Raw genomic sequence first — 288,358 nt, forward strand, 5'->3', positions numbered from 1 at the left:
GGGATGGTATAAGCTTCTTACAAAATGGAGCTTCTCTCAGGAAGCCTCATGGTTCCGAGAGGGGACGTGTCACCTCTGTGTGAAAATCGACATACACCACCTCTTCTCGCCTTGATTTATTTACAGAGGCATCATAGACCAATAGGAGTATCGTGCTAATTTTTGGAATTAATCTGGGTTTGTTTGGCCTTTTTATAGATAATTGAGTTTTCTAGGCATTTAATGTGCATAATTCAAATTTGAACTATAAGCACATGCTCTAGTGCACCGAAATGAGTAATTATATATGTGTCCTTGGGTGAATGTTTAGGTCCCATGCAAGAAATGGGAATCAATTTCAAACACCTCGGCATCGTGGCTCGCCCAAAAACATTGAGATACTTGGTTTCTAAATTCCTGTAAATCCAAAAATCGCCTGAAAATCACAAAACTTGGCATGGTATCATGAAATGGCACCAACATGCTGTGGTAATTTTTTTGTTCATTTGGGACAAGTTTTGCTATAAGCTTCATACAAAAATGGAGCTTCTCTCAAGAAGCCTCATGGTTCGAAGAGGGGATGTGTCACCTATGTGTGCGAAAGGACATACACCGCCTCTTCCCGCCTTGATTTTTTACAGAGGCAACATAGACCAATAGGAGCATCGTGCTAATTTTTTGAATTAATTCAGGTTCGTCCGGCCTTTTTCATACATTAATGGAGTTTTCTGGGCATTTAATGTGCGTAACTGAAATTTGACCTACATGCACATGCTCTAGTGCCCCAAAGTTGGTTCAAAGATCATATGTGTGTCCTTTAGTGAATGTTTAGGTCCCATGCAAGAAATGGGGAATGAATTTCAAACATCTGGGCGTCCTAGCTCGACGGAAACATTGAGAAACTTAGTTTTTAAATTCCTGTAAATCCAAAACTCGCCTGAAAATCATGAAACCTGGTGTAACACCCAAGTGTCATGCTACAGTAACCCTCTGTGATTAAGCTAATCATTTTTCAAAACAGTGCTTAATCACCTTTGTTCAATATCCCATTTCAAATTCCAGTCAATTCAAATTCAAGTGAAGTTTGAAGTTGCTCAAAAGTTGCTGGAAAATTGTTCATCAGTTGTCAAAAATTCCATAACAATTATTTGTTAAGGAACACAACATCACTTTTGTGCAAAGATGAGCGTTAGCAATAATAACAGCACCAATTCAGCATTTTTAAATGCTATCCTATTTATGAAAAATACCAAATGAATTCTTCTGGTCTCTAAAATATTTGTGGCACTGTATAAGATTACCAGGGGATAAAAGGGGCACTTCCCATATTTTCATAAGTAAATAGCATGCCCAATATTTTCTTACCCATCTCTATTTTTTTAAGAAGAAGCTAAGCTACTGTGCAAGTGGGGCTCTAGTGCCTACAGGATGGCATGGCCCAATTCGTCCAGTCTTTCGACCTCCTCCTGCAACAGGAGAAAGCCGAGGCGCCATGGCCGCAGGGAGCTCGGCTCCGCGCACTGTTGTGCCGCAGCGGGGATAAGAGCAGCCCTGCCTGATGAAGCTATGTACCTAGGGTAGGGTCATAGGCCTGACCTAGATACCCTCCCCTAGGACATCACCCTAAAGCCAGAAGCATCCGAGGGATATCATCATCCATTCGACCATAAGCATTCCACTCGGAAGACTCGAAGTCACTCGACTACAACAACTATCACTCAACAGACAGAAGACCTAAAGTCACTCTGCACAGCAACGGTCGGACGTTTATTCCATAGATGTAATGATCATTTATGTTGCTTTATTACTAGCGTTACCAGTAACGCCATCTCTTTATGTACCTTAAAACCCTTTGTAACGTGGGCTAGCTGGGGTCTGGGCGCACTCTATATAAGCCACCCCCCTCCACTGGCAGAAGGGTTCGCACCCCTTGTAACACACACACACGCATAATCCAGTCGACCACCTCTGGGCTCCGAGACGTAGGGCTATTATTTCCTCCGCGAAGGGCCTGAACTCGTAAAACTCGCATGTACAACTTCTCCATAGCTAGGATCTTGCCTCTTCATACCTACCCCCATTCTACTGTCAGTCTTAGATCCACGACAGTTGGCGCCCACCGTGGGGCAGGTGTCTTAGCGACTTTTTGGTGAAGTTGCGATTTTTCCGATTCCCATCATCATGGTTTCCGGCGGTGGTTTGGCTGAGGGCCGCGAGATCCGTCTCGGCGCGCTCGTCTTCATTGCTGACGACTCTGCCTGGCTTTAGGAAGCTCCCCTCGACGTCGATGCGCTCCCCATCCGTGGGGCGACGCACTTTCGCGCGTGCGTCCGCGGCGTCCTTCTCCGGCAGCCGTCGACTCAGTATCGGTCGGCTCCCGTGGTGTCCTCGCTCCCCGCTGTTCGTCGGTGCAAGCGATCCGGTCGGTCGTGACTTCAGCGGTGGGTGAGGCACGCGGTGGCCCGCCAGTCGGTCACCCCACAAGTCGCGGCAATCGAGCCCGACGAAACTCTCTACGGCATGTTCGACTGGCTCCGTCGAGACCGCATCCGAGTGCGATAGCAGCGATCCCGCGGCTGAAGTCTTGATGGTTAACGGACCACGTAGTCCTCCTGGCTTCCCCCGCGACAATGGTGGCGGCGATCCGTCACGCGTTCACGAGGAGTACCGCCCCGAGCCCCTTTCTTCGCAGCAGAGGGAAGAACTTCGCCACTGCAGTATGGATGCACTTCAAACTCCTATCGTTGGAGAAACCCCCGAGGCCCGGGCCTTGGAGGAGGCGCGCCTGGCCAACTTGGCTGAGCGCACTCGACTAGAGAACCTGCAGCATGCACTCGACGAGCGTGCTCGGCAGCGGATCCCTGAGTCCAGTCGACGACAGCTTTTTCTGCCTCAACCTCAGGTATACCGCACTCCGATCCAAAATCTTACAGCTGCGACCCGAATAGCAGAATCAATTCAGCCTTCCTAGTCAGAAGCTGGCAGAGGTCTGATGTAGATCCGGGCCTTACTCCGGGCAGCCGGAGAGCAGAATACAACAGTATCTCAGTCGCGGAATAGGATTCATAGCAGATCTGTGATGGCTGACACAGTTTAGTCGGCTCACAGCCTAAGATCTCCCCCGTGGCGTGAGGGACGTGGGCACCGGCAGGATCAGTACAGGAACCACGAGCAATATGATCACCGACTCGGCCATGATGACCGTCGTCGAGTGTCCCCCTGAGGAGTGGGTCGTATGTGCCTCGGCAGCATGATGATAGACGCCCTCACAGTGGCGAGCAAAGAGCACCAGTCGACCCGAGGGAGCCGGACTTTGATGCGAGATCTATTCTCGTTCAAGGTCTGGTTGACAGGAACAGGGCGCACAGAGATGGCCATGACAGAAATCACCCGACTGGCAGCAGAGTGCATGTTTCAGGTCCAGAATATTTCAGCAGAGGCATCAGAGCCGCAGTGATTCCTCCCAACTTCAAGTTGGCGACTGGAGTCAGCAAGTTCACTGGTGAGTCCAAGCCGGACACTTGGCTTGAGGATTACCGAGTGGCGGTACAGATCGGTGGCGACAATGATGAAGTGGCCTTGAAGCACCTTCCTCTGATGTTGGAAGGTTCGGCCAGAGCATGGTTGACTCAATTAGCACCTGGCAGTTTCCGTTGGGAAGAACTCGCCCGAGTGTTTGTTAGAACTTTTGAGGGTACTTGCAAACGACCAGCAGGGTTAACAGAATTGCAGCATTGCGTGCAAAAACCGACTGAGACTCTGAGAGATTTCATTCAGAGGTGGACCACTTTGCACCACACAGTGGAAAATGTGTCTGAGCATCAAGCAGTTTGTGCCTTCAAGGAAGGCGTGAAGTAGAGCAGCTCATAGCAATTCATCATATAGCAGCAGCAGGAGTAGCTCATAGCAATTCATCATATAGCAGCAGCAGGAGCAGCTCATAGCAATTCATCATATAGCAGCAGCATGAGCAGCTCATAGCAATTCATCATAGAGCATCAGCAGGAGCAGCTCATAGCAATTCATCATACAGCAGCAGTAGGAGCAGCTCATAGCAATTCATCATACAGCAGCAGCAGGAGCAGCTTATAGCAACTCATCATATAGCAGCAGCAGCAGCTCATAGCAATTCATCATATAGCAGCAGCAGCTCATAGCAATTCATCATATAGCAGCAGCAGGAGCAACTCATAGCAATGGATCATATAGCAGCAGCAACTCATAGCAATTCATCATATAGTGGATCAGAATGAAAATTTGGCAAAAAATCAGAGGAGATCCTCACCTTGTTGGATGAGCTCATCCTTTAACAGCACCTCAAGGCCACGGCCTGGGAGGTGGGGGGGGGAATAAGGTGCCTTCTGCCGCAGTGTGGCATCAGCCGTAGTTGTGCAGCGCCTGCCAGAGTAGTGCGTTGGACGAACCACAGTGCAGCAGCTGCTGGAGACCATGAGAATGAGGGGCGGCACCAGAGGGAGGAGCAGCCAGGGAGATTTGCCCCTACCCGCCAGCCATGTAGCCTAGCTGGACAGAGCATCATCGAGGACCAGGCCAAATGGGACCAGTGGGAACGACTTGCTGGAGGAACCCTAGTGCTGCAGGCAGGGGATCGAGGTAGAGGGAAAGGGGAGAGGAGAAGCAAGCGGGCAGGGCAATGAACGCTTGCGTGTTTGTTTTTACTTGAGGGTGAGGTGTGATGTGGGCGTCACCAGTTGCATTTTGAGTGTAATATAGGCAGACAACAGAGTCATTTCACTATTCCCCTTCCCTTCAATTTTTAGTGAGGTTCTACCTGAGCACCCCCCTCCAAAACGAAATTAGTTAAGCCCAAGCCCATAACTCAAAAATGAATTCTTTACATCTTTTATGGCTTATTTTGACGATAAACCTTGAAAAGGCGGAATCGAACTGGCCCTTAACCTGCAATTCAATTGTGCGTGCAATTATGAATCACTCCTGCCTGCTATAGTGTACATTTAGGCATCATCATACATGGCATAATCTAATACATGTGCATTCCATTGTAGAATCTGGAATATGCAATGTTTATGTTAGTTCATACGTTGCACATGATGTTTAAATGCCCCTTAAATCTGGTCAGTCAAGTGATGGTGTTTAAGCCTCCTTCTTTGCTTCTTTTCTTGATATGTAAGATTTGCTCACACATCTGTTCAATTGCTTGTTTGCATCAGCCAACCATACTAGGACTGTTTGCTTTGATTACTTGCTGTTCTTGACTTAACACTCTAACAGAGCTTGTCAATGATTTAAACACTAAGGGATGCTATAGTGGGGCCTTTTCTAACTCATAGGTGACATAAAGGTTTGGCTGTACACTAAAGTAGGCTCTCCAAGAGTACCTGGAGATCCAGTTCGAATGTATGCCTAGTTTTTACATAGTGCAGACATAGTAAATGCTCATTTCATTGTGTGCAAGTGCAAGAGATGCGGCATGTTTCATTATGTGGTGTTGTTTTGTTATAATCTCATCCTTTTGTGTTCACAGACTGGAAAGTATGCATATTTATCTTCCAAGGAGATGAGTAACTAGTTTGTGTCGCCTTGCAGAGGGGGTGCAATGAAGATAAGATTGAGGATTTCCATGTACAAGATGTTAGGAAGGAGCCTTGCAAGAGAAGTAGGAGCTGCGCTGAGCCTCTTCAACCTGTTAAGGTAAGTTAGTGTATCCAACTCAACAGTTCAATTCCTTGTTTGTTTCAGGCATAGTTAATTTGCTCTTTTCAATTGCTTTGTTTGTCCTCAGTTAATGAGATGCCCAAAGAATGATGCCTGATGTTGGGTACTTGTATAACTATTAGTTGACATAATTAAAGGCCTTACCATTTAGTTACTCTGCCGAAGTGTGCCTGAAGCTTTGAAGTCTATTAACCAACTATTATTGAATGAGGCTCACAATCTAGTTTATACTAGGCTAATGATTGCATAGTTTTGCTTGCTGTAGTATGTTTGTATGAAATCCTCTGGTGTTCATTATGCTCCCTAAGACTTTAATTGAGCTACAGAATGGCCAACTGCTTGCTTACTTCTACGCAACGTGCTATCTAAATTTGTAACCTGTCTGTGTTTTGGATTGGGCCCCAACATCATGCTCCTCTGGTGAGCTAAGAGAGATTTCTGTATGCAGGCTACACAGACTACCTTTTTTATAATTTTTAAAATATCACCTGCTTATGCTTCATGACGTGTAACATTATTGTTAGTCCTGTTTTGCCATGTACAAAATAGTCTGTCTTGCTCGCTTCACTGTTGTAACTATATTTTTGCCCTAGTCATGTGTACTTACAGAAACATTTCAGGATGAAGTGACATCAACACAAAGATCTGCGAGCAGTGCGGCATGGCCGTTACCGAATGATTATGGATTGGAATTGGAATGTGCTGATGTTCTCGAGCATCAACTAGAGGTGGCAAGAGAACGTGTACATGATTCTGAACATACAATCAACAAGTTGAGACTGGACATGCAGGTATTAGATGCAGGAGTCAAAAAATGAAACAAGACACTGAGGTAACAACGAAGGAATTGGAGATTTTGCAGACTGAAATTTGTGCTATCTAAATCCGGCCAATCCTATTTTCTGAAGAGATTATAGTTCAAATGGTAAGTTATGTTGATGCGCGTCCATGATGTATGAGCTGTATTTGCCCAGTGTATGTAATTTGTTGTTTGTGTATGCTTTATTATCACTGGTGCCGAACCATAATGCCCAGTGGGTATAATCGGCTGTAATTTCTTCATTGTATAGTGTAGGATTATTCTATGTTTCTATGCCTTAGTCTCTTTATTGTATAGTGTATGTTTTTTAGAGGTGATAGTATAGAGTAGGATAATTCTTTGAATATGCTATATCATTCAAACGGGGGCCAACTCGCCCAAACATTGTAGTGACCATGGCCCTCCACAGGCCGTACGATCCATGGCCCATCTACGGGACGGACGATCCATGGCCTTCTATGGCCGTCGGATTCGTGGGCCTTCTATGGGCTGTCGGATCCGTGGGCCTTCTATCGGCTGTCGGATCCATGGGCCTTCTATGGGCCAGCGGATCCATGGGCCTTCTATGGGCCATCGGATCAATGGGCCTTCTATGGGCCGTCTGGTCAATGGGCCTTCTACGGCCCGTAGGGTCCATGGGCCTTCTACGGGCCGTCTCATCTATGGGCCTTGTACAGGCCGTATAAGGGGCCGTAAACGGGCTAGAGTGGAAATCGTACGTTTTATGGGCTGACCATAACGGGCCGTTAATAGGCCGTATTTGATGATGCTATGAAAATGGCCCAACAGATTAACGGGCCACAAACGGGCCGACTGTATCCACGGGCTGAATTTGGCCCACAAGCAGAAAAGGCCAGTAACGGGCCGTAAGTAACCGAATGCTGGAAATGAGCCCAAGAATAAATCGGCCCTCAGAAGGCCGAAAGGTAACACGGGCTGGAAACGACACAATGGAATAATGGTCCGCTAATGGGTATAAAGCGATACACTGTTCATTACGGGCCGGTTTCACCACGGGCCATTAATGGGCCAAGAGTTACAAAGGGACTCATATGGGCCGAAATACGTCATGGGCCATACATGGGCCGGAAGTTAAAACGGGATGTAATTATATTGGACGGCCCAGATGATGCTACTGGGCCTAATTTGGATTGGCCGTAAACGGGCCCTGGGTTAGCGGGCTGTATCCGAGCTATATGCGAACAGGCCGTTAACAGGCTTGCCGTGGGCCGGCCCGCCACCTTTTGACATGGTCAAACGGGCTGGCCTTTTCACAAGAATGGGCCTCTGTTGGGCCGTGCCACGTGTCGACGTATCATAGGCGCTTTGGGTCCAATGAGTGGATGACATATGTACCAACGGTGAGCCGACACGTGTTTCCTCCAGCCAATGATGATTTTACACGTGGAAAATCCCCATTGGTCGGGGCTGTTAACGGGTTATCGGATCCAAAACTGGACCCGATAGCTTAACGGCGTTCCGTTACGGTGGATGCCACGTGTCGGTCACCCTTGACGAAAGCACTTCTGTGACGCGCGATTTATCGCCATGGAAGTGGTCACTTCCGTGATGATAATTTTGGTAATGTCATGGAACACTTCTACGACAGCACAAGTATGACTATCTTGATTCTGTCATAAATTTGTCATGGATGTACATGCATGACAGAAAACGTGACCTACTGTGACAAACACGTATCATCACAGAAGTGTATTTTTTTGTAGTGTAATTACCCTGCTTATTGGGGTTTTCTATTGCAAACAGTTACTCAGACAACACCGTGGGCGATGAACTCAAACAACCCGCACGGTTTCTAGAAAGTAGGCGTGTTCGATCAACTAACAATCACACACGGCTTCCGGCAGCGAACTGTTTGCGTTAGGCCACCTTGCACACACGTTTCCACACAAAGAACTGTGTGGGATGTACATACCTACGGAAATGATTTTCTAGGATTCACCATGTGGGATGTACATACCTACGGAAATGATTTCTGGGATTCACCGTGTGGGATGAACATACCTACGGAAATGATTTCTCGGATTCACCATGTGGGATGTACATACCAACAGAAATGATTTCTGGGATTCATCGTGTGGGATGTACATACCTACAAAAATGATTTCTGGCATTCACCGTGTGGGATGTACATACCTACGGAAATGATTGGGTTTCCATGCCTCGCCCGATCGCACACAGCCCCAGCCTGGGTCCCACGAGGGCCTATCCCCGACGATTTCTGGGTCGTGTGGGAAGGACCCTCCTATCGCCAACACTCACTTGGCGACGGTTCCAAATGTCGTCGCAGAAAGGGGTTTTAAACCGTTTGTTTAGGACGTCGCTGTACCAGTGCATGCTTATCCATTTAATCAGAGTGTTGTGTCCTCTGCTTAAGTTCTTTTCATCTTATCAAGTCTTGCATCTCTTTTCATTTGGAGTGCTGCCCAAATTATATCATTCTTATTCCTTCTCTATCTTGTTTAACCGGAGTGGTTTCAATATCTATCTTGTCACTTAACCTCTTGGGTCTCGTCGTATCCCATGTTCCTCTTATCTAACGGAGTGTTCACAATCTCGTTCATCTCCATTATTTTCTTCTTTCAATTGTTTAACCTCTCAAGGTTCATGATTTCACTCGTTTGTTAGAGAAGCAACTTAGTTTTACCTCTTCTCTTGCTCTTCCGCTTCTTTCCGGTGCCATCGTAGATCTCGGGACGGGATCCTCTTGTAGTGGTGGAGTGTTGTAACACCCCGGATGCAACTTTCCATATTTGTAACTCCAACTCTTGCCATTTTCGGCTTTATGATATGGTATTCCCTTCATGGTTGGGTTTTGTCTTCGTTTTGCATTTTTTTCATGTCATGCATTTCATATCATATCATCATGTGCATCTCATTTGCATTCATGTTCGTCTCATGCATCCGATCTTTTTCCTCGTTGTCCGTTTTGCAATCCGACACTCCCACATGCACCCGTTGCACCCCTCTTATATCCTTTCGTGAGCGGGAGAAAAACATTCTCAGAATGGTCCGACATTTGTCAAGTGGCCTTGGCATATCACCGGTAGACCGCATGTCAACTTTCGTTCCATTTGGAGGTCGTTTGATGCCCCAACGGTTAACCGGGTAACTTCAAAGGCCTCTCTTTCATTGCAGCCCAACACCCCTCCAAAACAGCCCACTAGCCCATCTAAACCCCCTCCATGCTCTCTGTCATTGGATCACGATCGTCTGGGCGGAAACCGCACCTCATTTGGACACCCCTAGCTCCCTCTACCTATATAAAGGCCTCTCCCCCCCGAAAATCGCGGTGCAAACCCTAGCCTCCCTCTTCCTCGCGCCGCCGGACATGTCCACCCTCGCCGGCATGTCCAGCAGCCACGTCGCCCCGACCAATGGGAGCGTGCCACGTCAGCGCCGCGGCCTCCCTCACCCACTCACGCACCGCCACGTCGCCTTCCCTCTCTCTCTCCGCCGCTGCCCCTCGCCCGCTCCGCTCGCCGCCGGCCGCCGTCCCCCTACCGCACCGCCCACCGCCGCTGCTCCGCCGCCGACGTGCACCTCCGCCGCCTCGCCCGCGCCGCCCCGCGCCCGCGCGACCACCGCCGCCGCTCACGGCTCCGCTCGCCGCCGGTGACCTCGGCCGGCCCCGCCTCTCCGGTCGCCTCCCCTCCGTCAACCTCCGGCCACCGCGACCCCAACTCCGGCCATCTCTCCGGGGAGTCCGATCCGACCTCGGGAAGCGTGCCCCAAACCCTAGATCTGGAATTTCGGAGGGTAAAAATCGCCCAAGTCCCGAGCTCCTTGTAATTTTTATGCCCTGTTCAACATGCTATATCTCCATGTCCGAAGCTCTGTTTTGCGCATATGATACACCGAAATGTTCGTCTCGTGATGCTCTTCATGTTAGTGTCATTTGCATGCGTGTTACTGTCCATTATGATGCCATTATTATCGTTGCAAGAGTGCTATATGATGTAAACTGCTGGTTCTTAACAGAACTTGATGATTTGTCATTTTTGTTGCATTTCGTGTGTGCATCCTATGGGCATGATGTCTACATGTTTTATGAGCTCCATCATTCCATATTTACATAGGTGCAATCCATGTATTTTTTTGAGTCTTGTAGTGAGTGCATCAAGCTCATGAAGTAGGGTACTTGTTGTTACCGTTTTGTTAGGCTGAATCTGTCATATCATGATGCTATGTTTGATTGGTGCTACCATCATATATGTCGTGGTTTTGTCACGACAGATGTCCTAGAAAAAGGACTTAGTCGTGGATCCATTGCTACGGGTTAGCTTAAAGGGGTTAAAGCGGACAAGGGACGCAAGAGAGTTTATACTAGTTCGGCCCCTTACGATGAAGGTAAAAGCTTACGTCTAGTTGTGATGGAATTGTTGAGGTTTCGATGACCAGGGAGCGAATACGCTTTGCCTGAGTCTCTAGTTGTTGTCTGTTGTCCTTGAACCGCCGCCGAGTCGTCCCCTTATATACATGGGTTGACGCCCGTCGGTTTACAGAATCCCGAGGCCGGCTCATAATCGTGTCCGGCTCGGTCTCTGCTACTTCTACTTACAACACAAGTTTACATATCAATGCCGGTTTATGTCTACAGGCCTTAAACCAGCTTTGGGCCCTGGGCCTCCATAAAGCGTCACCGTCTGTCTTCATGGACTTCAGATACAGATGAACTACTTATGGGGTTAACCCGGCCTCTCCTGGCCGGTTTACGCCCAGTGGTAATATCCCCAACATCAGGCCCCAGATTGATTTGAACTGGTTCATGTCAATCCTCAATACTTAAGAAATTTTCTTCTTCAACATCTTCACATAATCTTGTAAACCGCCGTGACATCATCTTCTAGGACCATGGTAAACCGCCGTGACGTCACCTGTTATTTAAAACTGTGTATAATCCACCTTCATTAATGAGCCTCCGACAATTGAGGCGACAACTCCGCCTCATATCCAAAATTTAGGCTCCTTGATTTTCATGCCTGACGCTTATCTTTCTGCCCTTCTAAATAGGGCCAGGGGGTCTTTCCATTTTCCCCCTCGTGCCTCTTCGCGTCCTCGTCTTCCTCGCGCCGACCGACCCTCAAGCTCTGCCGCCGCCGTCGTCCTTCGCCTCTGCTTCGACAAAGGCCGCTGCATCAACCTGATCGTATCAGAGAAAAGCGGTGATCCTCCGCTGCTCCTCCTGCACCAGTAAGTCCCTCTTCTTCTCGCCCTAGATCCGCCATTAGGGTTCGGTGTGCTTCATAGCTTGAAGCTGTTCTTCCTTCGGTAGCACCAATGGCCGGTTAGATCTGACTATTTTCAGCGCCTTTTGTAGTTTAGACTCCTTTCTTCTTGTTAAGGCACCTGCTTGATGTCCAACTCATCTGAACTCACTGAACTTTTTGAGCGCTTGATATTAGATCATAGTATATTTTGATTATCCAACACATGGCAGATCTGAAATTCTCATGCCAAACTGTGAAACTTGTTTTTTCCTTCACTTATACATCTTTATACTTATGCCTTTAATGCAAGATTAGGCGGTTTAACTTCACAGAAAAATGATGACCCGGTAGATACCATTAGTCCCCTGTTGAACCGCCAATGCATACACTATTTCCATTGTCAGACTCCGGTTTACGAATAACCAAGTCCGGTTTATCAATATGCTTGTATCCTTATATCGTTGTATAGTTGTCCACTGTAAATCTTAAACCGACAATAATCATGTTTCAGATCTTTCATTGCCATGGCCAAGCAAATCTATGAATGCAATTGGGCTCCTTCTCGAGTAACCGAAGAACAGTTAAACAATCTTGTTAAAACAGGTGCTTTAGCCAAAAAAGATGTCATCCACTGGAGGGTCCCTGGCCTGGAAAGTCCTCCTACACCCAAGGACAGAGAGGTAATCGTGTTTGCTGATCATCTCGGACGAGGTTTTAGCCCTCTCGGTTCAAAACATTTCTGGGATGTACTGGCCAGTTTTCAACTGCGCTCTCAAGATATCGGTCCCAATTCTGTGACCAACATCTGCCACTTCCAAGTCTTCTGTGAGGCTTATCTGCAAGAGGAACCTACAGTCGAACTGTTTAGGGATTTCTTTCACTTAAACCGTCGCACAGAGTTCATGGATGGACCCAATACGGAACTGGGTGGAATGGCGGTTCAGAAAAGGAAGGAAGTCACCTTCCCTCATCCCAAACTCCACAGTCACCCCAAAGAGTGGAACCAGACTTGGTTTTATTACATGGATACATCTCCACCTGATGAAAACCCCCTGCCGGGTTACCGCCCTGAACGCCTTAGCAACACACATCCTTTTCCTCAGAGGTTGATGGCAAAAGAAGGGGCCAACTATGCTCCCCAATTATCAAAACTTAGAGCCTTCATGGCGAACGGTTTGACAGGAGTTGATCTTGCTCGTTGCTGGATAAGCTGGAGTATTCTGCCCTTAAGCCGGCACTCCGGTTTGATGTGTGAGTATACGGGGAGTTTGAAGGATGCTCAGCGGCACATTGACATTCAGCTTAAAGATGCACAAGTCACTGAGGCTGTAAAGAAAATGCTGAACGAACCGGAGGCTGTCTGTGCCCGAACCGGACTACTCCCTTTCTGCGCTTTCAACAAACCGCCAACTGTAAGAATCATATAATCTTTTTATCTGAAGTTGCTTTTGTCCAAATATTCTCTGAAAGTGTGATTATTTTCTGACAGGGTGATGATCCATTCTGGAACAAGAAACCACTACAAGACAAACCAGTCAAGCCGCAAGATAAACCGGTCAAGCCAGTTCGTCCAAAGACCAAGGTTATCAAAAAACCTGCCAAGAAAAGGACCACTGCATCCTCCGAGCTACCAGTTGATGACGATGTGGGTAATCCGGAATCAGAGTTAGAACTTGACTCTCTTGGTTCATTTTTCATACATCTCATTGACAATAATTATTATCAGGACGACGCTGAAGGCAGTCATGCTGATGACGTAGAGGTAACCATTCTTTCCTCCGATTCAGATCCTCTGCCAACATAAAAAATCCTTCAAGCAAACCGGAAAATAAAAATTTCTCACCCCCTTGCTTACTTGGACCCAAACTTTCTTTTGAAGACGCAGCAGCACGAGGCTCGCCGCACAACCCGGCACAGCGGCTAGGTAGTTACCTCCGCCGGTTTACCGAACAGTCCGGTTCGGAAACGCCGATCAGAGGTCTCTTATTGCATTGATACTTCATGCCCCAAAGCAGGTTGTTTCCGCCAGCCTCTTAACCCGTCTGATTCAAATTATCAGGGTACTTCTCACTCATCTTCTGGCGAGTCGTCGGCCACAAAACTTCCACCCCTCAAAACGGTTATTGGGTGAGCTATACACTTGTTGTTATCCTTGATGTTGCTATTTTGATATACTGTACTGATCCTCATGTTTATTTTTCTCAGCGCTAAGCCCAGACCCAGCAAGAAAGCTCGGTTGAATAAATCGGCTGATGAAGACGTGGCTGTTGAACCGGAGAAAACTCCTGATCCTGAAGAGACCAACATTGATTCCATACTGAATGACCCACCGCCTCAAGATCATGACTTCGTTGCTGAGCAGGCAGAAGTTGACACCACAAGCCATGCTGACCAGCCAACCAGCCCTATCCAAACTGACAATAAACCGGCAAGTCCAGTTAAAAATACTGACAAACCGCCAACCCCAGTAATGGCTGCTGATGACAAAGATGATGACATTATGATTACTGGCACTGGCCATACTGCTCCGGGCAATCCTGTCGCTTTGTCAAAGCATACTGCCAAAGATGAGCTCTCTGCAATTGGCAAAGGCAAATGGAACGTCGATTTGTCAAATTATGCCCATCTGAATGTTCAAGACCTTCACTCTGGCTTCCTGAACCGTCTGTACACCAGCCGTGACTATGAAGCCGGTTTGGTAAATATGATGAAGGAGCGATATGAGGTAACTTCATAAATGTTTCTCTCTTATATTTAATTGCAGCTTATTAACTCCAGTAGCCCCCAAGTGACGGTTTAAGATACAATTTAAACCGGGACTTAGTAACAATTTCATGTTTGCAACAATGCATCTTAACTTCACTGATGTAGCCCCCATGGGCCGGTTTAACTTTATAAAGATGAACCGGGACTTTGTAGAAGAATTCCCATATCAGCATTTTATGAGAAAATACACATTAGCCTCCAAGTGCCAAGCTTAATACTTGTATTGTGCTTGGGACTTGTAAAAATTTCTGATAAAGAGCAAATATGCATTAGCCCCCAAGTACTAAGGGCATAACTTGTTATGTGCTTGGTACTTCAAATATGTACTGTCAACTCATTATATATCTATTTCTTTATAGGCTGAACTAAGCAAAAAGGAATCTCAAACCGCTGATCTGCAAGAAAATATCAAGTCCCAACAGGCCGAAGCTTCCAAGGCAAAATATGAGCTGACGAGCGCCTTAGCCGCTATGGAAAAGCTAAAGGAGAGCTTCAACAAGGAGCGGGCGGATTGGAACACAGATAAATCCGCTTTGCAGAAAAGAGTTGAAGACGCAGAAGCAGCTCTCAAACCGGTGGTAGACGAGCTGACTGAAGCGGCAAGTACATGCTATGACCGCTGCTGTGTTTGGTAAGCATCCTTGCTTTATACTTTCAACATATCTTCCCATGTGTTGCTGGTTTACTTACGTTTATAATGATGCAGGAACTCGTATTAGCCATCTGGGCTCTGACGTACAGAAGAAATTGAAAGCGGCCTATACTCTGATAGAGCAACTGTATACCGGTACACAGCGGATCATCTGCACTGCTTCACACAATAAACCTCCTCCAACATTGATCAAGACACCTTAGAAAGGCTATCCATGCTACCTGCCTTGGTTTAAGAACTAAAGAAAGCTGCGGCAAGGGCCAGAGCTCTGACCGCTCTAACCCAGGCAAAGGCGTGGGTGCCTGATCTTGATCCGGTGGACGTGGCTAAAGGCTTCCCAAGCTTAAAAGAAGACAGATCAGAATTTGGCCAGGAGGATCTCCGCGCCATAAACCGGGAAGTACATCCACTGGCTTGTCAATTGGCTGAAGAAGCTGATCTCTCATACTATCAGGCAAGTTATGATGACAAGAATAGATGGGTTGCTGCACCAATTCCGGAAGCTCAAAATCTGATCCCTCCAATCCGTAAGCACACTTATGCCCCTGATATTGAACCGTCCACCCTTATAAGCGACGAAGCTGTGTTCCAAGCGTTAACTAGAATTGACTGGACAACTATTGACTTCCAGCCGCTGGGTAGAGACGAAGAAGATGAACCGGTGCAAGATGATCCGCAGCCGTCAGGTCCAGCTGATAAGCAATCATAATCCGGGGGCCGGTTTAGTCTTCCACGTGCTGCAATGCTTATTGAGAAACAATTATCCCTTTGGGCACTGAAACGCCTTGTAATAGGCTAGTTAAAACACTTGTTCTGTTATGCCTTCGTGCATATTTATCTGCAACTGATGCGTGTTAATCCGCCATGCTTAAGATCTGATGTTCATAATCCATAGCTATTTATTCAAGTTGTTCCTGCAGATAAGAAGCTTAAAGCACCCTGGCGGTTTACCACCGGGGGGGTCATGGTACCCAAATATATATATGACCAACGTTTATAACCAAGGTTGTAAAAGATAACCAAATATGGAAATATATGATACCTGTGACCTTTAGGCATAGTGTTGGCTGACCAACTTTGTAATGAGGGTAATAACCCTAATCCGGAGTAGAAGTAACTCCTGTTATATGATGCCGGTTTATCAGAAAACCGTTTTGGGCTGTGATAAACACCGGTTTATTCCATACTGGTGATTTTGAGTCAAAACCAGACCGGGCTGATAGTCTCCGGATTATAATTTGATCGTGTACTGACAACTTGTAGTTGACAGCCTAACCGGGTTGATAAACACCGGTTTTAAAAACATCACAAATCTTATGAAAACAAAGAAAACTTAGCAAAAGGAAAATAAAAACTGTTGTAGTCGAGGCTTTTCATGGGCTGCCAGGCCCCAAATTCGAGGCTTTTCATGGGCTGCCAGGCCACTGAGTTAAACCATTTTTTCAAAGCCTTTTAAGATGGTCCTCAATCCTTAACCAATCATTGTTTTAACTTGACAAGTTCAGGGTCTTCATTTTAGAGTAACTTGTCAAAGTTCGAAGGGTCATACCAGGTTTACCTGCGCGGAGTGACTTACTTAAATAGGCAGGTTAACCCGGGGTTTTAGGTGTATACACCTGGCTTCCAAACCATGGCTTGATAGCCTGTTACAAGTGTAGTTTCTTAGTTCATTTCAACAGCAAAGAATCCCCAAGCAACATTGTGAGCTGTGCTCAATGGGTGCCTATGTTTGAGCTGTTGTTTTACAACACTCTCTTTGGCCCCGGATTGATGTGGCTTTTAGCCGATCAAGAGGTGTGACTGTGGTTCGGATATGACCAAGCCCCCAAGTGATGTTGTGGCATTGCGCCAATCAAGAGGTGTAGCTATGGTTCGGATACGACCAAGCCCCCAAGTGATGCTGTGGCATTGCGCCGATCAAGAGGTGTAGCTATGGTTCGGATAAGACCAAGCCCCCAAGTGATGCTGTGGCATTGCGCCAATCAAGAGGTGTAGCTATGGTTCGGATACGACCAAGCCCCCAAGTGATGTAATATAAAGCTTTGAGAAACTAAATCAAGGGGTAAACCGGACACCGCTTTGTAAGCTCCATGTAAGCACACATGATGTAAGAAAAACAACAGATACCCCGCTTTAGCTGAGGTTCCGGTTTATTATATTGATCATAATATGTACAATGTCATAATATGTACATAAGCAGAGCCTATAGCTCAAGTATAGTAGGGCCGAAGATGAGCAATATTCCACGGCCGGTTGGTCTCCTCCTCCGATTTACGTGAGTCTTTGCGCTCTCGAACATCGATTAGGTAGTATGACCCGTTGTGCAGATTCTTGCTGACCACAAAGGGTCCTTCCCAAGGGGGGGATAGCTTGTGCATATCCGTCTGATCCTGGATGAGTCGAAGCACCAAATCTCCTTCTTGAAAGGTTCTGGTTCTAACCCGGCGGCTATGATAACGACGCAGATATTGCTGATAAATCGCCGAACGGGCTGCCGCCATGTCACGCTCCTCATCTAACAGGTCAAGAGCTTCTTGCCGTGCCTTCTCGTTGTCAGCTTCAACGTATGCCGCTACACGAGGTGAGTCATGACGGATGTCACTAGGAAGAACCGCTTCCGCTCCATAAACCATGAAGAAGGGTGTATATCCTGTCGATCTGTTGGGTGTGGTATTGATGCTCCATAACACTGAAGGTAGCTCCTCAACCCAACAACCCGGCATCCGTTGCAAAGGAACCATAAGCCGGGGTTTGATGCCTCTCAAGATCTCTTGATTGGCCCTCTCCACTTGACCATTGGACTGGGGGTGAGCCACTGATGACACGTCAAGCCGGATGTGCTCACGTTGATAGAACTCCTTCATGGCACCCTTTGACAGATTGGTACCATTGTCTGTTATAATGCTATGTGGAAAGCCAAACCGGAAGATCACCTGTTTGATGAATTGAACCGCCGTGGCTGCATCACACTTACTAACTGGCTCTGCCTCCACCCACTTCGTGAACTTATCAACCGCCACCAAGAGGTGGGTCTTCTTGTCCTTGGACCTCTTGAAAGGCCCAACCATATCTAGCCCCCAAGTCGCAAACAGCCAGGTGATTGGAATCATCCTCAATTCTTGAGCTGGTACATGAGGGCGCCTTGAGAATTTCTGACAGCCATCACATCTTTTGACCAAGTCCTCGGCATCAGCATGAGCTGTCAACCAATAGAAACCGTGACGAAACGCCTTGGCCACCAAAGATTTTGAACCGGCGTGGTGACCACAATCTCCTTCGTGGATCTCTTGCAAAATTTCACGGCCTTTAGTGTCAGAATTTGGAACTGTGTCCTTTGCCCTTTGCAGACTAGGGAAACAAGGGATCATTTGTTCTTCAATTGCAACTTTAGTGTCAGAATTTGGAACTATCTGCAAATTGATTGGTCTTCTGGTGACTCCATGGCTCATTTGGTTCTTAATGCTAGCAGGAGTTTTAGGAAGCCCTTCTTCACTGAAGTGGTGTTCATTGCTTGCTAGAATATCTGGATCATCAGGAATGCTAAGGTCTTCAGGCATGAGAGAGCTAGATTTAATAAATGGAGATCTGCTTTCATCCATGACATCAGCTTAATGCAATATAGAGTGAAAGCTGCCTACAAAGATGATCTTCTACGCTGGATTTCATTCCTGCCACCTTGAGGCCATTAATCTGTATCTTTTAACTTGTTTTTTCTCCTTCTTCCCCTAGATACTTTGATTACCTCTTGTAATCCCCCTTTTGTACTTGTACTGTATCTCTTTTCTCAGTAAAGTTTTGATATGCTGTGGGGGTTTCCCCTACAGTTCCCAGTCAAAAAAATAATTCACGGCCTTCCTCAGGAGACACACAGCGCTGAAACGCCCCTGTCACACTGCAATGATGTAACTCTCCATTGATAATAGTCATGGACTTGGACCGCCGGATTATCTGCCTGGCCAAAGTTTCATCCTCTGGTAACTCGCCCCAGTTCATATACGCCAGATATGGAACCGTCCAATCCGAGATAACATGAAGAGCCGCCACCAACTGAGCTTCCAGATCAGGAACAGCCAAATCCTCTTCACCAGGGAGCTTGACGGACGGATTATGCAAAACATCCAGGAAGACATTAGGTGGAACCGGTTTAAGTTGGGAACCCAGGCGACTTAAAGCGTCCGCCACTTCATTCTTCCGCCGGTCCACATGATCCACCTGATAACCTTTAAAGTGACCTGCACCAATATCCACCTCACGACGATATGCTGCCATTAGTGGGTCCTTGGAATCCCAAGTGTCGGACACTTGTTGAGCCACCAGATCCGAGTCACCAAAGCACTTAACTCGGCTTAGGTTCATCTCCTTAGCCATCCGAAGACCATGAAGTAAAGCCTCATATTCAGCTGCATTGTTAGTGCAAGGGAACATTAAACGGAGAACATAACAAAACTTATCACCTCGTGGGAAAGTTAATATGACTCCAGCCCCCGAGCCCTCTAGTTGCCTGGACCCATCAAAATGAATAGTCCAATAAGTATGATCCAGCTTCTCCTCTGGCGCTTGTAATTCTGTCCAATCATTGATGAAATCCACAAGTGCCTGAGATTTGATCGCCGTTCGGGGTATGTATTTCAACCCGTGAGGCCCTAGCTCTATAGCCCACTTAGCAATCCGGTCAGTTGCTTCCCTGTTCTGGATTATATCTCCCAACGGAGTAGAGCTGACCACCGTGATGGGATGACCTTGGAAATACTGCTTAAGCTTCCGGCTTGACATAAAAACCCCATACACCAATTTTTGCCAATGCGGGTACCTCTGCTTGGACTCAATAAGTACCTCAGTGATATAGTAAACCGGCCGTTGAACCGGATATTCCTTTCCGGCCTCCTTGCGCTCCACCACAATAGCCACACTAACAGCACGGGCGTTAGCTGCCACATATAGCGACAATGGCTCTTTGTCAACCGGAGCAGCGTGAACCGGCGGGTTAGCCAGCTGCCGCTTTAAGTCCTCAAATGCTTCATTAGCGGCGTCACTCCAGACGAAGTGATCCGTTTTCTTCAGCATCTGATACAAAGGGATGGCCTTCTCGCCAAGGCGACTGACAAACCGGCTCAACGCGGCAATCCGGCCTGCCAGGCGTTGAACATCATTGATACACTTTGGTTTAGCCAAGGAGGTTATGGCTTTGATCTTTTCCGGATTAGCTTCAATGCCCCTGTTAGACACCAAAAAGCCCAAGAGCTTGCCTGCAGGTACACCAAAGACACACTTGGTCGGATTAAGCATCATTTTATAAACCCGCAGGTTATCAAAGGTCCTTCAAGTCATCAATCAATGTCTCCTTCCTTGATTTTACCACAATATCATCCACATAGGCATGAATATTGCGGCTGATCTGTTTATAAAGACAATTCTGCACACACCGTTGATAAGTCGCCTGGGCACTCTTGAGCCCAAAGGGCATGGACACATAGCATAAGGCTCCAAAGGGAGTTATGAAGGCTGTCTTCTCCTGGTCCTTAACTGCCATTTTGATCAGATGATAACCAGAATATGCATCCAAAAAGCTTAAACGGTCGCAACCCGCCGTAGCATCAATAATTTGATCAATACGGGGAAGGGCAAAAGGATCTGCTGGACAAGCTTTGTTAAGGTCTGTGTAGTCCACACACATACGCCAAGTGCCGTTCTTTTTAAGGACCAACACCGGATTAGCCAACCACTCAGGATGGAATACTTCAACGATAAATCCAGCCGCCAAGAGCCTGGCTACTTCTTCTCCAATAGCTTTGCGTCTTTCTTCATTGCACCGGCAGAGAAACTGCTTGACCGGTTTGTACTTGGGATCAATATTGAGAGTGTGCTCAGCGAGTTCTCCCGGTACACCTGGCATGTCAAAAGGCTTCCAGGCAAAGATGTCCCGATTCTCACGGATGAACTCGATGAGCGCGCTTTCCTATTTCGGATCCAAGTTAGCGCTGATGCTGAACTGCTTGGACGAATCGCCAGGCACGAAGTCAATAAGCTTAGTCTCATCAGCCGATTTAAACTTCAGGACCGGATCATGCTCTATAGTTGGTTTCTTCAACGAAGTCATATCTGCCGGATCAACAATGTCCTTGTAAAACTTCAACTCTTCTGTTGCACAAACTGACTCAGCGTAAGCCGCATCACCTTCTTCACACTCCAGAGCAATCTTGCGGCTCCCATGCATGGTTATAGTTCCCTTGTGACCCGGCATCTTGAGCTACAGATAGACATAACAAGGTCGTGCCATGAACTTAGCATAAGCTGGCCGTCCAAATAGGGCATGATACAGGCTTCTGATTTTCACCACTTCAAAGGTCAAGGTTTCTGATCTCGAGTCATGCTCATCTCCAAAAGCCACCTCCAGAGCTATCTTACCGACAGGATATGCCGACTTACCAGTCACCACACCATGGAACACCGTATTGGACGGTTTAAGATTTTTATCTGTTAACCCCATGCGACGGAAAGTTTCATAATAAAGGATGTTGATACTACTCCCTCCATCCATGAGTACCTTAGTGAACTTATAACCTCTCACCTGAGGTGCCACCACCAGAGCCAGATGACCCGGATTGTCGGGTGGATGATCTTCTCTACTCCACACAATCGGCTACTCGGACCAGCGCAAATAACGGGGCACCGCCGGTTCAACGGCATTCACTGCCCTTTTATGAAGCTTCTCATCGTGCTTGTCCAAGCTAGTGGTGAAGACATGATACTGTCTGCTATTCAACTACTTCGGGTTGCTCTGGTAACCTGACTGCTGCTGCTGCTGATTGCCCTGATGATTATAGCCACCTTGGCTACCCTGATTACTTTGATTGTTATGTCCACCCTGATTATCGTGGAAGCCTGAACCGGAATTTCCTCCACCATAACCCGGCCCATGAGACCCGGGGCCCGAACCGCCTCCTGGTCCATGATCATACTGGAAAGAATCAGAATTTTTGAACTCTTGCATGATGTAACAATCTTTCCAGAGGTGCGTGGACGGGATCTCCTTCGTCCCATGCTTTGGATAGGGATGGTTCAACAGATAAGACAAACGGTCCGGATTAGGACTTGGCCCTCCACCGCGCTGGGGCGGTTTACCCTTATGCCGCTGGCCCTTGTCATGTGTATTAGCATTAGCCACAAATTCTAAACCGTGGTCCGCCTTACACTTGCCGCCGTTTCCATGACCCGCCGGGTTGTAGTGCTGCCCCTTGGCGTTGCCGCTCTTTTTTCCCTTCCCTGTCTTATCATCGTCAGACTCGAGATCCTTGGTACTATCAGAGTCGGCATACTTCACCAGTGCAGCCATGAGGGTTCCCATGTCATTACAATGACGTTTGAGCCGTCCCAACTTCAACTTCAGGGGTTCAAACCGGCAATTGCCTTCCAATGTTAAAACTGCGGTGTCAGCGTTGATGCGGTCCGATGAATGAAAAATCTCTGAAACCCGGCGCACCCAATGGGTTGTTGACTCTCCTTCCTCCTGGACACAGGCAGCTAAGTCCACAATTGACATGGGCTGCTTGCATGTATCCTTGAAATTCTGAATAAACCGGGCTCTCAACTCGGCCCATGACCTAATAGAATTAGCCGGTAAGCTCTTTAGCCAAGTGCGGGCCGTCCCTTCTAGCATCATGGTGAAGTATTTTGCACATGCCGCATCATCCACATCCAGCATCTCCATGGCCATCTCATAGCTTTTGACCCATGTTTCAGGGGATAAATCGGCGGTGTAATTCGACACCTTGCGCGGGCCCTTGAAATCCTTGGGCAGGCGCACATTGCGCAACGCCGGGATGAGACACGGCACTCCCAAAGAATTAGAGGTAAATCCTGGTTGCACTGATGTGGTTGGACGAATCGGAGTAAGCTGACGGGCTTCATGCTGCACCGCTAACTCGGCCTCTCTGCGTGCCCGAGCCCGGTCCACCACCTCCTGAGCATCACCAGCACCACCCGCCAGGTTATTGCCACGGGGCGGATCACGGTTCCACACATTGCTTGACACTGCCGGTTCATCCATACGCCTGCTGTGACTCGGGCTTGGACGAGGAGTGGAATGCATCCGATCGCGACTATATGAGTAAGCCTCCTGTTGAACCAAGGCTGTCTAAAGAAGCTCCTTAACCCGACGCGTCTCGACCGCCGCCGGAGAATCGCCTTCGATCGGGATGGCCGCTAGCCGTGAAGTGGCAGCGGCAATATTGTCCATCGGGTTAGAGTAATGACCCGACGGCGTGGGGACATGCGGTGTTACAATGTTGTTCTGACGAGGCGGATCCGCCAAACGTGGCTGAACCGGCGCCCCTGCTCCAGGTGCCTCCGCCCGGTTTACCACCAGCAGATTACTGGTCCCTGCTCCTGGGGTGTTAAAGAGATTTCTAGCGTCATAAACCGGCGGCAGGCGAGATCTGTACCTCCTCTTCAAGACTTCGTTCGACGCACTCTGATCCAGCATAATCCGGTAAGCTTGTGCATCCAAAGCGGCTCGCTCCACGGCCATCCTGGTGTCCTCAACTGCTAAGTCGGCTTTGGCCCAGGTGATCTGATCTTTCACTTTCGCGATTTCCGCATTGTGTGCATCCTAATCTGCCAGGTTAACCTCCGCCATCAGCGTTGCCAACGCGTCAAACAAATCAGATAGAACCTGAGCTGGCGGTCGCACAGGGCCTCCTGCCCCGGTCGCTGTTGCCGCTGTCGATCCGAAAATCATCGCCGCTGCGGTCGAAGAGTGGAGCGCCGGTTGCGTACCGGCCATGAAGATTGCAACCCGGTTTGGCAGATCAAAGGGGAATACTGTCGCCATCGGAACAGCCCCCAATCTGGCCATCTTGTAACTGACATAACGACTCGGTCTCTCCGGTCGATGACTCGTCGCCAGAATAAACGATGGTCTCACCACCAGATTCTGATCTATCCTCAGATTCCCCTCCATGGATAACTCCCACGAAGGCACGCTTCATGACAGGCTTGACCCGGGAAGATCTCGCATGCTGAGCCGTTTCGATGAGGTCGGTGCAGATGTCCGGCTCAGGGCCCGGTTCGCCGATCTTGCCAATGAAAACGTGTATGCCACCAAAGGGGACCCGGTACCCGTACTCGATTGAGCCGGCTTCGGGGCCCCAGCCTGCATCGTCGATGTAGAGCTTGCCGCGACGAACCTTGGTCATCCGGCCCACAGCGTAACCCTTGAGTCCTTCAAAGTTTCCCTCCAAGAACTTGAAACAATCGTGCGATAGCCCCACGGTGGGCGCCAACCGTCGTGGTTTTGCCACGGCAGATGTCCTAGAGAAAGGACTTAGTCATGGAGCCATCGCTACGGGTTAGCTTAAAGGGGTTAAAGCGGACAAGGGACACAAGAGAGTTTATACTAGTTCGACCCCTTACGATGAAGGTAAAAGCCTAAGTCTAGTTGTGATGGAATTGCTGGGGTTTCGATGACCAGGGAGCGAATAGGCTTTGCCTGAGTCTCGAGTTGTTGTTTGTTGTCCTTGAACCGCCGCCGGGTCATCCCCTTATATACATGGGTTGACGCCCGTCGGTTTACAGAATCCCGAGGCCGGCTCATAATCGTGTCCGGCTCGGTCTCTGCTACATCTATCTTACAACACAAGTTTACATATCAATGCCGGTTTATGTCTACAGGCCTTAAACCGGCTTTGGGCCCTGGGCCTCCATAAAGCATCACCGTCTGTCTTCATGGACTTCAGATACAGATGAACTACTTATGGGGTTAACCCGGCCTCTCCTGGCCGGTTTACGCCCAATGGTAATATCCCCAACAATATACATGCATAATCTGGAGATGCTTAGCTTCTTGAATATGTCTACTTACTGTTGGTTACCTTGTGATGTCACGAAATGCCTTGTGGTGAGTGAATTGAGCTTGCAAAGTTGCTATCATGAATCTGTTCCTGCCATGCTCTGTTTTGCTTCTAAGTCTGAAACTGTTCATATAACTTGCCATGTTTGCATGGGTGCCACATCATGTTCTATGCATATTTGGTTAAATCTCAGTAAGGGGGTTTTGTTCTATGTCTTTTTTACAAGCTTTCCATGTTTTTTTTGCGATGAGATGTTCCTGTAGCTTGTCGTTTGCTAGCTCTAAACATTGCTACTTGATACTGTTTATGCCATGTTAGTATTTTCACTAAGTCTGTGAATCTGTTATCATTTGCACTTTTGCCATGCTGTTTTAGGCTTGTTCTAGTGAGTTCTAGTAGGAGGTCAATGTTCATGATTTGTAGAGCTTCATGTGTACTTCTCTTCCATGTGCATTGTTGCTATGTTGGAGTGTTGTAGCATAGTTTCATGATGCATTCGAAGTTCTATGATGCTGTTAAGCGCAGTTTTGCATCATTCTTGTTTTGCTTGTCATTTGCAAACCGTGCATCCGTTTCCGGTGATCCTTATATCAATTTCGATCGAAATCACCTCATCTTTCCAGCGGCATACTTGTTTTGACAAGTTGATGCCTTGATCATTCTTTTCCTTCCGGAGTTCTCATATGCATTGCACATCATACCTTGCATCCCATGCCATGTATTGCATCATGTTGCTTGCGCATTGCACCGTGATTGATTGTTGTTCTATTGCTTGTGTTATTGCTTTGGGTAGAGCCGGGAGACGAGTTCGTGAACAAGGAGCCTATTGAGTACACTAACGAGGAGCAAGCTTTTGACAATTCTGAGAACTTTGCAGGCAAGATGACCGTTACCCTCGATATCACTTCTATCTTTGCTTTGCTAGTTCTTCCCTCTACCGCTATGTTGTGCTACCTACCACTTGTTTATCATGCCTCCCATATTTCCATGCGAAGACTCTAACCATCCTTCCTAGAAAACCGTTGTTTGGCTAAGTTACCGCTTTTGCTCAGCCCATCTTATAGCGTTGCTAGTTGGAGGTGAAGTTGAAGCTGGTTCCATGTTGGAACATGGATATGTTGGGATATTACAATATCTCTTATTTTAATCAATGCATCTATATACTTAGTAAAGGGTGGAAGGCTCGGCCTTTTGCCTGGTGTTTTGTTCCACTCTTGCCGCCCTAGTTACCGTCATACCGGTGTTATGTTCCTTGATTTTGCATTCCTTACGCGGTTGGTTTTATGGGAACCCCTTGACAAATCACTTTGAATAAAACTCCTCCAGCAAGGCCCAACCTTGGTTTTACATTTGCATCACCTAAGCCTTTCCCTTGGGTTTTCGCGAGCCCGAGGGTCATCTTTATTTACCCTCCCCCCCGGGCCGGTGCTCCTCTGAGTGTTGGTCCGAACTAGAGTCCTTTGCAGCGCCACCTCGGGGAAACTTGAGGGCTGGTTTTAGTTGTACGGAGTGCTCATCCGGTGTGCCCTGAGAACGAGATATGTGCAGCTCCTATCGGGATTTGTCGGCACATTCGGGTGGTCTTGCTAGTCTTGTTTTACCATTGTCGAAATGTCTTGTAACCGGGATTCCGAGACTGGTCGGGTCTTTCCGAGAGAAGGAATATCCTTTGTTGATCGTGAGAGCTTGTGATGGGCTAAGTTGGGACACCCCTGTAGGGTATAAACTTTCGAGAGCCATGCCCGCGGTTATGTGGCAGATGGGAATTTGTTAATGTCTGGTTGTAGAGAACTTGACACTTGACTTAATCAAAATGCATCAACCGCGTGTGTAGCCGTGATGGTCTCTTTTCGGCGGAGTCCGGGAAGTGAACATGGTTTGGGTTATGTATGAACGTAAGTAGTTTCAGGATCACTTCTAGCTTCTCGACCGTTGTGTTGCTTCTCTTCTCGCTCTTATATTGCGTATGTTAGCCACCATATTTGCTTAGTGCTTCACTACAAAAAAAATACACTTCCGTGATGATATGTGTTTGTCACAGTAGGTCGCGTTTTTTGTCATGCATGTACATCCATGACAAATTTATGACAGAATCAAGATAGTCATACCTGTGCTGTCGTAGAAGTGTTCCATGACATTACCAAAATTATCATCACGGAAGTGCCCACTTCTATGACGATAAATCGCGCGTCACAGAAGTGCTTTCGTCAAGGGTGACCGACACGTGGCATCCACCGTAACGGAATGCCGTTAAGCTATCGGGTCGGGTTTTGGATCCGATAACCCGTTAACAGCCGCGACCAATGGGGATTTTCCACGCATAAAATCATCATTGGCTAGAGGAAACACGTGTCGGCTCATCGTTGGGATAGATGTCATCCACTCATTGGACAGAAGGCGCCTATGATACGTCGACACGTGGCACGGCCCATCAAGTTTAAATGGGCCGGCCCAACTAAAGGCCCACATGATTTTGCGGACCATAATGGGCCGGCCCAGCTAAAGGCCCACAAGATTTCGCGGGCCATAATGGGCCGGCCCAGGTAAAGGCCCACAACATTTTTGTGTGCCATAATGGGCCGGCCCAGGTAAAGGCCCACAAAATTCTTGCGGATCATAATGGGCCGGCCCAGCTAAAGGCCCACGAGATTTCGCCGACACTAATGGGCCGGCCTAGCTGTAGGCCCACAAGATTTTGAGGACCCTAGTAGGCCGGCCCATTAACTGGCTGCCATGTTTTGGGCCAAATGCTGGCCCATATTTGATCTGGTCCATTAATGGCCTGCCACGTTCAGGGCCTAATAATGACCCATATGAGATCCGGCCCGTTAAAAGCCTCCCACGTTCTGGGCCAAATCACGGCACAGATCAGGTCCGGCCCTTTAAGAGGCTTTGGCCTCAATTATGGCCCATATCAGATTGGGCCCGTTAACTGGACGCTATGCTTTTGGGCCCACTTGCTAAAGGCCCATTTAGTAATTCGGCCTGATATTAGTTTCGGCCTGTTAAGGGCCCGTTTAACATTTCGGCCCTATATTAATTTCGGCCTGTTAAAAGCCCATCATATAGTTGGGCCTAACTACGGCCCAGTTTGCATCCGGCCTGCTCGCAGCCGATATCTGATTGGGCCAAACAAGGACCGAGACAATTTTGGCCTGTTAAAAGCCCGTGATTTGATTCGCACAATCATGGGCCGGGGTCCATTTCGGGCTGCTGCCGGCCCGTGAGCTGTTCGGCACATTTCAGGCCCAACCTACTTCTCAGCCTCCTAAAAGCCCATTGAGTTTTCTTGCGAAAAGAGGGCCGAGGGTTACTCGGCCTATTAAAGGCCCGAATCTACTAGTGGGCCAGTTTGACGAGGCCCATGATGCGGATCATACATCGTGATTGCATGACGGCCCGATTATGTACCGTAATTTTATGGTTTTGCCGGTTTACTGCGAAGACAGGATATATATACAGTAAAATAACTGCAACATCGTGAATAAGAAAAAACCTAGACTATACAGTAAAGAAATTACGGCATATTACATCCACTGGGCATCAAAGTTCGCCACTATGATAATAAAGCACAAGCAGACATCAGATTACATACACTGGGCATCAAAGATCGCCACCAGTGCAAATAAACACGCCGACAAAATAATATACAAAACCGACAGCAGTTCAATAGAGTTCAAGAAAGGTTAGCCCTGCTGGCGAGCTGCAGCGCAACCACCTGAGCAAGATGATGAGACTGCGCTTGTTCAAGACTTATATCTTGCTCACTCGGAAAGATAAACAAGCAGACAGATGACAGGTTTTGCACATAAAAGTATCAGTGCTGACAATTCATCACATTTCTTACTGATGAATAAAGTGACACAGTTTAAAATTGCATTAACACAATATGGTATTGTTCAGGTCAAGACATGGCAGGAAATGACATTGTGAAGGAGTTGGCAGCTTCACGACACCACTGGATTACATATCAAGAACTCATAAGTATCAATGGTTAGTGTGCTGTCAATTTATCCCATTTCAGATTGGCAAATAAAGAGACGGTTTAAATAATAGTAGAATGATATGACATTGTTCATAGTTAAGACATTGCAGAATATGACATTGTGTTGTAGTGGGTAGGTTCACCACACCACTGGATTACGGATGAAGAACAGAAGCATACATGCAGTGCAAAAGAAGATCACTTGCTCTATATAGTTTAATTTACATGGTATGACGAAGGAACTTGGTTGTACAACTGAAAACTTAAATTGAGAAGAACAAACTTTTGTTTATGAACTACATAATAAACTTTAAACATGCAATTTGATGCAAACACCAAAAATAAACAGCTGTTGCAGTCATGCCTAACCAAATATACACAACAATGTTTGAAGGATTGAGAAGGACAAACTTACATTACTGGTGAAGACAGGCTCTATAAAGCCCTTGTCCATGCTGATGGGGGGGGAATTCAAGAAGTTTACCACAGAATCTTCTTCATAAGCATTGCCTTTATTCTACATTTTGTTAAGAGTAAATATAGATGTGATAATATACGAAAAAATGGAGAATATTTAAGATAAGATGAAGAGTGATGCTACATAACCAAGTAGCTCTAAATGTATGTGCAGCGATACAGGCAAAAGGCACTGCCAAGAGCAATGCATAGCTAAACTTCTTCAGTACCAACCTTATGGTAAGAGTAAATATAGATCTGATGTGTAGAAAATGGAGGGCAAAGGAAAATAAGCTGCAGAGTGATGGTACATGAACAACTACCTGTCAATATAAGTACACTGATAAAGGACACCATGTACTTACAAGAACAATGCAGAGCTAAAAAAATCATTGGCATTGGATATATTCTACACTAATGTAACCATTCATACACATCAGATAATTTGGAGCGAACAATTGATAAGCAAGCTATCATGCATACTGCTGTCACATAATGAACAAGGTATGTATGAAAGTATAGTGATACAGGACAACAGGTACTAACAAGAGCAAAGCAGCGGGCAGCATATTTGCGATATCCTATCGTTCTTTTCAAACCGGAATTCTTCTTCGAGCAGATTTCTTGCAAAAAAGATCCATAAGGCACATGCGGAAAAGTAGAAGTTCAAATTGTCATTTGATTTCATAGACAGTACCTCATCCTGGGAACGAGAACAGCGCATAACAAGGTTTTTCCATTCAATGTCTTCTAAATTTAGCACAGGAGACTTCACCGGAAATTCGTTTATAGACTTGCCATCAAAGTGTGATTTCCTCAGGTAACACCGATACTTCTACAATGCTTCCTTGAAAAGCACAAGCAAGCTTTGCTCGTCATGACTATCCACATTGACCCTCGCCTAGTTACAACAATGTAATGTAAATCATTGATGTGTTCGATAGCACTTACACGTAAGTTGGACAGGAAGATGTGAAAATGGTGTTTGTCTTCACTATAATCTTCCCATGATGGGAATATATGCACGTAGTCCCTAACAACATTGAAAGCATTGTCTTTTAAACTGGGAATAAATGGAATGGGGTTCCAATCTGCAGGAATTGGCCGTCTCTGTAGTTGGGATAGGTCTTCGGCCGGTGGACTTGTTGTACTTTTTGCTGGAGTGGGATTTTTCTGTGGTACAGCTGGTGCTATGGAAAATGAAATCGGTATACCTTTTGCTGGAGTGCAGGTCCTGTGTGGTGGGGCTAGTGGTGTGGCCAGCGAAGTATGGGTACAGTCTGCTGGAGTCGGTCCTACGTTTAGTGTCACTGGTTGTACAACCAATATAAGTGGGGCGCTGTCTGATTTATCCGGCACCACCACGTTTTTCAAGGACTTTGCTGGTGCTCCTTCAGGTTCGGCAATCACCCTCTTCCTTTTTGATGTCTGATGCACAAGAACATCATTTGAGTGAAAAAACATGGTATGATGACAGATGGAATATGTATTGATAATGGATGGGCATGGCATCTCGAGCTATATGATGAGTAAACTAAGCAGACGGCGGTGCAACAAAGTAGAAGAAATGCAAGACAACATATGCAAGATACGCGCAATCAATAAAACCTTGCCAAATTAGAATAGGCACCTTGATGGGTGAACAGGACAGGCCATCTGCCTTTGACTCCTCGAGGTTAGAATAGTCATTAGGATGATATTCTGAACAAGAATCAACAGGTGGGGAGCGTATGAGTTTCATTGCTTCCAGAATGGCACTCAATGCCTTGGTGCTAATTTTGTAAGTCATTGCAGTGTTCCACAATATTCTTCTGATGCGCGGATTCTGATATTCACTGTAATTGCGTATAATATCTGAGAACCATGAAAACATAAATAGCTGTGAGATTATCTTTGTAATGTAGATGATATTCTAATATAGGGGCGCCCCTGTAAACACTTGTGTGCTACCACTGGATTCTGATGAGAGAGCTCATGTGTGCTGTAATATGGTGTGTGCATTTATATAATCTGGCACAAGTACACACAAAAATAGGCTCCATAAGTAAGGATAGCTGGCAGATGATAGGTTCATAATATACTATATAGAGAGTTTATTGCCAAACCGTGATAACAAGAGCACACAACAACTAGGCAGATCATAGTGTACATAACAGGGGTACACCATAACCACGATATATAAATCAGGAAAGTGGAACTGGCTTGAAAATACGGTGTTGTATTGCCGCTAGTAATTGAAAGCCTATCGATCACGTACATGCCAGCTCTATCAGCTGTTGACTGCAGATGTCCCTGCGCCCCTTCCTGACAAGGAACATACTGTACATACTAAATACAGAATAAACAAAGAGGAACATGTTAAAGAACAGAAGAGGAAGCATATTCTTGAGGTTCCGCTTCATTGCATACAATGTTGGTTGCCCACTCATGATGAATCACAGCGCCCAAAGAAATGCAATTCCATGCTGTCTCTCTATATGTGGCAATTTTGAACAAGAGTCATTAGGATCATATTCTGAACAAGAATCAACAATTGGGGAGCGTATGAGTTTCATTGCATCCAGAATAGCACTCAATGCCTTGGTGCCAATTTTGTAAGTCATTGCAGTGTTTAGCTTCAAGAGTGGACTGCTGCTAGTGCGACACAAAGCAGCTACATAGATCATAGTGTAGATATAACGGGGAAACCCGTAAGCATCAGAGTAAAATCAGCAAAGTGGAACTTGCTGGAATATATGTGCTAGTATTGCCGGTACAGCTAGAAAGGCTTCGGATACCAGCTCTCTTCAAGTGAAGGTGCGGTACTGTTAATATCAGTGTTACTCTCAAAGGCGACACAGCTCCCCGCATTTCCTTGCTATTCTTATAGGATTCAAGTGGGCAGGTGACTACAAATCCTATTCCTATGTTTACAAGATCCTACGAATCAAAGAGGCTCAAAGTGTCCATCACAACCGACCGTATAGACCTCTACACTTCAAAAGTCCCTGCTCATCTTCAGTACAAGGAACATACTGTACCACTATCATACTCCCTTCGTTCCAGAATATAAGTCTTGGTAGAGATTTCCACTATGGATCACATACAGATTATCCAGATACATTTTAGAGTGTAGATTCACTCATTTTGCTCCATATGTAGTCCATGGTGGAATCTATACAAAGACTTGTATTTAGGAACGGAGAGAGTACATATTAAAGAAGAACGGAAGAGGAACATGGTAAAGAAGAGCAAGCAGATTTTGGATAATAAAATGTTGGTTGTGCAGTGCCCACACATGATGAACCAGAGCGCATTAAGAATGCAACTCCCAGCTGTCTCTCGACCATTTCAGGCGGTTGGATGAAGATCATATGTCTCCTAACCCATCTTCTTCCTCGTCTCTGATTCTTCCCATACAGAACACCGCATGGGCTGCCGGCCGGACCACCGGCCCCCGCCGCCTGTGTTCCTCCACCACCCCCACCCCCACCCCGCCCCCACCCCCACCCGCATCGAGTTTTCTTCTTTCGGCGAGGCCCCACAACCACCCGAGCCCCTTCGTTCGCACCGGCGAACTCCGGCGAGCTCTGAAAAATCGACTGACCCAATTTTGAAATTTAGTCTACTATGATTTAACTAGTGTGGAATATAAAAGGGGAAAACCATAAGCATTGGGAGTATAGTGTTGAGCGTGCCATGGCGGATCTGAAGGTGCAAACCGGACAAAGGCAACTTTGCAACCAAGACAAGAAATTAGAGTAAAGCAGTGGCGATCTATTTTCTTGCTGCGATAAATAAGTTGAGCAGATACCAAAGAGTACCGCCTCTGGTGCGGCGCCGTGTACGCATCTGCTGAGAATTTGACGGTGCTGCGGTAGCAATGGCTGTCGGCGGCGTGGAAGCAGATCTAGGAGGGCAGATTGTGGCGGCGGGGCGCGGTGTACGAGACGGTCGTAGGAGCGGCGCCGGCAAGGTGGACGACGGCGGGGATGAAGCTAGAGGACGGGATGCAAGGATCCCAGTCCGAAGCCGTGGATGAGAGAGGTCGATCTCTTGTAATGGACGGCGGCGTCGGGGTATCAGCTCCGGCATGGTGGAGGAGGACGGCGGTGGATGGGGTGGCGAACGGCGGCGGACGGAGGAGGGTGGGGTGGAGAGGGTATTTTGGCGCCCACGGAGTATGAATGGGGAAAAGGGAGGTAGAGAGGAAGGGGGGAACCATGTATTCAGGGCGCGCTTGTATCAAATGCAAGGAAATTTACAAACTTAGCCCCCGTTTCAAATTTCTACTACATCACAGCAACATTAGTCGGTTGGGTATAGGACGGTAATCTCGCATACACCAAATATTTGCCAACGAGAGTTTGTTTTTGGCGCCCACCGTGTATGAATATGAATCGGGGAGGGAGTCGATTTCGGCCGAGGACACACTGTGTTTTGGCGCCCACTGTGTATGAATCCGGGTGAGAGGCGGTTACGTCACGTTTGGGTGAAATTACAAACCTACCCCTATCGAAACCTATAGAAATCCAGCAGATAGGCTTTGCGTGGCAGGGATAGGCAGTAGTGATTTCCATCTCACAGATTTTGGTTTCGGGCGGTTACTGCGACTTTCCCCGCTTTGTTCAAATTTTGCAGAGTGCACGTTTACCGTGCCAACTCAATTCGAATCCCGTTTGTATTCTATTTTTTTCTGGCGGGATCCATTTTCAATTGGAAATACATTCTATATACATCATTTTTTATATATACTTTCAAAAGCACAACACCATTTATACATACATATGGTTTACAAATGGCATGATCTCAGATTCATAAGGTTGTATCCATCAATTTGGATTTTCAAATATTTGAAACCACTTTATGTTGAAATCCAATGTATGCATTCCTCGCTAACTGTCTCCAATTAATGTGTGTTTCATGCGGGTTTTTTTACTTCTCAAACATGTATAATGTGTTTCACACACGCAACATATAGTGTAATCCCGTTTAGACATTAATTGCATATAAACCATGCATTGTTTGTAATTGAAGAATCTATGGATCACCAATATTGATAAACTATATAACATTACACGTGTGCCCAAATTCAAATGAATATGCATGTTTGATACACCAATTTGCGTTATGATATTATCGATGTCGTGATCTCCAATTTAAATATTTGAATCCCCTTTAATCCAGATATTCGTCTCATATAGCTATCACTCATGCTTATATAGGACTATCTCTCTGGACCTATACGCGTTCATCGCCTCTCAGGTATCTCTCGTGCTACCTGTATGTCGACAATGATCTTTTATCTTCGTAAAACACTGACGGTACTCTCTCCCTCGACCTTCATCACTCTATCTCTCTCTAAGTATATCTCACTCCCTGCTATGTGTCTCTAACTATGATTCTCCATGTGGAATCTCTTTCTCTCACACAAACACAAAACTTTGTCTCCCGGGTCTCATTTCTCTCTACTATTCCCATGTGTGCCACTCGCACACCCCTCATACAGAGATGTCTTTCGCTCCTTAGATATGAGAACCTACGACTCTTCCTCTTCAATGTCTCTTTCTCACACACAAACACAAACTCTGTCTCCCAGGGTCTCATATTTCTCCATTGTTCTCTTGTATGGCGCTCACACACACCCTCTCTCCCTAGAGATATCTTGCGTTCCCTCGTATGTCTCTCTAGCTATCACTCTCGTTGTGAAATATCTTTCTCTCTCGCAGACACAAACTCCGTCTCTCTGGATCTCATTTCTCTCTGATACCTGTTTGTATGTGACTCACATGCACCCTCTCTCTATCTCTCTCACACCCACACACATAACCCAGCCTTCTGATCCAGTCGACTCCTATCTCTAACGCACACTAGCTAGCATCTTTATCTTTCTATTTATCTGTTTCTCCATCAACCTTCTTTCTCGCCCTCACTCTTGATTCCTATCACGCACACTACATATGTTTCTCTCTACATGCAGTCAAGTGCCCTCTCACACACATATATAACTTCACCCTTTGAACCACCCGACGGGCATCTCCAACACCCAAACTAGCGGATGTCCCTCTAGCTAGCATCTCCATCTCTGTATCTATCTGTAGTTTCTCCGTCAACATTTCTTTCTCGCACGGAGTCTTGCTTCCTATCACCCACACTATATATGTCTCTCCATACATATGCATTTATAGGTTGGTCTCTTTTGCACAATCTTTGCGCCTCACTCCCTCTGCTCGCCACTATCTCTTAAAGACAAAAACACATGCTCAATTGTCGGGCCTTCTTCCCTGCATTCTCACATGCATGCATATTGTCACACCGACCCGTCTCTCCCATGTCGTTGATCTTATGACTTATGTCTTCTTTCTTTTATCTCGATCATGCGCGCGCGCACACACACACATCCCACGTATACATGTATACCTCTCACACATGCACGTTCAAGGTCTCTATGTCTCCATATGTAGTTAATTACCCTCAATCCTAACGCCACATCGAATCGTTCTCCTCTTTTGTGCACATAACTTCCGCCTGGATGGGTAAAACACACACTCACACTTAACAATCTCCTTCTAGCTACCCCCCCCACCTCTCACTCTTCCCCTATATCCCCGAAACCAATAAGACCATCCCTTTGTTTAATTCCCGCCTACATGCACCATCGATATATAGTAGTCTTCCTTGGTGTCTCTCGAACAAAAACGTTCTCTCGATGTCGACTCCTCTCACGTGCACACACCTTCTCTTCCCTCTCTACGGTCATTTTCTCTCTCGCACCCCATCGTTGGTGGCCTCTGCCATACACATCACCTCTCTATGATGAAGCCATGCACACTTAAATTACATCCGCCATCCGCCACAGAGGACCCCGCGACACACACACACACGCACACACACACACACACGCACGCACCCCCCCACACACACTAAGACTCCATCTCTCTCTCACACACACACACACAAACACACACACACACGCACACCCCCCCACACACACACTAAGACTCCATCTCTCTCTCTATCTCTCTCTCTGTCTCACACACACACACACCCACACACAAACTAAGACTCCATCTCTCTCTCTCCTGTCTCTCTCTCTCTCTCTCTCTCTCACACACACACACACACACCCCACACACACACTAAGACTCCATCTCACACACACATGCTCTAGGCGGAGCATTTGTTCCTACCACCCTTCATCCAACCTTACCCGTATGATAAACAATCACCTTTATTTACTTGCATAACATGGACAAATTCCACTTTACTTTAGTAGTCAGCAAACTTATCATCTGTACCCTTATAAAAAAACGAGTTGGCGGTGATGGTGTGCCTGCCATCTTGTAATACAGACCGTATGATCTATATCTGAGGATAGAAAGCAAACTATGATAATTTTACAAAAGATACCCGCACCTCTCTCCACATCATTATCTCCCGCAACCTCATTGCTCAGCAATTAAAAAAGGAATAAGTCTCTAGAACAATCTAGCATGCATGGTGGCCGCTGCCGCCTGCCGGCGCCGTCCATCCCCATGCCTCCGCCCATTCCGACCACCAGTCACCACCACGCTCCACTCCTCCTCGCCTTATCTCTCATCTTTCATTTTTTTGATGACATTCTCGAGATACCAGTTTTCCGATAAATTACTCGAGATATCATTAGTTTTTACACATGGGATTACTCCTGCATGGGTCAATCACAACAGGTGTTCTGTAAAAAAATGCATATTGATGTTCCGTGCAATGCACGAGAATCTTGGTTGTAATTATATAACGCAAATCACGAGCAGGAAGTGACATTTTTTTGACACAACCACGTTAACATGGCCACGTAAATCACTAGCTAAAGTAAATACCATTATACTTATATCCCGATGCAAAAGGTTGAGTACATGTCCGAAGAGTAGAGTCGCACACACGCACTCTGTCTCTCAGAATCTCTCTCACACACACACCAGTTACGTGACGCCCACTTAAGCAGACACGTATGTTACAATTTGTGCACCCCCGGGTACACGTGATGCTGCGCATTTATTTAAGCCGGAAGGCGAACCCAAACAGTAACTGCATTCATTCCCCTCCTGCCGCCTCTTCTCTGGTCGCCATCGCCCGGTAGCCATGGGCCGGTCGAAGGTAAGAACATACGCCTTACTCCCGCCGGAGCGGCGCTTTAATATGGAAATTTTAGTGGTCATGCATGCATCTTTTTGTGCTAGCACTCCTATATAAGGGTTGACCGGTCGCTTCCCGGGGATGTGCGCGGGCGGTGGAAGAGGAAGGAGAAGGGAAGCAGGCTGTGGAGTAACGTTTTTTACCACAATTTCTTAGGAAACTGAGTGCAATAATTGAGTAGTTTTGCAAACTACCAGTACTACACCTGAAACGGTTCAAAACCTATACTCCCTTGCCAGCGCGCGCTTCCCGCGTGAAACGGTCAGCGTTGCCCTGGAGCATCAGTGCTGCATTAATGCCCGGCCAGAGCGGAGGCGACCTCTCACTGGCGCCGGCTTTGAAGTAGTGCGACGGCCGAGAGAGCGCCGCTTCCCGGTGCACGCGACTGCTCCGCGTCGAGACTGGCCATAGGCCCTGTTTCGATCCATGGGTTAGAGTTAGTTTGAGCTAGTTGGGGATCAAATAGCCCTAAAGTATCCAAGCATGAGGGTTTAAATTGGAGCAAGTTGCACTGAACCCACCAAAAAAACTATCCCACCCAAGAGGTGCTAACTGAAGATAGTTCTCATTGAGACCACTGAAAAATCAGTTTTCTCTCTCCATGAAGTGCATTTATTGTCAATCTAACCCTGTCACCCAAACACCTCTTTGGCTACAGTTAGTTCAGGGTTAGTCATGAGTTAGTCTAACCTCTAGCTAAGTTAGAGTATCAAACAAGAGCAGTATAGGACATGCAAGTTGCTCAAAGCATACAGGCAAATTCGTACGTGAAAGGATTTTTTTCTTTTTGAAAACGGAACGTGAAAGGAATTTTTTTTAGAATGCTCTTGGCATGTCGCTAACATGTGATAGTTAACCGACCTCAATAGACGGCAGAAACGCCAGCCCGCCGCACTTTGATAGAGACGAGGAGGGAGAAGCGATACAGGCTGCTGGATTACTAGAGATAGGTGTCGCACGGAAGCCAAGAAATATGGTGATAGCGTGGGTTAGCCATGTACTAGTATGATGTAACTACACTGGGCTACCGTGTTTCGTACTCTTCCAGTCCACTGTGGAGATGATTGGTTAATTTTATAAATTTTATATCACTGAATAATATTAAATATTATGAGTGCAGACGCTCCACCACGAGGTTCCTTGCTCCTTCTCGGTCGTCCGGAATCTATGTTCTTCCACTCTATTTTTTACGTGAGCTTTGTTCATCCTTTTGCCAACACGCGAGACATCTAGCATCAAGGTGCACGTGTTATGCAAGGATCGTTCCATCTATATGAAGAACACGTGGGACTGGAACTACGAGACGGACATGTACCCAGGAGTGGACGTACGAACCTGAGTAATGTAGCGCAGTAAGTGAAGTAGAAAGGCACAAATGGTATGAACATGCGTGGCATATAGGGTGTGTTTGGTTGCGTTCTCGTCTCAGCATAGTTGTTCCCTCTTCATGCATGCTCAACTCAACACCCCTCTTCATGCATGCTCTGTTCATGCATGCTTCTAGTGTATTTGTGCTAAACTAGTGTGGACTCATGCACCCTCCATACACTCTACCAAACACCCAAAAGTAGGTCGAGAAGGGAACTCTTGGGCGGCATTTGTCTCTTACTACGTACTACCACTAAATGTTGTACGTGCAATGCACGGTGATGTTATGGAGTACGTGCCTAAGTACTCTACTACTACTATATTAGTTGGAGGCACATATTAACTTTTATATTTGTTTACGTGTATGCCCCGAGACCTTCCAACTAGACGTGTATTTCTCTCCAGGTCGCACTTTGTATCGTTCATACAACTAAGTACTACTACGTGTGGTCTCCGACCCAGAAGTGGAAGAAGTGGAGACGCTCTACCACACTGTTTTTTACGTTGGGCTCTACCACGCTGTTCATGTCCCACTCCTTTCGCTGACGTGTGGGACATCCAGCACATGCCGTGTTTGGCACCCTTCGTCGTAAGAGTTGAAATGCTAGCATTCATCAGAAATAAAAAATAATTATAAATCAGCAGTGATACTATTTTTTTGCGAACCAATCAGCAGTGATACTATACCACACGGTTTCCTTGCTCCTCGATATCGGAAAGAATACTTTCGTTCGCCAACATGTGGGACGTCGACCATCCTGGTCCACTTTCCATGCACGCAATACTCCAAGGGAGAGTCACCCAGGTCGTCACGCCGCAGTAACAATGACTAATGAGCCATCAAATCATAGGCCCACTTCCCACTTTGAAGTTGCTCGGACGAAGGAACCATCATGACTTCGTTGAATTCCGCTTCTTGAACAAAACTACTGTACCAGCAGTAGTGCTAGCTACAGTAGTTACTCCAATAGAGGCCTCCTTTCGTTCATAGGATAGGAATATGAAAATCATAGGAAGTGAGATGACATGCATCTCAATTCCTATAGAGAAAGAGATGCCATTTGGTGCTTAGGGTAGGAATTTTTCCATTTAGTCTAGGCTAATGTACTGGTAATTTGCTCTAAAAACTATAGTAGTAACTAGTAGTATTAGTACATGCTCGTACTCAGACACAGACACACACACTAACTACTAGTACTACTACTTCTCACATGCTGGCCAGACGCCGTCGTTCTCCTTCCCGGCTTTGTCGGCGACACCCCACCGTGCTTGGATCTCCGCCGACCCCTCCGCAGCAGCGCGTGCGTCCTTTTCTTTCTTGTGGCGGCGGGCCTCTCTTTTCTTGAGTGCTTTCTGACTTTTCTGCTCCCTCTGTGTGGCTTTGGCCGCCTCTTGCTCTACCACCCATTCGGCCTTGGCATCTTCAAATTCCTCCCACATAGTTGTGAGGTCGCGAGCGGCGATGAACTCGGCACGGCGGGATGCCATCGCTTCCCTACCATTTCGTGTGCGGTCGTGGGCGGCGAGGAACTCGGCGCGGCGGGATGCCATCGCTGCCTTACCGGTTAGTGTGCGGCGCGGTGGCATGAACGACGCTTGGTGAGAGCTCTGGGGTGGAGTGGCCGGACAACCGTATAGTGCATTGGTTTGTCAAGAGCTCAAGGACAGAAGATGAAGCAAATTTGGATTCCCCTTCAATCCTGGTCATTTATTACCGAGTAAAATGCATTGGCGGTCATCGAACTTGTCTTGATAGCTCACTTTGATCATTGTATACAAGATATGGTGATTATACGGTCACTGGCTCAGCGTATAGCTCTGTATTTGTCTGGTTGACCAGTCAAATAGTCCGCATGCGCCTCATCAGCTCATGTTCTTTATCTATCTACGCGGGCCTACCTGTCAATGGAGAAAGAAATACTGTAAAAACCAAAATTATCCGTATGTGGGGAATCAAACCACGGACTCGTAGCTGCAACGCACCCTCGTCAGCCAAATGAAAATGAAATACTTCGCGTCAGACACTCACGCTCACGCTGTCAAAGCATGCTAATGCATGCACGTCGCCCTCTAAATCAAAGTCCTGCTCATGGTGCAACGCAAATGGTGAGCCCACCACCTGCGCGCCCCGGCGGTGCCTGACATTACTGTTTAGACGTTTGATGGAGGCCTACGCGAACGCCGAGCATGTATTCACCTAGCTCAACACCAACGGTCATACTCGGACCACCTTGCTCATGTATATCGTCCATCACAACGACAATCTATAAAACAGCCTAAGCTAGAGATGGTACTATGGTAGTATGGTATGGAGTATGTACTATCGTGAGCGACCGATCTTAGTGCCACTGCACACTGAAACCCCTTCCATCGCTAGCGCGCGCTTCCCGCCTGAAACGGTCACCGTCTCTCCAGAATGTCAATGCCGCATTCACCGGACTTAACTGCAGGTGCAATTGGTGTGTCACTGACATGCGGGCCAGATGCCCATTGGGCCCACATGTCAGTAACCCAAACGCATCTATAGTTAAGTCACTGAAGCAGCGTCCGCATTCACGCCCGATGAACCTACTCCGGCGCCAGTTGTCCATCCGTCTGCCGCGGCTCATTGCCATTCGCCCGCTATATTAACTTGAGCCCCAGCTCCCAGCCATAGCCAAAGACCCACACTTATTCTCCTCCGGTCCCTTCCTTCTGTCGGCACCACTTAAACCATGGCCTCCTGGTGCTCCGAAGCTCTCTTGGACGTACTGTCGCAGGAGCAGACGAGGGACATTGGAGGCTCCGCTCCGGGCGCGCTCCAAAGCTCTCTTCGGCGTACTGTCGCAGGAGCAAACGAAGGAGATCGCCGGCACCCCCCCGGCCGCCCTCCGCCGCCACGACCATGAAGCCGGCGCGCGTGCACAGGCGCAGCCGGCAGCGAGGAAGAGTAGTACACGGTAGGTCGCCGCCGCTCTGGAGGAGGAGGTTATCGAGGCGGATGAGGAGGAGGCAAAGGCTATGGCCGGCTTTCTCGGGTTCATGGCCGGACAAGGTGGTCGGGCGCCGGCGATCGTTTAGATTAGGTTTACAGTAGGTTTTAGTATGGTTTGTGTGAAATATGTAATGAATTTCGTCCAGTTTGTAGGAAAAGTTTTCGAAATGTAATGAATTTCATCCGGTTAATTTGAAATTTGCCTTGTTTGCACAAATTTCGTCCGGTTAGTTCATATAGTTGTCGAAAGGTATGTGGGTAGCATCAGATGGCATCCATCAGTGTCCTCGGACAGATGCCGGTGTAAATTTGTGGGCCAGCGCTGGAGATGCCCTAACTATCATGCTATAATCGCTAACAATCCTCCATTATTTGGCAGGGAATAGTTATCCCTCGATCAAAATCAGATCTGCGGTGTTTCGCACTCCTCCCGCGTAAGAGTGTAAACTCTTGCTTACATAAAAATGGAGCAAGTGGACGGCACTGTAGCACGTCATATCACTCGAACTAGCCCGCCTAACGAGCGGGAAAGCATCGCCCTCGTCATTTTGTTTTGGATTTCTATCAATCGATCGCGTGAAAATGTTACGCTTCGCAAGTTCTAAAGGAAAAGGCGGCACACTTACTACTCGTACGCGTCGCAACCCCGACAGTCCGGCTCGCACGCCGCTCACCAGAGGGGACATGCGTTGTCTTGCAATTTCACTGACATGTGGGACCGTAATTGAATAAACCGTCGATAGCCAAAATCTAATCGCTCGGCGGGCGTCGGCTGAGAAGAGAGAAACGGGGGAGGGAGAAGAGATCGCCCGCCCGCGGCGCACGGACTCCAAGAAATATATGGTGATAATGTGAGGTGGGCCATGCTGGAGTCCGGACCGCTTCCGGAGCCCGCTCTCACCGCCCTGGCCCCTCAAGACGCCAGCTGCCCACCACATGCATGCATAGCAAGTAGTACTCCTTATGTGGAGGAGAGAGAGACATTGAAAAAGTCAAGGAGTGGGCTCTGCAAGAGCCCGTCTCTACACGTGCTCCTAGGTATAAAAAAATAATTCTAAAAAAAGGCATAAAAACAATTGTGTCTTAAAAAAAGAAAGGTAAAAAACATTTGAGAGGAAATAGATAGAGAGAAAGTGAGAAAAAGCTGTAACTTGGGCATTACATGAGGAAGGAGGGAGTGGTGCACATGCCAAGTTCACTGGGCTGCCGTGTTTCACACTCCTCCGTCGTAACAGTGGAGACAATAGCTTTCATCAAAAATAAACAATGAATACTCGTTGCTCGTCCTCTATATCGGAAAGAATACTTTCATTCGCCGACATGTGGGACGTCGACCAGGTCCACCTGCCATGCACAAAATTATCCTGGTCTACCCCGGTCGTATCGCAGGCCCAACCTTTCCCACTGTAAGTTATTCGGACGAAGGAACCATCATGACTTCGTTGAATTCCGCTTCTTCAAGAAAACTTACTGTACCCGCAATACTGCTACCACACGCGAAGATTGGACGGCACTGTACCACGTCATATCACTGAAACCCACTAGGCCAAACTAGCCCACCTAGGTCATCTATTTTGGAACGGAGGGAGTACGTCTCTGCACTGCTATGATTTTGTGTTGCACGTTCTGTGTACTTTTTCTATGGTTTTCCTACCCTATGAACCAAATGAGGCCTGAATGTATGTCGACTATTGTCTGATTGATCGCTAAGCCTACAATTTTAGGAGCTAGGGCTATTGGTCGATCGACGAGGGATAAGTATAAGCGTACCACGAGCTCATCAGCCCCAACGTTTCTCTTCGGTGAGTGTTTTGCAAGTACTATAGCTGGCACAGTAGCTAGCTACTAACACCAAGAATCATCAATAAAGCCCTGCTGATGTGATAAACAATTCAAACTTACATCTAAGCATGCCATATATTACATCAAAAGCTGGTGAGGATACATCTGTTTCCATAACTCGGAGAGGGTTCGCATGATTCATCGCATGATTCACTATCAAACAAAAGTAGCAAGATCCGCCCACACAAGACAGTGCACTAGCCCTAAGATGGTTTGATAACACGCATCGTTCTGGTAATTAAACACAGGTCAATGCAAACTACCCTGAAGGATTAGCGCGACCAACTATTTCTTGTCATCGATCTCTCGGGCAATGACCACAGCACGGACAGCGGCATGGGAATCGATTTCTGGGGCGATGTCCACAAGACTGACCGCGACATCGGAATCGATCTCTGGGGCGATGTCCACAGGATGGACAACGGCATCGGAATCGATCTCCGGGGCGATGCCAACAGTTCGGGCCACGACATCGGAATCATCAAGGACGTCCACCGGCACCTGCACAACCCTAACATATTATCAAGCACATTGCAAATAATCAAAAACCACAACTATGGTAATAAGCCATTATTTTTTTACCTTGTGCAGCTCACCGGGGGATCTCATCCCTCCGGGGCCATCTCCTCGTCCTCGATGGGGGCCATCACCTTGCCAGGGGAATACTGCTTCTCAACGGTGACTATCTCCTCAAACTTGGTCTTGAGCCTCACATAGGTGGCAATCAGAGTTCCTGGGGTAGGCACGGTGGGGCCCTTGCTGCTCTTCCAACTTACTTTGAGGAGTTCGTCCGCCAACGTCCTCAACTCTTTGGCTAGTGCTTGTTTCTTGGAGTTCTTCGTCTCCATGGGTTGGCCTGCCAACATGGTCAACTCGTTGGTCGGTGCTCGCTTCCTAGAGATCGCTGTCTCTAGTGGGTTGTTCGCCGGCAACTCTTTGCCTAGTGCTCCAGGATCCATCAATGAACTGACAAACAAAAAGCAATCGAAAGGAAACCACAATCGCAATGAAAACGGGAAAAGAATAGGATGTGAGAATCGGTCGGTGCTTCGCAAAAAGAAGATTCTTGGAATGAAAATATAGCAGCATAACTGATTCGCCCACCTTTCCTTCGTCGGTACAGAAGAAAAATGGCAGAAGTGAGTAGCTTGGAGTGAGGTTTTCTTCAAGAAAGGGAAGAAAGGGCTTGAACGAGCATTCCCTTGAAATGATGGTTGCTTCGTCTAGTCCAACTTGGAGGCCACCTTACCACTGCTGGTAAAGGTGTGGGTTTTGTGATATGACGGGTCATGACGGCCACACCGGGGTGACAGGTGAGTCTCGACTGTAGGACCTCGCTGTGATTTGGTGGATGGCACGCTGGCCCAGATGCTTTGAAATGTCCCGCATGTAGATAGAGTGGCTAGTCATATAGGAGTGCTCAATATTGTGCACCGCGACCAAGGCGGAGAGGAAAATGAGAGAACTATGTAATTAATGCATGAGTTTAATTAGGGTAGTTTTGTAAAGTATGAGATACATTCCTCCAATCGCAAAATGCCTTGGTTCATGAGATTTGAGATTTGAGCCCTATAAACCGGAAGGGAGGGAGTACTGCACACGGTGTAGTCTAGTCACTTGTTGAAATCTCTAGAAAGGCAAATACTCCTTTCCGGTTTACAGGGCTATACTACTCCCTCCGTCTAGGTGTGTAATTCATCTTACGAAAACCAAATAGTCCCAAAACACTTAGGCGCGGTGCATTAACTTCTACCTTGTTTCTTGTTTCTTGACATATCAACCAATAAGAGATGAGAGGTGTGCATGCTTTTAATGACTTGCAATGGCTAGTTCATTGCATGCAATGCTATTAATTAGCAAATAAACATTGGTGACCCCAGGAGGAAACGGTGCTAAGCGCGTGGACCTATGCAGAATGAGTATTCAACCAATGGATAATGGAGTTTAATTGTTAAACAATAGCAATTTTGTCTCATGCAAGAGCCTGGCTAGTACTCCAAGGAACCGCACCATGCGAGCGTTCGCAACAGCCACGTTCGGGTTGCGCTTGGCTCTTCGCCTCTTTGAGAGGACGAACAATGATGTTACTCCTACTTCTACAGTATCAAATCCACTGCTGCATGTCCGTCCACCTCGTGCGGGAGGGATAGCGTGTAGCGAAAGCTTCTACTTACTGCTCCTGCCTTTGCGTCTTTGACAGGTGGGCCCGACAGGTGGTTGGCCCTCCTGTCATGCAGCCAAAGGCAGGTGCAGTTAAGGCACCGGAGCTCAGTCCGCGAGGGAGAGGGCGTTGTAGTAATCAAATTTCTCGGTCTTGTACGAGTTGACGTGACACATCAAAGCACTGCACTCGATATAAGTCTTTTTACCCATTTAAAATGGGCTACTTCGTATGTAGGAGTAGACATATTCTGCTTCGTATGTAGTCACTTGTTGCAATCTCTAAAAAGACTTATATTTGGAAACGGAGGGAGTACAACGCATGCATGCATGCCGTGACTTTCCTTTTGATACTTGCATGTGTTGATTTGATGCACCTTGCCAAATTTTGACTATAAATTTAACTAACCAAATTTTCATGCATGTCACAAAAAATTACGGGGCTGCTTGGATTGTGACTATGTTTGTCTTATGTTGCCACATTATTTTTCCCACACTTGCCACACTTGCCTAACCCGAGTTGCTCAAATTTTTAGACACACTTTGGCTTGCCTAAGGGAATCTTGCCACAATTGTTGTGTCTACGACATGTGGGGTTCACTACTTATAAAAAAATTCTTGTCTTAGGTGTGGCTTATAAAAAAGACTTATATTTAGGAACGGAGGGAGTAGAAAATATAAATAATAATGCATGTTGGGGCAACCCACGTTTCCGCTAATTTTAGCCGTGGGCTTGTTCATAATTTTTACGAGGGGTTGGTTGTTCATTTAATGGAGGGACTTGTAGTACCAGACTTGAACGATACAAAGTGCAACCTGGTACACCGTAACACCACTTGGAACAAGTGGGTAGCTATCTCAAAAAACAATCAACAACTAAAAAAACCGCGACCTGGCATGTAGTAGTACACAATTTTAAACGATTGTTTTGATGGAGTGAAAAAGGAAAACTACCCCACTACGTATATATAGGCCGGAGCCTCCGCGCTTGCTTGCTAGGGTTGCTCTATTCACACACTCTCATCCTCTCCAGATCTAAACAAGATAGGGGTAGTAACACTATCTTTCTCCCTTCAAAAAACACTGGCTTTCTATCCTCACCGCTGGTTACAGATCCTGACGTATCCCCCTCCGCTGGTGAAGGGGAGGAGGGGTAGCGTTTAGGCCGTCGTCGACAGCGAGGGAGGAGACCCACTGCCGGCCGCACCGTTATCTCTGGCCGAGCGCCGGCGCGGGAGGTCCTCCGATCCCTTCGTCTTTGCCTGTGGGCGGATCCGGCCTCCCGCCGCCCACCTATCCACATCCCGACGACCTTCAGGTATATCTTCGTTCGAAACCGCCTTAGCTCTACTTCCCCAGCTCACTACGTCGCTGCATGTGCATCATTTTCTACCTCTCAGCCCCTCTCGATCGGATGGTCCAACGTCACATATTTTTTTCTTCTATTGTTAGAGGTAAAGCTACTTCATGGAGTCGAATCTTGTACTCCCTCCGTCCAAAATACTTGTCATTGAAATGGATGTATCTAGATGTATTTTAGTTCTAGACACATCCATTTTGATGACAAGTAATTCCGGACGAAGGGAGTACTTGGTTCAAACAAGAAATAAAGTGGGGGTGGGGGAATTTAGTATGTACTCCCTCCGTTCAGAATTACTTGTCTCAGAAATGGATGTATCTAGAACTAAAATACATGTAGATACATCCATTTCTGCGACAAGTAATTCCGAACGGAGGGAGTACATCGGACTTGGTACAAACAGGAAGGAAAGGGAGTGAAAGTAGTACAGACTGGTCATCCAACCGGTCTCTTGGTCGAAAAGGGAAATATAGGGGTAACGCTGTACACAGTGGTATGAACAGGACTAGATTTGCTATCCACACATAGGAGTAGGTGGCTAGAGTGAACAAAAATGGGACCAACCTAGATATGTTTCTTGGATGTTTGTTTCTCGGGGCAACAAACTATGAATCACCACTTTATGCCCCTGTTTACGTACATGGTGCTGGACTGCTGGTGCACCCACTGTCCCATGCCCTTATACCAAATATTTAGGCTCCGTTCGGAATAAAGGGGCAGAAAACATAGGTCTTGATGAAAATAGAGGAATAGGAAAGGAATGTGGGTATAAAACTATGGAACAACGAACCGGAGGAAACTCTCAAGAGAATGTGTTCGGATGGACTACGAAATGTACATATTTGTTTTTTTAGAGTAGCATGCTTGGCAGTATGAGATGCTATTTGTTTATTCAGCTGCACAGTGACTACTCTTGTCCTCACCTCACGTACCACACATAGGTTGATTTTTTTATTCCGGCAACACAGCACAGCAACCTGTCTAACGCATGGCAGCGAGCGCCTGCCTCGGGCTTCCGCCCAAAAAATGAGCAGCGCGTGGATGTTTCTAATCCTATGGAATCATTACTACCAGACCAGCTTTCCTATGAAACACTATTCACCTTTCCCGTGTTCCGAACGGTTGGAAAGGAAAGAATTCCGTAGGAATTGTGTTCCTACGAAAATCCTGCACCAAACCTGTGAACCGAACGCAGCCTTAGCTGTTCTTAATCTAATGTCCCTGGTAAAAATGAAGCCATGCCACTGTTATAAGCCATGACAAGTTTAGCCAAATGTTTTTGCCTGTAATTGTTTGAGACTCTCACTGTTTTCTCTGTGCCTTTTTGTGCAAACAGGGATATCCAATTCACCTGGTTGCTGTTGTGACCTTTTGGTGCACTGCACAAAACTCTTCTTAAAAGAAGTGACTTTTGTGCTGTTTAACTGGAATGACAGAATGGAACAGTTGGTTCATTTTGGTGGAACTGCACAAAGGGAGATCTGTGTTCCAATCCTCATCATCCATATTGGCGCCATAACCTTCCTCTAGGTAAGAATGATATTTAATGCATGTGTTCATCTCTATTTTCCGACTGCCATGAGAAAATAATGCTGTTTTTTACTAGTACACTTGTACTCCCTAACTGACAAAACCTATTCTAAATTAGAAGGCCAATCATGTACTTGGTTTCACCAACTGGTGAGGAGAAAGAGAAACAGAGCATGAAGAGGAAGAAGAAGAAGAAGAATAAATAGTGCCAAGGCGATCTTGCTGAAGCCAGAGGCCTCAGTCGAGGCCATTCAAGGGCTCCGGCAACGACTACCTTACATGTGAGACGATCCTCCAGGGAGCCCTTCCACTTCTGCTGTCTCACTTAATTAATTAGGAGTACTTAAGTACCACTAATTTATTACTGCCTAATTTTCCTATTGGAGTTAAACAAATCTTTAGTAGGACCCTATGCTGAATCATGTACGTGTGTATGTTTGTCTATGGAGGTGAATCATGTGGTGGAGCAGGGAGGGAATATTATTAGTGTCATGACATAATAGTGCTATTGTTTTGCATGTCAATTTATTGCCATTGGTTCAATGAGGCAATTTTTTGCGTATTGTCCATCATGAATTTGATGCTACTGTTTGAGTAATATGCTAATGTCTTCCTATCCTTTCTCACTAAGCTAATGAAGGTTTCACCTTGTTCCTACTTGTGCAAACAGGGATCATGTTGTGCCAATCATACATTTTAGTGGAACTACACAAGACAATACAATGAACTGTATCCCAGCCAGTGCTTTAACTCTGCTGGAAGTTCTTGATAATCTTTCGATATAATCTCAGCACTGGTAAACAAGAGTGATTTCAACCATACATTTGAAATGCACAAAAATATATACTATTGTGTGATTCCAGTGAGTGCTTTATCATCTCTTATGGGACTACATGAATAAGCTTTTTTTCTCAGGTTGGTACGGGCCTAAGGCCTTCATCCATATTAGTTTGCTGTCATCTCTATTTGTATCGTGCTACTGTCATCAGAAACTCCTTTATCTTTGCACGTTAAAGTTTTGCAACCTATGATAAATGGCAATGCTTTGAGTGTTGAGTTGAGCTAATTGGCATTGATTAAATCAACTAATACCTCTCTTTAAGCAAGACTACTATGTTGCTAACTTTTCCCATTAAGATAATGAGGGTGCTTCTATTTGTTAGTGTATGTTTCATCAACTAGTCCCACTATTCCAGTAATCTCACTCTCTCAATATATGTGCCAACAGGGATGCTCGATTTTGGTGGAACTGCACAAAAACTTTGGGTGCTTCATTGCCTCGACAGCTTCCGTCCTTTCCTGTCAGTCGCTAATCTCCACTTGCTTTCTTCCTTTGCTGTCAGTCGCTTGGCTTATCTCGGCTTCCAGTCAAAGGAAATAGTAATTGATATGCTACCTCACATAGGTTGGTACTGGTCTTTATCCTGATTATTGTGCCTGTCATATGTATTGGTAATTTGGTATTGTGCTACTGTTTGCCGATTTCATAAAGGAGTAATTTGGAGCCTGAACTCGCAGGCAAATCATTACATCGAGTGATTTCAGTAGAACTGCACAAAATGATCAGATGGACAGGTACTTATGCTGCTATGTACTCCAAAGTTCACTCAGACAAGCATCGATGTTGACAAGAAGTGCCTATATTCATTCGATTATCAACCGGCGTCAACCAATTGTCAAACTCCAAGTATTAGGAGAGTGAACGCCAAAAATATTGCTTGGTGCATAGTCCAGAAAAATGCAGTCCAGTCTTTGGTCCCAACTTGTGCCTTTTGGTTATCGGCACATATGGTAGCGAACTATATGGCATGGAGTCTAAAGATTCCAGACAATTTGGTTGACGCGTATATTCATCTGGCACTTAATCAGTCTGCACACCAAGGATGCTCCATTTCAGTTGAACTGCACAAAAAATTTGGGTGGTTCATTTTCTCAACCGCCTCCTTTCTCGTCTGCAATGTAGAATTTTGGCGAGATACAGGACCAAGATGAGCCAGTAAACTAGTTGGATGAAAGTAGTGGCCAAGTTGTGCAAACCTCCCCCGGCACGAGGCCACTATTTGAGGATAAACCTACAAGCAAAGTTCAGATTGTTTGTGCTGCCTCTTATGTACTCGAAAGTTTACTCGTACAAGAACTAATTTTAGCAAGAAGTACCTCCGATTGAACACCATTTACCAGTCTGTGCCATAGGTAATTAAAGTTCATCCATGGATCATATTGGTTGTGATCTCAATCATTTGGATGCATAAACATACTGAACATGTGTATATCTGAATCTTTTTGTGAATTATGTATGAATATTGTCGTGTGATCTATCAATCATTTGGATGCATAGATATGCTGAGCTTGTGTATATATGAATCTTTTGAGTTGTTGATAGTGAATGTTGGATATGAATATGAACGTGTCCTGTGAACCTGAGTTTGATATGAATGTTTACCTTTTCTGTTGTATTTGTGTGTGAACTTGTTAGTATGCCTATTGTGGGGTATAAAACGCGGGTCTCTTATAAAAGTAATGGTGTGTCCAACTTATGTTTTCCCTTCTAACCACATTATATATATTTATATTATTACTATTATTGTATATTTTATAGAGACTTATATATACATTATAAAAACATCCCATGTGTTATTAACTTATAAAAGTAAATGTTTAGCGGAAGTTGGCAAAGAAAATCCTGGTTGTTTTTGACTCACAGGCAAGGAAAATCCTGGTGATTGCGTACAAAAGCTTGCGAAGATTTTAAGGACCAATTTAATAATAACGCACTCATTTTTATTTTGAGCAATAACTCGCTAATTTCTTAATTATATATATATATAAAATGTGCCTCTCCGGTTTATTCTTTGATATTAATTGCTCCTTCTAACATAACATTTTATATATAACGAGCCCACCTAATACGTGTATTTCAAGGAAGTGCAAATGGGCTGGGTTTTCTTTGAAAATATAAATGGGCCTGATTGACACGAAATTATTTGTTCACCCAGCCCAGCGAATGGACTGTACATTCTAGAAAACATGGGTTAAATATATGCCACATTTTTGCAGGCTGACATGTGGGCCAATAGGTCGAAGCCTACGCAGGGCGTTGTCAACTTGGTCAACAAATGATTGTGTCATCCACAGCCATTGGATTTATATCCAACGGTCGGCATGCACCTTCAATCTCTCGTCTTCTTCCTCCAGCGTCGCCGGGACCGCCTGGTCCGGCCTCCGGCGGCTAGCAGCTCTGCTTAGCAAGCATCACTGCGAAGCGCTACCCCACCGCCGGCCAGGCTATCCCTCCACCCCTCGACACTTCTTGTTATTCTCCACAGACTACAGCCCCACGCCGCAACAGAACCAGCTATAACCCTTCTCCTCCTCTCAATCTGCGACTCCACTACCGCGTTTTCCCATCTCCGAGTCGTTCCCGTCCAGGGCCTCACCGTCGTCCACCGCCTCGCTCCGTTCCGTGCGGCGTGGTCAACAAACGAGAGTCATCGGAAGAGGACTGTACGTGGAGAGCCTGGCGGCTGGGACCCACAAGGTCCATGGTCGCACGCAAGGAAAGTTCCTCCTTATTAAGCTGAAAAAAATGTTTCCTCCACCTGACAGCTGGGACCCATCGGCTGTATCTTCGCACGGAAGGAAGTGCCTCCTTGTTTTGCGAAAAAAATTATTCATCCCGTTGACAGCTGGGACCCGTCAGATTTGGTGACTGACTTGTGGGCCTACTAAGCGGACGTGTACGCACGACTTTGTCAACTTAATCAACAAATGATTCTAGCAGCTGGACCGTTGGATGTTAATCCAACAGGCATGCTCCTTCTTCAACCTCTGTTCTTGCTCCTGTCTCCCGTGGGCGGCACCGCGGCTGTGCTGCCGCGCACCCGAACCGGTGAAGTTTCCCACTCCTCTCCATCTGCGACTCCACTGCCCCGTCTTCCCCATCTCCGGATCGTTCCAGTCTGGGTGCGCTCGGCACGGTGTGGTCAATGTGGTCAACAACCGAGAGTCATCGGAAGAAGACTGTACGTGAGAGGCTGACAGTGGGGACGCACCATGCCCATGGACGCATGCATGCAACGGAACGCGGCGAGGTCAACGTGGTCAAGGAACGACTTCCATCGAAAGTATACTGTACGTGGAGAGTCTCAGCTGGGTCCACGGCCGCAGCAAGTAAGTGCCTCCTTATTACGCAGAAAATAATGATTCCTCCAACTGACCGCAAGGACCCACTGGGCGGGCCACCGTATTTTGCGAAAAAAGTTTTCCCCCAGACTACTGGGACCCACCTGACGGGCCACCGTATTTCGCGAAAAAATGTTCCCCCCGCTATCAGCTCGGACCCACCAGAAGTGCCTCCTTATTACGCAAAAAAATGAATACTCCCCCGGCTAGCTGGGACCCACCTTGGTGGGAGGCTGACTTGTGGGCCTACTAAGTTGACGGGGACGAAGGGCTTTGTCAACTTAGTCAATATGAACGATTCTAGCTCAAGTGACCGTACGATGTCCATCCAACGGCCGTAGTGCTTCTTCAACCTCTGGTCTTCTTGCTCCAGCCGCCCAAAGCAGCGCCGGTCGTGTCGCATGCTCCTGCCTCCCGTGGCCAGCTGTGCTGCCGCGGAGGCCTCACCGCCCCCTACTATTCCCACCGCTGGCCAGGCCCTGCGGCGACGGCAGCCTCACACCGCAGCCGAACCGGTGAACCCTCGTACTCCTCTTCGCGCGGGCTTCCACTGCCGCGTCTTCCCCGGCTCCGCGTCGTCCCCTTCCTAGGCCTCGCCATCGTCCACCGCCATGGTGCTCTCCGCGCGGCGTGGTCAACATGGTCAAGGAACGACTTCCATCGGAAGAGTACTGTACGTGGAGAGGCTGACAGCTGGGTCCACGGCCACAACCCAGTTTTTTTTGTGATTTGCCAAGGCAGTCGCTTTGTCAGGCCTGTTGGGCTGCAAATCTTTCAAGATGAGGAGAGCTTTCATTCGACTGGCCGAGAAAATGGCCCATCAGTAATGAGAAATGGGCTGTACATTTTTAAAACACATCAAACCGGCAATTAGTTTCAAATATCTTTTTTTTTTCATTTCGAGATTTTAAATTACATTAATTTTTATGTATGGAAAATTTCTTGGATTTTATATTGATATACATTTATTTTTAAAATCAGTTTGAATGTGAGTTGAAATTTCGGGATTAAAAACAGTTCGGACCGCACCGAAATATGCAAAATTTCGTATAATTTTTTAACCGTGGCCACAATATGGGCTGTAATGCTAACAAAAAGAATATGGGCTCCAAAAAAACCTTAATATTTAGCAAATGGGCTGCAAATTATTAGAAATAATGGCGGATGGGCTGTATGCTGTTTTCCATAGATTTGAGGCTTTCCTAAAAAAAGGTTGACGCACAAGCAGTGACTGTTGGATGGCCATCCAACGGCCGTCGTTCTTCTTCAATCTCTGCTCTTCCTGCTCCAGCTGCTCAAACAAGCGCCGGCGGGACTGCCTGCTCCCTCCTCCCCGCGGCTGGCTCTGCTGCCGTGCAGGACTCACCGCCCCACCGTACTCCCATCGCTGGCCTAGCCATCCCTCTACTCACCCACACCTGCTGTTATTCTCCGGCGACGGCAGACGAACCAGTAAACCCTAGTACAGTCGTACTCCCCTCCATGTGGGAAAATTCTGCCGAGTCTTCCCTTCCTCCGTGTCATTCCCTTCCTAGGCCTCATCGTCGTCCACCGCCCTGGTGCTCTCGGCGCGGCCTGGTCAACGTGGTCAACGACCGACATGCATCTGAAGTGGACTGTACGTGGAGAGGCCGACAGCTGGGTCCACGGCCGCACGCAAGGAAATGCCTCCTTATTACGTGCAAAATAATGATTCCTCCACCTGACATCAGGGACCCACCGAAAGAGCCTCTGTATTTCGCGAAAAAACGTTACCGCCGCTGACAGCTTGGACCCACCAGCTATACCTTCGCACGCAAGGAAGTGCCTCCTTATTACGCAAAAAAAAATGAATACTCCCCCTGCTAGCTGGGACCCACCATGGTGGGAGGCTGACTTGTGGGCCTACTAAGTTGACTGGGACGGGGGCCTTTGTCAACTTTAGTCAATATGAACGATTCTAGCTCCAGTGACCATATGATGTCCATCCAACGGCCGTAGTGCTTCTTCAACCTCTGGTCTTCTTGCTGCTGCCGCCCAAAGCAGCGCCGGTCGTGCCGCACGCTCCTGCCTCCCGTGGCCGACTGTGCTGCCGCGGAGGCCTCACCGCCCCCTACTATTCCCACCGCGGGCCATGCCCTGCAGCAATGGCAGCCTCACACCCCAGCCGAACCAGTGAACCATCGTACTCCTCTCCGCGCGGGCTTCCACTGCCGCGTCTTCCCCGGCTCCGTGTCGTCCCCTTCCTAGGCCTCGCCGTCGTCCACCGCCGTGGTGCTCTCCGCGCGGCGTGGTCAACGTGGTCAAGGAACGACTTCCATCGGAAGAGTACTGTACGTGGAGAGGCTGACAGCTGGGTCCACAGCCACAACCCAGTTTTTTTGTGATTTGCCAAGTAAGTCGCTTTGTCAGGCCTGTTGGGCTGCAAATCTTTCAAGACGAGGAGAGCTTTCATTCGGCTGGCCGAGAAAATGGCCCATCAGTAATGAGAAATGGGTTGTATATTTTTAAAACACATCAAACCGGCAATTAGTTTCAAAAATCATTTTTTTTCATTTCGAGATTTTAAATTACATTAATTTTTATGCGTGAAGAATTTGTTGGATTTTATATTGATATACATTTATTTTTAAAATCAGTTTGAATGTGAGTCGAAATTTCGGGAATAAAAATAGTTCGGACCGCACCGAAATATGCAAAATTTCGTATAATTTTTTAACCGTGGCCACAATATGGGCTGTAATGCTAACAAAAAGAATATGGGCTCCAAAAAAACCTTAATAATTAGCAAATGGGCTGTAAATTATTAGAAATAATGGTAGATGGTCTGTATGTTGTTTTCCACAGATTTGAGGCTTTCCTAAAAAAAGGTTGACGCACAAGCAGTGACTGTTGGATGGCCATCCAACGGCCGTCGTGCTTCTTCAATCTCTGCTCTTCCTGCTCCAGCCGCTCAAACAAGCGCCGGCGGGACTGCCTGCTCCCTCCTCCCCGCGGCCAGCTCTGCTGCCGCGCAGGCCTCACCGCCCCACCGTACTCCCATCGCCGGCCTAGCCATCCCTCTACTCACCCACACCTGCTGTTATTCTCCGGCGACGGCAGACGAACCAGTAAACCCTCGTACAGTCGTACTCCCCTCCGCGTGGTAAACAACTGTCGAGTCTTCCCTGCCTCCATGTCGTTCCCTTCCTTGGCCTCACCGTCGTCCACCGCCCTGGTGCTCTCGGCGCGGCCTGGTCAACGTGGTCAACTACCGACATGCATCTAAAGTGGACTGTACGTGGAGAGGCCGACAGCTGGGTCCATGGCCGCACGCAAGGAAATGCCTCCTTATTACGCGCAAAATAATGATTCCTCCACCTGACATCAGGGACCCACCGAAAGGGCCTCTGTATTTCGTGAAAAAACGTTACCGCCACTGACAGCTCGGACCCACCAGCTATATCTTCGCACGCAAGGAAGTGCCTCCTTATTACGCACAAAAAATGAATACTCCCCCTGCTAGCTGGGACCCACCATGGTGGGAGGCTGACTTGTGGGCCTACTAAGTTGACTGGGACGGGGGCCTTTGTCAACTTTAGTCAATGTGAACGATTCTAGATCCAGTGACCGCACGATGTCCATCCAACGGTCGTAGTGCATCTTCAACCTCTGGTCTTCTTGCTCCAGCCGCCCAAAGCAGCGCCAGTCGTGCCGCATGCTCCTGCCTCCAGTGGCCGGCTGTGCTGCCGCGGAGGCCTCACCGCCCCTACTATTCCCACCGCTGGCCAGGCCCTGCAGCGACGGCAGCCTCACACCGTAGCCGAACCAGTGAACCCTTGTACTCCTCTCCGCGCGGGCTTCCACTGCCGCGTCTTCCCCGGCTCCCCGTCGTCCCCTTCCTAGGCCTCGCCGTCGTCCACCGCCCTGGTGCTCTCGGCGCGGTGTGGTCAACGTGGTCAAGGACGACTTCCATCGGACGTGGACTGTACGTGGAGAGGCTGACAGCTGGGTCCACGGCCGCAGCAAGGAAGTGCCTCCTTATTACGCAGAAAAATAATGATTCCTCGACCTGACAGCTGGGACCCACCGGACGGGCCACTGTATTTCGCGAAAAAAAACGTTTCCCCCTTACTGCTGGGACCCACCAGCTACATCTTCACACGCAAGGAAGTGCGTCCGGGAAAAAAATTGATTCGCCCCCTGACTGCTAGGACCCACCAGCTACATCTTCGTAGGCAAGGAAGTGCCTGATAGGCGGGACCCACCTGGTCGAAGCGTACGTAGCATTGTCTTTCTGGTCGCGAACGTGTACGTACATACTGGTCGATGTAGAGGCGCGCACGTGTCGTAGTAGAGGTGCGCACGTAGCATGTACACGTACGTACAGCGGCCAGTGTGCAAGAAAGAAAATACGGCCACGTACGTACATACGGGCAGGGTCTCGAACGCCTACTTGTGCATACGTACAGCCAGGGCTCGTGTACATGGCTGGGTCGGAACGGAGAAACAGCGTCGTCGTCGTGTTCATGGGGAGCCAACCGGCTGGGTCGGAACGGAATGCGTCGTCGTGTTCATCAGGAGGGCTTGGACGGAACAGCCGATGGAAACGAGGTCTAGCGTGCCGCAGAACGGAGGAAACGGCCTTGTGTTCGACCGGCCACGTTTGAAACGGGATCCTGTTCATCGGGAGGGGTCTGGCGTACCGCAAAACGGAGGAAACGGACCTCCTACGGTCGAAACGGGGGTCCCATTGAACGGGAGGGGTGTGGCGTACCGCAAAACGGAGGAAACGGACTTGTGTTGGAGTGCTACGGTCGAAACGGGGGTCCTGTTCATCGGGAGGGGTGTGGCGTACCGCAAAACGGGACTCCACGGGCACTGTTCATCTCCACCCTCGACCCCCTCCCGCCTCCATGAGCTACTGTTCATCCACCGTCGACCTCCTCCAGCCTCCACCTGCGACTGTTCATCCACGGGCTCCTGTTCATCCAGCCTCCACCACGCGCTACTCCACCGGCTACTGTTCAACCAGCCCTCTCCACGGGCTCCTGTTCAACCACCCCTCCACGGGCTACTGTTCATCCAGCCCTCCACCGTCTCCTGTTCATTCTGCCCTCCACGGGGTGGTCCTGTTCATCCTGCCCTCCACGGGGTCCTGTTCATCCAGCCCCAACCGGCTCGATCAATCGGGGTCCTGTTCATCCAGAGGCAACACCACGGGGTCCTGTTCATCCACCCCACCGGGAACTGTTCATCCAAACCCCCCCAGCAACGCTCACTGTTCATCCAGAGGCAGCATCGATCGGCTTCAGTTAGCAGCAGTAGCGAAGGAATCGCTCGATCGGGTTCAGTTAACAGTCATCGATCGATCGCTCGGGTTCAGTAACGCGTAGCCTGTAGTGCTATCACTCGGGTTCAGTTAGAGCCCAACGCCTCGCTCGGGTTCAGTTAGAGCCAACGCCTCGCACACACGCGCGTACGTGTACGAGAGAAACGCGCATCGCTCGGCCCCCAACCTCCCACAGTAACCGGGAACTCCCCGGAATTTTCCTCGCCCTCGCTTCTACCATGGTTTTTTCCGTCATGGACGGCCCAAAGAATGTCATGCAGCTGCATCTCCGGCCCGCCCAGGACGAAAAGCCCATTTTCTGTCATGATTTTTTGTCATAGAAGTAGGAGCCCACCACATCTATGATGATACCGGGTTTTGTCACAATTATCGTCATAGAAGTGTCATATGTATGACAGGAAAAAATTTCGTTCGGCCCAAAATGTCACGGATGTGTCTTTTTTTGTAGTGCTTGCTGCAGCTCCACCCCATTACCCCTTTCCTACCCATAAGCTTAAATAGTCTTGATCTTGCGGGTTTTGAGATTACTGAGTCCTCGTGACTCACAAACACTACCAAAACAGTTGCAGGTGCCGGTGATACCAGTGCAGGTGATGCTACCGAACTCAAGTGGGAGTTCGACGAGGACCTTGGTCGTTACTATGTCTCATTTCCTGATGATCAGTAGTGCTGCCCAGTTGGGACGATCCGGGATCTAGCATTTGGGGTTATCTTCTTTTCATTTGGATTTGACCGTAGTCGGTCTATGTGTCTACTCTGAATGATGTATGTTTAATTAATGTATTGGGTGAAGTGGCGATTGTAAGCCAACTCTTTATCCCATTCTTGTTCATTACATGGGATTGTGTGAAGATGACCCTTCTTGCGACAAAACCACCATGCGGTTATGCCTCTAAGTCGTGCCTCGACACGTGGGAGATATAGCCGCATCGTGGGTGTTACACATATATTGCGTGAAAGTTGAAATAAGTTTGAGAATACTAAAGTATGAAACAATTGCTTGGCTTGTCATCGGGGTTGTGCATGATGAGAGCATTTTGTGTGACAAAAAGGAAGCATGGCCAAACTATATGATTTCGTAGGGATGAGCTTTCTTTGTCTATGTTATTTTGAGAGGACATAATTGCTTGGTTAGTATGCTTGAAGTATTATTATTTTTATGTCAATATTAAACTTTTGTCTTGAATCTTTCGGATCTGAACATTCGTGCCACAGTAAAGGAAATTACATTGAAAATTATGTTAGGTAGCATTCCACATCAAAAATTCTGTTTTTATCATTTACCTACTCGAGGATGAGCAGGAATTAAGCTTGGGGATGCTGATAAGTCTCCAACGTATCTATAATTTTTGATCGTTACATGCTATTATATTATCTGTTTTGGATGTTTAATGGGCTTTAATATGCTCTTTTATATTATTTTTGGGACTAACCTATTAACCGGAGGCCCAGTGCCAGTTGCTTTGTTTTGCCTATTTCAGTGTTTCGCAGGAAAGGAATATCAAACGGAATCCAAATGGAACGAAACATTCGCGAGGATCTTTCTTGGAACAAACGCAATCCAAGAGACATGGAGTGGAAGTCAGAGACGCAACGAGGCGTCCACGAGGCAGGAGGGCGCGCCCAGGGGGTAGGCGCGCCCCCACCCTCATGGGCCCCTTGTAGCTCCACCGACCTAGTTCTTTCGCCTATATATACTCTTATACACTGAAAACATCCCGGGGAGCCACGAAACCACTTTTCCACCGCCGCAACCTTCTGTACCCGTGAGATCCCATCTTGGGGCCTTTCCTGGCGATCTGTCTGAGGGGGATTTGATCACGGAGGGCTTCTACATGAACACCATAGCCTCTTCGATGATGGTCTATTTTACATCTTATTAGTTTCCCGTCAACTTGCCAATTTCTGTCGCCGTTTATTTTACTTTCCAATCTATAAAACAAAAATACCAAAAATATTATCTTATTATCTTTATCAGATCTCACTTTTGCAAGTGGCCGTGAAGAGATTGGCAACCCCTTTATCGCGTTGGTTGCAAGTTTCTTGATTTTTTGTGCAGGTACTAGGCGATTTGCGTGTAGTCTTCTACTGGATTGATACCTTGGTTCTCAAAAACAGAGGGGAAATACATACGCTACTTTGCTGCATCACCCTTTCCTCTTCAAGGGAAAACCAACGCATGCTCAAGAGGTAGCATGGTACAATGGTAATGTTACAAGGCCAAGGGGCTGGGTTGTCATCGTCCGGGAAGCCGGTGCTGTGACTCGCCGGGTGTCAGGGCTCGCCGGGTTCTCCGGGCGTGCGACCCGCCGGGTGTAGGGGCACTGTTTGCCATCTTGTCGATCGTCAGGGAGTAGCCGGGTTGAGTCTGCTACAGTGGCGCTCCGTCAAGTCGTCGCTTGCTGGTGTCAGCAGTGACGACGGGTGCACTGTAGCGACGCCAACCCTAGTCAGCAGGTAGCTGAGGCACTGTTGCCACGCCCGGGCTGACCAGAGGCGTGGGAGGGGCACCGTTGCCTTGCTCATCTCTGAATGAAGACTCGTCCCATCATACGGCCTGGATGGGACGGGAGCTGACCCGCGGTCGGGTTGGGGAACACGCCAAAGGGGAGTTGGCTTGTTGGAGAAGTCTTGGTGCATCGAGTTCGGCTGCCTTGCGCTGGCCATCGGGGCCGGGTTGAGGAATTCGGCTGGGTCGAGGGGCTTGGGCCGGGTCAAGCGACCCGGCTAAGCATGAGCCAGCTTGAGGGGCGTTGCCGGCCCCGTTGTTTTTGAAAAGGATCCGGGTTCCGTGGCCTGCCTGGGGTTCACCCCCCCGACAGAGGCCTTGCTGGATTTGTTTTGCCTTTGATGAGTGTCTTGTGCACCGTGATTCCGACGATGCATCGTGCTATCACGATGGTGAGATCTCTCAAAGCATCTTGTTGTTAATTTTGTAATTGGACGAGTTGGAGCACCCCTGCAGGGTTAAATCTTTCGGAAAGCCACGCCCGCGGTTATGTGGTGACTTGGAAATTTATAATATCCAGTTGTAGAGAACTTGGAACTAAATCTAATTACTCGTGATCGTCTCTTTTTGAGGGTGGATCAAGAAGAGAACAAGGTGGGGTTATGAATGACTCGTAAGTAGGTGTACATGATCACTTCTTGGTCATACTAGTTTGCGTCCGATTATGCGTAGTTTACTCTTCTTAATCTTGTACTCGTAAGTTAGCCAAATACAAATGCTTAATACTTGCTGCAACCTCACCACATAGCCTTTCCATACCCATTAAAGTATTTTTAGTTTTGGTACCCATGGTAATGAGATTGCTGAGTCCCAAAGGCTCACATATTACTACAACAACAGTTTCACGTAGAGGTAAAGCGATGTTTTGACGTGAGAGCAATGCTTGTTCTATATGGAGTTCTTCTTATTCTTCTTCGATGATCCTAGGATGGGTTCCCGGTTGGCAGCTTGGGATTAGCAGGGTAGATGTCATTCTTCTTTCATTTGGTTTCATTCATAGTCGGATCCTGCTGTTCTGTATGAGGATTATATGTATTGATGTATTGAGATATTCCTGTTGTAGCTTGTGGCAAGTGTAAGCAACCTATATCTTGTATTCTGTTCCGCTCAGTTGATGGTATTTTCTCATGATGTCCACCTTGCTATGTGACTCGATATGCGTTTCTATCCTTATCAAGATTTCATCTCTTGATTGGGCTAGAGCCTCATGTTGGGCGCTATAGGAAGATTCCAGATTCGCGGGTGACGAGTAATATTTTTACACTCATTTCAACCTTGTTTAAACCAAATTATTTCATTAAAAGAGAGGTATTCTCTCCGATATTGCCACTAATGAATGCAAAGAATTCCACAAATCCTCTCTTTGATATTTTTTCCACAAGAAATGGGCTAAAAGGGAAGATGTCACGTGGGAGGAAGGAAACGAAGGAAAATAGAGAAGAAACGAGTCACCAGGAGGTGTCAGAAGGCCACCAGGACCAAACACGGCATTCCATGCAACCGCACGCGCTCACGTGAGCGGTTGTTTGGTGTGGAAACCGATGCAGGTTGTCCACCTGAACAACCTTTATAAAGGAGACCCCATTGAGATGTCAACAAAAGGGGGAGAAAAAGGAGCGTCGAGCACAACCACAAACTGTTCATCATCATCTTCATCCACAAACCCTAGCCGCCGCTATTTTCACCTCCATAGCCATCTCCACCACCATAGTGCTCTCTCATCTAGTTCATACTTGTAATTGTGAATCGCACAAGGCATCCATTGTAAGAAATATTGCAATCAATCAATCCCAAGAGCCTTGCAACCCCGGCGGTATTTGGTGAAGGGATCAATGGAAGTCTTTGACACAACGTCCCGTATGTGTGAAATACAATTATTTCGTGAAGTATCTCGTGTCTTGACCGCCATCTTCATCCCTGTAGGTACCCAACATCATGGAGATTGAGCACTGATGAGGCTAGGAGCAAGGGGACCGTGAAGTGTTATACTGAATACTGGTGACAGTAAGGTTTAGTAGGGTAACATGGATCATTTCCTTGGGGATTCATGAGGTGTAGTCATTAAATGCCCAAAGCTTTTGTCTAATATTATTATCTTAATTATCGGGGCAACCCCGCGAGACGGACAGGGCCTTCGGTAGGACAACTGATTCTTGATGCAGGACCCGTGCCCATTAGGATATAATTTGGACACATCCCCCACTCCGATACGAAGCTAGCACCTCTTGATGGGTGACTTCCCGAGCACAAACTAATATCATTTTTATCCCAACACCAATACATGGTTGTAAGCATTAAGACCTCATCCCCATTAACGGTGCCATGGATATGGGGGTACTAATCTATCTGGCCTATAGTCCATGGATGGGCCTATGGGTCCTCGTTCTCCTCATTAGTGGAATCCAGAAGATGTAAGCCTAGGCGTGATCAAGACTGCCCCTGCAGAAGACCTGGCGTATACTCCAAGATATCCTCAGCCGCCTCCATGCCATCCTTAGGACACCAACCATGTAACCCTAGATACCCTACCTGGCGTGTATATAAGCCAAGCGGTTTAGCCCGTAGAAGGGACTGAATCACAATTACATTCACCTAGCCCTAGAGGTAGAACATAACTTACGATCTTGAGGTAAATCAACTCTGTACTAGATACATCTCCATCAATATAAACAAGAGCAGGAAGTAGGGTTTTACCTCCATCAAGTGGGCCTGAACCTGGGTGAACATTGTCTCCCCTATTCCTGTTACCATCGATGCAAGATCCACATATTGGGACCCCCTACCCCAAGGTCTGCCGGATTTCACACCGAGACGGGTGCTTTCATTGAGTGTTCTGCTGTGTGATCTGCGAAGGATCAATGGGTTCGTCAGTTAATGACTCCAACCTCCAAGGAACGATCTCCGTGCTCGAGGACCCCACCAGGGAAACACGCTTCCCCCCCGCCTCCACGATCAGGAGGTGATCCATGATCTCTTTTCGGCCCCGAACAAACGCCCCATAGAAGGCGATGGTCCAAGGTACTTCATGGAAAGTGACTCTGACAGCAGCTTCCAGAGATGGCCAGCGAGTCTGATATAAAAATTAGCTTGGTCGATCTGGTTAATCACGGGCCAAAAGCATCAAGGCATCAAGCCCGCGGTCCGTAAAGACCGATAGCACTCATGCACCCATCTCCCACATTGAATATCGTCCCGATAATTTAGGACCACCCGATATCTGGGATCTCGCCTACGTACGACAACTACCTGACGAATCAATTAGGCAATTCTGGGACATGTTTTCGTCTATCATAGACAACTTGCCAGACTTTCAAGACTCTGATATAATAGCAGCTTTTCAGCGTGGATGCAAGCATACAGGCATTTTGAACGCCCTTACCCACCGTTGCGTTCAAGCACTTCCGGAGTTATCCATTCTAGTGTAAAAATTCTGCAGTATCCAAGATGCCTAGCTGGCATGGCAAAAGACAGATTCGATCCGCAACAACAAATTAAAGTGCAACAGGCTCACACCTCAGCATGAGTCGCGCACAACCTACATCGGTCGATCAGCCTAAGAAAAACAAGAAAACCACCACCGATCTGGGACAAGCCTCGACAGCTTTCTGGATAAGCCATGCCTGATAAACTCCGTCTTGTTGAATTCCTTCCCCACTCACAGCCTTTGCGACTGTTGGGTGGTCAGGAAAGTGGCTAAAGGAGGCCTAGCCCTGCTCAATGGCACATCACATCACGCCGAGGAATCCTCATGGGATGACGAGGTCTTAATGATTTATGAGACCTTCACATCCAACAACCAGCGCAAGCGGGCTCGGCAGGAAGTTAATTCCATAAGGCAGGTGCCAGCTCAGGGCGCTTGGATAGACACGCCAATCACCTTTGATCATAAAGATCAGCTCAGGTCTACCTCGAATAGATGCCGCACTGGTACTCAACCCAATCGTGGGTAGCTACCGTCTTCGGAAAGTACTAATGGACAGAGGCAACAACCTTAACTTGATATACACAGATACATTGGAAAAGATGCAAATCGATAAATTGTGCATCGAACAGAGTCAAGACACCTTCAAGGGTATAATACCGGGATGAGAGGCATGTTGCAGTGGAAAAATCACCTTGGATGTGGTCTTCGGAACACCAGATAACTACCGATCCGAATAGGTAACGTTCCATATCACCCCTTTCAAGAGCATATATCACGCCCTGCTCGGGAGAGACGCCTTTTCAAAGTTCATAGCAGTCCCACACTACGGCTATATGAAGCTCAAAATGCCGGGCCCTAACGGGATAATCACCATCTCCGGCGACCCCAACAGAGCACTCAAAGCCAAGAAAAAAATGGCATCACTCGCCCTGGAAATTCTATCTGAAGCCCTCGCGGCCGAGGAACTTACATCGCTGCAAGCCGAAGTCGATCGGACAATGTCATCCTCGACAAACGGCCGAAGTCGACCTCGTTCAAGCTGGCCAATGACATAGTCAAATTTCAAGTACACCCCACTGACCCAAATAAAACGACGTCGATCGGGGCAAACCTCAAGCCAGAGATTGTCGAGGCCCTGCGCAATCTCCTTAGGGAAAATTGGGATATATTCGCCCAGCACCCTTCCGATATGCCAGGAATACCCCGCAGGCTCGCCGAACACAACTTGAACATCTTAAAAGGGTATAAGGCCATGTTTGTTTGGGCTTTTGCAGCTTTTCTACTTTGGCCAAAAAGCCATAAAAGCTCCTAAATAGGTGCTTTTGGAGCTTTTTGGTTTTTGATGGATCAATATAACAATATTCAGCTCCAAAAGCCATAAAAGCTCTAAAATCACATATTTAGGAGCTTTTATGGCTTTTTGGTTAAAGTGGAAAAGCTGCAAAAGCAGAAGCAAAAGCCCAAACAAACAAGGCCTAAACCCGTCAAGCAAGCACTTCGGCGCTTCTCCGAACCCAAGCGTCAATCAATGGTTGAGGAACTGGCTAAGCTCCTCGAAATCGGGTTCAAACGAGACATCAAACACCCTGACTGGCTCGCCAATCTACTCATGGTACCAAAGAAGGATAGCTCCTGGCGCCCGTGCGTTGATTTCGAAGACCTCAATAAGGCTTGCCCCAAGGACCCCTTCCCATTACCACACATCGGTCAGATCGTGGATGCCACAGCCAGACATGATTTGATGTGCTTCCTAGATGCCTACTCGGGATACCATCAAATAAAAATGAAAGACTCTGACCCAGCCGCAAAAGCGTTTATCATGCCCTATGGGCCATTTTGCTTCAACACTATGCCCTTTGGGCCGATGAACACCGACGCCACATACCAGTGCATGATTCAATCATGCCTGGAAAAACACATCAGTAAAACCGTCGAAGCCTACGTCGACGATGTGGTTGTCAAAACCAAACACGTCGGACAACTAGTCAACAACTGATGTCTACTACGCAACCTTCCTCTTGTAGATGTTGTTGGGCCTCCAAGTGCAGAGGTTTGTAGGACAGTATCAAATTTCCCTCAAGTGGATGACCTAAAGTTTATCAATCCGTGGGAGGCGTAGGATGAAGATGTTCTCTCTCAAGCAACCCTGCAACCAAATAGCAAAGAGTCTCTTGTGTCCCCAACACACCCAATACAATGGTAAATTGTATAGGTGCACTAGTTCGGCGAAGAGATGGCGATACAAGTGCAATATGGATGGTAGATATAGGTTTTTGTAATCTGAAATTATAAAAACAGCAAGGTAACTAATGATAAAAGTGAGCACAAACGGTATTGCAATGCGTTGAAACAAGGCCTAGGGTTCATACTTTCACTAGTGCAAGTTCTCTCAACAATAATAACATAACTGGATCATATAACTATCCCTCAACATGCAACAAAGAGTCACTCCAAAGTCACTAATAGCGGAGAACAACCGAAGAGATTATGGTAGGGTACAAAACCACCTCAAAGTTATTCCTTCTGATCGATCTATTCAAGAGTTCGTACTAGAATAACACCTTAAGACACAAATCAACCAAAACCCTAATGTCACCTAGATACTCCAATGTCACCGCAAGTATCCGTGGGTATGATTATACGATATGCATCACACAATCTCAGATTCATCTATTCAACCAACACAAAGTACTTCAAAGAGGGCCCCAAAGTTTCTACCAGAGTCAAGACGAAAACGCGTGCCAACCCCTATGCATAAGTTCACGAGGTTACGGAACCCGCAAGTTGATCACCAAAACATACATCAAGTAGATCACGTGATATCCCATTGTCACCACAGATAAGCACATGCAAGACATACATCAAGTGTTCTCAAATCCTTAAAGACTCAATGCGATAAGATAACTTCGAAGGGAAAATACAATCCATTACAAGAGAGTAGAGGGGGAGAAACACCATAAGATCCAACTATAATAGCAAAGCTCGCGGTACATCAAGATCGTGCCAAATCAAGAACACGAGAGAGAGATCAAAAACATAGCTACTGCTACATACCCTCAGCCCCGAGGGTGTCGAAGTAATGGGCCACGGGTAGGCTCACCCAAGACCCAGAGCCTTTCAAGACATCGGGGCTGGCTGCGCCCCTCGAGGCATCAAGATGAAGTGCCGCCTTCTGGTGGCCGAGTTCCAGAAGCCGACATCAAGACAAGCCGACTCCTAGCGGGCGGCTTCCAGAGAATCCGGCCCCTAGCAGTCGGCCCGTGGTGCCCGCAAAGTCTGCACCCTCATCAAGAAAGACAAGACAAGGCGTGGCTACAGTGTAGCCCATCCCTCCCAGATCCAGGGCCGGGCGTGGCCACAGTGCTCCGTACAGGCGGAGATCTCCGCCCGACGCGGCACTGTTGCCACTCCACCCCTGACATCATCCCTGTCAGGCGGAGCCCTGCTCCCACGACCGCATGTCGGTACGGCCCGAAGACGGCGGGCCCTACAAGGCAGTGGGAGCCCGGAGGGCGGAGGTAGCTGGACCAGCCGGACCTGGAGGCGGCTGAGTTCCAGCAGGCGGCCAACTCCCCCCTCAGGACCCGTGCGCCATTAACTAGACAAGACACGGAATGGCTACAGTGATCGCCCACCAAGCGGCGGGACTGTAGCCACGCTCCCCCGATCAAGCTTGCGTCATTAGCATCACGGCTACAGTGATCAGCAGCCGGCAAGAACCACGAGCAGCAGGAGTGGCCTGTCGGCTCCGTACCAGACCAGTCAGCGGGACCCACCAATAGGCGGGCCCCAGCAGCCAGCGGAGAAGCCGCAGGCCGGAGAGGCTGACAGCTGGGTCCTACACCCGGCAAGATTACTGATGTACCCCTGGGGGGTAAGCCTATATAAACCCCCAGGGCACCCATGCAAAGGGTTCCCAACCTGTTAGAACTAGACTCACCATAGAGAGAGGAAAGGGCTAGCCTTGCTTTCTTCTACCTCTAGCAAACAGCTCGAGGAGCATCCTTGTATTCACTAGTGCCTTAGTGATCATGCGGAGACCCCGTAGAGCAGGACTAGGGGTGTTATCTTCTAGGAGAGCCCCGAACCTGGGTAAAGTGCGTCGGCGTTCGTGTCTACGCCTCATCCCGCTTCCAGGCACCGGCGGTGTTCTACTCGCTCCCACCATGATAAGCCATCCATTGTCATATGTCGCACCCAACCCCCGACAGAGGGTGAACTACTCCCTCCTCGTCATGGAGAGCGCCGGGATGATGAAGATGGCCACCGGAGAGGGATCCCCCCACCGGCAGGGTGCCGAAACGGATCTAGATTGGTTTTCGGTGGCTACAGAGGCTTGCGGCGGCGGAACTCCCGATCTAGGTTATGTTCTAGGGGTTTCTGTATATATAAGAGGTTTTGGCATCGGGAACAAGTTAGGGGGGTCTCCGGGCTGTCCTCGAGGTAGGGGGTGCGCCCAGGGGGTGGGCGTGCCTCCCACCCTCGTGGGCAGCCCGGGACTCTTCTGGCCCAACTATTTTACTCCATGGCCTTCTTCTGGTCCAAAAATAAGCTCCGTCAAGTTTCAGGTCAATTGGACTCCATTTGGTTTTCCTTTTCTGTGATACTCAAAAACAAGGAAAAAACAGAAACTGGCACTGGGCTCTAGGTTAATAGGTTAGTCCCAAAAATCATATAAAATAGCATATAAATGCATATAAAACATCCTAGAAGGATAATATAATAGCATGAATACTTCATAAATTATAGATACGTTGGAGACGTATCAGCATCCCCAAGCTTAATTCCTGCTCGTCCTCGAGTAGGTAAATGATAAAAGAAATAATTTATGAAGTGTGAATGCTAGCAGGTGCACAAGTTTGATCAATGATAATTTCAATCACCTTTTCTAGCATCATTATATGTCAAAACAGTAGCTCAAATCATAAAGCTTCTCATGATCAAGTAACAAGCTATTCAGATGTTAAAGTATAGATCATAAACTTACTTGAAAACTAACAAACAGTTCTCAGTCATCAAACAATTGCAGTTCATCTTATTTTCAGGAAGGGTCTATATAAGAGCTTTGATTTAGCAAATCCCACATACTCAACTATCATATAGTCTTCCATGATTGCTACCACTCAAAGCACATTTTTAGAAAAAATAGCATCCATCGAACACAGAGAAAGATAGGGGCTTAATGTTTCGCCTCCCAACTTATTTATCATATAGATAATTGTCAACAATAATAATTCATGATCAAATATATTTGAATGGCCATATATGCTTAGATCTTTCTCCACCCCATGATGCTTGCCAACTAAAAAGTAGGTTGGAATGAGAAGGAATACTACTGACTCTTGCATAAAAGTAAAAGATAGGCCCTTCGCAGAGGGAAGCAGGGATTTGCAGAGGTGCCAGAGCTCGAAGCTAAAACAGAGATGAAAATAATTTTGAGAGGTATGCTTTCATTGTCAACATAACGACCAAGAGTTCCAAATATCTTCCATACTAGATACATTATAGGCAGTTCCCAAACAGAAAGGTAAAGATTTTACCCCCCCTCCACCAACAATCACACTCCACGGCTTGTCTGAAACAACGGGTGCCGTCCAACTATCAACAATCATGGGGGAGTTTTGTTTAAATTATTTGCAAATTTGTTTTTGATCTTTTGATCATAGGACTGGGCATCCCAGTTACCAGCCATTTTCTCGTGAATGATGAGCGAAGTCCACTCATCGTGAGAATAACCCACCTAGCATGGAAGATACTGACAACCCCTAGTCGCTACATGAGCGATTCGGGCATACAAAACAGATTATTGTTTGAAGGTTTAGAGTTTGGCACATGCAAATTTACTTGGCACGACAGGTAAATACCGCATATAGGTAGATTACGTGGACACTCATGGAATAAACTTGGTTCAAGGAATTTGGATGCACAAGCAGTATTCCCGCTTAGTACAGATATTTTGGCTAGCAAAGGATTCTAAATAGCAAGCACCACATGTTAGAGGATCCATAACAATATAACTTCTATACAAATATACCCAAGCATAACTCATTATGTTGTCTTCCTTGTCCAACTTCAACTAATTTGCTCAGGTTTGAAAATAATTAATGGGGCTCACAATCATAGAATATGTCCAAGATAGTATATTTATATGTGAAATCTCTCTTCCTTCAATATTCTTTCATGAATTGTTCAAGTGACCAATACAATGTTTGCTAACCTTCAAAACATTTACCACCTCTACTTCTTATATGTTAAGGCACTAATCCCCATGGGAAAGGCATATGAAACATATATAATTTCAGATTTATGACATTCAAATCATTCAACCATTTACTCATAGGATATAAGTGAAGCACACGAGTAAATGACAAACTACTCCAAAAAGATATAAGTGAGGATCAATGAGTAGTTAAATAATTAAGTAGCTATGTGAAGACTCTCTCTCATTTAAGAATTTCAGATCTTGGTATTTTATTCATACATCAAGCAAAACAAAAGAAAATTAAATGACGCTCCAAGCAAAACACATATCATGTGGTGAATAAAAATATAGCTCCAAGTAAAGTTACCGATGAACGAAGGCGAAAGAGCGGATTCCATCTGGGGCATCCCCAAGCTTAGGCTTTTGGTTGTCCTTAAATATTACGTTGGGGTGCCTTGGGCATCCCCAAGCATAGGCTCTTGCCACTCCTTATTCCATAGTCCATCGAATCTTTACCCAAAACTTGAAAACTTCACAACACAAAACTCGTAAGCTCCGTTAGTATAAGAAAATAAATCACCACTTAGGTACTGTTGTTAACTCATTCTAAATTCATATTGGTGTAATATCTACTGTATTCCAACTTCTCTATGGTTCATACCCTCCGATACTACTCATAGATTCATCAGAATAAGCAAACAACACAATGAAAACAGAATCTGTCAAAAACAGAACAGTCTGTAGTAGTCTGTATCATTCGAATACTTCTGTAACTCCAAAAATTCTTAAATAAATTAGTGGACCTGAGTAATTTGTCTATTAATCTTCTGCAAAAAGAATCAACCTAATATCGCTCTCCAGTAAAAAGTTGTAGCTAATCTCATGAGCGCTAAAGTTTCTGTTTTTTACAGCAAGATCATAAAGACTTCACCCAAGTCTTCCCAAAGGTTCTACTTGGCACAAACACTAATTAAAACATAAAACCACATCTAAACAGAGGCTAGATGGATTATTTATTACTAAACAGGAGCAAAAATCAAAGAACAAAAACAAAATTGGGTTGCCTCCCAACAAGCGATATCATATAACGCCCCTAGCTAGGCATGATGATTTCAATGATGCTCACATAAAAGATAAGAATTGAAACATAAAGAGAGCATCATGAAGAATATGACTAGCACATTTAAGTCTAACCCACTTCCTATGCATAGGGGTTTTGTGAGCAAACAACTTATGGGAACAATAATCAACTAGCATAGGAAAGCAAAACAAGCATAACTTCAAGATTTTAAGCACATAGAGAGGAAACTTGATATTATTGCAATTCCTACAAGAATATGATCCTCTCTCATAATAATTTTTAGTAGAATCATGAATGAATTCAACCATATAACCAGCACATAAAGCATTCTTTTCATGATCTACAAGCATAGAAATTTTATTACTCTCCACATAAGCAAAATTCTTCTCATTCGGAATAGTGGGAGTATCATAAGAAACTCGAATACTATAAATTGTGTCCACATTAAAAGAGTAATGTTCATAAAAAGGGTAATCATAATCATGACAAGTTTTATAAATATAATCATCACTACTTTTATAGCATAAGTTTCATCACAATAATCATCATAAGTAGCAACTTTGTTCTCATCATAATCAATTGAAACCTCTTCCGAAATAGTGGATTCATCACTAAATAAAGTCATGACCTCTCCAAATCCACTTTCATAAATATCACAATAAGATTAAACACCCTCCAAATAGTGGGATCATTACTTCCTAAAGTTGACACTCTTCCAAACCCACTTTCATCAATATAATCATCATAGATAGGAGGCATGCTATCATCATAATAAATTTGCACATCAAAACTTGGGAGGCTAAAATATCGTCTTCATTAAACATAGCATCCCCAAGCTTGGGATAAACATTAATTGCAGCAAATATATTCTCAAACATGTCATTCTCATCAAACATAGCATCCCCAAGCTTGGGCCTTTTCATATCACAAGCATAATCACTCTCATCATTAATAGTATGGATAGCACCAATAGTATAGCAATTATCATTTGGGAGGGATACCTTTTTACCTTTGCTTCTCCATATTTTATTTTTCTTCTTCACATCATGTGTGGGTTTAATCCTCTTTTTGGAGCTCCTTATTAATGAGATTGGTTGAATAAAAAGCTCCTCCTCGTCACCTGATTCATCATAAGAAAGAATAGGGGGATATTGGGAAATCTCTTCCCTTTCATTAGTATTCTCTTCATCTTCTATTTGTTTTCTTTTCTTTATGTAATTGGCAATATAAGGATTTTTAATGCAATTCACCGCACAATACATAAAAATTTCTTCTAGATCAAAACCAAGAACTTTATCAAGGACAAATTCTGGCATATCTATAGTTATACTTTTCATTTCTTCATAACCCAAAAGCAAAGTAAGTTCATTATGATGTGCAAGGGAAATCAAGTCATCACAATTTTTGGACACGATACGATCATGAAACAATTTGCATTGGGGATTTAAATGATCACGTTCATTGCAAAGTTCACAAGGATGGCAAAGAAATTTTAAATTTTCAGCACAAGCATCTAGCCTTTCTTGCAAGCAGTTAGTTTCTAAGTACTTATTCCTCTTGCAAAATCTATCTTCCCTATTTGGTGTGTACTTGCAAACTCTATGCACTCCGCAAAAATTGACATGCTTATAAGAGACATTTTCATCATGACTAGTGCAATCATCATTAGTACTATGGATATTCAAAGAGTTCATACTAATAACATTGCAATCATGCTCATCATTCAAAGATTTAGTGCCAAACATTCTAATGCATTCTTCCTCTAACACTTTGGCAGAATTTTCCTGCCCATCATTTTCACGAAAGACATTAAAAAGATGAAGCATATGAGGCAACCTTAATTCCATTTTTTGTAGTTTTCTTTTATAGAATAAACTAGTGATAAAACAAGAAACTAAAAGATTCGATTGCAAGATCTAAAGATATACCTTCAAGCACTCACCTTGTAGCGACCAGACCTCAAACAGTCTGATCTACCGTGCACCAGTGTCATCCCTGGATTAGTAATGCTGACACGCACAGTACAAATGGAGGATTTATAACAGAGTAGCAATCACACACTTATTACAATGAGTATCTCAGGAGAGAAATAAGTATGACAAATATGGCTTAAGGCCATCTAATACGATAACAGCGGAAGACTTCGAAGATAAGTGAGTCCATCAACTCCAACGGCATCACTGAGTATACGACCACGACCTACGGCACCTTACTCGTCGTCTGAAAAGTCTGCAACATGAAACGTTGCAGCCTGAAAACGGGTCAGCACATGGAATATGCTGGCAATGTAACACATAGAGAGTAATGAACATAATAATGCTATACTACATGCATATATGGCTGGTGTTAAGCTCTATGGTTACAGTTTTGTGAAAAGCCAATTTTTCCCTACTGCAAAGGAATAAATTTTATTTAACTATCATGGTGGTTGTTAAACATTGAGAATGGTTGACAGCATCCTCAATCCCAATTAAGTATCATCATTAACCCAACAAAATTAATAAAAGTAACATGATGAGATTCACATGATAATCCAAGTACTAGATACTCAAGATGTCCATAACCGGGGACACGGCTAACCATGATTAGTTTATACACTCTGCAGAGGTTTGTGCACTTTTCCCCACAAGACTTGATCTCCTCCGTTGGGATTCTCGCACTTCATGGTGTTTGAGAAACGGATGACCGAGACACAGTCTTTTAGAAGCGTTAACTCTCTACTCCAGGTAGACAGTACCACCTACATCCCCTACATCTGCTAGTCTACCTCTTCAAGAGCTCACACAACCTACTCAACTATGCTAGAGCCCATAATAGCTTGCGGCTGCACACGGAAGTTTCTAGCATGAATAATCTCATGATCCCTTTGAACCTGGGTGGTGGTCCAAAAGAAAACAGGCAATCCTGGAATACCCAGGTACCTCAATCCACCCAGATGTGAGTTTTAGTTGCGACCTCAAGGTTAACCATTAATTAAAAATCTCACATCTGTCATGGTAACACTCAAACCCAATCCACGTCTACTAGCATAGCATAGCAATATGAGCAAACGTAGAAATAACTCCCAAAGTTTGATAATAAACAGGGCAATAGGTACTACCTCAACTACTTCCCAATTCCCACAGTTTAATTAGATCCTAACCATGCAATGTTTGAGGATTGGTCTAATGCAATAAAACTGAGTAGTAAAGAAGGTATGATCAAAGTGTTACTTGCCTTGCTGATGATCCGTGAAACCTAGAGATTCGAAGTAGCAAGCGGCGCACTCCGGGTACTCTATCGCAAACAAACAAGCATACAATAAGCACTCATCTAATGCACAAGTAAAACTCAAATAAAGATCTAACCAGAAAGTTCAACTTAAGAACTCCGGTTTGCAAAAAGAATCGAATCAAACGAAGCAACGAAAGTCAAACGGCGAAAGAAACAAGCTTCATTTACTAATCTGGATCTAAGTCAAATTTTACAGTAGCAAAAACTTGTTTGAATAGGTTAAACGGAAAAATAATTTCAAGACGAAACTCTAGGCGCTTGAATCGCCTGATTCCGATAAACGAGCTAAAAGATAAACCAGAACGAAAATCTGATCAGAAATCGTGATCTGGAATAATCGCGGAAAATCCGACGAAAAAGAAAACTGACGAATAGTTAAACAAACGGACGTTCGTTAACTGCGACTAACTGGTGAACACGTTCATTAAAACGAACGGATCTGTGAACGTTCACTAACTAACTAAACCAAACAAATAAACCGATCTATTAAAAAAATCTAGGGTTTCGTAAAAAAATAAACCGAACGGTTTTTTTTAAAACCGGCACGGCGGCGGCGGCTGCGGTTATACCTCCGGCGAGGTATTCCGGCAGGCTCCGGCAGGTTCGGGAGAGGGCGGCGAGGGTGGCGGGGCTCGGGCGTCGTCGGGGGCGGCGAGGGGCGACGAGGGCGGTGGCGTACGGGGCTTCCCGAGGCGGCGACGTCGGGCTCCTGCTCCGGCGGGTCCTCTTGGCGGCGGGGCAGCTTCGGGTCGGGGCGGGGGTGAGGAGAGGGGCGGCGGGGGAGTATTTAAGGAGGGGGGTGCTGCCTTGGGGAAGGGGCAAGGGGCGGCGGCGCCGAGCGGCACTCGGGGCGGCGGCGGTCTCCGTCTCGGTCTCCAGGAGGGAGACGAGGCGCGGGGCTGGGTTTCGGCCCAGTCGGCGCGCTTCGCGAGTTTTTAAAAAAAAATTCGCCGAACCTAAAAAAATCGTAGAAAAATAAATAAAAATCCAAAAATGCCAAAACAAATTTTCACCGTCTAATTAAAATAATTAGAACGAGATGAACATTTTCTTGGCCCAAAATGCAGTTTTGAAAACGTGCAATTTTTCTAATGCAATAAAATTGCCAATAAAATCCAATATTTGATTTTAATATTTTTCCTCCAATATTTCAATTATTTTGGAGAAGTCATATTTTCTCCTCTCATTTATTTTAATACGAAATATTTTTCGGAGAGAAAAATAAATAAAACCAAAAATCCTCGTTTCATTATTTGATAAAAAATCAAATATGAAAACCGGGAAAATCCCCAACTCTCTCCTAGGGTCCTTGAGTTGCTTAGGATTTTGAGGATTTGCCAAAATGCAATAAAATATGCTATGCAATGATGATCTAATGTATAACATTCCAAATTGAAAATTTGGGATGTTACACACCTCCCCGGCAACGGCGCCAGAAACTGATTGATGTCTACTACACAACCTTCCTCTTGTAGACGTTGTTGGGCCTCCAAGTGCAGAGGTTTGTAGGACAGTAGCAAATTTCCATCAAGTGTATGACCTAAGGTTTATCAATCCGTGGGAGGCATAGGATGAAGATGGTCTCTCTCAAGCAACCCTGCAACCAAATAGCAAAGAGTCTCTTATGTCCCCAACACACCCAATACAATGGTAATTATATAGGTGCACTAGTTCGGCGAAGAGATGGCGATACAAGTGCAATATAGATGGTAGATATAGGTTTTTGTAATCTGAAATTATAAAAACAGCAAGGTAACTAATGATAAAAGTGAGCACAAACGGTATTCCAATGCGTTGAAACAAGGCCTAGGGTTCATACTTTCACTAGTGCAAGTTCTCTCAACAATAATAACATAAATGGATCATATAACTATCCCTCAACATGCAACAAAGAGTCACTCCAAAGTCACTAATAGTGGAGAACAACCGAAGAGATTATGGTAGGGTACGAAACCACCTCAAAGTTATTCTTTCTGATTGATCTATTCAAGAGTTCGTACTAGAATAACACCTTAAGACACAAATCAACCAAAACCCTAATGTCACCTAGATACTCCAATGTCACCTCAAGTATCTATGGGTATGATTATACGATATGCATCACACAATCTCAGATTCATCTATTCAACCAACACAAAGTACTTCAAAGAGTGCCCCAAAGTTTCTACCGGAGAGTCAAGACGAAAACGCGTGCCAACCCCTATGCATAAGTTCACGAGGTTATAGAACCCGCAAGTTGATCACCAAAACATACATCAAGTAGATCACGTGATATCCCATTGTCACCACAGATAAGCACATGCAAGACATACATCAAGTGTTCTCAAATCCTTAAAGACTCAATCCGATAAGATAACTTCGAAGGGAAAACTCAATCCATTAGAAGAGAGTAGAGGGGGAGAAACATCATAAGATCCAACTATAATTGCAAATCTCACGGTACATCAAGATTGTGCCAAATCAAGAACACGAGAGAGAGAGATCAAACACATAGCTACTTGTACATACCTTCAGCCCCAAGGGTGAACTACTGCCTCCTCGTCATGGAGAGCGCTGGGATGATGAAGATGGCCACTGGAGAGGGATCCCCCCTCCGGCAGGGTGCCGGAACGGGTCTAGATTGGTTTTCGGTGGCTATAGAGGCTTGCAGCGGCGGAACTCCCAATCTAGGTGTTCTGGGGGTTTCTGTATATATAAGAGGTTTTGGCGTCGGGAACAAGTCAAGGGGGTCTCCGGGCTGTCCACGAGGTAGGGGGCGCGCCCAGGGGGGTGGGCGTGCCTCCCACCCTCGTGGGCAGCTCGGGACTCTTCTGGCCCAACTCTTTTACTCCATGGCCTTCTTCTGGTCCAAAAATAAGCTCCGTCAAGTTTCAGGTCAATTGGACTCCGTTTGGTTTTCCTTTTTTACGATACTCAAAAACAAGGAAAAAACAGAAACTGGTTGGGCTCTAGGTTAATAGGTTAGTCCCAAAAATCATATAAAATAGCATATAAATGCATATATAAAACATCCTAGAAGGATAATATAATAGCATGAATACTTCATAAATTATAGATACGTTGGAGACGTATCAACAACCTTCGCGATACATTCTCTAGCTTGCGGGAATACCAAATTAAACTCAACCCGGAAAATTGTGTCTTCGGCGTACCAGTGGGAAAACTTCTCAGCTTCATAGTATCTAGCCGAGGAATCGAGCCCAACCCGGCAAAAATACGAGCTCTGGATTGACTAGAGGTACCAACTGAGCTCAAGCATGTTCAGAAACTTGCAGGTTGCGTTGCGGCTTTAAGCCGCTTCATCTCAGGGCTCAGAGAAAAAGCACTACCTCTGTATAGGTTGCTGAATAGACAAAGACTTCTAAATGGACTGAGGAGGCGACGGCGGCCTTAGAAGACATTAAAGCCCTCCTGGCGACTAACCCCATCTTGGCAGCACCAGGAACGTGTGAACTGATGATATTGTACATCTCGGCCACGAACCAGGTGGTCAGCGCAGTACTCATTGTAGAACAAGATATGGAGGGCCACAAGTTCCAAGTCCAAAAGCCTGTTTATTACATCTCCGAGATCTTATCCTCATGCAAAACATGCTACCCTCACTATCAAAAGACAGCTTACGCCGTCTTTATGGCGTCACAAAAACTTCGGCACTACTTTCAAGTGTGTTCTATGACCGTGGCATCTAACATCCCCTTCAGTCACATAATTAACAATCGGGACATGACGGGACGTATAGACAAATGGGCGATAGAGCTCCTACCTTTTGAAATAACATATAGGCCACGCCGAGCCATTAATTCTCCGGTACTGGAAGACTTCGTAGCCGAATGGACAGAGGTCAAACTCCCTAGAGAATATAGCACATACTCGCACTGGACCATGTACTTCGATGGTTCAAAGATGTTTCCCGGTCTAAGCGCTGGAGTCGTGCTTACATCACCAACATGCAATAGCATTTGATACATTTTACAAATCATGTATACCGACTCCAACAATGTGGCTGAATACAAAGCCATCTTACACGGACTTCGGATTGCAGCCTGGTATCAAACGCCTCGAGGTACCAGGAGATTCAAACCTCGCTATCTCCTAGTTAAATGGTGAATTTGACGCAAAAGACCCGAAGATGACAGCTTATAGGAATGTCGTCCTAAAAATCTCGGCCAGGTTCGAGGGGCTTTAATTTCATCATATCCCCCGAGATAGCAACCAGGCCGCCGACATCCTCGCCCGAATGGGCGCCAAGCGGGACAAAGTCTCGGACAATACCTTCCTCGAACAGCTCTTCAAGCCATCTATAGTCTGGTAGGAGGACTAAAACCCATCGGAGTCAAACGATGCAGGGAAATTTGCCCAATCCGAGGACGACAGTGAAGAAGACGTAGTGGGCGGGCCAGCCCTCCAGGAAACAACCTCGGCTCACGAGGTCATGGCTATAATTGCACCCTAGACCGAGCCACTCCTAGCATACCTACTTCGCAAAGAACTCCTCAAAGACCAAATCAAAACACAACGGATCATAAGGCAGTCTAAGGCCTATAAAGTCCATGAGGGTGACCTCTACAAGCTAAGCACCACAGGGGCCCTCCAGCGATGCATTCCCAAAGAGGGAGGGGCCAACGCGACAACATTAGTGCAACGCTGCCCGGGCTGTCAAGTGTTTGCCAAAGAAAGCCACTTGCCCCCCGCAGCCCTCTGCAGCATCCCGATCACTTGGCCTTTCATGGTCTGGCGGCTGGACATGGTCGGCCCTCGAAAAGGGGGGTCACATAAAAAACAAATATCTACTTGTCATGCGGACAAATTTACTAAATGGATTAAGGCAAAGCCAGTTACTTCCACCAGAGCAGTCCCAGTAACCGAGTTCATCTCCGAGGTAGTACACCTTTATGGTATCCCACACAGTCTCATGACATACAATGGGACAAACTTCACAGCCAAGGAGGTCAAAGCATGGTGCATGAAGATGGGCATAAAGCTCGACTATGCGTCTGTCCATCATCCACAGTCAAATGGAAGGATCAGATTGTACCAAAGTGATTAACTCAGGATCAACACAGAACTCATAGTCCTTATCAGTAAAAAAGATAGGAGAAGTAGCAAACTTAGGATCATATTTCATTCTCTCTATCATATCTTTTTCTTTCAGCTTACTCAGTAGTTTCTTAACATCATCTCTATCATTACAAGCAATAAATTCTAAAGCTATCTCCCCATCCATAACATAACCATCAGGTATATTAGGCATTTCAACTCTAGTAGGAGAGCTAGGCATAATAGGTGAATCATAATTTTCATTAGTTTTAGTGCTCTCAAGTTATTTAGCTTTAGCAATTTGTTCATCAAGAAATTCACCTAGTGGCACAGTATCATGAAGCAGAGTACTAGCATCATTACAAGTTTTATTTATAACAGAAGTAGTTCATCAATTACTTGTGACATATCACAATGAATAGCAGGTGGTGGTGTCGCGAGCCTACTTAAAACAGAAGGTGAATTAAGTGCGGAGCTAGATGGCAGTTCCTTACCTCCCCTCATCTTAGAGGGTACAATCTTGGTCTTAGCGTCTTTCAGGTTCTTCATAATGTAAAAATCCCAAGTGAACTCAATAAATAGAGCTATGCTCCCCGGCAATGGCGCCAGAAAAAGGTCTTGATAACCCACAAGTATAGGGGACCGCAACAGTCTTTGAGGGTAGTATTTCACCCAAATTTGTTGATTCGACACAAGGGGAGTCAAAGAATATTTATGAGCCGTAGCAGTGGAGTTGTCAATTCAACCACACCTGGGAAATAATATCTCTGTAGCAGAGTGCTTAGTAGCATAGTAGTTTGATAGTTTTATAAGTAAAAGTAACAGTAGAAATAGTAACAGGAATAGTAACAGAAGCAATTTGTGATGATTGTAACAGCACCAGCAGTAGTAACTTAGAAAAGATCAATATGAGAAAAGTGTAGGCATTCGATTAGCGATGGATATTTATGTTGGATGATATTCATCATATAACAGTCACAACCTAGAGCGATACATAATAGCTCCAATTCATCAATTCAATGTAGGCATGTATTCTGTATATAGTCATACGTGCTTATAATAAGAACTTGAATGACATCTTTTGTACTACCTTCCCATGGAAGCGGGGTCCATAAGGAAATCTAAGGGATATTAAGGACTCCTTTTAATACAAAACTGAAACAAAGCATTAGCACTCATTGAATACATGAACTCCTCATACTACGGTCATCATCGGAGTGAATCCCAATTATTGACACTTTGGGTCTGCGGATCATACTATGTAATAAGTGCATACAACTTGCAAGACAGGATCCAAATCTCACTCATATTCATGAAAACATAAAGGATTCAGATCTGAAATCATACCAATCAGGCCCTAGTGAAAAGCATTAAGCATAGAAAAGTCATAGCAACATCAATCTTAGAACATAGTGGATACTAGCGATCAAGCCCTAACAAATTGACTTGATTACATGACAAATCTCATCCAATTCCATCATCGTCAAGCAAGCCAACGAAGGAATTACTCACTCCCGGTGGTGAGCATCATGAAATTGTTGATGAAGAAGGGCTGATGATGATGACGACGACGAATCCCCCTCTCCGGAGCCCCGAACAGACACCAGATCAGCCCTCCCGATGAAGAACAGGAGGTGGCGGCGGCTCCGTATCGTAACATGATGATTCCTTTTCTCTAATTTTTTCCCCATGAGATGGTACTTATGGAGTTGGAGTTAGGGCTAACGAAGGTCTATGGGACCCACGAGCTCACAGGGCGTGCCACCTTAGCTCGTGGCTCCCTCGTGGTCCCCCTCCAGTAGTTCTCTTCGCCAATAATTTTTATATATTCTGAAAATAATCTTCGTAAATTTTCATCCGAATCCGAGAACTTCTATGTTTGCACAAAAATAACACCATGGTAGTTCTGCTTGAAACAACGTCAGTTTGGGTTAGTTTCATTCAAATAATGCAAATTAGAGTCCAAGACAAGAGCAAAAGTGTTTGGAAAATTAGATACATATGGGACGTATCAGCCACTCCCCTGTTTTCGAGAGAGTTTCCACTAGTGATCCTATGGGGCCGGGTCTATTCTCCATCAATACAATCTTCTACAAATTTGCTTCTTTTATTTGCCATTGTACTATACCAATACTATCTATCTCTATTTGTTCTAATTTTGTAACTAGCAAGACAAGGGGCTTGACAACACCCATGCCACGTTGGGTGCAAGTATTTTATTTTGTTTGTGTGCATGTGTTGCGTATCTTGTTAGTTTGAAGCTCCTATTGGTTTGATAAACCTTGGTTCTTAAGTGAGGGAAAGCTTTGCTACTATCTACATCACTCTTCCTCTTTGGGGAAACCCAACGACTCATGCGGGAGTAGTAGTATGGTTGTGGGGTTGATCATGCACTTTTGGGGTTGCATGCTGTGTGAGTAGTCCGCATGTGGTTGATTTGTATCGGTTTTGCCCTCTTTTTCATTACTTAACTACACAATTCTCTTCTGCTTAATTAATCAATGAGGCAAATGGTTTGCCTCCGCTCTGAAAAAAATTGGGTCCATCGGGTCACTTCCTCGGTCAATAAGAACACTTCGGCATATTGTGCATGGTCTTCTAGTATCACTCCAAGGTATCCACAGGTCCTCCCAAACTCACATGCTTTCTCCCATCCCTATCCTCCACACTATGCCCTGCTTCAATAGGTCAACGCCTCTTAGTATGTTTTGCCGTGTGTATGACATGTCTCCACTCTCTTATGCTTCCAGAGTAAAACAATCCGGAAATCGAACTGTCAATCACAGGCACAACGTGCCTGGCTCTTGAAGTAGCCTCTAGCCCTGCCTTGTTAGCATAGCAATATTAAAAGTATGCAGGTGGAAACCCAGACCCCCTTGCCACTTTGATTTAGTCAAATTGTCCCATCCAATCCAATGGCAGCAATCTCACTTGTCCTGTTGGCTCCATGAAAGTGCGTTATATCGACTAGAGGGGGGGTGAATAGGCGATTTTTATAAATTCTTCACTGAGGAATTTGTGGGTGAGGAAATTCCTTAGCGAAGAACTACTTGCAGCGGAATAAGTAATCAAAAGTATGCATAGCAGAGCACAAGCATAGTCATCATGATGAAATGAAAACAAGCACAGAGTACAGAAAGCGTAAACACAGGATAGCACAGGATGAAGAGGAACAAACTGAGGAAATTGAACTGAGGAAATTGAGAAAGTCTTCAGTCAAAGTCTTCAAACACAGATATGAACAATTGCACAACACAGGAATGAGGAAATGAAAGAGTTGAGGAAATAGAACCAGTTGGCTTGGTGAAGACAATGATTTGGTAGACCAGTTCCAACTGCTGTCTCAGTTGTACGTCTGGTTGGAGCGGCTAGGTATTTAAACCTGAGGACACCCAGTCCCGGACACACAGTCCTCACCATATTCTCCTTGAACTAAGGTCACACAGACCTCGTCCAATCACTCGTGGTAAGTCTTCAGGTGACTTCCAAACCTTCACAAACTCGGTCACTCGGCGATCCACAATTTCCTCTTGGATGCTCTAGACCATGACGCCTAACTGTCTTGAAGAAGCACAGTCTTCAAAGGTAACAAGCGTCGGATCCACGCAGGATCAATCTCTTCAGTGATGCTCAATCACTTTGGGTTTGTAGGTGTTTGGGTTTGGGGTTTTTCCTCACTTGATGATTTTCGCTCAAAGTCCTCGGAGGATGGGACGCTCTCAAATGACAAGTGTCAGTTTCTCTCAGAGCAGCCAACCAGCTAGTGGTTGTAGGGGGCGGCTATTTATAGCCTAGGGAGCAGCCCGCATGATAAGACATAAATCCCCTTCAATGATATGACCGTTAGGTGGGTAGATATTTTGGGACAGCTGGCGCATAGCACAGCAACGGTCGGAAATTTGAGTATCAAATTCCTTAGGGCTATCATGTTCCTCACTGTGTAGGCAATCCGCACTGGCGAATTCCTAACTCCTCAGTCAGAACAAATTCCTTAGAGACCAGAAGAACTTTGTCTCTGTCACTGAAGAATATGACTGAACTGTATGAGATTTCCAATGGCTTCACTCGAAGGGATTGGTAGGTGTAGGATTTTGAGTTGAGCATCACATGGAAATTTTTCCTTAGTATTTCCTCGACCCCCTTTAACAGTACGGTGTTTCCTATGACTCAAGAAAGAGAAAATGAAACTACGAAAACAAAAGTCTTCACGCTTCATATTCCTCAAATGAATACCGAGTCTTCAAGGTCACACCAATTTCTTCACTTTCAAAGTCTTCAGAAAGTCTTCCGAAATCCAAAGTCTTCAGTCGAAGAACTTCATTTTTAGGGGTCGACTTTCTCTGTAATTATCAAACTCCTCATAGACTTATAGATCTGTGTACACTCACAAACGCATTAGTCCCTTAACCTATAAGTCTTCAATACACCAAAATCACTAAGGGGCACTAGATGCACTTACAATCTCCCCCTTTTTGGTGATTGATGACAATATAGGTTAAGTTTTCAACGGGGATAAACATATGAAGTGTAAATACTGATATTAAGGAATTTGATTGCAAGATATAGAAGAACTCCCCCTGAACATGTGCATAGTGAGGAATTTTCTTTTGAAGCAATGCACACTTGAAGAGTTGAATCATGGAGATCTCCCCCTATATCTTGTAATTCATACACGCATTTGACATAATATATGAAGAATTTGAAATGCATGATGAAATTATGGTGACTGATGTAATTCAGCATGCGTGCAATAACATTAACGAGGAATAAGCATGCAAAAGAAACAGCAAAATTATCAGGTCACCATAGAGTTTAAGTTTACAACTCGATCCAGCAAAGTCTTCAAAAGAACGAGAGTTGCAACTTAGAAAAAAAAACGCCCATATAATAGACCCGCTTGAAGACTAACTCAAATTTCTCCCCCTTTGTCATCAAATGACCAAAAGGGTCGAAAATGAGGACTAACGCCCCTGAAGAATATCAAGGTGATGAAGGAGCGTCAGCGTTGTTGGGGTCGGTTGTTGGAGTAGGGCCTGCCGCAGTGTCGTCCAAATATTCATTTTCATCAGTGTCACGTGATGAAGAATAGGAGCTGGCCACCAAGGAAGGAACCTTGACCTTCTTGTACTTCTTTGGAGGAGGTGCAGCCCAGTCAAGATCATCCTTGAGACCCATTGTCTTCAGATCTTCTTCACTATAGACTTGAGACAGAACAACCCAGGTGCGGTTGAGGATTTCATGAAGGTAGTAGTGGTTTTTCTTCACTGCATTGTGGGTAGCAGTCATGTTGTGAAGAATGGAACCAAACTGACGCTTGACCCATTTATGATTGCGATCAACCTTCTGGTGAAGACTGAGGAGAAGCTCACGATCAGTCATCACCCTGGGTGTTGTGCCTTGAGGATTTTGCTTGGGTGCGTTGGCGGCAGAGTCATGGGTGGCAGAGTCATCATTGGTGGAGTAGGATGCAGCCTTGCGAAATTTTCCATCCAATGGACGACTGCCTTCATCAATTACAGCAGTAGCCTTGCCCTTTTCATCAGCTGAGGAAAATGTCCATTTGAGGACTTCAATTGGGGGCAAGTAGCTGCAATGGTTCAGTGTATCAGCTTTATAGTTGAATGAAGGCCTTGTCCTGATGAATCTCATAATCCAAGGTGCATAAGGCTTCAACTCAAATGGTGACATGGCGACATTAGTGAGAGTCCTCATGAAGAAATCATGGAAGTTGATGGGTATGCCATGAATGATATTGAAAAGCAGATTCTTCATGATGCCAACGACTTCTTCTTCATTTGAGTCGTGGCCCTTGATTGGACTCAATGTCTTCGTCAGAATGTGATAGACAGTCCGAGGCACATACAGCAATTCCTTCACAAGGAATTTTGTTCTTGAGGTCTGACCTGGCTTCAAAGGCTTCATCAGCACTTGCATGTAGTGATCGGTTAGCTCAGGTTCATTGTAGACGCAACAAGCACCTTCAAGGGACGGACTGAGAGGTAAGGCACGAAGCAATTCAGTAGCTGGTGCCTTGTAGTGAGTGTTTTCTAACATCCAGTCCAGCACCCATGAATTCACATCTTCAGAATTGCCGGTGATGTGCAGTGTTGCATAGAATTGAAGAATAAGTTATTCATTCCAATCACATATGTCAGTGCAGAAATTTAACAGTCCAGCGTCGTGAAGAACACTGAGGACTGGCACGAAGCACAGCAGAGATTCCATATCCACGTGAGGAATGTGCTCATGATCGAAGACTTTGTCTTTGTTGAACAGCACTGAGGAATAGAAATTTGCCTGGCTGGTAGTCCAGAAACGCCTCTTCCTTATGCGAGCAGAGTCATAAGGGTTGTAATCAGTGAAGAATACATGCTCGCCAAAGAAGGCATCAGTCTTGAATTTTTGCTTCCTAGAGAAGGGATCCTTTGGTTTGGGCAGAGGAGTGTCAGTGAGTTGCATCACAACCTCAGGAATCACAATCTCAGGTTCTTCAGGCTGAGGAATTTCTGGTTCCTCTTTAGTGGCAGCCTAGTTCTGGAATTCTTCATTTTCAGTTTCTTCAGCACTAGCGGCTGGAATGTCTTCATGAGCTTCATCAGATCCCATTTGAACTGTAGTGACTGGGGACTGAGGAATTTGCTACAGTGGAGTGAAGAGTGGAGAATTGGGGTGCTGACTCTCCCAAAAGTCATCATTCATCAAAGGGGTGGTACAGCCAATGTCCACATCTTCATCTTCAATTTCTTCAACGCCGGCCTCTTCAGCAGTAAACAGAGGTACAGGCGAGGAAACCACTGGGGTTGAAGGGATTTCATCCACTTGAATTTCTTCATCCATCTGCTCTGACGTAGCAGCAGAAGGAGTTTCTTCATCAGATCCGCTAGGGATCACATATTCTTCACCAAAAGGAACAAGGTCCTTTGATGGCATGGTTGAGATTAGAATAGCATCAATCGGGTTTGCAAAATAGCTGGTCATAGGCTTCATTTTCTTCGGAGCAGAAGAATCTGAAGAAGCTGATGCTTTCCTTTTCTTCATAGCTACACGCTGTGCAGCCTTGGTCTTCTTCACATCTGATGCAGATGGAAGGATTGGAGTTGGAGTAGGCGCAGGAGGAGCCGAGGAATTTGGTTCATTTTCTTCAGGCACAACTGATGCAGTTGCCCTGACCTCTTCATTTTCTTCAGGCGCACCGCTAGTGGGCGCCCTGGAACTCACATTATCTTCAGCAGCCTGATTGTCATCAGCGGTGCTGGCATGTTCTTCAGTTTGCTGAGCAGATGCTTCAGCCTGAGTGACTTCAATATGCACTGGGGCAGCGACACTTGAAGTGAGTGTCTTCGTCAGATTGACGAACCTGACCTTGGCTCCTTTCCAATCAGCATAGTAAGCGTTGAAATCATCGCTGAGGACTTTGATTTCAGACTGGAGCTTTACAAGTTCATCAGTTGTCATAGAGACAACGTTGTTCTTCAGGAACTTCTCCTTCCTGTACTGTGCTTTCGTTAGTTGCCTGGCCTTCTCATATTTCCATTTTTCTTCATTGATGAAATGGGTCAGCATGTGACTTTGGCCAGGTGTCAACTTGAAATCAGGCATAGGAGTGTTTGGGTCCTTGTGCCAGAGATCAATATAGTCGAGGATCAGCTTTGGATCCAAAAGCAGTGCCACTTCTGTGCCCTTTGCTCTAGCGGCCCTGACTTGCCTGTCTCTGATGATTTCAGCAAGTTCTTCATCATCAGCTTCGTCTTCATCAGACGGTACTTGGAAGGCGACCTGCTTCTTCTGAGGACTTGGGCGAGAGCCTCATCCAGTAGTTGTCTTTGTCTTTAGCAGAGAGGGTCATGTTGAAGACTTTGGTGCAGCTGAGGAACTAGCTAAAGCTCCTAAGGCAATAGAGATGCCTGTAGTCCTTTGGCACGTGGCAAGATGCACAGGTGCTGAGGATTTTGTCGGAGCAGCTGAGGACTTTGGAGGAGCAGGAGCGGCTTGAGGAATTGGCCGTGAGGGCTGAGCTGAGGAAATTGGCCGTGAGGGCATTGAAGAAGAGGCACTTGGCTTGTGCGCAGGCTTCTTTGGCATGGATTTCTTCGGCCGTACAAAGGCCTCAGCAGCAGCAGCAGCAGTGGAATCTTTGTTGAATTTCTTCACTACATCTTTTGCCTGTTTGGCCAACTTGGCTTGGCGCTTGGCCCATTCTTCAGGAAAATCCTCCCCGCGCTTGATGCTAGTGGGATCTGCCTCTTGGCCAGGTGCCAATGGAGGTCTTGAGCATGGAGGAGTAACAGCGAAGTTCTTCATGTACTTTGGAGTCACATACCTGTACTCCCTCCACTCTTTTGCCCATCTCCTTTCTATCCTCTGAATGCGCACCTTGCACTGATTCTTATCTTCCTCAGGGGGTGTGCAGTACCCCACATAAATGTCCTCAGGGATTTCAAAGGCAGTATTGATCTCAGGCTTCTTTCCTCCTTTCTGTGGCCTCTTTTCAATAGCCATTTTCTTCAGTTGAGGAATTTGAACAATTGAACTCTCTGAAGAAGTGTGCAACTTTTCTTCAAGGAACGCTGCAAATGAGTTAAGTTGATGAGAACCTAGTAATTCAGCAGCGGACATGAGTACCTGTGAACAGAGTATAGTTACGAGGAATTTGGAGAGGTCATATGCGTTCTCAGAAGGTTTTTCAATAAGAACAAGTTTGAGGAATTTGACCAGATGAGTCTTGAAGAATTTCACTACGCGTTCTTTGTCTTAGGTTCCAGAGTTGTATAGATCGAAGATCCACACAATTGAGGAATCTTGAAGAAAAGTGATGCTTAGAGAAACAAATCAAGAGCAGATGACATGTGAGGTGTTTAGTGTGTGAGGATTTGTAGAAAAAACACCTTTGAAGATTTTGTGGTAAACATTTGAATCAAAGTGGACAGTAAAAGTAACTTTTAATTACCCTGAACGAAGAACACGACGAACTGGGATGTGGAGAAGTGAAGCTCATCTGTGCAGATCTTCCACGCCCTAACTTGGCGGAGGAAGACGGCTACGGCGGCGGCGGAGTGAAGATTTCCGCGGCCGGCGTGAGTACGGCGGTGACGAGGTCGAGGCAGTGAAGCTCTTCCTCACCAGCGACGATGATGTAGCGGTGGCGCTAGGGTTTGAGAAGCTCGAGCTGGAGAGAGGTCGAGCGGAGTAAAAGAAGTGAGGAAGGGGAAAGGGGGTATTTATAGCCACGGTGAAAAACGGTTCGCCCGAAGAAATTGGACGAACGTGCCCCTGACCCTCTCATTCGCATGACATGTGTCACCCACATACTGAGAGGTGGAGATCGTGTTAGATCGTGGGTGAATATATAAGTATATCGTGGGAAGCGGAACGGTTTGAGCGGTAAAGCCGAAAATTTGGATAGGATAAGTTAAAAGTTCCGTTCGCAAATTCTTCAGCTAACAAGGACACAGTGAAGATTTTGAACGAGTTTCAAATAGAACGCACATGGAGAATTTATGAATAGAATGGGTTGAGTATAGCATAGAGGGGGAAGGGTCCGGTCACATTCACTTAGCAGAAATAGCAACTTGAAGAAATAGCAATAAGTGAATGCTGCAGAGGACATAAACTCATATATATATATATATATAGCCAATGAAGAGAAACGAAGGAACCAGTGAAGATTTTGTAAAGTTGAAGAATATGAACAACTGAGGAATTTCAAAACCGAGGAAAAACTCAAATTGAAGATTTTCAACTTTTGTGGTGGCGTGACCCACCGTATAAGAATGATGATTTCAGACACCGCGTACAATTGTCGTAGGGTTCTGAGAATCAAATTCTTCATTAATTTCTTCACACTTAGAGTCTTATTATTCATTGATTGAAGAAAAACGTTTCTTCATGTGTTGCACATCTAAGTCATCAATTTCGCATAAGTGTTAGGATGAGTGTCCTTTTCAAAGAACATTCGAAGATTCTAAGATATTTAGCTCACACCGCAACTTGCTAAATCTCTTCTCATCCAAGGGCTTAGTGAAGATATAGGCTAGCTGTTCTTCAGTCTTCACATGCTCAATAGAAATGTCGCCCTTCAACACATGATCGCGAAGAAAATGATGACGGATCTGAATGTGCTTTGTCTTCGAGTGCTGAACTGGGTTGTGAGCAATCTTGATGGCACTCTCATTGTCACAGAAGAGAGGCACATTCTTCACGCTGATGTCGTAGTCCTTGAGAGTTTGCTTCATCCACAGCAATTGAGCACAGCAAGAACCAGCAGCAATGTATTCAGCTTCAGCAGTAGACAGTGATACGCAGTTCTGTTTCTTCGAGGACCAACAGACCAAAGATCGTCCGAGGAAATGACATGTACCCGATGTTGACTTGCGATCCACACGATCACCAGCATAGTCAGAGTCAGAATATCTAACGAGATCAAAAGCCGAGCCCTTGGGGTACCATAATCCTAGTGTTGGTGTGTGAGCTAGATATCGAAGAATATGCTTCACAGCCTTATGGTGTGATTCCTTCGGTGTAGCTTGAAATCGGGCACACATGCAAACACTAAGCATAATATCTGGCCTAGATGCACATAAATACAATAAAGAACCAATCATGGAGCGGTATACCTTTTGATCGAAGTCAATACCATTTTCATTAGTGCACAGATGGCCATTTGTGGGCATAGGAATTTTGACGCTTTTGCAATCTTGCATGCCGAATTTCCTCAGTACATCCTTGAGGTATTTCTCCTGAGATATGAATATGCCATTGCGCTGTTGATGAATTTGAAGAATTAAGAAGAATTTCAACTCTCCCATCATAGACATTTGATATTCTTCACTCATCATATAGGCAAATTCATCACTATAACGTTGGTCGGTATAGCCAAAGATGATGTCATCAACATATATTTGGCATACAAACAATTCATCATCATATGATTTAGTGAAAAGAGTAGGGTCGAGTGAACCGGGTTTGAAGCCTTTCTTCATGAGGAATTCCTTCAAAGTATCATACCACGCCCGAGGGGCCTGCTTGAGGCCATAGAGGGCCTTATTTAGTCTGAAGACTTTGTCAGGATGCTTAGGATCTTCAAAACCTGGGGGTTGAGCAACATATACTTCTTCCTCAAGCTTACCATTGAGGAATGCACTTTTCACATCCATTTGATATAAGGTGATATCATGATGGTTAGCATAAGCAAGTAATATGCGAATAGCTTCAAGTCTAGCAACAGGTGCAAAAGTTTCATCGAAATCAATTCCTTCAACCTGTGTGTAGCCTTGAGCTACTAGCCGTGCCTTGTTCCTCACCACAAGGCCATTTTCATCTTGCTTGTTGCGGTAGATCCACTTTGTGCCAATGATATTGTGTTTGCCAGGATCTGGACGATTGACCATTTCCCAAACGTTGTTGAGCTTGAACTGATGTAATTCTTCTTGCATGGCCTGAATCCACTCAGGCTCCAGAAATGCTTCATCTACCTTAGTGGGCTCTGAGATAGAGACAAAAGCATAGTGCCCACAAAAGTTAGATAAATGTGAAGCTTTTGAGCGTGTGAGAGGACCTGGTGCTTCAATGTCATCGATGATCTTCTCAACTTGCACTTCTTTTGCAACGCGAGGATAAGTAGGTTGTCGTCGAGGAATTTGATCAGCATTTTCTTCAGCACCATTTTCCTCAGCAATTTCTTTAGGTGCATTAGCTCGACGTTCTTCACGTTCTGGAATGAATTCTTCAGCAGATTCTTCGGTAGGAATGACATCCTTAGTAGCCTTGAACTTGATAGTTTCCTCAGGTGCTGGTTCATCTATCACAGAGGGTAGATGCTCTCTTTGTGAGCCATTAGTTTCATCGAACCGCACATCTACAGTTTCAACAACCTTGTGAAGAACGGTGTTGAAGACTCTGTAGGTGTGCGAGTCCTTTCCGTAACCAAGCATAAAACCTTCATGTGCTTTCGGTGCAAATTTAGCATTGTGATGAGGATCTCTAATCCAACATTTAGCACCGAAGACTTTGAAATAACTCACATTGGGTTTCTTGTCAGTGAGGAGTTCATAGGCAGTCTTCTTGAAGAATTTGTGAAGATATACCCTGTTGATGATGTGGCACGCAGTATAAATTGCCTCAATCCAGAAGTAACGAGGCGTCTTGTACTCATCAAGCATAGTGCGAGCCATCTCAACAAGAGTTCTGTTCTTGCGCTCCACGACACCATTTTGCTAAGGATTGTAAGGAGCAGATGACTCATGAGTAATACCAAGTTCATCAAGATAGTCATCAAGACCAGAATTCTTGAACTCAGTTCCATTGTCACTTCTGATGTGCTTGATCTTCACACCAAAGTTGGTTGAAGCCCTTGAGGAAAATCGTTTGAAGACTTCCTGCACTTCATGTTTGTAAGTAACAATGTGTACCCATGTGTAACGAGAGTAATCATCAACAATAACAAGCCCATAGAGAGATGCGTCATTTGTGACAGCTGAGTAATGGTTTGGACCGAAGAGATCCATGTGAAGCAATTCGAATGGTCGAGTAGTGGTCATGATAGTCTTCGCTGGATGCTTAGCCTTGGTCATCTTTCCAGCTTCACAAGCTCCACACAGGTGATCCTTGAGGAATTTGACATTCTCAATGCCAATGACATGCTTCTTCTTCGCAAGCGTGTGCAAATTCCTCATGCCTGCATGACCAAGTCGTCGATGCCATAGCCATCCTTCTGAAGCTTTTGCAAGTAGGCACACGGCTGGTTGCGGTCCTGTAGAGAAATCAACAATATACGAGTCTCCTCTCCTAAAGCCTTCGAAGACTTTGGAATTGTCAGCTTCCATAACTACAACACAATGATACTTGCCAAAGACAACTACCATATCAAGATCACAAAGCATTGAGACATACATGAGGTTGTATCCTAAGGACTCGACAAGCATGACTTTGTCCATGTGTCGATCCTTTGTGATCGCAACCTTACCTAGACCCAATACCTGACTTTTCCCTTTGTCAGCGAAGATGATATGCTTCAGATGCGATGGTGATAAGGGAGCATCAATCAATAGATTCTTGTCACCAGTCATGTGATTTGTACATCCACTATCGAGGATCCACTCAGTGGCTTTGGGTTGATCATCCTGCAGATGAATTAGTGCAGCTTACGAACTTCATATACTTCATCAGTGAAGAATATGACATCAATTCATCAGATCAATTTCATCAAGCAATAGAACAGATAAAGCAGTATTGAGGACGTGTGAAATGAAAGTTCATTTCTTCATGATTAGCCTGCGTCCTTTCAGGCATTTTGTCAGGTCCCCAGCAAATTCTTCAGACGTTAAAGTACGTCTGGAGACCTGACCCTGCATAAGAGATTAGTTCTTTTTCTTCACCACCCACATCTGAAGGGGTGGCAAAGAGTTCATCACTCTGCGAGCTCCATATGAGAAAGGTGGCATAGAAGCCAATCCATTTCGTTTCACATAAGAGGAGTTAGGGTAAGCATATGAATAAGCGGAGAAATTCTTTGAGGACTTATGAACATAATGATTAGAAGAATAATGCTCATATTCATAGCCCTTGGCTCTTCCCTGCGAAACAGAGTTGTTAGCACAATGATGTTCATATGAGGACTTTGATCCTTTTGAGGAATTTGGTCCGTATGAGGAATTTGGTCCGTATGAGGACTTGGATCCATATGAAGAATTTGGTCCATATGAAGAATTTGATCTGGGGTTCCTATTCCTCGTAGGTGGTGTCATGAGGACATTCACCTGAAGACTTTCAAGGCACCTTTTAGGAACCCAGATTTTCTTCATAGGGGAACCGTTCCTACAGTTAGTGCCAACATATCTAGCAAATACTTCACCATTCTGATTTTTGAACAGTTTATAGTTGGAGTCAAATGACTCATCAGAAGAATGAGAAGATTCACATGTAAAGCCAGATAAAATAGATGGATCAACTGGAGGTCCCTTTGCAGCAACCCATGAGGTTTTGGGATACTGCTCAGGCTTCCAATATGTACCATCAGCATTGAGTTTCCTCTCAAAGGCAATACCTTCTTTCCTAGGGTTCCTGTTGAGGATCTGCTTTTTAAGCACATCACAAAGAGTCTGATGCCCTTTGAGGCTTTTGTACATGCCTATCATGTACAATTCCTTCAGCCCTCCATTGTCAGTGATACTAGCAATGTCCTCAGATGAGGAATTAGTGATAGCAGAGACAGTTGAAGAATTTGTAGCATTAGAAGCATTTGAACATTCAGGTGAAGAATTAGCAGATTCACGTTCAATGCATTTCAAACATGGAGGAACAAATTCTTCCTGAGCAGCGCTGATTTGTTGAGCAAGTAATGAATCGCGTTCCTTCTAAAGATCTTCATAACTCACTCTTAGCTTCTCAAGATCTTGCTTTCTTTGAAGAAATTCATGAGAAAGCTTCTCATGATCAGATAAGAGAGTGTTATGTTGATCTTGAAGGGTGTCATACTTAGTATGAAGTCTCTGAAGACTTTCAGCCAAAGCTTTTGACTGATCCATTTCTTCACCCAACATATCATCGCTCTTACTAAGCATGTTTTGAACCTTTTCCAAAGCTCTTTGTTGTTTAGCAGCAAGGGAAACAAGCTTGACATAACTGGGTCCTAATTCATCATCAGATTCATCATCACTAGATTCAGACAGATAGCATTCAGTTACCTTTTCACCATCTGCCATAAGGCATGGTGAGGAGGATGATGATTCTGGTTCGAATGTCATTGATTTGAGAGATTCCTTGAAGTCCTCAAACCAAGGATCATGACGGGTTCGATGACCTTCATAGACATCAGAGAGACGGTCCCAGATAAGCTTCGCCTGATCGAGATGCATAACATTCCTGAACTGATTTTGAGACAGACAGGAGCAGATGACGCCCTTCGCCGTGAGGTTAAGAAGAGTGTACTTGCGAATGTCATCAGCTTCCGCCGTCTTGCACAGATCGGTAAGACCAATCTCAGTGACGGTCCATCGCTCGCTGTTCATCGCCATGAGGCGCTTCTTCATCATTGCCTTCCACTTGGGATAATCATGACCGTCAAAGATGGGACATGTCACTTTCTTCATACCTGTGTTCAACATAACTAAAACTCCAGGTGGTTAAACCAAAATCACACAGAACAAGGGAGTACCTTGCTCTGATACCAATTGAAAGTGCGTTATATCGACTAGAGGGGGGTGAATAGGCGATTTTTATAAATTCTTCACCGAGGAATTTGTGGGTGTGGAAATTCCTTAGCGAAGAACTACTTGCAGCGGAATAAGTACTCAAAAGTATGCATAGCAGAGCACAAGCATAGTCATCATGATGAAATGAAAACAAGCACAGAGTACAGAAAGCGTAAACACAGGATAGCACAGGATGAAGACAAACAGACTGAGGAAATTGAGAAAGTCTTCACTCAAAGTCTTCAAACATAGATATGAACAATTGCACAACACAGGAATGAGGAAATGGAAGAGTTGAGGAAATAGAACCAGTTGGCTTGGTGAAGACAATGATTTGGTAGACCAGTTCCAACTGTTGTCTCAGTTGTACGTCTGGTTGGAGCGGCTAGGTATTTAAACCTGAGGACACCCAGTCCCGGACACACAGTCCTCACCGTATTCTCCTTGAACTAATGTCACACAGACCTCGTCCAATCACATGTGGTAACTCTTCAGGTGACTTCCTAACCTTAACAAACTCGGTCACTCAGCGATCCACAATTTCCTCTTGGATGCTCTAGACCATGACGCCTAACCGTCTGGAAGAAGCACAGTCTTCAAAGTTAACAAGCGTCGGATCCACGCAAGATCAATCTCTTCAGTGATGCTCAATCACTTTGGGTTTGTAGGTGTTTGGGTTTTGTAGGTGTTTGGGTTTGGGGTTTTTCCTCACTTGATGATTTTCGCTCAAAGTCCCCGGAGGATGGGACGCTCTCAAATGACAAGTGTCAGTTTCTCTCGGAGCAGCCAACCAGCTAGTGGTTGTAGGGGCGGCTATTTATAGCCTAGGGAGCAGCCTGCATGATAAGACATAAATGCCCTTCAATGATATGACCGTTAGGTGGGTAGATATTTTGGGACAGCTGGCGCATGGCACAGCAACGGTCGGAAATTTGAGTATCAAATTCCTCAGGGCTATCATGTTCCTCACTGTGTAGGCAATCTGCACTGGCGAATTCCTAACTCCTCAGTCAGAACAAATTCCTCAGAGACCAGAAGAACTTCGTCTCTGTCACTGAAGAATATGACTGAACTGTATGAGATTTCCAATGGCTTCACTCGAAGGGATTGGTATGTGTAGGATTTTGAGTTGAGGATCACATGGAAATTTTTCCTTAGTATTTCCTCGACCCCCTTTAACAGTACGGTGTTTCCTATGACTCAAGAAAGAGGAAATGAAACTACGAAAACAAAAGTCTTCACGCTTCATATTCCTCAAATGAATACCAAGTCTTCAAGGTCACACCAATTTCTTCACTTTCAAAGTCTTCAGAAAGTCTTCAGAAATCCAAAGTCTTCAGTCGAAGAACTTCATTTTTAGGGGTCAACTTTCTCTGTAATTATCAAACTCCTCATAGACTTATAGATCTGTGTACACTCACAAACGCATTAGTCCCTTAACCTATAAGTCTTCAATACACCAAAATCACTAAGGGGAACTAGATGCACTTACACTCCACCAATAGCTATTTATTAATGAGGCAATTTGCTCACACAATTTCTAGTGTCAAGCACCCATAGACATCAACACGGATTCTACATCAACAACTACACCCCCAAGTGGACATTTGACAAGAGCTCGCACACATGCTGTTCAAACCGAGGTTAATTCGTTCCTCTTTGAGCAACCATGTAGAAGCAAGAGAACAAAGACAAAGCATAATGAAAGAGGAGCACGGAAAGAATGAAGAGGAAGAAGTCACTTCTCACTGTTCTGACGTCCAACCAGCTAACTGAACATTCGAACGAAGTCGGACAAGCATGCCATATGGACAAGTTTTCCGGCCTCCACGTCCAGGGCTAACCAGTCGACCAGACATCTACTGAAAGTTCGACCCCTGGAGTAACCACCTCGATGACCCGACCACCCACAGACCAGCTACAACGGCGATATTCCGGCTAACTTCCCAGTTGCCAGACTGAGCCCGGAAGTCTGGCTTGCTACTCGAACATTCGGCCCCTACCTGCATGCAGTCCGGCTCAAGTGGTCATGTATCCCTCCCTTACACCCCTATCTCGTCTTGGAATATAAGTAGAAAACCCCTACCTTCTCATTAGGATTAGCAAAGTATATTAGACTAGATCTAAAGAGGGCTTTGCTCATCTAACACTCCTTTGGAGTTCAAGACCTCCATTAGAGAAGAACCCTAAGGGATTACCAAAACCTCCTCCTCCTCTTGTGTATTTGGAGAAGACTACCCTCAAGACCTCCTCTTTCTCTCGTGCATTCGAAGAAGACTACCCTCAAGACCTCATCTCCCTTGAGGATCTGGAAAGCACTTACCCATTTCACTCATTCCCCTAGATGTTTATGGATCTTATGTTACTTGTGTGGATTTGCTTAAAGAGGGCATGTTTGATTGGATCTTATCTTTGAGTGCTTGTTCCCCTAGTGTTTTTGTTTGTTCATCTTGATCCATCTTCAAGTTGTGCAGGATTGGCTCACCTAGGGCTTTGCGTTGTCTCTCCAAACTCCACAAATTCAGCTTCCCAGCGTCCCTTCTAGCTCCATGTAGCGACTCCGAACCATTCGGGAGTAATGCTAGCTTCTCCTAGCGCTGCAGTCTAGTTGGGAGGTTGCTGGCCTACTGGGAGCCACTTTGGGTCGACTGGAGGCCCCTCAGTTCGGGCTAGCCTGTACTCTTAGCGCTTGGCGAGAGTATCGATCTTGTCGTGTGATACAACATGTTTTCTTTGGCAGTGGCAACTAGTTGTAAATACTGTGAACTCTTCCTTCTCGTTTGTGTGGAGCAGAGCTTTCCTGGCTTCTCATTTTTACACTGCGGGCTAGGTGAGCTTCTAGAATCTAGCTTCTTGAAGCCCAAGCATTTGGGTCAAATTCATCTGTGGAATTGGTGGAGTTAGAAACTGGAGAGGATCCGGACATGCCCTTAGTAAGATCAAAACAAAATATGGCAAATGTAGGAATCGCATATGCTACCCCTGTCATCGGAATTTCTTTGCCCGGCTTCGACACGAGCCTCTCCACCCGGAATTTCCTATTTGACGCACGTTGTGTCAAGCTGTCAAGGTTTTGCACACGCTTCATGAGCGAGCGACGCGCTATGGGCCGAATCATTAATGGTTGGTGCGATCCTGGTTTTGGGAACCTTCTAGAGGTACCAGCCGGTTTTCCTGGTTTTGGAGAGGTTCCTGAACATGTTTTTTCTTGTTCTTTTTTTCTTTTTTCCCGTTTTCCTATTTTTTCTTTTCTCTCTTTTCCCTTTTCTGTTTATTTCTCTTCTGTTTCTATTTCTTTTTTCTTTCCTTTGCTTTCATTTTAAATTTATTTTTCTTTCTTCAATTTTTTTAAAAATTGTTGTGTTTTTTAATTTTCTTCATAAATCCTAAAAATCTCCATGATTTTGAAAAAGTATTTGTACTTTTCAAAAAATGTTCAGAATTTTAAAAAGTGTTCCCGTTATGAAAAACAAAGCAAATTTAAAAAATGTTCATATTCAAAAAATTGTTCGCAAATGTCCATTTTTCAGGAGTTCAAAAAATATTCACATTTAAAAAACAATTCTCTTTTTTCAAAAAATGGTCGTATTTTCAAATTTTGTTTGGTATGTTTTTCTTCAAAATGTTCAGAACTTTTTCAAAATTTTGTTCGGAATTTCAAAAAATGTTACTATGTTAAAAATATTCAAAAAATTTCAATATGTTCATGTTTCCATTTTTGCAGGAGTTTCAAAAATTGTTCACGTTTCAAAAAAATGTTCGGAAATTTCAAAAAATGTTCATGTTTTCAAATTTGGTTTTTTCAAAAATGGTTCGGAAGGTTATTAAAAAATTATTCAGAACTTCAAAAATGTTACCGTTTTCAAAAATTGTTTACAAATATTTTAAAATATTCATGTTTCCATTTTTGGTAGTTTCATAAAATGTTCGAGTTTCAAAATTTGTTCAGAAATTTTAAAAAATGTTCATGTTTTCAAATTTTCTTTGGGAGTTTTAAAAAATGTTGGTTGTTCCAAATTTTGTCTTCGAATTATAAAAATATTCCCATTTCAAAAAAGTGTTCATAATTTTCAGAAAATGTTTTCAGCATTTGCCTTACAAAAATTGTGTTCGAAATTTCAGATTTTTTTAATCCACGCGGGGGGTTTTGAGGGTACGCCAAAGGCGTACCATAGCTTTATAGAAGGTGGAAAATATGTACTAGAGGATACAAATTTGCTAGTTAGGCATCATAGGTCGATCCTAACCTAGCCACACATCCACTCCCATGTAATCTACTCTATTACTCGATGACTAATGGATCTCCAAACGCTCCTGCCTTGGTCCAATTCCTCAGCTCATCAAAGATGAGATCTGTCGTGCCCCATTCATTCAGTATGAGCAACTGCCAAACAACCTGCCATTGCATTGTTTCCAGAGACACCAACAGATGAGCATGTGATACGTCTCCAACGTATCTAATTTTTTTGATTGTTCCATGCTATATTATATTCTATTTTGGATATTATTGGGCTTTATTATACAATTTTATATTATTTTTGGGACTAACCTATTAACCGGAGGCCCAGCCCTGAATTGCTGTTTTTTTGCCTATTTCAGAGTTTCGCAGAAAAAGAATATCAAACGGAGTCCAAACGGAATGAAACCTTCGGGCACGTGATTTTCGGAACGAACGTGATCTAGAGGACTTGGACCCTACCTCAAGACATCAACCAGGAGGGCACGAGGTAGGGGACGCGCCTACCCCCCCAGGGCGCGCCCTCCACCCTCGTGGGCCCCCTGTTGCTCCACCGACGTACTCCTTCCTCCTATATATACCTACGTACCCCCAAACTACCAGATACGGAGCCGAAAACCTAATTCCACCGCCGCAACCTTCTGTACCCGTGAGATCCCATCTTGGGGCCTGTTCCGGAGCTCCGCCGAAGGGGGCATCGATCACGGAGGGCTTCTACATCAACACCATAGCCTCTCCGATGATGTGTGAGTAGTTTACCTCAGACCTTCGGGTCCATAGTTATTAGCTAGATGGCTTCTTCTCTCTTTTTGGATCTCAATACAATGTTCTCCCCCTCTCTCGTGGAGATCTATTCGATGTAATCTTCTTTTGCGGTGTGTTTGTTGAGACCGATGAATTGTGGGTTCATGATTAAGTTTATCTATGGAAAATATTTGAATCTTCTCTGAATTCTTTTATGTATGATTGGTTATCTTTGCAAGTCTCTTCGACTTATTAGTTTGGTTTGGCCTACTAGATTGATCTTTCTTGCAATGGGAGAAGTGCTTAGCTTTGGGTTCAATCTTGCGGTGTCCTTCCCTAGTGACAGTAGGGGCAGCAAGGCACGTATTGTATTGTTGCCATCGAGGATAACAAGATGGGGTTTATATCATATTGCATGAGTTTATCCCTCTACATCATGTCATCTTGCTTAAGGCATTACTCTGTTCTTATGAACTTAATACTCTAGATGCATGCTGGATAGCGGTCGATGTGTGGAGTAATAGTAGTAGATGCAGGCAGGAGTCGGTCTACTTGTCTCGGACGTGATGCCTATATACATGATCATACCTAGATATTCTCATAACTATGCTCAATTCTGTCAATTGCTCAACAGTAATTTGTTCACCCACCGTAATATTTATGCTCATGAGAGAAGCAACTAGTGAAACCTATGGCCCCCGGGTCTATTTTCCATCATATTAATTTCCCGACAACAAGCTATTTCTGACGCCGTTTTTATTTTACATTCTTTACTTTGCATCTTTATCATAAAAATACCAAAAATATTATCTTATCATATCTATCAGATCTCACTCTCGTAAGTGACCGTGTAGGGATTGACAACCCCTTATCGCGTTGGTTGCGAGGATTTATTTGTTTGTGTAGGTGCGAGGGACTCGTGCGTGGCCTCCGACTGGATAGATACCTTGGTTCTCAAAAACTGAGGGAAATACTTACGCTACTTTGCTGCATCATCCTTTCCTCTTCAAGGGGAAAACCAACGGAGTGCTCAAGAGGTAGCAAGAAGGATTTCTGGCGCCATTGCTGGGGAGTCTATGCAAAAGTCAACATACCAAGTACCCATCACAAACCCTTATCTCCCGCATTACATTATTTGCCATTTGCCTCTCGTTTTCCTCTCCCCCACTTCACCCTTGCCGTTTTATTCGCCTTTTCTTCGCCTTGTTCCCGTATGTCCTTTTGTTTGTGTTTCCACGTGCCTTCTATTTGCTTGCATCTTTGCTTGCTAAAAATCTATTGATATGGATCCACTTAAAGTGTTCTACTTGGATCATCTTCGATCCTTATGCGCTCGTGCTGAAACCCCAACTAGCCTAGTTGATGGGAAATCTTTAGATGAGCATGCTCATTTTGTGTGTCACCGTTTGTCTGAAAAAGGGAGACTCTTATGGAATCAAATAAACAAATCGTTGTGTTATGCTTGGAATCTTTGTGAAATTTGTGATATTACTTGTTGCTCTAAGAACCCTAAAAAATACATTCCCTACCTATGTGAGTTTATTGATAATGAAATCTTATCTTCTTATGCAAAGGGTGTTTATAGTTACTACGATATCGAACAAATTGAAGAATTTGTTGCTTTTAAGGGTGGAAGTTGCTTCTTTGATTGAAAAGTATGATATTACTCTCTACGAATCTGAAAATTTTGACATACTTAAATATTGCTATGAAAACTATGCTCATAATGTCTATGTCAAAGAATTTATTGAGAGAATGACCGTTGCTTTGGAAGAAAATAATGACATGCATGAATCTATAGATAATGATGATTCCGATGATTTGATTGAAATATCCCTTGATGAACATGATGCTTGCTATTCTTGTGGCCATGATGCCAATCTTTATGAAGATGAATTTTCTATAGTTCCTTATGTTAAACATGAGATCGTTGCTATTGCACCCATACTTGATAGTTCCTTCGATGAAAAGCATGATTGCAATGATTTTACTATAAATTTTCTTGATGTAAATTGTGCTAATAATATGCAAAACCCTAAGCTTGGGGATGCTAGTTTTGCTATGTCTACTACTTGTTGCAATGATCATGATTGGGGTGATTCTTCTTATGATCTTGAAGATTTATTTAAGCCCCATGATGAATATGAGATTGATAATAGTGTTTGCAATATTATTGAAAGTGGGTTTGGAAGAGTGTCAACTTTAGATCCCACATATTTGGATTTTGATAAATCTTATGAAGTTTTTGATAAAAGTGGGTTTGTAGAGGTCATGACTTTAGTTAATGTTAATCGCACTATTTTGGAAGAGTGTCAACTTTGCATACATGTGGATCATGCTAAGAATATGTTTTGTGACAGCTATATTGTTGAATTTTCTTATGATCCTACATGTAATTATTATGAGAGAGGAAAATATGGTTGTAGAAATTTTTATGTTACTAAATTACCTCTCGTTATGCTGAGATTGCTATTGTTTCTTTCCGCTTCCTTGCATATGCTAGTTTTTGCCTGCCTTGATAATTTGTTTCCCTATAAGATGCCCATGCATAGGAAGTATGTTAGACTTAGATGTGTTTGCCACGTGTTTCATGATGCTCTCTTTGCGCTTCAATTCTTGTCTTTCATGTGAGCGTCATTAAAATTATCAATGCCTAGCTAGGGGCGTTAAACGATAGCGCTTGTTGGGAGGCAACCAAATTTTTTTTCTTCTGTTTAGGAATAAATCTTTGATCTAGCCTCTAGTTAGATGTGTTTTTATGTTTTAATTAGTGTTTGTGCCAAGTTAAACCTATAGGATCTTCTTGGATGATAGTTATTTGATCTTGCTGAAAATTGCAGAAACTTTCTGTTCACGAAAATAATTGTTAAAAATCACCATAACGTGATAAAATATTTATTCCAATTGCTACTGATCAATAAACAAATTGTCTAGGTCTTCCTATTTTGGATGAATTTTTGGAGTTCCAGAAGTTTGCGTTAGTTACAGATTACTACAGACTGTTCTGTTTTTGACAGATTCTGTTTTTCGTGTGTTGTTTGCTTATTTTGATGAATCTATGGCTAATAAAATAGTTTATAAACCATAGAGAAGTTGGAATACAGTAGGTTTAACACCAATATAAATAAAGAATGAGTTCATTACAGTACCTTGAAGTGGTGTTTTGTTTTCTTTCGCTAACAGAGCTCACGAGATTTTCTGTTAAGTTTTGTGTTGTGAAGTTTTCAAGTTTTGGGTAAAAGATTTGATGGATTATGGAACTAGGAGTGGCAAGAGCCTAAGCTTGGGGATGCCCATAGCACCCCAAGATAATCTAAGGACACCTACAAGCCAAAGCTTGGGGATGCCCCGGAAGGCATCCCCTCTTTCATCTACTTCCATTGGTAACTTTACTTGGAGCTATATTTTTATTCACCACATGATATGTGTTTTGCTTGGAGCGTCTTGTATGATTTGAGTCTTTGATTTTTAGTTTAACACAATCATCTTTGCTGTACACACCTTTTGAGAGAGACACACTTGATTCGGAAATTGTTAGAATACTCTATGTGCTTCACTTATATCTTTTGAGTTATATAGTTTTTGCTCTACTGCTTCACTTATATCTTTTAGAGCACGGTGGTGGATTTTTTTATAGAAACTACTGTTCTCGCATGCTTCACTTAGATTATTTTGAGAGTCCTACAAAACAGCATGGTAGTTTGCTTTAACAATAATAGGCATTGAAGACTAGTAAAGAAAAAAAAGAAAAATTCTTATGAGTGTGTTGAATACTATGAGAAGTTTGATGCTTGATAATTGTTTTGAGTTATGAAGATGGTGATATTAGAGTCATGCTAGTTGAGTAGTTTTGAATTTGAGAAATACTTGTGTTAAAGTTTGTGATTCCCGTAGCAAGCACGTATGGTGAACCGTTATGTGATGAAGTCGGAGCATGATTTATTTATTTATTGTCTTCCTTATGAGTGGCGGTCGGGGACGAGCGATGGTCTTTTCCTACCAATCTATCCCCCTAGGAGCATGCGCGTAATACTTTGCTTTGATAACTTGTAGATTTTTGCAATAAGTATACGAGTTCTTTATGACTAATGTTGAGTCCATGGATTATACGCACTTTTCTTCCTTCCACCATTGCTAGCCTCTCTAATACCGCGCACTTTTCGCCGGTATCATATACCCACCATATACCTTCCTCAAAACAGCCACCATACCTACCTATCATGGCATTTCCATAGCCATTCCGAGATATATTGCCATGCAACTTACCACCGTTCTGTTATCCATTGCTTGTTCGGAAGAATCCGCAAATGAATATTCTTTATTTCCTCTCGGACAGGCCCTCTTTTTTCATTCGAATGTACATCTTTTTCGGTAATGATCATCTACAACTGAAAGACTGACGTATTCCTCTACTCGATCCTTAGCTATACAATCTCCCTCCACCTCAATTTTTATGATCCTCATAGCCTTTTTTTACTATGACACGCTCCATCATTGTCATATTGCTTCGCATGATCATGTAGTTGACATTGTATTTGTGGCAAAGCCACCGTTCATAATTTCTTTCATACATGTCACTCTTGATTCATTGCATATCCCGGTACACCGCCGGAGGCATTCACATAGAGTCATATTTTGTTCTAAGTATTGAGTTGTAATTGTTGAGTTGTAAGTAAATAAAAGTGTGATGATCATCATTTTTAGAGCATTATCCCAAGTGAGGAAAGGATGATGGAGACTATGATTCCCCCACAAGTCGGGATGAGACTCCAGACGAAAAAAAAGAGGCCATAAAAAAGAAGAAGAAAAGGCCCAAATAAAAAATGAGAGAAAAAGAGAGAAGGGACAATGTTACTATCCTTTTACCACACTTGTGCTTCAAAGTAGCACCATGGTCTTCATGATAGAGAGTCTCCTATGATATCACTTTCATATACTAGTGGGAATTTGTCATTATAGAACTTGGCTTGTGTATTCCAATGATGGGCTTCCTCAAAATGCCCTAGGTCTTCGTGAGCAAGCGAGTTGGATGCACACCCACTTAGTTTCTTTTGTTGAGCTTTCATATACTTATAGCTCTAGTGCATCCGTTGCATGGCAATCCCTACTCACTCACATTGATATCTATTGATGGGCATCTCCATAGCCCGTTGATACGCCTAGTTGATGTGAGACTATCTTCTCCTTTTTGTCTTCTCCACAACCACCATTTTATTCCACATATAGTGCTATGTCCATGGCTCACGCTCATGTATTGCGTGAAGATTGAAAAAGTTTGAGAACGTCAAAAGTATGAAACAATTGCTTGGCTTGTCATCAGGGTTGTGCATGATTTAAATATTTTGTGTGGTGAAGATAGAGCATAGCTAGCCTATATGATTTTATAGGGATAACTTTCTTTGGCCATGTTATTTTGAGAAGACATAATTGCTTAGTTAGTATGCTTGAAGTATTATTATTTTTATGTCAATATTAAACTTTTTGTCTTGAATCTTTCAGATCTGAATATTCATACCACAATTAAGAAGAATTACATTGAAATTATGCCAAGTAGCATTCCACATCAAAAATTCTGTTTTTATCATTTACCTACTCGAGGACGAGCAGGAATTAAGCTTGGCGATGCTTGACACGTCTCCAACGTATCTATAATTTTTTATTGTTCCATGCTATATTATATTCTGTTTTGGACATTATTGGGCTTTATTATACACTTTTATATTATTTTTGGGACTAACCTATTAACCGGAGGCCCAGCCCAGAATTGCTATTTTTTGCCTATTTCAGAGTTTTGCAGGAATACAATATCAAACGGAGTCCAAACGGAATGAAACCTTCGGGAACGTGATTTTCGGAACGAACGTGATCCAGAGGACTTGGACCCTACGTCAAGACATCAACCAGGAGGGCACGAGGTAGGGGGCGCGCCTACCCCCCAGGGCGCGCCCTCCACCCTCGTGGGCCCCCTATTGCTCCACCGACGTACTCCTTCCTCCTATATATACCTACGTACCCCCAAACTACCAGATACGGAGCCGAAAACCTAATTCCACCGCCGCAACCTTCTGTACCCGTGAGATCCCATCTTGGGGCCTGTTCCGGAGCTCCGCCGGAGGGGGCATCGATCACGGAGGGATTCTCCATCAACACCATAGCCTCTCCGATGATGTGTGAGTAGTTTACCTCAGACCTTTGGGTCCATAGTTATTAGCTAGATGGATTCTTCTCTCTTTTTGGATCTCAATACAATGTTCTTCCCCTCTCTCGTGGAGATCTATTTGATGTACTCTTCTTTTGCGGTGTGTTTGTTGAGACCGATGAATTGTGGGTTTATGATCAAGTTGATCTATGAACAATATTTGAATCTTCTCTAAATTCTTTTATGTATGATTGGTTATCTTTGCAAGTCTCTTCGAATTATCAGTTTGGTTTGGCCTACTAGATTGATCTTTCTTGCAATGGGAGAAGTGCTTAGCTTTGGGTTCAATCTTGTGGTGTCCTTCCCCAGTGACAGTAGGGGCAGCAAGGCAGGTATTGTATTGTTGCCATCGAGGATAACAAGATGGGGTTTATATCATATTGCATGAGTTTATCCCTCTACATCATGTCATCTTGCTTAAGGCGTTACTCTGTTCTTATGAACTTAATACTCTAGATGCATGATTGATAGCGGTCGATGTGTGGAGTAATAGTAGTAGATGCAGGCAGGAGTCGGTCTACTTGTCTCGGACGCGATGCCTATATACATGATCATACCTAGATATTCTCATAACTATGCTCAATTCTGTCAATTGCTCAATAGTAATTTGTTCACCCACCGTAATATTTATGCTCATGAGAGAAGCCACTAGTGAAACCGATGGCCCCCGGGTCTATTTTCCATCATATTAATTCCCGACAACAAGCTATTTCTGACACCGTTTTTATTTTACTTTCTTTACTTTGCATCTTTATCATAAAAATACCAAAAATATTATCTTATCAGATCTCACTCTCGTAAGTGACCGTGTAGGGATTGACAACCCCTTATCGCGTTGGTTGCGAGGATTTATTTGTTTGTGTAGGTTTGAGGGACTCGTGCTTGGCCTCCTACTGGATTGATACCTTGGTTCTCAAAAACTGAGGGAAATACTTACGCTACTTTGCTGCATCACCCTTTCCTCTTCAAGGGAAAACCAATGCTGTGCTCAAGAGGTAGCAGCATGACGAACGTGTCAAATTTTTTTCGTGTCCTCTTGGAGATTCACTTCCTAGTCACCGACCACCATTGCACCAACCTATCCTGGGTAGTTGGGCATAGCTGTGGGTCCATCCCCATCCTAGAGATACATAGGTACCAAACTTGTCGCGTAAACACACATTGCAACAAGATATAGTCAACCGTGTCTTCCTCCTGATTGCACAAGTAACATGGAGACCTTTGGTCTTGCAAACCATGACGAGCCCTCCTATCCGAAGTCCACAAGCGGTACTACACGACAAGCCACATGAATATCTTGCATGTCACTGGGGTCCAGCATTTCCATATGACCGCGAAAGAATGGAACCTGAATCCAGCTTCACACAACATCTTATACGCTGAGGACGTTGTGTATACTCCGGTGGCGTTCCGTGCCCAAATCGTTCTGTCCTCCACCTCCTGGTCTAGCTGTATATCCATGAGTATCTCCCAGAGTGTGATGAACTGAGTAAGTCCCTCCATACACAGCTCGCCAATGATGTCATTTGTCCAAGCATGCGTATTGAGAGCATCCTTGACCAGCCTCCTGTTAGTCACTTGCGTCCTTACCCTGGCGACCACCAATGGAGCTAGATCTTTTATGGTGGCGCCACTGATCCATCTGTCTTTTCAAAATAGGACGTGACCGCCTGCTCCTATCCGCCATTTGACTAGACTCCCAAAGGCTTCGTCAACATGTTTTTCCACGCCGAGGTTTAGGCCACTGCTACCTATTGAGCTTGCGTTGGTTTTTCCCTTGAACGGGAAAGGGTGATGCAGCAAAGTAGAGTAAGTATTTCCCTCAACTTTTGAGAACCAAGGTATCAATCCAGTAGGAGACAACGCGCAAGCCACCGAATACCTGCACAAGCAAACACCAACTTGCACCCAATGCGATAAAGGGGTTGTCAATCCCTTCACGCTTATTTGTAAAGTGAGATCTGATATAGATGGATAAATGGTAAAATAATGTTTTTGGTATTTTTGGTTTATGGAACAGAAAGTAAAAGATTGCAAAGAAGGTAAATACGAAAATAAAATTGTAGATCGTAAACTTATATGATGGAAAATAGACCTGGGGGCCACAAGTTTCACTAGAGGCTTCTCTCAAGATAGAAATTATTACGGTGGGTGAACAAATTACCGCCGAGCAATCGATAGAAAAGCGCAAAGTTATGACGATATCTAAGGCAATGATCATGGTAATAGGCATCACGTCTGTATCAAGTAGACCGACTCCTGCCTGCATCTACTACTATTACTCCACACATCGACCGCTATCCAGCATGCATCTAGAGTATTAAGTTCATAAAGAATGGAGTAACGCCTTAAGCAAGATGACATGATGTAGAGGAATTAACTCAAGCAAAACGATGAAAACCCCATCTATTTATCCTCGATGGCAACAATACAATACGTGTCAGTTCCCCTTCTGTCACTAGGATCGAGCACCGCAAGATTGAACCCAAAGCTAAGCACTTCTCCCATTGCAAGAAAAACCAATCTAGTTGGCCAAACCAACTCGATAGTTCGAAGAGACTTGCAAAGATAACAAATCATACATATAAGAATTCAGAGAAGATTTAAATAATATTCATAGATAAGCTGACATAAATCCACAATTCATCGAATCTCGGCAAACACACCACAAAAGAGTATTACATCGAATAGATCTCCAAGAACATCGAGGAGAACTTTGTATTGAGAATCAAAGAGAGAGAAGAAGCCATCTAGCTACTAGCTATGGACCTGTAGGTCTCTGGTAAACTACTCACGCTTCATCAGAGAGGCAATTGTGTTGATGTAGAAGCCCTCCGTGATCGAACCCCCCTCTAGCAGGACGCCGGAAAAGGCACCTAGATGGGATCTCACGGGTATAGAAGGTTGCGGCGGTGGAAAGTGGTTTTGTGGCTTCCCTGGAAGTTTTTGGGATATTTGAGAATATATAGGCGGAAGAAATAGGTCGGTGTCAAAACCGGCGGATCTCGGGTAGGGGGTCCCGAACTATGCGTCTTGGATCGATGGTAACAGGAGACGGGGGACACGATGTTTACCCAGGTTCGGGCCCTCTCTATGGAGGTAATACCCTACTTCCTGCTTGATTGATCTTGATGAATATGAGTATTACAAGAGTTGATCTACCATGAGATCGTAATGGCCAAACCCTAGAAGTCTAGCCTATATGACTATGGTAATGTGTATATCCTTTCCGAACTAACCCCTCCGGTTTATATAGACACCGGGGGGATCTAGGGTTTACATAGAGTCGGTTACACAAGAAGGAATCTTCTTAATCAATCGCCAAGCTTGCCTTCCACGCCAAGTAGAGTCCAATCCGGACACGGGTACAGTCTTCGGCCTTCATGTCTTCATAGCCCATCAGCCCGGGCCATGGATAATAGGTCGGACCCCGAGGACCCCTTAGTCCAGGACTCCCTCAGTAGCCCCTGAACCTGGCTTCAATGACGAGGAGTCCGGCGCACAGATTATCTCCGGCATTGCAAGGCGGGTTCCCCTTTCCGAACTCCGAGATAGTCTTCGGACGCGATGATAGTATCCGGACCTGTTACATATACACCATACAAAACCGCAGAGAGAATATATATTTTTACACGAGTTCCATCCGCTGACAGCCTTTTATAACACGGCATCACGTCTGTCCGGTCATAATTTCGAACCGTTTTTCGTCTGCCGCTCCATGTTTTGAGACGCGGTTGCCATCAGCACGTCTTGTCAAAGCAGAGATCGTGTCCCCTTATCGCGGGATTCTCATCAATGCGGGCATGGGTAACCCAACCGTGCCGTTTATACGGCCCTTGGGAATAGGCGAGCTTTCAGGGCGAGTGAGGAGGCGTTTAATATTCGCTGCCTTTATAAGGGGATAAGGACTCCCTCTTCCTCTCTCACGCCCTTTCTCTGTCTCCGTCTTTCCAATCTCGAGCTCCAGCGCCCAAGTACTCATCTCCTTTCCACTCAAGCAACCGTGTCCGGATCCGGAGGTCAGGGCAAGTGGATGGTCTCCTCTGTCAAGGAGGAGGACATTACCGAGCTTCGGGCGGCCGGGTATTTGGCGAAGGAGATCGCCCACCGTCTGCCAGCCAAGGGACAAGCCGTCCCCACGCCAAAGCCTACTGAGAGGGTAGTATTCATCCCCCATTTCTTTCGCGGGCTAGGGTTTCCACTCCACCCTTTTTGTCCGCGGGCTGATGTATTATTCCGGGATAGATTTCCATGATCTGTCCCCGAATTCCTTCCTCAACATCTCGGCGTTTATCGTCGTGTGTGAGGCCTTCCTCCGCATCCAACCCCACTTCGGGCTATGGCTCAAAGTCTTCAATGTGAAGCCGAAGGTGGTGGACGGCCAACACGCGGAGTGCGGAGGAGCCATGGTGAGCAAGCTACCCAACGTTTCCTTGCTGAAAGGTACTTTCGTGGAGACAGTGAAGGAGTGGCAGAGATAATGGTTCTACATCACAGAACCCCGCGGCACCACCTGGGCCGCGGCTGCCGAATTCCACTCCGGTGCTCCCATGCGACTCGCCTCCTGGGTCGAGAAGAGTCCGGACTGGTGTTCGCCCGACGAGGTGATAGCGCTGCAGACGCGCGTCCAGAGCATGATAGCTAAGGACGTCAAGCTCGTTGATGTGATCCAGGTGATGCTAGTTCGCCGGATTCTTCCATGCTAGCGCAGAGGTCGCCCTCTGTGGGATTTTAATCCGAAGAAGCATCAGATCCTGGTGAGGCTCTTCGAGACCACCCATGAAGATGCCTGGAAGTTGCTTTTTAAGGGCAACGAGAAACCGCTGGCCACGGATTCAGACCGTGGTCACGATTGTAAATACCCCGCCAGTGAGGTACGTTACTTTTGATGTATCCCCAACTTAATTGTTTCGAGGATGATGTCTGAGCTTTTATTATTCCTTTTTCAGGACTGGATGGAGAGGGCGAAGCGGATCCAGTGTCCGGCTCCGCTGCCTGAAGAATCGGTCATCCCGCGCCTAGCGAAGATGCTGGTGCCGGCGCCATACAAGGCACCGGAAAAGAAGGCCAAGAAGAAGATCAAGGGGGCCAAGAGTGGCCCCCGTGGCAAGGGCACTTCGACGTGACGTCCGAAGACGACAAAGCTCATTCCTCTGTCCCTGAGGACAATGATGAGGAAGAGTAGGAGGAAGAGGAAAACAACCCTCCCCTGAGGAGAGGAGAAAGAAGAGGGCGGCTTCGGCGCATCCGGAAGCGGAAACGCCCAAGAAGGGGAAGGGCGTCCCAGCGGTCAATACCGCATGGGACATTGATAGTAGTCCAGAACGACGCCCCCACACTAAGCCCCCGGCCGCGTCATAAGTGACATGGCCTGCTCATGCGCACATCCAGCTCTTTCTCTTCGTTATTTTGACATAGTTAACTGTACTATTGCAGTCCGGCCCGCGACCTTATCCAGCGATCCTCATCCGGAGGTTCGCTGGCTCCGTCGGAGATGGCGAGCATGTCACCACCGCCTGCTTATTTCCCCCGGGCCAGGGACGACCCGGAGGTGTTGTCCCGGAGGATCGCACCGAACCGAGGAGGAGCCCAGGATGTTGTCCGGGAGGTGCCACGAGGCGAGACCTCCACTGCCGGACATATGGGGGAGCCGAGCCCCATGGGGACTGGCGAAGAGGGTCGCATCCAGTTCGACCCTCAGCCGAATACAATTCCGGAGACTCATATAGCTCCGGAGTCAGGCGAGCAGCCCCCTTTGAAGGAGGGGGGTGCGCCGCTTCCACCGGTGGCCCCCGTCCATCCAGGGGCGCCGGATAACCTGATGGAGGCGCTACGAGGCGCCTCCATCGTGGACGAGCACCGTGTCCTTATGGGTGCGGTGATCGAGAAGGTTCAGTCCGCCAAGAGTGGATTGAATGAAGCCTGCATCAACCTGTTGACAGGTTTCGAGGTAAGAAAGAGAAAAACCCCATGTAGACCGTAGCCCCTGAGACACTGTTCGGTGTTCGGAAAGAAGAACCGGACAGAGGATCAATCCTTAGTTATAGGAGACTGACTGAATATGTATCGATAAGCAGGCGTCACTGTTGGCCGCGACCTCGCATTCTGCCGAGGTCTCTGAACTGAAGCAGAGGCTGGAGCGGACCGAGAACGAGCTCGGTGAGGTTAAGGTTTGGCTCCAGGAGAAGCAAGGTGAGGAACGACTTGCTGTGTGTTTGGAAAGCATAGGCGCTGTATATTGACTGTAGTGTCGTAATATGTGCAGGAGCCGTGACCGAGGTCGAGGCCCTGAGGAAGGCCCTAGGCGAGGCCGAGGAGAAGGCTGTCCAACAGCAAGCCGCCCGTAAGAAGCTCAAGGCCCGGGTCAAAGAAATCCAGCAGGAGCTCTAGGATGCGGTGAAGAAATGCGAGGCCTTGGAGCATGATGCGTCGGTTCAAGGGACCGAACTCGTCAAGGCTCGTCAGAGCGCGGAGGCCGCACGGAATGAGGCCCAGGCCGCCCTCCGGGAAATCCAGGAGGCCCAGAAGATCACGACGGGTAAGGCATTTAAGATGCAAAGCAAGTATGCGGAGAAGCAGTACCTTTTACTAACCCGGGTTCGGAGTTCCCCAAGGGCTTTTGCGGATTTACCATGCAGTGTATCGGACGCCGTGGAGTTCTATTGAGCCGACGAAGGGGGTTCGACGGAAAAGCTATTCTGGTCGCAATATGCGGTGCCAGAACCTCCCGTGTCCTTCACCGATCAGCTGAAATAGCTGGTGGAGCTGCATAGGGTGGCCGAACTAGCCATGAAGGATTCGATAATCCGGCTATGGCCAGCCGAAGCTATGCCCGGCAGCTACTTCAAACTCGTGAGGCGGATGGTGAACGCCTGTCCTCGGCTGGACGTCTTCAAGCGCTCTGCCTGTATTGAAGGTGCTCGCATGGCCTTCGCCCGTTGCAAGATGTGGTGGGCGAAGATGAACGCCGTTGAAGTGGCCAGAGGGCCGCCGGATGGCAAGGAGCACCGCACACCCGAGCGATATTTTGCGGATGTTATAGAAGGGTCTCGACTTGCAGCAGCTGAGTGCGGGCAGGACATTATTTTCGAATGAAAACATTTGTGTTGCCTTTGCCTTGTATTATGAAAACAAAGCCTGTTTTGTAATGTAATTTGATTATGCTTTGAATTGTTTCCTCCTGTACGGCCGTGTTGTATGTAATCTGAGGGTTGGCCAGTCGTCGGCTTCTGCCCTCACGTTGGTAATACAAAGGTGTTCGGGATGGAATCTAAACAATCTTGATCCAATTGTATGGTCCTGGAAGGAGTTGTTTAGCGCAACGAACAAGGCAATCAGACTATACGGCTTAAACGCCCTCACTTAGCCATAGGAGTTTTATAATAAAGCATGGGCGCAACCCCTGGTTCAAACCAGAGTGCTGTCAGCATCTGATCGGGAAGTGCCGATCTTTCGCATAATGCAGAAAAATCTCCAACGATTTGTAACCCTCGAACAGCTGACCGGCTCTCGCCATATCATGACAGTCAGTTTTCGGCTTTCTCTACTGAGGTGCTCATCTGGTCAAGGCCAGGGCACAAACGCAGTAGTTCTCCCTTTACTACCCTAGCCGATTCAGCGGAACATAGGGTAGTAAGCACAGGAGCTGGGCAACCCAACTATTGACCAAAGACATGATTCGGAGCCAATGCATATAATGCTAAATTCGGGGTGCCGAACTTATCTATAAGAAGTGTTCGGACTTTGCTGCCGTATTATGGGATGATGGGGAGCCCCTGGCGAGTATGAGACGTACCAGATTGTACGGATGCGATCGATAAATCGAAATAAAAATGAAGTGAAAAACGAAAACCACAGAAACTGGGCCGCAAACCATTTTCATTATAATTGTATGGATACGTCAAGGCATATCCTGTACAAAAAGTGCGATAAGCATCCGATCTATTAAACATGTCGGAATTAAGAGGGCGCAGCGTGCGGGTCCTGAGAAATAATTAGAAATTCCGTCAAGAAGAACGTGTAGAGGTTACCTTACGCACTTATATTGCTTGCCGTCTTAGTATGTCGATCCTTCAAAAGGACTGGTTACCAGGCACACTGGAAAAAGAACCTGAAACAAAAGGAAAAAAGGGGGAAAGTATGTGTGAGTCTGGGGTCGGTCAAGCCGTAATGTGGACCACAAGTTGTGCCTCCGTCGATGCCCATGGGATTTTAAGTGCGTAATTATGTGCGTGTGGTACGAGTGCCACTACTTGATCAGGGCTGGGACGGAGGCGGAATTGCTAGTCAAGATCTTGACGGGCCGAGTTGTCCTGTGGCAGCGTAGTCCGGACCTTCTTGACGGTGTTCGAGGGCTCGGCAGCCGGATTGCGGCTCTACTTGAAAAGGCCGTTCTGTACTTCTACTGCTAGGGCGGCGGTGTGCTCCTTTGTACGGAGGGAGCATTCCGTATTTCCATTAACTGTTATGACGCCGCGTGGACCGGGCATCTTGAGCTTGAGGTAAGCATAGTGTGGGACCACGTTGAATCTAGCGAACGTGGTTCGTCCGAGCAGTGCGTGGTAGCCACTGCGGAAGGGGACGATATCGAAGATTAACTCTTCGCTTCGGAAGTTGTCCGGGGAACCGAAGACCACCTCCAGCGTGATTGAGCCCGTGCAGCGGGCCTCAACGCCTGGTATGACTCCATTAAAGGTAGTCTTTGTGGGCTTGATTCGTGAGGGATTAATGCCCATCTTCTATACTGTATCCTGGTAGAGCAGGTTGAGGCTGCTTCCACCATCCATCAGGACTCGTGTTAGATGGAATCCGTTGATGATTGGGTCTAGGACCAGTGCGGCAGAACCGCCATGGCGGATACTAGTAGGATGATCTCGACGATCGAAGGTGATCGGAAATGACGACCACAGATTGAATTTTGGGGCGACTGGCTCTACCGCATAGACGTCCCTGAGTGCCCGCTTGCGCTCCTTTCTGGGGATGTGCGTGGCGTATATCATGTTCACCGTTTTGACTTGAGGGGGAAATTTCTTCTGCCCCCCGGTGTTCGGCTGTCGGGGCTCTTCGTCCTCGTCCTCACTTTGTGATCCCTTTTCTTTCTTTTCGGCATTTAACTTGCCAACCTGTTTGAAGACCCAACAATCTCTGTTGGTGTGATTGGCTTGTTTGTCTGGGGTGCCGTGTATCTAGCACGGACGGTCGAGTATGCGGTCCAGGCTGGAAGGTCCCTCATTGTTCCTCTTGTAGGGCTTCTTCCGTTGTCCGGACTTGGAGCCGCTGAATCCGGCGTTCATTGTGGTGTCGCCGGTGTTATCGCCATTGCTTCGGCATTTGTGTTTATTGCGCCGGAGCTTGCCAGTGCTGTTCTTGGCCTCAGAGGGGCCTGCCTCATTGGCTGTGTTTTTGCTTCGGGCCAGCCAGCTGACCTCACCAGCGCAAAAGTGGGTCATGAGTGCTGTGAGGGCTACCATGGATTTTGGCTTTTCTTGGCTGAGGTGGCGGGCGAGCCATTCGTCACGGATGATGTGTTTGAGGGCTGCCAGGGCTTCGGCGTCTGGACAGTCAACGATCTGGTTCTTTTTAGTTAGGAACCTAGTCCAGAATTTTCTGGCTGATTCTCTAGGTTGTTGAACTATGTGGCTTAAGTTGTCGGCATCGGGTGGCCGACCATATGTACCTTGGAAGTTGTCGAGGAAGGCTTCTTCCAAGTCCTCCCAGCTGCCGATGGAGTTCTCAGGCAGACTGTTTAGCCAATGTCGAGCTGGTCCTTTGAGCTTTAACGGGAGGTATTTGATAGCGTGGAGGTCATCTCCTCGGGCCATGTGGATGTGGAGAATAAAATCTTCGATCCACACTGCGGGGTCGGTTGTTCCATCGTATGATTCAATATTGACAGGCTTGAACCCCTCGGGGCATTCGTGATCCAGCACCTCATCTGTGAAGCAGAGAGGGTGTGCGGCGCCTCTATAGCGGGCCGCGTCACGGCGCACCTCCGATGAAATCCGTCTGTGGTTATCGGCCCGGGTGTGATTAAGTTTGTCATGTCCGAATAGGTAGCTGTCATCCCTAGTAGGGAAGCATCCTCGCGATCCGTATATAGATCTGGTGTGTCCTGCTCTACTGTCAAATTCCTGCCGAAGATCGTATGTATGGTCCCGAGCTGGTCTGTCCCTGTGTTTGCGAGGCGGTGGGGCGGGCTGTTGTTCGGCCTGAGTTGCCGTTTTATCCCGACCGCGGGGTGGTCGGTCTGCATTGCGCGAGGGAGGTATGGGATCTGGTGCCTCCTCATCGAACTGAGGTAGCAGTCTGTGTTTTGGGTAACTCTTGGATGGGCGCTTGAGGCCGTATTCTTCGGCTGCCAGGACATTGGTCCATCTATCGATGAGTAGGTCTTGATCTGCTTGGAGCTGTTGCTGCTTTTTCTTTAGGCTTCTTGCAGTAGCTATGAGCTGGCGCTTAAAGCGCTCCTGCTCGAGGGGTGCCTCAGGCACGATGAAGTCCTCATTGCCAAGGCTCTCATCATCCTTGGAGAGTGGACGATAGCTATCATCATCCAGGTCATTGGTCGTGGCTTGTTTATCAGGGTTAGCTTGCTCGTTGTCTTGCTCCTCCTGTTCGGATGCAGCTCCGACATGGTCTTCATTATTTTCGGCGTCACCCGGAGTACTATTTTCTCCGGTGCCAGTGTTGCCATCTTTTGAGCGACGAGGCTTAGAGCGGCGTTTAGGGCGCCGGCACTTGGACTGTGTCTCAGAGGGTTTATTCGCATCTGGCTCTTCTTTGTCGTCGCCGGATCCTTTAGGTGTATCAACCATGTAGACGTCGTATGAAGAGGTGGCCATCCAACGTCCAGTGAATGGCGGGTCTTGGCCTTGCTCCTTGCCGACATCGTCGTCCATACCGTCGATGTCTTCGGAGCCATAATCGAGCTCGTCGGTTAAGTCCTCGACGGTAGCTATGAAGTGGGTGGCGGGTGGGAAGCAAAATTCCCCATCATCAGCCTCTAACTCGAACCGAACATAGTTCGGCTGCGAGTCCTTCTCCAAGGACAAATTCTTCAAAGAGTTCAACACATGGCCCAAAGGTGAGTGCTGAAAAACGTCTGCGGCGCTGAATTCGAAGATCGATAACCGATCTAGCTCGGTGTCCGCAGGCGTACACGGTCCGAAACTTATAGCCGGAAACGAGTCCGAAGTTCCATTGAAGCGAATTTTGCAGGGTGTTGAGTCCGTATGCGGCTCCAACGCCGCAGACTCTATGGCTTTGCATGGCACGATCTGCTCCAGTTCTAAGGCTGTTGCAGTGACAGGAACCATCTCCTGGGCGTGATCCGATGACAGATTTAAGTCATGTTTATCGGAGCGAGGGGGAGTGGTCTCCGCGGTCTCAAATCCATTGAAGATCAAGTCTCCACGGATATCTGCGACGTAGTTCAGGCTTCCGAATCTGACCTGATGGCCAGGGGCGTAGCTATTGACCTGCTCCAGATGGCCAAGCGAGTTGGCCCGCAGTACGAAGTCGCCGGACACAAAAATCTGTCCGGGGAGGAAGGTTCCTCCTTGGACAGCGTCATTATTGACGATTGAAGGGGCCATCGAACCTTTTGTCGACGGCATAGTGGAACTCTCAATGAAAGCACCAATGTCGGTGTCAAAACCGGCGGATCACGGGTAGGGGGTCCCGAACTGTGCGTCTTGGATCGATGGTAACAGGAGACGAGGGACACGATGTTTACCCAGGTTCGGGCCCTCTCTATGGAGGTAATACCCTACTTCCTTCTTGATTAATCTTGATGAATATGAGTATTACAAGAGTTGATCTACCACGAGATCATAATGGCAAAACCCTAGAAGTCTAGCCTATATGACTATGGTAATGTGTATATCCTTTCCGGACTAACCCCTCCGGTTTATATAGACACCGGGGGGGTCTAGGGTTTACATAGAGTCGGTTACACAAGAAGGAATCTTCATAATCGGTCGCCAAGCTTGCCTTCCACGCCAAGTAGAGTCCAATCCGGACACGGGTACAGTCTTCGGCCTTCAAGTCTTCACAGCCCATCAGCTCGGCCCATGGATAATAGGCCGGACGCCCGAGGACCCCTTAGTCCAGGACTCCCTCAGTCGGTGGAGTCACGAGGGACCCACAAGGGTGGGGGCATGCCCTACCCCCCTGGGCACGCCCTCTGACCTTGTGGCCAGCTCGTGGCTTTCCTGACATGCACTCCAAGCCCTCTGGATGTCTTCTGGTCCAAGAAAAATCATCGCCAAAGTTTCATTCCGTTCGGACTCCTTTGGTATTCCTTTTCTGCGAAACTCTAAAAAAAGAAAAAAAACAGGAACTGGCACTGGGCTCTAGCTTAATAGGTTAGTCCCAAAAATCATATAAAATAGCATATTAATGCATATGAAACATCTGAAACAGATAATATAATAGCATGGAACAATCAAAAATTATAGATATGTTGGAGACGTATCAAGCATCCACAAGCTTAATGCATGCTCGTCCTCGGGTAGGTAAATGATAAAAACAGAATTTTTGATGTGGAATGCTACCTAACATATTTATCCATGTAATTCTCTTTATTGTGGCATGGATGTTCAGGTCCGTAAGATTGAAAGCAAAAGTTTAATATTGACATAAAAACTATAATACTTCAAGCATACTAAAAAATAATTATGTCTTCTCAAAATAACATGGCCAAAGAAAGCTTATCCCTACAAAATCATATAGTCTGGCTATGCTCCATCTTCGTCACACAAAATATTCAAATCATGCACAACCCCGATGACAAGACAAGCAATTGTTTCATACTTTTGATGTTCTCAAACCTTTTCAACTTTCACGCAATGCATGAGCGTGAGCCATAGCACTATAGGTGGAATAGACGGTGGTTGTGGAGAAGACAAAAAGAAGGAGATAGTCTCACATCAACTAGGCGTATCAACGGGATATGGAGATGCCCATTAATAGATATCAATGTGAGTGAGTAGGGATTGCCATGCAACGGACGCACTAGAGCTATAAGTTTATGAAAGCTCAAAAAGAAAACTAAGTGGGTGTGCATGCAACTTGCTTGCTCATGAAGACCTAGGGCGTTTTGAGGAAGCCCATCGTTGGAATATATAAGCCAAGTTCTATAATGAAAATTCCCATTAGTATATGAAAGTGATATCATAGGAGACTCTCTATCATGAAGATCTTGGTGCTACTTTGAAGCACAAGTCTGGCAAAAGGATAGTAACATTGTCCCTTCTCTCTTTTTCTCTCATTTTTCGGGCCTTCCCTTTTTTGGGCCTTTTCTCTCCTTTTTTTATTTCCTCACATGGGACAATGCTCTAATAATGAAGATAATCACACTTTTATTTACTTACAACTCAAAAATTACAACTCGATACTAGAACAAAATATGACTATATGAATGCCTCCGACGGTGTACCGGGATGTGCAATGAATCAAGAGCGACATGTACAAATGATGAACGGTGGCTTTGCCACAAATACGATGTCAACTACATGATCATGCAAAGCAATATGACAATGATGATGCGTGTCATAATAAACGGAACGGTGGAAAGCTGCATGGCAATATATCTCGGAATGGCTATGGAAATGCCATAATAGGTAGGTATGGTGGCTGTTTTCATGAAGGATATGTGGTGGGTTTATGGTACTGAAGAAAGTTGCGCGGTACAAGAGAGGCTAGCAATGGCGGAAAGGTGAGAGTGTGTATAATCCATGGACTCAACATTAGTCATAAAGAACTCACATACTTATTGCAAAAATCTATTAGTCATCAAAACAAAGTACTATGCGCATGCTCCTAGGGGGATAGATTGGTAGGAAAAGACCATCGCTCATCCCTGACCGCCACTCATAGGAAAGACAATCAAAAAACATCTCATGCTCCAACTTCGTTACATAACGGTTCACCATACGTGCATGCTACGGGACTCACAAACCTTAACACAAGTATTTCTCAAATTCACAACTACTTATTAGCATGACTTTGATATCACCATCTTCATATCTCAAAACAATCACAAGGAATCAAACTTCTCATAGTATTCAATGCACTTTATATGAAAGTTTTTATTATATCCCTCTTGGATGCCTATCATATTAGGATTAATTTTATAACCAAAGCAAATTACCATGCTGTTTAGAGAGTCTCAACATAATATAAGTGAAGTGCGAGAGTTCATCAATTTCTATAAAATAAAACCACCACCGTGCTCTAAAAAGATATAACTGAAGCACTAGAGGAAATTTTGCCTAGCTCAAAAGATATAAGTGAAGCACATAGGGTACTTTTGGTACAGAAAGGATGATTCTGGCAAACAAAAAAGCAAAGACTCAAATCATACAAGACGCTCCAAGCAAAATAGATATCATGTGGTGAATAAAAATATAGCCTCAAGTAAAGTTACCGATAGACGAAGACGAAAGAGGGGATGCCTTCCAGGGCATCCCCAAGCTTAGGCTTTTGGTTGTCCTTGAATATTACCTTGGGGTGCCTTGGGAATCCCCAATATTAGGCTCTTGCCACTCCTTATTCCATAGTCCATCAAATCCTTACCCAAAACATGAAACTTCACGACACAAAACTCAACAGAAAATCTTGTAAGCTCCGTTAGTATAAGAAAATAAATCACCACTTTTGGTACTGTTGTGAACTCATTCTTTATTTATATTGGTGTAATATCTACTGTATTCCAACTTTTCCATGGTTCATACCCCCCGATACTAGCCATAGATGCATCAAAATAACCAAACAACACGCGAAAAACAGAATCTGTCAAAAACAGAACAGCCTGTAGTAATCTGAATAGTTCACATACTTCTGTAACACCAAAAATCCTGAACAATTAGGACATCCTAGGCAATTTTTATATCAATCCACTGTAAACAATTCAGAATTTTTCGACGCTTCAGTGATTTTTAAAAATTCTAGGACTGAGTGCATAAGTTTCTGTTTTTTCAGCATGATCAGATCAACTATTATCGTAAGCTATCCCAAAGGTCTTACTTGGCACAAACACTAATTAGAACACAAAACCACATATAACCAGAGGCTAGATGAAATATTTATTGCAAAACATAACCTAAAAAGCAAAAACAATAATAAAATTGGGTTGCCTCCCAACAAGCGCTATTGTTTAACGCCCTTAGCTAGGCATAAAAACACGAATAGATCTAGGTATTCTCATCTTTGGCATGCAATCCATAAGTGGCTCTCATAATAGATTCAAAAGTCAATTTAATTTTATTTCTAGGGAAGTGTTCCATGCCTTTCCTTAACGGAAATTGAAATCTAATGTTTCCTTCTTTCATATCAATAATTGTACCAATCGTTCTAAGGCAAAGTCTACCAAGAATAATAGGACATGTAGGATTGAAATCTATATCAAGAACAATGAAATCTACGAGCACATAATTCCTATTTGCAACAATAAGAACATCATTAATTCTTCCCATAGGTTTCTTAATAGTGGAATCCGCAATATGCAAGTTTAAAGAACAATCATCAAATTCACGGAAACCTAACACATCACATAAAGTTTTCGGAATCGTGGAAACACTAGCACCCAAATCACACAAAGCATAGCACTCATAATCTTTAATATTAATCTTAATAGTAGGTTCCCACTCATCATAAACTTTTCTAGGGATAGAAACTTCCAATTCAAGCTTTTCTTCAAAAGATTGCATCATAGCATCAACGATATGTTTAGTAAAAGCTTTGTTTTGATTATAAGCATGAGGAGAATTCAACATGGATTGCAACAAGGAAATACAATCTATTAAAGAACAATTATCATAATTAAATTCCTTGAAATCCAAAAGAGTGGGTTCATTGCTATTTAAAGTTTTGACCTCTCCAATCTCACTTTTATCAATTTTTGCATAAAGATCTAAAAACTCTGAATCATTGGGACGCCTTCTAATTAAAGTTGACTCATCTCCAGTCACATCTTTATCAAGATTTACATTGGAAAACAAATATTCAATAGGAGTCACATCAATCACTTTAAGATCTTCATCATTATTTTCACGGAAACTAGAAGAACACGCTTTTATAAACCAATCTTTTTTAGCACGCATCTAAGCGGTTCTTTTTTTGCACTCATCAATGGAAATTCTCATGGCTTTGAGAGACTCATTGATATCATGCTTAGGTGGAATCGATCTAAGTTTCAGAGAATCAACATCAAGAGAAATTCGATCAACGTTCCTAGCCAAATCATCAATCTTAAGCAAATTTTCTTTAATCAAAGCATTGAAATTCTTTTGCGAACTTATAAATTCTTTAACACTATTCTCAAATTTAGAGGGCATCTTATTATAATTTCCATAAGCATTGTTGTAGGAATTACCATAATTATTAGAGGAATTACTAGGAAACGGCCTAGGATTGAAATTACATCTATACGCGTTATTACCCAAATTGTTCCTACCAACAAAATTCACATCCATAGATTCATTATTGTTTTCAATCAAAGTAGACAAAGGCATATCATTAGGATCAATAGGATCACTCTTACTAGCAAATAATTTCATAAGCTCATCCATCTTTCCACTCAAAACATTAATCTCTTCAATTGCATGCACTTTTTTACTAGTGGAAGATTTTTCGGTATGCCATTGAGAATAATTAACCATAATATTATCTAGGAGTTTAGTAGCTTCTCCTAAAGTAATTTCCATAGAAGTGCCTCCCGCGGCCAAATCTAAAAGATTTCTAGAAGCAAAATTCAATTTGGCATAATTTTTTTGTATAATCATCCACAAATTCAAACCATGAGTAGGGCAATTTCGTATCATCAATTTCATCCTCTCCCAAGATTGTGCAACATGTTCATGATCAAGTTGCTTAAAATTCATAATATCGTGCCTAAGGGAGATTACCTTAGCGGGAGGAAAATACTTGGAAATAAAAGCATCTTTACACTTATTCCATGAATCAATACTATTTTTAGGCAAAGATGAAAACAAGTTTTAGCACGATCTCGAAGCGAGAACGGAAATAGCTTCAATTTAACAATATCATTATCCACATCTTTTTTTCTTTTGCATATCAAACAAATCAACGAAATTATTAAGATGGGATGCGGCATCTTCATTGGGAAGGCCGGAAAATTGATCTTTCATAACAAGATTGAGCAAAGAGGTATTAATTTCACAAGATTCCGAATTAGCATCGGGAGCAATCGGAGTACTAATAAAATCATTATTGTTGGTGTTGGAAAAATCACACAATTTGGTATTATCTTGAGCCATCGCGACAAAGCAAGCAATCCAACACATGAGCACACAAAAAGCAAGTGAAGAAGACGAACGGAAGAGGGGCGAAGAAAAGGCGAATCTTTTCGAAATTCATTTTAGAAGTGGGGGGAGGAAAATGAGAGGTGAATGGCAAATAATGTAATGCGAGGGATGAGAATTTATGATGGGTACTTGGTATCTCTCAGCTTGGCGTAGATCTCCCCGGCAACGGCGCCAGAAATTCTTCCTGCTACCTCTTGAGCTTGCATTGTTTTCCCCCTGAAGAGGAAAGGGTCATGCAGCAAAGTAGAGTAAGTATTTCCCTCAGCTTTTGAGAACCATGGTATCAATCCAGTAGGCGACAACGCGCAAGCCACCGAATACATGCGCAAACAAACACCAACTTGCACCCAACGCGATAAAGGGGTTGTCAATCCCTTCACGGTTATTTGCAAAGTGAGATCTGATATAGACGGATAAATGGTAAAGTAACGTTTTGGTATTTTTGGTTTATCGAACGGAAAGTAAAATATTGCAAAGAAAGTAAATAGGAAACTAAAATTGTAGATAGGAAAATTATATGATGGAAAATAGACCCGGGGCCATAGGTTTCACTAGATGCTTCTCTCAAGATAGAAATTATTACGGTGGGTGAACAAATTACTGCCGAGCAATTGATAGAAAAGTGCAAAGTTATGATGATATCTAAGGCAATGATAATGAATATAGGCATCACGTCCGTATCAAGTAGACCGACTCTTGCCTGCACCTACTACTATTACTCCACACATCGACCGCTATCCAGCATGCATCTAGAATATTAAGTTCATAAAGAACGGAGTAACGCCTTAAGCAAGATGACATGATGTAGAGGAATTAACTCAAGAAATATGATGAAAACTCCATCTTTTTATTCTCGATGGCAACAATACAATATGTGTTGGTTCGCCTTATGTCACTAGATCGAGCACCACAAGATTGAACCCAAAGCTAAGCACTTCTCCAATTGCAAGAAAAACCAATCTAGTTGGCCAAACCAAATCGATAGTTCGAAGAGACTTGCAAAGATATCAAATAATGCATATAAGAATTCAGAGAAGATTCAAATAATATTCATAGATAAGCTGATCATAAATCCACAATTCATCGGATCTCGGCAAACACACTGCGAAAGAGTATTACATCGAATAGATCTCCAAGAACATCGAGGAGAACTTTGTATTGAGAATCAAAGAGAGAGAAGAAGTCATCTAGCTACTAGCTATGGAACCGTAGGTCTGTGGTAAACTACTCACACTTCATCGGAGAGGCAATGGTGTTAATGTAGAAGGCCCCTAGATGGGATCTCATGTGTACAGAAGGTTGCAGTGGTGGAAAAGTGGTTCTGTGGCTCACCTGGAAGTTTTTGGGATATTTGAGAATATAGGCGGAAGAAATAGGTCGGTGGAGTCACGAGGGACCCACATGGGTGGGGAGCGCACCCTCCGACCTTGTGGCCACCTCGTGGCTTTCCTGACGTGCACTCCAAGCTCTCTGGATGTCGTCTGGTCCAAGAAAAATCATCGCGAAAGTTTCATTCCGTTTGGACTCCGTTTGGTATTCCTTTTCTACGAAACTCTAAAACAAGGAAAAAACAGGAACTGGTACTAGGCTCTAGGGTAATAGGTTAGTCCCAAAAATCATATAAAATAGCATATAAATGCATATAAAACATTCAAAACAGATAATATAATAGCATGAAACAATCAAAAATTATAGATACGTTGGAGACGTATCAGCCACTAGTGCAGAAAAGCCTAGCTATGGTGTGCCAAAAAGTGCCTGGCTGGCGTAGGAGCCCGACACCACCAATATGGCGCCAGTGTTAAAATATAGCGGTGGCATTGGTTCCTACGCTAGTAGAGTTTGTGGTATCTATGGCGTTGGATAAACTGGCACGGCGGTAATGTCAAATATACCTACGACGTAGGTGCTTCTCCACATGTCATAGATATGGAGAAACATTGGAGGCGTTGCATATACTTGTGATGTCATTACTTAGTTCGAAAGCATAATAGGAAGACGCTACCACGTCAGCCGAAAAACCGTGCCGTGGCAGCGTTTTTTAAGATCAAAAATATTTCTAGCTAGGTAACATTAATTAAAATACATCCAGGATAATTATGTGTAGTACTTAAAATTAAGATAGTTAGGCAAAGTTTTGAAGTACGATAAGATGACAGAATGACATGTGCACGTAGCTGATCGACTACAGAACCATAACAGCATAGCTAGCTATCACTATCCTATTACATCAATAAAAAGGATCATCAATGTATTTCTTCGTCGGATCCGCAAGAGACACCGGTCCGTCAGCATCGCGACCCTGCTTACTAAGACGAGTTTTTATCTCCTCCAAGCTGGCAGGTGTGCCGCAGTTGAAAACACCGGCATGGTGGATGACATCCTTGTTGTGGATGGTAGCAAACTTGAGTTGGACGCGTCTGAACTCATCTATAGTATCTTCCGGGCTAATTTCCTCCATGCGATGATGTCAGAGTTCTTTTTAAGGTGTTGTCCCTGCCGTATGTAGTCCTCCATGTGGTGGACGACATAGTAGCCGTCTGTATCACTGTTTTCCGGCTGCTGCGTGCAACAAAAGTCAGTTTGTGGGCGAAGCATACTGCTTTAAATTTTTCGAACTTGCGATACCCCTCTATGATCACTCCTTCCCGGCTAGTATGATCGATGAGTACTTCATCAAGAACCTTCTTGATGCCTCTGTAGTTTTTCTTCACTTTCCACGTTGAATCCAAGAAATAAGTTTCGGCGAACTTTGAGGAAATAACGATGACGACACAATGTTCTCTGCGTAAAAAGTAGAGAAATACCAATTATGCTCGAGTATATGATGTTTTGACATGGAAGCAGAATGAGATTGTATGAAAGAATAGTGTGTACCGAGTACCGAATGACTTACTTCGGATAGTAGGCCACTAGAAGGCAATCTTTTTCCATGTTGGCAAGCATGAAGTCTGTGAGGTAGTTTCTCATAGCTTGACGGTGATCAGGGAGGTTGACGTTGCTCTCGTGCATGAGGTAGGGGTCCGCTACCGCGACAACCTTGTTCAGCTCACATATGGCAGTGTAGGCGGTATTGATTGCCCATAGGCATATTAAGGAAGGACCAAGCTTGTATAGGTGGAATAGGTTGAAGATGTCTTCGAATGGCACATAGAACTTCTCTGGAGGGAAACTATCGGATAAACCAATATAGATGGCACCATCACTCTGAAAATGGGGCGATGTCCACCTGCATGAGTAAATGCGTACTTCTCCCTACAGAGAACCGCGTCATGCAGAAGTCTCATTTTCGTCTGCGGAAGATCGGAGAGCTCCTTCGGAAGGATGGGTTCACCCGGGGAATGGTAAGTCTGCCATGCAACACGACGAAGTACTTCTTTATTATTCTGAACCGGCTGCCTACCGGCGGCAGTGCCCTTCTTATTAGCATTTCCTGGGCGCCTCCTCTTCTTGTGTGACATGTTAGGCTGGCTGCACCGCCCGGCAGTGCATTTGCTAGCGTGACATTGAGTGTGTTTGGACTCAGCAACGCTCCCCGGGATGGTGGCACTTGTGTGTCTGGTGGCGTGAAGTCCTCGTTGAACAGTAGACTCTTCTGGCAAGGAACAACACGATGATTAGCTTGGACAGCAGGAAGCATAGAGATTGCTTGGACGGGATCAGCAGGCATAGGTCCATCAAGATCAGCAGATGAGTTCTGATATTCTTGAATCAAGAAGAATCGATTGACAAGTAAGTCATCATCATTACTTACTTGGTCCTCAACGACATCCACATTGTTTTTATGCAAATCAGGTTGACTCTGACCCAAAGGAGATGGTCCTCGACACGACGTCTTGTTCATCTGCTTCGAGCTTGTTGGAATTTGGACGTCTCCTAACCAAATTTGACTCTTCGGCCACATCATTGGCCAACATAAGCACTTTCCAAGGGAAAGATAGTTATCTGCACCAGGAGGTTGTATCGGAGGAGCAATATCTTCATAACCATTTAAGACAACGGACAACTCAACTTCGAAGACCCCCCTCAGGCATATGCGCTCCGTGCATGATTGTATCTTTGGGGTGAATGATCAAGCCGATTGTAACTTTAATCAGCTCACCATTCACATGGGCTAAGAGACTGCACGGAGTGTCTTTCGTAAGAGCATCAAGAGCAGCCATTGGCGACGGGTTGCCAATGAAAGAGACAGAAGGGCTGCTATCCTTGGGCGATGTGTCAATGACAATGTTTCCTAGTTCACCGTTTTTTGATCCATTGCTTGATGCTCTCGATTATTGAAGGCAACATGGCTTGGGCATGGGCTTGGCTTTGCATGTCGATGCGTGCTTCAATGTTGGTAGTTTCTACAACTATGGCTACGGCCGTGGTGGCGGCTGTGGCTGCAATTATTTTCTGTTCGATGGTCTTCTTGTTGGATCTCCTTCTCTGCCGTCGCTGCTCACGGTCTTTGACATAATGATCGTCCCATTTGGCTCTGCATCCGGCACCGTTCACACGGCCTCCCGTTGGCGGATGCAACATGTCCTTGCCGAGGGTCACATTGATCGACCGGTTAAGAGGAGTGTTCCACCTGGCCGTGGACCCTTGAGAGCTTTGAGGTTCCGCATGCTGCCTTGCCAGTTCTTCTTCAAGTTTTCTAGTTTGGTGATCGGCGGAAAATTCCCCTGACTTATAATCATAATGGTACCAGCCCCTGACATAGTAATATTGGAGGGGGTCTTTGAATTGCTTGAAGTAGTTTGGGATGCCCCTTGCTGCAAGTATAGAGTCCTGCTTGTCCCACACGGGCTTCTTCCCAACAAAACCATGGCTTCCGAGGGTGTGGTTACTTAATGTCTTTGATCGCATATCCTTCCCCCATGTCGACTGGCTCTGCACCACAGGGTTCTGCGTATTTAGCATCATGAAAATGTTCCAGTCATTTGCACTAATGGTGGGCCACCTCTCCTTGATCACGGAGTAATCTTCGTTAACCTCTTTTCTTGCGGCTAATTTCCAAGAACTCAAATTCTTTGAGAACTTATGGATTGCATGGTTCTTGACCTGATTCTTTGGGTATGATAGGTTGTCGAACTCATCAGGAAACTTAAATCTAGCGTGCACCCTTCTTATGAGGAGTTCTCGCAGATTTTGTTTGCCTGAATCCCTTATATTGGACTTGTTGATGGAGCAGACTTCTCGAAGGATGACACCTAGGGCATTGCCGTAGTGAGACGCGGCCTTCCGTGGACTAACGTGCTCACCAGTGGAGTTAACTCGAGTGACCACAATCATGTTGGTACCGATAGCATTTTGGCTCCTAGGTTTCCGCTGCTTCTTGGTTTTTGGAGCATCATCCTCCTCATCCTCAGCACAATACTCATATGTATCATCTTCATCATTATCAGTGTCCTTATCAGGATTACTATCCTCACCAGGAACATCTTTGTAGCCACTTCCTTTGATGTAGTACTCATCTGGATTTATATCCCCCGGCCCCTGAAGATCTTCTTCATAGTCATCATCCTTTCCCTATGCATCCGCAAATACATCTTCGCCGTTGGCCAAATATGTCGAAGAAGAGCCCATGTCGGACATCTACAAACAAATACGACATATACTTAATTCATATACAAAATTCAAAATTTCGTCATGACCTTTGCTAAAAATATGACATATCGGTTGCTAGAAATTTGATGAAACAAAATTTAATCAACATTTCGACAAAACATTGGCAACCCTATAAAGTCTGTGCAAACAAATCAGCACCTATAATACATGATTTCAACCACATTTCCTCAAAAATTTGACAAATCCATGTCCATGAACAATTAAATCTTTGTGATTTCAGCCACATTTCCTCAAATCCATGTCCAGTACAACTCACAATATTACAAATACAACTAATTTACACTAAAATATACATGCGTACCAATTGTAACAAATATGTCTATGAACTTCAAGAAAATGGAGAGATCTCACTTACCGGCGGAATCGTGGTCTCTCCGCCAGGGCAGAGCAATGTCGGACGGTTTGCAACCCGAGATGACAGAGAGGCGAGGTCGAGGTGGTTGCCACCTGCCAGGGAGGGGGGCGAGGGGCGAGCGAGCGGTGGGGGAGGGGCGAGGACTTGGTGGGGGCGAGGGCGCGGCGAGGTCGACGGGGGCGTCGACGGCAGATGATGCGGCAGCGGGCGGCGACGAGGGCCGGTGGCGGCGGAGGTCCGAGATAACTGGAGTGTTAGCGCGAAACAAAATCTGCCCCAAATCAGCTAAGGGAATGGTGAAAATAGCTATGGCATTGGTGACGTCACCAACGCCATAGATATTTAGCTATGGCGTTGGCTACATCATCAACGCCATAGCTATGTTTCACCATTCCCTTAGCCGCTTTGGGGCAAATCTTCACCCGCCAAATTCCATTTAGTGCTATTTTGCACGTAACTCTTTTATATCCAAAAAATACTTGATAATATTAAGATTGAAATATACATACAGTCGGTACACCCTACAGTGCTGCATAATAATAAAAGATATATATATATATAATTAAGTGTAGCGTCATTTCTGAATTCTCTCGACAGAACTTTCTACACTACCCAACAACGTATTTTGGCTTCTTTTCATACACTTTGTTTTGAGCTGGACTTCACTTTCTTCTTGATAGATGCCAGATTGTTTATCATCATCATGCTCATCTAGATCTTCCTTCTTGGATAAATCTTTATCGCTCTGTTCTTTCTGTCTTTTGAACAAAATACTTCTCACTTCTTGAACCTATGCACGGACTTCATGTCCATCCGGCTGATTTTCATGTTCGGCCTCTTTCTTCATGCCTCCTTCTGGCTTATCATCATGTACTGTCGCCCCTACTTCGACTCCGATATCCTCCTCATCCTCACCATGACTTGTCCATCATGTGTAACCAGGCATGAAATAATGCTTCAACAAGTGCATCTTCACACGACCAGTGGAAGGGTCAATCAAAACTCCATTTTAGCACTTCTTACATCGACATAATATCTCTTTTTTGCCTCTGCGATTTATATCTTCCAACGCCACCTCAAAGAACTCATTTAGGGTGTGTTTGGTTTTAGTCATGGAGTGGAATGGCATGGGTCGGGCCCGTTCCTGGATCTCATTCTAGCGTTTGGTTTCCAACTAGAATGGAACCAACTCGCTCCCACCAAACGAATATTCCGCCCAGATCCAGAACGCAGTGATACCTCCAAATCAGAGGAATCACGCGCAACCGGTCGTGCACTCCTCTCCCTCCCTCGTGCAGCGCCTCTCGCTCGTCTCTCTTACCGCCTCGACCTGTGTCGTCGGGCCTCCTCTTTCGATCTACGCCGTCGGCCACTCCCGCCACAGCCTCGAGCTCGCAGTTGCCTCAACCGCATCCAGTCGGCACACCTGAGGCATCCCATTCGACGCCCTTCTCCTCTCCTCATGGCAACCCCTCAAACGACGGCGGCCTGGATAGCTCAGATCTGGCCTTCACCTGGGCAGCGCAAGTAGCAGAGAGGAAGAGGCGGGTTGGCAATTGGCAAGCATCATCGCGGCAATCACAAAATCTGTGAAAGTGAAACGGTTGAACTTTTCTAACGTGGCATTGCTTGATTAATGCTTCATCTACGTGCTCTGTGTTAAGATTGCTAACAAAATTTTCTATCGTAAGTACTTCTGTAATCTAGATTTTGGGACTTAATTAATATTTGTTGTCTATTCTTAGAAAAGTTGTAAGTATGATCAATTTTATATGGACATCAGATTATATGTGAATGATAAATCATTGTGGAATTGAAATGTATTTCGTACACATTTTTGTTAAACATAAAATGGTTGTAATTGCATGTTAGAGGTAATCTCAAAATCCATTCCATTCCAATTCTTCAAACCAAACGCTAGAATGTAACCATTACATTCCACATTTTATCCTCAACCAAACACCGGAACATAACCAACCCATTCCGATGGAATGGAACCATGACATTCCGTTCCACTTGGTTCTTCAACCAAACACACCCTTATTGTTCGATCCATATAGATATATATGTAAGAATCTTTTCATACCATTTCCTACAAAAAAAGGTCTTTCAACATCACTATATATATATATATATATATATATATATATATATATATATATATATATAACTTTTGCTAAAAAGTGAAAAGAGGAAAATTGAGCATATATATTACCTAGATTAGATCGATATAGTCGTCGATAGATGATATCGCGGTCCAGGGCAGCGGACGGCCGGGTGTATTACTTAGGATCAGATCTGCAGAGAGAAACAAGCAGGATAATGTTCACACAGTATGAGCTAGAGGTACACACAACAATATATCAATCTATATATAGAGAGAGAGCCGCATATACATATGGCGTGCTACCAGTTGAGACGCCAGCACAATAACTGTTAACTGATATTGGGCCCCACTTAAGCACTAATGGTGTGGCCACAAAGTCCCACGACACAAGTATCAGACACAGTGCTGATGTAGGTGTTTTCCCAATGCCAGCAGTACTACACGGAAGGGGAGGATGACCGCGCCCACATACTAATGGTGTACACTTGAAATCCTATGCTAGCGCTATGCACCTACTAATGTCATATCAAGTAAGATGACGCCACCACTATTTGAAAAAAGTAGTGTTGGCATTGGCTGGAAATGGCGCGCCACCAATGAGAGTTGTGGCTAGCACTTTTTCCACTAGTGGGCCCTGCCAAGTCCTAGACCCATCTATACGCTGTAGCCACTCCCACTGAAGTCTTATTGCGATCCCGTGCTTGAACAAATTGATGACGCCTAGCCCACCTAACTGCTTCGGGAGGCAAACCCGGTTCGAGGATACAACACACTTTCCGCCGTGCACCTCCTCTGATCCAGCCCAAAAGAAGGCGCGACAACCTTTGTCTACTCGCTCCAAAGCTCATTTAGGAGCCTCCGCAATCATCATGTGGTGAGTAGCTGATGAGTGATATTTTTACACTCATTTCAACCTTGTTTAAACAAAGATATTTCATTAAAAGAGAGATATTCGCTCCGATATTGCCACTAATGACTAATGAATGCAAATGGTTCCACAAATCCTCTCTTTAATATATTTTCCCACAAGAAATGGGCTAAAAAGGGAAGATGTCATGTGGGGGAAAGGAAAGGAAGGAAAATGGACAAGAAATAAATCATCAGGAGGCGTCAGAAGGCCACCAGAGCGAAAGATGGCGTTCCATGCGACCACAACACTCGCATGAGCGGTTATTTGGTGTGGAAACCGAGGCAGGTCGTCCACCTAAACAACTTTTATTAAGGGGACCCATTGAAATGTCAACAGAACAAGCATAGGGGGAGAGTCAAGTGATACGTCTCCAACGTATCTATAATTTTTGATTGCTCCATGCTATATTATCTTCTGTTTTGGACATTATTGGGCTTTATTATTCACTTTTATATTATTTTTGGGACTAACCTATTAACCGAAGGCTCAGCCCAGAATTGCTGTTTTTTGCCTATTTCAGAGTTTCGCGGAAAAATAATATAAAACGGAGTCCAAACGGAATGAAACCTTCGGGAACGTGATTTTTGGAACGAACATGATCCAGGAGACTTGGACCCTACGTCAAGAAATCAACCAGGAAGGCACGAGGTAGGGGGGCGCGCCTTCCCCCCCCCTAGGCGTGCCCTCCACCCTCGTGGGCCCCCTGTTGCTCCACCGACGTACTCCTTCCTCCTATATATACCTACGTACCCCCAAACAATCAGATACGGAGCCAAAAACCTAATTCCACCGCCGCAACCTTCTATACCCACGAGATCCCATCTTGGGGCATGTTCCGGAGCTCCGTCGGAGGGGGCATCGATCACGGAGGGCTTCTACATCAACACCATAGCCTCTCCGATGAAGTGTGAGTAGTTTAGCTTAGACCTTCGGGTCCATAGTTATTAGCTAGATGGCTTCTTCTCTCTTTTTGGATCTCAATACAATGTTCTCCCCCTCTCTCGTGGAGATCTTTCGATGTAATCTTATTTTGCGGTGTGTTTGTTGAGACCGATGAATTGTGGGTTTATGATCAAGTTTATCTATGAACAACATTTGAATCTTCTGAATTCTTTTATGTATGATTGGTTATCTTTGCAAGTCTCTTCGAATTATCAGTTTGGTTTGGCCTACTAGATTGATCTTTCTTGCAATGGGAGAAGTGCTTAGCTTTGGGTTCAATCTTGTGGTGTCCTTTCCCAGTGACAGGAGGGGTAGCAAGGCACGTATTGTATTGTTGCCATCGAGGATAACAAGATGGGGTTTTCATCATATTGCATGAACTTATCCCTCTACATCATGTCATCTTGCTTAAGGTGTTACTCTGTTATTATGAACTTAATACTCAAGATGCATGCTGGATAGTGGTCGATGTGTGGAGTAATAGTAGTAGATGCAGGCAGGAGTCGGTCTACTTGTCTCGGACGTGATGCCTATATACATGATCATACCTAGATATTCTCATAACTATGCTCAATTCTGTCAATTGCTCAACAGTAATTTGTTCACCCACCGTAAAATACTTATGCTCTCGAGAGAAGCCGCTAGTGAAACCTATGGCCCCCGGGTCTATCTTCATCATATTAATCTTCTACCACTTAGTTATTTCCGTTGCTTTTTACTTTGCTTTTTTTTGCTTTGCATCTTTATCACAAAAATACCAAAAATATTATCCTATCATATCTATCAGATCTCACTCTCGTAGGTGACCGTGTAGGGATTGACAACCCCTTATCGCGTTGGTTGCGAGGATTTATTTGTTTTGTGTAGGTGCGAGGGACTCGCGCGTAGCCTCCTACTGGATTGATACCTTGGTTCTCAAAAACTGAGGGAAATACTTACGCTACTTTGTTGCATCACCCTTTCCTCTTCAAGGGAAAACCAACGCAGTGCTCAAGAGGTAGCAAGAAGGATTTCTGGCGCCGTTGCCGGGGAGGTCTACGCAAAAGTCAACATACCAAGTACCCATCACAAACCCTTATCTCCCGCATTACATATTTGTCATTTGCCTCTCGTTTTCCTCTCCCCCACTTCACCCTTGCCGTTTTATTCGCCCTCTCTTTTTTGTTTGCCTCTTTTTGCCCGCTTTTTGTTTGCTCGTGTGTTGGATTGCTTGTTTGTCACGGTGGCTCAAGACAATACCAAATTATGTGACTTTCCCAATACCAACAATAATGATTTCCTTAGCACTCCCATTGCTCCTCTTACCGATACTGAATCTTGTGAAATCAATGCTGCTTTGTTGAATCTTGTCAGGAAAGATCAATTCACCGGCCTTCCTAGTGAAGATGCCGCTACTCATCTAAATAGCTTCGTTGACTTGTATGATATGCAAAAGAAGAAAGATGTGGACAATGATATTGTTAAATTGAAGCTATTTCCTTTTTCGCTTAGAGACCGTGCTAAAGCTTGGTTTTCGTCTTTTCCTAAAAATAGTATTGATTCTTGGAATAAGTGCAAAGATGCTTTTATCTCTAAGTATTTTCCTCCCGCTAAGATTATCTCTTTTAGAAAAAATATTATGAATTTTAAGCAACTTGATCATGAACATGTTGCACAAGCTTGGGAGAGGATGAAATTAATGATACATAATTGCCCTACACATGGTTTGAATTTGTGGATGACTATACAAAATTTTTATGCCGGATTGAATTTTGCTTCTAGAAATCTTTTAGATTCGGCCGCGGGAGGCACTTTTATGGAAATCACTTTAGGAGAAGCTACTAAACTCCTAGATAATATTATGGTTAATTATTCTCAATGGCACACTGAAAGATCTACTAATAAAAAAGTGCATGCGATAGAAGAAATTAATGTTTTGAGTGGAAAGATGGATGAACTTATGAAATTATTTGCTACTAAGAGTGTTTCTTCTGATCCTAATGATATGCCTTTGTCTACTTTGATTGAGAATAATAATGAATCTATGGATGTGAATTTTGTTGGTAGGAATAATTTTGGTAACAACGCGTATAGAGGAAACTTTAATCCTAGGCCTTATCCTAGCAATTCCTCTAATAATTATGGTAATTCCTACAACAATTCTTATGGAAACTTTAATAAGATGCCCTCTGAATTTGAGACTAGTGTTAAGGAATTTATGAATTCACAAAAGAATTTCAATGCTTTGCTTGAAGAGAAATTGCTTAAAGTTGATGAATTGGCTAGGAACGTTGATAGAATTTCTCTTGATGTTGATTCTTTGAAACTGAGATCTATTCCTCCTAAGCATGATATCAATGAGTCTCTCAAAGCCATGAGAATTTCCATTGATTGAGTGCAAAGAAAGAACCACTAGTATGCGTGCTAAGAAAGATTGATTTATGAAAGCGTGTTCTTCTAATTTTTATGAAAACAAAGATGAAGATCTAAAAGTTATTGATGTTTCCCCTATTAAATCTTTGTTTTGCAATATGAATCTTGATAATGATGGGACTGAATATGATCCACCTTTACCTAGAAGGCGTTCCAAAAATTCGGAGTTTTTAGATCTTGATGCTAAAATTGATAAAAGTGGGATTGAAGAAATCAAAACATTAGATGTTAATGGACCCATTATTTTGGATTTCAAGGAATTTAATTGTGATAATTGCTCTTTGATATATTGTATTTCCTTGTTGCAATCCGTGCTAAATTCTCCTCATGCTTATAGTCAAAATAAAGCCTTTACTAAACATATCGTTGATGCTTTGATGCAATCTTATGAAGAAAAACTTGAGTTGGACATCTCTATCCCTAGAAAACTTTATGATGAGTGGGAACCTACTATTAAAATTAAGATTAAAGATCATGAATGCTATGCTTTGTGTGATTTGGGTGCTAGTGTTTCCACGATTCCAAAAACTTTGTGCGATTTGCTAGGTTTCCGTGATTTTGATGATTGCTCTTTAAATTTGCACCTTGCGGATTCCACCATTAAGAAACCTATGGGGAGAATTAATGATGTTCTTATTGTTGCAAATAGGAACTGTGTGCCCGTAGATTTTATTGTTCTTGATATAGATTGCAATCCTTCATGTCCTATTATTCTGGGTAGACCTTTCCTTAGAACAATTGGTGCAATTATTGATATGAAGGAAGGGAATATTAGATTCCAATTTCCTTTAAGGAAAGGAATGGAACACTTCCCTAGAAAGAAAATTAAATTACCATATGAATCTATTATGAGAGCCACCTATGGATTGCCTACCAAAGATGGCAATACCTAGATCTATCCTCGCTTTTATGCCTAGCTAGGGGCGTTAAAAGATAGCGCTTGTTGGGAGGCAACCCAGTTTTATTTTTATTTTTTTTGCTTTTTGGTTCGGTTTAGGAATAAATAATTCATCTAGCTTCTGTTTAGATGTGGTTTTGTGTTTTAATTAGTGTTTGTGCCAAGTTAAACCTATAGGATCTTCTTGGATGATAGTTATTTGATCTTGCTGAAAATTCCAGAAACTTTCGGTTCAAGAAAACAATTGTTAAAAATCACCAGAACGTGATAAAATACTGATTCCAATTGCAGTAGATCAATAAGCAAATTATCTAGGTCTTCCTATTTTGGCTGTTTTTTGGAGTTCCAGAAGTTTGCGTTAGTTACAGATTACTACAGACTGTTCTGTTTTTGACAGATTCTGTTTTTCCTGTGTTGTTTGCTTATTTTGATGAATCTATGGCTAGTAAAATAGTTTATAAACCATAGAGAAGTTGGAATACAGTAGGTTTAACACCAATATAAATAAAGAATGAGTTCATTACAGTACCTTGAAGCGGTCTTTTGTTTTCTTTCGCTAACGGAGCTCACGAGATTTTCTGTTAAGTTTTGTGTTGTGAAGTTTTCAAGTTTTGGGTAAAAGATTTAATGGATTATGGAACAAGGAGTGGCAAGAGCCTAAGCTTGGGGATGCCCATGGCACCCCCAAGATAATCTAAGGACACCAAAAAGACAAAGCTTGGGGATGCCCCGGAAGGCATCCCCTCTTTCGTCTACTTCCATCAGTAACTTTACTTGGAGCTATATTTTTATTCACCACATGATATGTGTTTTGCTTGGAGCGTCTTGTATGATTTGAGTCTTTGTTTGTTAGTTTACCACAATCATCCTTGCTGTACACACCTTTTGAGAGACACACACATGATTCGGAAATTATTAGAATACTCTATGTGCTTCACTTATATCTTTTGAGTTATATAGTTTTGCTCTAGTACTTCACTTATATCTTTTAGAGCACGGTGGTGATTTGTTTTATAGAAACTATTGATCTATCATGCTTCACTTAGATTATTTTGAGAGTCTTAAAATAGCATGGCAATTTGCTTTAATTAATATCATGAGAAATTTGATGCTTGATAATTGTTTTGAGATATAAAGGTGGTAATATCATAGTTGTGCTAGTTGAGGAATTGTGGAATTGAAAAATACATGTGTTGGAGTTTGTGATTCCCGTAGCATGCACGTATGGTGAACCGTTATGTAACGAAGTCGGAGCATGAAGTATTTGTTGATTGTCTTCCTTTGTGTGGCGGTCGGGATCGCGCGATGGTTAACTCCTACCAACCCTTCCCCTAGGAGCATGCGTAGTAGTACTTTGCTTCGAGGGCTAATAAATTTTTGCAATAAGTATATGAGTTCTTTATGACTAATGTGAGTCCATGGATTATACGCACACTTACCTTTCCGCAATTTTCTAGCCTCTTCGGTACCGCGCATTGCCCTTTCTCACCTTGAGAGTTGGTGCAAACTTCGCCGGTGCGTCCAAACTCCGTGATATGATACGCTCTATCACACATAAACCTCCTTATATCTTCCTCAAAACAGACACCATACCTACCTATCATGGCATTTCCATAGCCATTCCGAGATATATTGCCATGCAACTTTCCACCGTTTCATTTATCATGACATACTCCATCATTGTCATATTGCTTTGCATGATCATGTAGTTGACATTGTATTCGTGGCAAAGCCACCGTTCATAATTCTTTCATACATGTCACTCTTGATTCATTGCACATCCCGGTACACCGCCGGAGGCATTCATATAGAGTCATATTTTTTTCTAAGTATTGAGTTGTAATTCATGAGTTGTAATTAAATAAAAGTGTGATGATCATCATTATTAGAGCATTGTCCCAAGTGAGGAAAGGATGATGGAGACTATGATTCCCCCACAAGTCAGGATGAGACTCCGGACTAAAAAAAAGAGGCCATAAAAAAGGAGAAAAGGCCCAAATAAAAAAATGAGAGAAAAAGAGAGAAGGGACAATGTTACTATCCTTTTACCACACTTGTGCTTCAAAGTAGCACCGTGATCTTCATAATAGAGAGTCTCTCATTTTGTCACTTGCATATACTAGTGGGAAATTTCATTATAGAACTTGGCTTGTATATTCCAATGATGGGCTTCCTCAAATGCCCGAGGTCTTCGTGAGCAAGCAAGTTGGATGCACACCCACTTAGTTTCTTTTTGAGCTTTCATACACCTATAGCTCTAGTGCATCCGTTGCATGGCAATCCCTACTCCTCGCATTAACATCAATTGATGGGCATCTCCATAGCCCGTTGATTAGCCTCGTTGATGTGAGACTTTCTCCTTTTTTGTCTTCCCACATAACCCCTACCATTATACCTTTTCCCACCATAGTGCTATATCCATGGCTTGCGCTCATGTATTGCGTAAGAGTTGAAAAGGCTGAAGCGCGTTAAAAGTATGAACCAATTTGTAGCGACCAGACCTCAAACAGTCTGTGCTGCTGTGCACCAGTGTCATCCCTGGATCAGTAATGCTAACACGCACAGTACAAATGGAGGATTTATAACAGAGTAGCAATCACACACTTATTACAACGAATATCTCAAAAGAGAATAAGTATGATAAATATGGCTTAAGGCCATCTAATACGATAACAGCGGAAGACTTGGAAGAATAGTGAGTCCATCAACTCCAACGGCATCACTGAGTATAAGACCACGACCTAAGGCACCTTACTCGTCGTCTGAAAAGTCTGCAACATGAAACGTTGCAGCCCGAAAATGGGTCAGCACATGGAATATGCTGGCAATGTAACACATAGAGAATAATGAACATAATAATGCTATACTACATGCATATATGGCTGGTAGAAAGCTCTATGGTTATAGTTTTGCGAAAAGCCAGTTTTTCCCTACTGCAAAGGAATAAATTTTATTTAACTATCATGGTGGTTGTTAAACATTGAGATGGTTGACAGCATCTCAATCCCAATTAAGTATCATCATTAACCCAACAAGATTAATTAAAGTAACATGATGAGATTCACATGATAATCCAAGAACTAGATACTCAAGATGTCCATAACCGGGGACACGGCTAACCATGATTAGATTGTACACTCTGCAGAGGTTTGCGCACTTTTCCCCACAAGACCCGATCGCCTCCGCTTGATTCTCGCACTACATGATGTTTGAGAAACGGATGACCGAGACATAGTCTTTCAGAAGCGTTAGCACCTTACGATGGGTAGACCGGTACACCAACATCCCCTACATCTGCTAGTCTACCACTTTAAGAGTTCGCACAACTTAATCAACTATGCTAGAGCCCATAATAGCTTGTGGCTGCACACGGAAGTTTCTAGCATGAATAATCTCATGATCCCTTTGAACCTGGGTGGCGGTCCAAAAAGAAAAACAGGCAATCCTGGAATACCCAGGTACCTCAATCCACCCAGATGTGAGTTTTAGTTGCCACCTTAAGTAAACCATTAATTAACAATCTCACATCTGTCGTGAATATCTCTCAAACCCAATCCACGTCTACAAGCATAGCATAGCAATATAAGCAAACGTAGAACTAACTCCCAAAGGTTTGATAATGAAACAGGTGATAGGTACTACCTCTACTACTTCTCAATACCCACAATTTAATTAGATCCTAATCATGCAATGTTGAGGATTGATCTAATGCAATAAAACTGGGTAGTAAAAGGGGTATGATCAAAGTGTTACTTGCCTTGCTGATGATCCGCGAAACCTAGCGATTCGAAGTAGCAAGCGGCGCACTCCGGGTACTCTATCGTAAACAAACAAGCAAACAATAAGTACTCATCTAATGCACGGGTAAAACTCAAATAAGAGAACTAACCAAAAAGTTCAACTTAAGAACTCCGGTTTGCAAAAAGAATCAAATCGAACGAAGCAACGAAAGTCAAACGGCGAAAGAAACAAACTTCGTTTACTAATCTGGACCTAGGTCAAATTTTATAGAAATGGAAAACTTGTTTGAGTAGGTTAAACGGAAAGAGAATTTCGAGACGAAACTCTAGGCGCTTGAATCGCCTGATTCCGATAAACGAGCGAAAAGTTATACTAGTTCGAAAATCTGATCAGAAATCGCGATCAGAAAAATCGCGGAATAAATCCGAGAAAAGAAAAACGTCAAACAGATTAACGAACGAACGTTCGTTAACTGGATCTAAACGACGAACGCGTTCAATAAAACGAACGACCGAGCGAATGCTCGCTAATTAACCTAAACCGAAAAAACGGATCTAAAAAAACCGACGAAAAACCGAACGGTTATTCGCGAGAAAACCGGCGGCTACCTCCGGCTCCGGCGAGGCGGCGGCTCCGGCGACGAGGTTGGGCGGCGGCGGGCGGCGGCGAGGCGGGGCGGCGGCGAGGCGGCGCGGCGGCGGCGGCGGGCGGCGGCACGGGGCTCGAGGCGTCTAGGGTTTGGCCTCGGGCTGGGCCAGCTCGGCGCTATATAAAGCCCCGGTTAGGCGGAGTCCTGACCGGTTACGGCCCGTAGTCGGTTTCGTTTTTTTTAATAATTACGCGCAGAAAAACGATTAAAAGAAATACCAAACGGACTCCAAAAATCCCGAAATAAATTTTCCCCGGCTTCTAAAATCAATCCGGACAAGATGAACATTTATTTGGGGCCTAAATGCAATTCTGAAAAACGCACATTTTTCCTAAATTCTAATAAAATATCCGAAAACTCCGAAATAAAATCTTATTTGATTTTTTTATTAAATCTTCAATATTCCTATATTTTGGGAAGTCATTTTATTCCCTCTCTCATATTTTTATAATTGGAATAATTGAGGATAAACTAAATAAAACCAAATGATCCTATTTTCAAAATTTGATAAATCTCAAATACGAAAATAACGAAATCCCCAACTCTCTCCGTGGGTCCTTGAGTTGCGTAGAAATTCTAGGATCAAACCAAAATGCAATAAAATATGATATGCAATGATGATCTAATGTATAACATTCCAAATTGAAAATTTGGGATGTTACAAACCTACCCCCTTAAGATGAATCTCGCCCTCGAGATTCGGGTTGGCTAGAAAATAGGTGAGAGTGGTTCTTCCGTAGATCTTCCTCTCGCTCCCAGGTGGCTTCATCCTCAGTGTGGTGACTCCACTGAACTTTGCAGAACTTGATAACCTTGCTGCGGGTGACTCGACTGGCATACTCAAGAATCTTAACTGGTTTCTCCTTATAGGTCAAATCATTTTCCAACTGAATCGCTTCCAGTGGCACTGTATCTCTCAGTGGTATCTCAGCCATCTCTGCGTGGCACTTCTTCAACTAGGAAATGTGAAATACATCATGAACTCCTGACAATCCTTCAGGCAATTCCAGCTTGTAAGCAACTTCTCCCATACGCTCCAAAACTCTGTATGGTCCTACAAGACGGGGCGCTAACTTTCCCTTAACTCCAAAGCGCTTCACTCCTCGAAGTGGTGATACTCGAAGATAAACTCTGTCTCCGACTTCGTGAACTGTCTCCTTACGTTTAGAATCCGCATAACTCTTCTGCCTGGACTGGGCTACCTTGAGCCTATCGCGAATCAACCTCACTTTCTGTTCAGACTCTTTAATCAAATCTGGTCCAAACAACTGACGGTCTCCAACTTCGTCCCATAACAATGATGTTCTACACCTCCTTCCGTACAAATCTTCGAAAGGGGCCATCTTCAAACTGGTTTGATAGCTGTTGTTGTAAGAAAACTCTGCATATGGCAAATTGTCGTCCCAACTAGATCCATAATCTAGCGCACAAGCTCTCAACATGTCTTCCAAAATCTGATTGACTCTCTCGGTGTGTCCATCTGTTTGTGGGTGAAAGGTTGTACTGAATTCTAGCCTGGTTCCCAAAGTTTCATGTAACTGATTCTAAAACTTCGAGGTAAACTGGGTTCCTCTATCTGATACAATGGTCCTCGGAACTCCATGCAAACATACGATTCTGGTCATGTATATCTTTGCCAACTTAGCACTGTTGTAGGTGGTCTTCACTGGGATGAAATGAGCTACTTTCGTCAAACAATCGACTACAACCCATATTGAGTCATAGCCTGGACAAGTCCTGGGCAATCCCGTGATAAAATCCATGCCTAGTTTATCCCACTTCCATTCGGGTATCGGCAATGGTTGTAGCAATCCTGCTGGCTTCTGATGTTCTGCCTTCACTCTCTGACATACATCACAAACTGCTACATACTCCGCAATATCCTTCTTCATACCGGTCCACCAGAAAGTATCCTTCAAATCCAAATACATCTTGGTATTTCCTGGGTGAATCGAGTACGGTGAATCATGGGCCTCTTGCAAGATCAACTTCCTGATCTCCGGATCATTGGGCACATAAACGCGGTCCTCAAACCATAGGGTATCGTGCTCATCCTCACGAAATCCCTTGGCTTTTCCTTTGCTCATCTTTTCCTTTATCTCGTTAATTTCCTTGTCTGTCTTCTGAGCTTCTCTGATCTTTTCCATCAGGGTAGACTAAATCTCCAACATTGCTAAATAGCCTCTTGGAACTATCTCCAAACATAGCTCGCGAAGATCCTCGGCTAACTCCTGGGGTAACTCTCCTGTCATGAGTGTGTTGACATGGCTCTTGCGGCTCAACGCATCTGCTACTACGTTAGCCTTCCCTGGGTGATAATGCAATCTCATATCATAATCCTTAATGAGCTCCAACCATCTCCTCTGCCTGAGATTCAACTCCTTCTGCGTGAAAATGTACTTCAAACTCTTGTGATCCGTGTACACCTCACAATGGTTTCCGATGAGAAAATGTCTCCATGTCTTCAACGCATGCACTACGGCTGCTAATTCCAAATCATGCGTGGCATAATTCTTCTCATGGGGTTTAAGTTGTCGTGAAGCATATGAAACAACTCTTCCTTCCTGCATAAGCACTGCTCCAAGTCCTCGACGTGAAGCGTCACAATAAACTTCATAATCCTTGCGTTGGTCTGGCAGAATCAACACTAGAGATGTAACCAATCGTTTCTTCAACTCTTGGAAACTAGCTTCACATTCCTCAGTCCAATTGAATTTGGTGTCCTTCTTCAATAGCTCAGTCATGGGTTTTGCAATCTTTGAGAAATTCTCAATGAACCTCCGGTAGTATCCTGCAAGTCCAAGAAAACTCCGGATCTCTCCAACTGACGTGGGTGATTCCCAACTTGTTACTGTGTCAACTTTGGCGGGGTCTACTGCTATTCCTTCTCCGGATATAACATGTCCGAGGAATCCAACTTCCTTCAGCCAAAACTCACACTTGCTGAATTTGGCGTATAACTGATGTTCTCTGAGTTTCTCAAGTACCAAACGCAAATGCTCCTTATGCTCCTCTTCATTCTTTGAGTAGACCAAAATATCATCAATGAACACCACGACGAACTTATCCAAAAACTCCATAAACACTTTGTTCATCAGGTTCATAAAATAGGCAGGTGCGTTAGTCAGACCAAATGACATAACGGTATACTCATACAGCCCATACCTAGTGGTAAAAGCCGTCTTAGGTATATCCTGCTCTCGATTCTTCAACTGGTGGTATCCTGATCGTAGATCGATCTTGGAAAATACCTTAGCTCCTTGTAAGCGGTCAAACAAATCATTGATCATCGGCAGTGGGTACTTGTTCTTGATGGTCACTTCGTTCAATCCTCGATAATCAACAACCATCCTCAACGATCCATCTATCTTCTCCACTAGAAGTACTGGTGATCCCCAAGGTGACGAACTTGGGCGAATATAGCCTTTATCCAGTAACTCCTTAATCTGCTTCTTAATTTCCTCCAAATCTTTTGCGGGCATCCTGTACGGTCTCTTAGATATTGGTCCTGTGCCTGGCAAAAGTTCAATCAGAAACTCAATGTCTCTATCCGGTGGCATGCCTGGCAACTCTTCTGGAAAAACATCCGGGTAATCCTTCACCACTGGTACTTCCTCCTGTACAACTCCTGATAAGGAATTCACCTGAGTCCTCTTCGGCATATGCCGGGATACATACTTAATCCTTCTTCCTTCTGGGGTGGTAAGCGAAATCGTCTTACTGGCGCAATCGATGTTTCCTCCATACATCGATAGCCAATCCATACCCAAAATTACATCCAAACCTTGCGACTCCAAAACTATTAGGTCTGAGGGGAAAACATGCCTACCTATGGCCAATGGCATCTGAAAACATCCTTGGCTTGCCATATACTCTGCTCCTGGTGAACTTACTAACATAGGTGTTTTAAGAACCTTGGTGGGCAACTTATACTTATCCACAAATCCCCTTGATATGTATGAATGCGATGCACCAGTATCGAAAAGAACGAGTGCAGTAAATGACTTAACCAAAAACTTACCTATTACTGCATCAGGCTGTGCTTCAACCTCCTCCACGTAAACGTGGTTCACATGTCCTTTGTTGAAAGGGTTCGGCTTCTTCCCAGAGCTTCCATTTCCATTACCATTCTGGGCTTCAGGACATTCATTGGCATAATGTCCAGTCTTCTGGCACTTAAAGCAAGTGACTTGGCTCAGGTCTCTCTTAGCTGGGGTTGAAGGGTTGGTACGGTTCTGGCCGTTGCTTCCTCCGTTCCCATTACCATTCTTGGAGCCATTATGGTTGTGCGAACTACCTCCTCCATGGGTATGCTGAAACTGTCCTCCCGATTTCGGGGTAAAACGTGGCTTCTGCTGAGCTCCAGAATTGTACTTCCCTTGTCCATACTTCCTCTTACGGTTTTCAATCTGCTGCTGCTTCCCTTCAATCATGAGTGCTCTATCTACCAACTCCTGGTAGTTATTGAAGGTTGCTACCATTAGCTGCATGCTCAGCTCATCATTCAGTCCTTCCAGAAACTTCTCCTGCTTGGCTGCATCTGTAGCAACGTCATCTGGTGCATAACGTGCTAACTTACTGAAATCCTCCACATACTGGCCTACGGTGCGTCCTCCTTGGCGTAGGTTGCGAAACTCACGCTTCTTCAGAGCCATAGCTCCTGCTGAAACATGGGCTGTACGGAAAGCTTGCTGAAACTGGTCCCATGTGACAGTGTCAATAGGGTGTGTGGCTGTGTAATTCTCCCACCATGATGCTGCGGGTCCATCAAGCTGATGTGAGGCAAAACGCACTCTCTCCGCATTTGTGCATCCTGCGGTGGTCAACTCCCTTCCAACTTTGCGGAGCCAATCATCTGCAACAATCGGCTCGGTGCTGCTGGAAAACACCGGCGGATTTAGCCTCAAGAAACGGGCTAAGTGATCAACAGGTGGTGGTGGTGGGTTGTTGTTGTTGTTGTTGCCTTGGTTCTGTACTAACACTTGCATCAGGGCATTCTGCTGCTGAATCAACTGTGTGATCTCCCGTGGGAAAACAAATCCGGTGTCGCGTCTCGGAGGCATCTGATAGGTTTAGAAAAGATGAGAGTTTAGAATAGAATGAGGTCTAGAGAGAAAACACTACCCATATGCTCATGAGACAAACACAATCAATATCACTCAATCAAATCAAACAATGCATACAATCGATCTAACTAGCGTTACAAAAGTGCTCGAACTATACTATATACATGGGGGAATACTACTACTGATATGGTAGGCTACTAGAAATTTTGATCAGTCGAAGACTCCATGATATCTGCTCCAGCTTCATCAACAAAGTCATCTTCACTTGGTTCCGAGTCGGTGTCGTCGATGATGATGTAGTTATCCGGGCAAGCGCATTCATCATCTTCTCCTTTTGATGCTGGATTTCCCATGAATACTCCAATCTTCTTCTCCAGGTCGTCATTCTTCCCTACTAGTGCGACGATTTCCTCCAAATAATCCTCGCGTGTAGCCTTGAGTTCTTCCTCCAACTCCTTGATCTTGGTCAATGCCTTCTTCAGATCTATCATGTCTGAGCACATCTGGTTCTCCTGGCGACGAATGTGTTGGTTTTGCTCCTGGATGAAAGCTGCAATTGATCCATCCTTCTTGGTGCTGATCATCTCCCATTGCTCGTCTCAGCGTCCACAAATCTGATAAATAGTATCCTTAAGCTCCCTATGGTAGACTTCTCCAATGTGTCCCATAGAGATGTGGGCTGCATGCTCTTCCCTAAACTCCAGGTTGGTGCTTCAAAAGAAAACTTTATAGGCTCAGTGACTGGTGTAAACATCCTTCCTAGAATTTGAACTTGAATCTTCCAGCTCTCCTCTTCTGGTAGTGTGGCGTTGTAGGTTTCGGTGATGCTTGGTATTCCAATGTTCAAGTACTTAGTGACTTCCTTCAAGTGTCGTCCAAAAGGTGTATCTTCATCTGGTTGCATGAACTTGTTCCTTGCATTCGCCATTCCTAAAAGAGTAGAAAGTGGAGAGGAGTCAGAAATGAGAAGAGAGTAGTGTTCTAGGGTTTAAGCTTAGTGGTCGTGTCCTACAGTCAGCGTGTGCTCTGATACCACCTTTGTAGCGACCAGACCTCAAACAGTCTGTGCTGCTGTGCACCAGTGACATCCCTGGATCAGTAATGCTGACACACACAGTACAAATGGAGGATTTATAACAGAGTAGCAATCACACACTTATTACAACGAATATCTCAAAAGAGAATAAGTATGATAAATATGGCTTAAGGCCATCTAATACGATAACAGCGGAAGACTTGGAAGAATAGTGAGTCCATCAACTCCAACGGCATCACTGAGTATAAGACCACGACCTAAGGCACCTTACTCGTCGTCTGAAAAGTCTGCAACATGAAACGTTGCAGCCCGGAAACGGGTCAGCACATGGAATATGCTGGCAATGTAACACATAGAGAATAATGAACATAATAATGCTATACTACATGCATATATGGCTGGTAGAAAGCTCTATGGTTACAGTTTTGCGAAAAGCCAGTTTTTCCCTACTGCAAAGGAATAAATTTTATTTAACTATCATGGTGGTTGTTAAACATTGAGATGGTTGACAGCATCTCAATCCCAATTAAGTATCATCATTAACCCAACAAGATTAATTAAAGTAACATGATGAGATTCACATGATAATCCAAGTACTAGATACTCAAGATGTCCATAACCGGGGACACGGCTAACCATGATTAGATTGTACACTCTGCAGAGGTTTGCGCACTTTTCCCCACAAGACCCGATCGCCTCCGCTTGATTCTCGCACTACATGATGTTTGAGAAACGGATGACCGAGACATAGTCTTTCAGAAGCGTTGGCACCTTACGATGGGTAGACCGGTACACCTACATCCCCTACATCTGCTAGTCTACCACTTAAGAGTTCACACAACTTAATCAACTATGCTAGAGCCCATAATAGCTTGTGGCTGCACACGGAAGTTTCTAGCATGAATAATCTCATGATCCCTTTGAACCTGGGTGGCGGTCCAAAAAGAAAAACAGGCAATCCTGGAATACCCAGGTACCTCAATCCACCCAGATGTGAGTTTTAGTTGCCACCTTAAGTAAACCATTAATTAACAATCTCACATCTGTCGTGAATATCTCTCAAACCCAATCCACGTCTACAAGCATAGCATAGCAATATAAGCAAACGTAGAACTAACTCCCAAAGGTTTGATAATGAAACAGGTGATAGGTACTACCTCTACTACTTCCCAATACCCACAATTTAATTAGATCCTAATCATGCAATGTTGAGGATTGATCTAATGCAATAAAACTGGGTAGTAAAAGGGGTATGAAGTGTTACTTGCCTTGCTGATGATCCGCGAAACCTAGCGATTCGAAGTAGCAAGCGGCGCACTCCGGGTACTCTATCGTAAACAAACAAGCAAACAATAAGTACTCATCTAATGCACGGGTAAAACTCAAATAAGAGAACTAACCAAAAAGTTCAACTTAAGAACTCCGGTTTGTAAAAAGAATCAAATCGAACGAAGCAACGAAAGTCAAACGGCGAAAGAAACAAACTTCGTTTACTAATTTGGACCTAGGTCAAATTTTACAGAAACGGAAAACTTGTTTGAGTTGGTTAAACGGAAAGAGAATTTCGAGACAAAACTCTAGGCGCTTGAATTGCCTGATTCCGATAAACGAGCGAAAAGTTATACTAGTTCGAAAATCTGATCAAAAATCGCGATCAGAAAAATCGCGGAATAAATCCAAAAAAAGAAAAACGTCGAACAGATTAACGAACGAACGTTTGTTAACTGGATCTAAACGACGAACGCGTTCAATAAAACGAACGACCGAGCGAACGCTCGCTAATTAACCTAAACCGAAAAAACGGATCTAAAAAAACCGACGAAAAACCGCGGAAAAACCGAACGGTTATTCGCGAGAAAACCGGCGGCTACCTCCGGCTCCGGCGAGGCGGCGGCTCCGGCGACGAGGTCGGGCGGCGGCGGCGGGACGGCGAGGGGCGGCGGCGGCGGCGTCGGCGCGGCGGCGAGGCGGCGGCGCGGGGCTCGAGGCGGCTAGGGTTTGGCCTCGGGCTGGCCGGCTCGGCGCTATATAAAGCCCCGGTCAGGCGGAGTCCTGACTGGTTACGGCCCATAGTCGGTTTCGTTTTTTTAATAATTACGCGCAGAAACAACGATTAAAAGAAATACCAAACGGACTCCAAAAATCCGAAATAAATTTTCCCCGGCTTCTAAAATCAAGCCGCACAAGATGAACATTTATTTGGGGCCTAAATGCAATTTTGAAAAACGCACATTTTTCCTAAATTCTAATAAAATATCCGAAAACTCCGAAATAAAATCTTATTTGATTTTTTATTAAATATTAAATATTCCTATATTTTGGGAAAGTCATTTTATTCCCTCTCTCATATTTTTATAATTGGAATAATTGAGGATAAAATAAATAAAACCAAATGATCCTATTTTCAAAATTTGATAAATCTCAAATACGAAAATAACGAAATCCCCAACTCTCTCCGTGGGTCCTTGAGTTGCGTAGAATTTCTAGGATCAAACCAAAATGCAATAAAATATGATATGCAATGATGATCTAATGTATAACATTCCAAATTGAAAATTTGGGATGTTACACAATTGCTTGGTTAAAACCGGGGTCGTACATGATATGAATATTTTGTGTGGGGAAGATGGAGCATAGCCAGACTATATGATTTTGTAGGGATAACTTGCTTTGGCTATGTTATTTTGATAAGACATAATTGCTTAGTTAGTATGCTTGAAGTATTATTGTTTTTTATGTCAACATTAAACTTTTATCTTGAATCATATCGAATCTGAACATTCATGCTACAATAAGAAGAATTACATTGAAATTATGCCAAGTAGCATTCCACATCAAAAATTCTGTTTTTATCATTTACCTACTCGAGGACGAGCAGGAATTAAGCTTGGGGATGCTTGATACGTCTCCAACATATCTATAATTTTTTATTGCTCCATGCTATATTATCTTCGGTTTTGGACATTATTGGGCTTCATTATTCACTTTTATATTATTTTTGGGACTAACCTATTAACCGGAGGCCCAGCCCAGAATTGCTGTTTTTTTTGCCTATTTCAGAGTTTCGCAGAAAAAGAATATCAAACGGAGTCCAAACGGAATGAAACCTTCGGGAACGTGATTTTTGGAACGAACATGATCCAGGAGACTTGAAACCTACGTCAAGAAATCAACCAGGAAGGCACGAGGTAGGGGGGCGCGCCTACCCCCCCCCCAGGCGCGCCCTCCACCCTCGTGGGCCCCCTGTTGCTCCACCGACGTACTCCTTCCTCCTATATATACCTACGTACCCCCAAACGATCAGATACGGAGCCAAAAACCTAATTCCACCGCCGCAACCTTCTGTACCCACGAGATCCCATCTTGGGGCCTGTTCCGGAGCTCCGCCGGAGGGGGCATCAATCATGGAGGGCTTCTACATCAACACCATAGCCTCTCCGATGAAGTGTGAGTAGTTTACCTCAGACCTTCGGGTCCATAGTTATTAGCTAGATGGCTTCTTCTCTCTTTTTGGATCTCAATACAATGTTCTCCCCCTCTCTTATGGAGATCTATTCGATGTAATCTTCTTTTGCGGTGTGTTTGTTGAGACCGATGAATTGTGGGTTTATGATCAAGTTTATCTATGAACAATATTTGAATCTTCTGAATTCTTTTATGTATGATTGGTTATCTTTGCAAGTCTCTTCGAATTATCAGTTTGGTTTGGCCTACTAGATTGATCTTTCTTGCAATGGGAGAAGTGCTTAGCTTTGGGTTCAATCTTGCGGTGTCCTTTCCCAGTGACAGTAGGGGCAGCAAGGCACGTATTGTATTGTAGCCATCGAGGATAACAAGATGGGGTTTTTATCATATTGCATGAATTTATCCCTCTACATCATGCCATCTTGCTTAAGGCGTTACTCTGCTCTTATGAACTTAATACTCTAGATGCATGCTGGATAGTGGTCGATGTGTGGAGTAATAGTAGTAGATGCAGGCAAGAGTCGGTCTACTTGTCTCGGACGTGATGCCTATATACATGATCATACCTAGATATTCAAAAAATTTCTACGCATCACCAAGATCAATCTATGGAGTTTACTAGCAACGAAGGGAAGGGGAGTGCATCTACATACCCTTGTAGATCGCGATGCGGAAGCGTTGCAAGAACGCGGATGAGGGAGTCGTACTCGTAGCGATTCAGATCGCGGTTGATTCCGATCTAAGCACCGAAGAACGGTGCCTCCGCGTTCAACACACGTGCAGCCCGGTGACGTCTCCCACGCCTTGATCCAGCAAGGAGAGAGGGAGAGGTTGGGGAAGACTCCATCCAGCAGCAGCACGACAGCGTGGTGGTGGTGGAGGAGCGTGGCAATCCCGCAGGGCTTCGCCAAGCACCGCGGGAGAGGAGGAGGAGGGAGAGGGGTAGGGCTGCGCCGAAAGAGAGATGTTCTCGTGTGTCTTGGGCAGCCCAAACCTCAACTATATATAGGGGGGAGGGGGATGCGCCCCCCTCTAGGGTTCCCACCCCAAGAGGAGGCGGCCAGCCCTAGATCCCATCCAAGGGGGGCGGCCAAGGGGAGGAGAGGGGGGGCGCCACTAGGGTGGGCCTCAAGGCCCATCTGGACCTAGGGTTTGCCCCCTCCCACTCTCCCATGCGCTTGGGCCTTGGTGGGGGGGCGCACCAGCCCACCTGGGGCTGGTCCCCTCCCACACTTGGCCCACACAGCCTTCTGGGGCGGGTGGCCCCACTTGGTGGACCCCCGGGACCCTCCCGGTGGTCCCGGTACATTACCGATATCACCCGAAACTTTTCCGGTGACCAAAACAGGACTTCCCATATATAAATCTTTACCTTCGGACCATTCCGGAACTCCTCGTGACGTCTGGGATCTCATCCGGGACTCCGAACAACATTCGGTAACCACGTACATGCTTTCCCTATAACCCTAGCGTCATCGAACCTTAAGCGTGTAGACCCTACGGGTTCGGGAACCATGCAGACATGACCGAGACGTTCTCTGGCCAATAACCAACAGTGGGATCTGGATACCCATGTTGGCTCCCACATGTTCCACGATGATCTCATCGGATGAACCACGATGTCGGGGATTCAATCAATCCCGTATACAATTCCCTTTGTCTATCGGTATGTTACTTGCCCGAGATTCGATCGTCGGTATCCCTATACCTTGTTCAATCTCGTTACCGGCAAGTCTCTTTACTCGTTCCGTAACTCACATCATCCCGTGATCAACTCCTTGGTCACATTGTGCACATTATGATGATGTCCTACCGAGTGGGCCCAGAGATACCTCTCCGTTTACACGGAGTGACAAATCCCAGTCTCGATTCGTGCCAACCCAACAGACACTTTCGGAGATACCTGTAGTGCACCTTTATAGCCACCCAGTTACGTTGTGACGTTTGGTACACCCAAAGCATTCCTACGGTATCTGGGAGTTGCACAATCTCATGGTCTAAGGAAATGATACTTGACATTAGAAAAGCTCTGAGCAAACGAACTACACGATCTTGTGCTAGGCTTAGGATTGGGTCTTGTCCATCACATCATTCTCCTAATGATGTGATCCCGTTATCAACGACATCCAATGTCTATGGTCAGGAAACCGTAACCATCTATTGATCAACGAGCTAGTCAACTAGAGCCTTACTAGGGACATGGTGTTGTCTATGTATCCACACATGTATCTGAGTTTCCTATCAAATTCTAGCATGGATAATAAACGATTATCATGAACAAGGAAATATAATAATAACCAATTTATTATTGCCTCTAGGGCATATTTCCAACAGTCTCCCACTTGCACTAGAGTCAATAATCTAGTTCACATCACCATGTGATTAACACTCACAGGTCACATCACCATGTGACCAACATCTAAAGAGTTTACTAGAGTCAACAATCTAGTTCACATCACTATGTGATTAACACTCAATGAGTTCTGGTTTGATCATGTTATGCTTGTGAGAGAGGTTATTAGTCAACGGGTCTAAACCTTTCAGATCCGTGTGTGCTTTACGAATATCTATGTCATATTGTGGATGCTACCACGCGCTACTTGGAGCCATGTCAAATAACTGCTCTACTATACGAATCCGGTTTACTACTCAGAGTCATCCGGATTAGTGTCAAAGTTTGCATCGACGTAACCCTTTACGACGAACTCCTTTTCACCTCCATAATCAAGAAAATTCCTTAGTCCACTAGATACTAAGGATAAGTTCGACCGCTGTCATGTGATCCATTCCCGGATCACTATTGTACCCCTTGACCAACTCATGGCAAGGCACACTTCATGTGCGGTACACAACATAGCATACTGTAGAGCCTACGTCTAAAGCATAGGGGACGACCTTCGTCCTTTCTCTCTCTTCTGCTGTGGTCAGGTCTTGAGTCTTACTCAATACTCACACCTTGTAACACAGCTAAGAACTCCTTCTTTGCTGATCTATTTTGAACTCTTTCAAAATCATGTCAAGGTGTGCGTTCTTTGAAAGTATCATCAGGCGTCTTGATCTATCTCTATAGATCTTGATGCCCAATATGTAAGCAGCTTTATCCAGGTCTTCCTTTGAAAAACTCCTTTCAAACAACCCTTTATGCTTTCCATTACATCATTTCGGATCAACAATATGTCATTCACATATACTTATCAGAAATGTTGTAGCGCTCCCACTCACTTTATTGTAAATACAAGTTTCTAACAAGTATAAACCCGAAAACTTTGATCACTCCATCAAAGCGTATATTCTGACTCCGAGATGCTTGCTCTAATCCATGGAAGGATCGCTGGAGCTAGCATACCTTTTAGCATCCTTAGGATCGACAAAACCTTTCTGATTGTATCACATACAACCTTTCCTTACGAAAGCTGGTAAGGAAACTTGTTTTGACATCCATCTGCCAGATTTCATAAATGCAGCTAATGCGAACATGATTCCGACGGACTTAAGCATCGCTACGGATGAGAAAATCGTAGTCAACTCCTTGAACTTGTGGAAATACTCTTTGCCACAAGTCGAGCTTCATAGACGGTAACATTACCGTCCACGTTCGTCTTCTTCTCAAAGATCCATTTATCTCGGATTTCATGGCTTCTAACCATTTGTCGGAATATGGGCCCACCATCGCTTCTCCATAGCTCGTAGGTTCAGTATTGTCCAACAACATGATATCTCAGACAGGATCACGTACCACTCTGAAGTAGCACGCATCCTCGTCGTCCTACGAGGTTTGGTAGTGACTTGATCCGAAGTTTCATGATCACTATCATAAGCTTCCACTTCAATTGGTGTAGGTGCCACAGGAACAACTTCCTGTGCCCTGCTACACACTAGTTGAAGTGACGGTTCAATAACCTTATCAAGTCTCCACCATCCTCCCACTCAATTCTTTCGAGAGAAACTTTTCCTCGAGAAAGGACCTGTTTCTAGAAGCAATTACTTTTGCTTCCAGATCTAAAATAGGAGGTATACCCAACTGTTTTGGGTATTCTATGAAGATGCATTTATCCGCTTTGGGTTCGAGCTTATCAGCCTGAAACTTTTTCACATAAGCATCGCAGCCCCAAACTTTTAAGAAATGACAACTTAGGTTTCTCTAAACGGTGTCGTCTCAACGGAATTGCGTGGTGCCCCTTTAAAGTGAATGCGGTTGTCTCTAATGCCTAACCCATAAACGATAGTGGTAATTCGATAAGGGACATCACGGTATGCACCATATCCAATAGGGTGCAGTTATGATGTTCGGACACACCATCACACTATGGTGTTCCAGGCGGTATTAATTGTGAAACACTTTCCACAATGTCTTAATTGTGTGCCAAACTCGTAACTCAGATACTCATCTCTATGATCATATCACAGACATTTTATCCTCTTGTCACGACGATCTTCAACTTCACTCTGAAATTACTTGAACGTTTCAATAATTCAGACTTGTGTTTCATCAAGTAAATACACTCAGCATCTACTCAAATCATCTATGAAGTAAGAACATAACGATATCCACTGCATGCCTCAGCACTCATTGGACTGGATACATCAAATTGTATTACTTCCAATAAGTTGCTCTCTTGTTCCATCTTACTGAAAACGAGGACTTTCAGTCATCTTGCCCATGTGGTATGATTTGCATGTCTCAAGTGATTCAAAATCAAGTGAGTCCAAACGATCCATCTGCATGGAGTTTCTTCATGCATATATATATACCAATAGACATGGTTCGCATGTCTCAATCTTTTCAAAAACGAGTGAGTCCAAAGATCCATCTACATGGAGCTTCTTCATGCGTTTTATCCCAATATGACTCAAATAGCAGTGCCACAAGTATGTGGTACTATCATTACTTTTGGCATGAACATGTGTATCACTACGATCGAGATTCATTTTAGGTGCAAGACCATTGAAGGTTTATTCAAATAAACAGAGCAACCATTATTCTCCTTAAATGAATAACCGTATTGCGATAAACATAATCCAATCATGCTCAACGCAAACACCAAATCTCGATGGTAGAGGGAGCATGCGATGCTTGATCACATCAACCTTGGAAACACTTCCAACACATATCGTCATCTCACCTTTAGCTAGTCTCCGTTTATTCCGCAGCTTTTATTTCGAGTTACTAACACTTAGCAACCGAACCGGTATCTAATACCCTGGTGCTGCTAGGAGTACTAGTGAAGTACACATTCATATAACGTATATCCAATATACTTCTGTCGACCTTGCCTGCCTTCTCATCTACCAAGTATCTAGGGTAGTACTGCTTCAGTGACCGTTCCCCTCATTTCAGAAGCACTTAGTCTCGGGTTTGGGTTCAACCTTGGGATTCTTCACTAGAGCGGCAAATGATTTGCTGTTTCATGAAGTATCCCTTTTGCCCTTGCCCTTCTAGAAACTCGTGGTTTTACTAACCATCAACAATTGATGCTCCTTCTTGATTTCTACTTTCGCGGTGTCAAACATCGCGAGTTGCTCAAGGATCATCATGTCTATCCCTGATATGTTATAGTTCATCACAAAGCTCTACTAGCTTGGTGGCAGTGACTATGGAGAACCATCACTATCTCATCTGGGAGAATAACTCCCACTCGATTCAAGTCATTGTAGTACTCAGACAATCTGACCACATGCTCAACGATTGAGCTTTTCTCCCTTAGTTTGCAGGCTTAAGAAACTTGTCAGAGGTCTCATACCTCTTGACGTGGGCACTAGTCTGAAATCCCAATTTCAGTCTTCGGAACATCTCATATGTTCTGCGACGTTTCAAAAATGTCTTTGGTGCCACAATTCTAAACCGTTAGCATTACGCACTGAACTATCACGTAGTCATCAAAACGTGTATGTCAGATGTTTCGCAACATCTACAGACGACGCTGAGGTTCAGCACACCGAGCGGTGCATTAAGGACATAAGCCTTATGTGCAGCAATGAGGACACTCCTCAGTTTACGGACCCAGTCCGCATAATTGCTACTATTAACTTTCAACTAAATTTTCTCTAGGAACATATCTTAAACAGTATAACTAAAGTGCAAGCTATGACATAATTTGCAAAGACTTTTTGACTATGTTCATGATAATGAAGTTCATCTGATTATTGAACTCCCACTCAGATAGACATCCCTCTAGTCATCTAAGTGATACATGATCCGAGTCAAACTAGGCCGTGTCCGATCATCACGTGAGACGGACTAGTCATCATCGGTGAACATCTCCATGTTGATCGTATCTACTATACGACTCATGTTCGACCTTTCGGTCTCTTGTGTTCCGAGGCCATGTCTGTACATGCTAGGCTCGTCAAGTCAACCTAAATGTTTCGCATGTGTTCCGAGGCCATGTCTGTACATGCTAGGCTCGTCAACACCCGTTGTATTCGAACGTTAGAATCTATCACACCCGATCATCACGTGGTGCTTCGAAACAACGAACCTTCGCAACGGTGCACAGTTAGGGGGAACACGTCTCTTGAAATTTTAGTGAGGGATCATCTTATTTATGCTACCGTCGTTCTAAGCAAATAAGATGCATAACATGATAAACATCACATGCAATCAAATAGTGACATGATATGGCCAATATCATTTTGCTCCTTTGATCTCCATCTTCGGGGCACCATGATCATCTTTGTCACCGGCATGACACCATGATCTCCATCATCATGATCTCCATCATTGTGTCTTCATGAAGTTGTCACGCCAACGATTACTTCTACTTCTATGGCTAACGCGCTTAGCAATAAAGTAAAGTAATTTACATGGCGTTTTCATTGACACGCAGGTCATACAATAAATTAAGACAACTCCTATGGCTCCTGCCGGTTGTCATACTCATCGACATGCAAGTCGTGATTCCTATTACAAGAACATGATCAATCTCATACATCACATATATCATTCATCACATCCTTTTGGCCATATCACATCACATAGCATACCCTGCAAAAACAAGTTAGACGTCCTCTAATTGTTGTTGCATGCTTTACGTGGCTGCTATGGGTTTCTAGCAAGAACGTTTCTTACCTACGCAAAAGCCACAACGTGATATGCCAATTTCTATTTACCCTTCATAAGGACCCTTTTCATCGAATCCGATCCGACTAAAGTGGGAGAGACAAACACCCGCTAGCCACCTTATGCAACTAGTGCATGTCAGTCGGTGGAACCTGTCTCACGTAAGAGTACGTGTAAGGTCGGTCCGGGCCGCTTCATCCCACGATGCCGCCGAATCAAGATAAGACTAGTAACGGCAAGTAAATTGACAAAATTGACGCCCACAACTACTTTGTGTTCTACTCGTGCATAGAAACTACGCATAGACCTAGCTCATGATGCCACTGTTTGGGAACGTAGCAGAAATTCAAAAAAATTCTACGCATCACCAAGACATTCAATGGAGTTTACTAGCAACGAAGCGAAGGGGAGTGCATCTACATACCCTTGTAGATCGCGATGCGGAAGCGTTGCAAGAACGCGGATGAGGGAGTCATACTCGTAGCGATTCAGATCGCGGTTGATTCCGATCTAAGCACCGAAGAACGGTGCCTCCGCGTTCAACACACGTGCAGCCCGGTGACGTCTCCCACGCCTTGATCCAGCAAGGAGAGAGGGAGAGGTTGGGGAAGACTCCATCCAGCAGCAGCACGACGACGTGGTGGTGGTGGAGGAGCGTGGCAATCCCGCAGGGCTTCGCCAAGCACCGCGGGAGAGGAGGAGGAGGGAGAGGGGTAGGGCTGCGCCGAAAGAGAGACGTTCTCGTGTGTCTTGGGCAGCCCAAACCTCAACTATATATAGGGGGGAGGGGGCTGCGCCCCCCTCTAGGGTTCCCACCCCAAGAGGAGGCGGCCAGCCCTAGATCCCATCCAAGGGGGGCGGCCAAGGGGAGGAGTGGGGGGGGCGCCACTAGGGTGGGCCTCAAGGCCCATCTGGACCTAGGGTTTGCCCCCTCCCACTCTCCCATGCGCTTGGGCCTTGGTGGGGGGCGCACCAGCCCACCTGGGGCTGGTCCCCTCCCACACTTGGCCCACACAGCCTTCTGGGGCTGGTGGCCCCACTTGGTGGACCCCCGGGACCCTCCCGGTGGTCCCGGTACATTACCGATATCACCCGAAACTTTTCCGGTGACCAAAACAGGACTTCCCATATATAAATCTTTACCTCCGGACCATTCCGGAACTCCTCGTGATGTCTGGGATCTCATCTGGGACTCCGAACAACATTCGGTAACCACGTACATGCTTTCCCTATAACCCTAGCGTCATCGAACCTTAAGCGTGTAGACCCTACGGGTTCGGGAACCATGCAGACATGACCGAGACGTTCTCTGGCCAATAACCAACAACGGGATCTGGATACCCATGTTGGCTCCCACATGTTCCACGATGATCTCATCGGATGAACCACGATGTCGGGGATTCAATCAATCCCGTATACAATTCCGTTTGTCTATCGGTATGTTACTTGCCCGAGATTCGATCGTCGGTATCCCTATACCTTGTTCAATCTCGTTACCGGCAAGTATCTTTACTCGTTCCGTAACTCACATCATCCCGTGATCAACTCCTTGGTCACATTGTGCACATTATGATGATGTCCTACCGAGTGGGCCCAGAGATACCTCTCCGTTTACACGGAGTGACAAATCCCAGTCTCGATTCGTGCCAACCCAACAGATACTTTCGGAGATACCTGTAGTGCACCTTTATAGCCACCCAGTTACGTTGTGACGTTTGGTACACCCAAAGCATTCCTACGGTATCCGGGAGTTGCACAATCTCATGGTCTAAGGAAATGATACTTGACATTAGAAAAGCTCTGAGCAAACGAACTACACGATCTTGTGCTAGGCTTAGGATTGGGTCTTGTCCATCACATCATTCTCCTAATGATGTGATCCCGTTATCAACGACATCCAATGTCTATGGTCAGGAAACCGTAACCATCTATTGATCAACGAGCTAGTCAACTAGAGCCTTACTAGGGACATGGTGTTGTCTATGTATCCACACATGTATCTGAGTTTCCTATCAAATTCTAGCATGGATAATAAACGATTATCATGAACAAGGAAATATAATAATAACCAATTTATTATTGCCTCTAGGGCATATTTCCAACATAAAATACTTATGCTCTCGAGAGAAGCCACTAGTGAAACCTATGGCCCCCGGGTCTATCTTCATCATATTAATCTTCCACCACTTAGTTATTTCCATTGCTTTTTACTTTGCTTTTATTTTACTTTCATCTTTATCACAAAAATACCAAAAATATTATCCTATCATATCTATCAGATCTCACTCTCGTAAGTGACCATGTAGGGATTGACAACCCCTTATCGCGTTGGTTGCGAGGATTTATTTGTTTTGTGTAGGTGCGAGGGACTCGCGCGTAGCCTCCTACTGGATTGATACCTTGGTTCTCAAAACTGAGGGAAATACTTACGCTACTTTGTTGCATCACCCTTTCCTCTTCAAGGGAAAACCAACGCAGTGCTCAAGAGGTAGCATCAAGCACATCCACAACCTAGTCATCATCATCTTCATCGACAAACCCTAGTCGCCATCATTTTCACCTCCATAGCCATCTCCACCACCATGGCCCTCTCTCTTCTAGTTCATACTTGTAATCGTGCATCACACAAGGCATCTATTGTAAGACATATTGCAATCAATCAATCTCAAGATGTGTTCTTCAATGATTTCTTCTCGCGATCTGATCTCCATGTGTGAGTAGTCTGGTAAGGTATGGGGTGAGGCATGAGCCCTACAGCCCCAGGTATTTGGTGAAGGGATCAATGGAAGTGTTTGACACAACGTCTTGTATGTGTAAAATAAAATTGCATCGTGAAGTATCTCTTGTCTTGTTCGCGATCTTCATCCGTGCAGGTACCCAGGATCACGGAGATCGAACACCGGTGAGGTTAGGAGCAAGGGGACTGTGAAGTGTTATACCGAGCACCAGTGACAGTAAGGTTTAGTAGGGTAACATGGATCATATCCTTGGGGATTCATGAGGTGTAGGCATTGAACGCACAAAGCTTTTTTCTGATATTATTGTCTTAATTATCGGGGCAACCCTGCGAGAAGGATAGGGCCTTCAGTAGGACAACTAATTCTTGATGCAGGACTCGTGCTGGTCAGGATGTTATTTTAACACATCTGCCATTACAAATGAAGCAAGCAACTCTTGATGGGTGACTTCCCGAGCACAAACTAATATCATTTTTTATCCCAACACCAATACATGGTTGTAAGCATTAAGACCTCATCCCATACCTTCTTTTTATTATACGTGTTTGAATCACTACTAGCACATATGCCCGTGCGTTGCAACGGGAAAAAAGTTAATGTGCTTTGTTGTGAAACAAACGCTAATTATCATTAATTAGGTTGGCAAGATAGATAATAATTTTGATGATGACAAAAATGATGGTTCAATTCTAGTCATATAACCGGGTGAACCACCTTATATTTAGATTAGCATGCTAATAATAAAAATACCATACACACAATGCTTATTTTGAGTTACCATCATACAATTAAAACATGGTAGACTTCGTCTAGCGTCCAGGCATGCATGCTTCTGTCGCATGCGTTAATTGTGAAGTCTTTGTTGTATAGATGTTCTAACTTTCTATTCTGTTGCGACACAAATAGCGACAAATCCAACCTTATTAAAAGAAAGATATATAGCCCCAAATCCGTCAACGTGTGCATAGTTCGGAGAACAAACACATGTGTGCACTCTAACACATTCACGCGATGGCCTGAAAGCTATTTACCGGTCCGCGAAACCCAATAAGCTTCAACTATTCTCTTTGCTCTCCCTTCCCGTAAGAGGCAACAGTTCCTCTCGTGTGCTTGCCGGCAAGCACACTGGTTCCCCTCTCCTCTGGTGGCCGCTCCGAAGGCTGGAGGGGTGGGAAACCGCGGCCCCTCGTGTCAGGCTTGTGCATAAAGTAGGATTTAGGGTTTCGACCGCCGGCGTTTGGATGGTGGAGACGACGTCATGGGGAATAATTTCTACCTTAAGTCGTTCCCCGTCCCGATGATTCGGTCGTCAGTGAGTTGGAGGACTGCTCTTCTCGCCGACTAGCGGTGAGATTGTGTATTTGGTCGTGTTCATTTGCCGTTGTTCTGTATGGCGGCCGTGCCGAATTTGTCTTCCTCCAGATCCTTCTGATGAGGAGCTCTTGTTTGTCGGCTTTCGATCTGGGCGTATGGTTGTTGTACAGGAGCGACGCCAGTTCTGTTACCTTCTTCGTTGACGGCGATAGACGTGTGGTGGTTCTTTCGACTGTGCATCCTTCCAACCTCTTCTCTCATGCGCTAGCCCGATGGGGTCGTTGCTTGAAGACTTCCCCTCCACAAAAGGTCCGATGGCGGATTTCAAAGTCACGCCAGCTTTAGGTGAAAACGGTGGCAGCAGCGCCGCGCCCTCAACTCGAAGTGGAGTGGGTGGTTGGTGGGTTCCTCAAGGACCTGGATGTAATTTCCTTATTTGTGCAGGGTCCTTTGTATCACAGAGCATCCTTAATAAAAAAAAGGAAAATTTACGGGTGGACACGTCTGCTGATTGCTAGGAGAAACCAGGCGCATCGCTGGTGTTCCTGCACCCCCCCCACACGCTACGATTTCTCCCGAAGTTGCTCGCAGCTATCTCCCCTGTTTTTTTTCCGTGTCGCACCCCAGGGCAACATCGGGTCGGACCCAGCGTCGCCGACCTTTGTGCCGGCCACATCGCCGCCGCTGCCGCCTGCGACGAGCCCGACTGCCAAAGGGGTGGCACGGGAGGTTCTGGCAGTGTCAGCGTGTTCCTGCTGCGGCTAGGGCGACCACGGCCGGGGCGGTGTTCCCGTGTCGTGGTTGTGGAGCCCCTCTCCGGTGGGTGGCTGGTTGCTGGGGTGAAGGGCTGCCTAGCTCCTGGCGGCCGGCCTGCGCGCAGTAGTGGCCTGCTCAAAGGTCGTCCTCGGCGGCTGTCTGCCTTGCGAGGGGGCGAGTGGATCAGCCGCCAGGGCTCTCTCGGGGCGGCTTCGGATTCGGCATGGTCATGTCCAGCCCCACCTCCGGCAGTGCCTTGCTGCGGGGCTTCGCGTGGGCGGATGCGGCTCGGCTGCCGCTGGCGCAATGAGCTCCTCCATCTCTGTGCAAATCTGGCCTGCTCGTGTCACTGTTCTTCAGGCGGGCTGCTATCAATTTTCCCTGTATCCCCGGCTCTCTCTCTTCTTTATGATTTGTTTATTAGCTCCAATGGCAAGTGGTTGTGCACCCATGACCCACCATGTTTGCACCAATTTTTTCAGAATCTTCAGATCGGCTACCTTTCTATTTAGGTTGGGCACCTCATTTTTTCTTTGGATTCATGCGCCTCTCCTCATTTTCTCGCTTCAGCATTTTTTATTGGTGCCGCATAATACATGCGGTAGGCATGTTTCTTCATTTCTCTTGGCTAAAGATGAAGCATACCTCACCTTTTTTTCCTCACTTGTTGATTCTTGCAACTCTGAAGGTATATAAGTTGCTGGGATTTGATGTAAAGAGGCAGGGTGGGACTATTAATTGGAATCTAAAAGTTTAGTATAGACATAATCGAACTCTGTTTACTGCCCGGAAAGGGAGGGAAGGGGAGGGCAGGCCGTGAGGTCTAACTTTTATAGCGGCCCATAAAGAAAAAATTGACCCACTGCAAACTATAGGGCGATGACGACGTACGAAGCTGCAAACAACTTAGGGCGATGACGACGTACCAAAACGGACGAAAAATTAGGAAGGAAGAAGCGATAGCCCTTTTATTATTAGGGAAAGATTTGCTTGTTGATCCGGTCAAAAGCTGGATTTGACACTTTGAAAAAAGCTTGCTAGAGATCATGGCTTCATGCGAGTTTTCCTCTTGTGGGTTCGATGCCCATGGTCACCTATGGGGAAATAGGTGTCGGATACCCTTTCTTGTTCCAATACCGGATCAATAAAAAGGAGATATCAGTAGCGCACGCTGTCAGGACTTGGTTCACAAGTATAAGCATGCGAGGCCTAGTGACTAAGCCTCTTTGCCGTCAGGAAGAATATGTAGCGCCGCATCTACACTTGGCTGCCATTCAGATCTTCTCAAGTGGTTGATACTTAGTTGTAATCCAAGGTACTTGCAAGGAAAGATGTCAATCCTCCAAGGTAGTAAACTTTTGATAAGCTCCTCATCCGTAGTCTTTGATCTGATCATGATAGCCGAGGACTTGGCATAGTTCACCTTTAGTCCGGATGCCACTGCAAACATGGTGAGAGCCTCTTTAACGAATTGGAGATCCGACCATTATGCTTGATAAATAGCACCTCATCATCCGCATATAAGGAGAGTCGTTGCAACGGGCTGCAGCTGTTCATGACGCTCAACACTCTAGCTTTTGTGCTTTGACTACAATCGCCGTAGGCACGTCCATGGGTACTCTTGGAAATATGCCCTAGAGGCAATAATAAATTGTTTATTATTACATTTCCTTAGATCATGATAATCGCTTATTATTCATGCTATAATTGTATTGACCAGAAACTCAAATACATGTGTGGATACATAGACAACAACATGTCCCTAGTAAGCCTCTACCAGACTAGCTCATTGATCAAAGATGGTTATGGTTTCCTAGCCATGGACATGAGTTGTCATTTGATAACGCGATCACATCATTAGGAGAATGATGTGATGGACAATACCCAAATTATGTGCGTAGCATATGATCGTATCAAGTTTATTGCTACCGTTTTTCTGCATGTCAAGTATATGTTCCTATGACCATGAGATCATGCAAATCACTGACACCGAGGAGTGCCTTGTGCGTACCAAACGTCGCAACGTAACTGTAACTGGGTGACTATAAAGGTGCTCTGCAGGTATCTTCGAGGGTGTCTGTTGAGTTGGCATGGATCAAGACTGGGATTTGTCACTCCGTATGACGGCGAGGTATCTCAGGGCCCACTCGATAATACAACATCACAATAAGCTTGCAAGCAATGTGACCAATGAGTTAGTCACGGGATCTTGTATTACGGAATGAGTAAAGAGACTTGCCGGTAACAAGATTGAACTAGGTATGGAGATACCAATGATCGAATCTTGGGCAAGTAACATACCGATAGGCAAAGGGAACTACAAACTGGATTAGCTGAATCCTTGACATCGAGGTTCTACTGATAAGATCTTCGTAGAATATGTAGGAACCAATATGGACATCCAGGTCCCACTATTGGTTATTGACCGTAGAGGTGTCTCGGTCATGTCTGCATAGTTCTCGAACCCGCAGGGTCTACACACTTAATGTTTGGTGATGATATAAGTATAGTTGAGTCATTATGGTGGTTACCGAAGGTTGTTCGGAGTCCCGAATGAGATCCTTGATATGACGAGGAACTCCGGAATGGTCTGGAGGTGAAGATTGATATATTGGACGAAGGGTATTGGAGTCGGGAATTGTTCCAGGGGTACCGGGTGATGACCAGCGTCACCGAAAGGGGTTTCAGGGGGCTCGGCAAGTGTTGGGGCCCCCATAGGCTAGGGGGAGGGGGCAAACCAGCCCACTAAGGGGCTCAGCGCCCCCCTCACCCCATCTCACGTAACCAGGAGGGTTGGGGGCGCCCCCTAGGGCTTCCCACCCCCCGGCTTGGGGGGCAAGTTACCCTAGGGGAGATCCCATCTGCCCTGGCCGCCCCCCCACCAGGGGAAACCCTAGGGACGCCACCCCCTCCTCCCTTCCCCTATATATAGAGAGGTAGAGAGAGGGCAGCCGCACCCCAAGAACACATCTCCATGCCACGACGCTGCATCTCCTCTCCCTCGCATCCATCTTCCTCTATGTAGTGCTTAGCGAAGATCAGCTGAGATTCCGCCACCCGCCGCCGCCACCGCGCCGTCGTGTTGCCGGAGGACTCGAGCTACTACTTCACCATCGCTCGCTGCATCAAGGAGGTGAAGGCATCATCAAGCCGTACGTGTGTTGAACGCGGAGGTGCCGTCCTTTCGGCACCTGGATCGGTAGTTCGCGGGACGGATCGTGATTGGATCGCGAAGATGTTCGACTACATCAACCGCGTTTCTTAACGCTTCCGCTTAGCGATCTACAAGGGTATGTAGATGCAATCTCTCCTCTCGTAGATGGTCATCTCCAAGATTGGATCTTGGATGTTCGTAGGAAAATTTTTGTTTCCCATGCAACGTTCCCCAACAATGGCATCATGAGCTAGGTCTATGCATACATGACATCACGAGTAGAACACAAAGGAGTTTGTGGGCGTTGATATTCAGATTGCTTCCTTCCTTGGTCTTTTCTTGATTCGGAAGTATTGTGGGATGAAGCGGCCCGGACCAACTTTACATGTCCACGTACATGAGACCGGTTCCATCGACAGACATGTGACTTTGTTGCATAAAGATGGCTGGCGGGGGTCTGTCTCTCCCACCTTAGTTGAATCGGATTCGACAAAGGCGGTCCTTGTAGAAGGTTAAATAGCAACTTGCATATCACCTTTGTGGCTTTGCGTAGGTAAGAGTCTTCCTTGCTAGATACCCATTGCAGCCACGTAAAACATGCAACAACAATTAGAGGACGTCTAACTTGTTTTTGCAGGGTATGTTGTGATATGATATGGCCAAAGACGTGATGAGATATATTTGATGTATGAGATGATCATGTTTGTAATAGTTTATATCGACTTGCATGTCGATGCATACGGCAACCGGCAGGAGCCATAGGGTTGTCTTTAATTATTATATGACCTGCGTGTCAATCATTAAGCGCTATGTAATACTTTACTTTATCACTAAGCGGTAGCAGTAGTAGTAGAAGCATGGTTGGCGTGGCAACCCCGATGGCGGCATGATGATGGAGATCATGGTGTTATGCCGGTGATGATGGAGATCATGCACGTGCTTTAGAGATGGAGATCAAAAGCACAAGTTCATGGACATATCATGTCACTTATGATTTGCATGTGATGTTAATCCTTTTATGCATCTTATTTTGCTTAGGACGACGGTAGCATTATAAGGTGATCCCTCACTAAAATTTCAAGATAAAATTGTGTTCTCCCCAAGTGTGCACCGTTGCAAAAGTTCGTCGTTTTGAAGCACCACGTGATGATCGGGTGTGATAGACTCTACGTTCGCATACAGCGGGTGCAAGCCAGTTTTGCACATGCGAAACACTTGGGTTAAACTTGACGAGCCTAGCATGTACAAACATGGCCTCGGAACACAAGAGACCAAAAGGTCGAACATGAGTCATATAGTATATATGATCAACATGGAGTTGTTCACCATTGAAACCACCTCATCTCACGTGATGATCGGACTTGGGTTGGTGAATTTGGATCGTGTTACACTCGGACAACCGGGGGGATGTTGATTTGAGTGGGAGTTCTTAGGTAATATGATTAACTGAACTCATTATCATGAACTATAGTCTAAAGTTGCCTTTGCAAATTTACGTTGTAGATCAATGGCTCGCGCAGTAGCTCCCCTGAATTTCAATGCGTCCCTAGAGAAAGCTAAGCTGAAAGTTACTTCGTGGACTGGGCCCGTAATCTGAGGATTATCCTCACGTCTTCCCATAAGTCTTATGTCCTTGATGCACCGCTTGGTGCGCCACCCCCTCCAGCAACTGTGGACGTTGTGAACGTCTGGCAGTCGCGTGTTGATGACCACTCAATAGTTCAGTGTGCCATGTTGTATGGCTTGGAGCCGGGACTTCAAAGGCATTTTGAACGTCATGGAGCATATGCGATGTTCTAGGAGTTGAAGTTTATCCTTGAGAAGAATGCCCAGATCGAGAGGTATGAGACCTCTAATAAGTTCTATGCCTGCAAGATGGACGAGAACGGGTCTGTCAGTGAGCACATAATCAGAATGTCTGGGTACTACATCCGTCTGGCTGAGTTGGGAATTGAGCTCCCGCCAGAGGCTGTCACTGACAGAGTTCTTCAATCGCTACCAGGGCCGGTCCTGAGATTTCGGGGGCCCGGGGCAAGATAATAAAAGGGGTCCCTAAAGGCACATAATTTTTTTCCATTTCAATTGCAAATTAATACTCATTACACTATAATTTATGCTGCCTTGGCATGTGTGGTGCTTTTCTCTAAAAAACTATTAAAAAAACCCGAGTCATAATCATTCACATAAAAGTTAGTTGTTGTTGTTAATATATACTTATATATTTTTATTATATGTGAATTAGTAACACTTTTGTGGCAACTCAAATTTTTATCACCATATAATATTTCGCTAGGTTGTTCTTGAACAGTAACTAAAGCTAGTTCCTCGAAATCCCTAGCGGAAGTACTTTCTTTATTTCCGGGGAAGCAGTAGAAGTACCCTTTCTAGGAGTCAATCAACTCATATGCATGTTCTTTTTTTCTCCTTGTCGGATGGATACTTTCCAACTAAACTAATAACATTCTCTCTAATTAGTGCAGAAATGTACTATACAAGAAATTAAAACACTGCTAATTAAATAAAAAATGCTAAGAAAGGCATGGAACTAGGTACCTTAATGGCTAGAAAATTAGAAATTGCAAGCTTTTGCTGCTGCTTACGAGTCAAGGACAGGAATCCGAGTTTACTTTTTTATTCCCAAACAATACAAGAAATTGGAGTGGGTGGGAGAAGTATGCATGAGGATTAACTTCACGAACCGAACAATCAGACAAGACTATATAAAAGGAAGAGGATTATGGAATCTTGAAAATCGCATTACCTTCATCCACTAATGACGTCCAGCGGCCAAAACTCACAATTAGACAATGCGGTACTTGGCATTTGCATGGTTGATTCGTTGGCAATTTTGAGAGAGAAGAAATAGAAAGATGAGAACACCACGCGCGTGAGGCAAGGCCAGAATTAATCGGCCTGGTAAGTTCTTTCCCTTTTTGATGATTGAGAATTAGTCAATCTGTTACATGAAAATAATTCTTTCCTAAACATCAAACACGTATACAAATCAGTCGATTTGTTATATGGCAAATAATTATTTACCTTCTTCAGAATCAGTCGATCTGATAACATGGGAAAGAAATATTTCCTAAAAAATACAATTATTTCCTAAACTCACACACGTAAGGGAACCAAGCCATCGGGGGGCCCTTCCTACTCGGGGGCCCGGGGCGGTCGCCCCCCTGCCCCCCCTCAGGGCCGGCCCTGATCGCTACCACCTAGCTACAAGAGCTTTGTGTTGAACTATCACATGCAAGGGATGAACAAGTCAGTCTCCGAGTTGTTCGCGATGCTGAAAGTCGCTGAGTCGGACATCTAGAAGGAGCATCAAGTGTTGATGGTGAATAAAACCACTAGTTTCAAGAAGAGCAAGAGAAAGAAGGGAAACTTCAAGAAGGGTGGCAAAGCAGTTGCTCCTCCAGTGAAGAAACCCAAGGCTGGACCCAAGCCAGAAACTGGGTGCTTCTATTGCAAGGGAACTGGCCACTGGAAGCAGAACTTCCCCAAGTATCTGGCCGACAAGAAGGGGTCCAACATCAACAAAGGTATATATGATATACATGTTACTGATGTGTACCTTAGCAACTCTCGTTGTAGTGCCTAGGTATTTGATACCGGTTCGGTTGCTCACATTTGCAACTCAAAGCAGGAACTACGGAATAGAAGGAGGCGGACAAAGGACGAAGTGACGATGCGCGTGGGAAATGGTTCCAAGGTTGATGTGATCGCCGTCGGCACGCTCGCTCTTCGATTACCATCGGGATTAGTGATGAACCCGAATAATTGTTATTTAGTGCTTGCGTTGAGCATGAATATTATATCTGGATCTTGTTTAATGCGAGACAGTTACAAATCACAGAATAATGGTTGTTCTATTTATATGGGTAATATCTTTTATGGTCATGCACCCATTGTGAGGGGTTTATACTTATTAAATCTCGATAGTGATGATACACATGTTCATAACATTGATGCCAAAAGATGTAGAGTTGATAATGATACTACCACTTTCTTGTGGAACTGCTGCTTAGGTCATATTGGTGTAAAGCGCATGAAGAAACTCCATGCTGATGGACTTTTGGAGTCACTTGATTTTGAATCACTTGACACATGTGAACCATGCCTCCTGGGCAATATGACTAAGACCCCGTTTTCCGGAACAATGGAACGGGCAAATGACTTGATAGAAATCATACATACTAATGTGTGTGGTCCGATGAGCGTTGACGCGTGCGGTGGATATCGTTACTTCCTCACCTTCATCGATGACTTGAGTAGATATGGTTATATTTACTTGATGAAGCATAAGTCTGAAACGTTTGAAAAGTTCAAGAAATTTCAGAGTGAAGTTGAGAATCATCGTAACAAGAAGATTAAATTCCTACGAACCGATCGAGGGGGAGAATATCTGAGTTATGAGTTTGGCAATCACTTAAGACAATGTGGAATTGTTTCACAATTGACGCCGCCTGGAACACCACAACGTAATGGTGTGTCCGAGCGTTCTAATCGTACCTTATTGGATATGGTGCGTTCTATGATGTCTCTTGCCGATCTGCCATTATCATTTTGGGGTTATGCATTAGAGACAGCTGCATTCACTTTAAATAGGGCACCATCTAAGTCCGTGGAGATGACACCGTATGAACTGTGGTTTGGCAAGAAACCTAAGTTGTCATTTCTTAAGGTTTGGGGATGCGATGCTTATGTCAAAAGGCTTCAGCCAGAAAAGCTCGAACCCAAAGCGGACAAACGCGTCTTCATAGGATAGCCAAAAGAGACAGTTGGGTATACCTTCTATCTTAGATCCGAAGGCAAAGTGTTTGTCGCTAAGAATGAGTCCTTTCTCGAGAAAGAGTTTTTCTCGAAAGAATTGAGTGGGAGGAAGATAGAACTTGATGAGGTTGTTGAACCTTTACTTCAACCAGAGAGTAGCACAACACAAAAATATATTTCTGTGGCACCTACGTCAGTTGAAGAGGAAGCTAATGACGATGATCATGAAGCTTCGGATCAAGTTACTATCGAACCTCGTAGGTCGATGAGGGTACGTACAGCTCCTGAGTGGTACGGTAACCTTGTCTTAGAGGTCATGTTGTTGGACAACAACAACGATGAACCTACGAGCTATGGAGAAGCAATGGTGGGCCCGTATTCTGACAAATGGTTAAAGGCCATGAAATCCGAGATGGGATCCATGTATGAAAACAAAGTGTGGAATTTGGAAGTATTACCTGAAGGGCGAAAGGCCATTCAGAATAAATGGATCTTCAAGATGAAGACGGACGCGGATGGTAATGTCATCGTCTATAAAGCTCGACTTGTGGCAAAGGGGTTTTCACAAGTTCAAGGAGTTGACTACGATGAGACTTTCTCACCCGTAGCGATGCTTAAGTCCGTCAGAATCATGTTGGCAATAGCTGCATTTTTCGATTATGAAATCTGGCAGATGGATGTGAAAACAGCGTTCCTTAATGGTTTCCATAAAGAAGAGTTGTATATGATGCAACCGAAAGGTTTTGTCGATCTAGAGAATGCTGACAAAGTGTGCAAACTCCAGCGATCCATTTATGGACTGGTGCAAGCATCTCGGAGTTGGAACCTTCGCTTTGATGAGGTGATCAAAGCGTTTGGGTTTATACAAGTTTATGGAGAAGCTTGTATTTACAAGAAAGTGAGTGGGAGCTCTATAGCGTTTCTAATATTATATGTGGATGACATATTGCTGATTGGAAATAATATAGAACTTTTGGAAAACGTGAAGGAATATTTGAACAAGAGTTTTTCAATGAAGGACCTAGGAGAAGCTGCTTTTATATTAGGCATCAATATCTATAGAGATAGATCAAGACGCTTGATAGGGATTTCACAAAGCACATACCTTGATAAGATTTTGAAGAAGTTCAAAATGGATCAGTCCAAGAAGGGGTTCTTGGTTGTTTTGCAAGGTGTGAAGTTGAGTCAGACTCAATGCCCAGCGACTACAGAGGATAGAGGAAAGATGAGTGTCATCCCCTATGTCTTTGCCATAGGCTCTATCATGTATGTGATGTTGTGCACAAGACCGGATGTCAGCCTTGACATAAGTATGGCCGGAAGGTTTCAAAGTAATCCACGAATGGATCACTGAACAACGGTGAAGAATATTCTTAAGTACCTGAAAAGGACTAAGGAAATGTTTCTCGTTTATGGAGGTGATCAAGAGCTCGTCGTAAAGGGTTACGTCGATGCAAGCTTTGACACTTCCAGATGACTCTAAGTCTCAAACCGGATACGTATATATTCTAAATGGGGGAGCGGTAAGCTGGTGCAGTTCTAAGCAAAGCGTGGTAGCTGATTCTTCATGCGAAGCAGAGTACATAGCTGCCTCGGAGGTAGCAAAGGAAGGTGTCTGGATGAAGCAGTTCATGACAGACCTTGGAGTTGTGCCCAGCGCACTGGACCCGATGACTCTGTTCTGTGACAACACTGGTGCCATTGCTCTTGCCAAGGAACCAAGGTTTCACAAGAGGATCAGACACATAAAGAGACGCTTCAATTCCATCCGCGATTACATCAAGGAGGAAGACATAAACATTTGCAAAGTGCATACGAACCTGTATGTTGCAGATCCGTTGACTAAACCTCTTCCACGGGCAAAGCATGATCAACACCAGAACTCTATGTGTGTTAGATTCATTACCATTTAATGCTAGATTATTGACTCTAGTGCAAGTGGGAGATGGTTGGAAATATGCTCTACAGGCAATAATAAAGTGGTTAATATTATATTTCCTTATTCATGATAATCATTTATTATCCATGCTATAATTGTATTGACCGGAAACTCAAATACATGTGTGGATACATAGACAACAGCATGTCCCTAGTAAGCCTCTACCTGACTAGCTCGTTGATCAAAGATGGTTATGGTTACCTAGCCATGGACATGAGTTGTCATTTGATAACGAGATCACATCATTAGGAGAATGATGTGATGGACAAGACCCAAACTATGAACGTAGCATATGATCGTATCAAGTTTATTGCTATCGTTTTTCTGCATGTCAAGTATATGTTCCTATGACCATGAGATCATGCAACTCGCTGACACCGGAGGAGTGCCTTGTGTGTACCAAACGTTGCAACGTAACTGGGTGACTATAAAGGTGCTCTACAGGTATCTCCGAGGGTGTCTGTTGAGCTGGCATGGATCAAGACTGGGATTTGTCACTCCGTATGACAAAGAGGTATCTCAGCGGCCATTCGTAATACAACATCACAATAAGCTTGCAAACAATGTGACCAATGAGTTAGTCACGGGATCTTGTATTACGGAACGAGTAAAGAGACTTGCCGGTAACGAGATTGAACTAGGTATGGAGATACCGACGATCGAATCTCGGGCAAGTAACATACCGATAGACAAAGCAAACTGCATACGGGATTAGCTGAATCCTTGACATCGAGGTTCAACCGATAAGATCTTCGTAGAATATGTAGGAACCAATATGGGCATCCAGGTCTCGCTATTGGTTATTGACCGTAGAGGTGTCTCGGTCATGTCTGCATAGTTCTCGAACCCGCAGGGTCTACACACTTAACGTTTGGTGATGATTTAAGTATAGTTGAGTCATTATGGTGCTTACCGAAGGTTGGTCAGAGTCCCGGATGAGATCCTTGACGTGACGAGGAACTCCGGAATGGTCTGGAGGTGAATATTGATATATTGGACGAAGGGTATTGGAGTCCAAAATTGTTCCATGGGTACCGAGTGATGACCAGCGTCGCCAAAAGGGGTTTCGGGGGGGGGGGGGGGGGGGGCAAGTGTTGGGGGGGGGGGTGGCATGCGCCAAGGAGAGGAGGCAAACCAGCCCACCAAGGGATGAGCGCCCCCCTCACCCCATGTCTAATCAAGAGGGTTGGTTGTGCCCCCTAGGGCTTCGCACCTCCCGGCTTGGCGGCCAAGTCACCCTAGGGGAGATCCCATTTGCCCTGGCCGCCGCCCCCGCAGGGGAAACCCTAGGGGCGCCACCCCGTCCTCCCTGCCCCTATATATAAAGAGGTAGAGATATGGCAGCCGCATCCCAAAAACACATCTCCACGCCACGGCGCTGCCTCTCCTCTCCCTCGCATCCCTCTTCCTCTCCGTAGTGCTTAGCAAAGCTCTGCTAAGATTCCGCCACCACCACCGCTGCCACCATGCCGTCGTGTTGCTGGAGGACTCGAGCTACTACTTCACCATCGCTCGCTGGATAGAGGAGGTGAAGGCATCATCAAGCCGTATGTGTTTTGTACACGGAGGTGCCGTCCGTTCAGCACTAGGATCGGGAGTTCGCGGGACGGATCGTGATTGGATCGCGAAGACGTTCGACTACATCAACCGCGTTTCTTAAAGCTTCCGCTTAGCGATCTACAAGGGTATGTAGATGCAATCTCTCCTATCATAGATGGTCATCTCCTAGATTGGATCTTGGATGTTCGTAGGAATTTTTTTGTTTCCCATGCAACGTTCCCCAATAGGTATAACGAAAAGCAAGGGGGAAATGGGGTCCCCTTCCCAAATCCCTTTAGCGTGCATGAACTTATCTCCTTCACATCCATTAACCACCACTCTCGTGCTGGCCGTAGTGAGAAAAGTGGCAATCCAGGATATCCACCTCTCCGAAAATCCCTTGGCACGCAAAACCTCAAAGAGAAAAGGCTAGGACTCGGAGTCAAAAGCTTTAGAGATGTCTAGTTTAAGAAGCACTCCATTGGCCTTCCTCTGGTGCATCCTACGAGCCATTTGTCGGACCAAAAGGAAATTGTCATGTATGTTCCTCCCCTTAATGAATGCAGACTGGTTGACTTGTACCAGCTCTCCCATGTGTGGTCTGAATCTAGTTACCAGGAGCTTCGAGGCAAACTTGGGTAGGCTGTGAACGAGACTGATCGGACGAAAAAAATAGAGCACGCCTCTAAAAATTTAGGAATGAAGTTGATCAAGGCTTGGTTAAGCCGGCCAAAAACACGCCCATTCCCAATGAAAAGTTTGTGCACCGCAACAACTAGATCCACCTTCACAATCTCCCAAGATTTTTGGAAGAATAGACCAATAAACCATCCGGCCCAGGTGCTCGATCCGACGGAGAGTCCTTAATGACCCCCCAAATTTCCTCCTCCTGGAATATGCAGTCTTGCTTCGAGAGGTCTGTCTGTGCTACATCAAGAGTGTCCAGGCATCCTCTTTCCCTTTTTGATGGTAATGATCTGTCCGTCCAGATGAATAAATGGAATATAATTCTTCATACGTCTCCCGTTTTCAACTAGGTGAAATAGCTGTGTGTTCGCATCTCCGTCTCGCAACCATGTGATCCTTGATTTCTGTCTCGCAATCATCCTCTCGAGGGAGGCTAGAGCGAATACTAGTTGCTTGAGAGTTCTTCTAAGCTAACGCTCCTCGCAGATAAAATCCGGGTCTCCTGGGCACAATTGAACCGCAAGATCAAGATGTTTGCGCTTGCAATTTGCAGTTTAATGTTTCCCACTAGCTTTTGTCCCCAGATGGCAAGCGCTCGAGCCGTGTTCCTTAGGAAGGTATAAAGCCTTAGGAAGGGGTCCGAGGTGCTAGCATCGCATACCTAGGCCTCCTGTATGACCTCCGTAAACCCATCCATCTTAACCCAAAATTTCTCAAAGTAGAACCGCCTTCTGGCCTGCATGTGCTCCTCTAAGGTGAGGTGAAGTGGGTAATGATCCGAGGACGCAGTTGATAGTGCTTGCAGCAGGCACTTAGGGTGATCAAGCTCCCAGTCCACGGAGACAAAAGTGCGGTTGATTTTGGTAAGTATAGGCACCTCCCTTTCGTTACTCCATGTAAACCTACGTCCATGCAAGAACAGCTCCTTGAGAGCATTATCACCTACAAAGCGCTTGAACTTCCCCATCATCTGACAATCTAGCGCCAAGTTGTTTTTATCAGCCGCATATAAGATGAGGTTGAAGTCCCCGATGACCATCCACGGTCTAGGGCACAACATCCTACACTCTGTGAGCTCATGCAAAAATTAGATCTTATGCTCATCCTCATGCGGCCCGTATACCGCCGATAGCCACCAAGGGGTGCCCTCCTTAGGCGATGTAAATCTGGTGATGAAATTTGTATGGTTGAAAAATTTGTTAGTTGCACCTGTGTGGAGTCCCACACCACAAAGATACCAACCCTCGTGTCCGACGTCGGGAGATAAGTAAAGCCATCATAGTTTGGCCTCATGCATTGCAAGATTACATACTGGTCTACCACTTCTAGTTTGGTTTCTAGGATACAAATAATCGCCACACGTACAGAATCAACGAACTCTCTGAGCGCCTTCCTTTTAGCAGGATTATTGAGGCCTCTCATGTTCAAGCACACCAACTCCAATGCATTGCACAACATCGGGAAACAAGACTCCCATGCCGCCGAAACACCCAACCTATTGCACCACCATCAGCTTGGACCTCTCCATCTCAGTACTTAGGTTGAGAGGGATTGTCTTCCCAAAGATGGTTGTGATGGCCCGCAATTGCGGCTCTTGTAGTGGTGAGTCGAAGACCATCCGTAGTTGGCCTAGCACATCGTCAGAAACCACCAGGTCATCGCTATCAAATACCAAGGTCTTCGGGAGCACTGCCTCAGCTGCCAACGCCTTTGAATTCCTCGATCCGCCCTTGCTCACCGATCGGGTCGTGTGCCGCAGCGTGAATGGGGCTCTAACTCCATGTATCCCCTCGAATCCCTTGAGCAGGGGCGGTGACAGCTTCTTGAGTAGTCCGGCACAAAAGGTCTTGATGTTAGAAAGAGAGACATGTTCTTTGGTGGATAAGCAGGCATCTGGAGGGAGCAGCGCTAATCCATCTCCACAACTCTGTTATTACCATATAGAGGAAGTTGCATGCATGCGCCGGATGTAGTCACCTCAACAGCAGTTTTCCCAGGCCCTAGATCATGTTTTTTTTAATATATACTGTGAGGCAAATCCCCACAGCCCTTTATTAAAATAAAAGAGAACTATACAAACAGGAAGAACTATGTACAAAAGCTAATAAAAGAGAGCCTACCTATACCTACATGTAATTACAACAGAGTACCAAACCAGGCAAGCAGCTTATCCTTGTTGCTATCTCTAAACCTATGAGCTAAAAGAGAAATATCATGGATGAAATTACATGTCCAGGAACTAAAAGTGTCTCTCTCCCCTCTAAAAGTTCTGCCATTCCTTAGAATCCAAATGTTCCATGCTGCTGTGAGCATAACTTCAAAGAAGAAGGGGTGGTTGAAGCTGTATCTGGCATGGTGGATACACTACTGGATATTAGGGCCCCTGGACCAGTCAATGCAGAGATAGTTCCAAACCCTGGAGCTGAAACTACAACTGAAGAACATATCTAACATGTCCTCATACACATATTCATTACATATGACACAAAGGTTGTCCTCCTGGCTAGATCTCCAATGTCTATGAACAAGCATATCCTTAGTATTGAGCCTGTCAAAGAATACAACCAACCAAAGACCTTGATCTTCATGGTGCACCTACTATGCCACAATCATTTGCAAGGTTGAATGGTAAGCAAGTGTGAGTGCATTATTGTATAAAAGCTCTTGGCAGTTGATGTCTACTACGCAACCTTCTTCTTGTAGACGTTGTTGGGCCTCCAAGTGCAGAGGTTTGTAGGACAGTAGCAAATTTCCCTCAAGTGGATGACCTAAGGTTTATTAATCCGTGGGAGGCGTAGGTTGAAGACGGTCTCTCTCAAACAACCCTGCAACCAAATAACAAAGAGTCTCTTGTGTCCCCAACACACCCAATACAATGGTAAATTGTGGTGCACTAGTTCGGCGAAGAGATGGTGATACAAGTGCAATATGGATGGTAGATATAGGTTTTTGTAATATGAAAATATAAAAACAGCAAGGTAGCAAGTGGTAAAAGTGAGCGTAAACAGTATTGCAATGCTAGGAAACAAGGCCTAGGGTTCATACTTTCACTAGTGCAAGTTATCTCAACAATAATAACATAATTGGATCATATAACTATCCCTCAACATGCAACAAAGAGTCACTCCAAAGTCACTAATAGCGGAGAACAAACAAAGAGATTATTGTAGGGTACGAAAACACCTCAAAGTTATCCTTTCTGATCAATCTATTCAAGAGTCCGTAGTAAAATAACACGAAGCTATTCTTTCTGTTCGATCTATCCTAGAGTTCATACTAGAATAACACCTTAAGATACAAATCAACCAAAACCCTAATGTCACCTAGATACTCCAATGTCACCACAAGTATCCGCGGGTATGATTATACGATATGCATCACACAATCTCAGATTCATCTATTCAACCAACAAAAAAATTTCAAAGAGTGCCCCAAAGTTTCTACCGGAGAGTCAAGACGAAAACGTGTGCCAACCCCTATGCATAAGTTCACAAGGTCACTGAACCCGCAAGTTGATCACCAAAACATACATCAAGTAGATCACGTGAATATCCCATTGTCACCACAGATAAGCACATGCAAGACATACATCAAGTGTTCTCAAATCCTTAAAGACTCAATCCGATAAGATAACTTCAAAGGGAAAACTCAATCCATTACAAGAGAGTAGAGGGGGAGAAACCGCATAAGATCCAACTATAATAGCAAAGCTCGTGGTACATCAAGATCGTGCCAAATCAAGAACACGAGAGAGAGAGAGAGAGATCAAACACATAGCTACTGGTACATACCCTCGGCCCCGAGGGTGAACTACTCCCTCCTCGTCGTGCAGAGCGCCGGAATGATGAAGATGGCCACCGGTGAGGGATCCCCCTCCGGCAGGGTGCCGGAATAGGGTCCCGATTGGTTTTTGGTGGCTACAGAGGCTTGCTGCGGCGGAACTCCTGATCTAGGTTATTTTCTGGAGGTTTCTGTATTTATAGGAATTTTTTGCGTAGGTTTCACGTTACGGGGGTCTCCGAGCCGTCCACGAGGCAGGGGCCCACGCCCGGGGGGTGGGTGCGCCCTCCACCCTTGTGGACATCTCGGGACTCTTCTGGCCCAACTCTTTTGCTCCGGAGGCTTCTTTTGGTCCATAAAAAATCATCAAAAATTGGCACGTCAATTGGACTCCGTTTGGTATTCCTTTTTTGTAAAACTCAAAAACAAGGAAAAAACAGAAACCGGCACTGGCTCTAGGTTAATAGGTTAGTCCCAAAAATCATATAAAATAGCATATAAATGCATATAAAACATCATAGAAGGATAATATAATAGCATGAATACTTCATAAATTATAGATACGTTGGAGACGTATCAGCATCCCCAAGCTTAATTCCTGCTCGTCCTCGAGTAGGTAAATGATAAAAGAAATAATTTATGAAGTGTGAATGCTAGCAGGTGCACAAGTTTGATCAATGATAATTTCAATCACCTTTTCTAGCATCATTATATGTCGTAACAGTAGCTCATATCATAAAGCTTCTAATGATCAAGTAACAAGCTATTCACATGTTAAAGTATAGATCATAAACTTTCTTGAAAACTAACAAACAGTTCTCAGTCATCAAACAATTGGAATTCATCTTATTTTTAGGAAGGGTCTATGTAAGGGCTTTGATTTAGCAAATCCCACATACTCAACTATCATATAGTCTTCCATGATTGCTACCACTCAAAGCATATTTTTAGAAAAAATAGCATCCATCGAACACAGACAAAGATAGGGGCTTAATGTTTCGCCTCCCAACTTATTTATCATATAGATAATTGTCAACAATAATAATTCATGATCAAATATATTTGAATGGCCATATATGCTTAGATCTTTCTCCACCACATGATGCTTGCCAACTAAAGAGTAGGTTGGAATGAGAAGGAATACTACTGACTCTTGCATAAAAGTAAAAGATAGGCCCTTCGCAGAGGGAAGCAGGGATTTGCAGAGGTGCCAGAGCTCGAAGCAAAAAGAGAGATGAAAATAATTTTGAGAGGTATGCTTTCATTGTCAACATAACGACCAAGAGTTCCCAATATCTTCCATACTAGATACATTATAGGCAGTTCCCAAAGAGAAAGGTAAAGATTTTACTCCCCCTCCAGCAACAATCACACTCCACGGCTTGTCTGAAACAACGGGTGCCGTCCAACTTTCAACAATCCTGGGGGAGTTTGTTTAAATTATTTGCGAATTTGTTTTTGATCTTTTGATCATAGGACTGGGCATCCCAGTTACCAGCCATTTTCTTGTGAATGATGAGCGGAGTCCACTCATCGTGAGAAGAACCCACCTAGCATGGAAGATACTGACAGGCCCTAGTCACTACATGAGCGATTCGGGCATACAAAACAGATTATTATTTGAAGGTTTAGAGTTTGGCACATGCAAATTTACTTGGAACGGCAGGTAAATACCGCATATAGGTAGATATGGTGGACACTCATGGAATAAACTTGGTTCAAGGAATTTGGATGCACAAGCAGTATTCCCGCTTAGTACAAATATTTTGGCTAGCAAAGGATTCTAAATAGCAAGCACCACATGTTAGAGGATCCATAACAATATAACTTCTATACAAATATACCCAAGCATAACTCATTATGTTGTCTTCCTTGTCCAACTTCAACTAATTTGCTCAGGTTTGAAAATAATTAATGGGGCTCACAATCATAGAAGATGTCCAAGATAGTATATTTATATGTGAAATCTCTCTTCCTTCAATATTCTTTCATGAATTGTTCAAGTGAACAATACAATGTTTGCTAAACTTCAAAAAAATTACCACCTCTACTTCTTATATGTGAAATCATTACTCCCCATGGGATAAGCATATGAAACATATATAATTTCAGATTTATGATATTCAAATCATTCAACCATTTACTCATAGGATATAAGTAAAGCACGCGAGTAAATGAAAAACTACTCCAAAAAGATATAAGTGAAGATCAATGAGTAGTTAAATAATTATGCAGCTATGTGAAGACTCTCTCTCATTTAAGAATTTCAGATCTTGGGATATTATTCAAACAGCTAGCAAAACAAAATAAAATGACACTTCAAGGATGGCACCCATCATGTGAAGAAGCAAAAACTTAGGCTCAACCGATACTTACCGATAATTGTTGAAGAAGAACGGCGAGATGCCTACCGGGGCATCCCCAAGCTTAGATGCTTGAGAATTCTTGAAATGTTATCTTGGGGTGCCTTGGGCATCCCCATGCTTGAACTTTTGCATCTCCTTAATTCCTTTTATATCACGGTTTCCTAAATCTCAAAAGCTTCATCCACACCAAACTCAACAAGAACTCGTGAGATAAGTTAGTATAAACCAATGCGAAAACATTATCATTCTCTACTGTAACAAATCACTAAAATTATTATTCAACATTGCCTACTAAATGGCTCTGCATATTTAATAATCCTATCCTCAAATAGAATCATTAAACAAGCAAACATATGCAAACAATGCAAACGTAACAGCAATCTGCCAAAACAGTACAGTCTGTAAAGAATGCAAGATTCATCAGACTTCCCTAACTCCAAACATTATGAAATTCTACCACACTGTAGAAAATTTATCAGAGCTAAATATGCAAAAAAATTCAACATTTTATCATATTCTGACTTTTCTAGAGAATTTTTGCAACAACGGTAACCTTTCTGTTTTGAAACAGCAACATGTATACTTGCAAAATAAGCTTGGTAAAGGCTATCCTTGACATTTTTATTGAAAATAGAGATGCAAAAAATTATTCTAAATAATAGCAAGAAAATACTAACAAAATAAATTGACGCTCCAAGCAAAACACATATCATGTGGTGAATAAAAATATAGCTCCAAGTAAAGTTACAGATGAACGAAGACGAAAGAGGGGATGCCTTCCGGGGCATCCCCAAGCTTAGGCTTTTGGTTTTCCTTGAATATTACCTTGGGGTGCCTTGGGAATCCCCAAGCATAAGCTCTTGCCACTCCTTATTCCATAGTCCATCGAATCTTTACCCAAAACTTGAAAACTTCACAACACAAAACTTAACAGAAAACTCGTAAGCTCCGTTAGTATAAGACAATAAATCACCACTTAGGTACTGTTGTGAACTCATTCTAAATTCATATTGGTGTAATATCTACTGTATTCCAACTTATCTATGGTTCATACCCTCCGATACTACTCATAGATTCATCAAAATAAGCAAACAACACATAGAAAACAGAATCTGTCAAAAACAGAACAGTCTGTAGTAATCTGCATCAAACGCAAACTTCTGGAACTCAGAAAAATCTGCCAAAATAGGACAACCTAGATAATTTGATTATTGATATTCTGAAATTGGAATCAGTATTTTATCACTTGCTGGTGATGTTTAACAATTGTTTTCGTGAGCAGAAAGTTTCTGTCTTTTTCAGCAAGATCAAATAATTATCATCCAAGAAGATCCTATAGGTTCTACTTGGCACAAGCACTAATTAAAACATGAAAATACATCTAACCAGAGGCTAGATCAAATATTTATCACTAAACAGAACCAAAAAGTAAGAAACAAAAATAAAATTGGGTTGCCTCCCAACAAGCGCTAATGTTTAACGCCCCTAGCTAGGCATGATGATTTCAATGATGCTCACATAAAAGATAAGAGTTGAAACATAAAGAGAGCATAATGAAACACATTTAAGTCTAACCCACTTCCTATGCATAGGGATTTTGTGAGCAAACAACTTATGGGAACAATAATCAACTAGCATAGGAAGGCAAAACAAGCATAACTTCAAAACTTTAAGCACATAGAGAGGAAACTTGATATTATTACAATTCCTACAAGCATATGTTCCTCCCTCATAATAATTTTCAGTAGCATAATGAATGAATTCAACAATATAACCATCACATAAAGCATTCTTTTCATGATCTACAAGCATAGAAAATTTATTACTCTCCACATAAGCAAAATTCTTCTCATTCGGAATAGTGGGAGCAAACTCAACAAAATAACTATCATGTGAAGCATAATCCAATTGAAAACTAAAATCATGATGACAAGTTTCATGTTTATCATTATTCTTAATAGCATACATGTCATCACAATAATCATCATAAATAGCAACTTTGTTATCATAATCAATTGGAACCTCTTCCGAAATAGTGGATTCATCACTAAATAAAGTCATGACCTCTCCAAATCCACTTTCATCAATATAATCATCATAAATAGGAGGCATGCTTTCATCATAATAAATTTTCTCATCAAAACTTGGGGGACAAAAAATATCATCTTCATCAAACATAGCTTCCCCAAGCTTGTGGCTTTGCATATCATTAGCATCATGGATATTCAAGGAATTCATACTAACAACATTGCAATCATGCTCATCATTCAAATATTTAGTGCCAAACATTCTAATGCATTCTTCTTCTAGCACTTGAGCACAGTTTTCCTTCCCATCATTTTCACGAAAGACATTAAAAAGATGAAGCATATGAGGCACCCTCAATTCCATTTTTTATAGTTTTATTTTATAGACTAAACTACTGATAAAACAAGAAACTAAAAGATTCAATTGCAAGATCTAAAGATATACCTTCAAGCACTCACCTCCCCGGCAATGGCGCCAGAAAAGAGCTTGATGTCTACTATGCAACCTTCTTCTTGTAGACGTTGTTGGGCCTCCAAGTGCAGAGGTTTGTAGGACAGTAGCAAATTTCCCTCAAGTGGATGACCTAAGGTTTATCAATCCGTGGGAGGCGTAGGTTGAAGACGGTCTCTCTCAAACAACCCTGCAACCAAATAACAAAGAGTGTCTTGTGTCCCCAACAAACCCAATACAATGGTAAATTGTATAGGTGCACTAGTTCGGCGAAGAGATGGTGATACAAGTGCAATATGGATGGTAGATATAGGTTTTTGTAATCTGAAAATATAAAAACAGCAAGGTAGCAAGTGGTAAAAGTGAGCGTAAACGGTATTGCAATGCTAGGAAACAAGGCCTAGGGTTCATACTTTCATTAGTGCAAGTTATCTCAACAATAATAACATAATTGGATCATATAACTATCCCTCAACATGCAACAAAGAGTCACTCCAAAGTCACCAATAGCGGAGAACAAACGAAGAGATTATTGTAGGGTACGAAAACACCTCAAAGTTATCCTTTCTGATCAATCTATTCAAGAGTCCGTAGTAAAATAACACGAAGCTATTCTTTCTGTTCGATCTATCCTAGAGTTCATACTAGAATAACACCTTAAGATACAAATCAACCAAAACCCTAATGTCACCTAGATACTCCAATGTCACCACAAGTATCCGCGGGTATGATTATACGATATGCATCACACAATCTCAGATTCATCTATTCAACCAACACAAAGAACTTCAAAGAGTGCCCCAAAGTTTCTACCGGAGAGTCAAGATGAAAACGTGTGCCAACCCCTATGCATAAGTTCACAAGGTCACTGAACCCGCAAGTTGATCACCAAAACATACATCAAGTAGATCATGTGAATATCCCATTGTCACCACAGATAAGCACATGCAAGACATACATCAAGTGTTCTCAAATCCTTAAAAACTCAATCCGATAAGATAACTTCAAAGGGAAAACTCAATCCATTACAAGAGAGTAGAGGGGGAGAAACCGCATAAGATCCAACTATAATAGCAAAGCTCGTGGTACATCAAGATCGTGCCAAATCAAGAACACGAGAGAGAGAGAGAGAGATCAAACACATAGCTACTGGTACATACCCTCGGCCCCGAGGGTGAACTACTCCCTCCTCGTCATGCAGAGCGCCGGAATGATGAAGATGGCCACCGGTGAGGGATCCCCCCTCTGGCAGGGTGCCGGAACAGGGTCCCGATTGGTTTTTGGTGGCTATAGAGGCTTGAGGCGGCGGAACTCCTGATCTAGGTTATTTTCTGGAGGTTTCTGTATTTACTGGAATTTTTTGCGTAGGTTTCACGTCAGGGGGTCTCCAAGCCGTCCACAAGGCAGGGGCCCATGCCCAGGGGGGTGGGCACACCCTCCACCCTCGTGGACATCTCGGGACTCTTCTGGCCCAACTCTTTTGCTCCGGAGGCTTCTTTTGGTCCATAAAAAATCATCAAAAATTGGCACGTCAATTGGACTCCGTTTGGTATTCCTTTTCTGTAAAACTCATAAACAAGGAAAAAACAGAAACCGGCACTGGGCTCTAGGTTAATAGGTTAGTCCCAAAAATCATATAAAATAGCATATAAATGCATATAAAACATCATAGAAGGATAATATAATAGCATGAATACTTCATAAATTATAGATACGTTGGAGACGTATCAGCAGTATAACCTTCAGATTTTCCTGGCCAGACCCAAACATCTGGATGGCTAGGGTCTCTGTTTACCCGTCCACCACCAAGCAGCCAGGAATCTCCGTGGTCGTGAACTGTAGTAGGTCCGAGACCGGGGCCCATCCATCTGCATGTTTGTCTAATGGTGCATCAGGCGTCCCATCCACCCACGCCAGTGCTTCCACCGAATACACGTGGGTCCGCACTTGAATGTTGGTCAGGGGGGAGGGACGCAGTCTTATCTCCAACGGGTGTCTCTGTCCTTACCTCATCTTTTCTCCTCTCTGCAGCCTCGGGATCCACCGAAGCATCCAGGGCAGTTTTGTCTGAGGCTTTTCCTAGCTCCAGTTCGGTCTGCCTCGTATCGTAAGGGGTGAGACGCGGGGCTTGCTCCACCACATGATCTTGGTCGGAAAATATCGTCCTGGGCTCAGCTTGCGCTGTCTCAACAGCTGGCACCAGCTCAGTGGTAGTCATAAGAGTAGGTCCCGGCCCCAAAGCATCCAGAGGCCCCACTTGCCGATATGAATCTTCTACATTCACTTGCGCCAAGTGCGCCAACACCATGGAGCGCGTGTGCATGGCCAGGACAGCCAGCTTCGGTGCCGGCTCCGTCGCCCTCGTGTGCGCCACAGATGCCGCACCAACCAGCATTGGTGGAATTCTCCAGTTTGAGGGCCCGATGCGACCTAGCAGAGCCTGGCGGTAAGAGCAGCCCGGTGCACCACTCAAGGGCGTGCTACCGCGGTAATCACGGACAACCTACGTCCATGGCAGGACACACAACTAGTTCTCTGGTCCATCGTGCTCCTTGGCCCTGCCGATATGGATGAGGGTCTTGTACTCCAGTAGTTGCCTAGACGTGGGCTGACGCGCCGCCGGATCAACTGGCACCTCCAGCTCCGGCACCCGGAGAAGCTTGTCCATAGGCACGTCGTCTGGGTCGACACACCAAGCATGCAGCTTGAACAGGGAGAGGTCCTCTCTGTTCGCAGTCTCCGGAGCCAAACTCCTAAGACTTTGAACTCTGGATCTTTAGAGAGGTCCTCTTTATTCAATATACTCAAACTCCTTGCATCTAGCTGCCCCATTAAGCACCGGCAACCCCCAATAACGCTTTGCATTGGGATTCATGTTGTATATCAAGAATCTGCAACACTTTGGTATTAGTAGCACCACTAGTTCCCTTACTGAAATTTGCCAAAGACTCGCTCTTATTTGTCGTCTGCATGACCTTCAGTTAGCTGTTACATATTTATCTATATATCGAGCAAAGGAATAAACCAAAATCTAGCATGCGACCAATGAACTGAATTTATATCTCTACTTCTATAAAAAACGAGTTTGTGATGATAGTGTGCCTGCCATCCAACGTTTTTAACCATCGGATTTTTTTCTGATGCATGGGAGTCCAGCTGCATCCATCCCCACTCATCCAACCAAATAAAGCATTGGATCCTTCTAGAAAAGGGCACAAAACCATGGAACCGAACCCGAGTGTTGCTGCTCACACCACGCCAGTGCCAGCCTCTCCTCTACTGACTCCTCATATATTCTGATAAAAAACTGGTTGGGCCACCGGTGGCTGCTGCCGCCCGTTCAGCATCATCAGCCTATGTTGTTGTAGAGGAGCATCAGCGGTAAGCAGCAAAAGAACGGGGAGCCGTAGCTGGGGCATCCAGCAGAGGCGTCCGGCTACTGACGCTTGGATGAGGCACCGGTGGGGGCTCTGCCAGCATCGACCCCTACCCTGGCTGAGCTTTTGCATGGTAGGAGGAACGCCAACGAGGTTGGGGAGGCCGGGGTGCTAACCAGGAGGAACTCCAGTGAGGTTGGGGAGGGCTGCAGGGCGCTGGCGTGACAGATCCTAGCGGCGGCGGACCATGGCGCATGGCAGCGTACGGGCTCATGGCGGGAATCGCTCGGGGAAGCGAAACTTGACGGGGTTGCACCCTGGATGTGCGAAGGAGCCCTCTAAACCGAAGGAGTCATCGGGGACGGCTGTAGGGCACCAGCGGTAAAGAAATCAGGCGGCGGAGCTCGACTGCCAAAGAGGAGAAGCGGGTCGCTGGTGTCGTCAATAAAGCTTCCTGGCTCAATTACATGCACGGGCCGAAGGAGCGGAGTACGGTGGAGCCCCCAGACAAACAACCCTGGTCTGGAGAACCGTTGGTCATAATGGAGCACGATCGCGTCCATGGAGGGTGCTCGGTTGCGCAGAGAAAGGGAGAAGAGAGGAGCGAAGCTAGGCTCGGTTGCGCCGCCGGACTACTACGGGAAGGAGGAGGAACCGGAGGGGCTCGTGAAGGTGGAAGCTTGCTGTCTGGTTGCTTGTATCTGCATTGGTTATTCCCCGAGGAGGAGAGGATGATGTAGCACAACAACGGTAAGTACTTCCCTCAGTTATGAAACCAAGGTTATCAATTCAGTAGGAGAACCAAGCAACACTATATAAACAGCACCTGCACACAAACAACAAAAACTTGCAACCCAACGCGTAAGAGTGGTTGTCAATCCCTCCTCGGTATTGAGATAGATTAAATTGTATGAGATTTTGAAGGAAATATGCCCTAGAGGCAATATAAAGTTGTTATTTATATTTCCTTATATCATGATAAATGTTTATTATTCATGCTAGAATTGTAACCGGAAACTTAGTACATGTGTGAATACATAGACAAACAGAGTGTCCCTAGTATGCCTCTACTAGACTAGCTCGTTAATCAAAGATGGTTAAGTTTCCTAGCCATAGACATGTGTTGTCATTTGATGAACGGGATCACATCATTAGAGAATGATGTGATGGACAAGACCCATCCATTAGCTTAGCACTATGATCGTTTAGTTTATTGCTATTGCTTTCTTCTTGACTTATACATGTTCCTATGACTATGAGATTATGCAACTCCCGAATACCGGAGTAACACTTAGTGTGCTATCAAACGTCACAAGGTAACTGGGTGATTATAAAGATGCTCTACAGGTGTCTCCAATGCTGTTTATTGAGTTGTCATAGATCGAGATTAGGATTTGTCACTCCGATTGTCGGAGAGGTATCTCTAGGCCCTCTCGGTAACGCACATGACTATAAGCCTGGCAAGCAGTGTGACTAATGAGTTAGTTGCAGATGATGCATTACGGAACGGGTAAAGAGACTTGCCGGTAATGAGATTGAACTAGGTATGATGATACCGACGATCGAATCTTGGGCAAGTAAAATACCGATGACAAAGAGAACAACGTATGTTGTTATGTGGTTTGACCGATAAAGATCTTCGTAGAATATGTAGGAGCCAATATGAGCATCCAGGTTCCGCTATTGGTTATTGACCGGAGATGTGCCTCAGTCATGTCTACATTGTTCTCGAACCCGTAGGGTCCGCACGCTTAATGTTCAATGACAATTGGTATTGTGAATTTATGTGATTTGATGTACCGAAGGTTGTTCGGAGTCCCGGATGAGATCACGGACATGACGAGGAGTCTCGAAATGGTCGAGACATAAAGATTGATATATTTGACCATGTTATTCGGACACCAGAAGTGTTCCGGAAAGTTTCGGATAAAACCGAAGTGCCGGAGGGTTACCGGACCCCCCCGGGAAGTTGCCTTAGTGGGCCTTAGGGGAGAGAGAGGGTCGCACCCAAGAGGTGGCCCCCCCAAGGGGAGTCCGAATAGGACTAGGGGAGGGAGCGCGGCCCCTCTTTCCCTCTCCCTCTCCTTCTCCTTCCTTCTTCTCCTAGTTGGACTAGGTCTCCCCTCCTATATATACGGGGGAGGGGGCGCCCCATAGACACAGAAGTTGATCTTTTAGCCGTGTGCGGTGCCCCCCTCCACAGAAACACACCTCGGTCATATCGTCGAAGTGCTTAGGCGAAGCCCTACGCCGGTAACTTCATCATCACCATGACCACGCTGTCGTGCTGACGAAACTCTCCCTCGGCCTCAACTGGATCAAGATTTCGAGGGACGTCACCGAGCTAAACGTGTGCAGATCGCGGAGGTGTCGTGCGTTCGGTACTTGGATTGGTTGGATCACAAAGACATTCGACTACATCAACCGCGTTACTAAACCCTTCCGCTTTCGATCTACGAGGGTACGTGGACACACTCTCCCTGCTCATTGCTATGCTTCTCCTAGATAGATCTTGCGTGATCATAGGATTTTTTTTGAAATACTACGTTCCCCATCAGTGGCATCCAAGCCAGGTCTATGCGTAGATATTATACGCACGAGTAGAACACAAAGAGTTGTGGGCGGTAATAGTCATACTGCTTACCAACATGTCATACTTTGATTCGGTGGTATTGTTGGATGAAGTGGCCCAGACCAACATTACATGACCGCGTTCATGAGACTGGTTCTACCGCCGTGCTTTGCACACAGGTGGCTAGTGGGTGTATGTTTCTCCAACTTTAGTTGAATCGAGTGTACCTACGTCCGGTCCTTGTTGAAGGTTAAAAAAGCACACTTGACCAAAAACCATTGTGGTTTTTGATGCGTAAGTAAGAACGGTTCTTGCTAAGCCCGTAGCAGCCACGTAAAATTTGCAACAACAAAGTAGAGGACGTCTAACTTGTTTTTGCAGGGCTTGCTGTGATGTGATATGGTCAAGACGTGATGATATATAAATTGTTGTATGAGATGATCATGTTTTGTAACAGTTATCGGCAACTTGCAGGAGCCATATGGTTATCGCTTTATTGTATGAAATGCAATCGCCATGTAATTGCTTTACGTTATCACTAAGCGGTAGCGATAGTCGTAGAAGCAATAGTTGGTGAGACAACAACGATGCTTCGATGGAGATCAAGGTGTCAAGCCGGTGACGATGGTGATCATGACGGTGCTTTGGAGATGGAGATCAAATGCACAAAATGATGATGGCCATATCATATCACTTATATTGATTGCATGTGATGTTTATCCTTTATGCATCTTATTTTGCTTAGTATGGTGGTAGCATTATAAGATGATCTCTCACTAAATTTCAAGGTATAAGTGTTCTCCCTGAGTATGCACCGTTGCTACAGTTCATCATGCCGAGACACCACGTGATGATCGGGTGTGATAAGCTCTACGTTCACATACAACGGGTGCAAGCCAGTTTTGCACACGCAGAATACTCGGGTTAAACTTGACGAGCCTAGCATATGCAGATATGGTCTCGGAACACTGAGACCGAAAGGTCGAGCGTGAATTATATAGTAGATATGATCAACATAGTGATGTTCACCATTGAAAACTACTCCATCTCATGTGATAATCGGACATGGTTTAGTTGATATGGATCACGTGATCACTTAGATGATTAGAGGGATGTCTATCTAAGTGGGAGTTCTTAAGTAATATGATTAATTGAACTTTAATTTATCATGAACTTAGTACCTGATAGTATTTTGCATGTCTATGTTGTTGTAGATAAATGGCTCGTGCTACTGTTCCATTGAATTTTAATGCGTTCCTAGAGAAAGCTAAGTTGAAAGATGATGGTAGCAACTACACGGACTGGGTCCGTAACTTGAGGATTATCCTCATTGCTGCACAGAAGAAGTCTGTCCTGGAAGCACCGCTAGGTGCAAGACCCGCTGCAGGAGCAACGCCAGACGTTATGAACACCTGGCAGAGCAAAGCTGATGACTACTCGATAGTTTAGTGTGCCATGCTTTATGGCTTAGAATCGGGACTTCAACGACGTCTTAAACGTCATGGAGCAGATGAGATGTTCCAGGAGTTGAAGTTAATATTTCAAGCAAATGCCCGGATTGAGAGATATTAAGTCTCCAATAAGTTCTACAGCTGCAAAATGGAGGAGAATAGTTCTATCAGTGAGCATATACTCAGAATGTCTGGGTACCACAATCACTTGACTCAGCTGAGAGTAAATCTTTCGGTTGATAGTGTCATTGACAGAGTTCTTCAATCACTGCCACCAAGCTACAAAAGCTTCGTGATGAACTATAATATGCAATGGATGGATAAGACAATTCCTGAGCTCTTCGTGATGCTAAAGGTTGTGGAGGTAGAAATGATGAAGGAGCATCAAGTGTTGATGGTCAACAAGACCACTAGTTTCAAGAAGAAGGGTAAAGGGTGAGGGAGTCCTGGATTATGGGGTCCTCGGGTGTCCAGGCTATGTGACTTGGGCCGGACAGATGGGCCGTTAAGATACAAGATAGAAGGCCCTCCCCCGTGTCCGGTTGGGACTCTCCTTTGCATGGATGGCAAGCTTGGCGTTTTAACATGAAGATTCTTTTTTTGTAAACCGACTTTGTACAACCCTAGTCCCCTCCGGTATCTATATAAACCGGAGGGTTTAGTCCGTAGAGGCGATCATGATCATTCAGGCTAGACATCTAGGGTTTAGCCATTACGATCTCGTGGTAGATCAACCCTTGTAACCCCTATACTCATCAAAGTCAATCAAGCAGGAAGTAGGGTATTACCTCCATCAAGAGGGCCCGAACCTGGGTAAACATCGTGTCCCCTACCTCATGTGACCTTCAATCCTTAGACGCGCAGTTCGGGATCCCCTACCCGAGATCTGCCCGTTTTGACACCGACATTGGTGCTTTCATTGAGAGTTCCACTGTGCCGTCGTCGAAAGGCTCGATGGCTCCGTCAATCATCTACAACAATGCTGCCGTGAAGTAGATTTTTCTTCCCGGCCAGATCTTTGTATTCGGCGGCTTCGTGCTGCGTGCCAACTCGGTTGGCCACCGGGAGCAGATCGACAGCTACGCCCCTGGTCACCAGATCAGTTTTGGAAATCTGAATTATGTCGCTGATATCCGAGGAGACTTGATCTTCCAAGGGTTCGCGGCCCCAGCATCGCTCCGGCCTTAGATCCGGAGCGCGTCACCAGGTCCGAAGACCGGAGTCTAGAGCCCGCCGGACTCTCTGCGGCCTTAGAGCTCAACACCGGAAAACCCAAGAGAATAGCGTCTCCGGCCATCATTACAAAGCCGGACTCTTCTCCGGACACTAATTCCGAACCCTGGAGGCCCGCGTCATGCGAGATCAGCCCAGAAACTTCCGACCCCGTCCAAACCTCGCTCTTAAACGAGGCTCTGGACTTAATGCGATCCCTCATCATCACAGAGGAACTGTTTCCGAATTGCGCCCAGTCCGGACTAGGGGCTGAAAATAGGGAATTTTATTTCCCACCCACGTCCCACTTTATAGCCACTATCGAGGATCTAACTGACATGCTTGATTACGCCTCCGAAGACATCGACGGTATGGACGACGATGCCGGAGAGGAGCAGACCCAAAACCCGCTGTTCAACAGACGCTGGACAGCCACCTCCTCATAAGATGTATACATGGTGGACACACCCAAAGAAGGCGACGGCGATGGGGAGAAGAACCGAGTCGAGGATAAACCTCCTGAGATACAACCAAAACGTCGACGTCAGCGGCGCCGCTCTAAATCGCGTCGTGAAAGAGACAGCAATATCGGCACCGGAAACAATGATACTCCGGAGAACGCCAAAGACCAAGACGACCCCATCGAACCAAATCCGAACTGGATGATCGGGAGGACAGGCAGGTCGACCCTGACAAGCAACCAGTGAACAAAGACTCGGAGGATAGCAACTACCTACCACTCTCCGAGGACGACGTGAGCCTCAGCGACAAACATTTTATCGTGCTAGAGGAACCCCTTGAACAAGAGCGCTTTAAGCGCCGGCTAATAGCCACGGCTAGAAGCCTAAAAAAGAAACAACAAAAGCTTCAAGCTGACCAAGATCTGCTCAACGACAGATGGACTAATGTCCTGGCAGCCGAAGAGCACGGCCTCGAGCGCCCAAAAAAGAGTTACCCGAAGCATAAGCTGCTACCCCAATTCGACGATGAGGTGTTGGAGCCCATACCACCCGTACGTAATGCGGCTGACGGACCCGATCAACCACCACGTGGCCGGGAGAGAATGGAAACTCAAGCCGAACACCAGCCCGCACCACCTCCTCGTAAAAGCAGAGAAACAACAGCTCGGGGATACACATATGACCTACGACAGGACCTGGAAAATAGAACGGGTCAGACTAGATCAATCAACGGATCACGGGGGCATGCACCGACGCGAGAAGACGGCTATCAAGCCTGGCGCGACACGCATAACCACGCCCAGGCCGAAAACCGCATACGGACTTCGTCCGAGTTGCGTCGTGACATGGCCCGATATAGAGGCACCGCACACCCCCTATGCTTCACCGATGAGGTAATGGAGCACCAGTTCCCTGAAGGGTTTAAACCCGTGAACATTGAATCATACAACGGCACAACAGATCCCGTAGTATGGGTTGAAATTTTTCTTCTCCACATTCACATGGCTCGCGGTGATGATCTACACGCCATCAAATACCTTCCCCTAAAACTTAATGGGCCAGCTCAGCACTGGTTGAACAGCCTCCCAGAAAACTCTATTGGAAGCTGGGAGGACTTGGAGGATGCCTTTAGAGACAACTTCCAAGGCACTTATATCCGGCCTCCGGATGCCGATGACCTCAGTCATATAGTCCAACAGCCCGTAGAGTCAGCCAGGAAATTCTTGACCAGGTTCCTAATTAAAAAGAACCAGATTGTCGACTGTGCGGACGCCGAAGCCCTAGCGGCCTTCAAACACAGCATCCGTGATGAATGGCTCGCCCGACACCTCGTCCAAGAAAAGCCGAAGTCCATGGCAGCCCTTATAGCACTAATGACCCGCTTCTGCGCGGGCGAGGATAACTGGCCAGCCCGTAGCGGCAACAGTACCAGCGACCCTTGCACTTTCAAAGCCAGGAACGGCAACGGAAGACCCGACGCAACAAACATAAGCGTCGGAGCAACAATGATCATACAGGGAATACGACAGTGAACGCCGGATTCAGTGGCTCCAAATCCGGTCAATAGAAGAAGCCATTCAAATGAAACAAAGACGGTTCATCAAGCCTGGACCGCATGCTTGATCGACCTTGCCAGATCCATGGCACTCCCGACAAGCCTGCCAATCACACCAACAGAAGTTGTTGGGTCTTCAAACAGGTCGGCAAGTTAAATGCCGAACATAAGGAGAAAAGGGTCGCCCAGTGAGGATGACGACGAGGAACCTCGCGCACCAAAAACAGGGGGACAGAAGAAATTCCCGCCCGAAGTCAAAACGGTGAATATGATATACGTCACTCATATCCCCAAGAGGGAGCTCAAGCGCGCGCTAAGGGACGTCTACACGATAGAGCCAGTCGCCCCGAAATTCAACCCATGGTCATCCTATCCGACCACCTTTGATCGCAGGGACCATCCGATCAGTATCCATCACGTAGGTTCGCCCGCACTAGTCCTCGATCCAATCATCGATGGATTCCACCTTACGCGAGTCCTCATGGACGGCGGCAGCAGCCTTAACCTACTCTATCAGGACACAGTCCGCAAGATGGGCATCGATCCATCAAGAATCAAGCCCACTAAAACTACCTTTAAATGAGTAATACTTGGTGTAAAGGCCCGCTGCACGAGCTCAATCACATTGGAGGTCGTCTTCGGGTCGCCGGACAACTTCCGCAGCGAAAACTTGATCTTCGACATCGTCCCCTTCTGTAGTGGCTACCATGCACTGCTCAGACGAACCGCGTTCGCTCGCTTCAACGCGGTCCCGCACTATGCCTATCTCAAACTCCAGATGCCCGGACCCCGCGGTGTTATAAAAGTCAATGGAAACATGGAGGGCTCCCTCTGTACTGAGGAGCATACCGCGACCCTGGCAGCAGAGGTACAAAGCGGTTTTATCATACCGAATACTATATCGGCAGTCAAGCCCCCGGACACTGTCAAACGAGTCCGGGCTACCCCTCAGCATGATAGTCCAGCTCGTCAGGAGCTCGATTAGCAACTTGGCCTCCATCTCAGCCCCTACCAAATTGTGGCATATGTACCACGCGTACATAATTACGCGCTAAAAATACCATGGGAAGGGATGGAGGCATAATAAAGATAACGTCCAGAATACGGGTAGACCCTATCAGGACATTCATATTTCCTTTTTCTCCTCTTTTTATTTTTCCCAGGTTCCTTACAACCAACATCACCTTTTCGACGGTACCAAGGCCTCTTTTCGAGGCCTATTATGAAAACACTGATCGATGATCCTCTCGAAGATCAATACACCAACGAGAAAGGCAGCATAGACGCGTGGCTGAGTACCTAACGGGTCCCTAAAGATCACTTGTCCGTCTTCAGGATGCTTACACAGCTTTCCTTTATGTTCGGCATGTAAAATAGCCTTGTTGCTTAGTGCACTATCTATACCAATACGTTTTGACGTATCAATCAAACTATAACGGAAACAGGTTTTTGCCCAACCTATGCGTTGTTGGCTTATCTCTTAATATGTGTTTCGCTGTTATTGTCCAATTGTCATGTACACCTCGGTATGACTTAAATCGCCAGGGGCTCTGTTTAGGCCACATACATTTGTTAAATACTAAAACAAAGTCCGAACACTTTCACAGTACAAATTCGGCGTCCCGAATATAGCATTATATGGATTGGCTCCGAATCATGTCTTTGGTCAATAGTTGGGTTGCCCGGCTCCTGTGGTTGCTACCTTACGTTCCGCTTGATCGGCTAAGGTAGTAAAGGGAGAACTAGTGCGATTGTGTTTCCGGTTCATCCAGACAAACACCTTAGTAGAGAAAGCTGAAAACTGACTGTCATGATGCGGCGAGAGCTGGTCAGCTATTCGGTGACTAAGTATAAATCTCTTGCGATTTTTTCCGCGTTATGTGATAGGTCGGCTTACACCTGGCCGGGCATTCACATGACCCAGGTTCAGATAACCGAACAATACTAGGGGCTGCACCCACACTATCATTATAAAACTCCTATGGCTAAGTGAGAGCAATAAAGCCACATAGTCCGATTGCCTGGTTCGCCGCACTAACACCTCCTTCATGGACCAAAACGTTCGGTCAAGTGTGTTTAGGTGCTATCCCGAACACCCCCGTACTACCTACGTGGGGGCTAAAGCCGACGACTGGCCAACTCTTAGATATCGTAAACAGCCACACAAGAGGACAAATTTTAAAAGTAAAACATTGAACATATTATACATAGAGCCTTGTTTCACAAATACAGGATTGGACATCATAGATACATTCATTCAATTATGATGTCCTTCGAACACTGGCCCTCTACAATGCGGGATCCTTTCAGGACATCATCGAAATACCGCTCCGATATGTGGTGCTCTTTGCCTGCGGGCGGTCCCTCGGTTGCAAGGTTGATGGCGTCCATCTTCTCCCACTGCACCTTGACACGGGCGAAGGCCATCCGCGTACCTTCGATGCAGACCGACAGCTTCATGGCATCAAGCCGAGGGCAGGCACTGACCAGCCGCTTCACGAGACCGAAGTAGCTACTGGGCATGGGTTCGGTGGGCCAAAGACGGATTATCAAATCCCTCATGGCCAATTTGGCTACCCTATGCGGCTCGGTCCACTGCTTCAGCTGATCGCTGAGGGGCACAGGATGCTTTGGCGCAAGGTACTGCGACCAGAACAGCTTCTCCGTTGAGCTCCCCTCTTCGGCCCGGAAGAACTCTGCAGCATCAGCAATACTCCGGGGCATGTCCGCAAACACTCCTGGAGAACTCCAAATCCGGGTTAACAATATATACCTTTTCCTCACGAATTTGCTCTACATGTTAAAGGCCTTACCCGCTGCAATCTGCTTTGCCTCGTGGATCACCCGGACAGCGCTTTGGGCTTCAGTCCGGGCCTCCTGTGCACTTTGGAGGGCCTTAGCAATTTCGGAATTTTGATATGAAATCTTGCGCTCTAAGGACACAGATTTGTTTATCCCATTCTTGAGCTCCTGCTGGACTTCCTCCACCCGTGCTTCATGTTTCAGGCGGGATGCTCGCTCCTCCTCCGCCTCCTTCTTGGCTTCGGCTAGCGCATTCTTGAGGGTCTCGACCTCCGCCGCACCAGCTATGAGCATTATTATAAAAGCTCATTGAGATAACAATTCAGAACTGATCTAATTTCAGACATGATTTCGTTGTCACATACCTTGTTTTTCCTCTAACTTCTGCCTCAGCTTTGACGCTTCGGCGGCATGGGTAGCTGACGCCTGCCTCGCAGCCTGTTTGTTCCAACAGATACATATGTTAACCTCCTGTGTGAGTCATTAGATCCTCTGTCCGGTCTTTCTTTCGAACACCGAATAGAGTCTCAGGGGCTACTGTCTATACAACAGGCATTCCTTTTATACAGCTAAAAAGCATTATAAAGCACATACCCCAAAGCCTCTTAAAAGGCTAGTGTAGGCTTCGGTCAATCCACTTTTCGCGGACTGAACCTTTTCAATCACCGTACCCATAAGGGTACGATGTTCTTCCACAATGGTAGCACTCTGAAGCGCTCTCACCTGAGTGTCCGGCGCCTCCGCATTGACAGAAGTCGCCGGTGGGGTGGGCGCGCCCCCTTCCTTTGAAGGAGGTTGCTCATTTGGCTCCGGAACTATGTGGGTCTCCGAAATGACATTTGCTTGGGGGCCAAATTGGACATGGCCCCTGTCTTCAGTCTCCATGGGGGTCGGTTCCCCCATGTTCCCGGCAGCCGAGGTGTCACCCTTTGGCGCCGTCTTGGCAGCCCCCGGCACCCCTCCCTGTTCCGGATGGGTCCTTCGGGACGACACCTCGGTGTTGTCCGCAGTAGTAGGGGAGGAAGCTAGTGGAGGCGACTTGCTCTCCATCATGTTCGGACCCAGCGAGTTCCCGGAAGAGGAAGATCACTGGGGGAGGACATGAACCGGACTGCAGCACACAATTTAAATTTATTACAACTATAAGCCAGAAAAGCCGGATATATATATATATATACCTTTGAGTACTTACGATCCAGCCAGGGGCTTCGTCCTGGGGCGCCACTCGTCAGCGTCCGACTCGGAGTCATCCATAAGGGAGGTTCTCCCATTCTTGGACGCCTCCGCCTCTAGATCAGCGGAGGCTGCCCTCTTCTTCTTCTCCCCCTTACGGGGGGGGGGGGGGATTGCTCTCTTCCTCTGGCGGCGTCATGGGAACGGGGGTACCCAGACTTGCCTGCCTGCGGCCCAGGGCGAGGCTCCTCCAGCGGCCTGGTACGGCCCATCTTCATCAACAACCACTCATGACCCTCGCGAGGGGCCAAGCCTCGCGAGGCGGACGACACAAGACCTCCTCAGGGGCAGCCTCCCTAGGCTGGCTCCCGAGGAGTGGAGATATCAAGGCAAGGGGCACCTCGCGAGGTGCTCGTGACGTGAGCCATGACGACCAAGGCCAGGCGGGTGCCGGCGGGCGCAGAGTACTCGTTGCCTCTTTGGTGCTAAAGGGGCAAGCGCAGGCGAGGGGTCCCGAGGCAGCAGGCAAAGGTTTCCATATTGGTGCAACGAGACCAAGACCAGCAGGACGGAGGTCACCACGGAGCCCACGACAGCGTCACCACCAGAGTCTTTGGCAGGCGAAGGCCACCTTTTGTCAGGATAACTTGTACTAGTTGTCCCCCTTCAAATTGGCCGTTGTGGGTCCCTTCCCGCCTAATATTTGGGAAGAGGACCCGGGCCTCTCTATATAGGACTAGACACCACCGTGGGAGGCATCTGATCTTGGACTTGATCCATTCCGCCAAGGCCACCGCACAAGCTCACCGAGCTCAAGAACACCTCTCCTCAGGAGGCTGTTCTTCCCTTGTACTTGTTCATCCTCAGCCTGCAAGGCAATCCACCACACCACACTGGAGTAGGGTATTACACCACAACGGTGGCCCGAACTAGTATAAACCCTTGTGTCACTTGTTCTTTGGGCTCGACGAGTTAAGCCTTAAGATCGTTGCGAGAGCGAGCGAGAGAGAGAGAGGTCTTCGTGTGCACCCCAGTGTTCGAACCTCAAGGGTTTGCCGGAACCTAGCCCGACATTTGGCGCGCCAGGTAGGGGTGCACCGAAGCCTTTCTTCTGTCGATCCGTGCTCCGCTGCTCCACCGGATCCATGGCTGACGCCCGCCGAGCCCGTGCCGAGCGCCAGGCCACCCGCATCAGTCAGACGGCGCCCGTCGACGGACCTCCCCGCCATTCTCCATCACCCGCTGCCAATGCCGCCACCGGCCCGACAGGGAACACAGCAAGCTCCGTTGCTGCACCCCTCCGTGCGGCAAGACGGACGCACCGCCACCCCATCGCTGACTCCGGCTGGCTCGTCGTCCCACGCTCGTCGCACACCCATGGATGCGCAGGCTGCGCTGCTCATGGCGCATGAGCTCTTGCGCTACCGTCCAGTCGATGACCTTTATGATGACTGGCTCGACCGCATCGCCGAGCTTGTCAGCGCCGCTGGGGGCTCTCCTGCACCGTCCCTTTCGCTACCTCGACCACCTCCAACAGCGGGCGATGTCGCCCACGGAGCACCTCCACCACCTCCGCATCAAGATGCTGCCCTCGCACCAAGATGCACGGTCCCGCGGCATGACCCTCCACGCGGGGCGCCCGCGCACGAAGAAGGAAGCGGCCAAGAAGTCCCTCGGCTGCAAGAAAATGCTCCTGCGCTCCCAGCACCACAGCGCCAAGATCGCGTGCCGCCTGCCGCGGTGGCGCGTGGACATCAAGACCAGGCTCCGCCTCCGCGACGGGCTCCGGTGACCATAGCAGGTTGCCGCGCCTTCACTCCCGAGCTGCGCAATGTCGTCTAGCCCGGCAAGTTCAAGCCGGACCTGCCTCCGCGCTACAACGGCACCCACTACAAAAAAAAGACACATCCGTGACATTTTGGGCCGAACGAATTTTTTTCTGTCATACATATGACACTTCTATGACGATAATTGTGACAAAACCCGGTATCATCATAGATGTGGTGGGCTCCTACTTCTATGACAAAAAATCATGACAGAAAATGGGCTTTTCTTCCTGGGCGGGCCGGAGACGCAGCTGCATAACATTCTTTGGGCCGTCCATGACAGAAAAAACCGTGGTAGAAGCGAGGGCGAGGAAAATTTCAGGGAGTTCCCGGTTACGGTGGGAGGTCGGTGGCCGAGCGATGCGCGTTACTCTCGTACACGTACGGGCGTGTGTGCGAGGCGTTGGCTCTAACTGAACCCGAGCGAGGCGTTGGGCTCTAACTGAACCCGAGTGATTGCACTGCAGGCTACACGTTACTGAACCCGAGCGATCAATCGATGGCTGTTAACTGAACCCGATCGAGCGATTCCTTCGCTACTGCTGCTAACTGAAGCCGATCGATGCTGCCTCTGGATGAACAGTGAGCGTTGCTGGGGGGTTTGGGTGAACAGTTCCCGGTGGGGGTGGATGAACAGGACCCCGTGGTGTTGCCTCTGGATGAACAGGACCCCGATCGATCGAGCCGGTTGGGGCTGGATGAACAGGACCCCGTGGAGGGCGAATGAACAGTAGACGGTGGAGGGCTGGATGAACAGTAGCCCGTGGAGGGGTGGTTGAACAGGAGCCCGTGGAGAGGGCTGGTTGAATAGTAGCCGGTGGAGTAGCGCGTGGTGGAGGCTGGATGAACAGGAGCCCATGGATGAACAGTCGCAGGTAGAGGCTGGAGGAGGTCGACGGTGGATGAATAGTAGCCCGTGGAGGCTGGAGGGGGTCGACGGTGGAGATGAACAGTGTCCCGTGGAGTCCCGTTTTGCGGTACGCCACACCCCTCCTGATGAACAGGACCCCCGTTTCGACCGTAGCGCTCCAACACAAGTCCGTTTCCTCCGTTTTGCGGTACGCCACACCCCTCCCGATCAACAGGACCCCTGTTTTGACCGTAGGAGGTCCGTTTCCTCCGTTTTGCGGTACGCCAGACCCCTCCCGATGAACAGGATCCCGTTTCAAACGTGGCCGTTCGAACACAAGGCCGTTTCCTCCGTTCTGTGGTACGCCAGGCCTCGTTTCCATCGGCTGTTCCGTCCAAGCCCTCCCGATGAACACGACGACGCATTCCGTTCCGACCCAGCCGGTTGGCTCCCCATGAACACGACGACGACGCTGTTTCTCCGTTTCGACCCAGCCATGTACACGAGCCCTGGCCGTATGTATGCGCGAGTAGGCGTTCGAGACCCTGCCCGTATGTACGTACGTGGTCGTATTTTCTTTCTTGCACACTGGCCGCTGTACGTACGTGTACATGCTACATGTGCGCCTCTACTACAACACGTGCGCGCCTCTACATCGACCAGTATGTACGTACACATTCGCGACCAGAATGACAATGCTACGTACGCTTCGACCAGGTGGGTCCCGACTGTCAGGCACTTCCTTGCATGCGAAGATGTAGCTGGTGGGTCCCAGCAGTCAGGGGGGCGAATCGTTTTTTCTGCCCGGACGCACTTCCTTGCGTGCGAAGATGTAGCTGGTGGGTCCCCGCAGTCAGGGGGAAATGTTTTTTTCACGAAATACGGTGGCCCGTCCGGTGGGTCGCCGTTGTCAGGTGGAGGAATAATTATTTTCCGCGTAATAAGGAGGCACTTCCTTGCTGCGGCTGTGGACCCAGCTGTCAGCCTCTCCATGTATAGTCCATGTCCGATGGAAGCCGTTCCTTGACCACGTTGACCACGCCGCGCTGAGAGCACCAAGGCGGTGGACGACGACGAGGCCTAGGAAGGGGATGACGCGGAGCCGGGGAAGACGAGGCAGTGGAAGCCCGCACGGAGAGGAGTACGAGGGTTCACTGGTTCGGCTGCGGTGTGAGGCTGCCGTCGCCGCAGGGCCTGGCCAGCGGTGGGAATAGTAGGGGGCGGTGAGTTCTCCGCGGCAGCACAGCCGGCCACGGGAGGCAGGAGCATGCGGCACGACCGGCGCTGCTTTGGGCGGCTGGAGCAACAAGACCAGAGGTTGAAGAAGCACTACGACCGTTGGATGGACATCATACGGTCACTGGAGCTAGAATCGTGCATATTGACTAAGTTGACAAAGCCCTCCGTCCCCGTCAACTTAGTAGGCCCACAAGTCAGCCTGCCACTATATTGGGTCCCAGCTAGCCGGGGGAGTATTCATTTTTTGTGCGTAATAAGGACGCACTTTCTTGCGTGCGAAGATATAGCTGGTGGGTCCGAGCTGTCAGCGGCGGTAACGTTTTTTCGTGAAATACAGAGGCCCTTTCGGTGGGTCCCGGATGTTAGGTGGAGGAATCATTATTTTGCGCGTAATAAGGAGGCATTTCCTTGCGTGCGGCCGTGGACCCAGCTGTCAGCCTCTCCACGTACAGTCCAGTTTAGATGCATGTCCGTCGTTGACCACGTTGACCAGGCCGCGCCGGGAGCACCAGGGCGGTGGACGACGGTGAGGCCTAGGAAGGGAACGACACAGAGGTAGGGAAGACTCGGCAGTTGTTTTCCACGCGGAGGGGAGTACGACTATACGAGGGTTTACTGGTTCGTCTGCCGTCGCCGGAGAATAACAACAGGTGTGGGTGAGTAGAGGGATGGCTAGGCCAGCGATGGGAGTACGGTGGGGCGGTGAGGCCTGCGCGGTAGCAGAGCCGGCCGCGGGGAAGAGGGAGAAGGCAGTCCCGCCGGCGCTTGTTTGAGCGGCTGGAGCAGGAAGAGCAGAGATTGAAGAAGCACGACGGCCGTTGGATGGACATCCAACAGTCAGTGCTTGTGCGTCAACCTTTTTTTAGGAAAGCCTCAAATCTGTGGAAAATAGCATACAGCCCATCTGCCATTATTTCTAATAATTTACAGCCCATTTGCTAATTATTAAGGTTTTTTGGAGCCCATATTCTTTTTGTTGGCATTACAGGCTATATTGTGGCCACGGTTAAAAAATTATACGAAATTTTGCATATTTCGGTGCGGTCCGAACTGTTTTTAATCCCGAAATTTCGAGTCACATTCAAACTGATTTTAAAAATAAACGTATATCAATATAAAATCCAACAAATTGTCCACGCATAAAAATTAATGCAATTTAAAATCTTGAAATGAAAAAAAGAAATTTGAAAGTAATTGCCGGTTTGATGTGTTTTAAAAATGTACAACCCATTTCTCATTACTGATAGGCCATTTTCTCGTCCAACCGAATGAAGCTCTCCTCGTCTTGAAAGATTTGCAGCCCAATAGGCCCGACAAAGCGACTTACTTGGCAAATCACAAAAAAATGGGCTAGCCATTTTCAAAAAGAAAAAAAACTACTGGGCTGGTCTGTGGTAAACATAAAAGAGAAGGCTGTCTAGACATGCCAGAGTGCCCCGCACAGCCCAGTTGACACCCTGCTTCCATCTCAAAAACAAATTAGATAAATGCCACAACAAATATGGCAATTCATAAAAATGCCACTGCAATTTCCAAACTTTGAAAAATGCCACTGCAATTTTTGCAAACTTTGGAAAACGCCACTGCAATTTGCAAACTTTGAAAAACGCCACTCCAGACTTCGAAAAATGCCACTGGGGATGGCATGAAATGGCATTTTTCAAAGTTTGGAAATTGCAATGGCATTTCTTAGAAACACCATATTTGGAGTGGCATTTATCAAATTAACCCAAAACAAAAATAACTGGGCGAGCTGCTGGGTCCCTGATGTCAGCCGCTCGTTGTGCAACTCTCTCGTTTATTGACTATGTTGACAATGGCATGGGACCCAGATGTCAGAAATCCATTACGAGGAGCCATTTTTTTATTGGATTGAAATAAGGAGGCACTTTGCTTGCATACTGCCATGACCTTGGCGGGTCCCTGCTGTCATCCTCTCCACGTACAATCATCTCCTGGTTGTGTACGCGTCAACTTGGTAGGTCCACAAATCAGCCTCTAAACCCGTGGAGGACAAATACAACCCATTTAAAAAAATAACAGCCCATTCCATCTGTTCAAACGGAAAGTTCAACATTCAGAGCAAAGTAACAGGTCTGATCCACATATAGAGTACTGAACTTCCACGTTGACAACCATCATAGCCAAGTTAACTATCTACTTCCACTAATACTCTAGTAGCGTACAAGTACTAACTTACTCTTAGCTAACTAGACGATGCCGGCCTCCATCTGCGGTACACGCTGAACGCCGGCACCGGCGTCCTCCGCCTCGCCTCGGACTTGCCAAAGGTGCGATAGGGCGCGTTGCTCGCGCCCGTTGGCCCTTTCCATGCCGGCGTGGTCCACCAAAGCTTTGGCTTCTAAGCGGGAAACCCACTTGACGAGCTGGTAGTAAAAATCAGCGTCGCGAACGCGTGCGTGCCCGACAGCCTCCAGGGCTATTTGCCGGGCGCCGGCCTCCACGTAGTCGGCCCACGTGCGGGCGCTCTGCTCGCGACTCAGAGCGTCGGTGTGCTGCTGCTCCATGTCCCGCTGGCGGCGCAAATCGGCGATACGCTGCTCATCCGCCAAGCGGTCGCACTCCAACAACTCCTGCTCCTCTGCCAGGCGGTCGCGCTCCAACAAGTCCTCGATCTCCGCATTGCCATCTAAAGACCGATAGAATGCCTCCTCTCTCCATCTGCCTTCCGGTGAAAAACCAAACACTAGTTCCGGCGGTGACCGCCTCCGGCCACGCCTATCGCGGACGGGCGGGGGCATGGCGGATGTGGCGAGAGCGAGGATAAGTGGCGAGCAACGTCGGGCCGGTGGGGGCCCGGTGATGAACTTTAGCTGGGAGATAAGGCATTTGCGAACGTTTTTGCTAGCAGTTTCTTCAGATTCGCATGGCATTTTCTTCAGAGCAACTTGTCAGTTTCTTCAGAGGTAGGCATTTCTATTCAAAAAACTGCCACTTCGGATCTTGCGTCGCAACTAAAACAGCCAGGAGCGCATTAGTAGGCTAGCTAGTGATCGATCTGTAACTTGTAAACACTGAGCGAACAGATATAAGGAACTGTTAATGCATCTCAATGATTCACAGATCATATACAAATATGTAGCTCCAAAAGCAAAGATCAGCCACAACTAAAACCAACTAGTACGATTCCCATACATAAGATCAACATGTTAATGCATCTCAATGATTCACAGATCATATACAAATATGTAGCTCCAAAAGCAAAGATCTAGAAAAAACATATGTTCTTCCTACTAACATGGATGCTTCTCTTGGGAAACATTCAGTACAGACTGAATGACAAATTTGTTTGTGAAGTCTACAATTCCTCTTGCAAACGTAAGTGGTTTCACCAACAGCTGGAACCATGGGAATGAACCACACATGATGGAGGAACATCCACTGCAATATGATTTGGTCTTCTCTTGATCACACGGCGAGACTATTTTCGGAATACAAACTTTAACTTAGGCAAAATGATGCCCAGTGTATAATAAGACCAAAGCAATGAAGCACCTAGTGCTGGCCAATAAATAGTACAGTACTACTTTTCTGCAGTCCATGAAGTGACTATCCAATCTTTCTGTGTCTATTTTCAAATGGCACTGCATGCAGTGACTATACTATTCTCTTGTGCAGTTCAACCAAAATTGCGGTCACTTTGTATGTTTGCTAAATAGCAACGGGCAGACATCTCTGTCTGCACAAATATCAAGCAGCTAGTAAACATATACCCCACCTTGTATTTTCGGTTTAAACATGTCTCTTCCGCTTAGATCTGTCATGTTTTGCACTAGACAATTTGATACAGTCATGTTTTGCCCTGGACAATTTCATACTGAATTGATTTGCTTGTTCAGAGCAGAAATATAGCGCCTATTCTTCATCAGACCAAGGATATCCATGTTCGCAGTGATGGAAGAGGTGAAATCGATACAACCGAAATTGAGCATCCAGTCATTGAATCATGTCCTGCACCTCCAATGTAGGTCCACCCTGCCAATAAATTCACATGCAAACCACTAGTATTACTATCTAATGACAGTACAAAAAGAGTAGCAAGATAGTAGCAAACCATGTACCTTCTTAATGAACAGCTCATAGTGCCACCAATTGGATATAAAGGTTTGGGAGAAAGCATGCTCCTAATGTTGAACCAGTTGGACTTTTTGTGCAGTTCCACTAAACTCGAGCATCCCTGTTTGCATAGATATTGAAAGTGTGATTACTATAAAAGTGGCACTAGTTGAAGCATAGACTCACAAATATAAGCATTCCAATTTCTTAATGGGAAAAGGTAGCAAGACTGTTTCGAACCACCTTTTTGAAGGAATAAATAAGGCAACAGAGGCTGATGTCAGAAAGGCATATATAGTTCTTTCTGAAAGAATGATCGATTCCTGACCTTTCCTCTTCTTTTAAGCATATTTTGTGCAGTTCAACTAAAATAAAATGCCATCACCGCCTTGACAATTCAGTGATACTGTACAAAAGGAAATGACTTAACATTACATCATGATGTCAGGTATGTAGTCGACAGGCATTAGAGACAAACTTACAGACCTCCTCCGATAACATAATGAACATTAATTTTAACAAAGGTGTGACTAGCTTTACCAGGATAATTTGAGTGAACTCTACACCCTCTGTTCCTTAATATAAGAGGTTTTTGTGGTTCAGTTTAAAGTACCCAAACGTCTACTAGTATTTAGAAAAACAGGTAGTAGTTTTCTTGAGCACATATCTGGGAAAGCTTGCCACCCTTTATTTATGTCCATACGCTAATGCAACACGATTCAAAATTTCGAATACTACAAATATACACTAATCCAGTGGCTAGTGCAACAGTAGAGTAGTTATTTTATTACAGGGTACAGTACAATGGTTTTACTGAACAGATTTCAATAAACTCTGGCACTGGAAGATTTCTATAAGAATTAACAATACAAAATGTAAAGGTAACACGTTTCAGCATTGGTATACTAGCTGTGCATGAGGATTAAACCAAATACAAAAGTCTGAAGGTAACTAGCATTATTAACTAATGACAGTATAAAAAATTGCAAACCATGTACCTCCAAGGTAAATATCATTTCGAACTCGGGGGGGGGGGCCTTAAAAATTGCTATCCCAATCTTGATAATCGATCAAACATAAAAACTTGATCGAACGAATCAAGAGAACAGCCGGAGGAGGAGGTGCCCACTCTTAACCTTTCCTCTTGTCTTCATAATTTTTTGTGCAATTTAACCAAAATAAAATGACATCAGCGCCTTGGCATTTTGGTGGCACTGTACAAAAAAATTAACTTATCTCATGAAAGTGAGGTATGTAATCTATAAGCATTAACAGTGCAAAAATCTGAAGGTAGTAACAAGTTTCATCGTTGGTATACTGGCTGTGCAACATCATTAGAATGCCTTAGTTGAAAATCTTTAATACATCCACAATCAACAGCTAACCCTGAAATAATCCAGTGACATTAAATGGCATTGCTTAAATTTATCGGTGGCATTAGACTGAGTGCGGCATTAGTTAAATGTGGCATCACTTTAGCAGTAGCATTGCTTGACTTGACTTCTGGCGTTATACTAATAGCAAAAAAGTTAGACTAAGAGCATGCGAGGCCCATTCGGACAGTGGGCGCACCAGTATGATGTACCTCCACGGACGCATAGAGTGGTGAGGGAGGTATGGTTGCCCAGAGCAACAAATATCCAGGCAGCATATGTGGATTACGTCCCATTTTTGTTATGTTTAGCCACCTTTTTCCTATGTGAGGACAACAAATCGATCGACCTGGTCATTCTCTATTGCGTTGTCGTGCCTTTCTACCCTTCTTCAACCAAGAGACACGAGACTCATTCCTTAGCTACTGATTTTCCCCTTCTCAACCTAGATGCGGGTTCGATGCCTACTCTCTTGGACAGTACAGTCTCCCTTCCTTTCCTTATTCAACCCAGACATGGATTAGTCTGCATGAAGTAGGGTTTCCTTTAATAGTGCAAATTAAGGTTTTCGTCTGCGTGACCAGCAGAGCAGAGGATAGCAAATTGGGAAGATGGTGGAGTGGAAAAAGATCCACATGCAGCGACATGGCAGATGGGGCAATAGAACAAGGGTATGGTTCGAAAAGAGGTAGCATACCTGAGGGTCGGCGGGAAGTGGCTTCGCTCGTGGTCATCGTCCTCCACACGCACTACGACAGCGAGCTTGGGGATGGAGGCCATCCTGCGCGGGCGCTAGGTCTGAGAGGACGGCCTGGTCGTCAGTGCATACCTCGCTCGCCGACGATGAGTGCGTCAACACTATACGTCCTTTTCTTCCCCGGCGGATCTGTGACCACCGGTGAGGAGGGAGAGAGAGGCCGTCTTTTTTAGATCTGGAGAGAGGGTGATAGTGTGAGAAGCAAGTGGGCAGCCCTTAGCAAGAAAGCTCTGAAGCTCCAGCCTATATATCTTTTTTATACTACTAGTACTAGAGGTGGAGTAGTGGTAGAGTAGTTTATATTTTCTCTGCAAACAGTACCAGTTAGTCGTGCTTCAAAACTGAACGGCACGCCATTAAAAAAATAAAGTCGAGAAATAATGCGGCACCTCGGGCCAACGCGGCCAGATCACATTTTGCACGAGAAATTACACACGATGTTTCGTTGACATGTGGTCCCGTTCCAACATGTCAGTGAGACGACGGCGAGTCCTTTTGTACAATTTCCGAAAGGACGTGTAGGCTGGGCCGCCTCTTCGTGTACCGTGGCAAACTGGCAACCGTCCACCGACTCTTCGCCTTTCCCTCTCGATTTGGAACTGTTGTCGCACGCTCTTCCTCCCTCCTCCATTTGCCTTCACCCTTCCTTCCGCCATTGTTCTATCGTCTTCTCCATGGAGGGAACAAGCCAGAAACGACCCCGTTATTCTTGCCCCGATCTGAAAGATGACGTGGTGGGGGAACTCATTGATCGGTGCGACGTCATCACCTCGGCTAGCATGGCAGGTTCGTTCAAGCCCATTCTCGACTCAACTAATAACATCATTACAAGGAACCCAAGGGTCCAGGAGCGGTTTGATCTCCCTTATCTTCTTTGCTATAAGCCTGTTCGCATGGGCGTGGATGACGGAGGCCTCGCCTTGTGCAAGTTGATGCCGCTTGATAATGATACGTGTGATGTCAAGATGCCATCGCTTAAGGGTAAGTCCTGGGCTGGCACAAATGGAGATTGGGTTGTTTATACTGGGTACAATTGCGAGTGGGAACTTGTGAATGTGTACACTCGTCAGCGGATTCCACTTCCAAAAATCTCCGAGTGCCCTGAGGTTGAGCACAGATGATCTACGTACGTGCAAATACGATCATGGTGACTGTCGTCTACTGAAGATAGCAATTTGTCGAGTTCCCAACCGCTCTTGGAATTACAAGAACTATCAAGTTGTTGCTATCTTTGACAAGCTTGTTGCCGTCCTTCGTGGTTCGACTGGATGGTATTGCTCAAAAATCAGTTTCTATACACGGATGTGTACTGTGATGCAATTGAATATGAGGATCTTGTGTTTTTTGCCACCACTCGTGGCACTGTTTTTGCATGGGATCCTCGTAGTTTCGGTACGTTTGTCTTCCACCGTAATTATAATTGTTTCATCCACATGCATGCGGGTTAGCAAGTTTCACATTACTAATTAACCTTCTTCTTGTGTTTCCAAGGTCCTGTGAACATTCCACCACCTATACTTGAAAAAAATTATAAGCAAGGGGGAGATGACGATGGTGATGATCACGAGCATGAGGAGGAGCAGAACTTATATACTCAGTGGCGCCTGGCAACTAATTCCGATGGATCACCTCTTCTTGTCTGTATACAGTGCACTCAGACTGTTACTACTGAGGAAGCAGGTGTTGTCTCCAATGGTCGCCCTCTCCTGACCTATTCCAACACCCGTTGCATGGTATTCAGGATGGATACTAGTGTGCTAGCGCAAACACCTTCTCCCTGGTTCAGTATTGATAGTCTTGGAACAAACTCGCTCTTCGTTGGACCAAACTATCCAATGATGGTGAAAGGCGATCCAGCTACTGTTGACACAATATTACTACCATTTATGAGAAGCAAGTGTATCTATACCTCGGACATTTCGGTGGTTCCCTACCCTGGTCCTGATATATGCCGCTTCGGCCTGGATGATCAGTCCTGCGTTGCTCTCGATATTGACAATAGCTGGCCCTTCCTAGAGCACCTATGGTTCAAAGCAAGCGTTTCCAACGCCGAGGATTGGTTGAGTTGAAGTTCATTTCATTGCTTGTTATTTGTTGTGTGATGAAAACTTTAGTATTTGCTAGAATGTTTTGTTGGAAATAATCTATAATCCAACATGTATCCTCGTTGTCGTTGTGTGTTGATGACTTGTTGTATTTAATGAATGGTACATTTCAGTTGCGAATGCATGTCATAGACTCAATTTATGAATGGTTTTCGGGTCACTTCTTGGAGTGTGAGTACCGTAGTAGTATAGGCAGCATCCGGTTAGTATATGAAGTTGCCACATCACATAGAGCCAACCTAATATTGGAGTATGCTAGCCCTCCACCGGCGCACCGCTTCAAATGGCGGAGGAAGTGAGAGGTCGCGTCACCTTGTGTCCAGATCTGAGATGCCACGTGTACCAGATGCATGACTCCAAGTTCGACCACCGTGATGTTAGGTGCGAGCCCAGGAACACTGTTGGAGAGACCCCCTCATAATTTTCCTACATTGGTCGTTTGATTCATAGGATAGAATGCTATAGGATTTTTTTCCTATGTAATCATCTTTTAATTGGCAATCTAGCATCCACTCCAACTTTTGTTTCACTTCCTTTGTTCCTACGAAGAGAGTACTTGCTCTAAATGATGTGCCGCTGCAAGAGCCACCTATATTTATTAACCATGCTCTAAAAAGGTGGACCAGCTCTGGCTATAGTAGTACTGTACTAGGTTAGTAGGTGACCTTGCGCTTCGCTCTTCTCCTCTTTTGGAAGTCGAACAGTAATGATGGTACTACAGTAGTACTTCTGGCAATCTGACACCAAATGAACTGTTGCACGTCCACCGCTTGTAAGCAAAAGTTTCTCCTCATGCTGTGAGCCACCGCACACGCGTTGGCGAGGGAGAAGGAGTAGTAAGCAAGCTTCCCGTCGTTCTGCGAGTTGACGGGACACATCAAAGTTATTTATTAGTACTCTTGGAGTAAACTCGCTCTTCCTTGGACAAAACTATCCAATGATGGTGAAAGCCGATCCAGCTGCTGTTGACACAATGTTACTACCATTTATGAGAAGCAACTGTATCTATACGTCGGACATTTCAGTGGTTACCTACCCTGGTCGTGATATAGTAGGCCACTTCAGCCTAGATGATCAGTCCTGCGTTGGCCTCGAGATTTACAATAGCTGGCCCTTCCCAGAGAATCACTTGTGGTTCAAAGCAAGCGTTTCCAACGCCGAGGATTGGTTGAGTTGAAATTCATTTCATTGCTTGTTATTTGTTGTGTGATGAAAACTTCAGTATTTATAATCTATCCTCGTTGTTGTTATGGGTTGATGACCTGTTCTATGTAATAAAATGATATGCTTGTGATAAACTTACTAAATTTATGAATGGCTATCGAGTCGCTTCTCTGAGTGGGTGCTGCGACGAGGCAAAAAAATATTTTCTGAATACATAATTGTACGTGCATTGCAACAGGTTATCGGATGAGGCCAATCAACAATAGTACACTATTTGTACTAGCTTCACATGCTGCACTATCTCTACGTCTACGTACGTAATACAACAATTTTTAAACTTGAGACAAGCCACCCATCCTCACAAAGAACACTTTTTAACCTAGCACAGACTCCAAGAAATTTGGCCACAGTGTGAGGTGGGCCATATGTTAATGTGTTCGCTGTACGTAACCAGCACCTCGAATCCTCGATACTACTACTATAAGTAGTACTAGCAGTAGTAGGGTGGCATGGGCCAGAACAAGCATTCACGTACAGGAGTACGGCACACACCACCAGCACGACTTCCATCTGACACCATATTTCTTGGAGTCCGTGCTATAGCAATCTCTTCAACCTAGTCGTTTCTCTAACTCAGCCATCGCGCGGCGGGCGAGGTGGGGGTTTGCCGATAGTCGGTTTCCTCAACTGCGGTCCCACTTGTAAGGCCAACTCCAACGCACGACCCCAAACGGACCTCTGTTTTGCCCGGATTCTGTCCGTTTGGGTAGGGCAATGGGGTCGTGTCCGGGCCATTTCTCGGATGCGGTGGTCGTGCGCCGAACGCGCGACCGCATCCCGGCCGCGTACATTTTTCTTTGCAAACACATATCTTTTTTTAATCATTGATTTTTTGGTACATGGAAATACATCACCAAAATTTTGACTAGAAAAGCAAGACCAAAGAAAACAAGAACCACAAGAATACATTTTAGAAGATATCCAACTTCCATAACTGCTCCTGTAAGTTGGATTAGTGCCTTCTCGATGCATTCATTGTTGATCTGCGGAGGCTCGATCTTGCGTGCTTCTTTCTTCTTCGAGTGTAAAGAAGTAGACGTGTCTAGCCTCTATTCTATCAACAAGTGCACTAGTCTCATCTCTAGCCTCTATGCTAGCTAAAAGTGCTAGAACATCTACTAAATTGTGCTCTATCAATATATCATTGTACTCTTCTTCCCAATACCAAAACTTGCATCCATTCTACACAATAAAATTTTAAGTTAGCACAACTAGTCTAATCCGAGAGCACAACCGAAGATTTGGTCGAGTTCTTCCTCCTTTTGCCGACACGTGGGACATCCAGCATCCAGGTCGTGTCATGCAAGAAAATAGAGTGGTAGGTGAAGCCACGTGATGTGCATCTTGGGTTAAACTGTAAATAGAATCTTACTACTCTTGAGTAACTCCAAAAGCGGCCACCGAAGATCTTTATTGGATTTGTTTTTCATCACTAGCACGTCGAGGTGAAAGATGTGCAGGTTCAGTGAGTCCTCTTGCGTTTTCACTGACATGTGGGACCGCATATGAGCAAACAGACGATGGGCTCCGCGCGTCTGCTGGCTGGCGGAGAAGAGAGATAGAGGAGGGCCGAGCACGGACTCCAGGAAATTTGTTCTACGTACTCGATATAGTGGAGTAACTAGCACCTCGATATAGTGGGGTGGCATGGGCCATAACTAGCATTCATGTCTAGCAGTACTGCACACGCCACCCACACGAGTCCCATCCGACACCAATTTTCTTGGAGTCCATGCTAGCTACAGCCATCTCTTCTCCCTCCTGTTTTCTCAGCCATCGCGCGGTGGGCGGGGTGGGGGTTTGCCGATAGACGGTTTGCTCAACTACGGTCCCACTTGTAAGTGAAAATGCAACACAACACGCATTCCCCCTTGAGCGGCATGCCGGACAAACCGTGTGGGGGTGCGACGCGAACACGGCAGGCTTTTCCTTTTGAACTTGTAACTTGTAAAATTTGGTTCTGCTCCATGGTGCGACCGATAGATAGAAATAACGATTTTCCCTAGAGTAATGAGAAGTTTGGTTCTGGCACGGTTCATGCATGGAGTACGTAGGAAAATTATGAAGTTGATGCGAAAGGTAAGATAATTACTAGTAGTACCATATACTACTACATGGATTTGACGGAAAGATAAAGATACATACGGATCCATCAACGACATCCTGACGCCCTAGTGCACCGGGTCACCAACCGACGTGTGAGGAGCAACGGCGTTGGCGGCAAGCTCAACGTGCTTCTAAACAATGTCGTCCAAGGTTGCCCTGCGGTCCAAGAAGGTCAGCGTCCTGTTGTCCTCCTCTTGCATGTAGTAGTCCTTGTGGACAATTTGCGCGTAGACGTGGGTGATTATGTCGATGGTGTCTTGCTGCGCCAGGCGCTTCGCGGCGAGCGCGACCTCGAGGTGGACATTCTCCGGCGCGACGGTGGGTAGTCGCAGGGCCACCAGTGCGTCGAAGAGGTTGTCACCATAGAGGCTGTTGAGGGTGGCAGGCATCGCAGAGCCTGGGCGCGTGGGTTGGAGGCATACGTCAAGGTCATCCGTGAGCTTCTTGACGACGGTGAACTTGTCGAGGAAGCCGACGAGGACCTCGTCGAACAAGGAGACGAAGCTGTCGTCCAAGCGGCCCCTCGCCCTGGCGGCCTCAAGCACTACCTGGAGACATTCCTCGGTGCCAGGATGCAGGCCGGCGTCGTGGACCATCTGGCACAGCCGGCTGATGCTCGCGCTCATCGCCTCCATGGGTCTAGCTTCTAGTCAACTGATCTTGCGATTGGAGTGATCACTCTTGCCCTTAGGTACGTACGTGCGTAGGATTTCGTAGATTGGACTGGCGGGAGCCTTTATATGAGAAGTGCAGACTGCGTTGATTTCACGTGCGTGTTGGCCATCTACTCCTTGCCCCTCTACTGCACCTGCCTTTGGCTGTATGACAGGTTGGCCAGCCACCCGTTGGACCCACATGTCATACGCCCAAGGCCAGGTGCAATAAGTCAACGAAGCTGCGTCCCCCTCCATGCCCGTGCATGCTTTCAATGACTTGAGACTACCAAACATCAAATGCGGTGGTTCGTTCATTGCATGTAATCCTATTAAGTAGCAAAAAGACATTAAGTTACCTCGCCGATAGGAATAAAACAATACACCATGTATTTATTTACAGAGGGAGTATAGCCAGCATCCGGTTAGTATATGAAGTTGCCACATCACATAGAGCCAACCTAATATTGGAGTATGCTAGCCCTCCACGGGCACGCCGCTTCAAATGGCGGAGGAAGTGAGAGGTCGCGTCACCTTGTGTCCAGATCTGAGATGCCACGTGTACCAGATGAATGACTCCAAGTTCGACCACCGTGATGCTAGGTGCGAGCCAAGGAACACTGTTGGAGAGACCCCCCCTCATAATTTTCCTACATTGTCGACGACGAGGTGCCTATGGTGACTTCGTAAATTTCAAGATGATAGTGCCGTGCGTGTGTGCATTCATAGGGGTGAGTGTATGCGCGTGTATATGAGCGCTTGCGTCTGTACTGTGTAAAAAAACGTAAATGCGTGTCAAAAAGAGACTAGTCAGTATACTCAATATTGTGCACCTCGGAGAGGAAAACGATAGAACTAGTACGTATTTATTTACGGTGCAGATTCACTCATTTTGCTCCTTATGTACTCCGTCTCGGTGTAGTCTAGTCACTTGTTGAAATCTCTAGAAGGGCAAATACTCCTTTCTGGTTGACAGGGCTATACTAGCAAGTAGTTGTACATACTAGTACAATAGTGGGCTCACATAGCAATTTTGTCTCATGCAAGAGCCTGGCTATATGCGTGCTCCAATGTTCGCAACTGCAACATTCGGTTTGCGCTTGGCTGTTCGCCTCTTCGAGAAGACGAACAATGATGTTACTACTACTGCTTCTACAGTGTCGAATCCACTGCTGCATGTCCCTCCACCGCGAGTGGGACGGATAGCTTGTTGTAGAAGTACTACTAAGCAAAAGGCTATCCTCGTTTGCGAGCAACCGCACGCATAGGTGAGGGAGAAGGCGTGTAGTAAAATCAAGCTTCTCCTCGTTGTACGAGTTGACGCGACACATCATAGCACTGGCCCCACATGCTTGCCTCTAAACCTGGCTGAAAGACCCGCAGTGTACAATATATTTGCTGCAACCTCTAACATTTACCCACCACAAATTAAAATATATGTGGCCGTATGCATCGTTCTGATGCAGAGGCCGGGGAGTCCCCCATTTTCGAAAAAAACAAATTAAAATATATATTCCTGTCTTGACCAGATGAGCGTGCAAACTACAATCACCATGGTGTCAGGTAGGGCCAGAAGACTTTTTTTTAAAAAAAAACTTCGAGACGGCCACATAGCATGGAGCCGACCCCAACGATTTTAAGCTTACAGGCACGGTACACGCTATCCTAGACTACTCTACACATGAAACTGCCACACGAGCGTCCGGGCTGCGCTTGGCTCTTTGCCTCTTCGGGAAGTCGAACAATGATGGAGTACTACTGCACTGGAGGAGTACTACAGTACGCTTCTGGTCATCTGGCACCGATTGAACTGCTGCATGTCCATCGCGTGCGGGAGGGAGAGCGTGTAGCGAAAGCTTCTCCTAGTCTTGCCAGCCACCACGCTCATGGGCGAGGGAGGGACGCTCCTGCCTTTGCGTGTATAACAGGTGGGCCCGACAGCTGTGTGGCCAACCTGTCATACAGCCAAAGGCAGGTGCAGTTAAGTCCGCGAGGGAGAGGATAATCAAACTTCTCGTTGATGTACGAGTTGACGCGACACATCAAAGCACTGCACTCGATATATTTCAATAATTTGCGTTTACTGATGCATTAATTACAACGCATGCATGCATGCCGTGACTCTCCTTTTGATACTTGCATGTGTTGATTTAATGCACCTTGAAGTAGTATAAAATATGTGACGGTAAACTTTGTAATACCCCGGCCCAAGTCGAGAGATGGTTGTGCACGAGGAGGGCGAGATCATGCAGACCGAACAGGACCCGACGATGGAGCTCTCTAAGGTCTCGATGGACCTCACCGTGCTCCACTGCCCCTTGTGCCTCCGCCCCTTGAATTGTGGTTTCTCAATGAGTTGTGCTGAACTTCTTGTGAATTGTGGTGGTTTTCAGTAATGAAAATCGGAAGGGGCAAGCCCTTCTTTGATCAAAAAGCCCTTCTTTGATAAAAAAAAATTAATCGTCCTTATATATTCATCAGTCTTGCTATAAGTCGCAGTAGATGCTATATAGGTCCGTCGGATCTTACATCAAGATCCGTGCTTTCAGATTTTCTTTTTCTCTCTTAAATCTCAGCCGAGTGAGGCATAGCCACGCCATTAAACAGAGGCTCGGGCGCCATTAATGGAGACCTTGGGAGAGAGGTGGACGGCAGATGGAGGTCAAAGGGCTCTCCTCCCGATAACCACGCGCAGGGGTCTGATTGCACGCCTCTCGTACTCAAATAGCTACCCTGCACGGCGCCTCCTAGCTAATAAAAAATGGGGACGCGTGGCGGCACGTAAATGGTACTAGTAAGTAGAACGTCCACGGTTTCAATAATACTTGTGTTTCCGATTGTAACGTGACAGCACTTGTTCCAAAATGACTTTGTTGATTGTTAATGTGTGCGCCTTCGCAAATCGGACTGCAAGTTTACCACAACATGTTGGTGCCATGTCATGGCACCAAGCCAAGTTTCATTATTTTCATGCGAGTTTTGGATTTACAGGAATTAAAAAACTAAGTTTCTCAATGTTTCCAACCCAGCCACGACGCCCAGAATTTTGAATTTCATTCCCATTTCTTGCATGGAACCTAGAATTTACCCGAGGACACACATGTGTTTTTTCAACCAACTTTGGTGCACTGGAACATGTGCTTGTATTTCAAATTTGAGTTATGCACACAAAGGTGACACGTTCCCTCCCAGAACCACGAGCCTTCTTGAGAGAAGCTCCGATTTGCAAGAAGCTTATAGCAAAATTTGTTCCTATTCGGCCAATTGTTTTTACCACGGCATGGTACTACCATGACATGACACCATGCCAAGTTTCATGATTTTAAAACCAAGTTTCTCAATGTTCTCGACCGAGCCACGATGCCCAGATGTTTGAATTTTACTCTCATTTTTTGCATGGGACCTACTCCTTCCTTCCATCTATATAGGGCCTAATGTGTTTTTCAAGACAGCCTTTGACTATTGACAAGATTAATAGCACATGAGATGTATACTATGAAAATTATATTATTGGAAGCTCCTTTGACATACAAATTTGAAGGTATGCTTTGTGTAAGTTGCATGTCATATATTATTGCTCTAACGTTTGGTCAAAGTTAGCCTCGAAAAATGCATTAGGACCTATATAGATGGAAGGAGGGAGTAGAAATTCACCCGAGGACACAAATGTGATTTTTCAACCAACTTTGGTGCACGGGCGCATGTGCTTGTAGTTCAAATTTGAATTATGCACATTAAATGACCAAAAACTCAATTAATGTGTAAATAAGGCCAAACGAAGCCGGAATAATTCCAAAATTTAACAGGCACTCATGTAGTTCTATGTTGCCTTTGTAAATAAACTCAAGGGGGACAACGTATATCGTTTCGCACTCAAAGGTGGCACGTTCCCTCACAGAACCACGGGCCTTCTTGAGAGAAGCTTCAGTTTGCAAGAAGCTTATACCAAAATCTGTTCCTATTCGGCCAATTTTTTTACCACAACATGGTAGTACCATGACATGACATCCATGCCAAGTTTCATGATTTTCAGACGTGTTTTAGATTTACAAGAATTTTAAAACCAAGTTTCTCAATGTTCTCGGCCGAGCCACGATGCCCAGATGTTTTAATTTTATTCTCATTTCTTGCATGGGACCTAGAAATTCACCCGAGGACACAAATGTGAATTTTGAACCAACTTTGGTGCACGAGAGCATGTGCTTGTAGTTCAAATTTGACTTATGCACATTAAATGACCAGAAACTCAATTAATGTATAAAAAACGACAAACGAAACCGGAATCATTCCAAAATTTAACAGGGCACTAATGTAGTTCTATGTTGCCTTTGTTAAGAAACTCAAGGGGGGCAGCGTATATCGTTTCACACCCAAAGGTGGCACGTTCCCTTTTAGAACCACGAGCTTCCAACTCGGCCCAATTTTTTACCACAACATGTTAGTGCCATGACATGACACCATGCCAAGTTTCATGATTTCCAGGCGAGTTTTGGATTTACATGAATTTAAAATCAAAGTTTCTCAATGTTCTCGGCCGAGTCATGACGCCCAGATGTTTGAATTTCATTCTCATTTCTTCCATGGGACCTAGAAATTCAACCAAGGACACACATGTGATTTTTCAACCCACTTTGGTGCACCGGAGCATGTGCATGCAATTCATATTTAGATTATGCACATTAAAACTCCAGAAACTAAATTAATGTATAAAAAGGCCAAATGAACCCGAAATAATTCCAAAATTTAACAGGGCACTCATATAGTTCTATGTTGTCTCTGTAAATAAAATCAGGGGGGAGGCAGCGTATATCGTTTCGCACACAAAGGTGACACGTTCCCTCTCGGAACCACGAGGCTTGTTGAGAGAATCTCCGGTTTTGCAAGAGGCTTATACCAAAACTTGTCCCAATTCAGCCAAAAATTATACGTATGAAAACAAGGTTTAGATTATCCCAAACATCTCGCTACCTAGACCAATCATGTACTATGATTTGAATTCAACATAAAATGGATACAAATATTTGAATTGGAGAGCGTATGGTACATGTAGTTCATAGTGAAATATGATTACTGCTATATGTATGTTTTTTGTTATCAAGATAATTTTTAAATTATTGTATACCTTGACAACAATCGTATTCAAATAAGGAAAATTGATTCAAATTTAGTCCATATGGTAGACGACAATATATATGTTCAGATGGTGGAGTAAAATGTTCATATATGATGGAAGATCAAAATGTACGACTACATCAATTATAAACCGCAAGGTCACCTAATGATATATTTGAATTCAACATAACGTGGATTCAAAAATTGAAATTCGAGATCATGGCATATGTAATCATATAAAAAGGGACATTAATCTTTCTTTGGTGGGAATTGATTTGTTTTTTGTTATTGTTGAGGGAAGTGCGAATCGATTTGGTACTGTGCAGGGTAATCTTGTTCTCCCGATTTTTTTTACATTTTTCTTGTAGTTTTTTCAATGGCATCTATAGCAATATAGTAAAAGGGGACATGACTCTCTTGTGTCTTGTATGAATTGTTTTTTTTACACGTTAAGTTTGTTCTGCCGAACAAGGAATCCGCACCTTGTTATCCCAAAATTTTCAAGCTCGAGTATCTTTTGTCTCACCTGCTTTGAAACTCCCGCTTCTTCAACCCGCGCCGCGCCTTGTTATCCCGAAATTTGGACGCGCGCGAGAACTCCCTCCTCATCCGAAATCGCTCCCACAGCCCAGACACGCGAAATCCCCCTTCTACCCCTCAGCCGGAAATGAAGCTCCACATCGCGGTGTCAAAACCAGTGGGGGTACGCTGGTAACTTACCCTACATTTCAGACAAGCGCGTCCCTAAGCTTGGCTCCCCTCCCCCTTCGCCCCCCCCCCATTCGTACACCGAGGCCGCCAAAACCCGCGAAACCCCACGCTCCTCCGTCGGCCTCCCGACCGCCGCCCAGCCGGAGACTCTTCCCCGACTACGTCGTCCACCGCAACAGCTCGCCGTCCCTCATCCACCGCACCGGATGAGGATCCGTTGTCGATCACGTCGTCCCGCCGGATCAGCCGCCCCGTCCTCCACCTCCAAGGAGCTGCCCCGATGTTTGCCTCGTCTATCGCGCCACCTCAATCCCCACAGCGTCGTCTTGACCTGCCCCGCCGGAACCGCAGCACCCTCACCAATTCCTCTGATGAAACCGAGGCCAACTCGGCGCCACCAAGGAGGTTCTGCATCACTGCTGCATTTTATCTTTTATTCGATCTCACGGGGCTGCTGGTGCTCGATACCGAGCAGACATGGCGTGTCTCCATCGACGGCGCCGTCGCAGGCCACATCATCCACGGCGTCTCTCCCCCATGTCGTTGCTTCCTCGGCAGCGACTTCCACAACGGCACTAGCTGCAGCTGCTCCGGCTCTCGCTCACGCTGCGGCTCTGTTCTTGCTGTCGATCGCGCTGCTGCACTGCTCCTGCTTTCATTCGTGCTGCTGCTCTGCTCTTGCTCTCGCTTGCGCTCCTGCTGCTGCTGCACGACCTCCGGCAGCTACAGGAGTTGCTGCTTTAGCACTCGCTCGCGGTGCTACTGCACGACTTGCTCTCTGCTAGTGCGTTCCCTGCTCGAGCGTCTGCTGATTTAGATCACTGCTTCTCTGCTACTAGTGCTCGAACGCCCTAAACATCTATTGCAATGCTCTGTTACTAGTTCAATCAGTTTTGATAGTAAAATTCAGTTTCGACTGTGAAGTTCATTTTCTTCAGTTAAGTTCAGAGTGAACAGTACTTACAACATCTGTCGGAGCGGCCGTGGCGCGGCTGATGCGTTTTACATCTAGCACTTTTTGGTGATGTATTTTACATCATCTATTGCAGATGATATTAGGGTCCCACTTCAGATTAACATTGTCTGTCTTGTCATGCTTCAGCCTCGTCGCCGTACACCTCAGCGGAGCTGCTCCAATGACGGAACCATCCATCACAGCGGAGCAGTACCCTCGGCGCCGTTTCCAGAGGCCTCGGATCTTCTTCCCCGCCTCCGACAGTCACACCAGCATCATCACCATCCTCCACGTCCAACCCAATGATGCTGAGGTCCACAAGGCTATGCCAAAGAGGTTGTACACTCGTCGCATCACTTTGTTTCTCCATTCCTCTGTTCTTCCAATTCACGTGAGCCAAACACCCAGGTTGACTGAAATCCTATGTTTCCAAATGCTCTGTTTTGCACGTGCATTCCTATCCTATTCCTGTGTTTTTCCTGTCCCTGCGTTTATAGAATCCTCCAATTCTAAGGAGCCCTTACAGATTTACTTCATTTTCAGATAGGCGTCAAAGAAAACTCTGTGTGTTATGTCCTGCTCCTGCCGTGCCGTCATCCACCCCACCTGAGGTGCACCATCGACAGAAGCATTCACTGCAGCAGAGATCCCCCCTGCAGACTTCCTTTCGCCGCCTCAGATCATCTTCCCCGTTGCCGGCAGCCACGCCAACTGCATTACCATCATCGACTGAGCAGATGAACCTGAGGACTACACAGTTCCGGAAGAGAGGTCGTAGTCTTTCGTGTTTGCTTACGTTATACATCGTTATTATTACCCGCTACTTTATCGTTCAATCTTGAGTTTAGAATTGCCCATGGGTCTCATATCGAGCCAGCAACGAATAGTATCTGTCTACTATCTGGTTCATCTGGGGTCTTCTATGTGGTTCATGTTGGGTGGGCAACAAACAATAGATGATCCATTGTCTATCTTTTTAAACTGAAGCTATAATCTACCTACTATCATTAGTTTTGGATCCATCCACTCGTTTGCTACCATCAGTCTTGATTTTTGCATGCACCCCTTAGGCCTTAGAAAATCAAACTATTTTTTTAATTATGCATGTCAGATATTGTACACAATCGTACTTAACATGTAGAGAAAAAGACAAGACCGTTGCGTGCGAATATAATGTCATGCAGACGCCGCTCCATGGTGGGCGAAGTGCCCCCCCCCCTCCTGCATTTCCAGATTGTATTCCAGAGGAAGATAACTGTTCATATGGAGATTCAGAAGGAGCCGACCATGCCTGTTTACCACCTGAGGTGTTTGCTCTAACCTAGCATGCTGATGTTGGTCATGTCATGCATATGGCGCCTTGCATTGCTTACATTATACATCTTATATGTCATCAGCTTAGTTTAGATTTGCTTTGTGTGAATGCCACATGTTTGATTTCTATATCATACTCCCACCATTCCTAAATATTTGTCTTTTTAGAGATTTCAACAAGTGACTACATACGGAACAAAATGAGTGAATCTACACTCTAAAATATGTCTATATACATCCGTATGTGGTAGTCCATTTGAAATCTCTAAAAAGACAAATATTTAGGAACGGAGGGAGTATATGAGAATTATGCAATGCCATCTACTTTAGCCAGGCATCATATACGTGAATCATGCAATGCCATCCTATTTAGCCAGTCATCGTATATGTGAATTGTATTGTGCCATATTTTTTTTCATAATGTATTCCATTTGTCAACAATGTTTATACATTCATCTACTCTTCCTGTGCATCAGCCATTTGAGTCGGTCATGGGAAAATCTGGAGTGAAAACAAGGTCTTCTGAGCAGTCAGTGCTACCTGTCGATGCAGATTTCTTGCTGGTTACAGATAGCTCCTCAGAGGAGGATTCAGAGAGAGATGACCAGTCGTATACCCCCCCCCCCCCGAGGTGCATGCTCTAACTTGGCTGGGTTATATTGCTCATATCATGCATATGGTGTCTTGCATTGCCATGCCATCTGCTTAGATTAGACATGCTTTGTGTGAATGCCTCCTGTTTGCTTTCTATATCAGATATGTGAATTATGCAATGCCATGTTTTTCAGCCAGTTATCATATATGTGAATTATGCACCGCCATGGAGCCAGGCATCATATATGTGAATTATCTCATGCCATATTTTTTTCATTACGTATTCCATTTGTCGACAATCTGTGTATATTGAACTACTCTTCATGTGTATCAGCCATTGGAGCCGGTTATGGAAAAATCTGGAGTGAAAACAAGGTCTTCAGAGCAGGCACTGGTACCTGTTGAAGCATATATCTCGATGGTTACAGGGAGCTCCTCAGAGGAGGATTCAGAGACAGATGACCAGTCCTATATCCCACCTAAGGTGTATGCTCTAAGTTGCAATGTTTATATTTCTCATATGATGCATATGGTGTGTTGCATTGCTTAGTTTAGACATCATATGCACAATATTGAATTCTATCTGCTTAGTTTAGAGATCATACATGCGAGTGCCAGCTGCTTAGTATATGAATCAATTATGTCGATTATATCATGCCATCCTGTATACTTAGACAACATGTATGTGAATTATTTCATCCCAACCTATTTTAGAAAGACATCATATAGTTTTGTCATGTCATCCTGTTTAGGTACTCATCATATGTTGAATTATGCCATTATATCCTGTTAAGTTATCCATCATATATCTGAAACTGTGTCATGCTATCCTGTTTAGTTAGGCATCATATATGTGAAATTGTGTCATGCTGTCCTGTTTGGTTAGACAACATATATGTGAATTACCACATCTGTCTATCATACAATGTCTGTATGTTCAATTTATTTTCTTGTTTATCAGCCATTTGAATTGGAGGGGGTGATGGCAGTATCTAAGGGAGCAAAAACCCGTTCTTCACAAAAGACAGTGCTACCCGTCGATGCAGATAGAACCATGGTTGTACTGGCCCACAAACTAGCCCCACCACACATAATCGAGACTCTTCCAGATTGCACACTTACACCGTTGGGCAGAGAACCAGCTACAACCCATCTAACCGCAACCCCAGCGGATAGTAACCCACTTATAGTTGACAAAGCACCATGTCCACCACAGAGTACCCCCACACGAGCAGTTTGTAAAGCTACTGCGGTGCCCAAAGCACGAAGACCACCACAGCTAACCCAAACTCCACGTTTAAGGCAGAAGAGCAACTGTTCTCAGGTCAGATTCCGTAGCTATGGTCCATACTCCTTTGCTGTTGCATCACTATATTTACTCATACCAACTACTTTTGTATTTGAAGGATCCAATTGAAACTCCAATGGCGCAACAAGTATGTTTTAAACCTATTTCATTAAATGGATTGCTGTTCTAACTTGTTGCTCTATGTTGATTTCAGTTTAAGTTGTATAAACAGTTATGTTCTCGTGTGATGCACATTACAAGTGCTGCCAATGATGTGTAGTTTCTCACACTTATATTCTGTCTATGCTGCTGTGTCTTACAAATATATGAGTTGAACTGTGTCTCTATCTTGATTAGGGAACATAAACTAGAATGATATGGACAATATAGTGACCATAGTACATAGATATATGTTTGTTTCATGCTGTTATCCTGTCCACCTTACTACTGAACCTGTTTACCAAAATGAGTTTCGTATACTACAAGCTAAACCTGTGATGTGTCTGCTTGTTTCTCTTGTAGTATGCAAACAGAATATTGGAGAAGAGCACCCCACTATGCAATGGTAGAGAAAGTAATGCAGATAAGGTTCAAGATAGTGAGACAACCCTGTTGGTCTCCAAGAAAGGTGATAAAAACGATCTTGTAGACAGTGAGAAAACCCCACAGTCCTGCGTTGATGTAGTGTTCGAGTTACTGGCCAGTACCGCTGGCACAAGCTCTTCGAACTCGTTGCCTAAATCACTTCGGCTTCTTCAGTCTCATCTACAAGCTGAAAGGCATCAGTCAGCTGTGCTGCGGCAAGAAGCCGAAGGACTGAGGAAGTCCCTACAGAATTCAGATGCGTACTTTCTTGTGCAACAGCAAGCGCTGGAGGATTTAAGCGCCAAACAAGAGAAAGTTCATAAGCTTGCTAAGCATCTTGCCAGCATTATGGGTACCCAGGATATTGTTTCTTGAACTCTTCTAAAGTGGTTTCAGTTCTGGATTTGTTTTGCTGCGGCGTTTATATGCTGCTTTGTTCCCTATATTTGCACTGGTGGCGAACTTTGATGCCCAGTGGATGTAATATGTGTAATAGCCGTGATAGCCTAGCATAAGTTGCTTGCTTATTTATTTCCTTGTTGTCTTGTTTATTTGTTTGCTTGTAGTCAGTGCAGTTATTTTTCCGCGGTTTGCTAGTGGCTGCAATAACCTATTTTTTAAAACTAGGCCATAATAACCATGGGCTAATATTTACTGTACTGAAACTTGGCCTCCTACGGACCGTAGAAACAGTGGGCCTTCTACGGGCCGTAGAAACAGTAGGCCTTCTACGGGCCGTAGAAACAATGGGCCTTCCACGGGCCGTAGAAACAATGGGCCTTCTACGGGCCGTATCACCAATGGGCCTTATACGGGCCGTATGATCGATTGGCCAAACATGGGCCAATAACAGGCCGCATTATGGCCGTAAACGGGCTAGAGTTGGAATCGTCCGTTCATGGGCCGACCATAATGGGCCATCATTAATAGGCCGTATTTGATGACGCTATGAAAACGGCCCAACGTATTAACGGACCACAAACGGGCCGACTGTAACCACGGGCTGAATTTGGCCCACAAGCAGAAAATGACAGTAACGGGCCGTAAGTAAACGAATGCTGGAAATGAGCCCAAGAATAAATGGGCTCTGAGAAGGCCGAAAGACAACATGGGCTGGAAACGGCCCAATGGAATAACGGGCCGTTAATGGGTATAAAGTGATCCACTGTTCATTACGGGCCAGTTTCACCACGGGCCGTTAATGGGTGTAAAGTGATACACTGTTCATTATGGGCTAGTTTAACCACGGGCCGTTAATAGGCCAAGAGTTACATAGGGCCTCATATGGGCTGAAAGACGTCATGGGCCATACATGGGTCATAAGTGAAAACGGGCTGGAATCATATTGGATGGCCCAGATGACGCTACTGGGCCTAATTCGGATAGGGCGTAACGGGCCTTGGGTTAGCGGGCTGTAAATGGGCTATATGCGAACAGGCCGTTAACAGGCTTTCCATGGGCTGGCCCGCCACCTTTTGACCAAGTCAAACGGGCCGGCCTTTTCACAGGAATGGGCCTCTGTTGGGCCGTGCCACGTGTCGACATATCATAGGCGCCTTCTGTCCAATGAGTGGATGACATCTGTCCCAACGATGAGCCGACACGTGTTTCCTCCAGCCAACGATGATTTTACACGTGGAAAATCCCCATTGGTCGGGGCTGTTAGCGGGTTATCGGATCCAAAACCCGACCCGATAGCTTAACGGCGTTCCGTTACGGTGGATGCCACGTGTCGGTCACCCTTGACGAAAGCACTTCTGTGACGCGCAATTTATCGTCATGGAAGTGGACACTTCCGTGATGATAATTTTGGTAATGTCATGGAACACTTCTACGACAACACAGGTATGACTATCTTGATTCTGTCATAAATTTTTCATGGATGTACATGCATGACAAAAAACGCGACCTACTGTGACAAACACGTATCATCACGGAAGTGTATTTTTTTTGTAGTGACCCCCGACCCCGCAGAGTTCCTGCAGCTCTATGAGCTAAGCATTGAGGCGGCCAACGGCTACGAGAAGGTCATGGCGAATTGGTTCCCCGCGGACCTACCTCAAAGACGGCGCGCGCTCGTGGCTCCTGAACCTGCCCGCGGGATCGATCTCCTCTTGCGGCGAGATGCGCGAGCGTTTCGTCGCCAACTTCCAGGGCACTCGCGACCGCCCGCTGGCTGCGGGTGACTTGCGGCGCATCAAGTAGCAGCCAGGGGAAACTCTACAGAAGTACATCCAGCGCTTCAATAGCGCTTGCCTCAAGATCCCCAAGGTGACGGACGAAGCCATCATCTCCATGTTTTCCGATGGCGTCCGCGACGTCAAGATGAAGGAGGAGCTTGCCATCCACGAGGAGCGGTGCACGGCCCTGGAGATGTTTAACATGGCGACCAAGTGCGCAAGAGCTGAGGAAGGGCGCCTTTCCCTCCTCGAGCTCCTAGCTGCCGACCAGGAGGACAAGAAGGCCAGGATCAAGGACGTGAAGCGCAAGGGGGATGCCGTGCTTGCAGCGGAGCTAGAAACGAAGCGCGGCCCCGACCACCCCGAGTCGTCCAAGGCCAGCCGCCCGTTCTGCGCCTTCCACAACGTTCACAGCCACAACACCAGCGACTGCCAGGAGCTCAGGGCCATCCGCGATGGGCGCTTCGGTCGACGCCCTGAGCGCAACGACCGGGGCTACGACCGAGGAGGAGGACGAGGTGGAGGACGCTAGGACGACCGCGGCCCCCGCCACGAGTGGTGCGACCGGCCTCATGAGGATCGCTGGCAGGACCAACCTCGCGAGGGCGCCTGGAGAGACCAGCCTCGAGAGGATCGCCCTCAGGGCAACACCGGGCTTCCTCCACTGCCGCCACCGCCAAGGAGGAACGACGATCATCATCAGGACGAAGGGGCTGGGGTCTTCTAAGAGCTTCGTGCCATCGCCTGCATCTTGGGTGGCGCTCAAGCCCCAGCCTCGCAGCGCGTCTTCAAGAAGTTTGCCTGTGAGGTGAACGCGGCCCTTCCCAGGCTCGAGGCCACGCGCCCGCTCAGGTGGTCCAAGTGCACCATCACCTTCAGCTCGTCAGACCAGCTCAAGTGCGCGGCAGCAGACGGCGCCCTCCCGATGCTCTGCTCGCCCGTCATCAGCAATGTCCAAGTCACCAAGACCCTCATCGACGGCGGCACAGGGCTCAATGTCCTGTCCGTCGAGACATTTGACAGCCTCCAAGTGCCATACGATCAGCTGCAGCCTACCAAGCCCTTCTCAGGAGTGACCGACGGCTCTACCACACCTATAGGGTAGGTCCGCCTCCCTGTCACCTTCGGCCAGCGTGACAACTACCGCACCGAGCTCATCGACTTCAACGTCTTCCACATCTGCCTGTGGTACAACGCCATCCTTGGGTATCCAGCCTTGGCCAAGTTCATGGAGACCCACCACGGTTACAACGTCCTCAAGATGCCAGGGAGCGGCGGCATCATCACGGTTCCGTGTGAAGATAGAGATGCAGTGTGCTCCCTCGAGCGCGCCTACCAAGCTACAGCAGTCGAAGACCCCGACAACGAAGGCATCGTGTACCCTCCTGAGGCCAACCCCAAGAAGAAGAAGCAGCTAATCCACCCAGCGCCTCAGGGAAGCAGTGTCTCTAGTGGCACCACCTCGGGATCTGCGCCCGCAGCCGGGGCGCCTCCCTCCCTCGCATAGGAAGGCGCGCCCGGCGCTCCGGCTGGGCTCGGGGGCTCTCTTCTGGAGGGCCTCACACCTAGCCAATGTCACGAGGGAGGCGCTCGGGCACCACGTGGAGGCGTGCTTCGCTGCACGTTTCCCTCAAGAGGGCACGAGGCGTGGAGCGCCTAGTGCTCGGGAGTTCATCACCAAGGCGATCCAGGAGCTTCAAGAAGCGAGACCATACGCGGCGACGGCTGCCCACCACCCGGCGCAACCCCCCATCCTGGCGAGGACGGCGGGTTGCGTGTCTGCGTCGACATTCCAGGGCTCAACAGGGCCACATCTCAGGGACGTTTCTGGCTTTCGCGCGTTGGACGGTGCGAGGGTCCACCTCACAGCTACGTTCGCATGCCATTCGGCTTGCCGAACACGGCGTCACCTTCCAGCGCCACTTGCGGAGCATCCTGGCGGCTCAGGAGGCCAGGCATCACACCGTTCTGGAGGAGATCATGACGGTTCTCCAGGAGCCACCTGGGCCCGCGGAGCCTCATGAGGCTCAGGACCCTGGCGGCTTGTGAGGAGCAACTCTTCAACATGCATCTTCAGCTACTCCAACATCGCTCTAGCTACGGTATCAGGTGACTCTTTCCGGTTCATTCAGTTGTGGGCGCCCCTTGGGCGGCATTATCCCCAAGTCGCACAGGTCTGCCCCTGCGACGTGTATCCTTTTGCATCTTTAGCTTACTCTGCTGGGAGCGCCCCTCGGACTGCATCTTCCCCAGGCTGCTCGAGTCCGTCCCAGTGGCATGTATCGTTCTTGCATCTATCTGAGCTAACCTGCCTCTTTGCTTGAGTCATTTCATGGTTATCACGTGCTTATCTGTTGCCCTTCGCGGCTACCTGTGTTGTTGGCAGGCCTCCTGCTCATCCCGCAACGGGGGCTACACATGCTAGCACGGCGCTTGTGCTCGGGTCCGTCCTTGCAAAGTTGACAAACCTGAGCGGTCGAGCTCTGGCTCGCGGCACGCCCCGCGCACGTCACCTCACCAGGCCCTCAGTGCCTTCATCTTCCTGCGGAACGACCAGCGGCAGACCAACGGACACGGTTGCAACCTGTGCCCCCCGTCGTCACACTAACCTACAGGAACCCCTGGAGGCTCGCAGCGGGCGGCACCGCAGGCTCCTTCCTTTTTGCACGCAATTCGCTTGCGCGTTAAAGGGGGGGCTCCTGAGCATCGCGACTCAGGAGCTCTTACTGGCTCTCAAGCCCTCACCCCCTGGCCTTGACCATGGCATCGCGACCTAGCATACTAGCGGCGGCTGAGCTCGCTCGACGGCCGGGACCCGAGGACATAGAGCACACAGAAGAGCATGAAAAAGCGAGGGAGGCTCGCACGGGCCTAACCCGGGTACGCTATGGCCACTGGCACGCGAACCTGGCACCGCGCAAGGGATCGACTCTGGACCGCTAAGATAAGTCTCGCACTCGCATCAACCAAGCGCTGCGACACAGGATTCCCATGACTTGCAGCCTTGCTACGACGACGTTGCCTTCCTTTCCTGCCTTCAGGTAGTTGCTTGCATGCTAAAGGGGACCTCTTAAGCATCGCGCCTCAGGAGCTCTTACTGGACCTCGGGCCGCTCACCTCTTAGCCTTGACCACGGCATCGCGACCTGGCATACCAGTGATGGTTGCAGCCCGCCTGGGGACCGGGACCTGTCGGCGTAGAGCACCATGCTACCGCGAGGTTGGGAAAGGGGGGACTGGGCCAAAGCAAGACACGCAGTCGTAGATCTTCATAATAAGGATAATATTAACAAAAGGCACTACAAATACTTTACACGCCCCCATGGTGTCAGGACCCCGATCCTAAGTCACACTGATCTAGCATGTAACACATCATATCACTTTGCGGCCTCACACACGGTATTCCACGGGTGCCACCTTACCTGGCCCGGGACCGTTTGCTCCTTTTGGCTCACGTATATGATAGTGTCGCTAGCATCCATATGAAAAAGAACCCGGGCCGACATGACTAGTCGTAAACCCAAAGTGGCACTAACTTATAGGGACAGGCATACATGACCCAGCAACGAACATGTCGGTCATCAGCGAGTGAATCCGGGTTGTAGCAGCTGGGCTAACAGGACTCCGGAGAATCTGGGCTGTAGCAGGCTAACAGGACTCCGATAGACACCGCGTGACATTTCCCCGAAGGGACAGACACGGGAACGCAGAAGGACACATGCCAGCAAGCCTAAGTGGTCCGGAGTAGTAGCAAGCTACCATGGCTCAGTGGAAGCACTAGGAGACATTTCCCGGTAAGAGAGGCTACCAAGGATAAACAGCTAGGTTGTCGGATCCACACATACCAAGCATTTCAAACCATACACACAATATGCTCGATATGTGCAAATACAACATGGCATCACAACAAAACTCTACAACTCAAAGTATTTATTCATTAGGCTCCGAGGAGCCAAGTATTACAAACATGGGTCTGATGACCCAGCATTCAAGTCATACAAGCAACAAGCACAAGCGGAAGCTTAACTTGTCTGAGTACACACAACTACAAAAGAAAAGGCTGAGAAGCCTGACTATCTACAAGACCCTGCCGAGGGCACAAGATCGTAGCTGAGGTAACAAGCTAAACATCGAAGTCCACGCGGAACTACTAGTGAGGTTGAAGTCTCTCTGCAAAAACATAAATTAAGAAAACGTGAGTACAAATGTACCCAGCAAGACTTACATCAGAACTAGCTACATATGCATCAGTATCAATAAAGGGGTGGTGGAGTTTGACTGCAGCAAGCCAGCTTTGACTCGGTGGCTATCCAGAACTATGACTGCAAGTAACTCTTTTGAGGTGGCGCACACGAGTCCACATATTCACCAAATCAATACACTACTATGGATCCACTCCCGTCTCCCTACGAGAACGCCATCCATAGCACTCATGCTTATCTTGCGCATTTTAGAGTACCCACTTTCACTTGTCTATGAACTGTATAGGCAACCCAGAAGTCCTTTACCGCGGACGCGGCTATTCGAATAAATCATTTATAACCCTGCAGGGGTGTACTTCTTCACACATGTTTCCACCACTTAGCGTCTGCACACGACATGTGCTCGACAGACTTCAAGCGAAAGCCGACGTGGGTGTAGACCACGACCTGACTAAGCACACAAGTCCCTAGTCCAGGTTTATCGCCTATTCAGGTTCCATCCGAAGGGAGTCCGGCCGAGGTGTCCACTTACGGCCCCAAACGATGTGTGCAGGGATCCCGAGGCACCAAACGGGCGACTTGGTACACCGGGCCACGTGCCTACCGCATCATAGCCCACCCCTCGGGTCAGCGCTGCAAACGGCCTCCAGCATACTACAAACACCAGAAACTACTTGCAACTCCTGGACAGAGGACATGAGCGGTTAATAAGTCGAGCGGGGTCATATTTCAGGGCCCCACGCGTGGTAGTAGCTGTTCATAGATCACAAACACAGAACTCAGTTCCTGAGGACGGTTTCAATGAGACAACCCACCATGTACTCCTACATGGCCTCTCACGGCTACCTTTACCAAATCGTGTTCACACACATAGATCACACACAGTAGGACATGTTCATCACCATTCCAATTCATTCCCGATGAATCAGACCTGACTCAACTCTAAGCAGTAGCAGGCATAACAACAAGCATGAATGAGTAGGCACAACAGGGCTCAAACAACTCCTACTCATGCTAGTGGTTTCATCTATTTACTGTGGCAATGACAGGCCATGCAAAGGAAAGGGCTTCAACTACCGCAGCATGTAACAGTTGAATTGTTGTTGTCCTAATGCAGTAAAAGAGGGCAGGAGCGAGAGAGTGGGATTCTATCAGAATGAACAAGGGGGTTTTGCTTGCCTGGCACTTCTGAAGATAGTATAGTTCTTCATCAGTGTCATCGATCTCATCGTTGAAACCACGTCTACTGAGAGGGGACAAACACCGGGAACAGAGAAAGAACACAATCAATGCAATGCACAATATGATGCATGATCATGACATGTGAACATGCTGTGATTTGAGCTAATGCAACTAGAACAGAAGGGCTTGAGCTTATATGAACCAAGGGTTCAAATTCAAACTCAAGTTATGAGCTCATATAATGCATTATCATGTTTTGATCTAAACAGCAAGGTTAAGTTCTTTAATCATGCATGAAACCAGTACAGATGGATAGATTGGATTTTTCTGATCATTTTTCATATATAACTCTTTTCATTCTGAGCTATAGATTAACTTCTGTGATTTTTTGAAGTTTGTAAGAATTTTTGGAATTTTCTGAATAAGTTTAAATCCAGAAAATTCTTTACTGCATCACTGTGATGTCAGTAGGTCAACAGGGCCGGTCCAGGTCAAACTGACCAGTGGGTGCCGCGTGTCAGTGGTTAACTAAACTAACTAAATTTAGTTAGCCCTAACCTAGGTTAATTAGCAGGGCCGGTCCCACATATCAGTGAACCAGGGGGGTCAAATCCCTGGTCAAACCGGGGCTAACCCGCCAGCGTGTAGCCGCCGCTGGCGGCAGACGCGGTGGAGGGCTCGGGATTGCACTACAGGGCACGGTTCGAGCCGCGTCTGGGCGCTTTGGAGTGCCCTTGCCGGTGCGCGTCGAAAGGTGGTGCCAGCCGGGCATGTGCTGGCCGTAGGCGACGGCTACGAGCTCGGCAGCGGCTGCCGGCGTTCGGGCATGCGCCGGAACGTGGTTACGGTGGCCTAGGTGATGCGTGCGCAGCACCTAAACCATATACGTGATGCGGGGAGCAAGGTGGACGTGCGCCCGGGACCAAATGGTCACCGGAGCATCGGCGGCGGCAAGCACGGGCGGCGGCGGGCTTCAGTCATCGGCGAAGCGGCAGTTACGGCGTGCAACCAAGAAAACGGAGAGGGGGAGGAGGGGCAGCAGCTCACAGAGGTTGCAACAGGCGTCGAAGCGGGCTCCGAGAGGGCCGGAGCTGAGCGGGGCGGCGAGGCGGATCTCCGGCGGCCGAGGAGGGGAAAGGCGTCGGGGGCGGCGCTTCGGGGCCCTTCCGGTCGCGTGGCTCGGTAAGGAGGTAGGCAACAAGGTGGCGGAGCTCGGGGACAGCTCGGGGTGGCTCGGGGAGCACGGTGGACGCGGTGGCAGCGAGCGGCGGCGACGGCAGCGTTCGGCTATGTCGTCGGGAGGGCGAGGGAGAGATGAGGGGGACGAATGGAGCGGTCGGCGCGATCCATACGGCTCTGGGGCGGTTTCTCGTGATGTCTCGCTGGCAGTAGGAGGCAGGCAGGCGCCTTGGTGGCGTGGCGTGTCGTGCGTGCGTGCGCGTCGGCCACGCGCCTGGCCAACTGGCGCGCCAAGAGGACGACGACGCCTGGTGGGCTGGGCCTCTGCTACAGGAGCATGCCTGGTGAGGTAAGCCCAGGTTAGTTTCTAACCCTTTTTTGTTTCTGTTTTCTAATTTGCAGTTTATTTTTGATCGAGTTTTAAAAACCAAATGAATTTTATAAATACTGAAAATAGTCGTGAGCACTTTCTGAATTATTTCAGTGGCCCACAAATAGTTCCAACATTATTTGAGCACTTAAACTATTTATAGTGCTTAAATGCCCAAAGTCAAATACAATATGATTTAATTCAAAAAATCCAGGAATGACCTAGAAATATGTCCACCATTTTTGGCAGAGGTTTTTAACCAATTCAAAAATAAACTTTTCCAAAGGCATCTTGGGTAAATTGAAAATGTTTTTATTTGAACCTATCTGAATTCATTTGGTGCTAGGGTTTGAACATCCCCAATTCAAATTCTTTTGAATTTAAACAGATGCATGGAGATGCAACTAATTACAAGCAAATCCAGGGCAGTGACAACTCACCCCCACTGATACGTCTCCAACGTATCTACAATTTATGAAGTATTCACACTATTATATTATGCATCTTGGATGTTTAATGGGCTTTATTAAACACTTTTATATTATTTTTGGGACTAACCTATTAACCCAGAGCCCAGTGCTAGTTCCTGTTTTTCCCCCTTGTTTCAGTGTTTCGAAGAAAAGGAATATCAAACGGAGTCCAAACGGAATGAAACCTTCGGGAGAAGTTATTTTTGGAAAGAAAGCAATCCAGGAGACTTGGAGTGCACGTCAGGGGATCAACAAGGAGAGCACGAGCCAGGGGGGCGCGCCCACCCCCTGGGCGCGCCTTCCACCCTCATGGGCCCCTCGTGGCTCCCCTGACCGACTTCTTTCGCCTATATATGTCCATATACCCTAAAAACATCGGGGAGTAGAATAGATCAGGAGTTCCGCTACCGCAAGCCTTTGTAGCCACCAAAAACCAATCGGGACTCTGTTCCGGCACCCTGCTGGAGGGGGAATCCCTCACGAGTGGCCATCTTCACCATCCCGACGCTCTCCATGACGAGGAGGGAGTAGTTCACCCTCGGGGCTGAGGGTATGTACCAGTAGCTTTGTGTTTGATCTCTCTCTCTCTCTCTCTCTCTCGTGTTCTTGAGGTGGTACGATCTTGATGTATCGCGAGCTTTGCTATTATAGTTGGATCCTATGATGTTTCTCCCCCTCTACTCTCTTGTAATGGATTGAGTTTTCCCTTTGAAGTTATCTTATCAGATTGAGTCTTTAAGGATTTGAGAACACTTGATGTATGTCTTGCATGTGCGTATCTGTGGTGACAATGGGATATCACGTGATCCACTTGATGTATGTTTTGGTGATCAACTTGCGGGTTCCGCCCATGAACCTATGCATAGGGGTTGGCACACGTTTTTGTCTCGACTCTCTGGTAGAAACTTTGGGGCACTCTTTGAAGTTCTTTGTGTTGGTTGAATAGATGAATCTGAGATTGTGTGATGCATATCGTATAATCATACCCACGGATACTTGAGGTGACATTGGAGTATCTAGGTGACATTAGGGTTTTGGTTGATATGTGTCTTAAGGTGTTATTCTAGTATGAACTCTTGAATAGATCAATCCGAAAGAATAACTTTGAGGTGGTTTCGTACCCTACCATAATCTCTTCGTTTGTTCTCCGCTATTAGTGGCTTTGGAGTGACTCTTTGTTACATGTTGAGGGATAGTTCTGTGATCCAATTATGTTATTATTGTTGAGAGAACTTGCACTAGTGAAAGTATGAACCCTAGGCCTTGTTTCCTAGCATTGCAATACCGTTTACGCTCACTTTTATCGTTAGTTACCTTGCTGTTTTTATAATTTCAGATTACAAAAACCTATATCTACCATCCATATCGCACTTGTATCACCATCTCTTTGCCGAACTAGTGCACCTATACAATTTACCATTGTATTGGGTGTGTTGGGGACACAAGAGACTCTCTGTTATTTGGTTGCAGGGTTGTTTGAGAGAGACCATCTTCATCCTACGCCTCCCACGGATTGATAAACCTTAGGTCATCCACTTGAGGAAAATTTGCTACTGTCCTACAAACCTCTGCACTTGGAGGCCCAACAACGTCTACAAGAAGAAGGTTGCGTAGTAGACATCGAGCTCTTTTCCGGCGCCGTTGCCGGGGAGGTGAGTGCTTGAAGGTATATCTTTAGATCTTGCAATCGAATCTTTTAGTTTCTTGTTTTATCACTAGTTTATATTATAAAAGAAAACTACAAAAAATGGAATTAAGGGTGCCTCAGATGCTTCATCTTTTTAATGTCTTTCGTGAAAATGATGGGAAGGAAAATTGTGCTCAAGTACTAGAAGAAGAATTACATAGATTGCTTGGCATAAAATATGTGAATGATGAGCATGCTTGCAATGTTGTTAGTATGAATTCTTTGAATACCCATGATGCTAATGATATGCAAAGCCACAAGCTTGAGGATGCTATGTTTGATGAAGATGATATGTTTTGTCCCCCAAGTTTTGATGAGCAAATTTATTATGATGAAAGCATGCCTCCTATTTATGATGATTATTGTGATGACACGTATGCTATAAAGAATAAAGATAACTATGAAACTTGTCATCATGATTTTAATTTTTAATTGGATTATGCTTCACATGATAGTTATTATGTTGAGTTTGCTCCCACTACTATTGATGAGAATAAATTTGCTTATGTGGAGAGTAGTAAAAATTATATGCTTGTAGATCATGAAAAGAATGCTTTATGTGATGGTTATATTGTTGAATTCATTCATGATGCTACTGAAAATTATTATGAGGGAGGAATATATGCTTGTAGGAATTGCAATAATAACAATTTTCCTCTCCATGTGCTTAAAGTTTTGAAGTTATGCTTGTTTTGCCTTCCTATGCTAGTTGATTATTGTTCCCACAAGTTGTTTTCTCACAAAATCCCTATGCATAGGAAGTGGGTTAGACTTAAATGTGCTAGTCATATTCTTCATGATGCTCTCTTTATGTTTCAATTCCTATCTTTTATGTGAGCATCATTGAAATCATCATGCCTAGCTAGGGGCGTTAAGCAATAGCGCTTGTTGGGAGGCAACCCAATTTTATTTTAGTTTCTTGCTTTTTGGTTTTGTTTAGTAATAAAAAAATCATCTAGCCTCTGGTTAGATGTGTCTTTATGTTTTAATTAGTGTTTGTGCCAAGTAGGACCTATAGGATCTTCTGGGATGGTAATTATTTGATCTTGCTGAAAAAGACAGAAACTTTCTGCTCCCGAAGACAATTGTTAAAAATCACCAGAAAGTGATAAAATACTGATTCAATTGCAGTAGATCAATAATCAAATTATCTAGGTCATCCTATTTTGGTAGAATTTTCTGAGTTCCAGAAGTTTGCATTAGTTACATATTACTACAGACTGTTTTGTTTTTGACAGATTCTGTTTTCTATGTGTTGTTTGCTTATTTTGATGAATCTACGAGTAGTATCGGAGGGTATGAACCATAGAGAAGTTGGAATGCAGTAGATTTAACACAAATTAAAATAAAGAATGAGTTCATTACAGTACCTTGAAGTGGTGTTTTGTTTTCTTTCGCTAACGGAGCTTACGAGTTTTCTGTTAAGTTTTGTGTTGTGAAGTTTTCAAGTTTTGGGTAAAGATTCGATGGACTATGGAATAAGGAGTGGCAAGAGCCTAAGATTGGGGATGCCCAAGGCACCCCAAGGTAATATTCAAGGACAACCAAGATCCTAAGCTTGGCGATGCCCCGGATGGCATCCCCTCTTTCGTCTTCATTCATCGGTAACTTTACTTGGAGCTATATTTTTATTCACCACATGATATGTGTTTTGCTTGGAGCATCATTTTATTTTCTTTAGCTTTGCTTGCTGTTTGAATAAAATACCAAGATCTGAAATTCTTAAATGAGAGAGAGTCTTCACATAGCTACACAATTATTTAACTACTCATTGATCTTCACTTATATCTTTTTGGAGTAGTTTGTCATTTACTCGTGTGCTTCACTTATATCCTATGAGTAAATGGTTGAATGATTTGAATGTCATAAATCTGAAATTATATATGTTTCATATGCCTTTCCCATGGGGAGTAATGCCTTCACATATAAGAAGTAGAGGTGGTAAATTTATTGAATGTTAGCAAACATTGTATTGGTCACTTGAACAATTCATGAAATAATATTGAAGGAAGAGAGATTTCACATATAAATATACTATCTTGGACATCTTCTATGATTGTGAGCCCCATTAATTATTTTCAAACCTGAGCAAATTAGTTGAAGTTGGACAAGGAAGACAACATAATGAGTTATGCTTGGGTATATTTGTATAGAAGTTATATTGTTATGGATCCTCTAACATGTGGTGCTTGCTATTTAGAATCCTTTGCTAGCCAAAATATCTGTACTAAGCGGGAATACTGCTTGTGCATCCAAATTCCTTGAACCAAGTTTCTTCCATGAGTGTCCACCATATCTACCTATATGCGGTATTTACCTGCCGTTCCAAGTAAATTTGCATGTGCCAAACTCTAAACCTTCAAATAATAATCGGTTTTGTATGCCCGAATCGCTCATGTAGCGACTAGGGGTTGTCAGTATCTTCCATGCTAGGTGGGTTATTCTCACGATGAGTGGACTCCGCTCATCATTCACGAGAAAATGGCTGGTAACTGGGATGCCCAGTCCTATGATCAAAAGATCAAAAACAAAATCGCAAATAATTTAAACAAAACTCCCCAAGGAATGTTGATAGTTGGACGGCACCCGTTGTTTCGGACAAGCCGTGGAGTGTGAATGTTGGTGGAGGGGGAGTAAATTTTTTACCTTTCTGCGTGGGCACCGCCTATGATGTATCTAGTATGGAAGATATTGGGAACTCTTGGTCGTTATGTTGACAATGAAAGCATACCTCTCAAAATTATTTTCATCTCTGTTTTTGCTTCGAGCTCTAGCACCTCTGCAAATCCCTGCTTCCCTCTGCGAAGGGCCTATCTTTTACTTTTATGCAAGAGTCAGTAGTATTCCTTCTCATTCCAACCTACTCTTTAGTTGGCAAGCATCATGTGATGGAAAGATCTAAGCATATATGGCCATTCAAATATATTTGAGCATGAATTATTACTGTTGACATTACCCTTGAGGTAAAAGGTTGGGAGGCGAAACATTAAGCCCCTATCTTTCTCTGTGTTCGATGAATACTATTTGTTCTAAAAATATTCTTTGAGTGGTAGCAATCATGGAAGACTAAATGATAGTTGAGTATGTGAAGTTTGCGGAATCAAAGCTCTGACATAGACTCTTCCTGAAAATAAGATGAATTGTAATTGTTTGATGACTAATAACACAGTTTGTTAGTTTTCAAGAAAGTTTATGATCTATACTTTAACATGTGAATAGTTTGTTACTTGATCATGCAAAGTTTTATGATATGAGCTACTATTATGACATATAATGATGCTAGAAAAGGTGATTGAAATTATCATTGACCAAACTTGTGCACCTGCTAGCATTCACACTTCATAAATTCTTTCTTTTATCATTTACCTACTCGAGGACGAGCAGGAATTAAGCTTGGGTATACTGATACATCTCCAACGTATGTATAATTTATGAAGTATTCATGCTATTATATTATCCATCTTGGATGTTTAATGGGCTTTATTAAACACTTTTATATTATTTTTGGGACTAACCTATTAACCCAAAGCCCAGTGCCAGTTCCTATTTTTTCCCTTGTTTCAGTGTTTCGAAGAAAAGGAATATCAAACGGAGTCCAAACGGAATGAAACCTTCGGGAGAAGTTATTTTTGGAAAGAAAGCAATCCAGGAGACTTGGAGTGCACGTCAGGGGATCAACGAGGAGAGCACGAGGCAGGGGGGCGCCCTCCACCCTCATGGGCCCCTCGTGGCTCCCCTGACCGACTTCTTTCGCCTATATATGTCCATATACCCTAAAAACATCGGGGGGCAGAATAGATCGGGAGTTCCGCCGCCGCAAGACTTTGTAGCCACCAAAAACCAATCGGGACCCTGTTCCGGCACCCTGCCGGAGGGGGAATCCCTCAACGGTGGCCATCTTCATCATCCCGACGCTCTCCATGATGAGGAGGGAGTAGTTCACCCTCGGAGCTGAGGGTATGTACCAGTAGCTATGTGTTTGATCTCTCTCTCTCTCTCTCGTGTTCTTGAGGTGGTACGATCTTGATGTATCGCGAGCTTTGCTATTATAGTTGGATCCTATGATGTTTCTCCCCCTCTACTCTCTTGTAATGGATTGAGTTTTCCCTTTGAAGTTATCTTATCGGATTGAGTCTTTAAGGATTTGAGAACACTTGATGTATGTCTTGCATGTGTGTATCTGTGGTGACAATGGGATATCACGTGATCCACTTGATGTATGTTTTGGTGATCAACTTGCGGGTTCCGCCCATGAACCTATGCATAGGGGTTGGCACACGTTTTCGTCTCGACTCTCTGGTAGAAACTTTGGGGCACACTTTGAAGTTCTTTGTGTTGGTTGAATAGATGAATCTGAGATTGTGTGATGCATATCGTATAATCATACCCACGGATACTTGAGGTGACATTGGAGTATCTAGGTGACATTAGGGTTTTGGTTGATATGTGTCTTAAGGTGTTATTCTAGTACGAACTCTTGAATAGATCGATCTGAAAGAATAACTTTGAGGTGGTTTCGTACCCTACCATAATCTCTTCGTTTGTTCTCCGCTATTAGTGGCTTTGGAGTGACTCTTTGTTGCATGTTGAGGGATAGTTATGTGATCCAATTATGTTATTATTGTTGAGAGAACTTGCACTAGTGAAAGTATGAACCCTAGGCCTTGTTTCCTAGCATTGCAATACCGTTTACGCTCACTTTTATCGTTAGTTACCTTGCTGTTTTTATAATTTCAGATTACAAAAACCTATATCTACCATCCATATCGCACTTGTATCACCATCTCTTCGCCGAACTAGTGCACCTATACAATTTACCATTGTATTGGGTGTGTTGGGGACACAAGAGACTCTTTGTTATTTGGTTGCAGGGTTGTTTGAGAGAGACCATCTTCATCCTACGCCTCCTATGGATTGATAAACCTTAGGTCATCCACTTGAGGGAAATTTGCTACTGTCTTACAAACCTCTGCACTTGGAGGCCCAACAACGTGTACAAGAAGAAGGTTGCATATTATACATCACCCACTAAACAAGAATCTCGTCCCGAGATTCAAGATGTGAGGTAAGAAGGCAAAGGGGACACTAAATCTCACAAACTTCATGATCCAAGTTGCACCTCATAAGAACATTGATTCGATCATCATCTTTATCTCAACGCCTTGCTCTGAGAACTCCATCCAACATGACAACAAGAAGAAAGGGAAAACTCTAGAGAAATCGATCTTCGCAAGGAACGAGCAACTCAAGATCAACTCATGGAGTGAGGCATTGAAACATCCCTTGAGTTGAGCCATAAAACACACATGAGTTGAAATGGAAAGAGGTAGATGACAATGGTTCAATTGGGTAGGCGAAATTTCCACGCTGAAGAAGATGGTGCATGGTTTCAAGATAGCGATCAAATAATTGCCATGATTTCATAACGGAGCACCTTAGAGGAGGTGACTCATAGAATTATTCCCTAAAGTGGCAAAAGAATTACTTTTGATCCATAGATCATTGAAACTCTTCATACCAGCTTGAGGTAATTCACAATGGATCGTTTGAAGGAGTTCGAAAGAATGACATACTTGGACTAGGATGGACGATGTGGACTACCTTGTTGAAGACAATGCAATGAATGATTTTTGCTTATCATCGGAAATGGATGGGACCCATGGTAGGACCACTTTTGAAGAAGATCCTGAACAACAATTACTGAGAAAGCAGCCCATGGGAAATTGGCACAATGGCGGTGCAAGCTAGGAACAAAATGCAAATGTTGGGAAGGTTTCAACCATCATATCTGCCTGAGATTCAGATCCGATTGGTGATAGGATACTTCAGACTCAGCATGTCTAAAAAGAAAGTTTGCAACACAAACCAACGAGATGATGTTGCGAGATTCTCGGGAAATGAACTACGATAGCAAGCTCCAAAACATGAGCTGGTTCCGCTACACACATGTGAACACGCTGTCCTAGACAAGCATGACCACATAGTAGTCTTACAAGGAAACACTACCGAGTTCTGTTTGGGAACCATCATCAAGGATATCGAAGTCCTTATATAAGTCCGGATTAGCCCTTAAGAAGGAACTTCATCTCCTTGAATAAATCAGTCAGTGGCTTGGTGTGCTAGGGAATACATATGGAATGAAGCTTGCAAGTCTCCAAACCACAGAATACTTCGCACGTATGCATGACTAACTTGGGATGATTCTAGAGGAAGCAAACAATCTTTCTCGAATCCACGGCGACAACTTACATCAAGTGCTCGTGAATTAGAGGAAGTCTCTTCTTTCATCCAAACATATACCTCATGAACGGGACACGAAGGCAATGCTTACAAAGTTTCCAACACTAGCTTAATGTCCAACAAAATCATGGAGAAGATAAGGATGTTGTCGATGGGCTCAACAAAAATTCATCCAGGTTTCCATATAAATGGAATTCCACAACTATGGGAACAAAGCAATAGCATTGGTCAGAAAAAAGATATAATGGTGTATGCTCAAGGATCAACCATGAGTAAGACAACATTACGAACATCGTTGGTTCTGATTTGATTTGGTGATAACCCATACTCAAACCAAGGATTGGATAAGACAATAGGTCCGACAATTGATCACGAGGATCAATCGATGAGGATATCATCTTTCTTCAACACACACACACAAAAGATATCCCTTTGAAATGAACTAGCTTAGGCAAAGCTTTTATCTTTCAACTCTCCAAGTTGTTGTTCAGGTTAACCAACTAGCTCAGGGATATCCAACACAGATTCTTGGAGAAGGGGTGGTTATAAGAAACCAACTTGATCACGAGCTCAACATAACAGTCAGGGAACAACCTGGCGATACTTCCGAGAAGATAATCGGAAAATCACGAACCATTGATATGTTCTTAAGCTCGAGAACAATCTTACTTTTCAAGCAAGATGGTATGATCAAATAAGCAAGGGATTAACACAATCCTAACTCTTTGATCGAAGAGTGCACCAGGAAATATGAACTAGGTAGCACGATCAATCTTAGGATGATGATTCAATAACCAGCACGCTAAGAGTGAGAGTATTGTCCATTAACTACCAAGCAACGAGGTTGCTAGGAGTATTGATTTCACACATCACAGTTCACTTGTCGGCATTCCGGTTACAACAACACGGGACCGAGGAATTAATAATGATGGCGAGAAGTATCATTGCATCAAGAATTCATAAGAGGTGGTGCAATTCTCATGACATTCTTGACATAAATATGGTAACACTCCAAGGTAGAACAGAGCAAAAGCTGAATTGGCATTTTGATCCACGGAATACAACTACTTCGACCCAATCCTCGAAGTGGACAAGGTACTAGAGTTTGTTTCTCCTAGTCATTCCAGAATAGAATGGCTTGAAAGACCACAAGAATAATAGGCATCGATGACCGAGTGCACGCATACTCTTGACTATCAATTGATAGACGAAGGTCAGAAAACAACTAAAGAGGGACAACTCAAAGGAACATACAATTTTTTTGAGTTGTGGGTGCATAGATTAGCATGTCGAATGAGTTCAACATATTTCTTCCGTATAACCCATGCAGAAAGGTAGAACTGGCAGATTCACAATATAGAATGGAGAACTCATCAAGAGCACTCTGGTTGTGATCTTTTAGTTCAAAAGAACTTCTGCCATAAGCAGTTCATGGTATTTGGAAGAAGGAAATACCACGGACCTCGAGGACTATCGCAATGGTTACTAATATCCTAAAGGTATGAGCAACACTATCAACACGAGGTAAGTAGAGTGAATCTTGGGCTTAAGAACCCAGAAATAGAAGGCCTACTAACTAAATGGCATCACGGGACGCTTTCGAGAATGGCGGCCAGTATCATCACACTGGGAACACAAAACATGGCTAGATTACTAGGTGACTCCCTAAAACACCTAGGGTCATAATAATAGCTCCAACATATATGTCGAGCCAATAGAGTACCTCAACTCACCGATTAGTGTGGCTGCTGCTATATGATGAATTGCTATGAGTTGCTGCTGGTATATAATGAATTGCACACTACAGCTGCAGCAGCTGCTGCTGCTGTATGATGAGTTGCTATGAGCTGTTGCTGCTGCTATATGATGCTTTCAGGTGGTGCTGCTATATGATAATAACCAGCCACTTGGACCATCGAATTTCAATAAATAATTCTTCTTCATTTAAATGTGGGTCATGCGTTTTTCGTTTAAATTAGGCAATGGGATCTCTATGGAAAACATTGACCAAAGTAGATTGTGCCAAGTAGATGGTATCTTTGTATTTGCATTTTGAGCAAATAGTGATGGTTTGTTTTCCTATCATATTAATTACTGCACTGGGTTCAATTTGTGATGTTTGCAAGTCAAATTAATTTTCATATGGGCAGCAAAATGAAAAAATATAATGCAATCTAGACTTTTCACTGATCATACCAAAGATAAGCTGAAAACGCAATGAAAAGAACTGGTTGGCTTATTACATGGAGCTTATATTCACAGGTGCTTATTTTCTTAGGATAACTCAAAATAAATGTCCCTAAGAAACTTGGCCAATAGAACTGACATACAAATAACATGTCACGATGATTGCAATGGAGGAGTGACGTACAATAGCACACTGTATAGGCTCACCGCTGGCTCTCCTTTTTTGCGATGTTCCATGAAATTGCCACATACATCTTGTACTTTTCATAGTGTAACCCTATCTGCAAGTTGACACGGCTAATTTCAGACATCTCTACATGATAATACATTGCGTATCCCTTGCGCATATTTAAACCACCAATTAATGATTGTGTGTGTAGCATAAACTAGCCATGACTCTGTGTGCTGGACTAGCAGGCACTCTAAGGGAGCCTAATGTAGTGTACTTGAATTCCTACATGCCACCTACGATTTTGTGTAATGTACTGCCTCTGTTCCTAAATATATGTCTATGTGGAGATTCCAGTATGGACCACATACAGATGTATATAGATGCATTTTCGAGTGTAGATTCACTCATTTTGCTCCGTATGTACCCTATAGTGGAATCTCTAGAAAGACTTATATTTAGGAACGGAGGTACGAGGTAGTATCATGTATGACATCTACATATCTAATTTAGCAGCCAGTAGTAGAAATCATTGTCTGCACAAAGGGATTACTGGTCGAAAATCCTAGCAAAGCAGGCTGGCAGGCACAGAACAATACAAGAGAGAGAGAGACACGCTTACAAGATCATAGCAATGCCTCGGTCCAGGATCTTGGTTGGCCAAGCTGTTAGATCCAGAAGAAACATCGTCCTTGTAGTTTTTGCCAGCTGCATAACAGGTAACAGTGACCTTTTAGTATATTTGAGGTACATCGGGCAGCTGATGCTGGACGGGTTTAAAGGTGACAAGTACCTAGGCCGTGGCGGGTGCTTGGCATCTTGCCAGACGGTGGGAATCAGGTTAGAAACGTCAAGGGCGATGACTCTACGCTGGCTATCGGGGTCCGGTAAGGAGATCTAGAACCGTCGAGTAGGGTGTTTGTGGAGCGGCTCCGGTAGGGTGGACTACGGTGTGGGCGAAGCGGATCTGTGGCCGTGGACGAGGGCGTAGGTGAGGCTACTCTGGTGGTTGGGTTAAGGATGGTGTCGACGATGCGGATCTGCACCCATGGACGGGGTGTCAGAAGCTGCTCCGGTAGTTTGGATGAGGGTGCGAGGAAGCGGATCTGAGGCCGTGGACTTGTGAGTTGGCAAAGCGGCCCCGGTAGGGTTGAAAATGGTATAGGTGAAGCTACTCCGGTGGGGTTGACGATGGTGTCGGCGAAGCGGCTCCGGTAGGGTTGAGGAAGGTGTCGGCGAAGAGGATCAGAGGCCGTCGACCAGGGCATCGGGGGGGGGTGTGGACGAAGTGTCTCCGGTGGGGAGTACGAATGAGCCGCTGCAGATGCGCTGCGGTTGACGAGAGTACCGACGAAGCAGATCCGGCGCCGTGGACAAGGCCGGCACTGAATGGGCTGTGGTACAGTGGTGGATGAGCAGTCTACTTGTTTCTAGGGGAGGTGGGAGGGGTAGATGCGGCTGCAGAAGCAGATCCAGCGAGGTGGACGCCGCTGGCAGTGAACGGGCTCTGGTACGCCGGTGGATGAGTAGTCTAGGGTTTCGAGAGGGGAGGGGAGAAAGGCCGATGAAGTACGGACGGCGTGATGTGAGATGCTCTGGTGCTGTGGAGTTAGTCATTTTTGCGGGAGGGGGAGAGGAAATAGGGGTGTCGTGTAGTGGGGGGAACCGGAAGTTACCAAAGCAGCCCTGACCTATTATGTAGATGAGGGCGGTATTGTAACTGTTGGTCTCCGTGCACCAAGGACAAAAGGGGAATTTCGCATGCTAAAGACTAAGGTGGCGGAAATTTTAGAAGGAGGCGGGAGATTTTGCCGCCCGCGGGATCGTTCATATCCAGTTTCAACTAATTTTGGACCGTGCTAGCGAGAAGGTCATGCGAGACTGTGTACACGGGGCACGCGTCAGCAGTTAATAACTGGTGTGAAGTCCACCCCAGAAAAAAAGACAATAACTCGGGATGATGCGCCGATAACTTGGACGTTCACGCGGGCACGGCCAATCGTACGGGTGTAGTGGCGTGTTCACAAAAAAAGGGATCAAACGCTCAGCCTATGTATTTCTCGTGTAAATAGATAATTTAGTGCAATTGGTTATTTACTTTAAACATAATGCATTGACGTGTTAGTGTAGAGGCGCACAAAAAGAAATGGATATTGTAGTCCGCTACTTAAAAGTGTTACCACATATGATTACATAGCCTCCATTTCATAAATTGCGTACCCGTTGAATTCATATATGAATATTACATATATTACTTCATAATAGAACCTTAAGTCATCCAAGACTAATGATTTTGAATGCAAGAGTAACAATGGTGCATGTACATGATAGCTACATTGGTTGTTTGAAGAAACATCACTGTAACTTTGGCATGCACAACTGAAAAGGTTTATTTAAATAGAAAATATGTGATATGTGAGTGTCCAATCTTTATAGCGTTGAATCGATATTGTACCTTTGGCCACGATACGAAGTAGATATTGATTTATGTTCAAGCGATGCACGTCCACGATCGCTAGATAGTGATACGTGAATGAATTATGCAATGTCTCTCACACACATACATATCTCATTTCCCTGTGGGCATCGGAATCACACACGTGCACTTCGTGTATTTCTCTCCCTCCGTCAAGTTTAGAATTCGTCTTTCTACCCCGACCTACAAGTCTCTCACACAGAAACACACACGCTCTCTCTGTCGAACACGCCCACCCCTTTAATTCCGCCCACCCACAACCACTAATGTCTCAAAGTATAATAATGTCTCCCACACATATGCCCAAGGTTAACTACATACAATGGGATTCCAATAGAGCACCTTTTGTTTTGAGATTTCGCTCTCTCTCTCTCTCTCCCTCTCTCTCTCTCACACACACGCGTGCGCACGCGCGCACACACACACATTGTTTCTCGCTTCATTTTTTCCGGCACTTGCATGCACACAATTTTGTTTATCTTCGTAATGCTTTAAGTATGCCTCGCACAAATGCTATCTACCTATCCCTTAATATAGCTAGATATGTGTCACACAAACTCCTTCTCCCTACTAGCAAGATGCCCATGCGTTGCACCAAACATCAAGATGGATTTGTATGAGTAGTTTATCTTGTGGCAGAAAAGGATGAACGAGGGAATGCCTTATTTGCAAATGCGGAGAGGGTTGTGGGTATCTTTTTGCAAAATTTCCACAGTTTCCTTCCTATCCGTCGGGTATAAATCGGATGGCCTATATTGCAGGATGGCAGGAACACCATCATCACCAACTCTATTTTTTTATAAGAGTAGGGATATGTAAGTGTCACTCCCCCCCCGGCACACACACTCACATCCACACAACCACACACACACACTTCCCAACACCGAAGGAGTAGGGTGACACCTCGATCTTGATACTAATCTATCGACTGGCTTCTCTCTCAAACACACACATACACGCACACACACTACCCGACACCGAAGGAGTAGGGCGGCACCACGATCTTGATAGTAATCTATCTACTCCTCTTTCAAACACACACACACACACATACACACACTCGCTAGTTGTGCCTCTGTGCCTACCGGGCAAACTCTCGATACGTCTTTCTCTCCCTCCCCGTCCCCCCCCCCCCCACTTGTAGCGACCTGACCTCAAACAGTCTGATCTACCATGCACCAGTGTCATCCCTGGATCAGTAATGCTGACACGCACAGTACTTGGAGGATTTATAACAGAGTAAGAATCACACACTTATTACATCGAGTATCTCAAGAGAGAAATAAGTATGACAAATATGGCTTAAGGCCATCTAATACGATAACAGCGGAAGACTTGGAAGATAAGTGAGTCCATCAACTCCAACGGCATCACTGAGTATAAGACCACGACCTAAGGCACCTTACTCGTCGTCTGAAAAGTCTGCAACATGAAACGTTGCAGCCCGAAAACAGGTCAGCACATGGAATATGCTGGCAATGTAACACATAGAGAGTAATGAACATAATAATGCTATACTACATGCATATATGGCTGGTAGAAGGCTCTATGGTTACCGTTTTTGCGAAAAGCCAAATTTTCCCTACTGCAAAAGGAATAAATTTTATTTAACTATCATGGTGGTTGTTAAACATTGAGAATGGTTGACAGCATTCTCAATCCCAATTAAGTATCATCATTAACCCAACAAAATTAATTAAAGTAACATGATGAGATTCACATGATAATCCAGATACTAGATACTCAAAACGTCCATAACCGGGGACACGGCTAATCATGATTAGATTGTACACGCTGCAGAGGTTTGCGCACTTTTCCCCACAAGACTCGATCTCCTCCGTTGGGATTCTCGCACTTCAGGGTGTTTGAGAAACGGATGACCGAGACACAGTCTTTCAGAAGTGTTAACTCTCTACTCCGGGTTGATAGTACCACCTTCAACCCCTACATCTGCTAGTCTACCTCTTCAAGAGCTCACACAACTTAATCAACTATGCTAGAGCCCATAATAGCTTGTGGCTGCACACGGAAGTTTCTAGCATGAATAATCTCATGATCCCTTTGAACCTGGGTGGCGGTCCAAAAGAAAAACAGGCAATCCTGGAATACCCAGGTACCTCAATCCACCCAGATGTGAGTTTTAGTTGCCACCTTAAGGTTAACCATTAATTAACAATCTCACATCTGACATGGTAACACTCAAACCCAATCCACGTCTACTAGCATAGCATAGTAATATGAGCAACGTAGAAGTAACTCCCAAGGGTTTGATAATAAACAGGTGATAGGTACTACCTCATCTACTTCCCAGAACCCACAATTTAATTAGATCCTAATCATGCAATGTTTGAGGGTTGGTCTAATGCAATAAAACCGGGTAGTAAAAGAGGTATGATCAAAGTGTTACTTGCCTTGCTGATGATCCGTGAAACCTAGAGATTCGAAGTAGCAAGCGGCGCACTCCGAGTACTCTATCGCAAACAAACAAGCATACAATAAGCACTCATCTAATGCACAGGTAAAACTCAAATAAAGATCCAACCAGAAAGTTCAACTTAAGAACTCCGGTTTGCAAAAAGAATCAAATCAAACGAAGCAACGAAAGTCAAACGGCGAAAGAAACAAGCTTCGTTTACTAATCTGGATCTAAGTCGAATTTACAGTAGCAAAAACTTGTTTGAGTAGGTTGACGAAAAGAGAATTTCGAGACGAAACTCTAGGCGCTTGAATCGCCTGATCCTGATAAACGAGCTAAAAGATATACCAGAACGAAAATCAGATCAGAAATCATGATCTGGAATAATCACGGAAAAACCGACGAAAAAGAAAACTGACGAACAGTTAAACGAACAGACGTTCGTTAACTGCGACTAACCGGCGAACACGTTCGTTAACACGAACGAACCGGCGAACGTTCGCTAACTAACTAAACCAAAAAAATAAACCGATCTAAAAAAATAAACCTAGGGTTTCGGAAAAAATAAATCGAACGGTTTTTTTGAAAAAAACCGGACGGCGGCGGCGGCTAACCTCCGGCGAGGCTCGGGACGGGCTCCGGTGGGGTCGTAGGGGTGCGGCGAGGCGCGGCGGGGCTCGGGGAGGGTACGGGCGATGTCGAGGGGCGGCGGGCGGCGGCGTTCGGGGCTCCGGGCGGCGGCTCCTCTCGACGGTGGGGTCGGGCGGCTCGGCTCCGGCGGCTTCGGGTCTGGGGAGGTGGCGGCGGGGCGGGGTATATATAGGTGGGGGGGCTACTCCGGCTTGAGGAAGGGGGCGCCGGGGAGGCGTGGCCGTCCCGGACTCGGGCGGCGGCGGCGTGCTCGTCCCGGTCTCCAGGAGGGAGACGGCGACGCGGGATGGGCCGGCCTGGCTCGGCTGGGCCTCGGCCCAGTCGGGCGCGGGGAATTTTTTTTAAATAATTTCGCCGAACCTAAAAAAAGTCTTAGAAAAAGAAATAAAAATCCAAAAATGTAGACGAGGGAGGGAGTAGCGGTTCCCGAAATGTTGAACGGCCAATGCATCCTCCTTCAATTAATGCATGAGGGAAGTAATGGGAGGAGGACCGGGAAAAGAGGCTTCACGATGTGAATGCAATGCAGTTTGCCCTCATATAAAGGCGCCCCTCCATTCCAATGCATCTACCACATCGTACGCACCTAAGCATTTGGCTAAGCACCTACACTAAGCGCAAAAGAGCTCACTCCAGACCCATGGCGGCGATGCGCGCGAGCGGCCAGCGGCTGTGCCAGATGGTCCACGTCGTCGGCTGATACGTCTCCAACGTATCTATAATTTATGAAGTATTCATGCTATTATACTATCCTTCTAGAATGTTTTATATGCATTTATATGATATTTTATATGATTTTTGGGACTAACCTATTAACCTAGAGCCCAGTGCCAGTTTCTGTTTTCTCCTTGTTTTAGAGTATCGCAGAAAAGGAAAACTAAACGGAGTCCAATTGACGTGCCACTTGACGGAGATCATTTTTGGACCAGAAGAAGCCCACGGAATACCAGAAGCAGGCCAAAAGAGTCCCGGGCTGCCCACGAGGGTGGGGGCGCGCCCACCCCCCTAGGGAGCGCCCCCCTGCCTCGTGGACAGCCCGGAGACCCCCCTGACGTGAAATCAACGCAAAACTCTTCTAATATACCCAAACTTCCAGAAAGAAACCTAGATCGGAAGTTCCGCCGCCGCGAGCCTCTGTAGCCACGAGAAGTCAATCTAGGCCCTCTCCGGCACCCTGCCGGAGGGGGCCATCATCACCGGTGGCCATGGACGAGTATCCCGGAGGGGCCATTATCACCATGAAGGCCAAGGACCAGAGGGTGGAGGCCATGGAGGAGGAAGCACAAGGGGGAGAACCTCTCCTCCTCTCTTCCGGTGGCGCCGGAGTGCCATCGGGAGGGGAATCATCGCCACGGTGATCGTCTTCATCAACATCACCATCATCATCACCATCCTCACCTCTTTTACGCGGTCCACTCTCCCGCACCCCGCTGTAATCCCTACTTGAACATGGTGCTTTATGCCACATATTATGATCCAATGATGTGTTGCCATCCTATGATGTTTTGAGTAGATATCTTTTGTCTTTGGGTTGATTGATGATCTAGATTGGTATGAGTTGTATGTTTTATTTTGGTGCTGTCCTATGGTGCCCTCCATGTCGCGCAAGTGTGAGGGATTCCCGCTATAGGGTGTTGTAATACATTCATGATTCGCTTATAGTGGGTTGGTGAGTGACTGAAACACAAACCCGAGTAAGAGGGATTGTTGCGTATGGGAATAAAGAGGACTTGATGCTTTAATGCTATGGTTGGGTTTTACCTTAATGATCTTTAGTAGTTGCGGATGCTTGCTAGAGTTCCAATCATAAGTGCATATGATCCAAGTAGAGAAAGTATGTTAGCTTATGCCTCTCCCTCATATGAAACTGCAATAGTGATCACCGGTCTTGTTAACAACTGCCTAGGACAATTCTGCACACCGATTCACCATTATTCCACACTCGCTATTTATAATATTTAGTATTATATTCTAACTTTATGATAACAACACCTACCTTTATATTTTAGCTCTCCGATATCATACAAAGTTATCCTCTTCATACCCACAATATAGTTTTATTTCTCGTTTCTAGTTGGAAGCAAACGTTCGGTGTACGTAGAGTCGTATCAGTGGCAGATAGGGCTTGAGAGAATATTGATCTTACCTTTAGCTCCTTGTGCGTTCGACACTCCATACTTATCACTTCCACCTTTGGAAATTGCTACGATGATTCCCTGCACTTGGGGATTATCATCGGCCTGCGGCATGGCGCCGAGGATCGTCTCCAGACGGTGTTGGAGACCGGCTGGTGGATGGCCGCCGTCGACGCCAACTATGACTCTCAGTTGGACCAGATGATCGTTACCACCACCAACAAGTTCACCGTCCTCAAGAAGCTCGCGGACGACATCTCCGTACTCCTCCAGCGCGCGCGCCCGGGCTCCTCATTGCCTGCCACCCTAATCGGCCTCCATGGCCGGAACCTCTTTCAAGCACTGGTGACCCTGCGACTGCCCGCCGACGCCATGAAGAATGTCCACCTGGAGGTCACGCTCGCCACGAGGCGCCTCGCCCTGCAAGAATTCGTCGACCTACACATCCACGTGTACGAGCAAATCGTGTACATAGGTATCTACAAGGCCAGTGAGGACGCTACGACGTTGGCCTTCCTCAACCGGCTGGAAGCCTTGGACGCCTTTGCTGAGAAGCACCTCGACCTCGCCACAAAAGCCGCCGCTCCTTAACCGTCGGTCGGTGGCCCGGCGCACTAAGTTGAGGAGGAGGAGGTCGTACATTGATGGATGCATCTTTCTTCTTGCCTTCTGTAACCACCACTGCGATCGCATCATCATCGTGGCCTTCATTCTTATTGTGCTGTTGCATTCTTGTTCCAGTCAATACTGACATGTGCGATCCCTTTGCTTACTTATATGCATCACTGTAACTAGTACTCCATCCGTCAATTTATAAGTTGTGCTTACCTTTTCCATCAACTTCGTGCAATGCGTGGGCATCTTGCTAGAAACACTAGAACATGTCGGACCGCGTGTGACCAAAGCGACGATGCGCCAACCTAGCGTTTCCAATCGTTATTTCTATCTATCGATCGTGCCAAGGAGCAGAACCAAAATGTTACAATTTATACATGTTTCTCTACTCCTACTCCTATAAAAGACTCAGTTGGTGATGGTGGTGTGTCTGCCATCCGTCGTTTCTGACCATTAGATCTGCATTTAACGGCTGTGAGGTAAGTTGTGGCATTTTTGCAACAATAGCCCACTTCTCTGCTCCAATTTGCAGAAAACCTCTTATTATCTTGAAAGCAACCACATCCCTCCCTCACCTCATCAAAACAGCCTGAGAAATATATACTCCTATAAAAGACACAGTTGGTGATGGTGGTGTGTCTGCCATCCGTCGTTTCTGACCATTAGATCTGCATCTAACGGCTGTGAGGTAAGTTGTGGCATTTTTGCAACAATAGCCCACTTCTCTGCCCCAATTTGCAGAAAACCCCTTATTATCTTGAAAGCAACCACATCCCTCCCTCACCTTATCAAAACAGCCTGAGAAATATATTTTGAGTGAAAAGTACTCCCTCTGTTCCTAAATATTTGTCTTTCTAGAGATTTCAATAAGTGACTACATACGGAGCAAAATGAGTGAATCTACACTTCAAAATATGTCTATATAATCCGTATGTGATAGTCCATTTGAAATCTCTAAAAAGTCAAATATTTAGGAATGGAGGGAGTAATATATTAGGAGTATATCAAAACAAGAGTGATTTCTTTCAAGTTTGTGAACAAGTACTACTATTCTACTACTTTGTATCCGTCACAACGCACGGGCACATTGCTAGTAAAAGGAAAAGGCCTGCCGCGTTCGCGTCGCACTCCCCCCCCCATAAATGCCCGGGAATCGGGAGTACTCCACGGCCCGTCCGGCATGACACATTCGAGAAGGCGTGTTGCCTAGCATTTTCACTTTCATGTGGGACCGCCGTGGAGCAAACCGACTATTGGCAAACCGCACCCCGCCCGCCGCCGGGTTGGAAAACAGAAACGAGGGGAAGATCTAGCCGTAGCATGGAAGCCAAGAAATTTGGTGTCAGATGGGGCTCGTTGATAGAGTAGGAGCATTCCGTACTACTCTACTCCTACTAGTACCAAGTTTGTACTATACAACTAGTACTACCACTATACAACTAGTAGGTACGTGCACGGCACAGCATCGTAGGAACAAAAAACGGGAAGATCTTTTTTTGGGTGATTTACCTTTTTTCTGTCAACGTAGTATGAATAATATGATGTGGGGGCACCCATGAAGCTTATGTGGCTTGGTTGCATGGCTACGAAAGGTTAGAGAAAAATAAATAGATAATGTGTTTTGGGTGCACTCCACTAAACAGATATACTTTGGATCCATTGCAACAGGCCGGCACATCTATATCTATACCCCCTATATAGTGTGTGAATAACTTTGAAAGTTGGTCATTGGATGAAGCCAATCCGACGGTACAAAGATGGCAAATCCGAGCACTACTGGCCGTTGGATATCATCTACATTCCACCAGATTCTGCCACATGTAGAATCTAGAAGACTCCATGGTTGAACTTCATTCATGACTAACTTTGCCACAACTAAGCTTAGGCATAGTGTGTCTGCCACAAAGAAATGTGGCTAACAAAATGGCCACCACAAGTGTGGCAAGATTTGGCAAGAAGTTGAGTCTATGACATGTGGACCATGTAGCTAGAAAAGTGTGGCAAGCCACAAGTGTAGCAATGAACCAAACACATGCCTGGTGTGTTTGGTAGGGTGTATGAAGGGTGCATGATCCCAAGAGTTCCCTTCTCGACCCATTTTTTGGTGTTTGGTAGAGTGTATGGAGGGTGCATGAGTCCACACTAGATTAGCACAAATACACTAGAAGCATGCATGAAGAGAGCATACATGAAGAGGGGTGTTGAGTTGAGCATGCATGAAGAGGGAACAACTATGCTGAGACGAGAACGCAACCAAACACACTTGTGGCACGCCTAAGCTTAGGCGTGGCAACCTTAGGCTGCAAACCAAACCATAACTTTGAAAGTTGGTTTTTGGATGAAGCCAATCCGATGGTACAAAGATGGCAAATCCGAGCACTACTGGCCGTCGGATATTATCTACATTCCACCAGATTCTGCCACATGTAGAATCTAGAAGACTCCATGGTTGAACTTCATTCATGACTAACTTTGCCACAACTAAGCTTAGGCAAAGTGTGTCTGCCACAAGAAATGTGGCTAACAAAATGGCCACCACAAGTCTGGCAAGATTGGCAAGAAGTTGATTCTATGACATGTGGACCATGTAGCTAGAAAAGTGTGGCAAGCCACAAGTGTAGCAATGAACCAAACACATGCCGGCATGCCTAAGCTTAGGCGTGGCAACCTTAGGCTACAAACCAAACCATAACTTTGAAAGTTGGTCGTTGGATGAAGCCAATCCGATGGTACAAAGATGGCAAATCCGAGAACTACTAGCCATTGGATATCATCTACATTCCACCAGATTTTGCCACATGTAGAATCTAGAAGACTCCACATATAGAAGCATAATGCACAAACCACCAGAATCTCATGCGTGCAATGCACGTGTACCTTACTAGTAGTTGTTAGTAGTAGGAAACAAATTCCAGGTTTGGCACAAGCTCGTACTGCGGGAGCACCACAAGGCATGCCGCAGGAGTTACATTTCCCTCTCGGGCCCACGGGACCGAACTTCAGTGGCTTAGTGCCCGGCCTATGAGTCAATGACATGCGGACCTTAAATGCAGCTGGCCCACATGTCATTCTCATGGTGGTGGTGTGGTTCGTGACTCACTTGTTCGAGATGAACCGGCCGGTGGTGGCGTGGCCGTGGCGAGGGTGCCACAGTTGGGCGTCGGGGCGTTACGAGCCGCTGGATGAAAATTCGATGGTGTGGGACGTGTGGTGTCAAGGGTTCGCGCGGCGTCGTGGGAATCACGTGTGGCTGTGGTAGAAACTTGATGCTCGCCGCATTTAAGGTGGCCCACATGTCATGCACACAAAGGCATAGGGGCGGTGTGGCCGAGAGGGGTGAGGCGCACGTCGGGGGACGTGGTGCCGTGGGTTGGAGCGGCATCGTGGGAATCGCGAGTGGCAGTGGATGAAACGTGATGGTCGCCGTAGTTGAACTTCCATGGACAAGCTGTCATGTCTACGGACACATGCATTGCATACCGATCACTGGAAGGAGTAGTAGAGAAAGCTAGGCGGATAAATAGTTCCTTATAGTCAAGCGGACCCACGCTACTACTTGTTCCAAAGACATGCACACCATCGAAATAGTCCATCTATATCAATATACATAGAGAGGGAATATATTTTTTACAAGAGAGGAAATAGTTCATCCATCCATAATGCCCTGCTGCTGGTGCAGCATCTTCTTCTTCTTGTTGTTCTCATTTTCTGTGGGAGACGGCTTCGCAACAAGCTCTCTGGACCTTGCAGCTATCTCGAAACTCACACGGGCATCGAGGGCAGCATATTTTATCCGCTCGTACGTTAATGGATAATTCTCCCATCCAGACGACCTTAATGCCAGCGTCTCGTCACCCTTCTGAAGATTTGTTCCTAGCACAAAATTTGCTACGTCGAATAGGGATGGTATCGGTTTATCACAATCTTCTACGGGAATTTTTATTCTGGTTTGTAGATCAGCGATGCTTTTCAAATCAAGGTTGTACGGATCCAACTTCTGTTTGTCCCCTGCGATGGCTGCCCCACAGAAGTATATGTCCTCCCGAGACAAGAAATCGTGAAGCTCACCTGGTATGGAGGGCGCGTGTATGATGTGGTACACCAAAACATCATCTTCGAGGCACAGCTGAAGGACAGCGGCGCGTTGGATCTTCCCAGTGGCACGCTCCGTGTACTCTGCGTCGAGACCGATGACATTCATCTCCACCTTTTGGAGGGAGTTGGATACATTGTTGATCCACTTCCGAACAACCCTTGGGTGGTCGGTGACTGTGGCAACTATGCTCAACGAGCCTTCGACGAGGACATGTTGGACGCTAAAAACCTGCATCTCGATCTCTTTCGCCATTTGGAACCGCTGGACCGGAGGGCTATGGTTTGGAGAATTAGGATTAGATGGCTAGTCTAACTGAAGAAGATGATTATTTATAGGGGCTTCGGAATTACTCCAGGAGGATGTGAAGAGGTTAAAACAATGTGAATGCAGTGTGGTTTGGATGCAAATGAAGATCAAGGAGTAGTGAAAAAGCCGAGGAAAATCGGTTCCCGATGGAGAAGTAAATGGGGGTAAAATGGGAGAAGTTGTGCGCATGCATGAGGAGAGGTGCGGTGGTTTGACTGCTGCATGCAATGGATTGGACGGGCTCTTCAGTTGCCTTTACTCTCTCCCACGCGCACAGAGTGGCCCACTTGCATGCTGTAGTTTATTGGCTGGAGTCTGGCTGCAGCTGCTCATGCGTACGCTAATTAATGCTGTGAATGCGGGGCATGGAGGGAAATGGGCGCATGCAAAAGGGTATATACATAGACTAATTAGAGAAATACTGAAAAAAGTTATGCGCAGACAAAAGAGGACCGGAGGGAGTACTACTCATGTTCCTACTACGGTTAAGGAATATGCGGTTATCCTCAAAAAAGAAAAGTCCTTCGCGCTTCCGCATGCACGAGAATTTGGTTCTGCTCGCAATATGGATGATAGCTGGAGGATGAAGTGAACCCAGAGGCATGCTAGCACGGGAGTGTACTCATGTTCCCACTACTCCTACTACTAGTAGTAGTACAACTGTCGTACACTTGATGGTCAAAATACTATTATTCATCCGGTCCTCACAGTGAAGTGACAAGACCCTGCGCCCGAGGTGACACCAGTCCAGGCGGCGTGTCCGGGTTACCAAAGTCAGCCTCACCTTGTGCACTATGCAGTCACGGTCACCGTCGCTGTATAGCATGCCTCGCCTCATCTCCCTCTCCCCTAGCACCACACCATCTCCATCTCTGTCTAGCCGGAGATCCTAAGGTCACTCTTCATTATCTCACTGTGCCCCCGCATACCCTCGCCTCGCTCGCCTCCCCCAGTACCACTATTCCCTCACTAGCCGCTCTAGCACCGACAGCCTTCTCCCCCGTAAATCAAGCCCCCAAAACCCCACCTTCCAAACTCCACCATGGCCGAACGCGAACCGCGTAGGATCCATATGAGCCGCGATTGGCGCAATCTCCCTAGTGACGTCCTCGACCTCTGTTGTTCATGTATGGATATGTTGAGCGCCTTGCGACTGGCTGCATGCTCGAGGGGCATGCACACGGCCATCATCGAAGCGAGGCCAAAGCTTTTCAAGACACCCTGCTTGCTGCTATCTGGTCTTGCGAGATTGGCTCACCATGATACGGAGGCGTACATGGTGCCCCTCAACTTCAATCCGATCTCCATTAGCCGAAACTTCAATGCAGGTATGTACTGGGTCGCCGTACATCATTTCCCTCGACTTCGATCCGATCACCATCGCCCGAAACTTCTTGGCAGGTATGTACTGGGTCGGCATGAACTCCCACTGGATGGCTGCCTTCAGAGAAGACGGTAAAAAAGTTGGTGCTCGTGAACTTCCAGACCTCCCATGAGATTATCCTTCCTCCGTTGGATTATATAGAGTTTTACCATCGCGGTCCTAGTCATCTAGATTACCACGTCAGTTGGATGGACCTTGTTTTGCAGAAGATTGTAATCTGCCAAGTGCCCACACGACATACGAATTACGCAGACTTCAAGCTAATTGCCTTATTCAACCGCGGACTCGCCTATTTTTACGCCGGTGCCTTCTTTAGCTGGAGACAACTCAGCTCGCAGTGGATCATCGTCAAAGCTGATACACACTTCTGTGATGCTATTGAACACAATGGCATCATCTACGCGATCGACAAAGCAGATGGCACCACGTATTGCTCGGACGGCGCGTGTAAGTTGTTTCCGTCTCATGTTAATGATGACGCCATGACAATGTTTGAACTTTTTGTGATGATTGGCATATCCCTGTTTGAGCAGAATTTGAGTAGAACTATGGCAATGTATTAGAGACGCCGTAAATCAGCTATATTTGGAATGAGTTAATTCATGCGATTGTGATCATGTCATTACAGCCAATTTGTACCCCTGAATAATAAAACGGTTAGGAATATATGGATATTCTCCTTATTTTGCAGTAATCTATATACTACTACTAAATATGAGTGTGTATCAATGGCCATGTTAGTTTCCTCATTTTCATGATGAAGAAACATGCACCACACTGTTGGTTTCATCTAACCATACATTAGGGAAGTAAATGTGCATATGAAGAACTCTATATTTGGAAGTAGTGAAATCCTATAATGCTTACCATGTGTACATACCTATATTCGCCCTTCAGCAATCAATGGCTAGAATAATATCCTCACAAAAATTTTGCCCACAGAACACGAGTATATAACAATGCATGGTATGTTAGTTACCTTGAAGAATTTGTTTGTGAGGACAAAACATGATTCCATAACATGCATGACATGGTAGTTTCCTGTGAAGAATCGATTGCGAGATGACATGAGTATAACCATGCATGGCACTTCTATATTTTCGAACCCAGTATACATTTCCCTGTATTTTCCTCCCAGTTCCAAAAGGGACATATCAATGCTGATCTTACATTAACAATGCTAATCTTACATTAACAATGCTATTTCTTGCATTATCCTACTCATACTCTGAACAATGCTGATCTTACATTAACAATGCATGTCCTTTTTGATATGATGCAGTGTCCCTACAGTTACTGCCCTTTGGAATCACACCACCTTTGCCAAAAATAGGGAAGCACAACTGGTTCCTCGCTCGATCAGATGACGACAAAAGATTGATGATCATTCGTACACATGAGCCGGAAAAGTTATATTGCGAAAACCCCACTGTATACAAGCACCGTGAAATATGTGAGTATCCAGACAGTGGTTGTTACGTCTATGAGCAGGATACCAGCTTGTTGGGGCCTTCAAGATTTTTTAGTTGGAGGCGGGTAAACAGCCTTGGTTCACACTCTCTGTTTCTCGGACTCAATTATCCGATTAACCAGGAGATCACCGTTGGCGAGGACCTTGATGGCAGAGAGGCTCTATTTGCTATGGAAAACTGTGTCCACACGGCGAGCCCTAGGAGTTCGGGAGCAAACTCCCCTAATTGTCAACGATGCAGCCTGTAGCCAAAGGAAGGTGAGAATGACAAAGGCATCCGGATTAACTTTGATCCTTGGATGTCTCAATTACGACAGGCAGTGATGTGGTTCAAGCCTTCAGGTTGATAGGTAATTGGGTTGTTGCATCGAAATGGTGGAGTACTGGTGTCTCCGGATCATTGGTCGCTGAAGCGGAGCTGCAAATTATGATGGTGTTGGATCATCTCTTCGAATGACTTTGTTGTCTTTGCTGCTTGTTCTGGATGGGTAGTTCTTTCTTTTGTTATGCATATTCCTTGTCATTTGGTCATCCTCGTCTATGTCACTCTTACTATGTAATACTCCCTCCGTTCCAAAATAGATGACCTAACTTTGTACTAAAGTCAGTATAAAATTGGGTCATCTATTTTAGAACGGAGGGAGTAGTTGGCTCTGTTTAGAATGTCATTCTCGTCTGGATCACGAGAGTCTGAGTGCTGCAGATGGGTGCATTTTGGTGGTGTAGCAAGACTTCTTATGAACTATCATGTCTTGCCGTTTATGTCAGTAGTAGTCACTAGTCAGTGTTTGAATGTTGTATATATCGTTGTTTCGAACTGTTTATTGTCTCGAACTACTGGTGGGCTAAATGAGGGCATCACCATTCTCCAGTGTTCAGAGTATATCTCCTTTTTTTCAAGTTATATAATTTGAGCTCAGTGTCTTTTCGATGATGTACACTTGCTTGGGCCAGTGAGGTTTCGTTAAATATGGGCCGAGTAGTAACGCAATGCCAAACAGGTCAATTATGACTCTCAGGCCGATCTATCAAAAGATCCTGAAAAAAAAAGAGGCCGGGCTCTCCAAAAAAGAAAGAATAAGGACTCTTAGGCCGACATGTGGGCGCCACCGGTGTTTTCGTGCGCGTGCGCGTCGAGAGCATATTGGTGCATGCTCGAAATTCATGCTACCTTTTCATGCCCAGTCTCCCGCCCCTCCCCCACCTCAGGAATCTCGATTCCTACTCCAGTTCCCCCAAATCCCCCTCCTGTACTCCCTGTACTCAAGCGCACTATCATGTCGCTGGTCAACACGGATCTCCGAGCCGGAGATCCTGAGGTCTGTCCTGCCTTCAGTCGCTGCGTGTTGTCGCTCAACAGTGGCATGGCGGCGCTTGACGACCAGTTTGCCGGCAAAGTGCTGATGGTAACCATCAACGGCGACCGGCCTCCCGTCTCGCCGGACGACCTTGTCAAAGCTCTTGGCATTCCGCACGGCATCCAAATAAGTGACTTGCTCGTCGAAGTCTGTCCGCCACAGGCTGATTTCTTCGTCAGGTTCCGGACAACTTTCGACTGCAGTCGTGTGGTTGAATCTTCCCGGCGTTTATTCTGCGATGGCGCGCTGGTGAGCTTTGATCGGTGGCACCCAGGATGGGGCTCGGTGCCCTCTGAGCTTGAGTTTTTAACAAAGCTTACCTTCCACGGCATGCCTCGACATGCTTGGAACAGCGAGTCCATGAATGAGCTTATCAACGACCTTGGGGGTGAGCTCGTAAGTATGTTTGTTCCTCCAGACAGCTCGGCTCTGACGGTTATGGCATGGATGAAGAAGCCGTCCACCATACCGAAGGTGATTGGTGTTGAGATACCGGTGCAGGAACCGGGGTTGTACTATTCGTCGCCACCAAGGCCGCCACGGACCACGTTAGGGATGTACCTGTATCGAGTGTTCGTGCATGTCGAAGAAGTGGTCAATCCATCAATCGAAGTCCTGCCGCCGCTGCTGGTGCCAGGGTCCGTCGACGACATCCATTACAGGAGTCAACGTCGGACTTTCCCCGTGTTGCTCGGAATGATGGATGGCACAGGGCCTACTCCATCGTGCGGCGGAGGCCACTTCTTCTTTGGGAGAAGAGGCAGGGCTGGCTGCCTGGATGTGCTCTAATTTGAGGTAACAACTGAATCTTGTCAGATACTAGTTAAATCCGAGCTATGGGTGTGAAGCACTAATGTGTCAGTACATTTGATTGTGACCTGTTCTAATTTTGTACCTGAACTTTTTTTAGAAAGGGCTATATGTCAACTTAATGTGCTAGCAGAACTTATTGTGTTGTCTGTCTATTTTCTTTGCACAACATTCAAGATATTTCCCTGTCATTGATAAAGATGATGAACCGTTATGTACGAGTTCGTTGGTTTCAACATAGCCCTACCCGTAGAGATCCATTGCTTCCATCCTGATTGTGCCGCCTGCGTGAAATTTTTGTATGCAAGTTCAGTGTGCTATGATGTTCTATATGATTGTGTCAACTATATAAGTTTTTACTGAGCATCAGCAATGCATATGGCTGAAAGATGTATTTACGAGCATCGACCGATGGGTCTCTCTCTCTCACGCACACACGCACAAGTGGGACCCGTTGAATTATTTCTTTGCTCGTGACAACTTTTAATTAGGTTCCACTGTAATCTAACTTTTTTTCTTAAGTTATTAATTGAGCTCAGTGACTTCAAAAAGTTGTACAGAAGCCTTGTTTGGGCCTTTCCGGCGTCGCTGAATGTGGGCTGAGTAGCCATGTTAGGTTGTACTGTACTACACAGGCCTTTTTTTCAACATCAGCAATGCAACTGGGCTGACAGTGTACACAATATCCGGGTCAACTTGTTATTCTCCGCCCCGCTGGGCTGCAAACTTTCCTAGGAGGTATGCATTAGGCTTAACAAGAAAATGGACTTTAAAAAATAATAAATGGGATGTAATTATAATAACTGGGCAGTAACTATAAAAAATGCACCAAACGGGTAATTAGTTTAAAAATATATTATTTTCGGAATTTGAAAATTTTAATTTCATTACTTGTTGCGCGTGCAATATTTCGTTGGACTTTAACGTAATACAACTTTATTTTGAAATTATATTTAATCTGACTAGAAATTTTGGATAAAAATATTTCGGATCCCATTAAAATGTGGGAATGTTTTTTGAATTCTGTTTTGAGCAGTTAGTTGAAATTATTAATAGTTGTCCTAGCTAGAAAATGGGCTGTACTTTTAACAAACTGTAAATGGGTTGTAGTAAATTCCATTAGAATTAAAAAATGGGCTGTACATTCTTACAAATCGCAAATGGGCTATATGTTCTCTGCCACACACTTGTGGGCCTTCTAAGTTGACGCGTCCCCTAAAAAAAACTAAGTTGGCGTGTATGCAAGGCTTTGTCAACAACACACGGTTCTGGCAGCTGTGGACGTTGGATGTCCATCCAACGGATGTTGTGCTTCTTCTGCAATCTCGGATATTCTTGCTTCAGCCGCCCAAAAAATGATTCCTCCCCCTGACATCTGGGGCGCACCATTTCGGAGGCTGGCCTGTGGGCCTACTAAGTTGACGCATACCAAGGGCTTTGTCAACTTAGTCAATATAAACGATTCTAGCTGCAGTGACCGTACGATATCCATCCAACGGCCGTAGTGCTTCTTAAACCTCTGGTCTTCTTGCTCCAGCCGCCCAAAGCAGCGCCGGTCGTGCCGCGTGCTCCTGCCTCCCGTGGCCGGCTGTGATGCCGCGGAGGCCTCACCGCCCCCTGCTACTCCCACCGCTGGCCATGCCATCCCTCTACTCACCCACACCCCATGTTATTCCGCGGCGATGGCAGCCTCACACCGCAGCCGAACCAGTGAACCCTCGTACTCCTCTCCGCGCGGGCTTCCATTGCCGCGTCTTCCCCGGCTCCGCGTCGTCCCCTTCCTAGGTCTCGCTGTCGTCCACCGCCGTGGTGCTCTCGGCGCGGCGTGGTCAACATGGTAAAGGAACGGCTTCCATCGGACGTGGACTGTACGTGGAGAGGCTGACAGCTGGGTCCACGACGGCAGCAAGGAAGTGCGTCCTTATTACGCGGAAAATAATGATTCCTCCACGTGACAGCAGGGACCCACCGGACGGGCCACCGTATTTTGCGAAAAAAACGTTTCCCCCCTGACTGCTGGGACCCACCGGACGGGCCACCGTATTGCGCGAAAAAAATGTTCCGCCCGCAGTCAGCTCGGACCCACCGGAAGTGCCTCCTTACTATGCACAAAAAAATGAATACTCCCCCTGCTGGTTGGGACCCACCTTGGTGGGAGGCTGACTTGTGGCCCTACTAAGTTGACGGGGACGGAGTGCTTTGTCAACTTAGTTAATATGAACGATTCTAGCTCCAGTGACCGTACGATGTCCATCCAACGGTCGTAGTGCTTCTTCAACCTCTGGTCTTGTTGCTCCAGCCGCCCAAAGTAGCACCGGTCGTGCCGCATGCTCCTGCCTCCCGTGGCCAGCTGTGCTGCCGTGGAGGCCTCACCGCCCCCTACTATTCCCACCGCTGGCCAGGCGATCCTTCTACTCACCCACACCCCCTGTTATTCTGCGGCGACGGCAGCCTCACAGCACATCGAACCACTGAACCCTCGTACTCCTCTACGCGTGGGCATCCACTGCTGCGTCTTCCCCGGCTCCGCGTCGTCCCCTTCCTAGGCCTCGTCGTCGTCCACCGCCCTGGTGCTCTCGGCGCGGCGTGGTCAACATGGTCAAGGAATGGCTTCCATCGGACATGGACTGTACGTGGAGAGGCTGACAGCTGGGTCCACGGCCGCAGCAAGGAAGTGCCTCCTTATTATGCGCAAAATAATTATTCCTCCACCTGACAGCGGGGACCCACCGGACGGGCCACCGTATTTCGTAAAAAAATGTTTATCCCTGACTGTTGGGACCCACCAGCTACATCTTCGCGTGCAAGGAAGTGCGTCCGGGCAGAAAACAAAAAAAAAACGATTCGCCCCCCTGAGTGCTGGGACCCACCAGCTACATCTTCGCACGCAAGGAAGTGCCTGACAGTCGGGACCCACCTGGTCGAAGCGTACGTAGCGTTGTCATTCTGGTCGCGAACGTGTATGTACATACTGGTTGATGTAGAGGCGCGCACGTGTCGTAGTAGAGGCGTGCACGTAGCATGTACACGTACATACAGCGGCCAGGGTGCAAGAAAGTAAATACGGCCACGTACGTACATACGGGCAGGGTCTCGAACGCCTACTCGCGCGTACGTACGGCCAGGGCTCGTGTACATGGCTGGGTCGGAACAGAGAAACAGCATCGTCGTCGTGTTCATGGGGAGCCAACCGGCTGGGACGGAATGGAATGCGTCGTCGTGTTCATCGGGAGGGCTTGGACGGAACAGCCGATGGAAACGAGGCCTGGCGTACCGCAGAACGGAGGAAACGGCCTTGTGTTCGACGGGCCACGTTCGAAACGGGATCCTGTTCATCGGGAGGGGTCTGGCGTACTGCAAAACGGAGGAAACGGACCTCCTATGGTCGAAACAGGGGTCCTATTGATCGGGAGGGGTGTGGCGTACCGCAAAACGGAGGAAGCGGACTTGTGTTGGAGCGCTACGGTCAAAACGGGGGTCCTGTTCATCGGGAGGGGTGTGGCGTACCGAAAACGGGACTCCACGGGATACTGTTCATCTCCACCGTCGACCCCCTCCAGCCTCCACGGGCTACTGTTCATCCACCGTCGACCTCCTCCAGCCTCCACCTGCGACTGTTCATCCACGGGCTCCTATTCATCCAGCCTCCACCACGCGCTACTCCACCGGCTACTGTTCAACCAGCCCTCTCCACGGGCTCCTGTTCAACCACCCCTCCACGGGCTACTGTTCATCCAGCCCTCCAACGTCTACTATCCATCCTGCCCTCCACGGGGTGGTCCTGTTCATCCTGCCCTCCACGGGGTCCTGTTCATCCAGCCCCAACCGGCTCGATCGATTGGGGTCCTGTTCATCCAGAGGCAACACCACGGGGTCCTGTTCATCCACCCCCACCGAGAACTGTTCATCCAACCCCCCCCCCCCACCCCGATATTTTCCTCGCCCTCGCTTCTACCACGGTTTTTTCCGTCATGGACGGCCCAAAGAATGTCATGCAGCTGCGTCTCCGGCCCGCCATGGACGAAAAGCCCATTTTCTGTCATGATTTTTTGTCATAGAAGTAGGACTCCACCACATCTATGATGATACCGGGTTTTGTCACAATTATCATCATAGAAGTGTAATAAGTATGACAGAAAAAAATTCGTTCGACCCAAAATGTCACGGATGTGTCTTTTTTTGTAGTGTTAGCCTATTATTGATAATCCATGTACTAATCGAACTGATATTTCTTATAAAACATGCCAGATATTTCATATCCGTATAAAAGCAACCAGGATTTCATAATCGAATTGCATCAGATAGCTTTGGCACTCAGTTACGCCATTACACAACAACACCAAGTTTCACATGCAGCATCAAAAACCTTTGGAAAGTAGCATCATACACGGTAAATAGACAGATGAATCTCATCTAGGAAACTGCAGAAGCGGAAGGCAAATATTGAGCCTTCAGTGATGTTGAATGTCCTTGCAACTTTAGGCCAGTGGCTATGGATAATTTCCCGCCCAACCTTCGTCCTCTTCAGCAAGACTTCAATATTGTACCATGGGTGTTGAATGAATACCTTCCTCGCCTCTTGACCATGCAGGTGGTTTGGGAGGTAATCGTGGGTGAACTGCTTTGAAAAGTACTGAAAACAAAGCTATGCATAAATCGCTGTTGTAAATTTTGAAATGGTGCAAGGGGTAAAAACAAGGTAAAAGAGTTGTACCATCCTATAGTTGACTGATGTCTTCTTCATTGTGCAAACAAAGATCTTGTTGTTATTCGTCGCAAGTTTCTTCATCCTAACAATCTTTCTGAGTTTCTTGACTTGACAGATATTCATAGACATCTCATTTCCCCATATGCAAAATGGGTCGAACAGTGGGTCTAAGCCTCTGACAGCAGGACCTACATGTGCAAGACCAAATTGTAAGAAACCTAAAATATTAGAATGATTCCTGCAACTGCTCAATAGTGTGATATTAGCCAAAGGACCCTGCTTGAACAAACCTCGATGTTAAAGCGTAGTGTCTCCCATTGTTTCCCTGCAACACACATAAGGAAGATCTTGATCAGGTTAACTGAGAGTTGCCATACTATCAGTAGAATATGTATTGAGTACAGCAAAATTCGATTGGTGTCACATGCATAACAATACAAAATTGTACCCACAGCAAATGAAAATCAAATTGCAGAAGTGAACCAAACAGTTAAATGGACAGCAGACCAAATGAACGAAAATAGTTAACTGAGCACGACATTGCAGAATAGAAACATGTACTAGAAGATAAGACAGTTAACAAAACAAACAATGCTTGAGAACAGTACTACGAAATGTAGCAATTGTTGGACCAAAGTGTTAACTGAACATTACATTTCAGAGGACCAAACTGTTAACTGAACATCAGATTGCATATTAACATTACACATGACAAATCACTAGAAGGCACTGGCGGTGGCCTCGAGAAAACATCACGAACTATATTTTAAAGTAGACAACCGCGCGGCGGTGTCGACGGTGGCCTCGAAGACGAGGTGCTCCTCCAAGATCTGGCGGTCGACACGCATGTCAGCCATAGCGACCTCGTTCGCGCGTGCGGCCGCATGCTACTCAGCTCCATGTTATACTGCGTGTAAAATGGCTGTGGGTGGCGCTTAATTGGAGGAGGGGGCAGTGATCTCGGTGGAAGGTGTCGCTTTGTCAGTCGGGGCATGTGGGACGGGAAAGGAGGAGGATGGTGTGGGTGGGTGTGGATTACCTGACCATATCGACGAGGCTGTGCAGCAAGAAGAAGGGTCGGCGGCGAGGAGGCCGCGCAGCAAGAAGAAGGGTCGTCGGCGAGGAGGCGACGCAGCAAGAAGAAGGGTCGCCGGTGAGGAGGCGGCGCTGCAAGAAGAAGGGTAGCCGGCGAGGAGGCGGCGCTGCAAGAAGAAGGGCCGCCGGCGAGGAGGCTGAGCTGCCAGTAAGCATCAGTGAAGGTTTGAACTTGGAAAGCAAGGAGGAACAGTGGAAATGTGGCTTTTGGTAGGAGGGAGGGGGCGGGGAGATAGATATTTCCGCCGTGGCAAAAAAAATCGCTCGGTGCCGCGAGAAACTGCCGCGCAAGTGTGGTTCAAGCGGGGGCGGTGGAGTGTAGACGACGAAGCTTCCTGCGTAAGCCAGACAAGACGGTGCTCCAAGATATTTTATATCGCATCCCACACGATTCTTTCTAGTAAACTGTTTGTGGTATACCTGATTTTTTCATTATGTTTTGAAAGACAAAATGGTGTTACGGAGGGAAAGGATGGTGTTTGAATTGCTAGAACATTTACGTACAGTGAACATGCAACTAGTACATGAGTGTCGTGTTTAAATTTGGAATTATTCCGGGTTCGTTTGGCATTTTTATGCATTAATTGAGTTTCTGGGCATTTAATGTGCATAATTCAAATTTGAACTACAAGCAAATGCTCCAATGCGCCAAAGTTTGCTGAAAAATCACATGTGTGTCTTTGGGTGAATTTATAGGTCCCATCCAAGAAATGGGAATAAAATTCAAAATCTGGGTGTCGTGGCTCAGCCGGAATGATTGAGAAACTTGGTTTTTTAATTCCTGTAAATCCAAAACACGGCTGAAAATCATGAAACTTGGCATGGTGTCATGACATGGCACCAACATGCTGCAGTAATTGTTTTTGGCCGAATTGGGACAAGCTTTGGTGTAAACTTCTTGCAAACCGGAGCTTCCCTCAAGAAGGCTCCTGGTTCCGAGAGGGAACGTGTCACCTCCGTGTGCGAAACGACATACGTACACTGCCTTCTCCCGCCATAATTTTTTTACACAGGCAGATTAGACCAAATAGAAGCATCGTGCTAAATTTTGGAATTATTCCGTGTTCGTTTGGCCTTTTTTATACATTAATTGAGTTTCTGGGCATTTAATGTGCATAATTCAAATTTGAAGTACAAGCACGTGCTCCAGTGCACCATAGTTGTTTGAAAAATCACATGTGTGTCCTTGGGTGAATTTCTAGGTCCCATGCAAGAGATGGGAGTGAAATTCAAACATCTGGGCGTCGTGGCTCGGCCAGAAAGATTGAGAAACTTGGTTTTTAAATTCCTGTAATTCCAAAACACGCCTGAAAATCATGAAACTTGGCATGGTGTCATGACATGGCACAAACATGCTGCGGTAATTTTTTTGGCCAAATTGGGACAAGCTTTGGTGTAAGCTTCTTGCAAACCGGAGCTTCCCACAAGAAGGCTCGTGGTTCCGAGAGGGAACATGTCACGTCTGTGTGCGAAACGACATACGTACACTGCCTTCTCCCGCCTTAATTTTTTTGCACATCCAGATTAGACCAAATAGAAGTACCGTGCTAAATTTTGGAATTATTCCGGGCTCGTTTCGCCTTTTTTATACATTAATTGAGTTTCTGGGCATTTAATGTGCATAATTCAAATTTGAACTACAAGCACAGGCTCCAGTGCACCAAAGTTGTTTGAAAAATCACATGTGTGTCCTTGGGTGAATTTCTAGGTCCCATGCAAGAGATTGGAGTGAAATTCAAACATCTGGGCGTCGTGGCTCGGCCGAAAAGATTGAGAAACTTGGTTTTTAATTCCTGTAATTCCAAAACACGCCTGAAAATCATGAAACTTGGCATGGTGTCATGACATGGCACGAACATGCTACGGTAATTTTTTTGGCCGAATTGGGACAGGCTTTGGTGTAAGCTTCTTGCAAACCGGAGCTTCCCTCAAGAAGGCTCGTGGTTCCGAGAGGGAACGTGTCACCTCCGTGTGCGAAACGACATACATACACTGCCTTCTTCCGCATTAATTTTTTACACAGCCAGATTAGACCAAATATAAGTACCATACTAAATTTTGGAATTATTCCGGGCTCGTTTTGCCTTTTTATACATTAGTTGAGTTTCTAGGCATTTAATGTGCATAATTTAAATTTGAACTACAAGCACATGCTCAAGTGCACCAAAGTTGTTTGAAAAATCACATGTGTGTCCTGGGGTAAATTTCTAGGTCCCATGCAAGAGATGGGAGTGAAATTCAAACATCTGGGCGTCGTGGCTCGGCCGGAAAGATTGAGAAACTTGGTTTTTTAATTCCTGTAATTCCAAAACATGCCTGAAAATCATGAAACTTGCCATGGTGTCATGACATGGCACCAACATGTTGCGGTAATATTTTTGGCCGAATTGGGACAAGTTTGGTGTAAGCTTCTTTCAAACCGGAGCTTCCCTCAAGAAGGCTCGTGGTTCCGAGAGGGAACGTGTCACCTCCATGTGCGAAACGACATACGTACACTGCCTTCTCTCGCCTTACTTTTTTTACACAGCCAGATTAGACCAAATAGAAGTACCGTGCTAAATTTTGGAATTATTCCGGGCTCGTTTCACCTTTTTATACATTAATTGAGTTTCTAGGCATTTAATGTGCATAATTAAAATTTGAACTACAAGCACATGTTCCAGTGCACCAAAGTTTTTTAAAAAATCACGTGTGTGTCCTTGGGTGAATTTCTAGGTCCCATGCAAGAGATGGGAGTGAAATTCAAACATCTGGGCGTCGTGGCTCGGCCAGAAAGATTGAGAAACTTGGTTTTTTAATTCCTGTACTTCCAAGATACGCCTGAAAATCATGAAACTTGGCATGGTGTCATGACACGGCACCAACATGCTGTGGTAATATTTTTGGCCGAATTGGGACAAGCTTTGGTGTAAGCTTCTTGCAAACCGGAGCTTCCCTCAAGAAGGCTCGTGGTTCCGAGAGGGAACGTGTCACCTCCGTGTGCGAAATGACATACGTACACTACCTTCTCCCGCCTTATTTTTTTACACAGCCAGATTAGACCAAATAGAAGTACCGTGCTAAATTTTGGAATTATTTCGGGTTCGTTTGGCCTTTTTTATACATTAATTGAGTTTCTGGGCATTTAATGTGCATAATTCAAATTTGAACTACAAGCACATGCTCCAGTGCACCAAAGTTGTTTGAAATATATGTGTCCTTGAGTGAATTTCTAGGTCCCATGCAAGGGATGGGAGTGAAATTCAAACATCTGGGCGTCGTGGCTCGACCGGAAATATTGAGAAACTTGGTTTTTTAATTCCTGTAATTCCAAAACACGCCTGAAAATCATGAAACTTGGCATGGTCTCATTACACGACACCAACATGATGTGGTAATTTTTCTGTCCGATTTGCGAAGGCCCACAAATTAACAAGCAACAATGTCATTTTGGAGCAAGTGCTGCCACGTTACAAATCGGAAACACAAGTATTATTGAAACCGTGTGTGTTCGACTTAACAATTACATGCGGCCATGCGTCCCCTTTTTTTATTGGCTAGGAGGTACCGTGCGGGTAGCTATTTGAGTACGGGAGGCGTGCGATCAGACCCATGCGCGTGCTCATCAGGAGGAGAGCCCTTTGACCGCTACCCACCGCGCACCTCCCTCCCAACGTCTCCATTAATGGCGCCCGAGCACCTGTTCTACGGCGTGGCTATATGTCTCACTGGACTGAGATTCAAGAGAGAAAAATGATAATCTGAAAAGAAAGTTTTGCACGGATCTTGATGTAACATCCGACGGACCTATATAGCATCGACTGCGACTTATAGTAAGCATGATGAATATAAGGACGATGACAGTGGATAATAATTGTCTTACATATTTAGAAACATAACTAAAAAAGCCACATGCGGCAACGCCCGAAATACACAAGGGCAAAATAAGAAGGAAGACAACGATCTGGCTCGCTGATCTCTACTTTCTTGATGCGTTGCTGCAGGCCGCGGGAACTAGTCTCCGCGGCGAGCGGCGACGAGCTCGTTCTTGTCCTCAAGATGTTGCTTGAGAGCATCCACGGATTCCTCCACCAGCCTTCTGCGCTCGATGCGCAGCTTGTTATTCTCGTCCATAAGTTTCTCAACGGTGATGCCGGTCCTCTTCAACAAGGCAGTGATCTGCTCCTGCTGCTCCGCACTTCCGATGATCTTCGCCTCAGTAGGTCGCGCTCGGCCCGGAGCTTCGCATTGCTCTCATTTAGTTGCCGGATGACGTCGGTAGACTGTTCAAACGAGGCTTGCAGGTCATCCTGCAACCTCGCCCACCTGGAGATCTGATCCATCTGCCTATGGACGAGGGCACGCATGCGGCTGTAACAGTCCTCGCCTTCCCGCGAGGCATTTTCCCAGGTCGCCGCGGCAAGGGAGGACATCTCTGCTGCATTCGCGGCGCGGCGGGACATCTCTTCTGCTTCCGCGGCACGGCCGGACCAGTCTGGTGCATCGACGGTGCGGCGGGTCCTCCGTGTTGCTTCGGCGGAGCGGCGGGTCCTCTGTGCTGCTTCAGCGGCGCGGCGGGACCTCTCTGCTGCTACGGCCGTGCAGCGGGACATGTTGGCTGCTATCACGGTGATGCGGGACATCTCTCGTGCTCCCCCTTCCAGGCTCGCCTCTCCCTAGTCGCAATCTCTCGACCCAGAACTCACGCTGGCCATGGCGGACGCAAGGGAACGATGATGAATGACTTGTTTGTTTTTGACTTTTTGTGGATGAGGAGTTGAGGAGGAATGTGCAGTCATCTTGGAGTAGTAGTATTTATAACCGCGTAGTAATACGCTCCTAAGTGGGAAACTGTTTAGGTTTTGATCAGTGTGAACAGGTTTGCAATTTGGAATGTGACGGGACACATGCTCAAAATTTACTGACGGTTATAAGTGCGGCACTATTCCCGGAAGGCGTAACGTGGGCACGTACGCCTTCTCGGTCGCGTACGTGGCGTTTGCACCATAGGGTGCACCGCAATAGGCAATGTCAGCACACGTCTTTTAATTAGAATGGGTGTGCCCGTCTAGCGCACACACGCCATCAATCGCAGACACTTTGATCTGGCTTACCCGTTTCTATTCTGTTGCCTAATCGCAAATAGTTAATCCTTCTGAAGCGTATGCCCTCAATCACACACACCTTGATTTGGCTGACCGTTTCTTTTGTGTTGCCTAATCACATACAGTTCATCCGAGTGAACCGTATGTTGTATATCGCACACACCTTCATCTGGCTGCCCGTTTCTTTTGTGTTTCCTAATCACAAAGAGTTCATCCGAGTGAACCATATGCTCTATATCGCACACGCCTTCATCAGGCTACCCGTTTATTTTGTTCCGCCTCATCGCAAACAGTTCATTGGACTAAACCATATGCCCTGGATCGCACACGCAACTAAAATCTGAACTGTGTTTGATGCATCCTCCACCGCAAACGTTTTCACCTTTTTTGACGGTTTTCATACAGCACCGTTTGCGATTATGGCATCACACACAGTTTCTCGAAGGGTCTCTGATCGTAGTGTCGCCTTAGCAGCATCCTGTAGTAGTGATGAAAAGAACACTATCCTCACAATTCGAGATCATGAGTGAAAATAGCAACATCACATTGCCTCTGGAAGAAGGAATATAAGATAGATCATTGGAATAAAAGAACGGAGAAGGAAATGCCAATTTCTGCCACAAATGAGCTTGGAAAGCACCCTTCCAAGAAGGTTATAGCAAAGTTGTTGGAAAACCAACAACGAAAAGAATAAGCTTGTAGCGGGCTTATGGAAACATCTCAAGATTATGAGATGACAAACGGACACTAACGAAAACCATTGATTTGGTTGAGAGCACCAAAGAGATGAAAAACTTCTTCCACCAAGATGATAAGGAGAAAACTTGGATCATAGATAATCACCACAAAGAGCAACATTCCTTAGGGAAGGCTGTAGGTGAAATATGACACAAGATAACTCCAACAAAGAGATTGATGGATTTAAAATATTTCATTCCTGACAACATGTGAAACGCGAAACATGAATGCAAATTGTCAAGAATGATATAACACCATCTCAAACGATAAGGTAGAAAGAATTGCACTTCAGAATGCACGATGAAGAATGCTTGATCTCCTCCAACAAGGATGTTGACGAACACTAGAAGAAGGAATGAAATATTTGATGAACCACCATATAGAGCCTTCGTGAGAACTCCGGTAATAATAGGATGATAAAAGGAAGAGAAGTTGAAAGCACAAGGTGAAGCCTTGCGATGATTTAGATGGAGCTTCGCGAAGAAATAATGCGGAAAACTTGGAACTCCGGAAGAAGATGAACACATATAACTGAGAAACTGATATCACTACGAACTCCGGAAGAGGGAATTAATCTCTTGGATGAAACAAGAACAAGAATTATGTTATGTGTATCCTTCACCAATATAAATTGATGACAAGCAATGGATTTGGCATACTACTTATTCTTCTTGAAAAGATTGAAGAGAGAAATAGCGCAACTTGGGAAGGTCTACCACGAACCACTGGTAGGATTTGGAAAGAGCGAATGAATTGGTATGATAACAATGGAAGAGGAATGTTGGACGAACCACCGTAAGGATTGAAAGAACGAACAAAAAAATGAACGAATCACCAGGAAAATTGGAAAATGAACGAAGATGCTTGAGAGAATTTAGATACAAGTGAACGAATAGATCACGAGCTGATTAGAGAATACTTGAACAATGCACCGGTAAGATTTGGAGAATGATCTGAAAGCTGAGAATGAATAATTCTGAGATGATGGCTCCAGAGAATCAAACTGAAAAGACTCCTGAAATGCTCCGGATGGGTGAAAAGAATTCTCGCAATCGAAAACAATTATGAGAGGATGGCATCAAGTTAGAACCATGAATCTTTGGAAGAACGGGTAAGGATTTAAGAGGAACTCTTCTTCAGTCTTCAACTATTGAGAATGATGATGAGAACCACCATGACAATTGATGAGCCACTCCGGAATAATGAAGAATAGAAATGATGAACCAGCGATGAAAATGTTTTGAAAGCGATCTTGGAGAAGGAATATGACTGATGGGTATTCATTCTTGCGTCAAACTTCGAAAGGAAATTTGTGAATAGCTCCGGAAAAATTAGAAGAGTCATGTAAGATTCTGGAAAAGACCTGTGGGTTAGGGCCCACTCAAAAGATACACCGTTGAACGATTGCTTAGGAAGAGATAATCCACCGGTTGATTTGAACGTCTTCAACGAGGTAACAACCTCGAAATAGCTTGGAAGGAAAAAGAATGGAAACTTGAATCTTCTGGGATATCTTCAGCACTCCAGATAACATGAATAGCAAGAGGTGGATGATTAAGAGATGCACCGACATAAGAAAGCACTTGAAACGAGAAAAGGAATATGATCAACACCGAAAGCTTGAATTCGATCCACCGGAGAAGAAAAGAGAATGATGAACTTGAAGCTCCGTTAGTATCTTCCTGAGAATCACCGGATAAGAACATTGACGGAAAAGGAAGGAGAGACTTCCCATCAATAAAAAGGATACTTGGTTAAGAAATCTTAGTCCTTGAAGAAAAAGGGTGGGAGGGTGGGAAAAACAAAGGCAACTTGGGCAGATGGAATGGATACCGTTGAGAAAACTTAGAATTGATCTTGCAGATATTGAAAGGATATGCTTAACTTGAAGAGAAGCACAGCGGTTGGAAAGAATTGAAATGACAATCTCGATGATCGAAAGGATTAGTACTCCCATAGAAATATCAGAACACCGCTTAGGAAAAGGTATAGAATCAACACTTGACATTGAAGCAACTCGAATACCACAACAAAACAAAACAAGGATTTGGCTCGCAGAATAAGCCGGAACAAATACATGTGATAGAGATTTACCCAATCCCATATCATGCATATGTCAGAAAGATATTCTAGGAGCTACTTCAATTCCCACCTATAAACTCCCGAAACTTTCTGGTTATGCAATCTGGTGTTGGGGATACAGGGGAAGCACAATATCTCACCCAAACTAACAATCCCTACATCCAGTTGTATCCATCCGTCAACACATAACCAAGAAAACTTCGGAAATCGTGTACCTCGACCTTCGAAAAAGCATCCGTTATACGAGTTATGGCAATACTCCCGAACTCCTGCCCCAGTACTGGGTGAGTCGAGGTTATCTCACCAACAACTTCATAAAAGAGATTTTCGATGTCGGCGAAACTCAGGTATTCCAGAACTGCAACGATAAAATTGTGACGACAACACCTTGGAGCTCAACTCCCCGGGACACTGCCACAACCCCTAAATGACATGAGGCACCAAGAACAATGTTCTCGTCACAAGAATATCGGAACGATCCCAAGATACCCGCGTGATCCTAAAATTATTTTAGTGAAATTTGAGGAGAGGAAAGACAAAACATCTACATCAGGAGGCCTCACCAGAGCGACGAAGGGACTGAGGAGTAAAAAGAATCCTACTCTCCGATATATATAATCCTAAGACTCAAAACATTTTTGTTCTAGACGCAACAACGTCAGCGATTCGATCAAGCAGGGGGCTCCTGAGTCGGGGATGGCTCTGATTACCAACTTGTAACACCTACGATGCGGCTATATCTCCCACGTGTCGAGGCACGACTTAGAGGCATAACTGCATGGTGGTTTTGTCGCAAGAAGGGTCATCTTCACACAATCCCATGTAATGAATAAGAATGGGATAAAGAGTTGGCTTACAATCGCCACTTCACACAATACATTAATTAAACGTACATCATTCAGAGTACACACATAGACCGACTACGGTCAAATCCAAATGAAAAGAAGATAACCCCAAATGCTAGATCCCCGATCGTCCCAACTGGGCACCACTACTGATCATCAGGAAATGAGACATAGTAATGACCAAGGTCCTCGTCAAACTCCCATTTGAGTTCGTTAGCATCACCTGCACTGGTATCACCGGCACCTGCAACTATTTTGGTAGTATCTGTGAGTCACGAGGACTCAGCAATCTCAAAACCCGCGAAATCAAGACTATTTAAGCTTATGGGTAGGAAAGGGGTAATGGGGTGGAGCTGCAGCAAGCACTAAGCAAATATGGTGGCTAACATACGCAAATAAGAGCAAGAAGAGAAGCAACGCAACGGTCGAGAAGCTAGAAGTGATCAAGAAGTGATCCTGAAACTACTTACGTTCATACATAACCCAAACCATGTTCACTTCCCGGACTGCGCCGAAAAGAGACCATCACGGCTACACACGCAGTTGATGCATTTTAATTAAGTCAAGTGACAAGTTCTCTACAACCGGACATTAACAAATTCCCATCTGCCACATAACCGCGGGCATGGCTCTCGAAAGTTTATACCCTGCATGGGTGTCCCAACTTAACCCATCACAAGCTCTCACGATCAACGAAGGATATTCCTTCTCCTAGAAAGACCCGACCAGTCTCGGAATCCCGGTTACAAGACATTTCGACAATGGTAAAACAAGACCAGCAAGACCACCCGACTATGCCGACAAATCCTGATAGGAGCTGCACATATCTCGTTCTCAGGGTACACCGGATGAGCACTCCGTACAACTAAAACCAGCCCTCAAGTTTCCCCGAGGTGGCGCTGCAAAGGACTCTAGTTCGGACCAACACTCAGAGGAGCACTGGCCCGGGGGGGTAAATAAAGATGACCCTCGGGCTCGCGAAAACCCAAGGGAAAGGCTTAGGTGATGCAAATGTAAAACCAAGGTTGGACCTTGCTGGAGGAGTTTTATTCAAAGCGATTTGTCAAGGGGGTCCCATAACCTCAACCGCGTAAGGAACGCAAAATCAAGGAACATAACACCGGTATGACGGAAACTAGGGCGGCAAGAGTGGAACAAAACACCAGGAAAAAGGCCGAGCCTTCCACCCTTTACTAAGTATATAGATGCATTAATTAAAATAAGAGATATTGTAATATCCGAACATATCCATGTTCCAACATGGAACCAGCTTCAACTTCACCTGCAACTAGCAACGCTATAAGAAGGGCTGAGCAAAAGCGGTAACTTAGCCAAACAACGGTTTGCTACAAAGGATGGTTAGAGGCATGGCATGGCAATATGGGAGGCATGATAAACAAGTGGTAGGTAGCGCAACATAGCGATAGAAGTGATATCGAGGGTAATGGTCATCTTGCCTGCAAAGTTCTCAAAGTTGTCGAAAGCTTGATCCTTGTTAGCGTACTCAACAGGTTCCTCGTTCACGAACTCATCTGCCAGCTCTACCCAAAGCAAGAACACAAGCAATGGAACAACAATCAATCACGGTGTCATGCGCAAGCAACATGATGCAATACATGGCATGGGATGCACGGTATGATATGCAATGCATATGAGAAATCCGGAAGGGAAAGAATGATCAAGGCATCAACTTGTCAAAACAAGTATGCCGCTAGAAAGATGAGGTGATTTCGGTCGAAATCAATATAAGGATCACCGGAAACGGATGCACGGTTTGCAAATGACAAGCAAAACATGATGCAAAACTGCGCTTAACAGCATCATAGAACTTCGAATGCATCATGAAACTATGCTACAGCACTCCAACATAGCAACAATGCACATGGCAGCGAAGTACACATGAATCTCTACAAATCATGAACATTGAGGTCCTGCTAGAACTCAATAGATCAAGCCTAAAACAGCATCGCAAAAGTGCAAATGATAACAGATTCACAGAAACAGTGAAAATACTAACATGGCATAAACAGTATCAGGTAGCAATGTTTAGAGCTAGAACACAACAAGCTACATGAACATCTCATGGCAAACAAAGACATGGAAAGCTAGAACTAAAGACATAGAACAAACTCCCTTACTGATCTTTAACCAAATATGCATAAAACATGATGTGGCACCCATGCAAACATGGCAAGTTATATGAACAGTTTCAGACTTAGAAGCAAAACAGAGCATGGCAGGAACAGATTCATGATAGCAACTTTGCAAGCTCAATTCACTCACCACAAGGCATTTCGTGACATCACAAGGTAACCAATAGTAACTAGACATATTCAAGAAGCCAAGCATGGCAATAGAAAGTTCATAGGGTGCATGTATCACTAGCAAAACACATGGCAAAACTGAACATCGTGTTAACAATCTGCCAGGAATAATATTTAGCAAAAGTAGAGCATGGTAATGACAATCTAGAGCACTCCAGAATTGCAACCAGAGGCATGGAAAGTAGATCAGAGAAATATCTACAAAACATCATAAAGGAGCATCTCCAGATTATGCATGGATGTGATGGTAGTACCAATCAAACATAGCATCATGATATGACAGATTCAGCCTAACAAAGCGATAACAGCAAGTACCCTACTTCACGAGCTTCATGCACCCACTACAAGACTCACAAAAATACATGGATTCCCCCTTTGTAAATATGGCATGATGGAGCTTATAAAACATATAGACATCATGACCATAGGATGCACACACAAAATGCAACAAAAATGACAAATCAACAAGTTCTGTTGAGAACCAACAGCTCACATCATATAGCACTCTTGCAACGATGATAATGGCATCATGAGACGAATATTTTAGTATATTATATGCGCAAAGCAGAGCTTCGGTCATGAAGATATAGCATGTTGAACAGGGCATAAAAATTACAGGGAGCTCGGGACTTAGGTGATTTTTACCCTCTGAAATTCCAGATCTAGGGTTCGGGGCATGCTTCCCGAGGTCGGATCGGACTCGCCGGAGAGATGGCCGGAGTTGGGGTCGCGGTGGCCGGAGTTCGACGGAGGGGAGGCGACCGGATAGGCGGGGCCGGCCGAGGTCGCCGGCGGTGAGCGGAGCCGCGAGCGGCGGCGGTGGTCGTGCGGGCGCGGGGCGGCATGGGCGAGGCGGTGGAGGTGCGCGTCGGCGGCGGAGCAGCGGCGGCGGGCGGTGCGGCGGCGTGGCAGGTGGGCGAGGGGCGGCGGCGGACACGCGGGCGCGGGGCGGCGGCGGAGAGAGAGGGGAGGCGACGTGGCGGTGGGTGAGGGAGGCGGCGGCACTAACGTGGCGCGCTCCCATTGGTCGGGGCGACGTGGCTGCTGGACATGTCCGGTGAGGGTGGACATGTCCGACGGTGCGAGGAAGAGGGAGGCTAGGGTTTGCACCGCGATTTTCGGGGGGAGAGGCCTTTATATAAGTAGAGGGAGCTAGGGGTGTCCAAATGAGGTGCGGTTTTCGCCCACACGATCATGATCCAACGACAGAGAGTATGGAGGGGGTTTAGATGGGCTAGTGGGCTATTTTGGAGGGGTATTGGGCTGCAATGAAAGAGAGGCCTTTGCGGTTACCCGGTTAACCGTTGGGGCATCAAACGACCTCCAAATGGAACGAAATTTGACAGGCGGTCTACCGGTGATATGCCAAGGCCACTTGAAAAATGTCGGCCCATTCCGAGAATGTTTTTCTCCCGCTCACGAAACGAGATAAGAGGGGTGCAACTGGTGCATGTGGGAGTGTCGGATTGCGAAACGGACAACGAGGAAAAAGATCGGATGCATGAGACGAACATGAATGCAAATGAGATGCACATGATGATATGATATGAAATGCATGACATGAAAAAAATGCAAAACAAAGACAAAACCCAACCATGAAGGGAATATCATATCATAAAGCCGAAAATGGCAAGAGTTGGAGTTACAAATATGGAAAGTTACATCTGGGGTGTTACAATATCGGCGCGAGCCATGGACATAGCACTATGGGTGGAATAGAATATGATAATGGAGGTTGTGTGGAGAAGACAAAAAAGGAGAAAGTCTCACATCGACGCGGCTAATCAACGGGCCATGGAGATGCCCATCAATTGATGTAAATGCGAGGAGTAGGGATTGCCATGCAATGGATGCACTAGAGCTATAAATGTATGAAAGCTCAACAAAAGAAACTAAGTGGGTGTGCATCCAACTCGCTTGCTCACGAAGACCTAGGGCATTTTGAGGAAGGCCATCATTGGAATATACAAGCCAAGTTCTATAATGAAAAATTCCCACTAGTATATGAAAGTGACAAAATAAGAGACTCTCTATCATGAAGATCATGGTGCTACTTTGAAGCACAAGTGTGGAAAAAGGATAGTAACATTGTCCCTTCTCTCATTTTCTCTCATTTTTTTGGTGGGCTTCTTTGGCCTCTCTTTTTTATTTGGGCTTCTTTGGCCTCTTTTTTTATTATTTTCGTCCGGAGTCTCATCCCGATTTATGGGGGAATCATAGTCTCCATCATCATTTCCTCACATGGGACAATGCTCTGATAATGAAGATCATCACACTTTTATTTACTTACAACTCGATACTTAGAACAAAATATGACTCTATGTGAATGCATCCGGCGGTGTACCGGGATATGTAATGAATCAAGAGTGACATGTATGAAAAATGAACGGAGGCCTTGCCACAAATACGATGTCAACTACATGATCATGCAAAGCAATATGACAATGATGGAGCGTGTCATAATAAACGGAACGGTGGAAAGTTGCATGGCAATATATCTCGGAATGGCTATGTAAATGCCATAATAGGTAGGTATGGTGGCTGTTTTGAGGAAGATATAAGGAGGCTTATGTGTGATAGAGCGTATCATATCACGGGGTTTGGATGCACCGGCGAAGTTTGCACCAACTCTTGAGGTGAGAAAGGGCAATGCACGGTACCGAAGAGGCTAGCAATGATGGAAGGGTGAGAGTGCGTATAATCCATGGACTCAACATTAGTCATAAAGAACTCACATACTTATTGAAAAAATCTACAAGTCACCAAACCCAAAGCACTACACGCATGCTCCTAGGGGGATAGATTGGTAGGAAAAGACCATCGCTCGTCCCCGACCGCCACTCATAAGGAAAGCAATCAAAGAACACCTCTTGCTTCAAATTTGTCACACAACGGTTACCATGCATGCATGCTACGGGACTTGCAGACCCCAACACAAGTATTTCTCAATTTCAAAATTACTCAACTATCATGACTCTAATATTACCATCTTTATATCTCAAAACAATTATCAAGTATCCAACTTCTCATGGTATTTAATGCACTCTATATGAAAGTTTTTATTATACCCATCTTGGATGCCTATCATATTAGGACTAATTTTATAGCCAAAGCAAATTACCATGCTGTTCTAAAAGACTCACAAAATAATATAAGTGAAGCATGAGAGATCAATAATTTCTATAAAATAAAGCCACCGCCGTGCTCTAAAAGATATAAGTGAAGCACTAGAGCAAAATTATCTAGCTCAAAAGATATAAGTGAAGCACATAGAGTATTCTAATAAATTCCGATTCATGTGTGTCTCTCCAAAATGTGTGTACAGCAAGGATGATTGTGGTAAACTAAAAATCAAAGACTTGGATCATACAAGATGCTCCAAGCAAAACACATATCATGTGGTGAATAAAAATATAGCCTCAAGTAAAGTTACCGATATACAAAAACGAAAGAGGGGATGCCTTCCGGGGCATCCCCAAGCTCAGGATTTGGTTGTCCTTGAATTTTACCTTGGGGTGCCTTGGGCATCCCCAAGCTTAGGCTCTTTCCTTTCCTTATTCCAAAATCCATCAAATCTTTACCCAAAAACTTGAAAACTTCACAACACAAAACTTAAACAGAAAATCTCATGAGCTCCGTTAGTGTAAGAAAACAAACCACCACTTTAAGGTATTGTAATGAAATCATTCTTTATTTATATTGGTGTTATACCTACTGTATTCCAACTTCTCTATGGTTCATACCCCCCGATACTAGCCATAGATTCATCAAAATAAGCAAACAACACACGAAAAACAGAATCTGTCAAAAACAGAACAGTCTGTAGTAATCTGTATCAAACGAATACTTATGGAACTCCAAAAATTCTGAAATAAATTGGTGGACGTAAGGAATTTATCTATTAATCATCTTCAAAAAGAATCAACCTAAAATCACTCTCCAGTAAACAATGGCAGCTAATATCGTGAGCGCTAAAGTTTCTGTTTTTTACACCAAGATCGCAAAGACTTCACCCTAGTCTTCCCAAAGGTTCTACTTGGCACAAACACTAATTAAAACATAAAACCATATCTAAACAGAGTCTAGATGAATTATTTATTACTAAACAGGAACAAAAAGCAAGGAACAAAAATAAAATTGGGTTGCCTCCCAACAAGCGCTATCGTTTAACGCCCTTAGCTAGGCATAAAGCAAGAATAGATCTAGGTATCGTCATCTTAGGTATGCAATCCATATGTGGCTCTCATAATAGATTCATAAGGTAATTTAATTTTATTTCTAGGAAAGTGTTCCATGCCTTTCCTTAACGGAAATTGGAATCTAATATTTCCTTCTTTCATGTCAATAATTGCACCAATCGTTCTAAGGAAAGGTCTACCAAGAATAATAGGACATGTAGGATTGCAATCTATATCAAGAACAATGAAATATACGGGCACATAATTCCTATTTGCAACAATAAGAACATCATTAATCCTTCCCATAGGTTTCTTAATGGTGGAATCCGCAAGGTGCAAATTTAAAGAACAATCATCAAATTCACGGAAACCTAACACATCACACAATGTTTTGGGAATCGTTGAAACACTAGCACCCAAATCACATAAAGCATAGAATTCATGATCTTTAATATTAATTTTAATAGTAGGTTCCCACTCATCATAAATTTTTCTAGGAATAGAAACTTCTAATTCAAACTTTTCTTCATAGGATTGCATTAAAGCATCAACGATATGTTTAGTAAAAGCTTTATTTTGATCATAAGCATGAGGAGAATTTAACACGGATTGCAACAAGGAAATACAATCTATGAAAGATCAATTATCATAATTAAATTCCTTGAAGTCCAAAATAGTGGGTTCATTGCTATGTAAAGTTTTGACCTCTTCAATGCCACTTTTATTAATTTTAGCATCAAGATCTAAAAACTCCGAATCATTGGGACACCTTTTAACTAAAGTTGACTCATCTCCAGTCCCATCTTTATCAAGATTTATATTGGAAAACAAAGATTTAATAGGAGACACATCAATCACTTTTAGATCTTCATCATTATTATCATGAAAACTAGAAGAACACGCTCTCACAAAGAATCCTTTTTGCATGCTGTGACAGCATGGTTTTTGCCATCTTCTCTTTGCGTGGTTTTCAGTTAGTTTGGATTTGAATTTGAAATTTTTGAATCACTTCAGATGGAGTTAAACACTTGGGTACCCCCTTGAATTTCACCCAAGTGACTTATTTCTCTCCCTAAGCCATCATTTCTTCTCTGATCCATCTCAAAATAATATTATGAATATTTTTCTCTAATGAAAAATATTCATTTTCTCTCTAAAACCCTAACTAGCCCCCTTGTGTTCCAAAGCAACCCCAATTTTTCTTGCCCAAAAAAATCTGAGAAAATTCCCAAATATTCTTTGAACCCTAGGGCACCTTCTTGAGCAAAAATATTTCATCACTTTTTGGAATATTTTTGCTACAGAAAATATTTTCTGTTCTGGACAGAAATGGTAGTTTCTACAGCAACTACCATTTTACTTGCTCAATTGTGGCTGAATTTTCTTGTGCATCATCACCTTAGTAGATGATTGCTAACCTCCAAAGCCCAGCCCCCAACTCTCAGTATTTTGACCATAGTAAGCTCTCAAAGTTACTATCCAGAAACTTACCAGGAAGTTGAAATCCATGTTACTGCGCCTGAGCTCAAACCAAAGTGTGGTAACCTCACAATCTACCACGGACTACACGCCAGCCATGAAGTTTAGGCTTAGCTTGGCCTGAGGTCAGAGTTCACGCGGTGACCGCGTTCGTCCAGGCGTGCTGGCATACGGTCGACGTGCTCTGCGTCGCGCCCGTGCCTCTGTTGCTCGCGTGATCGCTTCCCCGCCTGCCAAACCTTGCCAAACTTCACCCCGATCATTGTCCCGACCCTCATAACTCTCTCCTGGCGCTTGCCGACACCGAAGCTCGCCGCAACGAGCATGGGCGCGGTCCGGCCAACCCAAAAGTGCGATGTGCACTGTGTTCGTCGCTACCCCCTCGCTCATGTGCTCGTCTCCACTCGCCCACAGTGCCTGGGTGAGCTGCGTCGCCTTCCCCCTCGCTCACTGGCACCGTTCGTCGTCGGGCACCGTGTCTAGGTGTCCTCCGGCGGAGCTCGAGCCCCTCTCATCGCTCGGCTATAAATAGAGCTCTCCCCAGCCTCCTCGAGCATCATCCACTCCTCACACACACTCCACAAACTCGTAGAAAGCTGTAGCCCGGCCGGGCAGGCCGCAGGCCGCCGTCCCCAAGCTCGAGCTCGCCGGCAATCCCCTCGGGTCGTCTCTGCAGCTCCGACCCCTCCCAGTCTCGGGCCACCCTTCCAGGGCCTCCGCCGTGCCTTGGTGGTTCCGTTCCACCCAGTTGGAGCCCCTGGTGCTGCCTCTAGTCACCGTCGTCTCCAACTCCGGCGACCTCTGCTTTCTGTCGCCACTAGAGGGGCCGTTTTCGACGCCGTCTGACCACCCCTAGCTAACCTACGGGTACGGCAGGTGCGCCTCCGTCTCCTCTTTTCATCCCTCCCTCCATTTCTGGCCAAGGAGCCCTCCTCGCCGGCGTGTGCTCCGGCGGAGCCTCATCGCCCTCTGTTTCCCTCTCCCCCTCCCTCTCACCTGACTAGCAGGGCCCGCTAGTCAGCCACTCTGTACATGCCCGAAGCGGTACAAGTGGTGGCGCCCGCGAGGTTTACGCCTTTGACGTCACCCCCCCCAGTTCTGTTTATTTAAATTCAAAATTCAATTTTATCCAGAGAGCTTCAAACAGCCAAAACTTTTTAACCATAAGTCCAAATGAATTGATTCTTTTTGCATTGTGTTCTCTATGCAGAAATCTACCAGCACACCAAAAATGAGATTTTTCTCTGCTATCTAGATTTTTGGGGGAATTTCAGAAGGGTTCTTGATGTTTTCTTTTTGTGTTTATAATGTTTTCAGAAAGTGAAGCTTGTCTTGAGGATCACCAGGAGGATTGTGAACCTCATCTGCACTAAGGCAAGCCACAGCAACATTTTCATGGTGCCATTACAATATTTGTGATTTTTCAACCTAAAATAATGGTTTAATCCATGCATTTAAATCACTAGAATAATATTTATATTCCGTCGGTTGCTTGTTTGAGTTGATATGCTTAGTTTACAGAAGTTTGAAGCTAATTTAGTTGGTTAAGTAACTAGAAGTAATATTTGTTATGAAGAAGGAATATGGTTATGGATATAAGTAATTATTATTTTTTAGTTATTTTCTTAAATGAGATAAATGATAAATTTGCTACGTAAAGATTATGTTTAAAAGTGATGATAAATCATAACCAGAGAGGTGTTATGAGCTGTTGATGTCTATGCTTAGTGTGGATATGGTTGACCCAATTATTTCCGTTGATATATGTTGCATATGTTTGTGATGCATTTTCATGGCATATCATGACACAGGTTACTTTCACCTTAAGTTGAACCTGATAATAACTCAACTTGAACATGTCGTTGATCGGGTCATGGTGCCACTGAATTGAGTTTTCCCAGTGCAACCACATTTGCCTTTATGGGAAGGCCTTTATTCGGTCCGTTGTCATGCCTTTGGTCGGTGCCTCCAACGAGGGAAGGTTATGGGCGTGCGGTACCCTAGCCCGGTAAGCAGACATAACCTTGTGTGCCCGTTGTTGTTGTTATGGTACCTTGTCCCCGTTTGGTACCGTTTATGTTTTGCCACGACGGTGGCCGTTGGTGTCTTTCGTAGACACGGGGACACCCAGGACTAGCCCAGTGGGGAGTGAGTCGGAGTGGCCGGGAGAGTGTCATGGCAATGGAGGGGTTTCGTCGGAACGCCGTTGGTCCACCCGAATGGGAGTGCGAGGCCATGGGTTCCGTGGTGTGGGTACAGTGCGCTACCTCTGCAGAGTGTATCAAATCTATCGATAGCCCAGTCCACGGTTACGGACACGCTCGAAAGTAGGTCACACCAAGGGTCAACGTTTAATTAATTTTGCACACTAAGATATGGACTTGGCACCGTTGAGAAGATGATGTTTGGGAAAACATCGTGTTGATGGAGACCAAGTTGTTGGTCCGTTTGTGATCTCGGTAAGATCACCGTTTGGTTACGAGGTAACCCGAACAAAGACCACGAGGTTGGTCCGTTTGTGATCTGAGAGCGATCACCGTTTGGTAAGCAAGTTCGAGGGACTTATATCACAAGATCATGATCACTGCATGTATGATATGATGTTGCATTAGTAAAGCAATTGGTTAAATATCATGATATTGTTTGTCATTATGTTTATGTTTGTTGTGAGCTTGCAAGTACATTCAATGTACTGACCCGGCATGTCATGCCAGCTTTCAGGAAAGTCTCGTTGGAAGGGAGTTCTGTCCGAGTCTAGATCATGTCCACATCGGTGTCCCTGTGCTATGGAGTTCCGCTACGACGTCGTTCCGCTGCCGCGTAGTTGTTATGATCGAGGCCCCCTTTATGTTCACTAAATAATGTACATGTTGTTCAGCCGCACCGTGTGTGCCGCTTGGCCTCACCACCTGTTGTAATATGAACTATGATCCGCTAGCATCAATAAAGCGGTTGTTTTCTGTATCAAGATGTTGTGTGTTGCCAGAAGACATGGTGGGCTGGCAATGCATGGTAAACCGGTTGCTCTGAGTCGGGGTGCCACACACGCATCCTAGCGGTTCTTTTTTTGCACTCATCAATGGAAATTCTCATGGCTTTGAGAGACTCATTGATATCATGCTTAGGTGGAATAGATCTAAGTTTCAAAGAATCAACATCAAGAGAAATTCTATCCACGTTCCTAGCCAACTCATTAATCTTAGGCAATTTTTTTTAAGAAAAACGTTGAAATTCTTTTGCGAATTCATAAATTCTTTAACACTAGTCTCAAAATCAGAGGGCATCTTATTAAAATTTCCATAAGAGTTGTTGTAGGAATTACCATAATTATTAGAGGAATTACTAGGGAACGGCCTAGAATTAAAGTTTCCTCTCTATGCGTTATTACCAAAGTTGTTCCTACCAACAAAATTCACATCCAAAGATTCATTATTATTCTCAATCAATGTGGACAAAGGCATATCATTAGGATCAGAAGACACACTCTTATTAGCAAACAATTTCATAAGTTCATCCATCTTTCCACTCAAAACATTAATCTCTTCTATCGCATGAACCT

The sequence above is a fragment of the Aegilops tauschii genome, chromosome 2, assembly GCF_002575655.3.
Source record: "Aegilops tauschii subsp. strangulata cultivar AL8/78 chromosome 2, Aet v6.0, whole genome shotgun sequence".
Classification (NCBI taxonomy): Eukaryota; Viridiplantae; Streptophyta; class Magnoliopsida; order Poales; family Poaceae; genus Aegilops; species Aegilops tauschii.